This window comes from Pseudophryne corroboree, chromosome 10 (genome assembly GCF_028390025.1).
Source record: "Pseudophryne corroboree isolate aPseCor3 chromosome 10, aPseCor3.hap2, whole genome shotgun sequence".
Lineage (NCBI taxonomy): Eukaryota > Metazoa > Chordata > Amphibia > Anura > Myobatrachidae > Pseudophryne > Pseudophryne corroboree.
This window is the reverse complement of record NC_086453.1, coordinates 87,856,107-88,144,464: the sequence shown is the minus strand read 5'-3', so window position 1 is coordinate 88,144,464 and position 288,358 is coordinate 87,856,107. Positions and strand designations below refer to the sequence as shown.

The following is a 288,358-nucleotide window of genomic DNA, read 5'->3' as shown; positions in this document are numbered from 1 at the left end:
TTTGAAATCTGAGTCTGTCATTCGGATTGGGAGCATTTGCATTTGATAAAGTAATTTAGGAAAAATAATGTGTTTCACTACCGCCACTCTACCTAACAATGGGGGTCATTCCGAGTTGTTCGCTCGCAAGGCGATTTTAGCAGAGTTGCTCATGCTAAGCCGCCGCCTACTGGGAGTGAATCTTAGCATGTTAAAATTGTGAACGATGTATTCGCAATATTGCGATTACACACCTCGTAGCAGTTTCTGAGTAGCTTCAGACTTACTCGGCATCTGCGATCAGTTCAGTGCTTGTCGTTCCTGGTTTGACGTCACAAACACACCCAGCGTTCGCCCAGACACTCCTCCGTTTCTCCAGCCACTCCTGCGTTTTTTCCGGAAACGGTAGCGTTTTTTCCCACACGCCCATAAAACGGCCTGTTTCCGCCCAGTAACACCCATTTCCTGTCAATCACATTACGATCGCCAGAACGATGAAAAAGCCGTGAGTAAAATTCCTAAGTGCATAGCAAATTTACTTGGCGCAGTCGCAATGCGGACATTGCGCATGCGCATTAAGCGAAAAATCGCTGCGATGCGAAGATTTTTACCGAGCGAACAACTCGGAATGAGGGCCAATGAAAGAGGGAGAGAAGTCCAGCCTTCTAAAGTTTTTGAAATATGTGAAAGCAAAGGGGTAAAATTTAAGTCATATAAGTCAGAAATTTTAGCTGGAATTTGTATCCCTAAATATGTAAAATGAGAGGGAACTCTGGTCATAGTATTTAAGGATGGGTCAGTTTGCATAAAATCAAGAGATCCTGATAAGGGTAAAATCTCAGATTTGTCAATGATTATTTTATATCCTGAGAATATGCTGAACTGGGCAATAACGTTTAAGACTACCAGTAGGGAATGTTCAGGATGGGATAAAAACAAAAGCATGTCATCTGCAAATAAAGAAACTCTTAAATCAACAGAACCAATTTGGATGCCTTGATAAAGGGGTGTACTGCGAATCGTTATCGCCAAAGGCTCTAGTGCAATGGCAAAGAGTAGGGGTGATAAGGGTGTCGAAGTCAAAAATATTACATAGAGAGAACATACAGACTCCACACATTATGAGTCGCTATGCTTGCAAATACGCGCAGCGAGCACAGCAAATATGGTAACATACGCATTTACACAGACATGCCACAAAGATAGATTCAACACATATTTCATACAGCACATAAATTGAACATATCAAGCGCCAGACATCATAAAGTATTAAATTATATAATGGAGTAACCAGTATGTGTATCATTGGAACGGAGCAAGATGGACATGTTGTGCTTGGTGTCAAAGTAACCAGATTAATGTGTAGATTCATTTGATGTCTGTTATTAAGTTGTAGCACATTGCCATGAGTAGTTATTATTGAATGTAGGAATATAAAGCCACAATTCTGATGAGAACAATAGACATTCCATTCAAAGCATGTGATGGACAGGAAACTCAGGCCAGCCCTTTTGATGTCTTCAAGGCTTGCATATGAACTGACCAATGACTCATCATGAATGAGAAAGTTCCCTCCCCTAGACTAATAACAAGAGACCTGTTCACGCCCCCAACTCTCAGTGTATTGCTGAACACACACACACAGCTGGCCCTTCTTGCCATAGATGATGGTGGAGATGATGTCTGTCCAGTGGCTGCATGATTTTACTGAGAGAGAGTGATATGGAGTGGAGACTTTATTTGAGCAAAATATGGTAATTGTATTGCTGGCCGTGTCTGTATTTGAATTAGTTAGTAATAACTGCTTACTGTATAAAATGTAACCATGTAAATATATATATTTTGTACATTGTGATATATTGAATACATATCCTTTTAATAACAAATATATACATCAATGAGCTTTGGAACTCAGATAATGTGTGGGTGTATTATTTTCTCTTATGGGATGTAGTGTTTTTTGCGATGTATAGCGCACATTCATAGCACATGGTAATAAGATGCACAGGCATCCACAGCATATAATAGAGCTGGAATTTTAAATATTTGTTAGAAAGCAATTTGACTTTTACAGATGGGGGCTGCGTCCGCGATATCACGTTCTTAATGATGCACTGTACATTACAAGCGCGGCTGTGGTCGACCAGCTAACGATGGATGCATCGCGACATGCTGACGAATCACATCCACGTACTTTGTTGTGTTATTAGTAAGGCGCTGATATGAAATTCAAGGGACAATGGGGGTGATTCCGAGTTGTTCGCTCGCTAGCTGCTTTTAGCAGCATTGCACACGCTAAGCCGCCGCCCCCTGGGAGTGTATCTTAGTTTAGCAGAATAGCGAACGAAAGATTAGCAGAATTGCGAATAGAAATTTCTTAGCAATTTCTGAGTAGCTCGAGACTTACTCACAAGTAGCGATCAGTTCAGTCAGTTTCGTTCCTGGTTTGACGTCACACACACGCCCAGCGTACGGCCAGTCACTCCCCCGTTTCTCCAGACACTCCCGCGTTTTTCCCTGGCACGCCTGCGTTGTTCCGCACACTCCCAGAAAACGGCCAGTTTCCGCCCAGAAACACCCACTTCCTGTCAATCACACTCCGATCACTTCAACGAGGAAAAATCTTCGTTCGGGCGTGAGTAAATCTACTAAGTTTTGTGCTAAAATACTAACCGCATGCGCATTTTTGCCTTAATCGTTTCGTTGCGAAAATCGGCAACGAGTGAACAACTCGGAATGACCCCCAATGTGTTTCTCATAATATTTAAGATGCTACAGCGTATTTTTATTGTTGCAAAACAAAGTTCAAATAAGTCATATTGTGTTTGATTCAGATTGGATTTTTTATCTGTTAAGTAGATTTAAAGTACTGTACATTTAAAAGTTGCATAGCCATAATATAGCTGTGTTAGCATGCTGAGAAAATTTGTATACTTTTTAAACTCAGGCCTAAAGTAACTCTTGGTGCCTGTATAGAGTGTGATTTCTTTGTGACAAAGGAGCAGCATGGTCTGTCCTTCATTTTGGCCTAGCCACATGGCCTGTCCACCATCTTCTGTGAGCCTCATGGATGTGGAAGGGGGAGGAGCAGTGGCCATTTTAGGAAGGTCACTTTATAAATAGCTGATTTTCAGTCTGGTTAGAACAATCAGTTTCCTTTGTCACATAAGTTTTCACATATCTACAAATCCAGCACCATTTATGAGTTACCAATGAATTTATTTAATTCATGCCATAATCAATTACAAATAGTTTCAATTGGGCCTAGTGAGAGTAAATGGTGAGATAAGGGATTTTTTTTTTCTTGTCTGTGAGTAATTACCTTACATCAAGTGAGGGGTTGCAAACAGATAGAAAAATTAAAGAGAGGTTTTGGGTTTTTTTTTCTTTCTTTTCCTCCAAGACTTGTGGAGTCTGTTTACTAGGGTAGGATAGTCATTGAAATGTAAATTAACTTGTGTAACTACTTTCTTTAGTATAGGCAAGGCAAATATCTTTGATATGCAAATTAGAGGCAGTGAAGAGGTGAGGTGTCTCATAGGAGTGGAGTAAATGGTATATATATATATATATATATATATATATATATATAATATTATTATAATTATGTGTATATTTATATCAGTGTATGTTCTGCAAGATAGCTATCCAATCTGAATCATATTATTTAAATGATAGATTATTGCAGTCATTATAAATCTGTGTGAAATTGGATACATTTGTTTGCTATATATATATTTTTGAATTAGTGTGTTAAGGGAGTAATTATAAAAACATGAAACGCAGTTCTCGCCTAGTCGCTTAGGTTTATACGGAAATAACTGTGTGTTGTGTTAGAGAGCGATAGTAGTTTTATTGCTCACATTTATAGAGATTGTGTGGTTTATTGAGTTGCGAACGCACGTTTGTACACGTACGGACAAAGTACAGGAGCTTGCACGTGGCGCAGGGTCGCACACGTGACGTAAAGGCACGCACAGTCGCGTGGTTACGTAAGGTTGCGTAGGATTGCGGGCGCAAAGTAAAACCACACGATAGTTGTTCAATTAAAGGCGGGATAGTATACATTTAATACAATAGCACATAACTATCCAATTTCAAAAGCAGATTAGTGTAAGACTTTGTTTAAACGGTACTGCCTTTGGGTTAAAAGTAAAACCATCAATCAAAGGGAGTGGTATTTTCTGTACAGAAAAGAAAAACAAGGTGTATCTGAGTGAGTGAAAGCAGGAGTGAGTGGAGTTGAACCCTGGAAATTCGGGTCCCGTGGTGACACCAAGTAAGTGGAGGCTTGGTGGCGTGAGGCAGCTGATTTATGTTAATACAAATAGAGAAATACGCAAATCGTGAGATTTGCAGAGGAGCGTGATATAGAATTGTGCATTGAGAAGTATTGAAATTGTGAATTGAAGTTTAAAGGTTTTGTGTTACGCTCCGGCTGAGGAGCGCAGCTTGTATATTCGACTCCATTGATCGTAGGGCGGATAGGTAACAAGTACCTATACGCTGTGCGATTGGACCGCATGTTTGTGGGTGCGATACGTGGCACAACTTGATACCCCTTTGCGAGCTTTTGCGTAAAACCGCGATATCATTAGCGCTGTGTAGAGCATACGCAAGCGTGATTTGTGTATTGCATAAAGGGAAGTTTTCGCTGGTCTCTCTCAGGAAAATCTGCAACGGTAGATATTCACTGGAAAAGGTAAGTTACTCCTAAAAACTTCCAGTGAATAGAAGCCAGTTAGGGCCTCACTGGGTACGCGGTGGTCACTATTGGAGTGAGTCGTGGTACGTCAGCGGAGAAGGAGCGAGTGAAAGCGTTAGGTGTCTTTCACCGTCTATTGTGTTGTGCATTTGGGGATTGCGTTAACAAAGCAAAAAGTCCGCAATGGGATCCAATTGCACAAGCAGTGGGCATTTGGTAGCCAGGGTTCAGGCTGGAGAATTGCGGCCCAAGGGGGTGAGCAAGGTTTATTATGTGTGAGAAATATGGTCCACACATGGAGGCTTTTTGCAAATGAATGGGTACGTATGACTGCTGATGATAGGGCATCATTCCCTGGGGTTGGTGAGTTTGAGCCTAAGGTATTGCAGGTAGTATGTCTAATCAAAGTCATATAAGACAACAACGGAAATATAGGAACTGTTTGAACTTGTAGCAACAATAAACAAGTAGAAAAAAAAAAGAGAAAGCAAGTACACCGCCATATGTAGATGTGGAAGCAGTTACGGCCAGCATACAAACTATAGAAAATAATAAAAATAAATATATGAAAAATATGAATGTAACCTATATATGTACTAATGAATGTCGAAGTTTTATCTAGGAGGAGAAAGCGACCTGACTGGTTTCAGCCATTTCTCATGCACTCAGAGGAGTATCCAACCGGTAAAAGAAGAGCAGTAGCCTGCGGGGGAAGTGGCTGAGACCAGTGGAACTGGTAGGTATGGTGTCATTCGTGTACATATATAGCAAAACACAAAAATTAAATAAAAATCAAGAAAGTAACGTCAGAAATGGAGAAAAACCTGTCCGCACATTAGTATTTGCCAGTAGGAAAGCGGACAGAGACAGGGTAACCCACGGGTATTTCTTTCAGTTACCATATAAGAAGTATTCATTCCTAGTAATGCCCCTAGTCAAGATGAGCTCGGAAATGTTTGTTGGACCATGTACAGACCCTTAATACGGGATGAGAAGGATTGAATGAAATACTTCGCATGGCCTAGAAGCTTGTTAAAAAAAAATTTTTTGTCTTTTGCAGTAATAGAAAATTCTCTGTCTGGATAAGATCACTGGTAAACACTACTTCGGCAAATGGGAGGAACGAAAGAAGTGCAACATTACCCTTTGAAAAACAAACCTGCTGAAGTTACGATTGGGCCCCTACAATGCTAAACCCTTTCCTTTCCTTCTATTTCCTAACAGAAATGGCCCCTGACTAATGTTACAGAGATTTTGTTAAATGTGAAATACATATATTGTACTCCCGCTCAGGAAGTACAAGGTATGTTAGATACCCTCAAAGACTAATGTTGCATTACACTGTTCTAGATTCATGTCCATCACAGGTAGAGGAAATTATCTCACAGATACCGGGTTCCCTATGAACTTAGGATGGACAGGACACTGGATTGATGGCTGAAGTAGTCCCAGTAGTGACACAGCATGCACAAGCTTTAAGGGGGGGTAGACAAAGTAGGTAATCAATTCCCCGTAGTGCCCAATCCAGTTGTCATTTTAATAAAATCCTCTCCAACTCTACAAACTTATCTGTCACCAACCTCTATTCTGTTTCTCCACAGTTTCCTCTTCATCTTTTGCGTTCACTCAGGGTGGTACAATACATGGACCCGATTACAGTTCAAACACCACATGCCTAATTGGTCCTTCAGAGTTCTGCCCGAACCCAGTATATCTCACCAGCACGATAAAACCAGTATTACTGCAGTGTGGCTTGTCATGCACAAAGGGTGGAGGAAGGATGAGAATACTGGTGAAGGGAAATTTTGTATAGACACTGATATGCCCGTTGGTGAACGCAGACCTGATATTTTCTTCTTCTTTCTCTCCTCCAGAGATGGTTTTTTTGTTTTGTTTTTGAGTTATGCTCATGGTATTCTAAATTGCAAACACACAACAGTTAAAATAAGATACAAATTTGTGTTCCCTACAGGAAAAGGAGGTCTGGAAGTCGAAGGGGTATGGTTAGGAGTCCCCAGGACTCTGGAGAGATGAACAAGGTAAGCCAGTGGCCCCCAGGACGTATCTCCCAAGTCTAGCTGAGGCGGCATATGGTCTGACTCACCTAGGGTAAGGAAGGTTTGTGCAAATTGGTAAGAGCTTACTGGTGTGTACCAGGGTTCTCTTCTCAGGCAAGCAGGAAAGCAATGACCTGTCTTACTTGCATGAGGAAGAACATTTGGTAAGGTAGTACCAAATGCAGGAGAGATATGGGATGGCTCTATCCCATATCCTTCCTGCAGACGGACCTTTTCAGGTAATACAAATCGACTTCGTACAGTTAAACCCTTTAGGAATTATTGTTATGTATTGGTGTGCACTGATGTTTTCTCAAACTGGGTAGAGGCAATTCCTGCCGCCACGGATGCTGCTGTGTTTACCGCAAATAAAAATTGAGCAGAAATTTGTGTGTAGATAATGATACACCTAGAAGTAGGAGCAAAGCTTGAAATTGGACTATTGTGATCATAGACACTGCCACTATTATGTTTCATCTGAACCACTCCCAGATCTTCACTTAACAAATCACCCTCTTCGAAATTTGATTTTGTTTTGGTGTTTTTTTTTTCTGGAAGACAACCACATGTCATGATTGATCCGCACAATGATCAGAAATACACCAATGAGGTGACAGTACAGTACCTTATCGAGATGAGCCAGCATTTGAGAACTTGACAAAAGAACTTGAAACTGTTGATTCCTGGTATGCCAAATACTAACTGTCTTGATCAGTGGCGGAACTAGCGAGCGGTGGGCCCAGGTGCGACAAAATGCTTTGGGCCCCCCATCCCATCCAAGTCCACCCCCTCACCCCTGGAGAGGATCTGGTGAGGGGGATCTGCTCAGGGCTAGAGAAATGGATACCTAGCAACAGTGCCGTAGCTAGACATTTTAGCACTGTGTGCAAGAAACGGCATCGGAGCCCCACCCCTGCATGTAAAACAGGGGCAGTGCGCGCCGTAGGCGCGCGCAAAAATACATAGTGGCGTGGCTTCGTGGGGAAGGGGTGTGGCCACAAAATAATACCAATTCATAAAACGGTGCACAGTAGTCTCCATTATTCAAATTACGCCGCACAGTAGCACCACTACACCAGGTAGAGACTCTTTTACACCTTACGGCGGACAGATTCCTCTTTTTACACATTACAGCAGACAGCGTCCCCTTTTTACACATTACGGCAGACAGCGTCCCCCTTTTTACACATAACGGCAGACAGCGTGCCATTTTTACACATAGCGGCAGACAGCGTGCAATTTTTACACATAACGTCAGACAGCGAGACAGCGTGCCATTTTTACACATAATGGCAGACAGCGTACACTTTTTACAAATAACGGCAGACAGCGTGCCCTTGTTAAACATAGCGGCAGACAGCGTACACTTTTTACACATAACGGCAGACAGCGTGCCCTTGTTAAACATAGCGGCAGACAGCGTACCCTTTTTACACATAACGGCAGACAGCGTGCCCTTGTTACACATAGCGGCAGACAGCGTACACTTTTTACACATAACGGCAGACAGCGTGCCCTTTTTACACATAATGGCAGACAGCGTGCCCTTTTTACACATTACGGCAGACAGCGTGCCCTTGTTACACATTACGGCAGACAGCGTGTCCTTGTTACACATTACGGCAGACAGTGTGCCCTTGTTACACATTACGGCAGACAGCATCCCCCTTTTTACACATTGCGGCAGGCAGATTCCCCCTTTTTACACATTGCGGCAAGTAGATTCCCCCTTTTTACACATTGCGGCTGGCAGATTCGCCCTTTTTACACATTATGGCAGGCAGATTCCCCCTTTTTACACATTGCGGCAGGCAGATTCCCCCTTTTTACACATTGCGGCAAGCAGATTCCCCCTTTTTACACATTGTGGCAGACAGTCCCCCTTTTTGTAGAAAGAAAGAAAGAAAAGAAAAGAAAAGAAAAGAAAGAAAGAAAAAAAGAAAGAAAGAAAGAATTATACTTACCCTCTCCGCTGGCTAAGGCTCCTCGGTGCAGCTTCTGGTCACTCGCGATTCCCGGGCAGGAGAGAAGGAGGAGGAGGGAGGTGGAGGTGGAGGAGGGAGCCGCAGCAGCGCTGTGTTATTGGTGGAGGCGCTGCTGCCTCTGTGCTTCACTATAGGCTGTTCTCTGAAGACAACCTATAGTGAAGCAGAGGGCCAGCAGCAGCAGCGCCTCAACCAGTAGTAAAGCACTGCTGCGGCTCCCTCCTCCACCTCCCTCCTCCTCCTTCTCCCCCGTACCGCTGCTCCTCTCCTCTCCGGGCGGCTGTGTGCTGCGGGCAGCGGTTGCCCGCAGCACACAGCGGCATGTAATGAGTCAGTTTGACTCATTACATGCTTTGGGCCCCTGGACAGAGGCGGGCCCCAGTGCAACGCACTGGTTGCACTGGCGGTAGTTCCACCTCTGGTCTTGATTGTGAACCAAGAGACTGTGTGATTGTTCTTATGCTCAGGTTGCCTAATAGACAGGTGGGAAGGACCATACCAAGTTTTGTTGACAGCACTATCCCAGTGATAGTAGCCGAGAGAGAGACTTGGGTCCACGATTCCCACTGCAGGAAAGTCGGTAGTCCGGAAGGAACTCGTAAATGGAGTGAGATCGCAAAAGTATCACCAGAGAGTCTGTTCCGTGAAGACTGAGAGGCGGCACTGTTGAACACTACCTGAGCGTACTAAAGGATTACAGAAAGACCAGTCGTTGTAATTGATTTGCTATGAACAAGAGTTGTTTTGTTCTATTTTTCTTTTCTCTCTTTCCCGCTGACAAACATTTTTTTCAGGACATTCTATTTTTGCGAGGTTTTTCATGAGGAGTCGAGTGTGGGACTGGAATTGGTTCTGGAGGAAGGAGTGATTTCCTTATAGGATCCCAGGATTAGCCTATCAGTTTGTTAAAGCCAGAGAAAATCAAAGGTCTAGTAGTTACGGAGTTCAGAGGTAACGTGATAGGCTATTGTCTGAGGAATACTGTATTTTGTAGCTACTGTGACACCATATTTGAAGATGAGCGCATCCAGAGATGTCAGTCTAGCAATAAGGTGACAGACATCCCTTGAGTGATTACCACTCACTAGTGGGTAAGGTCTTAAACCAAGCGGAATGTTCGATGTGCTCACAGGTACCTCTAAGACGAAAAGATGCAGGATTAGTGCCATATTTTTTTAGAGTTAGCTGAGGTACTTGAATTACACGGAAGGGGGAGGGGACTGGTGGACAAAGAATATAATATAACTAGACCCCCTAGTCTTAAGATCCACCAGTACCATAGATAAATCCTTGGTATGTTTAAATCTCACCAGTTTCAGGAAATTGGGAGGTAATCAGGAACAATCAGGCAATGGCTATTCACACATAGCAGATAAAGAGCTCATTAATATATGTGGAAGAAAGGTTTATGAGTGGCTCTCCCCGAACTCCGAAGGTTTATGTTATCTAGGTAGGACACTATTTATAACCCTTGTTCAATGATGAAACAGACCTAGCATACGATCCAGAAATGGAAACAATGTTCAGAAAATGATAGTAATATGTAAGTCATGAAAATTTTATGTCTCTTTCACGATTTGTTTGTTTTCTCCCTCTACCCAGCAGAACCTCAATCGAATCCGAACATCAGTGTACGAAGACGTAGGTACATGTATGTGTGAAATGTTCATTCAAATCAGACATTATATGCCAAAGCACTGTCCCAGCATACTCTATAGGTTAAATGTTGTCCCACACCCAACCAGTGGTCCCGTGACCGCCGAGTGCATATAGAGGATGTCTAGTCCTCCTCCCTGTCTTCCCCAAATATAGTCAAATGTCTGATTTGCGAAATGAATACATACGTGTGTCTAGGTCACCGATTATTGTCTGAAATATTTTTCTTATGTTAATAATTTATGGCAGTTATTGGTTACTGCCAAAGGGTGGACTGTCTAAGTCAAAAATATTACATAGAGAGAACATACAGACTCCACACATTATGAGTCGCTATGCTTGCCAATACGCGCAGCGAGCACAGCAAATATGGTAACATACGCATTTACACAGACATGCCACAAAGATAGATTCAACACATATTTCATACAGCACATAAATTGAACATATCAAGCGCCAGACATCATAAAGTATTAAATTATATAATGGAGTAACGTCATGTATGTGTATCATTGGAACGGAGCAAGATGGACATGTCGTGCTTGGTGTCAAAGTAACCAGATTAATGTGTAGATTAATTTGATGCCTGTTGTTAAGTTGTAGCACATTGCCATGAGTAGTTATGATTGAATGTAGGAATATAAAGCCACAATTCTGATGAGAACAATGGACATTCCATTCAAAGCATGTGATGGACAGGAAACTCAGGCCAGCCCTTTTGATGTCTTCAAGGCTTGCATATGAACTGACCAATGACTCATCATGAATGAGAAAGACTAATAACAAGAGACCTGTTCAACACACACACACACACACACACACACAGCTGGTCCTTCTTGCCCCAGATGATGGTGGAGATGATTTCTGTCCAGTGGCTGCATGATTTTACTGAGAGAGAGAGAGAGAGAGTGATATGGAGTGGAGATTTTATTTGAGCAAAATATGGTAATTGTATTGCTGGCCGTGTCTGTATTTGAATTAGTAATAACTGCTTACTATATAAACTGATTTAAAACAAAGAATGTGTGGGACTCAAACAATTACAGGCGCTATAATGTTAACAAAATTAATACTTCACAGTACGTTCCTCAGATGAATTCCACTCTACTAGGTAGATAGAGTTCTGGTTTTCTTCAACAAGACGTTCCTTCCTCTCGTATGGATGTTACCATGGAAAGAAAGAATTGTATAAATGTGTAATAAAGTATTAACAGTACATGAGTCTCTCTTGTTGTTATACACTTTCAAGCAGTGAGGATAATAATTGTTTCACCGAAGAGGCGTACCCCAACTCACTTTTCCGCAAAATAGGTTAAACTCATAAAGGTATCTTTTATCCACCACTGTGTTTGACAGACTCACTCTGGTGATGAACCCTTTTAACCAGGAAGGATAAGCGTACCTCACTCACAGTAAAAGGAGGCTGACTCAAGCGTATCAAGGTTTCTTTCGTTGATAGCTCCCTGCTTCCTCAAGCCAGATGTCTTTTCCTCTCGTGAGGGTATCGCCGTGAAAAGAAAAGAAAAAAAAAAAATATATATATATATATATATATATATATCAAGAATTACTCTCCCACTGCGCTATTTCAAATAAAACACTAAAATTAATTAATTATATGGCTGCCTGTATCCTCTAAGTTCCCTGTTAGGAGGAACTAAATGTGTGAAAATATGAAACGAAATAGAGGAGATGGCGCCAAGGGAGTTATATCAACGCCCTACCTAAAAACGGACCCTTACAGTACTCTCCGGATAAATTACGTCAGATAACAAATACTAACATAAAAATTTATTAAAACAACATATAAACCCGACACAAATGTTCATAAGTATACAGAGTTGATACATTTACATTTGTCGCACAATTTGAACAATCAGTTTGTAGTGATGAGGAAAAAGCGTAGATATATCACTACGATTTCCTCCTTCTCCTTATTGTAGATTCGGAGGTAACATCAGATAATAGATAGATAAATAACCCAACGCGTTTCGTCTTGTTCCAAGACTTCATCAGGGGTAAAATCTCTTCATTTCAGAACATATTGTCAGCACATAAAAGGTCATTCAAAGATGTATGAACAACGTTTCAATATTTCAATGGGACTTGATTGATACAGCGAGGACCATACCTCATATCATCAGCTTGAGTCTGACATTCAGATATTCGAATATGGGGAAGATTCATATGTGTATAGAATCTAACTGGTTCGCAAGCATAAGGAACCTCGTCGGTCAGCAGCTTGAACCTGACACTCAGAGACTCAGGAGTGAAGGCAATTCAAATGGGTATAATGTCTAACCAATTTAGAACACGTGGTAGACCCTCCAGTGGTGCAGTGCTGACAGCCAAGACTCTGTATAATTTATTATGTGTGTCGGCAGTGTGTAATAAAGTTGTACTTGTCACGGTGTGTGTCTCCTGTTTTTATTTGGGTATTTTTTCCCCAGTAGTACTACAGGTACCAGCGGGCCCGTTTTTCTCCCGCATGCTGGTACTTGTGGTTCTCCAAGTACCAGCTTGCGGGGGAGGCTTGCTGGGACTTGTAGTACTACTGGAAAAAACAATATTGTTTCAATTTTGACAAGGCTATCAGCCCCCCATCCGCAGCCCTTGGATGGGGGGACAGCCTCGGGCTTCACCCCTGGCCCTTGGGTGGCTGGGGGGGGACCCCTTGATTGAAGGGGTCCCCACTCCCCCAGGGTACCCCGGCCAGGGGTGACTAGTTGGATATTTCATGCCACGGCCGCAGGGCACTGCATAAAAGTGACCCCCGGCTGTGGCATTATCTGTCCAGCTAGTGGAGCCCGATGCTGGTGTATAAAATACGGGGGACCCCTACTCTTTTTGTCCCCCGTATTTTTTGCACCAGCACCAGGCGCAGAGCCCGGTGCTGGTTTTAAAAATACGGGGGATCCCCTGTCAATTTTTCTCCCCGCATTTTTAGAACCAGGACCAACTCGAAGAGCCCGAGGCTGGTTATGCTTTGGAGGGGGGACCCCACGCCATTTTTTTTCTGAATTTTACCATTCCATCTAAAAAAAATATATATATATTATTTTAAAAAATATATAAATAATACTTGTGCCTCCAAAAAAGACAAACCAAGTACCTAATCCCTTCTAATATAAATAGATATGCTATTATCAATAAAAAAAAAACACAAAAAAAAACATGTTTTAAATTTTTTTTATTAGTTTCACCCACCAAAGTGTGGCGGATTGAAAAAGTCGAATTTACTGTCTAAAAGCACTGTTGTCGAATTTGCAAACTTCAATTGAATATACTTTGGTCGAATTGCAGCACTTGTATCATTGCAGAAAAGTCGAAATTGACAAAAGTCGAATTTCAAAAAGTCGGATTTTGAAAGTCCGTTTTTTGGACGGAAAGTACTGAATTGCATTGACGATTTTTTTTTTGGGCGAAAAAGTCCCGAAATTCGACAATTTCGGGAATTCGACCGCAATTGCATATACCCCATAGTGTTAAAAAGGTGGGTCCAGAGCACCATGTCGAAGGCCTTCTTGGCATCTAGTGATAAAATAGTGCTAGCGGAAGGGGAATCTGCCTGGGAAGTGGCAAGGATAGCCGAGAAGACTCTTCGAACATTAGTGACGAAATGTCGTCCAGCAATGAATCCCGACTGGTCTCTATGAATTATAGAAGGGAGTACCAGTTTCGGTCTATCAGCCAAGATTTTTGTTAGGATTTTATAGTCCAGGTTAGGAAGAGATATTGGCCGGTAAGATGCCGGATTGCTAAAATCTCCTCCTGGTTTAGGGATCAGTTTAATTATGGCCGAATTTAAGTATCTGAGGAGGGTTTTAGTGGGGATAACAAGATTACACAATACCATTAAGACAGGGATAATAGAAGGAGCCAAAAGTTTATAATATTCGACCATCAGACCATCAGGGTCGGGAACTTTCCCCGCCTTCAAATTTGTGATAACGTTCTTAACTTCCAATTCAGTTATCGGAGCCGCGAGGAGGCCGGCAGCTGAGAGGCAAAGTGGGGAATAGTCAGATTTTCCCAAAAAGACTCATTGTCAGTGGTCTCATTCAAGGGAGCAGAATATAAAGTGGCATAGAAATTTGTCATAATATCTACAATGTGGGTGCTACGAGATTCTAATGATCCATCGGAAAGTTTTAAGGGGTGTACCACCATAGGGGGGGGATTGGATATGTAGTAGGTTCGTCAATAATTTCCCAACCTTATTTCCAAATTTGAAAAAGAGATGGTCATTACGGAATGAGTAAGTGGCTTCTAATTTAGTAGGTAGAGCATCGAAGTGTGTTTTAGCAAGAGAGTAAGCTTTTCTGTTGGAAGGGGAAGGGTCAGCTAGGAAAAGTTGACAGGCGTTTGTCAAATGAGTTTGTTGGGTTAGGTAGTGAGTCACAATTGTCTTTTTAAAAGAATGTACATAGGCAATAATTGTTCCTCTGAGAACTGGCTTTGATGCTTGCCAGAAAAACAGGGGGTCAGTGTACAAGGAATCCATATTGAGTAATTCGTAGTCCGCCCAAGCGGCTTGGACTTTGCTGTGAAATTTGATGGAGGTGGAGAATGAGGTGGGGTATCTCCACGCAATATATGGACCTAAGTCCACAGTAGTGCGTAGCGTCAGCCATACCATAGCGTAGTCCGACACACAGATGGGGGAGATATCAACTTAATCTATTTTGGAAAACAAGGAGGCCAAAACCAAGACATAATCGACTCTGGACAGCGAACCAGTCGGATGATGAGTTCTCCAACTATCTATAAAATACATAGAATAAAGAAATGAGTACTACCACAACAACTGCGCACAGCTTAAAAAGTCCACTCAGATGTCTTAAACAATCCGGAACGTGTCAGTCTTTAAAAAGATAGGAGGTAATCTTCCAATCTTTTTCCCTGTCTTGGTTTTGGCCTCCTTGTTTTCCAAAATAGATGAAGTTGATATCTCCCCCATCTGTGTGTCGGACTACGCTATGGTATGGCTGACGCTACGCACTACTGTGGACTTAGGTCCATATATTGCGTGGAGATACCCCACCTCATTCTCCACCTCCATCAAATTTCACAGCAAAGTCCAAGCCGCTTGGGCGGACTACGAATTACTCAATATGGATTCCTTGTCCACTGACCCCCTGTTTTTCTGGCAAGCATCATTTAAGCTGTGCGCAGTTGTGGTAGTACTCATTTCTTTATTCTATGTCCATATTGCCGGGTGTTGAGTGACATCTACACAACTGCAGCCGCCCAGAGTGCAGTGGTTTACTATATCCATTTATCAAATACAGTCTGTCCAGAAGCATAGGGATATCATATTTCTGAGCCGGGTGAGGTATAGCATTAGCCATTTGTTTGTCAAGAAAAACACACATGTTAAAGTCACCACATACGAGCATGGGTAGGTGAGTATATTATTGGAGAGCAGTAAAGATAGCAGTAAAGAAACGTTTTAGGAGGGTTGTTAGGAGCGTATAAATTGCAAAAAAAACATATGTTGTCATGGCAATTTTTGCCTCTACTAATATATAACACCCTTCGGGATCTATCACAGAGGATAGCAGTTCAATATTAACATGCCTTCTAACTAGAATGGCCACACCCCTCTTTTTGGAGTTAAAAGAGGCAGATTGGAAAACTCTCCAACTAAGAAGTTGTAGTTTTAATACTTCAGAGGGTACAAAGTGTGTCTCCTGAAGGAAGGCAATATCAATATTTTGTTTAGTTATATCGAGTAAAAAAATTTCTTCGTTTTTGGGGTGAATTTATACCACCCACATTTAGTGAATCAATCTTAATCAATACCATCACATAAAAAGGGAGATGTACATTTTGTAAGCATCACAACACAGCAGAGAGTATAGCAACAAAAAGGATATTGTGGGTCATTCTGAGTTGATCGCTAGCTGCATTCATTCGCTGTGCTGTGATGAGGCAAAAAAAGGCACTTCTGCGCATGCGTATTCGGCGCAATGCGCACACGCGTCGTACTATTACAATGAACAATGTAGTTTTGCACAGGGTCTAGCGATGCTTTTCAGTCGCACAGGCAACCGCAAAGTGATTGACATGAAGTGGGCGTGGTCGTAAAAACGCAGGCATGCCAGGGAAAACGCAGGCGTGGCTGGGTGAACGCATGGCGTTTGTGACGTCAAATCAGGAACTGAATGGTCTGAAGTGATCGCAAGTGCTGAGTAGGATTGAAGCTACTCTGAAACTGCACAAAAATATTTTGTAGCCGCTCTGAGATCCCTTTGTTCGCACTTCTGCTAAGCTAAGATACACTCCCAGTGGGAGGCGGCATAGCGTTTGCACGGCTGCTAAAAACTGCTAGCGAGCGATCAACTCGGAATGACCACCATTGTGCACTCATTGCATAAATCTTATGATAAAGAGAAAAAGGCGGAGACAGGGAGAGGGTTGGTATTCCAATACAGGCATTGCCGTGGTATAAGTTTTAGAAAATGGAGTTGACAGGGATTTAATCAGTCAAATCGTATAAGGATTTTCAAGAACTTGAAGAAGTGGAGTCGTATGAAAAAACATAGGCGAAACAGATTAAAGAATGAGAATACGATCCTTAAAAGTAATGCAGTAACATTGGTAAAAGTAGCATGGAGTAGATTAAGAATCATTCTGTATCATGCGAAGATTGAACATCCAAGTCAGCCTGCAATTCTTCCAAATACTGTTGTGCATCAGCCACTGTGGTAAAATCATCACGTGATGAACCATCATATATGTGAAGCCTCGCTGGATATAACAAAGCTAATTTTTTTGCCACCCATAACAAATTTTTATGTGCATAATTGAGGACCCGGAATATGACAACACGTGGTCGCGCACCCGCATGAGTGTGCAATGGATCCAGGGAGTGTGCCCTCTCAATGATCATATCGTGACACTGATCAGAGGTCTGCAAGAGTTCCGGGAGGGTAGTTTTCAGAAAGTCATAGAGAGCGGGACCTTTAATCTCTTCGGAGCCGCCAACAACCCTCAGATTATTTCTGTGTAATCTGTTTTCTAAATCTTGCAGCCTATTGAAAATAGTGTGTTGGAGTTTTCTTTAGTTAGCATTAGAGGTCTGAAGGTCAGCAACATCTGAGAATATAGCACCCAGTCTCTGCTCAGTTTCCCATACTCTGAGTCAGTTCATCAAGTTGCTGTGTGATGCTGGCAGTTTGTGCAGTGAGAAGGAGACCTATAGCTTTCCTTATTATCGTCACCATTTCACGGTATGTCACAGGGGTGTTGAGGGTCTGCAGCATCAGGGTGATGTGGTGAAGTGTACCCAGACAAGGTCTGGGGAGTGAGCTCACCTCCAGCAGATAATCCTGCATGTCCTCCCTCAGAGATAGGCACTGGGGGCTCCAAGCAGTCAGCTCCGGGTGCCATCTTGGAATGCCCCTCTCTGGCATTCTTATTTTGCGCATCGTTGGGAGTAGAAAGCGGTCCATGCACCGCAATGGAGTCCAGAGGGGTAGCGGGTGTGGTTCCCGGTGGCGTGGAGGCTGTACAAGCAGCTGTGAGAGCAGGAGCCTGGCTGCGTTATCGGAGCTGCACAGATGCGCGGCTCACGTCGGCGGGGCAGGAAGCGGAAGTCCAAGAGTTCAATCTTTGGCTCATCAGACCAGAGAATTTTGTTTCTCATGGTCTGAGAGTCCTTCAGGTGCATTTTGGCCATGTGCTTTTTACGAAGGAGTGACTTCCGTCTGGCCACTCTACCATACAGGCAGTCATGACTAAGGTTTTGTGAACCCGGTGTTAGTGAAGTCTGTGCGGGCGACTGGAGGATTATATGAATACTACCACTGACCTGGTTTGGGACTGTTGTGGACTCTGGGTTTCTTCCGGTGACTGGGAAGAGGAACCGCAGCAGAGATGGCCGAATCTAGGTTCTCCTCATGCAGGATTAGGTCGGCAGACAGGAGGCATGCTGAAGGTCTCCTGAAAGACAGAACTGGAAAGGCACTGATGAATCAGTGAAGAATACCAGGTATAATTGTGCTAAAGGGCACGGGGTGCTTGGAGACACTGAGGTGCTTGCGGACACTGAGGTGCTTGCGGACACTGAGGTGCTTGCGGACACTGAGGTGCTTGCGGACACTGAGGTGCTTGGAGACACTGAGGTGCTTGGAGACACTGAGGTGCTTGGAGACACTGAGATGCTTGGAGACACTGAGATGCTTGGAGACACTGAGGTGCTTGGAGACACTGAGGTACGTGGAGGCACTGAGGTGCGTGGAGGCACTGAGGTACGTGGAGGCACTGAGGTGCGTGGAGGCACTGAGGTGCTTGGAGACACTGAGGTACGTGGAGGCACTGAGGTGCGTGGAGGCACTGAGGTGCGTGGAGGCACTGGGGTGCGTAGAGACACTGGGGTGCGTAGGGGTGCTGAGGCACGGAGGTGCTGGAAGCACGTAGATGCTGAGGCACGGAGGTACTGAGGCACGGAGGTGCTGTGGCACGGAGGTGCTGGAAGCACGGAGGTACTGAGGCACGGAGGTGCTGAGGCACGGAGGTACTGAGGCACGGAGGTACTGAGGCACGGAGGTGCTGAGGCACGGAGGTACTGAGGCACGGAGGTACTGATGCACGGAGGTGCTGGAAGCACGGAGGTGCTGAGGCACTGAGGCACGGAGATGCTGAGGCACTGAGGTGCTGAGGCACGGAGATGCTGAGTCACGGAGATACTGAGGTGCTGGAAGCACGGAGGTGCTGAGGCACAGAGGTACTGAGGCACAGAGATGCTGGAAGCACGGAGATGCTGAGGCACGAGGTACTGAGCCCTGGAGATCCCAACTACAACAGTAGTAAAAAACTGAAACACGACAGCTGTGGTTTTCAGTGGAGAACACGGAATTCAGTACTGTGCCTTTAAGACGAAACATTGCAGCTGTACCTTTACATTGAGACTCAGGGAAATGGTGAAATCAAATGGCAACACACAAATAAACCAAACGGTAACAAGGGAACAGAGTTTCCACAGGAACTTAGGTACAAAGGTTACCTTTAGGGAGCTCAGCTTAAGACCCACACAAAGCTGTATGTGACACAAGGAACTGGCCCAGATTCCAACTCAGCCTCCTGATTTATACTTCCTGGTCCTTGATGATTGGTGGGCAGGATTAGGTGATGTCACTGTCATGTGACTACTCTAGCCAAGGCTGTGATGTAGAATGAGGCCTAGCAGGCCAAGAGAACACTGAAGCCTGGACTTCTGCAAAACACAGGATGCTTGCTTTTAGATTACTGAATTCAGCCTCACACAGGAGATCACCACAGGTGGAGCTGATTACCTATTACCTCTCAGGCAGAGAACTCAGGAAAACTGACAAGCTGTTTAACTCCGTGAGTGAAAAGACACAGGATCCAGGACAGATGGCAGGGGTAAGTCACCAAATATAAAACCTACAGTCAGGATTGTGACAGTATCCCCCTCTTCAAGGGTGGACTCCGGACACCCATCTTGAATCTTAGAGGAACTTGAGAAATTCATACAGAAGAATTTAGGACCTTCGTTGATGCAGATTCCAAAGGTTTAGGACTAAATTCTTTAACTACAGCGTTACTGAAAGTCTGTAAGTCATGGAACACAGGATCATTACTCTCAAAGAGCATGTTGGCCCACTCCAAAGCTCTTCCTCTGAATGCCAGGAACAGATATCGAGTAACGTTGGAAAGAGTTACTGCACCTGAAGGATCAGACTCCATCCGAGAGAGAAATTGTTCAACCAGAGCGGCATATTGCAATAAATCTCCATCAAAGTAAATAGGTGGAAAACCATCAGACGAAAGCTTAGAGGATGAAACTGAAGAAAGCTTTGGCTGGACGAGTAGGACTGGATTGGATCCGAGGATACTTGGATTGGCTGGAGCCAAAGGAGACGGACCAGGCTGGTCCTGGAGTATTGCTGGACCGGCTGGAACCGGGACGGACTGACCAGGCGGAGCCTGGAGTATTGCTGGACCGGCTGGAACCGGGACGGACTGACCAGGCGGAGCCTGGAGTATTGCTGGACCGGCTGGAACCGGGACGGACTGACCAGGCTGGGCCTGGAGTATTGCTGGACCGGCTGGAACCGGGACGGACTGACCAGGCAGAACCTGGAGTATTACTGGACCGGCTGGAACCGGGACGGACTGACCAGGCGGAGCCTGGAGTATTGCTGGACCGGCTGGAACCGGGACGGACTGACCAGGCTGGGCCTGGAGTATTGCTGGACCGGCTGGAACCGGGACGGACTGACCAGGCAGGGCCTGGAATATTGCTGGACCGGCTGGAACCGGGACGGGCTGAGCCCTTTCTTCACAGGGCTGGGCTGAGGCAAGAGCCCCCACTTCACGGGGCAGGGCTGAGGCAAGAGCCCCCTCTTCACGGGGCTGGGCTGAGGCAAGAGCCCCCTCTTCACGGGGCTGGGCTGAGGCAAGAGCCCCCTCTTCACGGGGCTGGGCTGAGGCAAGAGCCCCCTCTTCACGGGGCTGGGCAGCACTCTGTAGAATCTCTGGCTTGGCAGCACTCTGTAGAATCTCTGGCTGGGCAGCACTCTGTAGACTCTCTGGCTGGGCAGCACTCTGTAGACTCTCTGGCTGGGCAGCACTCTGTAGACTCTCTGGCTGGGCAGCACTCTGTAGACTCTCTGGCTGGGCAGCACTCTGTAGACTCTCTGGCTGGGCAGCACTCTGTAGACCAGGGGTGGCCAACCAGTCAGTGACAAAGAGCCAAAAAACCTTGTTAGGTACGTCAAAGAGCCGGCATCGAGCCAATGGCGCGCATGCAAAAATGGAATGTGGCCTTGTGCCTGCTAGACCACACCCCTGGTATAAAATACATTGAAAAAGCCAAACATAAAATACATTTCTTAAAGCCAGATCCATTGAAAAAGCCACTTTCGCAAAATATAATTGAAAAAGCCAGATTCACATAATAAACTTCAGCTCCCCCATCTGTCACTCCAGCCAACAGCCTCCCGTCACTCCAGCCAGCTCCACCATGTGTCACTCCTGCTAGCATCCTCCTATGTCACTCCAGCCAGCTCCCCTGTGTCACTCCAGCCAGCTCTCCAATGTGTCACTACTGCCAAAACCCTGCTGTGTCACTCCAGCCATCTCTCCTATGTGTCACTACTGCCAAGACCCTGCTGTGTCACTCCAGCCAGCTCACCCATGTGTCACTCCTGCTACCACCCTCCTGTCACTCCAGCCAGCTCTCCCATGTGTCACTACTTCCAGCACCCTCCCATGTCACTCCTCTCCAGCCATTTGTGTCACTCTAGCCCACCCCCATGTATCACTACAGACCCCTCATCAACTCATGCCATTGCAGCAGTCCCTAATGTGTCCTCTGTTTGCTTGTGGGTGTCTCACCTATAGTATCTGACTCCTTCAGTTTTCAGTCCCTGCAGTGCTGCTGCGTGTCTGTCTGGAGTGCAGCGGTTTCTGTATAAGTTGTGGTCACATGATTTAGAGTGTTGGGAGCCACATTTGAATAAAGAAAGAGCCACATGCGGCTCAAGAGCCACAGGTTGGCCACCGCTGCTGTAGACTCTCTGGCTGGGCAGCACTCTGTAGACTCTCTGGCTGGGCAGCACTCTGTAGACTCTCTGGCTGGGCAGCACTCTGTAGACTCTCTGGCTGGGCAGCACTCTGTAGAATCTCTGGCTGGGCAGCACTCTGTAGAATCTCTGGCTGGGCAGCACTCTGTAGAATCTCTGGCTGGGCAGCACTCTGTAGAATCTCTGGCTGGGCAGCACTCTGTAGAATCTCTGGCTGGGCAGCACTCTGAAGACTCACTGGCTGGGCAGCACTCTGAAGACTCTCTGGGGCTGGACGCTCTGAAGACGCCCCTCCTGGGGCTGGACGCTCTGAAGACGCCCCTCCTGGGGCTGGACGCTCTGAAGACGCCCCTCCTGGGGCTGGACACTCTGAAGACGCCCCTCCTGGGGCTGTGGACACGGACTCCTCTGTGACTGTAAATGGCTTGAACATTCTTCTCTGGACACCCAACTTGGGATAAGGTCTTTTAACCACCGGACCCCAGTCATAAATTTGAGTCTCTCTCAGAAGAGTAGCCTTCTTGATACCCCCGTCAGCAGCAGAAGGATCGGATACTGTGGATGACTTGTAGACATGAGCACTATGATACTGAGATTTGTCACTATTACCTGGCTTGCGAAGAATGCAGTCTTTAACAAAATGACCAGAATTTCCACAGTAAAGACAGAGATGTAGCTCCTTACGCCGCTGACGTTCAGCTTCAGAGAGCTTGGGCCGTGGATAGCTCTGATGAAAAACTTTCCCTTGCGCAGAGGAAGAGACTCTATTAACTGGATGGGACAAAACAGGATCAACAACGTTGGTAGTATTCCTGAGGAGATCAGGCATCACAGAGAGAATACTAGGCAAAAGTTCTTGTAACTGTAGTAACATCTGGTAGAAAATCTGCAGTTGGTCAGGAGTCTTAGAGCAGAAGGTCATAGAATCTCTGGAGGACGAATTCCGCTGCAGACACTGTGCCAATCGATGCTGAGTCGACTCCAGACCTTCCAAGCATCCTGCAATATTGCTTAGGAGGTCATGCGTCAGACTAACACTTTCGGCCGGGTCCATGTGGCCAGTTCCTACAGTCATGACTAAGGTTTTGTGAACCCGGTGTTAGTGAAGTCTGTGCGGGCGACTGGAGGATTATATGAATACTACCACTGACCTGGTTTGGGACTGTTGTGGACTCTGGGTTTCTTCCGGTGACTGGGAAGAGGAACCGCAGCAGAGATGGCCGAATCTAGGTTCTCCTCATGCAGGATTAGGTCGGCAGACAGGAGGCATGCTGAAGGTCTCCTGAAAGACAGAACTGGAAAGGCACTGATGAATCAGTGAAGAATACCAGGTATAATTGTGCTAAAGGGCACGGGGTGCTTGGAGACACTGAGGTGCTTGCGGACACTGAGGTGCTTGCGGACACTGAGGTGCTTGCGGACACTGAGGTGCTTGGAGACACTGAGGTGCTTGGAGACACTGAGGTGCTTGGAGACACTGAGATGCTTGGAGACACTGAGATGCTTGGAGACACTGAGGTGCTTGGAGACACTGAGGTGCTTGGAGACACTGAGGTACGTGGAGGCACTGAGGTACGTGGAGGCACTGAGGTGCGTGGAGGCACTGAGGTACGTGGAGGCACTGAGGTGCGTGGAGGCACTGAGGTGCTTGGAGACACTGAGGTACGTGGAGGCACTGAGGTGCGTGGAGGCACTGGGGTGCGTAGAGACACTGGGGTGCATAGGGGTGCTGAGGCACGGAGGTGCTGGAAGCACGTAGATGCTGAGGCACGGAGGTACTGAGGCACGGAGGTGCTGTGGCACGGAGGTGCTGGAAGCACGGAGGTACTGAGGCACGGAGGTGCTGAGGCACGGAGGTACTGAGGCACGGAGGTACTGAGGCATGGAGGTGCTGGAAGCACGGAGGTGCTGAGGCACTGAGGCACGGAGATGCTGAGGCACTGAGGTGCTGAGGCACGGAGATGCTGAGTCACGGAGATACTGAGGTGCTGGAAGCACGGAGGTGCTGAGGCACAGAGGTACTGAGGCACAGAGATGCTGGAAGCACGGAGATGCTGAGGCACGAGGTACTGAGCCCTGGAGATCCCAACTACAACAGTAGTAAAACTGAAACACGACAGCTGTGGTTTTCAGTGGAGAACACGGAATTCAGTACTGTGCCTTTAAGACGAAACATTGCAGCTGTACCTTTACATTGAGACTCAGGGAAATGGTGAAATCAAATGGCAACACACAAATAAACCAAACGGTAACAAGGGAACAGAGTTTCCACAGGAACTTAGGTACAAAGGTTACCTTTAGGGAGCTCAGCTTAAGACCCACACAAAGCTGTATGTGACACAAGGAACTGGCCCAGATTCCAACTCAGCCTCCTGATTTATACTTCCTGGTCCTTGATGATTGGTGGGCAGGATTAGGTGATGTCACTGTCATGTGACTACTCTAGCCAAGGCTGTGATGTAGAATGAGGCCTAGCAGGCCAAGAGAACACTGAAGCCTGGACTTCTGCAAAACACAGGATGCTTGCTTTTAGATTACTGAATTCAGCCTCACACAGGAGATCACCACAGGTGGAGCTGATTACCTATTACCTCTCAGGCAGAGAACTCAGGAAAACTGACAAGCTGTTTAACTCCGTGAGTGAAAAGACACAGGATCCAGGACAGATGGCAGGGGTAAGTCACCAAATATAAAACCTACAGTCAGGATTGTGACAGTATCCCCCTCTTCAAGGGTGGACTCCGGACACCCATCTTGAATCTTAGAGGAACTTGAGAAATTCATACAGAAGAATTTAGGACCTTTGTTGATGCAGATTCCAAAGGTTTAGGACTAAATTCTTTAACTACAGCGTTACTGAAAGTCTGTAAGTCATGGAACACAGGATCATTACTCTCAAAGAGCATGTTGGCCCACTCCAAAGCTCTTCCTCTGAATGCCAGGAACAGATATCGAGTAACGTTGGAAAGAGTTACTGCACCTGAAGGATCAGACTCCATCCGAGAGAGAAATTGTTCAACCAGAGCGGCATATTGCAATAAATCTCCATCAAAGTAAATAGGTGGAAAACCATCAGACGAAAGCTTAGAGGATGAAACTGAAGAAAGCTTTGGCTGGACGAGTAGGACTGGATTGGATCCGAGGATACTTGGATTGGCTGGAGCCAAAGGAGACGGACCAGGCTGGTCCTGGAGTATTGCTGGACAGGCTGGAACCGGGACGGACTGACCAGGCGGAGCCTGGAGTATTGCTGGACCGGCTGGAACCGGGACGGACTGACCAGGCGGAGCCTGGAGTATTGCTGGACCGGCTGGAACCGGGACGGACTGACCAGGCGGAGCCTGGAGTATTGCTGGACCGGCTGGAACCGGGACGGACTGACCAGGCTGGGCCTGGAGTATTGCTGGACCGGCTGGAACCGGGACGGACTGACCAGGCAGAACCTGGAGTATTACTGGACCGGCTGGAACCGGGACGGACTGACCAGGCGGAGCCTGGAGTATTGCTGGACCGGCTGGAACCGGGACGGACTGACCAGGCTGGGCCTGGAGTATTGCTGGACCGGCTGGAACCGGGACGGACTGACCAGGCAGGGCCTGGAATATTGCTGGACCGGCTGGAACCGGGACGGGCTGAGCCCTTTCTTCACAGGGCTGGGCTGAGGCAAGAGCCCCCACTTCACGGGGCAGGGCTGAGGCAAGAGCCCCCTCTTCACGGGGCTGGGCTGAGGCAAGAGCCCCCTCTTCACGGGGCTGGGCTGAGGCAAGAGCCCCCTCTTCACGGGGCTGGGCTGAGGCAAGAGCCCCCTCTTCACGGGGCTGGGCAGCACTCTGTAGAATCTCTGGCTTGGCAGCACTCTGTAGAATCTCTGGCTGGGCAGCACTCTGTAGACTCTCTGGCTGGGCAGCACTCTGTAGACTCTCTGGCTGGGCAGCACTCTGTAGACTCTCTGGCTGGGCAGCACTCTGTAGACTCTCTGGCTGGGCAGCACTCTGTAGACTCTCTGGCTGGGCAGCACTCTGTAGACTCTCTGGCTGGGCAGCACTCTGTAGACTCTCTGGCTGGGCAGCACTCTGTAGACTCTCTGGCTGGGCAGCACTCTGTAGACTCTCTGGCTGGGCAGCACTCTGTAGACTCTCTGGCTGGGCAGCACTCTGTAGACTCTCTGGCTGGGCAGCACTCTGTAGACTCTCTGGCTGGGCAGCACTCTGTAGACTCTCTGGCTGGGCAGCACTCTGTAGACTCTCTGGCTGGGCAGCACTCTGTAGAATCTCTGGCTGGGCAGCACTCTGTAGAATCTCTGGCTGGGCAGCACTCTGTAGAATCTCTGGCTGGGCAGCACTCTGTAGAATCTCTGGCTGGGCAGCACTCTGTAGAATCTCTGGCTGGGCAGCACTCTGAAGACTCACTGGCTGGGCAGCACTCTGAAGACTCTCTGGGGCTGGACGCTCTGAAGACGCCCCTCCTGGGGCTGGACGCTCTGAAGACGCCCCTCCTGGGGCTGGACGCTCTGAAAACGCCCCTCCTGGGGCTGGACACTCTGAAGACGCCCCTCCTGGGGCTGTGGACACGGACTCTTCTGTGACTGTAAATGGCTTGAACATTCTTCTCTGGACACCCAACTTGGGATAAGGTCTTTTAACCACCGGACCCCAGTCATAAATTTGAGTCTCTCTCAGAAGAGTAGCCTTCTTGATACCCCCGTCAGCAGCAGAAGGATCGGATACTGTGGATGACTTGTAGACATGAGCACTATGATACTGAGATTTGTCACTATTACCTGGCTTGCGAAGAATGCAGTCTTTAACAAAATGACCAGAATTTCCACAGTAAAGACAGAGATGTAGCTCCTTACGCCGCTGACGTTCAGCTTCAGAGAGCTTGGGCCGTGGATAGCTCTGATGAAAAACTTTCCCTTGCGCAGAGGAAGAGACTCTATTAACTGGATGGGACAAAACAGGATCAACAACGTTGGTAGTATTCCTGAGGAGATCAGGCATCACAGAGAGAATACTAGGCAAAAGTTCTTGTAACTGTAGTAACATCTGGTAGAAAATCTGCAGTTGGTCAGGAGTCTTAGAGCAGGTGGTCATAGAATCTCTGGAGGACGAATTCCGCTGCAGACACTGTGCCAATCGATGCTGAGTCGACTCCAGACCTTCCAAGCGTCCTGCAATATTGCTTAGGAGGTCATGCGTCAGACTAACACTTTCGGCCGGGTCCATGTGGCCAGTTCCTACAGTCATGACTAAGGTTTTGTGAACCCGGTGTTAGTGAAGTCTGTGCGGGCGACTGGAGGATTATATGAATACTACCACTGACCTGGTTTGGGACTGTTGTGGACTCTGGGTTTCTTCCGGTGACTGGGAAGAGGAACCGCAGCAGAGATGGCCGAATCTAGGTTCTCCTCATGCAGGATTAGGTCGGCAGACAGGAGGCATGCTGAAGGTCTCCTGAAAGACAGAACTGGAAAGGCACTGATGAATCAGTGAAGAATACCAGGTATAATTGTGCTAAAGGGCACGGGGTGCTTGGAGACACTGAGGTGCTTGCGGACACTGAGGTGCTTGCGGACACTGAGGTGCTTGCGGACACTGAGGTGCTTGCGGACACTGAGGTGCTTGCGGACACTGAGGTGCTTGGAGACACTGAGGTGCTTGGAGACACTGAGGTGCTTGGAGACACTGAGATGCTTGGAGACACTGAGATGCTTGGAGACACTGAGGTGCTTGGAGACACTGAGGTGCTTGGAGACACTGAGGTACGTGGAGGCACTGAGGTGCGTGGAGGCACTGAGGTACGTGGAGGCACTGAGGTGCGTGGAGGCACTGAGGTGCTTGGAGACACTGAGGTACGTGGAGGCACTGAGGTGCGTGGAGGCACTGAGGTGCGTGGAGGCACTGAGGTGCGTAGAGACACTGGGGTGCGTAGGGGTGCTGAGGCACGGAGGTGCTGGAAGCACGTAGATGCTGAGGCACGGAGGTACTGAGGCACGGAGGTGCTGTGGCACGGAGGTGCTGGAAGCACGGAGGTACTGAGGCACGGAGGTGCTGAGGCACGGAGGTACTGAGGCACGGAGGTACAGAGGTACTGATGCACGGAGGTGCTGGAAGCACGGAGGTGCTGAGGCACTGAGGCACGGAGATGCTGAGGCACTGAGGTGCTGAGGCACGGAGATGCTGAGTCACGGAGATACTGAGGTGCTGGAAGCACGGAGGTGCTGAGGCACAGAGGTACTGAGGCACAGAGATGCTGGAAGCACGGAGATGCTGAGGCACGAGGTACTGAGCCCTGGAGATCCCAACTACAACAGTAGTAAAACTGAAACACGACAGCTGTGGTTTTCAGTGGAGAACACGGAATTCAGTACTGTGCCTTTAAGACGAAACATTGCAGCTGTACCTTTACATTGAGACTCAGGGAAATGGTGAAATCAAATGGCAACACACAAATAAACCAAACGGTAACAAGGGAACAGAGTTTCCACAGGAACTTAGGTACAAAGGTTACCTTTAGGGAGCTCAGCTTAAGACCCACACAAAGCTGTATGTGACACAAGGAACTGGCCCAGATTCCAACTCAGCCTCCTGATTTATACTTCCTGGTCCTTGATGATTGGTGGGCAGGATTAGGTGATGTCACTGTCATGTGACTACTCTAGCCAAGGCTGTGATGTAGAATGAGGCCTAGCAGGCCAAGAGAACACTGAAGCCTGGACTTCTGCAAAACACAGGATGCTTGCTTTTAGATTACTGAATTCAGCCTCACACAGGAGATCACCACAGGTGGAGCTGATTACCTATTACCTCTCAGGCAGAGAACTCAGGAAAACTGACAAGCTGTTTAACTCCGTGAGTGAAAAGACACAGGATCCAGGACAGATGGCAGGGGTAAGTCACCAAATATAAAACCTACAGTCAGGATTGTGACACAGGCCTGATTGGTGGATTGATGCAGAGATGGTTGTCCTTCTGGAAGGTTTTCCTCATCCACAGAGGTTTTGTGTTGTATATTAGCCACTTAAATAGGGTTCTATTATACACAATTTAGTTCTACTTTGTGTCACCACCATGTGGTCTGCTTTCTACACTCTCCACCAGAACAGTGGGGGTTATTCATAGATGGTCGCAGATTTTACTATCGCAGCAAAATCTGTGACCATACTACTCACATGCTGGGGGACACCCAGCAGTCCAATTGCAATCGCACCAAATAGAGGTTGACCCCTGCCTATGCAGCATGGCTGCTTAGGTAGGGGTCCTGCCGCCATGTTTGCTATAGCAAAAAACACAGGCAATGTCATCGGCCGGACCCGAAAAATGTCCATGACATGCCTGCGTTTCCTGCCCTCTTCCGCAGCCATACATCCTGTCAATCACTATACGATCGCATTCTTCCAGAATGTGATCACATAGCGAAGGGTCGCGCATGCGCAGTACAGATGCTGAGTGTGCGCAGACCCCTTGGACATGGCCCTGCGTGTGAATGTAGTGGCTGCATCCAGTAGTGGATCTTGCTACGGGCACGCAGGATTTTTGCCCGGGGCGCCGCCTTCCGAAGGGCACCACGACCATCTGGAGAGCGCCGCTGTCATGGCAAGATCCGCTACTGGTGCCCCCCGGTGCTCGGTAGATGCAGTGCTGGGCGGTGCGCGATGAAGTCATCGCACACCGCACTGCATTGTGGGAGCGGCACATAGACACTAGGGATCATAATTGACCTCTAGTGTCTATGCAGTGCTATGGGAGAGACGTCATGACGTCTCTCCCATAGATCAGAGGAGCGGCGCCGGCAGCTGGAGACGAAGGGCAGCAGCGGTCGGGAAGCAGGAGCGGAGATTGTAAGTTTTCATTTATATTTCTTTGTTTTTTTATTTTTTAAGCGGTGCAACTAGGGGGCACAACTCTACAGGGGGCACAGTACTGGGGGCATGGCGCAACTAGGGGCACAACTCTACAGGGGGCACAGTACTGGGGGCACGGCGCTACTAGGGGGCACAGCTCTACAGGGGCCACAGTACTGGGGGCATGGCGCAACTAGGGGGCACAACTCTACTGGGGGCACAATTCTACAGGGGTCATAACTGACCAAGCCCCTTCTCCGTGAAGCCATGCCCCTATTTTTCACCCGGGGCGCCGCAGTCTAGATCCGGCCCTGGCTGCATCCATATCTGTATAATCCCGTTATCTTGTTGTAAATTGGTCACCGAAACAGATGAGGGCTGTATCTCTTGGCCCACTGTTTAAAATCAAGCTTGACCATAAGGAACCACTGACTTCACTGACATTCACAAAATGGCTGCATGAACCATCAAAGTCATTATTGAATACATATCTCCAAACTTTCATTTTGTAGTGAACCTGGTCGACATTACTTCAACCTGTAAAATCACCACAGAAAAAGAAAAATGCAGGTTCCTAACATCACAAAGGTTCAAGTCCAGAACGCGGAATGTTAGGAACCCACCTGATGAGGTCACCTGGTCGTGGTTGGTGGGCCCTTATTTTCGGCCAAAATTATGATAAGAACTTCAGTTTTACTCCATGAAATGCAGAGTTTCTTATAATTGTTATGACTAGCAGTGGTTTAGTACTTAGAGTAAGCACCTGCGTTTTCTCCTTTTTTTCTGTCTGGCACTACAAGTCTCAGCATGGTAATGTTTGCAGTGCAGCCCCCCCATATATCATTGTATTTTTGATCAGATGATCCATATTTATAGCTAACCGACTTTCCGGTAATCCCCCTGCCTCCCCTTGGAATGTATTGCTTCAAACCACATTGTACACTAAGTCAGATATTGCATTTTAATATATAAAGCATTTATTTTACATGAATTCCGTAGTTTCTGTGTTCTTATTTTTTCATGCCTCAAGGGACCTCTGTTCCATGTGTTCCTGCAGTAAGACCAGCCGGTTTACACAGCTGCAGCAACTTTCATATTCTGGGGCAGACGTATTAAGCCTAGAGAATGGATAAAGAAGTGATAAAGCAGTGATAAATGCAAGGTGATAATGCACCAGCCAATCATTATGAATTTAAAAAATGACAGTTAGGAGATGATGGGCTGGTGCGTTATCACCTTCCACTTATCACTGCTTTATCACTTCTCCAGGCTTAATACATCCAGAGCCGTCTTTTCATATGGGCTTAATGGGCAGTTACCCAAGGGCCGCAGGAGTATAAGGCTGATAGCTGAGGGTTACCATTTTCCAGAGGTACCAGGTTTTTGAAAATCGGCCCTGTGGAACCAGAGATATCTGAGTTCAAACAGTGGTCCCCATTCAAGCGTGTTAATTGCTCTTTCCAACCGGATGTCTTGGGTTCTGTCTGACTTAGAGTTTTCTGAGGACATACTCCAAAACCTGGGACTCTTCCCTTCCGGTGGACACTGGTAGTTTGTCTCTACTGTGCCCAGAACCAGAGATATCAGTCTTCCAGCAGTTGGTCCCTGTTCCAGCTCCACACGCCTAGTATGCAGTTTCATTGTTTCATCAGTGGATTGTTCTGGCTCCTGAATTCTGATCCCCAAGTCCCCAGTACCTCTTGATAGGTGGGACTTTCTCTTTTTTTTTTTTATCCCATTGAAAGATAAGAAATCTGTTTCCAGGAACTGGAGATATCTGCAGTCAAACAAGCTGCACCCCCACCGGAAAAATATGAATATTAATCCAACTTCACTATCCAACCCTCCCCTGCATATTAAACACCCCCTACCACCCTGGAAGTTATATACTGGGGCCCCTTCATTCAGCTCAATGTCCTCTTCTACAGTTTAATGTTCCCCCTCCGGCCCCATCTCCCATCTGTGAAGTAAAGGAGTAATTAGCAGAAATTACTGTTCCAGGTCATACATGCTGAGTGAAAGATAGAACACCCCCTACCACCCACGGGACATCAAAGCTGCCACTGATAGCACCCCCCACCCCTACTGTTGGTGGATGGGTAGGGATCCCGGAGTATTGCTTTGCCGAGGGGCCTACACTGCTATTAAGACGGCCCTGAATACATTTGCCCTATTATCACAATGAAATGCCAGAACAAAGTGGAATCTTTGCTTATCCTACAATAGCACCAAATTGCCCTGATTTACAGTATGAGACACATTTTGGAGGCCTAAAGGGAGATGTCCTACTGAGACACAAAGTGAGTGAGGAGTTTGTTCTATCTGGGTTTGGATAGGAAAGATTGACGACCTCTTATCATTTTTTGCAATTTTTCAACCCGTAATAATGTTGAGTATTACTTCAAGTCTCCAGTAGCTGCAGAGTCTCCAGGGTGTACAGGCTGCACGGTTGGGCTGTGGCAAACTATTCAGTTGAGGTGGAGCACTATGCTAAACCTACCTCAGTGCTTCTATGCTCTATGAATAGAGTTCTCCTGTATCCTCTCTCTTGTCTGAGCTCTCAGTATATGCACCTAGGACCTTATTCAGAGATGGACACAGATCGCTACATACGCAGCCAGATCTGCGTCCATCTCCTCACATGCTGTGAGCGGCACAGCAAAGGGCAAGGTCGTCCACCATGTGTGAGGCCACCTCCCGATGCGTCCGCCATTAAACTGTGGACCAATCGGAAGTTCAGAACTAAGATTGACCTCTGCGCTGTCAAGCGGTTGGCCGACATTTTTTTCATTGGAGCGGCTGCCCTGAAAACGGTCTCGGTTCCACCCCGTTCTGCCTGCCACCCAGCCCCGCGAATTCCCGCCGCTGTCAATCACATTGTGGTTGCATCCATCAGGATGCGACCGCAATGTGTGGGGTCGCACAGCTGCGATGCGACCGCTGCGCATGCACATTTTGTCTCCATTGGCTCCTGTCTTCCTCAATATTGGTGCTCTGTGAGCTGCTGGCCATGCCCCTGTCTCATGGTGAATAGATGCTGTGCACGCGCATACAGCATCTATTCACAGAGCAAGTAAGTGAGTGTAACGGTCTCCATTCTGACCCCCCGAGTCACTGAGGTCCGCGGGTAGGACAGCGGGACAATCCCAGAAAAATGGGATTGACCCGTGAAAATTGGGACAGTTAGGAGGTATGGTAAAGGGTTACCCCCCAACTTTTCATGACCACCTGCATACCTGAGGTGCTCCTGCACAAAGAAGTAGCAGAACCTCATTAGTATGGAGGTGTGCCGCTTCCCCCTGGCTCTCCCTGCACTGTGTATAGATTGCAATGTCACAGGAATTATACGGCAATATCATAGGAATTATACGCCAGTATTCCGAGAATTATACGACAATGTCACAGAAATGATACGGCAATATCATAGGAATTATACGCCAGTTTTCCGAGAATTATACAGCAATGTCACAGGAATTATACACCAGTATTCCGAGAATTATACGGCAATATCATAGGAATTGTATGCCAGTATTCTGAGAATTATACGGCAATGTCACAGGAATTATATGGCAGTATTCTGAGAATTATACGGCAATGTCACAGGAATTATACGCCAGTATTCAGAGAATTATGCGGCAATGTCACAGGAATTATACGCCAGTATAACGGAAATTATATGGCAGTATCACAGGAATTATACGCCAGTATTCTGAGAATTATACGGCCATGTCACAGGAATTATATGCCAGTATTCTGAGAATTATATGGCAATGTCACAGGAATTATACGCCAGTATTCAGATAATTATACGGCAATGTCACAGGAATTATACGGCAATATCATAGGAATTGTATGCCAGTATTCCGAGAATTATACGGCAATGTCACAGGAATTATACGGCAATATCATAGGAATTGTATGCCAGTATTCCGAGAATTATACGGCAATGTCACAGGAATTATATGCCAGTATTCTGGGAATTATACGGCAATGTCACAGGAATTATACGCCAGTATTCAGAGAATTATACGGCAATGTCACAGGAATTATACGCCAGTATTCAGAGAATTATACGGCAATGTCACAGGAATTATACGCCAGTATTCTGAGAATTATACGGCCATGTCACAGGAATTATACAGCAATATCATGGGAATTATACGCCAGTACTCCGAGAAATATATACGGCAATGTCACAGGAATTATACGGCAATATCATAGGAATTATACGGCAATGTCACAGGAATTATACGCCAATATTCTGGGAATTATACGGCAATGTCACAGGAATTATACGCCAGTATTCCGAGAATTATACAGCAATGTCACAGGAATTATACGCCAGTATCACGGAAATTATATGGCAGTATCACAGGAATTATACGCCAGTATTCTGAGAATTATACGGCAATGTCACAGGAATTATACAGCAATATCATAGGAATTATACGCCAGTATTCCGAGAATTATACGGCAATGTCACAGGAATTATACGACAATATCATAGGAATTATACGCCAGTATTCCGAGAATTATACGGCCATGTCACAGGAATTATACAGCAATATCATAGGAATTATACGCCAGTATTCCGAGAATTATACGGCAATGTCACAGGAATTATACGACAATATCATAGGAATTATACGCCAGTATTCCGAGAATTATACGGCAAATGTCACAGGAATGATATGCCAGTATTCCGAGAATTATACGGCAATCTCACAGGAATTATACGACAGTTACACAGGAATTATATGGCAGTATCACAGGAATTATACGCCAGTATTCCGAGAATTATACGGCAATGTCACAGGAATTATACAGCAATATCATGGGAATTATACGACAGTACTCCGAGAAATATATACGGCAATGTCACAGGAATTATACGGCAATATCATAGGAATTATACGCCAGTATTCCGAGAATTATACGGCAATGTCACAGGAATTATACGCCAGTATTCCGAGAATTATACGGCAATGTCACAGGAATTATACGACAATATAATAGGAATTATATGCCAGTATTCCGAGAAATATACGTCAATGTCACAGGAATTATACAGCAATATCATAGGAATTGTACGCCAGTATTCCGAGAATTATACGGCAATGTCACAGGAATTATACGCCAGTATTCCGAGAATTATACGGCAATGTCACAGGAATTATACGGCAGTATTCCGAGAATTATACGGCAATATCACAGGAATTATACGCCAGTATTCCGAGAATTATACGGCAATGTCACAGGAATTATACGGCAATGTCACAGGAATTATACGCCAGTATCATGAGAATTATATGGCAGTATCACAGGAATTATATGCCAGTATTCCGAGAATTATACGGCAATGTCACAGGAAGTATATGCCAGTATTCCGAGAATTATACGGCAATGTCACAGAAATTATACGGCAATATCATAGGAATTATACGCCAGTATTCCGAGAATTATACGGCAATGTCACAGGAATTATACGCCAGTATTCCGAGAATTATACGGCAAATGTCACAGGAATGATATGCCAGTATTCCAAGAATTATACGGCAATGTCATAGGAATTAAACGGCAATATCATAGGAATTATACACCAGTATTCCGAGAATTATACGGCAATGTCACAGGAATTATACGACAGTTACACAGGAATTATATGGCAGTATCACAGGAATTATACGCCAGTATTCCGAGAATTATACGGCAATGTCACAGGAATTATACGGCAATAATAAGATTTTACTTACCGATAAATCTATTTCTCATAGTCCGTAGTGGATGCTGGGGACTCCGTCAGGACCATGGGGAATAGCGGCTCCGCAGGAGACAGGGCACAAAAGCAAGCTTTTAGGATCACATGGTGTGTACTGGCTCCTCCCCCTATGACCCTCCTCCAAGCCTCAGTTAGGTACTGTGCCCGGACGAGCGTACACAATAAGGAAGGATCTTGAATCCCGGGTAAGACTCATACCAGCCACACCAATCACACCGTACAACTTGTGATTTGAACCCAGTTAACAGTATGATAACAATGAAGTAGCCTCTAAAAAAGATGGCTCACAACAATAATAACCCGATTTTTTGTAACAATAACTATGTACAAGTAATGCAGACAATCCGCACTTGGGATGGGCGCCCAGCATCCACTACGGACTATGAGAAATAGATTTATCGGTAAGTAAAATCTTATTTTCACTAACGTCCTAGTGGATGCTGGGGACTCCGTCAGGACCATGGGGATTATACCAAAGCTCCCAAACGGGCGGGAGAGTGCGGATGACTCTGCAGCACCGAATGAGAGAACTCCAGGTCCTCCTCAGCCAGGGTATCAAATTTGTAGAATTTTGCAAACGTGTTTGCCCCTGACCAAGTAGCTGCTCGGCAAAGTTGTAAAGCCGAGACCCCTCGAGCAGCCGCCCAAGATGAGCCCACCTTCCTTGTGGAATGGGCATTTACAGATTTTGGCTGTGGCAGGCCTGCCACAGAATGTGCAAGCTGAATTGTACTACAAATCCAACGAGCAATAGTCTGCTTAGAAGCAGGAGCACCCAGCTTTTTGGGTGCCTACAATATAAACAGCAAGTCAGACTTTCTGACTCCAGCCGTCCTGGAATTATATATATATATATATATATATATTTTCAGGGCCCTGACAACGTCTAGCAACTTGGAGTCCTCCAAGTCCCTAGTAGCCGCAGGCACCACAATGCGGTTTTGGAATATTTAGAATCCACCCGTGCTGTCGTAGAACTACTTGAGATAGTGCTACTCCGACCTCCAACTGTTCTCTGGACCTTGTTCTTATCAGGAGGTCGTCCATTTTCTTTGAAGACGAATCCTCCTTTCGGTCATTACCTTGGTAAGGACCCGGGGTGCCTTGGACAATCCAACGGCATCGTCTTGAAACTGATAGTGACAGTTCTGTACCACGAACCTGAGGTACCCTTGGTGAGAAAAGGCAAATTTTGGGACATGGAGGTAAGCATCCCTGATGTCCCGGGACACCATATAGTCCCCTTGTTCTTTGCTATCACTGCTCTGAGTGACTCCATCTGGATTTGAACCCTTGCAAGTGTTCAAATTTTTCAGATTTAGAATAGGTCTCACCTAGCCTTCAGTACCACCATATAGTGTGGAGTAATACCCCTTTCCTTGTTGTCGGAGGGGTAATTTTATTATCACCTGCTGGGAATACAGCTTGTGAGTTGTTTTCAATACTGCCTCCCTGTCGGAGGGAGACATTGGTACAGCAGACTACAGGAACCTGCGAGGGGGGAAACCTCTCGACATTCCAATCTGTACCCCTTGGATACTACTTGTAGGATCCAGGGGTCCTGTACGGTCCCAGCGTCATGCTGAGAACTTGGTAGAAGCGGTGGAGGGCTTCTGTTCCTGGGAATGGGCTGCCTGCTGCAGTCTTCTTCCCTTTCCTCTATCCCTGGGCAGATATGACTCTTATAGGGACGAAAGGACTGAGGCTGAAAAGACGGTGTCTTTTTCTGCAGAGATGTGACTTAGGGTAAAAAACGGTGGATTTTCCAGCAGTTGCCCTGGCCACCAGGTCCCATGGACCGACCCCAAATAACTCCTCCCCTTTATACGGCAATACATCTTTGTGCCGTTTGGAATCTGCATCACCTGACCACTGTCGTGTCCATAAACATCTTCTTGCAGATATGGACATCGCATTTACTCTTGATGCCAGAGTGCAAATATCCCTCTGCGCATCTCGCATATATAGAAATGCATCCTTTAAATGCTCTATAGTCAATAAAATACTGTCCCTGTCAAAGGTATCAATATTTTTAGTCAGGGAATCCGACCAAGCCACCTCAGCTCTGCACATCCAGGCTGAGGCGATCGCTGGTCGCAGTATAACACCAGCATGTGTGTGTATACTTTTTAGGATATTTTTCAGCCTCCTATCAGCTGGCTCCTTAAGTACGGCCCTATCCGTAGATGGTACCGCCACTTGTTCTGATAAGCGTGTGAGCGCCTTATCCACCCTGAGGGGTGTTTCCCACCGCGCCTTAACTTCTGGCGGGAAAGGGTATACCGCCAATAATTTTCTATCGGGGGAAACCCACGCATCATCACACACTTCATTTAATTTATCTGATTCAGGAAAAACTACAGGTAGTTTTTTCACCTCACACATAATACCCTTTTTTGTGGTACTTGGAGTATCAGAAATATGTAACACCTCCTTCATTGCCCTTAACGTGTGGCCCTAAAAGAAAATACGTTTGTTTCTTCACCGTCGACACTGAAATCAGTGTCCGTGTCTGGGTCTGTGTCGACCGACTGAGGTAAATGGGCATTTTACAGCCCCTGACGGTGTTTGAGACGCCTGGACAGATACTAATTTGTTCGCCGGCCCTCTCATGTCGTCAACCGGCTTGCAGCGTGTTGACATTGTCACGTAATTTCCATAAATAAGCCATCCATTCCGGTGTCGACTCCCTAGAGAGTGACATCACCATTACAGGCAATTTGCTCCGCCTCCTCACCAATATTTTCCTCATACATGTCGACACACACGTACCGACATACAGCACACACATAGGGAATGCTCTGATAGAGGACAGGACCCACTAGCCCTTTGGGGAGACAGAGGGAGAGTTTGCCAGCACACACCAAAACGCTATAATTATCCAGGGACAACCTTTATATAAGTGTTCCTTTTATAGCATTTTAATATATATACATATCGCCAAATCAGTGCCCCCCCTCTCTGTTTTAACCCTGTTTCTGTAGTGCAGTGCAGGGGAGATCATGGGAGCCTTCCCACCAGCCTTTCTGTGAGGGAAAATGGCGCTGTGTGCTGAGGAGAATAGGCCCCGCCCCCTTTTCGGCGGGCTTCTTCTCCGGAGTTTTAGATATCTGGCAGGGGTTAAATACATCCATATAGCCTCAAGGGCTATATGTGATGTATTTTTCGCCATACAGGTATTATACATTGCTGCCCAGGGCGCCCCCCCCCAGCGCCCTGCACCCTCCGTGACCGCTGTGTGAAGTGTGCTGACAACAATGGCGCACAGCTGCAGTGCTGTGCGCTACCTGATGAAGACTGAGAGTCTTCTGCCGCCTGGTTCCGGACCTCTTCATCTTCAGCATCTGCAAGGGGGGTCGGCGGCGCGGCTCCGGGACGAACCCCAGGGCGAGCCCTGTGTTCCGACTCCCTCTGGAGCTATGTCCAGTAGCCTAAGAATCCAATCCATCCTGCACGCAGGTGAGTTGAAAATCTCTCCCCTAAGTCCCTCGATGCAGTGAGCCTGTTGCCAGCAGGACTCACTGAAAATAAAGAACCTAAAAACTTTTTCTAAGCAACTCTTTAAGAGAGCCACCTAGATTGCACCCTTCTCGGCCGGGCACAAAAACCTAACTGAGGCTTGGAGGAGGGTCATAGGGGGAGGAGCCAGTACACACCATGTGATCCTAAAAGCTTGCTTTTGTGCCCTGTCTCCTGCGGAGCCGCTATTCCCCATGGTCCTGACGGAGTCCCCAGCATCCACTAGGACGTTAGAGTACGCCAGTACTCCGAGAAATATATACGGCAATGTCACAGGAATTATACGGCAATATCATAGGAATTATACGCCAGTATTCCGAGAATTATACGGCAATGTCACAGGAATTATACGACAATATAATAGGAATTATATGGCAGTATTCCGAGAAATATACGTCAATGTCACAGGAATTATACGGCAATATCATAGGAATTGTACGCCAGTATTCCGAGAATTATACGGCAATGTCACAAGAATTATAGCCAGTATTCCGAGAATTATACGGCAATGTCACAGGAATTATACGCCAGTGTCAAAGTCGAAATATATTGTAATACATATCCATTGTACTAACCCCTCATGCACATGCACGCTGCTCGTGCACCCGGTCCCCCGTGCGTACACATATCCGCAAGTTGCGTAAGAGACGCTCCGGCGACTCGTGCGCATGATATGTGTATTTACGGCGGAGTTTGTGAGCGTGTAGCGTGCGACTCGAACATAGCATATTTAACCCAAATAGTGCATTTTGTAGATATAGTTCCCTTAGATCATGTCAGCGAGTAATGTTAGTTTAAACAGTTCCTGGACAGAGAGACTCGTCTTTGCATGATAGGAAGGGTCAGACAAAGGTTGGTAGGTGATGTCTAGTATCCAGCTGTAGAGTATTTTAAGGGTAACATTCCGGTGTTAGTTAGGAAAAGATTGCTTGCTCCTGCGTATAGTTATGTACAGAAGTAGGTTATGAACATTAACTGTATTTGCTGTGAATTACACATGCGGCGGGAATCCAGAGGATACCTCCCACCAGAGCAGTTGGGAAAGGACATCGCCTACCTGTTCAAATCCACCTATGACCTTTGCTGTAATGTAGAGACACATCCCTGTGTCCAATGAACAATGAGATTACAGTGACCATTGTATTGTGAATGTATGCTGTGTATAAAAAGACCACTGTTACCTGGCCAGACACAAGACTCTGAAGGCTTTTTCCCTGATAGCTGAGGACTGGTCCAGGATGCGCTTGCGAACGATTCCCCACGTATGTATATTCTCTGTAGCCATTATTCTCTATTATTCTGTTTAGATTTCCTTGTTAGCCTGTAGTGTATAACTTGTATCTGTTTACCCCTTTTCTCTGAATAATCCACTGCGGTGTTAGAGCCCAGTGGTTTACCACAAACCGGTGTTGTGTTTTCACTTTCCTGCAAAGGGCTTTCTTAGCGTCTTAATCGCTATAAGGTGTATAAGCATTGTTAAGGTTTTAAGGTATCACATCGTTGCAGTACTAGGCTGCTAAGGTTTAAAGTATAAGCACATCCTTACACTGTTTCATTACTTAAGGTTTACTGTATATCACTCTGTGTGCATCCGCCCCGCGTGTACGTTGTACCCACGGCACGGCGTCTGATACGCTAAGAGCGTATCAATACGGTACTCAGTACGCCAATAGCGTGCTTAGTACGAAGCGTGAATCCGTGTGCGTACGTGCCGCTCGTGCGTCGCGCCCACGGCACAGCGTCTGATACGCTAAGTGCGTATCCATACGGTACTCAGTATGCAAATAGCGTACTTAGTATGTAGTGTGTGTAATAAGTCTAGCGGCCATAGCGGCTCCACGGTAATAGCGAGTCTAGCGGTATAGCTTTATGTTTTAAGGTAATATTTGACATTATCAGCCAGTATTCCGAGAATTATACGGCAATATCACAGGAATTATACGACAGTATTCCGAGAATTATACGCCAATGTCACAGGAATTATACGCCAGTATTTAGAGAATTATACGGCAATGTCACAGGAATTATACGCCAGTATCATGAGAGAATTATATGGCAGTATCACAGGAATTATACGCCAGTATTCCAAGAATTATACGGCAATGTCACAGGAATTATACGCCAGTATTCCGAGAATTATACGGCAATGTCACAGGAATTATACGGCAATATCATAGGAATTATACACCTGTATTCCGAGAATTATACGGCAATACCACAGGAATTATACGCCAGTATCACGGGAAGTATACAGCAATATCACGGGAATTATACGCCAATATCATGGGAATTATACAGTAACACTGGATATATGGCAGCAGAGGACACCACCACTGTGACTGGTCACTGGACCATACTTGCCTACTTTTGAAAAATAGTTTCAGGGAGATTGTAGCTCACACTTTTCTGTGCGGCGTTGAGGGGGCGTGTCACATCCCACCCAAGGGGTGTGTCTATCTGCACCAATGGGCGTATCTTTTGTCACTCAGGGGTGTGTCCTGTCACTGGCAAGTGAAAGCTAAAGTACAAAGCGCAGTACATGGTACACACCAACATCACACCTATATTACACAGCATAGCTACACACTGACATCACACCTACATTACACAGCATAGCTACACACTGACATCACACCTACATTACACAGCATAGCTACACACTGACATCACACCTACATTACACAGCATAGCTACACACTGACATCACACCTACATTACACAGCAGAGTATAATACTGACATCACACCTACATTACACAGCATAGCTACACACTGACATCACACCTACATTACACAGCATAGCTACACACTGACATCACACCTACATTACACAGCAGCGTATAATACTGACATCACACCTACATTACACAGCATAGCTACACACTGACATCACACATACATAACACAGCATAGCTACACACTGACATCACACCTACATTACACAGCAGGGAGAAATCTTCTTAGCTTAGATATATTTGAAACCTCCTGACTCCATTCCCTGTATACCACCAGGACTGCATCACAGGCCCAAGACCCATATGCTGACAAGAGACAGGGAAGAGACTTTGGGGACATTTACTAAGCAGTGATAAGAGCCCCATCAACCAATCAGCAGCTCTGTATCATGTTATAGTATGCAAATTATAGATGTTACTTCAGTGCTGATTGGTTGGCATGGGCAACTTCTCCACTGGCTCACTTCTCTGCTCTTATCACTGCTTAGTAAATGTCCCCCTTGGTGCTGAGTGTCCCAGGCATTACCTGCCCCCAGAGAAGGCACTCACTGACAACCATGGATGACTGCCAGCGAGTGCCCTCTCAGAATGCAGTTAATGCCTGTTACACTCAGCAACCAGTCCCCATGGACCCTATGATACTGTTCTGTTGTTAACTACTATGTTAATCCTTTACGTTCTCTCCCAAGGGCGTAACTAGAACTTTGGGGTCCCATAGCAAAAATCTTGAAAGGGCCCCCTGCCATTGTACTACAATGCCCATTATGGGAGCCGGAGAGAGAGACTGAGTGAGGGGAGTGAGAGAAAGACACACACAAAGGGGGTGTCAGGGGAGAGAGAGGAGCAAGAAAGAGAGGGAGAGAAAGGGAGGTCAGGGAGAGAGAGTTTCAAGGAAAAAGAGTGAATGGGGAAAAAATAGAAAGGGTGTCAGGGAGAAAGAAAGGGATGGAGGAGATGGCATCAGGGAGAGAGAGGGTATCAGAGAGAAAAAACGGGGGAGGAAGAAGAGAGAGGGAGGGGAGTGAGCGAGAGTGTCAGGGAGGGAGAGAGAAAGAGGGGAGCAAATGAAAGTGAGATAAAGAGAGGTAGAGATAGAGAGTCAGTGAGAGATAGACAGTGTCAGAGAGGAAGAGAGAGTGATAGTGTCAGAGAGAGAGAGAGAGAGAGAGAGAGAGAGAGAGAGAGATAGTAAGTAGAGAGATAAAGTGTGTGAGAGAGAGAGAGAGGCAGTGTCAGGGAGAGAGGGGGCAGTATCAGTGAGAGGGAGAGAGTGTCAGAGAGAGAGAGAGTCAGAGAGAGAATCTCATGGAGAGAAAGGGAGAGAGTGATGTCAGGGAGAGAGAGATACTGACAGTATCAGGGAGAGAGAGAGACAGTCTCAGAGAGAGAGAGAGAAAGAGAGAGAGGGAGAGCGAGGGGCAAGGGAGTGAGTATCAGAGAGAGGAAAGAGAGAGGGAAGAGTCGTGGGGGGGGGGGCGCACAAGCAGGAGATACATTACCTATCCGTCCTGAACACTTGGAGCTGGCCAGGAAGGGCCCCCTCCCCTCTACATCCTCCACGTAGCTGCAGCCTGTGAGGGAGGGGGTGCAATCAGCTAAGGCGGCTGTTCTCACCATGTGTGAGGGTAAAGGGGGGGAGCAGCGGGCCTTGGAGACAGCCAGGGTTGGATCCAGAACAAAATGACGGGAGGCACCATGACAGGAAAATGAGTGGTTGGGGGGTTCCAGGAGCGCACGCAGAGGGTGAGGCCGTGGTTGACTGGGAGAGATCATGGGGTGACATGGAGAGACAGTGGGTGATGCCAGGGAATGGGTGACAGGGGGAGGCAGTGGGTGAGGCCAGGGAATGGGTGATGTGGGGAGAAAGTGGGTGATGGAAAAGATGACAGGGAGAGGCAGTGGGTGACAAGAGAGAGAGGTAACGGAGAGAGATGGAGAGGCAATCAGTGATAGGAAAGGGTGACGGGGAAAGGCAATGGGTGACAGGGAGAAGGTGATAGAGAGAGGCAGTGGGTGACAGGGAGAAGTTGATGCCTTGGAGAGGCAGATGGTGACAGGAGAGACGTGGAGATAGTGACACAGGGGAGAGGCAGAGGGTAACGGAGAGAGAGTGTTTACAATAGGTAACAAATTTGAGGTATGCTTGTGGAGCACAGAGTCAGCGGCGAATCGAGGTAGCCGGGATCTGCAGTGGTAAGTTGGGAGCAGCAGATGGTCTTTAATACACCTTTTAGTTGTTGAAAAGGGATATATTATTGAAGGCCCACAGGCATGGGAATGGGGGGGAGGGGCGCATCTGAACATAGATGGAGATAGGGTCCGCCAATGTCTGGGCAGGAGCAGTGGCCCCCTAAGCAGGGAAGCGGCTGGGCAGAGTGGGCAAGATGGTGGCCCCTTGGCAGCAGGGTAGCATACATGATGGCAGTCACGCCACCACTCCCCTCATCACCACAACACCCCCACATCACCACAGCTCACCTGGAGGGAGAGATACATATGCTAGGCAGGGATGCCACAGCGCACTCCACGCTAACTGCACCGAAGTCTCCCACAGATGTCCTGGAAGTGTATGTGCCGCTCTGCAGGTCACACTTGCGGAAGTCGCCAGCTCTATTGTGTCATACTCCGGTTGCGGGTGGGAAAGCCTGTGTGTTCAGGACGGGTGGGTTTCCGCAGGCAAAGCACATTAGGGCTGCCAGGGTGCACATATCGAGAGGCAGAAGGCAGTGACGGGACCCAGCGGGGAGCTGAGGAAGCTGCTGTGATTAGCAAGCAGCTCCAGGCGGTGGCAAAGAAACGAAGCGAAGGTGACTGAACTGTGCAGTCGGGGACGAGAGCTTTGTGAGCAACCGACCATCTCCGGCCCTCACCGTATAGCGGGATGTGACTCCCGATTCAATAGCTTTTTAGTTTTTATAATAAAAAAAAATTCTCATTAATGACAGGGAGGCCCTAAATCCGCCATTGGAGGTAGCACATGTCTAGTGGGCCCTGGAAGCACCTCGGGGCCCATAGCAGCTGCACCCCCTGCACCCTCGGTAGTTACGCCACTGTCCTCTCCATTTTTTATAAACAAGCCACCTTGAGGGGAGAAGAGGCCACTACTACCACCCCCCTGCTGCTTTGGCCACTGCCGCTGAGAAAGAGCCTCCTCATCCAGCGTGCTAGCGCTATTGTATTGTGCTTGGCCACCGCTACCCACAAATCTGCAGTGGTGGTGGCCAGCCTTTCAGCAACATGATCTCATGCGTTGTGACGTCTCTCCTGCAGTCCCCATCCACGTTAATTCTGGGCTCGCGCATGCGCAGTCTGGATTCTCACAGGAGAAGGGGGTAAATTCCAGGAGCTGTATGGTCATTTGTGGGGCAGCGTGGGATAAAAAATGGGAGCCTCCTGCTGAATGTGGTAGGGTCGAAATCTATGATTTTGGGTTGCAATCTTAACCCCTAGATTGGACCTGGTCGCAATTGCATGATGCAATCTTGCCCTCTAATTTGCAAGATCTATAGAGGAGCGTACATTCAAGTGCCCACAACTTATTACAATCAATATTTTATCATCTATAATAAATATGAACCTGCTAGGATGCCAGCTTGTCCACGGCAATGTCTAGCAGGGGGTTAAGTGTCTGTCTCCACTTATGGAATTTTATGCAAAATACGGTGTCTTGCAGGACAAACCAGAGCTGCAGCTGCACTAAATCTAAATGACACCCTGCCAGGGTGTGTAGTAATTAACAAGAGACCATACACAGGGCAAAAGGCAGTGAAGTGGCGTGAGGGAAGTTAGTTAAACAGACAGGGACAAGGCAATTGACTGTGAGTGAAAGGGAAAGTTGAAGGGTGAGGAGGGAGAAGAGGAGGAGGAGGGGGGTGCCGGCAATAACGGGAGATTTGGGTTGCATACTATGGAATGCAGGTCCTGGGGATTGTGAAAGAGACTCATTATGAGACTCGCTGCTGTCATCTTGCTGCGTGTGGGCTGGAGTCCTGTTTCAGCAGTGCAGGCAGTGTGACTGTGAGGCTGTACCTTAGAATGCAGTCCCTCGCCAGCTCCTGTGCTTCTCCCCCTCTCGTAAGTGTAATGGGTGGAAGGGAGGGCAGTTACCCGCAACTCTGCTGTAGCTCCTGTCATGTCATCTCCATCTACGGTCAGGTGGTCACATGATAGAGGCTGGAGTAGAGGCTTACCGCTGGTGCCAGTGAGAGGGTCCCGGAGCACATGACGTACTCTCGTCATGCCCCTCCCCCTTCACTCACGGTGACACTGCCGCTCTTTGAAAATCACTACTATTCTCTCCCATGCGGCCACCGCTAGCTTAAACCCTGCGGTGGCCAGGGTTGGATCCAGAACAAAATGACGGGAGGCACATGCGGGCCCCGCCCCTTGCCACTCTGGACTCGCGCACACGCAATTCACATATTTGTCAGGCAGCGCAAAAAAAACGGGAGGATGCGGACGTTGAGCGGGGCAGCGGGAGGCTCATTCAAAAAACGGGAGCCTCCCGCTGAATGCGGGAGGGTAGGCAACCCTGCACTGGACTGATGCACAAGAGACTTCCCCTGGTCTAATGCAGGACAACACAGCACCACTGAAAGGGACTTATACAGCTACGCTGGATATATGGCAGCAGAGGACACCACCACTGTGACTGGTCACTGGACTGATGCTGCACAATAGAGACACTACCCCTGGTCTGATGCAAGACAACACAGCAAAACTGCAAGGGACTTATACAGCAGCCAGCAACACTGGGGACATATAACAGCTGAGGACACCAACACTTTGACTGGCTGGACTGATGCAGCACAATACACTGACTACACTGGACTGGACTGAGCAGCACAACACAGCACAAGACTCGCCACCCCACTTTCCCGCCCCCACACAGACACTGACACGTCCTCTCACTACAGTCTCCGAGACTGGAGTGAAAATGGCCGTGATGCGCGGCTCCTTATATGGAATCCAAATCCCGTGAAAATCCGACAGGGGGATGATGATGTTTTGCCTCGTTCGGGTTTCCGAGTCAGGCGGGAAAACCCGCCCGGAACCGGGTTCAGAGCGTGAAGTTCGGTACGGTTCGGTTCTCTGAGACCCGAACCCGCTCATCTCTAGTATTTACTGCATACATGCCGACATCCTGGCCAGAGGCGGAACTAACGGCAGTGCAAGCAGTGCGTTGCACTGGGGCCCGCCTCTGTCCAGGGGCCCAAGCATGTAATGAGTCAAACTGACTCATTACATGCCGCTGTGCGCTGCAGGCAACCGCTGCCCGCAGCGCACAGCCGCCCGTAGAGGAGAGGAGAGGAGCAGCGGCACGGACGGAGGAAGGAGGAGGAGGGAGGTGAAGGAGGGAGCCGCAGCAGGCAGCGCTTTGTTACTGGTGGAGGCGCTGCTGCTGCTGCCCCTCTGCTTCACTATAGGCTGTCTTCCTAGAACAGCCTATAGGGAAGCAGAGGGGCAGCAGCAGCAGCGCCTCCACCAGTAACAAAGCGCTGCTGCGGCTCCCTTCTTCACCTCCGCTACTGTCCGGGAATCGTCTGACGCGGCTGCACCGAGGAGCCTGAGCCGGCGGAGAGGGTAAGTATAATTCTTCTTTCTTTCTTTTTCTCTGTTTCTTTCTCTTTCTTTCTTTCTTGGGCCTGCCTGCCGCTATGTGTAAAAATGGGGGACTGCCTGCCGCTATGTGTAAAAAGGGGAATCAGCCTGCCGCAATGTGTAAAAAGGGGGGACTGCCTGACGTAATGTGTAAAAAGGGGGAATCAGCCTGTCGCAATGTGTAAAAATGGGGGACTGCCTGCCGCTATGTGTAAAAAGGGGTAATCTGCCTGCCGCTATGTGTAAAAAGGGGTAATCTGCCTGCCGCAATGTGTAAAAATGGGGAATCTGCCTGCCGTAATGTGTAAAAATGGGGACGCTGTCTGCCGTAATGTGTAACAAGGGCACGCTGTCTGCCGTAATGTGTAAAAAGGGGACGCTGTCTGCCGTTATGTGTAAAAAGGGGATGCTGTCTGCCGTAATGTGTAACAAGGGCACGCTGTCTGCCGTAATGTGTAACAAGGGCACGCTGTCTGCCGTAATGTGTAACAAGGGCACGCTGTCTGCCGTTATGTGTAAAAAGTCTACGCTGTCTGCCGCTATGTGTAACAAGGGCACGCGGTCTGCCGTTATGTGTAAAAAGGGCACGCTGTCTGCCGTTATGTGTAAAAAGGGCACGCTGTCTGCCGTTATGTGTAAAAAGTGCACGCTGTCTGCCGTTATGTGTAAAAAGTGCACGCTGTCTGCCGTTATGTGTAAAAAGGGCACGCTGTCTGCCGTTATGTGTAAAAAGGGCACGCTGTCTGCTGTAATGTGTAAAAAGAGGAATCTGTCCGCTGTAAGGTGTAAAAGGGTCTCTACCTGGTGCAGTGGTGCTACTGTGCGGCGTAATTTGAATAATGGAGACTACTGTGTACCGTTTTATGAATTGGTATTATTTTGTGGCCACACCCCTTCCCCACGAAGCCACGCCACTATGTATTTTTGCGCGCGCCTACGGCGCGCACTGCCCCTGTTTTGCATGCAGGGGTGGGGCTCCGATGCCGTTTCTTACACACAGTGCTAAAATGTCTAGTTACGGCACTGTTGCTAGGTATCCATTTCTCTGGCCCTGAGCAGGTCCCCCTCACCAGATCCTCTCCAGGGGTGAGGGGGTGGACTTGGATGGGATGTGTGTGGGGGGGGGGCCCAAAGCATTTTGTCGCACCTGGGCCCACCGCTCGCTAGTTCCGCCACTGATCCTGGCTGCTCTCTCCGGGAGAGAGCAGCCAGGTCGGCTCAGCAGGGGGGCGGGGTTATGACACGGATAGGGGGCGGGGCGGAGGCAAAACGGGCGGACGGAGGTGGAACAGGGGAGGGGTTATCGCGGCACTTCATTTAAGCCACGCCCCCTGCTATGTAATGCCACGATTACCGGCATTATACAGCAGGGGGCGTTGCTACGATGACGCGATTCAGCAAGAATCGCGTCATCGACTGCCCGGACCGCCCACTTTACTCACTAAGTGGGCGGCCGGGCAGGGGGGCCCCTAAAAAATCGTGAGACTTGCCTGCTCTTCCGGGGGGCGGGAGGGTCACCCGATTTTCGGGAGCCTCCCGCCCATTCCGGGAGAGTAGGCAAGTATGATTTACTAGTCTGTATGCCATGCAGCGTGAGACGCCCATTATGACTGACGTGCTCCGGGAGGAGTAGCGCACCATACTTCACACTCACAGTGTACCGGAGATGCTGGGCTGCGACTTTAACTGCACATCGATTAGTTCTAAACACGTACAAGATCGCAGATAAAGCACAACAGAACTTGGCACAAGAAATATTAGGAGCCCTTCTTACACAATCAGCTCCAAACTACCATGTTACACAAGCTGTGTTTGTCAAATAACAGTTAAGAGCTGATTGGTTGGTAGTTTATCTCTCTGCACTTTATCACTCTCCAAGGATTAGTACATCTGCTGTATGAGACACACATGGCAGCAGCAGGCTGTGTTTGAGTTTACAAAAGTCATGCATCTGGAGTTTTCTAATATGTTGTAGTACCAGCACAATTATTCCATTTAGGTAAATTAAATAAAAATGGCTGAATTTATCCATCACATTGATGTTATTCAGTATCACATCAGTAACGCACCCTGCTGACGTTCTTCTACTCCCTGCTGGCCTGTGTTTATTGGCCCAACTTCCCTATCCCTGGCCACAGCACAGCAGACATTTGGAAAAAAAAACTTTGACATTTCCTGTATTTAAGAACAACCTCATGTGAAGAATTCTGCTGAAGAGACAAAGAAAATGCAGAACAGGAGAGAAGCCGACAGCTGAAGACACTCTCTGGACTCACAAGCTCCTGAATCTCTCTACACCAGAGGATTTAACACCATTTACTTCCTAAAAAGATGTTCTGGGGAAGCATTTTCCTAATCCTATTGTATTTGAGACAATTCTCCAGTGGCCAGGCTGGGGAAGAGGAAAGTACAGAGAGTCTTGTTGATGATGACAAGTCTGAGATGGAGAACCGCCTTTCAGCTGAGGAACAAAATACTGACCTGGAAAAGGTGAGATTATGTCCTGAGTACTGACGGTGGTGCAGGGTTCAGCCCTAGTACGTTAGTGCTTGGACAAGTAAGTCAGACCCAGGGGGGAATTCAATTAAATGCAAGTCTGTTCTTGCGAGCCATATTCATGGTGAACACGCATTGTGAATTCCATTTGAAATTCAATTTCAAACTCACGTTTCTTTTTCAGAGTAAATGTAGGTGTTTTTGGGTAAACCCCCCTGAGGGTGTGAAAAGGTAGAGGATAGCTTTGTTTTAGGGTGATAATGTCAGGACTTGTTTCAGAACCCCTCGGACACCCCCTTAATGACTAATTAGGTATTTGGAAGTTTTCAGTTAGCTTAATTGGGCCAATAATTACATGTCATTATTGGGGTTAAAAAATAAATGGCTTCAAATTAACCCAAAATCAACTTTTACATTAGATTATGCACCCCAAACGTAACTATTTATTTCAACAAACTATAATTGCTTTTTTTTTTTTAAATAATTTAAAAAAAAAAACATAAAAAATTAAAGTGGCCTCAAATTACCCTCAAATCACCTTTTCATTCTTTTTTTTTTTTTTTTTTTTCATTTTTCATTTAATTAGTTTGTAATTTAATGAAAAAGTTTGCTTATAATTTTTGTACTTTAAAAAAAATGCACAAATCAGCCATTTGACACTTTTTCAGAGCATCCAGTACTTTCCTTATGCCCACTAACAGCATTCTACTGTATATGGTCCTGCTGGTGATTGGGGTGTAGTTTGGGTGAACTGTCCATGCATGCCCCTAGTAATTGTGTACAAATATTTTATTGGGCACTATGGTCTCCATACCTTAGTCATACCTCCCAACTGTCCCGATTTTCGCGGGACAGTCCCATTTTTTGGGGACTGTCCCACCCGCGGGCCACAGTGTCCTGCGGTTGGGTGGCAGTTGGGAGGCTCCTGCACTCGCTGCTCTGCTAAGCAGTGGAGACAAGAGGAGAGGGGGCATGCCAGCAGCTCACGGAGCGCTGGGCATGCCCCCTCACTGATGAAAATGGGGGCTTGGCTCCCGATCGTGGGTCCTCCTGTGAAGCCACGCCCCTTTACATAGGAACAAGTAGATTATAGAAACTACTAGGTGCGCAAAACAGCAGCTGAAGAAAGTGTTTTTCTCCTATGAGGTTCCTTTTACCCTCACCACGAGTGCAAATGAAAATAGAGTATGGAGATTTCCACTTAACTAGCGCTATATGTGAATTCTTCTTTGTTCCAAATCATTCCATCGTGTTATCCAGATCGAGTTGACATATAGAATAAAAAAGTTATGTATAGTGTAATACCGTTTTAATTACAATGACACATATACATACCATACATAAAACATGGATAGAATAAATGAGCTATACAAAAAATGTGGGATCAATTATTCAACCAAATCCCCTTAAACTCATCTTAAACCTTGAAAAAGACTCTAGCTAAGAGTTGAAACGCGTCGGTTTCCCACTCAGGACGCTTGTGAGGAGAGTGTATTTATCCGGGATCCAGCAGTGACAATCTGTGTGGTGGATGGGCTGATCCGGAACACCCATTACGGGACACACGCGCTGATAGGGACTGTCTAAACCACAGTTCCCTAAAATTCTGGTAATTACCTATTGCCTCACTTGCTTCTCCAGGGGATTTGGTTGAATAATTGATCCCACATTTTTTGTATAGCTCATTTATTCTATCCATGTTTTATGTATGTTATGTATATGTGTCATTGTAATTAAAACGGTATTACACTATACATAACTTTTTTATTCTATATGTCAACTCGATCTGGATAACACGATGGAATGATTTGGAACAAAGAAGAATTCACATATAGCGCTAGTTAAGTGGAAATCTCCTTACGCCCCTTTACATAGTCCATGTCCCCTTTTCGGGAGCGCACGCGGCTTCGCCGCACGTGTGTCCCTCTTTCAGTAAGGAGAAAGTTGGGAGGTATGCCTTAGTATGTAATGTAAAAGTAAATTTTCTCTTCTGTCTCCAGATCCTCCTAGGTCATTTAGCGGTCACTGTTCCGCCAGAACAACGCCCCCTGCTCCCTCCTAAAACAGCAGCCAGGTTATCCTTCAATGTCACATTGATTTCAGTTTCTCAAAATGAGAACAAAAAAGTGTTAGATTTGCAAAAGGAGGCGAAAGAAGGGGAAGATCTGCAAGAAGAAGAGGTAGAGGAGAGCGATGAAGATGTATCTAAGGAGATTACAACACTTGCAGCCCCAACGACAACACCACCAGCTACTACCCTACCAGCGGATGACAACTTGTCCTACATTAGTGAGTATATACAGCTTACAGTAGCTGGCAGCATTTGTTTATATTCAGAGACGGTCAGTTAAAACATACAATTTGATGGCAGATAAGAACCACTTAGCCCATCTAGTCTGCCCATGTACATGCACACACTAGGGTTTTTATTGTTTGGAGCCAATGAATCTATTTGTATATATTTTTGGTATGTGGGAAGAAACCGGAGTACCCAGAGGAAACCCACTCAAGCACGGAGAGAGGTTCGGGCCATGGTGGGAATGGAACCCATGACCTCAGTGCTGTGAGGCAGTAATGTTAACCATTACACATCCGTACTGCCCTAATTACATTTAACACATATACTATGGATTGTGGCGGAATGTAAGCATACAATATTTTCAACAGCGGAAATTGTTCCCTTTCAGCATTTTATTTTTAATTGTTTAATTCATTTTTTTGGCTGAAAAATGTAGGGCCCAGTTTCAAAGTGCATATTATTATTTTATGTTATACACTGTAAAATGTGGGTTGTGGGGGGGGGGGGGGGGGGGGGTGTCTGAAATGCTTCAGTTCATTTCTAGAATCTTCATATTCTAGGCCCATATGTAATAGGTTACAATTTGTTGGTCCTGGCTTTATAGCCACCACATTGGCAATTAGTTTTACATCAAAACCGGGTTGCTCTTAAAAATAATTGCTGCTTTAAAGCTAATGGCTACCTCACCTAAATCGGGTCTGGGACTCCAGGTCGACAACAAAAAGGTTGATACCCCGTATGTCGACTCCAGTTGATCGACACACCTTAGGTCGACATAGGCAAAAGGTCGACATGGACAAAAGGTCGACAGGAACAATGCCGACATGGAAAAAGGTCGACATGAGTTTTTTATGGGGGGGTTTGTGTCATTTTCTTCGTAGAGTGACCGGGAACCCCAATTAGTGCACCGTGTCCCCTCGCATGGCTCGCTTCGCTCGCCATGCTTCGGGCATGGTGCCTTTGCTTTGCTCGGCACAGATTACCGTTCCAGTCGTAGTCCACGTGGATCGTTAAGTATGAAAAGGTTCCAAAAAATAAAAAAATTGTGAAAAACTCATGTCAACCTTTTTTTATGTCGACCTTGTTCCTGTCGTCCTTTTGTCCATGTCGACTGAAGGTGTGTTGACCAATTGGCGTCGACCTAAGGTGTGTCAACCTTTTTGTTGTAGACCTGGAGTCCGGATACCCCTAAATCACACTGGGAACAGCAAATCAGAGAATGACAAACACAAAAGCGCATGCAGAGTGCCTGTTGGCGGTCGCCCGTCTGTACGTTTATGCATATGGCGCTACCTACTCCTTCCCTTGTGTACATCCATGTGGCTGAATGTGCCATGGCTGAGACTCCCACATTATGCCACCGTGCATGCTGTAATATCGCTTGGTGCATCCTTATATGCCACAATCGGTTGCACCATCAAAACTTCCACCAGCACCTATGGCAGGTGCAATTTCTCCATGGCCTCCTATGCTTGTGGCTGTGCCCCAGTGAATGCATTCGCTCTCCCTGTTATGCCCGTGACACTCCTATAATACAGCCACTGAGCAGGAATGCCCAACACTTTCCCGCTACATTTCTGAGGTAGCCTGACCCTGTCGCAGTAACTCTGTGTAACGCATGCGTCATAGGGGTTTCAGAATATTTCACGCATGCGCATATGCAAATGAATCACTTAGCTACATTGTGCGACTCAGGTCCGTGGTAAGGTTTTACTGTTTTTTATTATGTACAAACAGGACATTTCCAGGGATTAAAAAAAGTATAGGGACATAACTGTCCAAAAATGGGACTATGGGCCCTGATTCGGACGCAGTTCTACTGAGACTGGCTACCAAATTCTGTTGGACAGTCCAATGGTGGGATAGATGTGCGATCGATGGTACACCAGATTGCAGCTGCAGCCGATGGGCCTCTCAGTAGACAGAGCATCGGCTGCAGCATTCCATAAATGCACAGTAGTGACTGCGACAAAACTCACAGATGCTACCGCATACCGTCCACCACTGAATTAGGTCCTGTTCTGGAACCTAGGAAGATTTCTGAAAACTGGTTTAAAGGGTGTTGCCCATAGCAACGAATCAGTCATATGTTTACCTCATGCCAATTTTTCTAGTTTGAACTAGTTTTTCATAAACTCCCCGAAATTGGCTCCTGGAGGTCAACTAAGTCACACAGTAAAATGCCCCAACACTGTTTCCACAAGACTGGAAACATTCAGCAACTCCCCTCACTTAAATCCAGATTATCGTGGCGTCATGGATATACTGTGCCACAGACCACAAAATGAACAGAGACTTATATACCTCTCGGCCATGAGACGGGATAAAACTGTTCTCAATTTTATTTGCTCCTCTCGTACATTTCATGTTTTTAATCTTAAGAAAGTCAAAGGCAAGGTTTTGGATTTTCAGCATTTTCCGTGGTACTCAGTATTTTTTCTTAGAAGCTCTACATGATCTGCCTGCTGTGAATACAAATAAGCTTCAGAGAGAACAGATTATACGGCTCCTGAGAGATGCCCGTGCCTGTCAGACGCTCACCACGGGTCTATGTTTGGAATTCAGTGCGCCGAAACCGAACCACAGACTCAGAAGAGAAAAAAAGAATCACGCAGCCTGACTATGTTTTGCAAGTTGCTTATAAACAAGGAGCGAAGAAATTATTTTTCTCTTGTAATGGGAGCAGGTTTTATTAAACCTGTGCATTTTAAGTTAATGTTTGTCCACTGAAGAAAGCCCAAGAGGTATCTAATGTTTTGTTATGCCACCCCTGGTTCTTAAGGTGCATACACACTGGGCGTTTTTGCCCAGCGTGTATGCACAGCGATGATCGTGAACATCGCTGGTAGGAAAATAGCTCTGTGCATACACACTGAGATATTTTCCCTGTGCCAGCGATGTTCACGGGGGTGGGGGAGGGGGAATCAGCCACATCTGGAGATCAGCCACATCCCTAAACATAAACCCCTACCATTGCATCCCCCTGTTGGGCCCTACATGCCCCAGTCCGACACTGGGTAAACCCTCTATAAAGCCGCAACCACTATTAGCATAACCACACCCACTATTTAGCGTGATTCTTTGTATTACTTTATTGCGATGATATTTCCACAAAGCTGTACACTCACCGGTATAAAATATTATTTTTAGAAGGATGTTTAAATATAACATCAAAACTGTAGCAGGGCATGCTGGGATGTGTAGTTCTACAGTAGCTGAGCAAAGTAGCTGCCACACTTTGCTCAAGTATTTTCATTTTTTATTAATACTTACCCATTCTCCGGGTGTGGTATAGCTCATAGACAATTAAAAGATAGACAGTCATTAGTTAGACACTATATGGTCGACAGTCAAAAGTCAGACAGGGTCAAAAGTCAGACAGTCAAAAGTCAGACAGGGTCAAAAGTCAGACAGTCAAAAGTCAGACAGGGTCAAAAGTCAGACAGTCAAATGTCAGACAGGGTCAAAAGTCAGACAGTCCAAAGTCAGACAGACAGGGTCATAAGTCAGACACACAAAAAATATTTTTTTTTTGTGTTTTTAACATTTTTAACCCAAAATTGGTGAAATTTGTCCGCTCGCCACGCTTCGGGCTCGGTGTCTCATTCCGCTCCGCTACGCTCACCACAACTTTACTAAAAGGTAATAGTTTGTGTGACATGGATAGTAAATGAGGCAAAAGTTGTAAAAAACAGAAAAATCAAACATTTTTTTTGTGTCTGACTTTTGACTGTCTGACTTTTGACCCTGTCTGACTTTTGACTGTCTGACTTTTGACCCTGTCTGACTTTTGACTCTGTCTGACTTTTGACTGTCTGACTTTTGACCCTGTCTGACTTTTGACCCTGTCTGACTTTTGACCTTGTCTGACTTTTGACCTTGTCTGACTTTTGACTGTCGACCATATAGTGTCTAACTAATGACTGTCTATCTTTTAACTATCTGTCTATAGACAGGAACCCCTATTCTCCCTGAATGTCCAGGAGACTTCTGAATTTCGGAGAGTTATCTCTATCAGGAAACAAACTCACCCTCCCGGTTCCACCTACTTCCCTAGTAAGGGTACAGTGGGGGGCAGGGCTACAATGATGCAAATCATAGCACAATCCCTAAACTTGCGCTTTGACCTGCCATCTGCGATATCTCAGGTGGAGGTCCCAAATGTAGGTACTACTGTGAATACATTGTCTGCCATCAGAAATTGTAGGGCCCAGTACAAGTCACAGGGCCCCCTAGAACTGTGGGCCCCTGGGCAGCTGCCCAGTGAGCCGGTACGTTAAGATGGCCCTGGTCAGGCCTAAGTGACCTCTAGGAAAAGAGTTTTGTTTTATGCCACCCTACAGAAAATAGACAAATATATAAATCCTCCTTATAGATGTTTAACTATTAATGATACACAATGTTGATGGTAGTATCCTTTAATGCTTTCTCATTCAGTGTCCCGGCTTAGCGGTATAGAATCTGCAATCCATCGTCTTAATGTCCAGTTCTATGGTCTGGATATAAAAGTGACGCAGATGTCTCAGAGCCTCTCCAAGATCCGGGACAAACTCAACGATGCAGAAGACACGATCAGTACAGTGTCTGAAATGAATCGAAGGAATCAAAGGCAGATTGGACAGATTGAAGGTAGGATTGCCAAGCAGGAACATGTGTCTGGCTGTTGTTTTTCAAGTTAATTTCTTGTTTTAATTACAATATTCTGTACTTTCCCAAGGGAACATCTATTTCTTGCAGTGAATAGAATTTAATTATTGTCCAGAGCTGAAAGCACAGAACCCGGAGGTGCAGACACTGTGGGATGTATTTCCTGTAGTTTCTTATTTCAATAATTTGGTGCCCCATTTTTTAGCGTATATACTAATATTGTATAGATTGGATTTCAACAGATCTCAAAGGAATAAATTACATATCTGACAATTAGGAGAAGACAGGAGTGTGTGCTCAGATAGTTCTGCAATTACACAATTTATGTTCTTTGAATGTATGTATGGTTAGTATTGAATGTATGTATGGTTAGTATTGTTGAATACTCCATATTACTATAGTTCCTCAAGGAAAGCTTCAATCCATTACCAAGATGGCCACCATCTGTACTTCCACACCATCTTGTCCCCAGTGGCGTAGCAATAGCCCCTGCGGTGGCTTGGATTTACTGGTGCTGACTTGCTGAAGGTCCGTTCCAGCATGGGGTTAAGTCTCTCACATTATCACTCATACACACTGTATGTCCCAGTGCAAGCACCAACACTGGAAGTGGCCGCTGCCCCAACTCTGCCCTGCTCGGCTCTCCCTCTCACCACTGCCGGAATCCAGTAAGAAGAGGAGTCTGGCTTCAGTCCAAATGGCAGTTCCACTGGTGCAACGGCCTACCGGTTATCATCACATATCTGACTAAACATTAATGTATGCCTGTTTGAGTGTGTGTGTTTCCTGTTTTGTTTTACCAAAATGCCATGGAAAAGAAGGGGGGGGGGAAGCTTTTTTGGCAGGGGGGAGCAAAAATTTTTGAGTTTCTTATTATTATTTATTAGCAATTTCTTATATAGTGCAGTATATTCCATTGCGCTGTACAATAATTGCGCGACTGCTTGTCCCTGTGTTAAAGCGCCACAATGGGAGACAGACATCTTCCACTTGAGACCTGCCATATTGCTGCGATTCCACACATCTGGAGAGCCTGGTTCTGCTTGCACCGTGGATGGCTGTAGTATCTTGGCAATGGTGTGTTCGTAGAATTATAATGATGAAGAGCTGATATAATCACGTATACTGGCCTAGTGAGAGTATAATCATGAGTAGGGACCTGTTGGTTGGTTCTCCAAAATGGCTACCAAGCCCCCTAGTGTATGAATCTGTGCTGCCATCAAGAAGCACACCAGTGTGAGGAGAGTGGCTACTCATAGTGATAGAGCAGAAGTCGGATTACATTCTCATGAAATTGATCCTTGCATATATCTTATCATTTACAGGCTGTCTGAAAGGTAAACGCTACTTCAGAAAGTGCTTTCTCATTTTCCAGCACTTTGAAAACTACGCTACGGCTCAACAGCTTTGCCACAGCCGAGGGGGAAATCTGGCAATGCCTATAGATCAGCAGGAATTTGCCACCCTGTCACAGTATATCCATGATGCATTCTTTCCCTTCAACTGGCCGGTCTGGTTAGGGATTAACGACCTACGCTCGGAAGGCCTGTACTTGTTTGAGAATGGGCATCGGGTTTCCTACTACAACTGGTACAAAGATCACTTGGTGACACAGCCAAATGGCGGCTCCCTGGAGAACTGTATTTCCATCTCATCGGATGATGGAAAGTGGTGGGATAATGACTGTTCCAGGAGAATGTACTATGTCTGCGAGTACTGAGTGGGGAGCGAGGAGTACTCAGTACTGCTCGTAGTATCAATGATATTATTATATCATCTCATATCTCAGGTACTTCTCCTTCTGTAAGATATCTTGTTCAACTGATGCCACAATGAGTTAAAAGAACATTGGGGAAGATAATGGTGCAACAAGTGTCTGTTTGTAACATGCAAACTACTCAAGATTATATCTGACCATTTAAATAATTTTAATTAACTGGGGATGAGCGTCTACTATTCAGGAGATCAAATGTCTGGGACAAGCTTTTTTTATGGGAACCTTTAACCTCAGTGCTTCACCCAGTGGATATTTAGAGTATGACAGGGTAATGCTGAGATAGGTTCCCATCTACAGCCCATATGCTCTTATGTCTTTATGGAAGCTCACCACTGCCGATGCAGCTAGCCTCAGAACAAGGGCAAAGGTCACCTACCAGCAATATGCAAATAAGCCATTCCTACGCAGAATAGCAGGCCCACAGGAAATTACTTTTTGTATCACCCCTCGAAAAAAATTTAGTTTGAAGAAAAATATTGTAACACTTTTCTTGACTTATAAATATGTATGTAACTGATCAATGTGATGTTAAAAGATGGCTAATGCTGTACTACAAATGGTGAGAAAAGCGAGCTGCTGGGAGCCTAGCGAGGTCCCACAAGCTAATAAACGTTATAGATTTCTCCTTTCAATTATATATAAAAACAAGCAAAGTAAAATGTGTTAGCATGAATGGCCCTTACTAGAGATCTCCTGATATATATTGGAATTCAGGGACAATAGAGTATTGCAGCGGGAACCAACAGGTGTGTGTACAAAGGAAACAGCGCTGTGCTGCTACTGTGGAGCACTATAAAAGTAGTTCCTGGTGTACAGCTCTATGAAGTTATAAATGGGGATGCCATGCAGCAACGTTTTGGATCCACCCAAATACCAGGCATAATACATAGAATTAGATCATCCAAATGCTGCCAATAAGAGGCTTAAAGGGGGTCATTCCGCACGCGAACGGGTCGGAACTGCGCATGCGCCGCGTGCGCGTGGTCGTTGCCTGGCGACGGACGTCGCCGGGCAACGGCGCGCACAGCAAATAAAGAAGACGCAGCGACGATCGCAAGAAGATTGACAGTGGAGAGGCGTTCCGGGGTGGATACCGTTTTCGAGGAGTGGTCGTCCGAATGCAGGCGTGTCCAGGCAAACGGAGGGTGGATGTCTGACGTCAAAGCCGGGAGGAACGTCGCTGGATCCGTCGCACAGGGTAAGTAGATCCAGCCTTACTCTTCAACAGCACAAAACGTTTTTTAGCTAAGCAGGGCTGCACAACCGAACGCAGCCCTACTAAGCTAAAATACACTCCCCCATAGGCGGGGATTAGTTGATCGCACCAGCAACAAAAAGTTGCTGGCTGCGATCAACTCGGAATGACCACCATAGCCAGAACTTTGTGGACCCCATAGTGACATTTTGCAGGGGCCCCCTTCCCAATGCTTCTAGAGAGACACCTCTCTGTAGGGGGTGCAGTTGAAATACCAGCTCAGGAGACAGACTCCGGAATCCCGACAGACGGTGAAATGCTACCAGATGAAATCCCGACCACCGCAGGTTATTTGTACTCTGTTGGTGGGTCCACCCCACCAACCAAGTGGGAATATAACCTGTGGCGAGCATAGCAAGTCACCAGGCCCGAAGCATGGCGAGCGCAGCAAGCTCTCAAGGGGACTCACAGCCACGCTCCCGGGATTCAGACAAATGGGAAGCCGCAGTCGGTATACTGACAGCTGGCATCCTGTCTGCCGGTAAAACATATGCATTTCCTCTGTAGCAGTGGTTGTTCATTTTATCCCCCATAAGTAGGGCCCTAGTTAATTTTCTGCCACATAGTAGTGTCCTAGGTAATGTTATGCCTCATATAACATCCACACTGTCCCTTTCTGTGACAGTCCTATTCTCGGAGCTCAATCGCTGCCTATCAGGTCACTGCACACAGGCTGTAAAGAAGAAGCCTGCTCTCCAACAGTACTGAGCTACTGATTAGCTAATCTATACCTGTGAGGGTAAAAAGGGACCATGGGAAGTTGGATCATATTAGCGTGGAGCTTTACTGAGATGGAGAGACAGAAACTGCCACCTATATGAGTGTTTAGGCTGGACAATGAGCTGGACCCAACAGCTTCGCTGCAATTCGAGGAATTTATTAGTAGATAACTATATAACTTGTGTCCACAGCAACCACTATAGCTACACCCATGCTGCCAATTAGTATTTAGATTGTATCCAGTACTTCACAGCGTTTTAGGTGCATCCTTATTATTATACTGTAGGTGCTTGGAGATGTGGCCTTTTGTCATTGGTTTTCTCGCATCTCACTCTCATTATGATCTAAGACATTACAGTACATCACCAAACCAACTAATAAAACTTTAAAGGCAAATTTACTGGTGTTCTGTATTTACAGTATCTTGGCATGGAGAATATATTATAAAACGATTTCTTTGGATGTTACTATGGAAGAGTTAGACATAAAATACAAATACTTTTATTACAACAACATTTGGTTGGGACACTGTCTATGGGGATAATTCAGACCTGATCGCCGGGCAGCGATTTTTGCTGTCCTGTGATCAGATAGTCGCCGCCTACAGGGGGAGGATATTTTAGCTGTGCAAGTGTGCGAACGCATGTGTAGCAGAGCTGTACACACTGATTTTGTGCAGTCTCTGCGCAGCCCAGGACTTACTCAGCCTCTGCGATCACATCAGCCTGTCCGGGACCGGATTTGACATCAGACACCCTACCTTCAAACGCTTGGTCCCGCCTACGTTTTTCCAGACACTCCCTTAAAACGGTCAGTTGCCACCCACAAACGCCCTCTTCCTGTCAATCTCCTTGCAAACGCTGTTTTCGCACCATACCGTCGCTATGCACCGATGCCTGGTGCTGTCATCCGACGCGCCTGCTCATTACGGTGCATATGCATGTGCAGTTCGGACCTGATCGCAGGCTGTGAGAAAAAGCAGCCTAGTAATCAGGTCTGAATTACCCCCTATTCCTGGACTGTTTTTAGCAGTATATAGCTCTCCATTTGTTGGTAGAATAAAGCTTTCTCTGAAAATATTGTAACGGCCGGGCAAGTGCTTTTCTACAGCAGCAAGGCTCTGCTATTTCACAAACATACTGCCTGTATATAAAGCTGTGTATACAGTATGCATAACCTGTATGCTGTAGCATAGAATCAAACAGGCATGGGTAAGGGTACACAGGCACTGGATGCATTCAGTGCATGAGACAGAACAGTGTAGTCTCTAAGGGATTTCAGTAAATCTGCAGGCAATTGCAGTAGTGTACGGTATTGTCCCCATGGATTATTTTTTATTTATTACCAGTTATTTATACAGCGCACACATATTCCGCAGCGCTTTACAGAGAATATTTGGCCATTCACATCAGTCCCTGTCCCAATGGATCTTACAATCCATATTCAGTACCACATGGAAACACACACACGTTTATGCTAGGGTTTTGTTGGGAGCCAATCAACCTACCAGTATATTTTTGGATTGTGGGAGGAAACCGGAGTACCCGGAGGAAACCCACGCAAGCATGAGGAGAGAATATACAATCTCCACACAGTTAGGGCCATGGTGTGAAATGAACCCATGACCTCAGTGCTGTGAGGCAGTAATATTAACCATTACACCAGAGGTTCCCAATCTGTGTGCCGTGGCTCCCTGGGTTGCCTCGGGACACTTGCAGGGGTGCCCTGGGTTGGTGGTCAAGAACCAATTCAAATTATTTATGGTCAATATAATAGGCAAAACCAGTGCTGGTGTCTGCCAGTCATAAATATGTGGCCAAACAGAAGCAAATCTTGTCCCTCACCACACAACTGACCCTAAGGATGACATATAAACACGATCTACTTAATGTAATATTTCTTTCTAAATTTCTCAATAATAAAGTTTTGGCCTAGGGGTGCCGTGAAAAAAATTCTGATATTCTAGGGCGCCGTGATTCAAAAGAGGTTGGAAACCACTGCATTACACCATCCGTACTGCCCCATAAAACTACAGGCAGTTGCAGGAGTGTACAGTATGGTCTCAATTGGATTATATCTGTGGGCAGTCAAAGGCATGTACAGAAGCTCCACCTTGCCCCCTTCCATCCTCCCTGTTGGTGTCCCCCAGGGTTCTGTCCTTGGCCCCATTCTCGTCTTCCTGTAGCTCTCTTAACTGTGTGAACTTATAAACTCCTTAGGCCTTCAAAACCACCTCTATGCCATTGATATGCAACTTTACCTCTCTTGACTTCTCCTCGCTCGTGGTATCCAGCTGCCTCTCTGCCATATCCTCCCGGATGTCTCAGCACTCCCTGAAGCTTAACATGGACAAAACCGAACTCATCATCTTTCCCCCGTCCAGGGTTCTCCACCACACACCCGCCCCCCTCCCCTCAATATCTCTATCACTGTTGATAACACCATCATCTCCCCCGTTCCCCAAGTCTGCTGCCTGGGCGTCACTCTAGTCTCTTCCCTCTCCTTCACCCCCCACAGTCAATCTCTGGCTCAATCCTGTTGGTTCCAGCTGCGCAACATCGCTCGCATCAATGCCATTTTTCTCCAAGAGTGCGACTAAACTTATTATCCACTCACTGGTCATTTCACGGCTCGACTATTACAACATCCTCCTTACTGGCCTCCTACCCTCTTATCTCAATCCACTCCGATCTATTCTCAACTCTGCAGACTTTTCTTCCTCTTCTGCCGCTCTACAACTGCCACTCGCCTTTGACAAAACCTGCACTGGCTCCCATTCCCCTACAGAATCCTCTTCAAACGCCTCACCCTCACATACATGGCCCTCTCTAACTCAACTGCTCCCTACATCTCTAATCTCATCTCACTACATACCCCCCCCAACCCCCTGCCCTATCCAGACAGCCAATGACTGTTGCCTCTCCTCTACACTGGTTACTACATCCCATGCGCAAATCCAAGATCTTTCCCATGCTACCCCCTTCACTGGAACAAGCTCTCTCGCTCTGTTAGACTCTCCCCAACCTTGCAAAGCTTCAAACGGGCACTGAAAACTCCCAACCCCCTGCTTCATGCCATGACCAGCTGTACCTTGCTTACTTCCTGCCATCAGGCCAACTTCTGCTTGCTCACACCTCTCTTCTCTCACACTTCAATTACAGCTCTCTCCTATGTAGCGAATGTCTATACTCGCATCTCCCCTCACTTGTTACTGTTTATCGCTGGGATGCAGTTAATTTGTCGGCATTGACAATACCGGCAGCCGGAATCTCAGCTCAAAGGGCCCATTCCCACACGCGAGTGTCCGCAACACCCATAGAGTGGAAACAGAATCTGTGGTGAACGCAGGGAACCGGCAAGTGCGCAAGGGGACTCTTTTCGCATACCCCGCTAAGGCATACTGATGGCCGGGGATGCCATTGTCTGTATACTGACGGCCGGCATCCCGACCATCGGTAAATCATACTGAACCTTATCTCTTCCAAAGGATGCTTTCCACTAGTAGTACAATGACTCCTCCTTTGCTTCCTTACATCTCAGCTGTATTGTGTACTGGGAATTGTGGTGCTATTTGTTACCTGTGCTCTGTTTTAGTTTTTCAGTTACTGTAATGTTAAGTTCTGTGAGATAAACGATCTTTACAATGGTGGTCATTCCGAGTTGTTTGCTCGCTAGCAGTTTTTAGCAGCCGTGCAAACGCTATGCCGCCTCCTACTGGGAGTGTATTTTAGCTTAGCAGAAGTGCGAACGAAAGGATCGCAGAGCGGCTACAAAGTTTTTTTGTGTAGTTTCAGAGTAGCTCTAAACCTACTCAGCGCTTGCGATCACTTCAGACTGTTCAGTTCCTGTTTTGACGTCACAAACACGCCCTGCGTTTTTCCTGGCACGCCTGCGTTTTTCCGAACACTCCCTGAAAACGGTCAGTTGACACCCAGAAACGCCCACTTCATATCAATCACTCTGCGGCCAGCACTGCGACTGAAATGCTTCGCTAGACCATGTGTGAAACTACATAGTTCGTTGTAATAGTACGTCGCGCGTGCGCATTGGGCTGCATACGCATGCGCAGAAGTGCCTTTTTTTGCCTCATCGCTGCACATTGACCGAAAGCAGCTAGCTATCAACTCGGAATGACCACCAATATGCAGTGTCCTGCAATCCCTATCACCTACACTTTCCCCGCTAACTACAAGCAGGCAGTGTAAGTGCCGCTGGAGGCGGAGGGCTCAGACTGTATTCCTCTTCATACTCCCGTATTCCTTGTTCAACTCTGTGTTTCTTTTTTCCCTTGTACTGTCTATTTAATCTTATATCTTATAATAACTACCACATTTATCCAAGTTATCACTATGTCCGACGGGATCCGAATGATAGATCCACAGTAAATAGGTGGACCCCATATGGTACATGCAAAGCGGTACACTAATTACCTATTGACCCTGTCGACCTGTTCCATGTCGACCATACTGATTGCCATCCTTTGTCTGGTCAACCCAGTGATCCATACCCATGCCCCATACCGTGTTACGCGTAATTATGTATATAATGGCAGACATATGGGGCCAGATGTAATAGGATTTTTCCAGAAAAATTGCAAATGCAATGGAATGCGGAAACAAGCAAAATCGCATGTTTCTTGCAATCTAAAAAATTGCAATGGTAAAAATCGAATCGAGATGATTTGCCATTGCAAATATACAGTACAACTCGGGCAATGTAATAGGATTCAAGTTTTCAACTCACACCTAAAACATTACTAAACAAATTGCACATAAATAGACCAGTTTCTGGCTGGTAAGATTGACAGAAGCATGCACAGATCAGTGGGATCTGTGTATGCTACTGTCTGGAACAGTAATGAAAGTATTAAAAAGAAAAAAAAAAGAAAAAACACGCGCAGGTCCCCCCCAAAGGCATAACCAGCCCCGAGCTCTTTGAGCCGATCCTGGTTGCAAAAATATGTGAAAAACATTGTGTAGGGGTCCTCGTATTTAATCAACCAGCACCAGTCCTGGACCGGTCCTGGTTCCCAAAAAATGGGGGACAAAAGAAGTAGGGGTCCCCCCACCGGGCTCCACTAGCCAGGGAGTTGATGCCACAGCCGGGGGACACTTTTATATAGGTCCCTACAGCAGCAGCATCACCCCCCCCCCCCCCCCAACTAGTCACCCCTGGCCAGGTTTCCCTGGGGGATTGGGGACCCCTTAAATAAATAAAGGGGTCCCACTTCCAGGCACCCAAGGGCCAGGGATGAAGCTGGTACCTGAAGTTCCACAACAAAAGAAATACCCAAAAAAAAAACACAAGACACACACACCGTGAAAGTAAAAGTTTATTTACACATACAGTACATGCACACTTACACACTCACACATACTTACCTAGTGTCCCACGGATCCCCTCGGTCGGTCCCCTTGTCTAGTAGAATCCATTAGGGTACCTGTGAAATAGATTTTTATACTCACCAATTCCTGTTTAGATCGGTCCTCTTCGTTCCATGTAGGCATCCCAAGAGTAAAAAAATAAATAATCCGCCACTAACCCGTACCAGCGGACAGGTAGAAGTGTATATTTACACATACACTTCTACTATGCGAATGGGGTCCCTCCACGATACTAATATCATTAGAGGGACCCCCAGTCAATCAGGAGTCGCTGCCTTAGCAGCAGCTTCCTGATTGGCTCTGTGTTCCCAGGGCAACGCCAATCGCAGCTTGCCCATTATAATGAATGGAGATGCTGTGCTCTATTCATTACTATGCTGAGAGACGCTAAATTGATGAAACTGCAAGGGTCAGTACCAATTGACCTTATGGTTTCCTCTTTAACCACAAGGTCAATTGGTGCTGACCCTTGCGGTTTCATTAAACATAATTAAACATACAGACTGTGCAGAAACTGCCATATTGTCTATTCAGATTTGGGGGGTTATTCAGATTTGTAAACAAACCAAAAAAGTAAGCAATTGGGCAAAACCATGATGCACTGCAGGTGTGGCAGATGTAACATGTGCATAGAGGTTGGGTTATATTGTATCTGTGCAGGGTAAATACCGGATGCTTAATTTCTACACTGCAATTTAGATTTCAGTTTGAACACACCCCACCCAAATCTAACTCTCTCTGTACATGTTACATCTGCCCCACCTGCAGTGCAACATGGTTTTTCACAATTGCTAACAAACCTGAATTATGTCCTTGGTCCTTCCTATATGAGGCCACTTTCACAGTTCTCGCTAAGGCCACTTTAAGTTCCCAATCTGCCCCTGCACTCATCAGTATACTTATATACCCCAGTCAGGCAGCTCTACTAATCTGTACAATGGGGGTCAATCCGAGTTGTTCGCTCGGTAAAAATCTTCGCATCGCAGCGATTTTCCGCTTAATGCGCATGCGCAATGTCCGCACTGCGACAAGTAAATTTGCTATGCACTTAGGAATTTTACTCACGGCATTTTCATCGTTCTGGCGATCGTAATGTGATTGACAGGAAGTGGGTGTTACTGGGCGGAAACAGGCCGTTTTATGGGCGTGTGGGAAAAAACGCTACCGTTTCCGGAAAAAATGCAGGAGTGGCTGGAGAAATGGGGGAGTGTCTGGGCGAACGCTGGGTGTGTTTGTGACGTCAAACCAGGAACGACAAGCAGTGAAATGATCGCAGATGCCGAGTAAGTCTGAAGCTACTCAGAAACTGCTACGAGGTGTGTAATCGCAATATTGCGAATACATCGTTCGCAATTTTAAGATGCTAAGATTCACTCCCAGTAGGCGGCGGCTTAGCATGAGCAAATCTGCTAAAATTCACTTGCGAGCGAACAACTCGGAATGACCCCCAATATAGCCAGTGGTAACTGTTCCACAGTGATTGGTGATAGTTGGTGATTCTGTGTAACATAGAGGAGATATCACTGGGGTGAAGTAACATGTGTGCTGTCCATTTCCCACTGCAGAATGTCTCTTAATGAAATCCACTTTTCAACCTACTGTATGGCTCAGATTGTATTTATTAATGAAATTATATTATTGTAAGTAAATCATAACGGCTTCCAGCAGTTACTAATACTGTGATCTTACAGCACCATTTCATAACCAAATAATGATTATAATAATAATGACTACTAATTAATAACACATTTGGACAACCAGGATTTTTACTGTACATTGTAATCTGCAGGGTAAGAGCCCTTGACGTGGGCAACATATAAATAAAGGGTGACACTGCTAGTAAATAAATATCCCAAACAGGAATGATAAAGTAACATCACACTGACACAATGGGGTACATTTACTAAGAGTTTTTTTTAGGATTGGTGATGTTGCTCATAGCAACCAATCAGACTCTATCTATTATCTTCTAGAAGCAGCTAGATAAATATTAAGTAGAATCTGATTGGTTGCTATGAGCAACATCACCAGTTCTAAAAACTTCCACTTTAGTAAATTTACCCCAATATTTGTATTGCTTCACATAGTCTCCATAATAGTCCCTGCCAGGTCCTAGCTGTCATTGTTACAGACAGAATGCATCATAATAGAGCTTTGGCTGATGTCATGTCATTGGCTCCAACTGCCACTGTACGCATCATAATAGAGCTTTGGCTGTTGTGATGTCATAGGCTCCAACTGTCACTGTACGCATCATAATAGAGCTTTGGCTAATGTCATGCCATAGGCTCCTACTGTCTCTTTTGATAGGAAGTTTTGAAGGAGTAGGACGGATAATTTCTTTGTGCTGAAGATTTATCTTGTTATCTTTACATTATTTTCAATGTCATCTTCTGACATGGGAGTGCTATTACATCCCGACAAAGGTAAGTGGCCACTTCAGTTATTTCAGTTATTTTGACTCAGCAACAAAAAAAAAATATATATTTGGCCAAACAGCGACTTAGGCACATTTACACCTCAGCAGATGTCAGGACACAGTTATATAATACACAGCTCACAATACTAAGCAACACAAATTACACAGCACTACAACAAGCATATGCTGGGTGGTAATTATAACTCTGAGTATAGGGGTGTTTAGCTATAAGTTGCCGACTCACCTGTGGCTACGGGTTATATGGTGATAATAACATTTCTACTTCATTTGTTATTCTGTAAGGCCGAGCTGACAGTTACATACGGTGATCACATACAGGTACAGATATAGGGGATGTCAGCTGAAGAGACTCCCCTCTCTGTAATAGATCCCTCACTTATTCCTTTAGTACTAGGCCTTTATATCAGCCAGGCAGTTTTGTGTATTTTTTATTACAGTGAATATGATGCTGATCTCTGTGTATTGGATACAAATGTAACCACATGAGATTTCTGTATCCAACAGCAAGGCTGATAACACTGCCTGGCTGAAAAATAGGAGTGTGATCTCACAAGGAAGGTGCGTGGCTACACAACAGTACCCCTGTTTCAAATTACACCACACTCTTATTTACATTACACAACACGTAGTAGTGCCACTTATACACATAATGTCCCCAGTAGCAGTGCCGCTTATACACATAATGCTGCAAGCAGTAGTGCCGCTTATACACATAATGCCCACAGAAGTAGTACCACTTATACACATAATGCCCCCAGTAGTACTGCCGCTTATACATATAATGTCCTCAGTTGTAGCGCCACTTATACACAATGCCCACAGTAAAAGCGCTGCTTATACACATAATGTCCCTAGTAGTAGTGTCACTTTTACACATAACGCCCCTAGTAGTAGAGCAGCTTACACACATAATGCACCCAATAGTAGCACCACTTATACACATAATGCCCACAGTAGTAGTGCCGCTTACATACATAATGCCCCCAGTATTAGTGGTACTTATATACATAATGTCCCTAGTAGTAGTTGCGCTTATACATAATGCCCCCAGTAGTAGTGCCACTTATACACATAACACCCACTGTAGTAGTGCTGCTTATACACAAAATGCCCCCAGTTTATAGCGCCACTTACACACATAATGCCCACAGTAAAAGCACTGCTTATACACATAATGTCCACAGTAGTAGTGCCACTTACACACATAATGCCCCCAGTATTAGTGCCACTTATATATAGTGTACCTAGTAGAAGTGCCACTTATACATAATGCCCCCAGTAGTAGTGCCACTTACACACATAATGCCCCTAGTAGTAGAGCAGCTTACACACATTATGCACCCAATAGTAGCGCCACTTACACACATAATGCCCCAGTAGAAGCACCACTTACACACATAATGCCCACAGTAGTAGTGCTGCTTATACACATAATGCCCCCTGTTGTAGCACCGCTTACACACATAATGCCCACAGTAAAAGTGCTGCTTATACACATAATGCCCCCAGTAGTAGTGCTGCTTATACACATAATGCCCACAGTAGTAGTGCCGTTTATAGACATAATGTCCCCAGTAGTAGCGCCCCTTATATACATAATACCCCCAGTAGTAGTGCCACTTTTACACATAATGTCCACAGCAGTAGCGCTGCTTATACACATAATGCCTCCACTAGTAGTGCCCCTTATACACCTAATGCCCAGTAGTGTCGATTATACACATAATGCCCCCAGTAGTAGCACCCCTTATATACACAATGTCCCCAGTAATACTGCCACTTATACACATAATGCTTCTAGTAGTAGCGCCCCTTATACACATAATGTCCCCAGTAGTTGTGCCACTTATACACATAATGCCCCAGTAGTTGTGCCACTTATACACATAATACCCCCAGTAGTAGCACCAGGATTAGTGTCAGAAAGTGTTGAGCGCTTCTATTTTCTCCCATTAAAACACATAATGCCCACAGTAGTAGCACCGCTTATACACATAATGCCCCCAGTAGTAGTGCCCCCTTCTACACATAATGCTGACAGTAGTAGCGCTGCTTATACACATAATGCCCACAGTAGTAGAGCTGTTTATACACATAATACCCACAATAACAGTGCTGCTAATACACATAATGCCCATAGTAGTAGTGCCACTTATACATAATGCCCCCATTACTAGTGCTGCTAGCAAATACATATACACACACTTTCTCACTCTCTTTCCCTTCACTTACCTAACAAAGGCTGGCTGGATCTGTAACAGCTCATCCTCCTCTGTAACAACCATGTCCCATGTATCTCCACCCTTTCATTCCTGTGGTTAGGTTTAGGGGGTGGGGGGGGGGGGGGTAGGAGGGTGCACGCTGCCAGTGCAGCAGCGGACATCAGCAGGGAAGTAGAGCAGGGAGAGTGCCTCTGCAACCTGTGTAGGTAGGGTCAAGGCCGGTACTAGGGTGTTCAGTGCCCCCCTGCAGACTGTAAATTTGTATCCTCCCATACTTTACAAAGGGTTAGCGCATGTAGAACAATAGGGGTGTGATCTCACAAGGAAAGGGTGTGGACACACAAAAGTATCCCCATTTCAAATTACACCATACAGTAGCATACTCTTATTCACATTACACCACACGTAGTAGTGCCGCTTATACACATAATGTCCACAGTAGTAGTGCCGTTTATACACAAAATGCTGCAAGTAATAGTGCCACTAATACACATAATGCCCACAGTAGTATAGCCGCTTATACACATAATGCCCGTGTTAGCACACTTATACACATAATGCCCACAGTAAAAGCGCCACTTACACACGTGCTGCTTATCCACATAATGCCCCCAGTTGTAGCGCTGCTTACACACATGTCCACAGTAAAAGTGCACTTACACACAAAATGCCCACAGTAGTAGTGCTGCTTATATACATAATGCCCCCAGTAGTAGCGCCGCTTACACACATAATGCTCACAGCAGTAGTGCTGCTTATACACATATTGCCCCCAGTTGTAGCGCTGCTTACACACAATGTCCACAGTAAAAGCACTGCTTATACACATAATGTCCACAGTAGTAGTGCCAATTATACACATAATAACCCCAGTAGTAGTGCAGCTTATACACATAATGTCCCCAGCAGTAGCACCCCTTATAGACATAATGTCCCCAGTAGTAGTGAAATTTTTACACATAATGCCCACAGCAGTAGCGCCACTTATATACATAATGCCTCTAGTAGTAGTTCCCCTTATACATATAAAGCCCCCAGTAGTAGTGCTGCTTATACACATAATGCCCCAATTAGTGGCATCCCTTAAACACATAATACCCACAGTAGTAGTGCCACTTATACACATGTCCACACTAGTAGCACCCCTTATATACATGTCTCTATTAGTAGTGCCACTTTTACACATAATGCCCACAGCAGTAGCACTGCTTATACTCATGCCTCTAGTAGTAGTGGCCATTATACAAATAATGCCCCAGTTGTAGTCCTACTTATACACATAATGCTCTCAGTAGTAGCTTCCCCTTATACACATAATGCTGCCAGTTGTAGCGTTGCTTATACACAAAATGCCCACAGTAGTGCTGCTTATACACATAATGCCCACAGTTTAGTGCTGCTTATAAACATAATGCCCCAGATAGTAGTGCCACTTATATTTAATGCCTATAGTAGTGCCCCTTATGCATAATGCCCCCAGTTCTAGTGCTGCTTACACATACATATACAAACACACACACACACACACACACTTTCTCTTTCCCTCCACTTACCTAACAAAGTCTGGTTGGCTGGATCTGTAACAGTTCAACCTCCTCTGTAGCAACCTGGTCCCGTGTAGCTCCACCCTTATTTTCCTGTGTAGCTCTGGCCTCTTTTCTTGTCATGTTTAGGGGGTGGGAGGGTGCTTCAAGCTCACAGCGCAGCAGAGGACATCAGCAGGGAAAGTGCCTCTGCAGGCCGGAGCCTCCCTGCTTTGCATCCCTTTGCTGAGCGGGTAGCGATGGCCTAGGTAGGGTGGCAGAGGCACAGAGGATGACATGGGCAGAAGCAGATAGTAGGGGAAATCAGAGGCATACCATAAGTAGGGTGGCAAAGGCACAGAAGGTGACAAGGGCAGGAGCACAGATTGGAGGGGGGGGGGGGATCAGAGGCACATATAGGTAGGGTTGCAGAGTCACCGATGGCAGAGGGGCAAAAAGGCAGAGGTTGATGTGGTTAGGAGCATAGATGGGAGGGGGGGATCAGAGGCACACATCGGTAGGGTGGCAGAGGCACAGCCTGGGACCTTCTCAGTGCCTCTTTTGCTGTCTAAATGGAATGACCAATGGGATTAGGAGAGCTGGGGGTGAGGAAACATACCCAGGGCAATCATCACACTTGCCTGATCTAAGTCTTGCTGTGCCAGCACAGATGATCAACCTGACTGGGGGACCCACACCTGATCCCATGCAAACTGCTTCTTATTCACAGGTATTCATGAAGATACTGAAGGAAGCAGCTCTGCATTCGGCTGTCAGCCGATGGGAGAACAGGCTCGGCCACCACACCGGCTGACAGGAAGAGTTGGTCCACGCACCAAACGTCATTGGCATGGACCTCAGGGGAAGGGACATTGCAGCCGCAGTGGGTACGTGTTCAGCACGAGAGGTGAGTAGTATAAGTCTACTCTGACCTCTACCTGCACTGTGCTTCTGGGCCACCACTGTGATGTGATGCTGGCCTGTCTCCAGGGAGGGAAGAACAGCCAGGACTTGAGAAATGGGGCCATTGAGTCAGTCCTGATTGCTGCAATCAGACAGATCTCCATGTACCACTGACACTGCAGATTGCAGGACATTTTTGTAAAGACTGACATGCTGCCTGCAGAGCTACAGTACCAGTGGTACATAGAGATCTGTCTGGGTAAATCAATGGAGATCTGATTGAGGGGGGAGAGGGACAAGTGAATAATAGGGACAGACAACAAGAGGCATATCTAGGGTGAGGAGGGTGCTTGCCATGAGCGCCATGACAGGTCTGACAGAGGGGGGAGCAGCTGACCAGGTCAGTGTACCCTGTGCAGTGTCTGCGCTGAACATGTCAAGGGTGTTTCCTGAATGAAGAGCTCTACCAGCCTGCTCAACTGCTCCACCTCCGATCTGTGCCATCCAGGGGCGGAGAGGGAGTGTGGGACTGGGTAACCACACCCAATGGGGGTAATTCCAAGTTGATCGCAGCAGGAATTTAGTTAGCAATTGGGCAAAACCATGTGCACTGCAGGGGAAGCAGATATAACATGTGCAGAGAGAGTTAGATTTGGGTGGGTTATTTTATTTCTGTGCAGGGTAAATACTGGCTGCTTTACTTTTACACTGCAAATTAGATTGCAGATTGAACACACCCCACCCAAATCTAACTCTTTCTGCACATGTTAAATCTGCCTCCCCTGCAGTGCACATGGTTTTGCCCAATTGCTAACTAAATTCCTGCTGCGATCAACTTGGAATTACCCCCAATGTCTTTGCCGGGCCAATAGGAGTATGTAAGGGCGGGGATGGGGAAATAGCCCATGGAGCATCATGGATGGGTGGGATGTGCGGATCCTGGAGGCTCTGCACCATGTGTGTGTATTTATTTTTATTTACATTTCTGCCATATCAGTAGTTTGCTCCGCCGCGGGTCCCGGCAAGAAGGGGGGAAGGTAGCGGTCCTGCGGGTGTGACATCTCCACATGTGTGGGTGAGTGACCATGGTCGGGGATGTTTGCTGATTTGGCATGCAGCAGCAGCCACCGGGTCACACCACACTGCCCTTTTCTCTCATTGTTGGCTTCACCTCCTCACACTGCTGTGGATGTAATCTGCCACGGGTTCAGACTCCCACTCCTCCTCCACGGCATCCCCCATGCATGGCTGCACTGACTGGGAGACTTCAGCAGAGCAGAACCTTAATTCCTTACTGAAATTTGGTAATGTTACATTGTGCCTTCTGTCTCTCTCTCCCTGACCCTGCTCTTCCTCTGTCCCTGCTGTCTCTGACTCTGCTCTCTCTGACCCTGCTCTGTGTCCCTACTGTCTCTGACCCTGCTCTCTCTCTGACCCTGCTCTCTCTGTCTATCCCGGTCTCCCCCTCTCTCTGTACCAGCTGTATCTCTCCGGCCCTGCTCTCTGTGTCCCTGCTGTCTCTCTCCATCCCTGCTGTCTCTCTCCCTTTCCCTGCTATCCCTGTCGTCTCTCTCTCCCTGACCCTGCTGTCTCTCTCTCTATGCCTGATGTCTCTATCTGTCCCTGCTGTCTCTCTGTCCCTGCTCTCTCTATGCCTGATGTCTCTCTCTGTCCCTGTCTGCCACTCTATAACCCTCTTATCTCTCTCTGTCTGTCCCTGTCAGCCACTCTATATCCCTGCTGTCTCCCTCTGTCCCTGCTGTTTCTCTGTATCCACTCCCTCTCTCTGTCTGTCCCTGCTGTCTCTCTCTCTGCCCCCACCAAAGACGTAACTAGGATGGGGCGAGCAAGGCATGTGTCCTGGTTGCCATGTCAGGTCCGGCAGAAGGGTGCCACTGGCCAGGGACTGTGCACTGTATCACCCATCACCTATCGGCTATGTTCACCCAGTCAAGATTCACCCGCACTGATTGTGCCCCACGGACCGGCAAGACCTATAAACTCCCAGCAGCTCTTCCTCCCCATGTCTTCTAATAAATTAAATCCGCCACTTGTGATGACATCACCCGCATGCCAAGCGGTGTCAGGAGAAGAACTTTGGTGGAGCTGCGTACCCACATCGGAAAACGGAGGTCACCATACAGTTTGGTGACTGCCATACAGTTTGGCGACTGCTGATAGCTGCCTGTCCCTGGCGAAGGAGAGCAATCCAGTCACAGAAGCCTTAAATTTCAGGTGAGTACCTGCAGGGGTGTAGGGAGGGCGGTTCCAGTGGAGCTCGAGCTCTAGGCGCCCAAGACAGCACAGGGCGCCACATCCCAACTCCGCCGGAACCTCCGCCTGGCCCCATGCAGCCGTCAGTCACTGATAGCCTGAGCTGTGTCAGCTCTCTACCTCCCTCCTCCCCTCCGCGCTCCGTGACTTGCATGTGACCTCACACACACGGGCGTCAGATGTGCGGAGACGCGGCCAGACTCAGAGGGACTGCGGAGACAGAGCAGCAGCTGTCGGGAAGCAGGAGCATGGCAGGTGCATATTGTTTGTTTTATCTTGTGTTTTTAAGCGCCGCTACCAGGGGGCACCATTACTCTGGGCACAACTACTAGGGGTCCAACTACTGGGGTCACAACTACTCCGGGCACAGCTACTGGTGGCAAATCTACAGGTGACACAACTACTGGGTCCATAACTACAGGGGCATAACTGTGGCCACGCCCCTTCCCTATGAAGCCACGCTATTTTTTGACGCGCGCCTGCGGCGCACCCTATATTTCAGCTATTGGTGTGTGTGGGGGAGGGGGTGCCAAAGGATACTTTCGCCTTGGATGCCACAAGGTCTACAACCAGCCCTGGTGGCCACGCCCCCAATTCAGTACAGGGGAGAGCACCAAAACATACCTTGCTCCAGGCACATGACACTTTGCTACACCTCTGAGTACCTGTATATTATTTAATCCGGCTTTGTTAGTGTTTTTTTTCTCTGCTCTTCCTCTCCCACCCATGTCCTCTGTCCTGATCCTGATCACCCCAGAGCCTGTCACGACACTCCCACTGACCCCACTCACAGCCTGACACCCCAAACCTGCTACTTTCCCTTCTCACTCACAGCCGGTCACCCCACTCCCATTGACCCCAATCAGAGCCTGTCACCCCATTCCCGCTACCCCCACTCACAGCCTGTCACCCCACACCTGCTACTCCCCTTTCTCAATCACAGCCTGTCACCCCACACCAGCTAACCCCCTTCTCAATTACTGCCTGTCACCCCACACCCGCTACTCACCTTATCACTCACAGCCTCTCCCCCAACACCCATTGTCACGACTAATAGCTGCCTCTCTGTCTCTAATGTATCCTCCTGCTGCCTCTGTCCCTACTGCATGTTCCTGCTGCCTGTGTCCCTACATCCCTGCTGCTTACCATACTTCTGTGCCACCTCTCTGTCCCTACATCCCTGCTGCCTCTCTGTCCCTGCTTCCTCTCTCTGTCCCTACATCCCTGCTGCCTCTCTCTGTCCCTACGTCCATGCTGCCTCTCTCTCTGTCCCTACGTCCCTGCTGCCTCTCTCTCTGTCCCTACGTCCCTGCTGCCTCTGTCCCTACTGCCTCTCTCTCTCTCCCTACATCTCTGCTGCCTCTTTCTGTCCCTACATCCCTGCTGCCTCTTTCTCTCTCTGTCCATGCTGCCTCTCTATCTCTATGTCCCTGCTTCCTCTCTCTCTGTCCCTACATCCCTGCTGTCTCTGCTGCCTCTCTCTCCCTATGTCCCTGCTGTTTCTCTGTTCCTACATCCCTGTTACCTCTGTCCCTACGTACGTAGTGCCTGTCACTGCTGTCTCTGTCCCTACTCTGTCCTTACGTCTCTATCACTCTCTCTCTCTATGTCCTGCTGCCTCCCTACTGTATGTTCCTGCTGCCTCTCTACATCCCTTCTGCTTCTGTCCCTACATTCATGCTGCCTTTCTTTTTCTGTCCCTACATCCCTGCTGCCTCTGTTCCTACTGTATGTTCGTGCTGCCTCTCTCTGTCCCTGATGCTACTCTGTATCCCGGCTGCTATGTCACTGCTGTCACTATCTTTGTCTCTGTGTCCCTGCTGTCACTCTCTCTGTCTCTGATCCATTACTGCAGGTCCATTGACTAAAGACCCATACACATTAGACGATGTCGCTCTGTGAGCGACATTGTCTAACGTTTCCCCCTCCCGGGCCGGCCGGTCGGCGGCCGCCTGTACGCACTGAGCGATATGACCGCATATCACTCAGTGACATCACGCCCCCGCCAGCCCTGCATGAAGGTCATGGACGACAGTCCACATCCTTCATGCATGCCCTACCGTCAGCGAAGATCGTTGCCGACCCGTGGGGCCGCGAATCGGTCGTCGCTGGCGGCATACACACTTGACGATAAAATGAGCGACGTCGCTCAAGGAGGGGGAAAATGAGCGACGTCGCTCATTTTATCGTTACGTGTGTATGGACCTTTAGTCTTCTTGTCTGGGTACATGGATGGAGGATTAATGTAGATCTGTTTTGAGGGGACGGGGGGAGTATAAGGGTATGTATATGGTCTATATAGTTGGTTATAACACTAGTTATGTATATTCTATGCAGGTTGCTATGTACTGTTAATTATGGCCCTCATTCCGAGTCGTTCGCTCGGTAATTTTCTTCGCATCGCAGCGTTTTTCTGCTTAGTACGCATGCGCAATGTTCGCACTGCGACTGCGCCAAGTAATTTTGCTATGAAGATAGTTTTTTTACTCACGGCTCTTTCTTCGCTCCGGCGATCGTAGTGTGATTGACAGGAAATGGGTATTACAGGGCGGAAACACAGCGTTTTATGGGCGTGTGGATAAAAACGCTACCGTTTCCGGAAAAAACGCGGGAGTGGCTGGAGAAACGGAGGAGTGTCTGGGCGAACGCTGGGTGTGTTTATGACGTCAAACCAGGAACGACAAGCACTGAACTGATCGCAGATGCCGAGTAAGTCTGAAGCTACTCTGAAACTGCTAAGTAGTTTGTAATCGCAATATTGCGAATACATCGTTCGCAATTTTAAGAAGCTAAGATTCACTCCCAGTAGGCGGCGGCTTAGCGTGTGTAACTCTGCTAAAATCGCCTTGCGATGAACAACTCGGAATGAGGGCCTATGTTTCTGCTGTGTACATTCTATGTATACATGGTTATTTATATGTTATGTCCATTCTGTGTTTAGTTTTGCATATAGTATGTGTATGCTATGTTTAGTTGTTAATGTAACTGCTATGCACATGCGGTGGGTGGGATGTACTAAAATGAAAATGCAGAAAAAACCTTGTTTTCGGGGTTTTTACCACATTTTCATATGTACTTACCTCCATGCGCTGGGTCTCCGCCACGCAGGGTGGAGTTATCCTGTAGAAGCCTATGGGGTGTCTTCCGCAATGCGATGTGGGTTCTCTCACTGAACTCTCCCAGCCCCCCCCCCTGTGTGCGCATGTGCAGGCAGACTCCCGGGTCATAGATTCAAAAATTCAGGAGCCACAGTGAATCGTAAAGGATAGCTCTTATTGGGAAAGCTGTCCTTTGTGATACTAATCACGTTAGTACATATGCGATTAGTATCAATGCGGTAAGTGGTGGGATGTACCGTGATCCTTTGGTAAATCCTGCCCTGTGACAGGTTTTTTAGGGATATGCCATATATATGCTATGTATTGTTGGTTATTTATATGCTATATGTAGTTGATTATGAGTATGCTATGTATAGAGATCTGCCTGGGGGGTATTCTGTAGTGAGGGGGGGGGGGGGGGGGGGGGGGGGCTATTCTGTAATAGGGGGAGGAAGGTTATTTAATGCAAAACTGATTAAACAATGTGGACTGATTGATGCAAAAAGCAGTGGTCCACAAAGTTTATTGAATCACAGTGCATTAGAGTATCAGGCTTTTTTTCATGGCACCCCTTGTCCAAAATTTTCTTATGGATACATTTTGATAAGTACTGTATTAAGTTAGGTAAATTGGGCTTACGTGTTATCCTTAGTTCAGTTATGTGGTGGTGTACAGAGCTGTGCTTCTGATTGCATGTTTTATAATTGGCAGCCACTATCACTGGTTTTGCCCATCACTGATTTGGTCCTGGACCACATCCCGTTGCACCCCTGCTTGTGCCCCGTGAGGACCCAGCTTGAGAACCACTGTAACAGAATATAGCATGAAGTAGCTATAATCACTTTACAATTTATTTAGTGAGTGTGCAGAGGATTAAATGTCACCCGTTTTAAATTCTTAACTACTTCTGCTACAACACAATACTTTCTAAACTTTTTAATGTGTTACATCCAGCTAATATAACATGCTCTGCCTTTTGTCGGTGAAACTCTATTTACATTACATTTTGAAGTATTAATCCCGCCTACTTTGGTATTGGCTCCACCTACAGTTGATTTGGTGCCGCCCACAGGAGGCCACTTTTAGAAATTTTTCCAGTGCTACCTTTGTTTGCCAATCCGCCCCTGATCACCAACATTCGCCCCTTACCATCATTGTGCTCACAATCACCACCTTGTTCCCACCCCCCCCACATCTATCAATACTTGCCTAACTTTCCAACCTATGGACTCACCTCCTCTACTTCCTCCATCATTCCCAGAATGACCATCCAATATCCTATCACCAACATGTCCACCACTCCCACCACCTCAACCTCCACAACTTCCTTCCCCAACATACCCTTCTAAAAAGGGGGAGTCTCAGCATGGGGATCTGGCGGTGATTGTTCCAGTCAGCTCAGGGAGCAGAGCACCGCCATATTAGGTCCAGTCACATGACTGGACTGCCATCAATCGTGGACACTGTGAGTGTGAGAAGCTTGAATTGGATTCTAAAGAGGACGGGGAGCCAGTGAAAGGCTTGTAAGAGAGGAGTTGGATGTAGAACAACTGGTGAGGAACTTTCTTGCAGGGTCCCTGTAGAAAACTGCCAGCATGTTAGACTCCGTGCTACAGTGGGTTGAAAAATAGTGAGCAGTGATCGGCTGAACACATTATAACATGACGAGGGGCGTCAGGTGGAACTCGAGCTGCAGCCACCTCCACGTGGGGAGTCCTGGGTTGTTGCATGTATTTGTTCACAACAAGCTGAGAGCTGCAGGCAGAGGGCAACAGATACTCTACTACTGTATTTTGGATGATACGGCTATGTTGAGCGCACTTACTACATGACACTATACGGTGAATGGGGCGTGTATTACGAGTCAAAACTATTGTATTCAGCTACTTACCAACAAGCAGTATGAAGAAAATCGCTACCAGAGTGCTTTGCTGTGGTGTTCTGCGGGCATGCCTATAGAGCATAAATACAAAATCTTTAGGCGCTGGTTGGCCGGCTAACATATTATCCGATTTTGAAAAACTAAAGATCAATCATCTTCTTTAGTGGTCCCACAAATATTTTTTCGACTCTCGACATCGATTCAGAAAAAATTTCCTTTTTGACTTACTTTAAAACCCACCCTATTCCACGCCCGTTCTTTGTTTCAGCCAACCACTCAGTATTGGTTCTAGTTTCTGCAGCCTATGAGTAAGAGCTATATCAAGCCGGCTATCTTCACTTTACCTGCTTCAGGATTCACACCAGTCAAAGGCCCAATCTAGGATTCATAAACAACCATGATTGTGACAGATCCAACTTGCCTGTCCAACTAAAACGGGGCCCCACACACAACCAATATCAGGATCCTTTCAAAGAGATTTTATGGGATTATAGCTGCAGTTGCAGGAGTGTACATTACAGTATGCGCCCTATGGGATTATAGCTGCAGTTGCAGGAGTGTACAGTACAGTATGCACCCTATGGGATTATAGCTGCAGTTGCATGAGTGTACAGTACAGTATGCGCCCTATGAGAGTACAGTACAGTATACGCCCTACTGCAGTTGCAATTGTACAGTGCTAAATGTTTCTGTCAATGCAGTCATGCACTATTCATAGGCATTTAACTGCTCAGTCCATTTCTCACACATTACTTACAATGCTTAAAGGCCTGACACCTAACCCATACAAAAAATATTTAACAGACGCTGGGATTTGTATAAAGACATCCCACAGAGCCTTTGCAGCTGCCTGTAACTGTGTACACATTCGTAGTATTGACGCAGATATGGGAAACATCAACTCCGAGTCTATGATCACTCAGAATTGCCACCGCAACTGATATACCAGAGGCGTGATTCCTGCGTCCATGATCGCAGTCGGCGGCTGACACGTCCCGAAATCGGTATTGACATGCCGGTGATTCCTCCCACAAAACAGCTCCCTCTCAACCACTTGCGAATTAATCCTCACTGCGACCATAATTGCAAATCAATCATCGCATGTGAACATTGCGGCAGTGACGCATGCTCAACCACTGATAGTCGCTCAATTGCGAAAACACTGGCGCAGAGTACAGCTGTGAATCAGGCCCAATTTGTCTTTGCTTAGGGCCTATTTCAGAAATGGAGGCAGAACACATTGTTACTGCATCACTGGATGCAGCAGGAGGCTGCATTAGAACAGGTCCTGCGCATTGGGCAGTCCACCCATCATTGCAGATGTACACAAGGCATCAGGTTTGCATACATTTCTGAATCAGGCCTCCAAATCTGTTAACTGTTTCTGTGCCTGATCCTCTGTATCATTTCTTTCCATTATAACCCATTTATCTTATGCCCCTTGATCAGACTGTCCGCTGTGATTTAACCCCTGCCTCATCTGTCACTTTGGACCGTAAAACTTGAGCTGCGTCTCCCTCCCCCTGGATGGTGACTGGTGGCGTGGCTTCGCGGTCAGTGCAGAAAACACTAATTATCGAAGCACGCAATGGAAATACATTGAAAAAAATGCTCAGAATTTTGTTACATTATTGAATTTGCTTAGGAACATTAATTTAAAACAAATCCAACACCTTTTTTTTTATATAAATTAAACATTTTTATAAACATCAGTTTAAACATAAATGACAGACATATCAGTCCACTAATGATCGAAACATCGATGCTTTCCATTTTCTTGACAGCTGCTCAACCCTGCAGCCATCAAGGGTACACAGGGAAGGTGACAGCAGATTTTTTACATTTCCCTGGTGGCTGCTAATCTCTGCAGGCGCTGATCAGCAGTGACCGGCAGACGCTGGAGGAGGGAACCGGGAAGCAACGGGGCTGGGAGCTCCCTCTGAGAGTGGTAGCTGCCTGAAGCAGTGGCTATTTCTGATTGGCCACATCAGATGTGACCACGTCAGGAAAAGCCCAGCCTGGTGTGGTCGCATCTGATGAAACCATGCCACGCAAGTGGTTAAGTACTGCTGCTGCTGTTTTCATGTATTTAATAAATGGGTGTGTTTGTCACATTTGCGACCAATTGGACACACTCGTCATCAGCAGCATCAGTCATCACTATCAGCTGTACACTTGCAACAGGATCAGACCTGACACAAGCCAGACCCATTCAGGAGGCTGCGTTTGGGACTCTTTGGTGGACATGTTTGCCTCAGCACACGTAGAACATGCCCTTACTATAAGTTCAGTGTGACTGCGATCACGTCCATTTCCTGCTATTATACACCTATTCCAGGCCGTCTCAGCACTCTACGTGCACAGCACTGCCAATCAGACTGCAGACAAGAAAAAGCTCACAAGTGGAAAAAGGAAGAGGTCTCAGCTTTCACTTATGGCGGACTCTGAATAAGACCCCATGGGGGGAATTCAAATGTTTGAAAAGTCGGTTGGGCGTCTGATTTTTCCTGTCTAGACAGGAAAAATTAGACACCCAACTGACTATTCAAACAATTGAATATCCCCCCTTGTGTCTCCATTTGAACCTACCGTATATGTTTCACTGTCCTTCAGTTTATTAATATTACTATCCTATATTTATATATTCATTATCCATAATGTAGTATTAAGGGAATCAGTATGATATCCCTGCTGTCGGGATGCTGGCAGCCAGCAGACCGACGCCGTTATCCTGACAGCCGGGATACCGTGGCGAGCACAACGTGTCCTGACACGGGCTGACCGTGCATCTGGCCCGGTGGCGACCTTAGGTAGCCACACTAATCTAATCCCCCTCGGGTGGTGGTGTCAGTATCCTGACACCCGAGTGTCGGGATGTCTGGCATCGGTATTCTGACACCCGGCAAATTAAATGTCTCCCGTATTAAGACTCCCTGGCCAGTTCGTGGGAGCAGCGGGAAACAAGTTAGGGCCATATTGAAGCCAATTAGGAAAACATTTTTTAAATAGGTATAAAAAAAGCTTCCATTATGTTCACTTTATTTTCCCTTGAAAGGCACATACCCCATAAATACACCCCAGACACGTTGGAAACCAGGTCACTCTTCAGCATCCCACCTGCTTCTAATGAAATGGGTGGATTGTGGGTGTGATGATGCACTTCTCAGCGATACACATCATATTGACCCAACTCCCCCTGCATGCTGCCGCAATTTACACCATGTCACAGAGGGGGCGGGGCAAAGTGTTCCAGAATGATACCATTTGTCCCACCCCTCACTGATCACCTGTATGTCCCCTCCGGGTACTGTCCTGGAATAGAGAGAATAAAAAGGGAGTATGAAATAGAGTATAGATAGAACAGTAATAAGAGCAAGAGGGTGAATGGAGGTAAACTATCCTATCCAGATACCAAGATAAAGAGAGCAGTTTATGCACTTAAGGCTTTTTGCATTAGTATAGTATAGTACAAACCTCACTATACTCTGCGACCTCAGTATGATGTCATTGCTACTTACTGGGTGTTATGCAGGTACTACTTATACTACAGATCTATTCATTTTCCATAGCGGTGAAGACGTAAAAAGCCAACAAACCTGCAATAACGCCCAGCAGGGACACAGATTAAAGCAGCGTGATTTTTATGCTTAAGACAAAATGTAGTTTAAACCCCCACTGTTCCAAAATTGAAGCAGCTTCGTGCAGGGACAAAGGAATATTAAACTCCACGACAAGGACAAGCTTGAACAAAATTTTGTTAAGCACTCATTTGCTTGGTCCTCCTGCATGGCTTAGAGGCTCCTCTACTCAACGCCGCTGGGCTAAAAAAGCCTGTAATTGATTCAACTGTGCGCAATATAAACACATTTACTATTTTACTTTTACCATCAAGAAACACACAGAAAAGCAGTTTTCAGAAAATAGATTTTTTATTTGTTTCCAGTTTTCATTATATAAGGAGACAGTCTAAGATGCATGCCCTGTGCTCGCTTCTAAAGTAATGTGGAGTAACAGGTCCGCCATTTAAATCTAGACATATATGTTGCATGCAGGTCTTCGAAATGGGATGCATGGATCTGGAGCTCAACATTATCAATCCATTTCCACTACTGGTTGAGTATCCTTTATCCAAAATGCTTGGGACCAGAGGTATTTTGGATATGGGATTTTTCCGTATTTTGGAATAATTGCATACCATAATGAGATATCATGGTGATGGGACCTAAATCTAAGCACAGAATGCATTTATGTCACATATACACCTTATACACACAGCCTGAAGGTGATTTTGACCAATATTTTTTATAACTTTGTGCATTAAACAATGTGTGTGTATATTCGCACAATTCACTTATGTTTCATATACACCTTACGCACACAGCCTGAAGGTCATTTAATACAATATTTTTAATAACTTTGAGTATTAAACAAAGTTTGTGTACATTGAGCCATCAAAAAAACAAAGGTTTCACTATCTCACTCTCACTCAAAAAAGTCTGTATTTCGGAATATTCCGTATTTTGGAATATTTGGATATGGGATACTCAACATGTATTGGGTTTCTTTGAATCCTTCTACCCCATTAACCACAGGCAGTTTTTGAAAACTTACTGGAATGCAGTAGGGATACTGATAACTGCCCCCCCCCCCCGCTGCTTACCCTCCGCTCCCCTACATCCTTTTGTGACAGAGTCAGTGGCTATAGCCCATAATTTATTAAGTTTAGCAGAATAAAAAAACAAAGAACATCATTTTTGGTGGAGTTAGGCAAGATAATACACGCCTATTTTGTGGACCTGCTGTCTAGGAGATTCTGAAGGGTATTACCAAAGGTCAATTAAAGAGGGGGGGGGGGGGGGGTGATGGTACATCAAGACCCTGGCCACTTGCCTAGTAATCTGGAAAGTTTGCTACTGTCTCTGGAGTCCAGAATACACACCCCACATCTCCCTTGAAATTCGGGATCTCCCTGGACATTCTGAGAGAGCAGGGAAGTATGGGTAAGATTGAAAAATAAAAAATAAAATTACAATTTGAAATCTTCCATTAAGGCAGGTCCTCTTGATGGCACTCATACCAATGAGACATTCATCCAGAATGGGAATCAGCAGAGACAACCTCTCAGGGCAGAGGGCTCTTTCTGAAATTCCTAGCAATGTTGTCCAGTCCCCTCCCCTTTCACATTGGTATTAATTCCATCAGGGGACCCATTGGGGTGGAAGGTCAAGGGAATGGAGGCACATACATTAGTCTTTATCTTACCTAACGCCACCCAAAATGATGCTTGGTTCTGGTTGGAGTTACCCTTTAAGACCAGCGATTCCTGAGCTAACATAGGAAGCAGTTCTGAAAAACAGGGAAGAGTCAGGGGTGAGCAGAGAGAGTATGGAGCCAAAGAGTCACCATTCCCTTACTGCATCCGCCACAAACTGTGTTGGTGAGAGCCAGAAATGGCAGACAGGCATCCCAACACATGGTGCTATCCATGGGCTGTATGAGGTTCTTCTGTAAAAAAAAAAAAAAAAGTTAAAAACTAAAACGTGTGTTTTAGGATTTTTTCTTTTCTTTTTTAAACCCAGGACATGAAGGGCAATTTTTTTCAAGAGGCCTGGCACCACCTTGTTAATCTGACGCGTGTTGCACACCCCAAATATACCATACTATGCTATCATGCATCGGAATGAATAGCAATGCAGTTACTGTACTGTCTGGTTTTAAGTGGCTTGCTGGCAACCTTACGATAACCATGGGCACAAACACCCACATTCATAGTTTCTCTTCACCTCCACCTAAATTTCTCTATGTACGTAATATTCCATCTAACATGCAAAAAACAATCATTTGGAACAGGAAGCAAAAGATTTTATTTATTACAGTTTGTTCACATTTTTCTTTGGTTTGTAAGTAATTGTTTATTTGACGTGTTCATTAAACACTTTACACCTCTAATGCGCACAACTGACATAAATAAACTATGTAAGGGAACAATTCAATGACTATAGCTTATCAACAGGGAGACCAGCTCTCAAGAATCTTATAGTGTACACACCATGGTGGAAGCCATTTTGTTGTTTTCACCAACATTCAAAATACCTCTCTAGGAACTAGTGTCATCACAAGGACACAAGGCACGGCACATCGCCTTAGTGATGCACAGGCCATAGGACTACAAGATGGCTGCCTTGATTACATGCAGGTGACAGGTACTGTTCAATAGTGATATCACAATTACACGATACTATTAAAGAAGTATCTGATTGCAGGTGGAGGGAGTAACAACACAAATATATGTCAAACAAAACTACCTTGCCTATTTTGTAAATAAATTTTACATATAGTATTTTTATACATAATTTGAAAAGGAAGCGTAAATTTATTTCAAAACGTTTACCTGCATCCTAACCAGGCTTGGATGATAATTGAGATGTTTACTGAAATTGATTTGTTTTCATCTTTACAAATCAGCTATCCATCTACGGCACAGGTTCTCAAGCTTGGTCCTCAGTACCCCAAACAGTTCATGTTTTCCAGGTCTCCTCACAGAATCACAATGGAATAATTAGTTCCACCTGTGGATCTTTTACAGTGTGTCAGTGAGTAATGAGTACACATGTGCACCTGCTAGGTGACCTGGAAAACATGACCTATTTGGGGTCCTGAGGACAGACTTTGAGAACCCCTGATCTACAGTCTACTCTGTTCATCTTTCAATAAACTGGGTTTAGTGGTCTCAGACACGTGTTTCAATAAAACACATTATATTAGTGGCTTGTTTCTCAAGTACAATATTTTGTATTGAAATTAGAATGTATTATTTGCAGTGACAGGGACTAATCATTTATAGTTGCTCTTCTTTCTGTTTAATAGTCCATAGCCACAATACATGTAGCCTATAATTTTCTGTACTTCCTAACCCCACTTACTGAATTAGCAGTTTTCAGAATTCAGTCACAAGATGGTAAGCAGGTATGGTTTGTATATAGAATCAATGTAAGTTATGCCAACACTCAGTATCAAAAACAAAGACTTTCTAAATTGATAATTCTCCATTAACAGCTTGTATTATCACTGGACTGGTAGCAAAACTGGAAAAAAAAATTACTATGCACATCAACCATATCTCATTTAAGGACAGACATGATTTTAATTTTTGTGATTCCAAAAGGGAGTAGCCAACTAAAATGTATGTTTTTTTAAACATACTTTCGTTTCTAAAGGGCCCCATACACTACAACGATATGTCTTAGGCTGAAGTCGGGTGCAATTTCCCTTGAACTCCCTCCGGGACCTTACCGGGAGTGATTCCATATGATTTGGTGCTTTTGTGCTATTTTTGCATAAGATATATCGCATGCGATTGATGAAGCCGCTATAAATCGCATGTGATATACTGTATGGCATACAACTGTACCATAAGATATATCTGATGGGCTGAATTAGAGTGCTAGGGGGGCTGGGAGTGAACTGAGAATGCCAGTCAAACTTCCCTGTGATACATTGCATGCAACTTTTTCCATACGGTTCCATCCAATTCCGATATATCATTAGTGCAACACCAACGACCTAGGGGCTCTGATCCAATGCTCAAGGGACCGCGCATCAGATCGGATGTAAAACACATATCATTTGACACTTTTCATAAGATATCGGCCCGAAAGGTCGAAATTGCATGAAATCGTGCAAAATCGTTGTAGTGTATGGGGCCCTTAACTTTACTAGACTGACATAATTTCCATTCTCATATGTTACAATTAAGTAGAGAGAAAGTAAGACTCTTTTGAGGGTGCACTCAAAGCTAATTAGCAATAATGGTGGTGTGATAAGTATGTAAAACATAACTTTTAATAGAGAAATTTAAATTATGGTATCCACAAAAAACAAACAAAACACATAACATATAAAATGCTTGGGTCTTACGATTAGCACAATTATAATAACCAAGAGAAACTCCTGAATGCAGGTGTAAGAACCCAAGATGCCAATCTAGCAAACTGGTTGCAAATTTTTTTTTTTATATTGTTTGAAATCCATGTATAAATCTTGTGCCAATAGGTCAAGGTATAACCCTAAATGTGCCAACCAAAGTTTCTGGAGGTGGGTGGATAAAGGACTGAAAAAGAAAAGAGCAGTGATTCTGCTGTCAATGTTATGCAGGGAATCAGGGACTAATGAATGGTTCTACTCTACCCGGTATTCCCTGGTGGTCCCCCACCAAGTACTGACCAAGCCCAACACTGTTTAGTTTCCAAGATCAGACGGTATTGGGCGTCTTCAGTGTGGTATGAGAGTAGATAGTACGAATGCATCAACTCCCTGGATCACTGATGAGAGATCACCATAGGGAAAATTGACTGTAGAACAAGGTAGGAAATGATAGACAGGTGGATCTGCTGCCAACGTTAGGCGGAGAGGGAGTAAATACACGAATACTGGCCCATATTCCCTCTCAGGATCATTGGCGAGAGTCCACAAATCAGGAGAGGTAATTGATTGAAATGGATAGTAGTCGTTTAGAGCCACAATTATATCAATACACAATGGGTAGAAGAGACCCACAATCCCATACCAATTTTTGACACAGATAATAATTGGTATATGTATACCGTATGGACACTAGCACACATATACAATACCTCTAAAGTTGAGGTTCACTCACAATGAAATTGTATATACTTGTCAATATGGACATATGGGAATTTCTCAAATAATAATTACTCAGTTTGGTCCATTGATCTGAGAACGTATATATATCAGAGACAGTACGTAGTTAACCTGCACAGTAGCTGAAGACTCAGCTTGTATTTAGGCAGTGAGTTTGCTCCTATTTAGTGTTGACAATAAAATAACAGATCTGATAGAAACAATGAAGGACTATTCTGAATTGAAATACAAAATGATCAAATAAAGATAACAAGTAATATGTGTGACAAATATTCTGTAGTAAACCTTATGTGGTTCTATCCAGAATTAGAATATAACATTGATTGGCCGCACGGCAAGGCTCACAGATTAATCCCGTTATGTGGTTAGACAAAGTTGCACAAATGCAGAAAGGAGACCTTAATGGTAACACGACCAAAGTGTCAAATAGCACTATTGGTAAACCTGTCCCAAGAAAGTCCAGGCCGTCAGTCTAATATTCAGCTATCTGGGGAAAGTCCGAGCCATGAATCAGACAACCAGCTGCAAGGAAAGGCAGGAAAACTGAAGACTGGTTTCACCCGCTCACGGGCTTGATCACTTCTGAGGGCCCGATTCAGATTTCTACCCAAACCTGCTGGTTTTATGCACAAAGCCGATGGTTAGTAATCTGTGTAATCGTGACCTATGGTCATGACTGTGGTGCTCAGACGCAGCACTCTGATCTCACAGATGCATACAGGAGGAGTCTATCTCCTGCAGACGCCTCCTGCTGTATTTGTATTTTATCTGTATTGAATTGCACAGCTGCTTCCTTGCTCTTCCCTGTGGCTGTGCAATTCCATACAGATCGGAATCAGGGCCCACAGTGCGGAAGAGGAACAATCATTAGTAAACCAATGGGGCTCAGACTTGAAATGCCATGGCTTGCGTTTTGCCAGGCTCACTTCTGTGTGTGCCAATCATGACATATATTGACGTGGTTTCCTTCAACATGAAAATAGCAAGCAAAACATAATGCTTCTAATATACTGCAAACAAAAAGAATATGTTAGATAATTTATAATGTTTTGCTTGAATCTCAGTAATTGTGTTAAACTAACCAGAAAAGCTTTCAGCTGCAATAAGTGGGTCACTGGGAGCTACAATCTGAAAACCATGAATACTGATTTAGCAGCATGAGCATGTAAAATATTTATTCCACGCACTTTAAACACTATCAACTCAATACAGATCAACCCGATAACAGTCGACAGCCAAGAACAATCATGTAGCTCTGGGTCATGAATGACTGAAGCAATTAAAAATCATATTCTACTTAAACCGCAACATCCTTATCTCCAACATCCTGCTGCTATATCCCAAATGCCCCGTCTTTTATCGTCCTGTGGACTAGGTCATAAGTTCCCATGTGTACAGAGTCATTTATAATAGTTATTGCTTAATAGGCACCAAATTGCTTGCATAGGTTTAATATATGGGCGAGTTTCATTTTCTGACATACACACTAAGGTAAATTTACTAAGATGTGAGTTCTATTTAAGATGTGATGTTGCGCATAGCAACCAATCAGTTTCTAATTCTCATTTATCTAGCACCTTCTAGAAGATAATACCTGGAATCTGATTGGTTGCTATAGGCAACATCCCATCTTAAAGAGAAATCCCATCTCAGTAAATTTACCCCACTGACTCAGTGAGTGGATAGCGCAGGTTTTGTGGCTATGTATGTACGACAGGCGTATACGGGCAGTGAACAGGCATTCTGTGACACTTGCAAAACATGTCGCCTAAAGGAGTTTGAAGTTTGGTGTACAATAAATGGTGAATTTTGAGATGCATTGTGCATGAATTGCTATTAAAGGACCCTGATACACCTAGCTCTGTCCCCAAGAATATAATTACACAAGCAGACAGGTCAGTGCTCTGCATTTCACACATCAGCAAATGAAACAGTTAATTGGCCAAAGCTTGTTCTAGTCACAGCAACATCAAAATAGTTTTCCAAATGCCTACATCTATGGTCCGTGGTAGAATGCTAATGGTAGCAACTGGTGGGGCTGAGTTAAGAATAAAACCACCCTATAAATCTTTCTGTTATTCTTTTGCCTGAACCTTGTGCTGCAGACATAACTAATATCATTACCAAACATATATTATTCCTTAGTGGTCCTTCTACAAATAATCTAATTTTCAAAATCTCCTGCTAGGTTACAAAATATGGCCACCAATTACATAGATGCAAGCACACAGCTCTTGGTAGGTCATGTGATGTCAGAGAACAGGATGATGGGGAAAGTTTTTCAGTCCACATGGCAGACAGAGCTCCTCTTCAAAGGCTCTCTGCTCACTACATCATGTGCCATGTGACTGTGGTTGCCATGGTGTTGCATGACATAACGATAACATTATTTTTATCAAATTTGAGCCTGATAGAAATTAGGTCATCACACACACCTAAAGGTGCAATACACACGGTGCGATTTGAACTACCAATATAGACTATATAGTGTCTAATTCAGACCTGATTGCAGCAGCAGGGGTCAGTATCACACGAAAAAGTAGACTGAGCAGGCAGGTCAATTTTGACTAGAAAGTGTACAATCTAGTTTCTAGTATAGTCAAAATTGTACACAGCCAAAATTGCATTGTGTGTAAAGTCAATATCGGTGGTTCTGGGCTCCGGGTAGTTCAAGGGAAATTGCAAAGTCAAAATCGGCCCTTAGACAGAATCGCACTGTGTTTATGCACCTTTACTGTAGTGTGTCACATGGGCATCCTAGGTCTGAGTGCATGCGACGCAGTGACAGGAAAGAAGAAGAAAAGACTGGCAATGGGGTAAGTTTAATGGGGCAGTAGTGAGAGGGACTGAGGTGACCTGGAAGTTCCCAGGTCCATTTATTTACTAGTCATTTAGAACAGCCATAGAAACAAAGGACAAATTGTTGAGCATTACAGGTGAATAGAGGAGTTTCTCTCTGGGCAAGCAATGCAGGACGACTTGCATTCAACTCTGAATTGGTCCCACAATGCATAGAATCACCATATAGCAAGGACATCATGCAGTACTGTGCGGCCTGTTATTTGGTCGCGGCTACAGTCAATATGATAAAGGGCAGAAGCCACTGTCGGAGGCTGGTGCAGTGTAGCAGGACAGCGTCAGGTGAGCTGGCTGATCAGTAAGTCAGTGGTAGAGGAGAGATCTATTCGTAGAATGTTACTTCTGCAGGCTTCGCTTTAAAACACTAATATGAAAATAAAAACGTGAGCCTATAATATAGTACCTGCTGGGGAGTAACACTAGAGGTAAACAATAAGTGGCACAAACACAAAAGGCCCTCTTGTTCCCAGCCAGCAAATGTATCAAAGATTTTGTATGAAGTGCACGTTCTAATTCAATTGCACGAAGAGGAAAGATCATTTCAGTAACATGCCCAGTTTCACCCTCACATTCTGGCATGTAGTGTGATTGCAGCATGTAACCAGCTCCCTCCAAGTGAACAAGGTATGCGGTGCACATGGGCCCCTGGGTCTGGGGGAGAGGGGTTTCACACATCGCACACCCTACACCCACAAAATGATCCTTACTTTTCCGGAGTCCCGCATCGGCACTGCAGCAGCAGAAATCACTGTGAAAATAGTGCTGTGCCCAATTTCCCCTGACATTTGCGCATGCACAGTAGAGAAGTCACTGGGAACATGGTGCAAGCGCCATTTCAGAAGACACTGACACAACCTGCGCCCGTGCAGAAGACACTGACACAAAACCAGAGTTTACTGCATTCCTAGGGAAGAAGGTGCCTGCACGGGGTCTGCATATGGACCCCCTTCTCTCTTAAACAGCCGTCTCCCTCTAAATAGTAATGATAGGATTAGACAAATTCCTAAAACAATAAAATATCCTTAGAATCAATGACATTATAAAAGGCAAAAATATACTTGTATGTTCATACTGACCGGGCACCATCACATTAAACATCCGGTCATGAAGGGGTGAAAGACACAGCACACATGAAGGAGTTAACATTGCATAAAAGTATGGGCCCATGTGACTCATGTGTATACGAACATGTATATACATTTACATGTCAGGATCATTCTGCCTAGCTTCTAGCTGCAAAAATCACGTTTTTATAGAACAATGCCATAAGTCACCTTCCCAACCTACCGGTCACATATCCCATTGATGAGGCACAGGCCAATCTATGAAGCCCACCTAAAATCTACCTCAGAGAACAAATATCGCAGATTAATCAGCCACTTGACACAAGCAGCTTTTATGCAGTCATCTTCCCCGCTGCATGGAGGTTATCTAAGGCTTTGTCCTTCTATGCTCTACATGAGTCTCAGATACGCCAACGTGGGACACTCCTGATCTATTGTAGATGTACTTATGAAAAATGAATCACATAGTCATATGTTCCTAACATTCCAAATAACAAGTATGCAAAAGAAAAACACTTTGGTCCTTTGCCACATTTTACAACTGTTTAGTTACTGTATGTATAAATGATGGGTTTGAAACGACGGCCTATAAAATACACTCCTAAACACAGACGGCCATTAAAATGTGCAGTGGTTAGACAATCTCACACAAGTAATAAAATCCAGTAGTACCACATTCTAAAAGGGCAGTATTCTATTGTTCTCCCCCCCCCCCCCCCCTCCACACCTGTGCACACCCGCCGGCAGCTATTGGAAATGGGACTTTTTGAGTTGCGCTCATTAGTTTTGTTGGGTTTAGACGCGTACGCGGCCAGTGCAGTAAAAAAAAGAACAATTGAATATCGTCCTGCGATCTCCCGTCACTTTACATGGCAGACCGGGCACAATATTACAATTGAATACTGCCCAATATATTATTCAGACCTGACCAACAGCTCAATTAAATGAAGAGTATATTTATTGAATTACTTCTGTGCGGGGAGGATAATTCAGTGTTGTAACTTTTTAACATGAAGCTATAGTCCTTTTCTCCATTAGTCTGCCCTATAACTCATGATTCTCCCGATCCGTGGGGGGAGCATTTTATTTGGCTATCATAATAAAATAAGAATTTACTTACCGATAATTCTATTTCTCATAGTCCGTAGTGGATGCTGGGGACTCCGAAAGGACCATGGGGAATAGCGGCTCCGCAGGAGACAGGGCACAAGAATAAAAGCTTTAGGATCAGGTGGTGTGCACTGGCTCCTCCCCCTATGACCCTCCTCCAAGCCTCAGTTAGAATACTGTGCCCGGACGAGCGTACATAATAAGGAAGGATATTGAATCCCGGGTAAGACTCATACCAGCCACACCAATCACACCGTACAACTCGTGATCTGAACCCAGTGAACAGTATGATAGAACGAAAAAGAGCCTCTGAAAAGATGGCTCCCAACAATAATAACCCGAATTTTTGTAACAATAACTATATACAAGTATTGCAGACAATCCGCACTTGGGATGGGCACCCAGCATCCACTACGGACTATGAGAAATAGAATTATCGGTAAGTAAATTCTTATTTTCTCTAACGTCCTAGTGGATGCTGGGGACTCCGAAAGGACCATGGGGATTATACCAAAGCTCCCAAACGGGCGGGAGAGTGCGGATGACTCTGCAGCACCGAATGAGAGAACTCCAGGTCCTCCTCAGCCAGGGTATCAAATTTGTAGAATTTAGCAAACGTGTTTGCCCCTGACCAAGTAGCTGCTCGGCAAAGTTGTAAAGCCGAGACCCCTCGGGCAGCCGCCCAAGATGAACCCACTTTCCTTGTGGAATGGGCTTTTACCGATTTTGGCTGTGGCAGGCCTGCCACCGAATGTGCAAGCTGAATTGTACTACAAATCCAACGAGCAATCGTCTGCTTAGAAGCAGGAGCACCCAATTTGTTGGGTGCATACAGGATAAACAGCGAGTCAGATTTTCTGACTCCAGCCGTCCTGGAAACATATATTTTCAGGGCCCTGACCACGTCAAGCAACTTGGAGTCCTCCAAGTCCTTAGTAGCCGCAGGTACCACAATAGGTTGGTTCATGTGAAATGCAGAAACCACCTTAGGTAGAAATTGAGGACAAGTCCTCAATTCTGCCCTGTCAGAATGAAATATTAAGTAAGGGCTTTTATATGATAAAGCCGCCAATTCTGACACACGCCTGGCTGAAGCCAGGGCTAACAGCATCGTCACCTTCCATGTGAGATATTTTAAGTCCACAGTGGTGAGTGGTTCAAACCAATGTGACTTTAGGAAACTCAACACAACATTGAGATCCCAAGGTGCCACTGGGGGCACAAAAGGAGGCTGTATATGCAGTACCCCTTTTACAAATGTCTGAACTTCAGGTACTGAAGCCAGTTCTTTTTGGAAGAAAATCGACAGGGCCGAAATTTGAACCTTAATGGACCCTAATTTTAGGCCCATAGACAGTCCTGTTTGCAGGAAATGGAGGAAACGACCCAGTTGAAATTCCTCTGTAGGGGCCTTCCTGGCCTCACACCACGCAACATATTTTCGCCAAATGCGGTGATAATGTTTTGCGGTTACATCCTTCCTGGCCTTGACCAGGGTAGGGATGACTTCATCTGGAATGCCTTTTTCCTTCAGGATCCGGCGTTCAACCGCCATGCCGTCAAACGCAGCCGCGGTAAGTCTTGGAACAGACAAGGCCCCTGCTGGAGCAGGTCCTTTCTTAGAGGTAGAGGCCATGGTTCGTCCGTGAGCATCTCCTGAAGTTCCGGATACCAAGTCCTTCTCGGCCATTCCGGAACCACGAGTATAGTTCTTACTCCTCTCCTTCTTATGATTCTCAGTACTTTTGGTATGAGAGGCAGAGGAGGGAACACATACACTGACTGGTACACCCACGGTGTTACCAGAGCGTCCACAGCTATTGCCTGAGGGTCCCTTGACCTGGCGCAATATCTGTCTAGTTTTTTGTTTAGACGGGACGCCATCATGTCCACCTTTGGTTTTTCCCAACGGTTCACGATCATGTGGAAGACTTCTGGATGAAGTCCCCACTCCCCCGGGTGAAGGTCGTGTCTGCTGAGGAAGTCTGCTTCCCAGTTGTCCACTCCCGGAATGAACACTGCTGACAGTGCTATCACATGATTTTCCGCCCAGCGAAGAATCCTTGCAGCTTCTGCCATTGCCCTCCTGCTTCTCGTGCCGCCCTGTCTGTTTACGTGGGCGACTGACGTGATGTCGTCCGATTGGATCAATACCGCCTGACCCTCACCAGGATCCAATCCTGAATGCCGAATCTGCGGCCCTCTAGAAGATGAGCACTCTGCAACCACCACAGGAGGGACACCCTTGTCCTTGGTGACAGGGTTATCCGCTGATGCATCTGAAGATGCGATCCGGACCATTTGTCCAGTAGATCCCACTGAAACGTTCTTGCATGGAATCTTCCGAATGGAATTGCTTCGTAAGAAGCCACCATTTTTCCCAGGACCCTCGTGCACTGATGCAGACACCTGGCCTGGTTTTAGGAGGTTCCTGACTAGCTCGGATAACTCCTTGGCCTTCTCCTCCGGGAGAAACACCTTCTTCTGGACTGTGTCCAGAATCATTCCTAGGAACAGAAGACGTGTCGTTGGAATCAGCTGCGATTTTGGAATATTTAGGATCCACCCGTGCTGACGTAAGACTACCTGAGATAGTGCTACTCCGACTTCTAACTGTTCCCTGGACCTTGCCCTTATCAGGAGATCGTCCAAGTAAGGGATAATTAAGATGCCTTTTCTTCGAAGAAGAATCATCATTTCGGCCATTACCTTGGTAAAGACCCGAGGTGCCGTGGTGCTCCCCAGCCTCTCAGGCTTGCATCCGTGGTGAGAAGGGTAGATTGGGACGTGGAGATAAGCATCTTTGATGTCCAGAGACACCATATAGTCCCCTTCTTCCAGGTTCGCTATCACCGCTCTGAGTGACTCCATCTTGAATTTGAACCTTTTTATGTAAGTGTTCAAGGATTTCAGATTTAAAATTGGTCTCACCGAGCCGTCCGGCTTCGGTACCACAAACAGCGTGGAATAATACCCCTTTCCCTGTTGTAGGAGGGGTACCTTGATTATCACCTGCTGGGAATACAGCTTGTGAATGGCTTCCAGAACTGCCTCCCTGTCGGAGGGAGACTTTGGCAGAGCAGACTTCAGGAACCGGCGAGGGGGAAATGCCTCGAATTCCAGTTTGTACCCCTGCGATACTACCTGTAGAATCCAGGGATCCACTTGCGAGTGAGCCCACTGCGCGTTGAAATTCTTGAGACGGGCCCCCACCAAGTCTGAGTCTGCTTGTAAAGCCCCAGCGTCATGCTGAAGACTTGGCAGAAGCAGGGGAAGGCTTCTGCTCCTGGGAAGCGGCTGCATGGTGCAGTCTTTTTCCCCTTCCTCTGCCCCGGGGCAGAAAAGAGTGGCCTTTTGCTCGCTTGTATTTATGGGAACGAAAGGACTGAGTTTGAAAAGACGGTGTCTTTTTCTGCTGATGTGAAGTGACCTGGGGTAAGAAGGTGGACTTTCCAGCCGTTGCCGTGGCCACCAGGTCCGAAAGACCAGCCCCAAATAACTCCTCCCCTTTATACGGCAATACTTCCATATGTCGTTTGGAATCCGCATCCCCTGACCACTGACGCGTCCATAACGTTCTTCTGGCAGAGATGGACATAGCACTTACTCTTGATGCCAGGGTGCAAATATCCCTCTGTGCATCACGCATATATAGTAATGCATCCTTCAAATGCTCTATAGTTAACAATATATTGTCCCTATCCAGGGTATCAATATTTTCAGTCAGGGAATCCGACCACGCGACTCCAGCACTGCACATCCAGGCTGAAGCGATTGCTGGTCGCAGTATAACACCAGTATGTGTGTATATACTTTTTAGGATATTTTCCAGCCTTCTATCAGCTGGTTCTTTGAGGGTGGCCGTATCAGGAGACGGTAACGCTACTTGTTTAGATAAACGTGTGAGCGCCTTATCTACCCTAGGGGGTGTTTCCCAACGTGTCCTAACCTCTGATGGGAAAGGATATAGTGCCAATAATTTATTAGAAATTAGTAGTTTTTTGTCGGGAGAAACCCACGCTTTATCACACACCTCATTCAATTCATCTGACTCAGGAAAAACTATTGGTAGTTTTTTCACCCCCCACATAATACCCTTCTTAGTGGTATTTGTAGTGTCAGAAATGTGCAATGCCTCCTTCATTGCCGTGATCATGTAACGTGTGGCCTTACTGGACATTACGTTCGACTCATCACCGTCGACACTAGACTCAGTATCTGTGTCTGGGTCTGTGTCGACCCACTGAGGTAACGGGCGTTTTAGGGCCCCTGACGGTGTCTGAGACGCCTGGACAGGCACTAATTGATTTGCCGGCTGTCTCATGTCGTCAACAGTTTTTTGCAAAGTGCTGACATTATCACTTAATTGTTTAAATACGATCATCCAGTCAGGTGTCGACTCCCTAGGGGGTGACATCACTAACGCAGGCAATTGCTCCGCCTCCACATCATTTTTTTCCTCATACATGTCGACACACACGTACCGACACACAGCACACACACCGGGAATGCTCTGATAGAGGACAGGACCCCACGAGCCCTTTGGAGAGACAGAGGGAGAGTCTGCCAGCACACACCCAGCGCTATATATATATATATACAGGGATAACCTTATATAAGTGTTATTCCCTTATAGCTGCTGTTTATATTGTCATTTGCTGCCAACAGTGCCCCCCCTTCTCTTTTTTACCCTGATTCTGAAGCAGGACTGCAGGGGAGAGTCAGGGAGCCGTCCTTCCAGCGGAACTGTGAGGGAAAATGGCGCTTGTGTGCTGAGGAGATAGGCTCCGCCCCTTCACGACGTCCTTATCTCCCGCTCTTTTATGTAAAAATGGCAGGGGTTAAAATACATCCATATAGCCCAGGAGCTATATGTGATGTATTCTTTTGCCACCTAAGGTATTATCATTTATATTGCGTCTCAGGGCGCTCCCCCCCCCAGCGCCCTGCACCCTCAGTGACCGGAGTGTGAAGCGTGCTGAGAGCAATGGCGCACAGCTGCGGTGCTGTGCGCTACCTTAGTCTGAAGACAGGATTGTCTTCTGCCGCCGATTTCACCGGACCTCTTCGTCTCTTCTGGCTCTGTAAGGGGGACGGCGGCGCGGCTCCGGTGACCCATCCAGGCTGTACCTGTGATCGTCCCTCTGGAGCTAATGTCCAGTAGCCTAAGAAGCCCAATCCACTCTGCACGCAGGTGAGTTCGCTTCTTCTCCCCTTAGTCCCACGATGCAGTGAGCCTGTTGCCAGCAGGACTCACTGAAAATAAAAAACCTAAATTAAACTTTTATTCTAAGCAGCTCAGGAGAGCCACCTAGCCTGCACCCTTCTCGTTCGGGCACAAAAATCTAACAGAGGCTTGGAGGAGGGTCATAGGGGGAGGAGCCAGTGCACACCACCTGATCCTAAAGCTTTTATTCTTGTGCCCTGTCTCCTGCGGAGCCGCTATTCCCCATGGTCCTTTCGGAGTCCCCAGCATCCACTAGGACGTTAGAGAAAAAGGTGTTTATATTTCATGAGAACAGTTGGTTTCTGCCAGTCAGTCAGCACCTCAGAGCTCACTGCTGCCAGAGGAAGCAGGGGGAAAGGTTTTAAGCTTTGACTGTACTCTGCTTCATACATCGTTTGTTATATAACTGATAACAGTATAACACTCAATCAACTGTATATACTTTCTAGCAGCTTTAATCTAAACTGTGAGGAGAAAGTAACAAATCCATGTGTGTAACGGGTAGCCAGACTGATATATACGTTAAAGACATGTCATGTTTGCACATTTATAGTATACCATCTCAACTTAAAAAGATGAAGGCAGCCATTTTGTGGGCTGAGCTTTTACTTATAAACTTATCAATTCACCCAGAATCAGTAACATCACAAAACGGCAGAGGCGGCCATTTTCTGTCCTGAAACAATATTCATAAGAATGCAGGCTTCAGAGATCAGGAATTAACAGATCTACTGATCCAAAGCTCAAAATGGCTGCCTTCAAACATACAGGAAACAGATGAACTGTACGTAACCTGCTATGAATAATCATCAGTAGCAAACTAAGAAATTATAAAAATACATGTAATATTTTAAACTGCTCAGCCTCACTGTCATACCTGCTGTCATTAAACTACCTAGGCAGTAGCAATATGCAAAGCTGTATTTTTGAGTATCAGTCTCTTAGATCAGGGGCGTCTCATTAGGCTAAACGCGGCCCACCCCCTGCTACTAACTGGCCCTCTGACCGAAAGGAAGTTTGGAGTCTTGGATCCGCCACTACATCCCTGCTCCTCCACCTGGGCGAGTGATGAAAGCTGCACCTGGCCTGGAGGAGCAGAGGCGACACCCCGAGTAGAAGCAGGAGCCTGCCCAGATATCTTACCTCTAGGCCAACCCCCAACCCTCCCCCACGACCTCCCACACAGCTGTAGAGTCAGTGAGAGGGTGGAAAAGGGCAGGAGGCTGCTTCTAAGTAGAATAAGGACTAGGCCATGAGGAGAATGGAAACCTGGGTAGTAACTGGGGATATTATCTGAGAGAACACAGGCACTGGGGACTGTATATCAGGAGGAATCCTGGAGGATGGGGGCAGGGAGTATAATTTAAGGAGGTGTGATGCCAGGGCCAATATCTAAGGGGAATAGGAAGCAGGTACAGTATCTTAGAGGAGGAGAGATACCACAGCCTGAGGATAATACAGACCACAGTCATTATCTGATGGACACTATCTGAGGATATAGACCAGGGACTCTCGTGTGCAGTAATTACCGGATTGCCGGGAGGATAACTGTGAAAGAAAAATTTGTGACACTCCGTTCAAAGTCATTGTCTTAATATGGCACACCAAGAAATAAAACGTTTGGGCGCCCCTAGATGGTCATTTGAAAAAATAAGATTTTACTTACCGGTAAATCTATTTCTCGTAGTCCGTAGTGGATGCTGGGGACTCCGTAAGGACCATGGGGAATAGACGTGCTCCGCAGGAGACATGGGCACTTTAAGAAAGAATTTAGATTCTGGTGTGCTCTGGCTCCTCCCTCTATGTCCCTCCTCCAGACCTCAGTTAAAGAAACTGTGCCCGGAAGAGCTGACTTACAAGGAAATGATTTTGGTAATCCAGGGCAAGATTCATACCAGCCACACCAATCACACCGTATAACTTGTGATATACTATCCAGTTAACAGTATGAAAACGACATAGCATCAGTCCAAGACCGATGAGACTAACATAACCCTTATTTAAGCAATAACTATATACAAGTCTTGCAGAAGTAGTCCGCACTTGGGACGGGCGCCCAGCATCCACTACGGACTATGAGAAATAGATTTACCAGTAAGTAAAATCTTATTTTCTCTAACGTCCTAGTGGATGCTGGGGACTCCGTAAGGACCATGGGGATTATAGCAAAGCTCCCAAACGGGCGGGAGAGTGCAGATGACTCTGCAGCACCGATTGAGCAAACAGGAGGTCCTCCTCAGCCAGGGTATCAAACTTATAGAACTTTGCAAAGGTGTTTGACACCGACCAAGTAGCAGCTCTGCAAAGTTGTAATGCCGAGACCCCACGGGCAGCTGCCCAAGAAGAGCCCACCTTCCTAGTGGAATGGGCCTTAACTGATCTCGGCAGCGGCAATCCAGCCGCCGAATGAGCCTGCTGAATCGTGTTACAGATCCAGCGAGCAATAGTCTGCTTTGAAGAAGGAGCACCAAGCTTGTTGGAAGCATACAGGATAAACAAAGATTCTGTTTTCCTGACCCTAGCCGTTCTGGCTACATAAACCTTCAAAGCCCTGGCTACATCAAGCAACTCGGAATCCTCCAAGTCCGTAGTAGCCACAGGCACCACAATAGGTTGGTTTATATGAAAGGATGAAACCACTTTCGGCAGAAATTGTGGACGGGTCCGCAATTCTGCACTATCCGCATGGAAAACCAGATAGGGCTTTTATGTGACAAAGCCGCCAACTCTGACACACGCCTAGCCGAAGCCAAGGCTAATAGCATGACCACCTTCCACGTGAGATATTTCAACTCCACCGTCTTGAGTGGTTCAAACCAGTGGGATTTCAGGAAACTCAACACCACGTTAAGATCCCAAGGTGCCACTGGAGGCACTCCCTTTACAAACGTCTGAACTTCAGGTAGAGAAGTCAACTCCTTTTGAAAGAAAATGGATAGGGACGAAATCTGGACCTTAATGGACCCCAATTTTAGGCCCAAATTCACTCCAGACTGTAGGAAGTGAAGGAAACGGCCCAGCTGGAATTCCTCCGTAGGGGCATTCCTGGCCTCACACCAAGCAACATATTTTCGCCATATACGGTGATAATGTTGAGCTGTCACGTCCTTCCTAGCCTTTATCAGCGTAGGAATGACCTCCTCCAGAATGCCTTTCTCCGCTAGGATCCGGCGTCCAACCGCCATGCCGTCAAACGCAGCCGCGGTAAGTCTTGGAACAGACCCTGTTGCAACAAGTCCTGTCTTAGAGGAAGAGGCCACGGGTCATCTGTGAGCATTTCTTGCAGATCTGTATACCAAGTCCTTCGTGGCCAATCTGGAACAATGAGTATCGTTCTCACTCCTCTTTTTCTTATTATTCTCAGCACCTTGGGTATGAGAGAAAGAGGAGGAAATACATAGACTGACTGGAACACCCACGGTGTCACCAGGGCGTCTACAGTTATCGCCTGAGGGTATCTTGACCTGGCGCAATACCTCTGTAGTTTTTTGTTGAGGCGGGATGCCATCATGTCCACCTGTGGCAGTTCCCACCGACTTGCAGTCTGTGCGAAGACTTCCTGAAGAAGTCCCCACTCTCCCGGGTGGAGGTCGTGTCTGCTGAGGAAGTCTGCTTCCCAGTTGTCCACTCCCGGGATGAACACTGCTGACAGTGCGCTTACGTGATTTTCCGCCCAGCAAAGAATTCTGGTGGCTTCCGCCATCGCTACCCTGCTCCTTGTGCCGCCTTGTCGGTTTACATGAGCCACTGCGGTGATGGTGTCTGACTGAATCAGAACCGGTTGGTCGCGAAGCAGGGTCTCCGCTTGACGTAGGGCGTTGTATACGGCCCTTAGTTCCAGGATGTTGATGTGAAGGCAAGTCTCCTGACTTGACCACAGACCTTGGAAATTTCTTCCGTGTGACTGCTCCCCACCCTCGGAGGCTTGCATCCGTGGTCACCAGGACCCAGTCCTGAATGCCGAATCTGCGGCCCTCGAGAAGGTGAGCACTCTGCAGCCACCACAGGAAAGACACCCTGGCCCTGGGGGATAGGGTGATTAACCGATGCATCTGAAGATGTGATCCGGACCACTTGTCCAGTAAGTCCCATTGAAAGGTCCTCGCATGGAACCTGCCGAAGGGAATGGCCTCGTATGATGCCACCATCCTTCCCAGGACTCGAGTGCAGTGATGCACTGACACCTGTTTTGGTTTTAATAGGTTCCTGACCAGTGTCATGAGCTCCTGAGCTCTCTCTATCGGGAGATAAACCCTTTTCTGGTCTGTGTCTAGAATCATGCCTAGGAAAGGCAGATTCCAGACTTTGGAATGTTTAGAATCCAGCTGTGTTGCCGTTACACTTCCAGAGAAAGTGCTACGCTGATCAGCAACTGCTCTCTTGATCCCGCTTTTATGAGGAGATCGTCCAAGTATGGGACAATTGCGACTCCTTGCTTCCGCAGGAGTATCATCATTTCCGCCATTACCTTGGTAAATATTCTCGGTGCCGTGGAGAGACCAAACGGCAACGTCTGAAATTGGTAATGACAATCCTGTACCACAAATCTGAGGTACGCCTGATGAGGTGGATAAATGGGGACATGAAGGTATGCATCCTTTATGTCCAGAGACACCATAAAATCCCCCCCTTCCAGGCTTGCAACGACCGCTCTGAGCGATTCCATCTTGAACTTGAACCTTTTCAGGTATATGTTCAGGGATTTTAAATTCAATATGGGTCTGACCGAACCATCCGGTTTCGGGAATACAACATGGTCGAATAATAACCCCCTCCTTGTTGAAGGAGGGGAACCTTGACCACCACCTGTTGAAGATACAATTTGTGAATTGCAGTTAACACTATTTCCCTCTCGTGGGGGGAAGCCGGCAGGGCCGTCGGTGAGGGGGCATCTCCTCGAAGTCCAACTTGTATCCCTGAGACACAATATCTATTGCCCAGGGATCCAACAGGGAGTGAACCCACTTGTGGCTGAAATTTCGAAGACGTACCCCCACCGGGCCTAGCTCCGCCTGTGGAGCCCCAGCGACATGCGGTGGATTTTGTAGAGGCCGGGGAGGACTTCTGTTCCTGGGAACTAGCTGTGTTGTGCAGCTTCTTTCCTCTGCCCCTGCCTCTGGCAAGAAAGGACGCACCTCGGACTTTCTTGCTTCTTTGTGATCGAACGGACTGCATTTGATAATGTCGTGCTTTCCTAGGCTGTGCGGGAATATAAGGCAAAAGATCAGAATTACCAGCTATAGCTGTGGAGACCAGGTCCGAGATCCCTTCTCCACACAATCCTCAGCCTTGTAAGGTAAACCTTCCATATGCCTCTTAAGTCGGCATCACCTGTCCATTGCATGTTCCACAGGACACGTCAAGCAGAAATCGACATAGCGTTGACTCTAGAACCCAGTAGACTAATGTCTCTTTGGGCATGTTTTATATATATATCTAAGACAGCATCTTATATATATATATATATATATATATATATATATATATATATATATATATATATATATATATATATATATACACATACTAGGGCCTCAATCTCTGCTGATAAGGTATCTGTCCACGCTGCTACAGCGCTATAAACCCATGCCGACACAATCGCCGGTCTGAGTAGTGTACCAGAATGTGTGTAAATGGACTTCAAAGTACTTTTGCTGCATGCTATCTGCAGGATCCCTGAGGATAGCTGTTAAGTCAGCGCTACCTTTTGGGCAAACGTGACACCCTAGGGGAAGATTCCCATCGTATCCTGGCCCTAGTAGGGAAAGGATACTTCCTGAGAATTCTTTGTGGGAAACTGCAGTCTCTTGTCTGGAGATTCCCGCTCTTTTTCTTCATGAGAGGAGGGAAATTTACCTCAGCTTTCTTCCCCTTAAACATGTGTACCCTTGTGTCAGGGACAGATGAGTCCACAGTGATATGCAAAACATTTTTTATTACAATAATCATATATTGAATACTTTCCTGCCATTTTGGCTGTAACTTTGCATTATCGTAGTCGACACTGGAGTCAGACTCCGTGTCGATATCAGTGTCTATTATTTTGGATAGTGAGCATTGAGAGACTCTGAAGGTCTCTGCGACATAGGGACAGACATGGGTAGATTCCCTGTCTGTTCTCTAATCTTTTGTGCAATAAATTTACCTTAGCACTTAATTTCACATATCCAAACAGGTGTCGGCGTTGTCGACGGAGACACCACTCACACACACATTTGCTCCATCTCCTCCTTAGGGGAGCCTTTTACCTCAGACATGTCAAAACACACGTACCGACACACCACACACTCAGGGAATGCTCATCTGAAGGCAATTCCCCCACAAGGCCCTTTGAAGAGAGAGAGAGAGTATGCCAGCACACACCCCAGCGCTATAAACCCAGGAATAACACAGTAACTTAATGTTAACCCAGTAGCTGCTGTTTATATTGATTTTTGCGCCTAATTATGTGCCCCCCCCTGTCTTTTTACCCTCTTCTACCGTGTATCTGCAGGGGAGAGCCTGGGGAGCTTCCTCTCAGCAGAGCTGTGGAGAAAAAATGGCGCAGGTGAGTGCTGAGGAAGAAGCCCCGCCCCCTCGACGGCGGGCTTCTGTCCCGCTTAAATATACATTTTCTTGGCGGGGGCTCATACATATATACAGTGCCCAACTGTATATGTGTGTACTTTTGCCAAAAGAGGTCCATATGCTACCCAGGGCGCCCCCCCCTGCGCCCTGCACCCTTACAGTGACCGGAGTATGTGAGGTGTGTGGGAGCAATGGCGCACAGCTGCAGTGCTGTGCGTTACCTCAGTGAAGAACGGAGTCTTCTGCCGCCGATTTCGAAGTCTCCCTTGCTTCTCATACTCACCCGGCTTCTGTCTTCCGGCTCTGCGAGGGGGACGGCGGCGCGGCCCTGGGATCGGACGACGAGGGTGAGATCCTGTGTACGATCCCTCTGGAGCTAATGGTGTCCAGTAGCCTAAGAAGCAGGACCTAGCTTCAGAGAGTAGGGCTGCTTCTCTCCCCTCAGTCCTACGATGCAGGGAGTCTGTTGCCAGCAGAGCTCCCTGAAAATAAAAAACCTAACAAAAATAAGATTTTACTTACCGATAAATCTATTTCTCGGAGTCCGTAGTGGATGCTGGGGTTCCTGAAAGGACCATGGGGAATAGCGGCTCCGCAGGAGACAGGGCACAAAAAGTAAAGCTTTTCCAGATCAGGTGGTGTGCACTGGCTCCTCCCCCTATGACCCTCCTCCAGACTCCAGTTAGGTACTGTGCCCGGACGAGCGTACACAATAAGGGAGGATTTTGAATCCCGGGTAAGACTCATACCAGCCACACCAATCACACCGTACAACTTGTGATCTAAACCCAGTTAACAGTATGATAACAGCGGAGCCTCTGAAAGATGGCTTCCTTCAACAATAACCCGAATTAGTTAACAATAACTATGTACAATTATTGCAGATAATCCGCACTTGGGATGGGCGCCCAGCATCCACTACGGACTCCGAGAAATAGATTTATCGGTAAGTAAAATCTTATTTTCTCTATCGTCCTAGTGGATGCTGGGGTTCCTGAAAGGACCATGGGGATTATACCAAAGCTCCCAAACGGGCGGGAGAGTGCGGATGACTCTGCAGCACCGAATGAGAGAACTCCAGGTCCTCCTTAGCCAGAGTATCAAATTTGTAAAATTTTACAAACGTGTTCTCCCCTGACCACGTAGCTGCTCGGCAAAGTTGTAATGCCGAGACCCCTCGGGCAGCCGCCCAAGATGAGCCCACCTTCCTTGTGGAGTGGGCCTTTACAGATTTAGGCTGTGGCAGGCCTGCCACAGAATGTGCAAGTTGGATTGTGCTACAGATCCAACGAGCAATCGTCTGCTTAGACGCAGGAGCACCCATCTTGTTGGGTGCATACAATATAAACAACGAGTCAGATTTTCTGACTCCAGCTGTCCTTGCAATATATATTTTTAATGCTCTGACAACGTCCAGTAACTTGGAGTCCTCCAAGTCACTTGTAGCCGCAGGCACTACAATAGGCTGGTTCAGATGAAATGCTGACACCACCTTAGGGAGAAAATGCGGACGAGTCCGCAGTTCTGCCCTGTCCGAATGGAAAATCAGATATGGGCTTTTGTAAGATAAAGCTGCCAGTTCTGACACTCTCCTGGCCGAAGCCAGGGCTAGAAGCATGGTCACTTTCCATGTGAGATATTTCAAATCCACATTCTTTAGTGGTTCAAACCAATGAGATTTTAGAAAGTCCAAAACCACATTGAGATCCCACGGTGCCACTGGAGGCACCACAGGAGGCTGTATATGTAGCACTCCCTTAACAAAGGTCTGGACTTCAGGGACTGAAGCCAATTCTTTTTGAAAGAAAATCGACAGGGCCGAAATTTGAACCTTAATAGATCCCAATTTGAGACCCATAGACAATCCTGATTGCAGGAAATGTAGGAATCGACCCAGTTGAAATTCCTCCGTCGGAGCACTCCGATCTTCGCACCACGCAACATATTTTCGCCAAATTCGGTGATAATGTTGCACGGTTACTTCCTTCCTTGCTTTAATCAAAGTAGGAATGACTTCTTTCGGCATGCCTTTTTCCTTTTGGATCCGTCGTTCAACCGCCATGCCGTCAAACGCAGCCGCGGTAAGTCTTGAAACAGACAGGGACCCTGCTGAAGCAAGTCCCTCCTTAGAAGTAGAGGCCACGGATCTTCCGTGATCATCTCTTGAAGTTCCGGGTACCAAGTCCTTCTTGGCCAATCCGGAACCACTAGTATCGTCCTTACGCCTCTTTGCCGTATAATTCTCAATACTTTTGGTATGAGAGGCAGAGGAGGAAACACATACACCGACTGGTACACCCAAGGCGTTACCAGCGCGTCCACAGCTATTGCCTGCGGATCTCTTGACCTGGCGCAATACCTGTCCAGTTTTTTGTTGAGGCGAGACGCCATCATGTCCACCATTGGTCTTTCCCAACGGGTTACCAGCAAGTGGAAGACTTCTGGATGAAGTCCCCACTCTCCCGGGTGAAGATCGTGTCTGCTGAGGAAGTCTGCTTCCCAGTTGTCCACTCCCGGGATGAACACTGCTGACAGTGCTATCACATGATTCTCTGCCCAGCGAAGAATCCTTGCAGCTTCTGCCATTGCACTCCTGCTTCTTGTGCCGCCCTGTCTGTTCACATGGGCGACTGCCGTGATGTTGTCCGACTGGATCAACACCGGTTTTCCCTGAAGCAGAGGTTCTGCCTGGCTTAGAGCATTGTATATTGCTCTTAGTTCCAGAATGTTTATGTGAAGAGACGTTTCCAGGCTCGTCCATACTCCCTGGAAGTTTCTTCCTTGTGTGACTGCTCCCCAGCCTCTCAGGCTGGCGTCCGTGGTCACCAGGATCCAATCCTGTATGCCGAATCTGCGGCCCTCCAATAGATGAGCACTCTGCAACCACCACAGAAGAGACACCCTTGTCCTTGGAGACAGGGTTATCCGCAGGTGCATCTGAAGATGCGACCCTTGCGTGGAATCTGCCGAATGGAATTGCTTCGTAAGAAGCCACCATTTTTCCCAGGACTCTTGTGCATTGATGTACAGACACCTTTCCTGGTTTTAGGAGGTTCCTGACAAGCTCGGATAACTCCTTGGCTTTTTCCTCCGGGAGAAAAACCTTTTTCTGAACCGTGTCCAGAATCATCCCTAGGAACAGCAGACGAGTTGTCGGCATTAACTGGGATTTTGGAATATTCAGAATCCACCCGTTAGCTGTTCTCTGGACCTTGCCCTTATTAGGAGATCGTCCAAGTATGGGATAATTAATATGCCTTTTCTTCGAAGAAGAATCATCATCTCGGCCATTACCTTTGTAAAGACCCGAGGTGCCGTGGACAATCCGAACGGCAGCGTCTGAAACTGATAGTGACAGTTTTGTACAACGAACCTGAGGTACCCCTGGTGTGAGGGGTAAATTGGAACGTGGAGATACGCATCCTTGATGTCCAAGGATACCATAAAGTCCCCCTCTTCCAGGTTCGCTATCACTGCTCTGAGTGACTCCATCTTGAACTTGAACTTCTTTATGTACAGGTTCAAGGACTTCAGATTTAGAATAGGCCTTACCGAGCCATCCGGCTTCGGTACCACAAAAAGAGTGGAATAATACCCCTTCCCTTGTTGTAGAAGAGGTACCTTGACTATCACCTGCTGAGAGTACAGCTTGTGAATGGCTTCCAAAACCGTCTCCCTTTCGGAGGGGGACGTTGGTAAAGCAGACTTCAGGAAACGGCGAGGTGGATCTGTCTCTAATTCCAACCTGTACCCCTGAGATATTATCTGCAGGATCCAGGGATCTACCTGCGAGTGAGCCCACTGCGCGCTGTAATTTTTGAGACGACCACCCACCGTCCCCGAGTCCGCTTGAGAAGCCCCAGCGTCATGCTGAGGCTTTTGTAGAAGCCGGGGAAGGCTTCTGTTCCTGGGAAGGAGCTGCCTGTTGCGGTCTCTTCCCTCGACCTCTGCCTCGTGGCAGATATGAATAGCCCTTTGCTCTCTTATTTTTAAAGGAACGAAAGGGCTGCGGTTGAAAAGTCGGTGCCTTTTTCTGTTGGGGAGTGACTTGAGGTAGAAAGGTGGATTTCCCGGCTGTAGCCGTGGCCACCAAATCTGATAGACCGACTCCAAATAACTCCTCCCCTTTATACGGCAAAACTTCCATATGTCGTTTTGAATCCGCATCGCCTGTCCACTGTCGCGTCCATAAAGCTCTTCTGGCCGAAATGGACATAGCACTTACCCGTGATGCCAGTGTGCAGATATCCCTCTGTGCATCACGCATATAAAGAAATGCATCCTTTATTTGTTCTAACGACAGTAAAATATTGTCCCTGTCCAGGGTATCAATATTTTCAATCAGGGACTCTGACCAAACTACCCCAGCACTGCACATCCAGGCAGTCGCTATAGCTGGTCGTAGTATAACACCTGCATGTGTGTATATACTTTTTTGGATATTTTCCATCCTCCTATCTGATGGATCTTTAAGTGCGGCCGTCTCAGGAGAGGGTAACGCCACTTGTTTAGATAAGCGTGTTAGCGCCTTGTCCACCCTAGGAGGTGTTTCCCAGCGCTCCCTAACCTCTGGCGGGAAAGGGTATAATGCCAATAATTTCTTTGAAATTATCAGCTTTTTATCAGGTGCAACCCACGCTTCATTACACACGTCATTTAATTCTTCTGATTCAGGAAAAACTATAGGTAGTTTTTTCACACCCCACATAATACCCTGTTTAGTGGTACCTGTAGTATCAGCTAAATGTAACGCCTCCTTCATTGCCAAAATCATATAACGTGTGGCCCTACTGGAAAATACGGTTGATTCGTCACCGTCACCACTGGAGTCAGTGCCTGTGTCTGGGTCTGTGTCGACCGACTGAGGCAAAGGGCGTTTCACAGCCCCTGACGGTGTTTGAGTCGCCTGGACAGGCACTAATTGATTGTCCGGCCGTCTCATGTCGTCAAACGACTGCTTTAGCGTGTTGACACTATCCCGTAGTTCCATAAATAAAGGCATCCATTCTGGTGTCGACTCCCTAGGGGGTGACATCCTCATATTTGGCAATTGCTCCGCCTCCACACCAATATCGTCCTCATACATGTCGACACACACGTACCGACACACAGCAGACACACAGGGAATGCTCCTAACGAAGACAGGACCCACTAGCCCTTTGGGGAGACAGAGGGAGAGTTTGCCAGCACACACCAAAAGCGCTATATATAACAGGGATAGCCTTATAATAAGTGCTCCCTTATAGCTGCTTTATATATATCAAAATATCGCCATAAATTTGCCCCCCCTCTCTGTTTTACCCTGTTTCTGTAGTGCAGTGCAGGGGAGAGACCTGGGAGCCGTCCTGACCAGCGGAGCTGTGAGAGGAAATGGCGCCGTGTGCTGAGGAGATAGGCCCCGCCCCTTTTCCGGCGGGCTCGTCTCCCGCTATTTAGTGAATCCAGGCAGGGGTTAAATATCTCCATATAGCCTCTGGGGGCTATATGTGAGGTATTTTTAGCCTTTATATAGGTTACATTTGCCTCCCAGGGCGCCCCCCCCCCAGCGCCCTGCACCCTCAGTGACTGCGTGTGAAGTGTGCTGAGAGGAAAATGGCGCACAGCTGCAGTGCTGTGCGCTACCTTTAGAAGACTGCAGGAGTCTTCAGCCGCCGATTCTGGACCTCTTCTGACTTCAGCATCTGCAAGGGGGCCGGCGGCGCGGCTCCGGTGACCATCCAGGCTGTACCTGTGATCGTCCCTCTGGAGCTGATGTCCAGTAGCCAAGAAGCCAATCCATCCTGCACGCAGGTGAGTTCACTTCTTCTCCCCTCAGTCCCTCGTTGCAGTGATCCTGTTGCCAGCAGGACTCACTGTAAAATAAAAAACCTAAGCTAAACTTTTTCTAAGCAGCTCTTTAGGAGAGCCACCTAGATTGCACCCTTCTCGGCCGGGCACAAAAATCTAACTGGAGTCTGGAGGAGGGTCATAGGGGGAGGAGCCAGTGCACACCACCTGATCTGGAAAAGCTTTACTTTTTGTGCCCTGTCTCCTGCGGAGCCGCTATTCCCCATGGTCCTTTCAGGAACCCCAGCATCCACTAGGACGATAGAGAAATACTTTCTCACAGCAAGCTCAGGAGAGCTCACTGAACAGCACCCAGCTCGTCCGAGTACAGTCTCAAACTGAGGTCTGGAGGAGGGACATAGAGGGAGGAGCCAGAGCACACCAGAATCTAAATTCTTTCTTAAAGTGCCCATGTCTCCTGCGGAGCCAGTCTATTCCCCACAGTCCTTACGGAGTCCCCAGCATCCACTAGGACGTTAGAGAAATACTAATGTGCTCATCTATTAATTTTACAGCAATAAGGCTGAATATATGAGCTGCGAAACTTACCTCCTTCACTCTTGGGATATGCAAATGTTTGTTCATGCATGTGAAGTGGAACTGAAAACCTAGCCATGGCCTTTCAGTCACACTATTAGAAAAAAAATAAAAAAACAGAATTAAAAATAAATAAATATTTTTTAAAAAAAGCAATGAAAATTTAAAAAATACTATATTTTTTTGTCCTGTTAATCTGAGATGGGGGTTGAAGGATTGCTGTGGTGAATACCGCCGCAAACCTGGCTGAATAGGCTACCCCATGATTTTCAGGAAAAGTTGTCACTAGTGAGACCCAGCAAATCTTTTCTACAGTGGGGGTTACCATAGGCAAGAGCACTGCACTGTGACCCTCTGACAGAGAAGAAAGTCTTATCTTTCTTTATTCAGTCTGATAACTAGGCCTGCAAGTGTGGCAGTTTCACAGTGCGTTACTTGAGCAGCACTATCGGAAAAAGGTTCCGCAAATCTGTTTGATATTAACCTCTAAGTCTTGTTTTGAAAAGCGTCCATGAATGTAAAGCGCATTCGGCAGTGTCCAAAGTTCCCCAGACCTTCCAACCTAAACATAATTTTACAGTGTGATCGACAATAATAACTTAGCACAACATACAAAGGTACACTGCTTGATTGATCATTTAGATTAAAACCAAATACATAAATGAGTACGCCATTACAGCGGAGACATAAATATGTTGTGCATGGCAATACATAATAAATAAACTTGCAAATGTAGTGTGGCATGCAAAGCACTTTGGGTTAATTTTAGTTTGTCATTCAATGGAATTCCAGCAGAATATATGTATTGTGTTGTGGCAAATGTAGCTTCTCCTACCATCATGTAGCCAAGATTTCTCCATACACAGATGTGTCCTCATACATCTTTGCTGTAGTCACGTCAAACAGCCCCTCTTGGCACGCCACGTCCCTTGAGAGACTGCTAGCATCAGGTATCCTTTTTTGCCAAACTTGGGTCTAACGGAGTCCACTGTAGTTCAGTCCCGCCAGGCAATTCCCGATGTGTGGTGTACTGAAGCTAGATGTACGTGGACACATCTGTAGTCACACATGCCAATATATAGTACCAATGCCCCATATACTGTAATAAGGGGAAAATGAGAGGGTTCAGTGGTAGTCCCAAAGTAGTGTATCTGATGCAATTTGTGTGCAAAAAGACAATACTTCATCAGATGAACCTCAGAACACTTCTTTGGGACTACCACTGGACTGATCCTCACAACATCCTCAGCTACTTATAAGCCACCATGCTATCTCATACCACTCGTGCCCAGATGGACAGGGCTGACCAGGTCAAACTGGAAAGTTATGGCAGCTGTGTTTGCTATGCTAATGTGATCTAATGGTCAATAACATAATTGGCTGAAAGGAAACAATATAATCTCTAGAGAATATTACATATATGTTGGCCCCACCAGTTTCCTAAACTTCAGTGAAAAGTTATGAAGGATTTTTCTCAGGTTACTCTGGATCAAGTACACATTCTGAGCCAATCCCAACATACGACAGAATGCAGACGATGCAATACCAAAAGGGGCCAGGACACCGATGCCGGAATCTCGACCGTCAAGACAGCAGGGTGGGTAAGTACAACGTTGAGCACAGGGGGTTAGGTTTAGGCGACCCCTGTTGGACTTAGGGTTAGGTACCACCAGGGTGGCGGTTAGGGTTAGGCTGCGGGGTGGGAGACGGTTTGGTTTAGGCTGCGGGGGGAAGGGTTAGGTTTAGGCAGCTAAAAAGGAGGGATAGGGTAGAGTAGGGAGAGGGTTAGATTACTTACCAACCATTGTCTGTATTTCGACTGCTGTATTTCGACTGTCGGGATGTCGCTGTCTGTCTCCTGACCGCTGGCATCCCGACAGCCGGCATTTCATACCCAACAAGTCACCAGGTGTCAAGAAAGCAGCACAGACAATATAACATGCCTGTTATCTTCAATAAGAGAGCGATGTGTATGCTTACAACTTTCCATGCATGCCAAAAGAGAACTATGGGGTAATTCCAAGTTGATCGCAGCAGAAATTTTGTTAGCAGTTGGGCAAAACCATGTGCACTGCAGGGGAGGCAGATATAACATGTGCAGAGAGAGTTAGATTTGGGTGGGTTATATTGTTTCTGTGCAGGGTAAACACTGGCTGCTTTATTTTTACACTGCAAATTAGATTGCAGATTGAACACACCCCACTCAAATCTAACTCTCTCTGCACATGTTATATCTGCCCCCCCCCCCTCCCCCCCTGCAGTGCACATGGTTTTGCCCAACTGCTATCAAAATTCCTGCTGCGATCAACTTGGAATTACCCCCAAAGTACCGTTTAAACCCACATGTATGTTAACAGTTTTCAAGAATTCATGGACACACTGCTCATGCATTTACATTTAATTAAAATCAGGCAGTACTTAACGAGGAGCAATATTACCTAGTTTGGATGCACTTTACCTTGTGGATGAGTGCAAGAAGGCTCAAAATAAGCCATAACTGCAGAAAATGTGCAATGTGTACATAACCCTAACCAATCTGTTTAAAAATCCCAATTCCCCGATCCGAATCGTACATTTTTACCATGTTTCATTTCCCCAATGGATTGCAGATCATCAATGATGGATCCGATCGGTGAATAGGGGCCTCTGATGTACGGGAGCCTTAACAGCTTGTGGCCACATACCTGCCCGGGAGAGTAACAAACTGGGTGCATTTCTATGTTCTGCCAATTCAGATTTTGATTTTCCTAGGTTATGTAGAACTGAACCTAAGCAATAATCCATCTTTTTGAAGATGTATTTTTTTGAACAGAGTATAAGGTACCTACCTTATACTCTGTACAAAAAATACTTCTTCAAATAGATGGATTATTGCATGTGTGCATGGTTGATGGTGGTAGTAGTAAACCAACTATACACATAGGGGTTATGGCGTAATAGGTCAACACCAAATGGTTAACATGCACAAGGATGACAAAGTCAACACAAGTAAAAGGTTGACATGGAAATTGTCGTCACACTTTTTAAAATGTTTTTTGGGTGCCAATTTGTAGGTTTCAGCACATGAAACCCAATTAGTGTACCACTTCACTCGCCATGCTTCGGGCAAGGTGCCTGGCTGTGCTCTGCACAGGTTACCGTTCCCAATTGTAGTCCACGTGGATGACAAAGTATGAAAAAGTTTAAAAAATGCAACAAAAAGTCCAAAAAACGTGTGTTGACCACTGTCATGTCAACCATTTGAATCTGTCGACCTTTTGACCATGTTGACCACATGGTGTCGACCTATTGACTGCATACCACACATAGGGGGAAGGCACACAAAGATCTGTACAGCAATATATATGGGAGAATAAACACATTGTTTCCATACACCCAGGGTGGTAATGATTTCGGACTACATGCGATCAAGACCCCACGCCTCAGTAACGTATACAAGGGGCACGATACGCAGATTATTGATGGATCGGGACGATAACCGCATAATGTATGGCCATGACCAATCAGTGTTGATCGGATGGTTGGCCATGAAAAATTTCCCACCATGCCCGACAGATCAGATTGTTGGTTGTCCACATCAGACAGTGTATGCACTACTGTGGCCGCCTGCCCGTCCAACATTTCCCCTGTTCATTTACAAGGTAGGAATAGTTTCCTCCCAAGTGAAGGAACCCAGATATCATGTTGCCATACACAGTGAGCTATTTCACAGTGTATGGGTGAGATATCTGATGGGTGTGAAGCGGTAAGATAAAATGTATGACAGTATGGCATTTTAAGTGGGGGGGAACTGATTCAATTAAATGTGAAATTTAAAAAAACACTGGGAAGGAGTGCCCAGAGATATTCAATTAGCAGCATCGAGCCCAGCACTAAAGTCGGGATATGCAGGATACTGCATCTAAAGAATGCAGTTTAGTCGTGGTAAACAGCATTCTCTGACTTAAGTGCTGGATGTGATGAAGTTAACAAAGGCGGTAAGCCCGCAACTCACATTGCAGCACTAGTTTTGTTGGATTTCTGCTCGTACCTCAGGAGGGAATGTGCACAAATCCTCTAGTCGCGAGTTTACAGCTATTTAATTGAATTACCCCCAATGCATGCACAGCATAAGTTATACCATCAAACACTTGTCACGTGACACAAATGAGCGAGGACTTGGAGATAAGTACAAACCGGACAAACATAAAAATGTCAATTAGAAAAACAAACCTAATACATTCAGGGTGAAAAGATAGAGGTAATATTAAATAATTGAAAATTATTGTGTGTGAGGCATACAGTTTTTTTTTTTTTGGGGGGGGTTAGAACTCAGGGGGCATGTACTAAGCAGTGATAAAAGTGGAGAAGTGAGCCAGAGGAGAAGTTGCCCATGGCAACCAATCAGCATGGAAGTGACATTTATAATTTGCATACTTTTAAATTATACAGAGCAGCTGATTGGTTGCCATGGGCAACTTCTCTGCTGGCTCATTTCTCCAGTCTTTTCACTGCTTAGTACATCTCCCCCTCAGTCAGTTACGTCAGTCTTGAGGTACAAGCAAGAGCCTTGTAATAAGTTATAGAGAAAACCTACAGCTTTGTATGCTCTACTTTCATACGGTAAAACAATATGTGCAATAAATACAAAGTCCTGGATCTCAATTCACTAGTATAAAAAATAAGAATTTACTTACCGATAATTCTATTTCTCGTAGTCCGTAGTGGATGCTGGGAACTCCGTAAGGACCATGGGGAATAGCGGCTCCGCAGGAGACTGGGCACATCTAAAGAAAGCTTTAGGATCACCTGGTGTGCACTGGCTCCTCCCCCTATGACCCTCCTCCAAGCCTCAGTTAGGATACTGTGCCCGGACGAGCGTACACAATAAGGAAGGATTTTGAATCCCGGGTAAGACTCATACCAGCCACACCAATCACACTGTACAACTTGTGATCTGAACCCAGTTAACAGCATGATAACAGAGGAGCCTCTAGAAAAGATGGCTCACTACAACAATAACCCGAATTTTTTTGGAATAATTATGTACCAGTATTGCAGACAATCCGCACTTGGGATGGGCGCCCAGCATCCACTACGGACTACGAGAAATAGAATTATCGGTAAGTAAATTCTTATTTTCTCTGACGTCCTAGTGGATGCTGGGAACTCCGTAAGGACCATGGGGATTATACCAAAGCTCCCAAACGGGCGGGAGAGTGCGGATGACTCTGCAGCACCGAATGAGAGAACTCCAGGTCCTCCTCAGCCAAGATATCAAATTTGTAGAATTTTACAAACGTATTTGCTCCTGACCAAGTAACTGCTCGGCAAAGTTGTAAAGCCGAGACCCCTCGGGGAGCTGCCCAAGATGAGCCCACCTTCCTTGTGGAGTGGGCATTTTAAGATTTTTGGCTGTGGCAGGCCTGCCACAGAATGTGCAAGCTGAATTGTACTACAAATCCAACGAGCAATCGTCTGCTTAGAAGCAGGAGCACCCAGTTTGTTGGGTGCATACAGGATAAACAGCGAGTCAGATTTTCTGACTCCAGCCGTCCTGGAAACATGTATTTTCAGGGTCCTGACCACGTCAAGCAACTTGGAATCCTCCAAGTCCTTAGTAGCCGCAGGTACCACAATAGGTTGGTTCATGTGAAATGCAGAAACCACCTTAGGTAGAAAATTTGAGGACGAGTCCTCAATTCTGCCCTTTCAGAATGAAATATTAAGTAAGGGCTTTTATATGATAAAGCCGCCAATTCTGACACCCGCCTGGCTGAAACCAGGGCTAACTCGTCACTTCCATGTGAGATATTTTAAGTCCACAGTGGTGAGTGGTTCAAACCAATGTGACTTTAGGAAACTCAACACAACATTGAGATCCCCAAGGTGCCACTGGAGGCACAAAAGGAGACTGTATATGCAGTACCCCTTTTACAAATGTCTGAACTTCAGGCACTGAAGCCAGTTCTTTTTGGAAGAAAATCGACAGGGCCGAAATTTGAACCTTAATGGACCCTAATTTTAGGCCCATAGACAGTCCTGTTTGCAGGAAATGGAGGAAACGACCCAGTTGAAATTCCTCTGTAGGGGCCTTCTTGGCCTCACCCCACGCAACATATTTTCGCCAAATGCGGTGATAATGTTTTGCGGTTACGTCTTTCCTGGCCTTGACCAGGGTAGGGATCTTCAGGATCCGGCGTTCAACCGCCATGCCGTCAAACGCAGCCGCGGTAAGTCTTGGAACAGACAAGGCCCTTGCTGGAGCAGGTCCTTTCTTAGAGGTAGAGGCCACGGTTCGTCCGTGAGCATCTCTTGAAGTTCCGGATAAAAGTCCTTCTTGGCCAATCCGGAACCACGAGTATAGTTCTTACTCCTCTCCTTCTTATGATTCTCAGTACTTTTGGTATGAGGGGCAGAGGAGGGAACACATACACTGACTGGTACACCCACGGTGTTACCAGAGCGTCCACTGCTATTGCCTGAGGGTCCCTTGACCTGGCGCAATATCTGTCTAGTTTTTTGTTTAGACGGGACGCCATTATGTCCACCTTTTGTTTTTCCCAACGGTTTACAATCAGGTGGAAGACTTCTGGGTGAAGTCCCCACTCTCCCGGGTGAAGGTCGTGTCTGCTGAGGAAGTCTGCTTCCCAGTTGTCCACTCCCGGAATGAACACTGCTGACAGTGCTATCACATGATTTTCCGCCCAGCGAAAATCCTTGCAGCTTCTGCCATTGCCCTCCTGCTTCTCGTGCCGCCCTGTCTGTTTACGTGGGCGACTGACGTGATGTTGTCCGATTGGATCAATACCGCCTGACCCTGAAGCAGGGGTTTCGCTTGACTTAGGGCATTGTAAATGGCCCTTAGTTCCAGAATGTTTATATGAAGAGATGTCTCCAGGCTTGACCATAAGCCCTGGAAATTCCTTCCCTGTGTGACTGCTCCCCAGCCTCGCAGGCTGGCATCCGTGGCCACCAGGACCCAGTCCCGAATGCCGAATCTGCGGCCCTCTAGAAGATGAGCACTCTGCAACCACCACAGGAGGGATACCCTTGTCCCTGGTGACAGGGTTATCCGCTGAAGCATCTGAAGATGCGACCCGGACCATTTGTCCAGAAGGTTCCACTGTGCGTGGAATCTGCCGAATGGGATTGCTTCGTAGGAAGCCACCATTTTTTTTTTTCTTTTTTTTTTTTTTCCAGAACCCTTGTGCATTGATGCACTGAGACTTGGTTCGGTTTTAGGAGGTTCCTGACTAGCTCGGATAACTCCCTGGCTTTCTCCTCCGGGAGAAGCACCTTCTTTCTGGACTATGTCCAGAATCATCCCTAGGAACAGAAGACAAGTCGTCGGAACCAGCTGCGATTTTGGAATATTGAAAATCCAATCGTGCTGCCGCAACACTACCTGATATAGTGCTACACCGATCTCCAACTGTTCCCTGGATCTTACCCTTATCAGGGAATCGTCCAAGTAAAGGATAACTAAAATTCCCTTCCTTCGAAGGAATATCATCATTTCGGTCATTACTTCAGTAAAGACCCGGGGTGTCGTGGACCATCCCTACGGCAGCGTCCGAACTGATACAGTTCTGTACCATAACCTGAAATACCCTTGGTGAGAAGGGTAAATTTTGACATGAAGGTAAGCCTCCTTGATGTCCCGAGACATCATGTAGTCCCCTTCTTCCAGGTTTGCAATCACTGCTCTGAGTGACTCAATTTTGAATTTGAACCTCTGTATGCAAGTGTTCAAAGATTTTAGATTTTAAAATCGGTCTCACCGAGCCGTCTGGCTTCGGTACCACAATAGTGTGGAATAATACCCCGTTCCCTGTTGCAGGAGGGGTACCTTGATTATCACCTGCTGGGAATACAGCTTGTGAATGGCTTCCAAAACTGCCTCCCTGTCAGCGGGAGACGTCGGTAAAACAGACTTTTGGAAACGGCGAGGGGAATACGTCTCGAATTCCAATTTGTACCCCTGAAATATTATCTGAAGGATCCAGGGGTCTACTTGCGAGTGAGCCCACTGCGCATTGAAATTCATTGAGAACGGGACCCCACCGTGCCTGAACTTGTAAAGCCCTAGCGTCATACTGAGGGCTTGGCAGCGGCGGAAAAGGGTTTCTGTTCCTTGGAACTGGCTGATCTCTGCAGCCATTTTCCTCTCCCTCTGTCACGAGCAGAAAAGAGGAACCCTTTTGTCCGCTTGCCAACCAGGACTGCGCCTGATAATACGGCGTCTTATTTTGAGAGGCGACCTGGGGTACATCCCCTCTTTTAAGGCAATACTTCCAAATGCCGTTTGGAATCAGCATCACCTGACCACTTTACTGGAATAATTGGACAACGCACTTATACTTGATGCCAGTCGGCAAATATTCCGCTGTGCATCCTGCATATATAGAAATGCATCTTTTAATTGCTCTATAGGCAATAATATACTGTCCTTATCTATATCATATTTCCAGTCAGGGAATCCGACCACGCCAACCCAGCACTGCACATCCAGGCTGAGGCGATTGCTGGTCGCAGTATAACACCAGTATGTGTGTAAATACATTTTAGGATACGCTCCTGCTTTCTATCAGCAGGATCCTTAAGGGCGGCCATCTCAGGAGAGGGTAGAGCCCTTGTTTTTACAAGCGTGTGAGCGCTTTATCCACCCTAGGGGGTGTTTCCCAACGCACCCTAACCTCTGGCGGGAAAAGGTATACTGCCAATAACTTTTTAGAAAATATCAATTGTTATCGGGGGGAAACCCACGCATCATCACACACCTCATTTTATTTCTCAGATTCAGGAAAACTACAGGAAGTTTTTCCTCACCAAACATAATACCCCTTTTTTTTGGTGGTATTCATATTATCAGAAAAGTGTAAACTTTTTCCATTGCCTCAATCATGCAATGTGTGGCCCTATTGGAAATCACGGTTGTCTCTTCACCGTCGACACAGGAGTCAGTACCCCTGTCGGCGTCTGTATCTGAGGTAACGGGCGCTTTAGGGCCCCTGTATGAGACGTCTGGACATGCACAAGCTGAGTAGCCGGCTGTCTCATGTCAACCACTGTCTTTTATACAAAGCTGACACTGTCACGCAATTTCAACAGTACATCCACTCAGGTGTCGACCCCCTAGGGGGTGACAACACTATTTCAGACACTCTACTCCGTCTCCTCATCATTTTTCTCCTCATACATGTCGACACCAACGTACCGACACACAGCACACACACAGGGAATGCTCTGATAGAGGACAGGACCCCACTAGCCCTTTGGGGAGACAGAGGGAGAGTTTGCCAGCACACACCAGAGCGCTATATATATACAGGGATAACCTTATATAAGTGTTTTTCCCTTTATAGCTGCTGTATTGTTATATACTGTGCCTAATTTGTGCCCCCCTCTCTTTTTTAACCCCTTTCTGTAGTGTAGTGACTGCAGGGGAGAGCCAGGGAGCTTCCCTCCAACTGAGCTGTGAGGGAAAATGGCGCCAGTGTGCTGAGGAGATAGGCTCCGCCCCTTTCTCGGCGTCCTTATCATCCTTTTCTGTATGTTTTGGCAGGGGTTAAATGCATCCATATAGCCCAGGAGTTATATGTGATGCATTTATTTTAGCCATATAAGGTTTTTTTATCGATTTATTGCGTCTCAGGGCGCTGCCCCCCCCCAGCGCCCTGCACCCTCAGTGACCGGAGTGTGAAGTGTGCTGAGAGCAATGGCGCACAGCTGCGGTGCTGTGCGCTACCTTATCTGAAGACAGGATCGTCTTCTGCCGCCGATTTTTCCGGACCTCTTCGCTCTTCTGGCTCTGTAAGGGGGACGGCGGCGCGGCTCCGGTGACCCATCCAGGCTGAACCTGTGATAGTCCCTCTGGAGCTAATGTCCAGTAGCCTAAGAAGCCCAATCCACTCTGCACGCAGGTGAGTTCGCTTCTTCTCCCCTTAGTCCCTCGATGCAGTGAGCCTGTTGCCAGCAGGTCTCACTGAAAATAATAAACCTAAACTAAAACTTTCACAAAGAGCTCAGGAGAGCCCCTAGTGTGCACCCTTCTCGTCGGGCACAGAAAATCTAACTGAGGCTTGGAGGAGGGTCATAGGGGGAGGAGCCAGTGCACACCAGGTGATCCTAAAGCTTTCTTTAGATGTGCCCAGTCTCCTGCGGAGCCGCTATTCCCCATGGTCCTTACGGAGTTCCCAGCATCCACTAGGACGTCAGAGAAATATGCACTTGCACTGAAAAAATAAGATTTTACTCACCGGTAATTCTATTTCTCGTAGTCCGTAGTGGATGCTGGGACTCCGTAAGGACCATGGGGATTAGCGGCTCCGCAGGAGACTAGGCACAACTAAAGAAAGCTTTAGGACTACCTGGTGTGCACTGGCTCCTCCCACTAAGACCCTCCTCCAGACCTCAGTTAGGATACTGTGATCGGAAGAGCTGACACAATAAGGAAGGATTTTGAATCCCGGGTAAGACTCATACCAGCCACACCAATCACACCGTATAACTCGTGATACTATACCCAGTTAACAGTATGAAATATAACTGAGCCTCTCAACAGATGGCTCAACAATAACCCTTTAGTTAGGCAATAACTATAAACAAGTATTGCAGACAATCCGCACTTGGGATGGGCGCCCAGCATCCACTACGGACTACGAGAAATAGATTTACCGGTGAGTAAAATCTTATTTTCTCTGACGTCCTAAGTGGATGCTGGGACTCCGTAAGGACCATGGGGATTATACCAAAGCTCCCAAACGGGCGGGAGAGTGCGGATGACTCTGCAGCACCGAATGAGCAAACTCTAGGTCCTCCTCAGCCAGAGTATCAAACTTGTAGACTCTTACAAAAATGTTTTAACCCGACCAAGTATTAGCTCGGCAAAGTTGAAAAGCCGAGACCCCTCGGGCAGCCGCCCAAGAAGAGCCCACTTTTCTCGTGGAATGGGCTTTTACAGAATTAGGGTGCGGCAGTCCAGCCGCAGCATGTGCAAGTTGAATCGTGCTACAGATCCAGCGAGCAATCGTCTGCTTAGAAGCAGGAGCACCCAGCTTGTTGGGTGCATACAGGAGAAATAGCGAGTCAGTTTTCCTGACTCCAGCTGTCCTGGAAACATATACTTTTCAGGGCCCTGACTACATCCAGTAACTTGGAATCCTCCAAGTCCCAAGTAGCCGCAGGCACCACAATAGGTTGGTTCACATTAAAAAATTATACCACCTTAGGAAGGAATTGGGAACGAGTCCTCAATTCCGCCTTATCCATATAAAATACAGATAAGGGCTTTTGTATGACAAAGCCGCCAATTCTGATACACGCCTGGCCGACGCCAAGGCCCACAGAATGACCACTTTCCACGTGAGGTATTATAGCTCCACGGATTTAAGTGGCTCAACCCAATGCGACTTCAGGAAATCCAACACCACGTTGAGATCCCACGGTGCCACTGGAGGCATAAACGGGGGCTGACTATGCAGCACTCCCTTAACAAAAGTCTGAACTTCAGGCAGTGAAGCCAGTTCAATTTTGGAAGAAAAACGATAGAGCCGAAATCTGGACCTTAATGGAACCCAATTTTAGGCCCATAGTCACCTCTGACTGTAGGAAATGCAGAAATCGACCTAGCTGAAATTTCTCCTTTGGGGCCTTCCTGGCCTCACAGTACGCAACATATTTCCGCCATATGCGGTGATAATGGTTTGCGTTCACTTCTTTCCTAGCTTCAAATAGCGTAGGGATAACTTCCTCCGGAATTCCCTTTTCCTTCAGGATCCGGCGTTCAACCGCCATGCCGTCAACGCAGCCGCGGTACGTCTTGGAACAGACAGGCCCCCTGCTGCAGCAGGTCCTGTCTGAGCGGCAGAAGCCATGGGTCCTCTGAGATCATTTCTTGGAGTTCTGGTTACCAAGCTCTTCTTGGCCAACCCGGAACAATGAGTATAGTTCTTACTTCTCTCCTTCTTATTATTCTCATTACCCTGGGTAAGAGAGGCAGAGAAGGGAACACATACACCGACTGGTACACCCACGGTGTTACCAGAGCGTCCACAGCTATCGCCTGAGGGTCCTTGACCTGGCGCAATATCTTTGTAACTTTTAGTTGAGGCGGGACGCCATCATGTCCACCTGTGGCCTTTCCCAACGGTGTACAATCATTTGGAAGACTTCTGGATGAAGTCCCCACTCTCCCGGGTGGAGGTTTCTTAGTTGTCCACTCCGGGAATGAACACTGCTGACAGTGCTAACACATGATTTTCCGCCCATCGGAGAATCCTTGTGGCTTCTGCCATCGCCATCCTGCTTCTTGTGCCGCCCTGTCGGTTTACATGAGCGACCGCCGTGATGTTGTCTGACTGGATCAGCACCGGCCGGTGTTGAAGCAGGGGTCTAGCCTGACTTGGGGCATTGTAAATGGCCCTCAGTTCCAGAATATTTATGTGTAGGGAAGTCTCCTGACTTTTCCATAGCCTTGGAAGTTCCTTCCCTGTGTGACTGCCCCCCAGCCTCGAAGGCTGGCATCCGTGGTCACCAGGACCCAGTCCTGTATGCCGAATCTGCGGCCCCCTAGAAGATGAGCACTCTGCAGCCACCACAACAGCGACACCCTGACCCTTGGAGACAGGGTTATCCGCCGATGCATCTGAAGATGCGACCCGGACCACTTGTCCAACAGATCCCACTGGAAAATCCTTGCATGGGACCTGGCGAATGGAATTTCTTCGTAAGAAGCTACCATCTTTCCTAGGGCTCGCGTGCATTGATGCACCGACACCTGTATACGTATTAGGAGGTCTCTGTCTAGAGACAACAACTCCTTGGACTTCTCCTCCGGGAGAAACCCTTTTTATCCTGTTCTGTGTCCAGAACCATACCCAGGAACAGTAGACGCGTCGTAGGAACCAGCTGCGACTTTGGAATATTCAGAATCCAGCCGTGCTGTTGTAGCACTTCCCGAGATAGTGCTACTCCGCCGAACAACTGCTCCCTGGACCTCGCCTTTATAAGGAGATCGTCCAAGTACGGGATAATTATTTCGGCCATTACCTTGGTAAATACCTCGGTGCCGGGGACAGACCAACGGCAACGTCTGGAATTGGTAATGACAATCCTGTACCACAATATTGAGGTACTCCTGGTGAAGAGGGTAAATAGGGACATGCAGGTAATCATCCTTGATGTCCAGTGATACCATGAAATTCTCCAGGCTTGCAATAATCGCCCTGAGCGATTCCATTTTGAACTTGAACCTTCGTATATAAGTGTTCAAGGCTTTCAATTTTAGAATGGGTCTCACCGAACCGTCTGGTTTCGGTACCACAACATTTTGGAATAGTAACCCCGGCCTTGTTGAAGGAGGGGTACCTTGCTTTCACCTGCTGGAAGTACAGCTTGTGAATTGCCGCCAGTACTACCTTTCTCCGAGGGCAGCCGGCAAGGTTGATGTGAGGTAACGGCGAGGGGGAGTCGCCTCGAACTCCAGCCTGTATCCCTGTGATACTATTTGCAGAACCTAGAGATCCACCTGTGGGCAAGCCCACTGGTCCCTGAAGTTCCCAAGACGCGCCCCTACCGCACCTGTCTCCACCTGTGGAGCCCCAGCGTCATGCGGTGGACTCAGAGGAAGATTTTTGATCCTGGGAACTGGCTGCTGGTGCAGCTTTTTTCCTTCTTCCCTTGTCTCTGTGCAGAAAGGAAGCGCCTTTGACCCGCTTGCTTTTCTGAAGCCGAAAGGACTGTACCTGAAAATACGGTGCTTTCTTAGGCTGTGAGGAAACCTGAGGTAAAAAATTTTCTTCCCAGCTGTTGCTGTGGATACGAGGTCCCAGAGACCATCCCCAAACAATTCCTCACCCTTATAAGGCAGAATCTCCATGTGCCTTTTACAGGCAGCATCACCTGTCCACTGCCGGGTTTCTAATACCTTCCTGGCAGAATGGGCATTGCATTAATTCTGGATGCCAGCCGGCAAATCCTTTATATCTAAGACAACGTCTTAAATATGCTCAATGTTAGCAAAATATTATCCCTGTCTTAGCGTATTAATATTATCTGACAGGGTATCAGACCACGCTGCAGCAGCCCTATTTATGCTGAGGCAATTGCAGGTCTCAGTGTATAACCTGAGTGTGTAAATACAGACTTCAGGATCGCCTCCTGCTTTTTATCAGCAGGTTCCTTCAAGGTGGCCGTATCCTAAGACGGCAGTGCCACCTTTTGACAAACGTGTGAGCGCTTTATCCACCCTAAGGGATATCTCCCAACATGACCTATCCTCTGGCGGGAAAGGGTACGCCATCAGTAACTTTTTAGAAATTACCAGTTTCTTATCGGGGGAAACCACGCTTCTTTACACACTTCATTCATTCATCTGATGGGGGAACAAAACACTGGCTGCTTTTTCTCCCCAAAAATAAAACCCCTTTTATGTGGTACTTGGGTTCATGTCAGAAAATGCGTAACACATTTTTCATTGCCGAGATCATGTAACGGATGTTCCTAGTGGATTGTGTATATGTCTCAACCTCGTCGCCACTGGAGTCAGACTCCGTGTCGACATCTGTGTCTGCCATCTGAGGTAACGGGCGTTTTTTGAGCCCCTGATGGCCTTTGAGACGCCTGGGCAGGCGCAGGCTGAGAAGCCGGCTGTCCCACAGCTGTTACGTCATCCAGCCTTTTATGTAAGGAGTTGACACTGTCGGTTAATACCTTCCACCTATCCATCCACTCTGGTGTCGGCCCCACAGGGGGCGACATCCCATTTATCGGCCTCTGCTCCGCTTCCACGTAACCTTCCTCATCCAACATGTCGACACAGCCGTACCGACACACCGCACACACACAGGTAATGCTCTGACTGAGGACAGGACCCCACAAAGTCCTTTGGGGAGACAGAGAGAGAGTATGCCAGCACACACCAGAGCGCTATATAATGCAGGGATTAACACTATAACTGAGTGATTTTTCCCCAAATAGCTGCTTGTATACATATATTGCGCCTAAATTTAGTGCCCCCCCTCTCTTTTTAACCCTTTGAGCCTGAAAACTACAGGGGAGAGCCTGGGGAGCTGTCTTCCAGCTGCACTGTGAAGAGAAAATGGCGCCAGTGTGCTGAGGGAGAAGCCCCGCCCCTTTTTCAACTGACTTTCTCCCGCTTTTTCTGGAATACTGGCAGGGTTAATTTTACATCTATATAGCCTCTAGGACTATATATGATGTAGATTTGCCAGCCAAGGTGTCATATATTGCCCTCAGGGCGCCCCCCCCCAGCGCCCTGCACCCATCAGTGACCGGAGTGTGAGGTGTGCAGGAGGAGCAATGGCGCACAGCTGCAGTGCTGTGCGCTACCTTGGTGAAGACCGAAGTCTTCTGCCGCCGATTTTCCGGACTCTTCATGCTTCTGGCTCTGTAAGGGGGACGGCGGCGCGGCTCCAGGAACGAACACCAAGGTCGGGTCCTGCGGTCGATCCCTCTGGAGCTAATGGTGTCCAGTAGCCTAAGAAGCCCAAACTACCACCTGTTAGGTAGGTTCGCTTCTTCTCCCCTTAGTCCCTCGCTGCAGTGAGTCTGTTGCCAGCAGATCTCACTGTAAAATAAAAAAAACTAAATATACTTTCTTTCTAGGAGCTCAGGAGAGCCCCTAGTGTGCATCCAGCTCAGCCGGGCACAAGAATCTAACTGAGGTCTGGAGGAGGGTCTTAGTGGGAGGAGCCAGTGCACACCAGGTAGTCCTAAAGCTTTCTTTAGTTGTGCCCAGTCTCCTGCGGAGCCGCTAATCCCCATGGTCCTTACGGAGTCCCAGCATCCACTTAGGACGTCAGAGAAATGTAAAGATTGATGTCATCCTAATAATATTATTACATGATGCAGCCACAATCTCCAAAGTAGTAGAAACAAAAGGAAAAAATAATAATTTAAATCATATTTTCAGCTTGATATAAAATCAGTTGTGCTTGAAATGATGGGCAAATTGGGTGTGGCTAAAACAATTACCTGATGCTTTGAATGTGAAAGTCAAGTTAATATGCAAATTAACATGAACATTAAAGAGATGTAAGACTGCACATTCCGGGGAAATGTACAGGTGATAGGCAGTGCACACAAAGTCTGTACATACGGTAGGCTAACATTGTGCATTTTCCTGTCCACCATATGAAGCAGCGAGCACAATATAGCATAGTTATTCAGTTGGTTTGGAGAAAACGCCTTTGTGGTGCAACAATGTAATGGGAGAGGATTGACGGTGAGAGAAATGGATGCAACAAGGGAATATTCCAAGTACAAGGTAAAATCCGCGCTACTCACAGAGGCAATTTAGTCCATTTTGCTGCCAGTTGTAAGGGAAAATACTTTGAAGACGGACAGTGACATAAGCCTATGACATGTTTCCTACTCACAATGTCCCCATTTTGGAAGATATATATACACCTTTATCGGAACCATTCACACTCATCACTATTTCTCCTAACACAAAGCCTGAATCTGGGCTGGGAGTAAAGCAAAACAAGGAAGTAACTGTGCACCTGGGCAAAACCATGCTGCACTGCAGGTGGGGCAGATATAACATGTGCATACCTCCCGCCGATTTCAGCGAGACAGTCCCGCTATTCGGACACTGTCCCGCTGTCCCACCTGCGGGCAGCAGTGTCCTGCAAGCGGGGGCAGTTGGGGGAGGTTGTGATCATCCGCTGCTCTGCAAAGCAGCGAGTGATCTCTGAATAGATGCGCATGGCATCTATTCAGTGCTGGGAGGAGAACAGGGGGCTGCCCCCAAAATGCAAAAAACGGGCCCATGACATGCAACCAAGCCCACTCGACCAAGCCACACCCGTCCCACCAGAAGCCACACTCCCTTTTCATGTTGCGCGCCACGACTGTGTGATGTGTAAAGTTGGGAGGTATGCATGTGCAGAGAGATTTAACATTTGGAAGGAGGGTGTCCAAACTCAAATCTAAATTGTGTAACAATGAAAAAGCAGCCAGTATTTACCCTGCATGCACACAAAAAAAAAAATTTTATATATATATATATATATATATATATATATATATATATATATATATATATATATATATATATATATATATATATATATTTATATTATTTTTTTTTTTTTTCCCCTTCCCTTACATTGCAGAACAGTTTCCCCAGGTGTAACATTACTTGCTCTTTTTTGTTTTACTCCCACCTCAGAATAAGGCCCATAGAGAGACAGATATTAGGTATTCAATATAGATTAATCTAGCCAACCTGCGCCCAAGAGTTATTTCCTTTCTTACAAGGGGATATTCCAGGTAGTTAAGAGAGGGATTGGTATTGGTAATGAGGTAATACATGTATGGGATCTCCAGATAATGGATTTTTATGTCAAATTCTGGAAAAAAGACAAAAGAACATTTTACATGTGAGGCCTGCCTTTACCACAAATGCCCCCATACCCCAGTACATTGTTTAGCACTGCTCCTCACAGTGACAGTATAAAGAGGCAGTCTATCAACATGGCATAATCTTTACGAAGCTGTACTTTTTTACTTTATCCTTTCTGGGAACTTTTTGAGAACAGGTTGCCAGACAGAAACTTCCATACCTGTATGCTTGGGTAAGCACTATTACATGGCCATTACTGTAGACTTTACCCATATATATGCCATACATATGGACTGCTGGACTGAACAAACACTGCTAACAAACATTTCCAGAAACCCAATAAATAGGGAAACCGATTTCTGCGCGCAGCAATAAAAATACTGTCAGTTAGGGAACACGAATATATGCAAACTCCTAATACCTAAATAGATTCCATCACAATTTCCAACAAAATTATACCTGCAGTAGAGTCTAGGTTTCCACCATGCTGGTAGAAAAACGTAAATTCAAATTGCAATGAAATTCTGATTTCTTTTCTTTTCTTTTTTTTTTTCTTTATGGACAGTAATGTACTGGCTATTTAGGCTACAGACACTGGTTTGGATAAAGGATCATTTAGCTTGCCCTCTTCAAGGAAAGCAGTGGAAGCACTAGATCAGACCTGGAGGATATTTGATGGGCCACTTGCAAAGGGTGGCTAAGTTGGAGCTAGGAGAGGCACAAACGTGAAGGACCACCAGCACTAGTTCAAATAATTAACCTATTTCCATTGAGAAAGACTAGCATATCTACATGCTCTGCAGTTAGAGCTGAGCGTTTTCTGTACACGGCCATACCAGCGTCTGTAAACAACCAGTTTGTGGGCACAGAGGTGGCAGGGATGGCCAACAGTTTACGTGCTGCCCGGGCCAAAAGTGGGTACTGAGTATAGTGCATTTTCCACCACTGCAATGGGTCCTGGCATAAAGAAGAAGCCTCGCTAGTCTGGAAGCTGCTAATCTCTTGTTCTGCCTGTTGGTTAATTGTGCTAGCTGATGAATTTCTCACATTACACAAGTCTCCCAATAGGAACTCAATTCCAGAGTCCTGTCTGTTTTTTTTGGCCGGTGGCCTTACATTATGAGGTTCAGGTGTAACACAAATAGATTCAGTTGGCTGTGTTTTTGCCAGATTTGAAGCTTCCAGTTTCAGTAAATGAAGGGTCTCCACGCGGTCCGGTTGGCTGAGGAAGTCAAGGCCACGGAAACGAGGGTCCAAGGCACATGCCAAGTTGAGAACCTGATTGACATCACAGTCGGAATACTTAAAATTCAACTCTTCATGTATGGCCCTTTTAATGTTCTTGGAGAAATCAGAATCCCACTCGTTAGGTGCCAAGTGTTTATACAACAGACTGGTTATCACAGGTTTCACCAGTGATAACCCAGCAAATTGATCTTTGGTAAATGTTGAGGTAGCGATAGATAAAGGTTTAAGAATGTCTACAACGTCTTGGAGAATGGACCAGTCCTCCGGCTGCAGAACGATACAGTCTCCATGTAACGTCTCAATGAGGCCTTTAAAAAACTTGGAATGGTCAACAATGCTCTGCAATAAAGTATAGATGCTGTACCACTTTGTGCCGTCCCGTAAGAACATTTTCAGATGAACCTTCAGCACAGGTCCATGCGTGGTTAACTCCTCGTTTTGAGCAGCCGAGGAGAAAATAGTGGCAATCAGTCTTCGGAATCTATCAAGGGTGGCTTGAATAGTATTATGTTGAAGTATAGCTTCAATGCAGCTTCTCAGCACCTGTCCCACACATGGGAGAGATTTCCAACCCACTTTTGAAGTGGCTATTTTTACGGATGGGCTATTGAGTCCCACTGCATAGAATGTGTTTTCACGTATCCCCCATTCATCTGCAACATCAAGAAGAACTAATTTCAGGCTTTCTTCAGAAAGATCTTCTGAAACCACCCTACTGGATAGCACCACATTCCTGGTTTCAAATCCTTCGTCTACGTAATGGATAGTGAGCGTGAGGTAGGACAAAGAGCCGCTGTGTTTCCATAGGTCAAGGCTAACAGAGCATTCTTGTAGATTTTTCACCAGTTCCACCACTTTTAACTTGGACTGAATGTGCATCTCCTGCAGGATTGTATGAGCTAAGAAAGAGGAGGCTGGTAATTTGTAGTTGGGATCCAAAATAGACAGCATTTGGTTAAAGCCTTCTCCTTCAATTATTTCAACTGGCATCAGATCACGGACAATAAAATCAGCCACAGCCTTGGTTGTTCTGCCCACTGTCGGAGCCACTATAGCCCTAGAGGCCAGTTCACGGGGAGAGGCGGAGTCAACATTTTTCTGTGGGTCCACTACCGCCCCCTGTGTTCCCACTAATTCATTGTACTCCCGTCTATGTTTATATATAAGATGCTGCCTCAAGTTAGTAGTGTTACCACTGTATGAAAGCCGAACGCCACACAGTTTGCAAATAATCTTAGTTTTATCAATGATTCGTCCATACGCATCTCCTTGGAAACCAAAAAAAGTCCAATAACGGCTCTGGGCTCGACCGAGGCTCACTAAATTCTGGGTTCCCTCAAGCAGCTGGAAGCCAGATGAAGAGTGACCTATATTGTTCAATGGGTAAGTTTGTTTATGTGACTGCATTATAGGAGTGACCATATCATTGCAGAGGTACTGACTTCGAGTTGACATGTGATTCGACATGGAATCGTGCGTCTTTAGGTGCAAGTCTTGGAAGAGTTTCATTAGAAGTTCCTTCTCACCAAACTCATACTTAAAATGTTCACCTAAGAAACACAATACGATAAATAAATCAGTATAACCAAACAATAATACAATTGTTAGTTAGTAGCACATTACAAATAGCAAAGGTCAGATTGACAACATCAAAGTCTTAAAAAAAAAAAAAAAAAAGTACAGAATTAGCCCAGACACCTTTATTAAAAGGAACAGTTATACTGTGATGGTACAATGTCTGCTGAGGTATATTTGGTGACTATTGACCTTATTCAGTAAGGATTATAATAGGATTTTAATTACCTACTGGTAAATCCTTTCATCGTAGTCCGTAGAGGATGCTGGGGTCCATTTAGTACCATGGGGTATAGACGGCTCCTTTGGGAGCCAGTGGCACTTTAAGAGTTTAATAGTGTGGGCTGGCTCCCTCTATGCCCCTCCTACCAGCCTCAGTCTAGAAACTGTGCCCGAGGAGACGGACATACTTCGAGAGAAGGAAATACACAGATAGTGGTGAGATTCACACCAGCTCACACATAACAAAAAGGAAAGCCAAGCTAACCAACTTGGAACAATTCAGCAACGGCTGAAACAACAATACTAAACCAAGTAACAATGCAGGAATACGAAGCACTGGGTGGGCGCACAGCATCCTCTACGGACTACGAGAAAAGAATTTACCAGTAGGTAATTAAAATCCTATTTTCTCTTACATCATCGAGGATGCTGGGGTCCATTTAGTACCATGGGGATGTACCAAAGCTCCCAGTACGGGAGGGAGAGTGCTGAGGTTCCTTCAGAACAGATTGACCAAACTTTAGGTCCTCAGAGGCCAAAGTATCGAACTTGTAGAACTTAGCAAACGTGTTTGACCCAGACCAAGTAGCTGCTCGGCAAAGCTGTAAAGCCAAGACACCCCGGGCAGCCGCCCAGGAAGAACCCACTTTACGAGTAGAGTGGGCCTTAACAGATTTTGGACACGGCAAGCCTAACGTCGAATAAGCATGCTGGATAGTAAACCTGATCCAGTGAGAAATTGTCTGCTTAGAAGCAGGACACCTAACCTTGTTGGGATCATAAAGGACAAATAAAGCATCCGACTTATACATTTTCAAAGCCCTCACCACATCCAAGGACTTTGAGGTAATTGAGGAGTCAGTAGCCACTGGCACCACAATAGGTTGGTTGACACGAAAAGCTGACACAACCTTCGGAAGAAATTTCTGACGCGTTCTGAGCTCAGCCCTATCTTCATGGCAAATCAAGTAGGGGCTCTTGCATGACAATGCCCCCAATTCTGACACACGTCTAGCAGATGCCAATGCCAACAGTGTGACAGCCTTCCACGTAAGAAACTTGACGTCAACCTCCTGCAAAGGTTCGAACATATCCGATTGCAGGAACTGCAGCACCACATTAAGGGGGTCATTCCGAGTTGATCGCACGCTAGCTGTTTTTAACAGCTGTGCAAACGCATAGTCGACACCCACGGGGGAGTGTATTTTCGCTTTGCAAGTGTGCGAACGCCTGTGCAGCCGAGCTCTGCAAAAACATTTTGTGCAGTTTCAGAGTAGGTCTGAACTTACTCAGCCCTTGCGATCAATTCAGTCTTTTTGGTGCCGGAAATTGACGTCTCACACCCGCCCTCCAAACGCCCGGACACGCCTGCGTTTTCCTTACCACTCCCAGAACACGGTCAGTTGCCACCCATAAACGTCCTCTTTCTGTCAATCTTCTTGCGATCGGCTGTGCGTATGGATTCTTCGTTAAATCCATAGCTCGGCAACGATCCGCATTGTACCCGTACGATGTGCGTGCGCATTGTGGTGCATACGGATGCGCAGTAGAGACCTGATCACAGCGCAGCGAAAATCGGCAGGGTGCGATCAACTCGGATTGACCCCCTAATATCCCAAGGTGCCGTAGGAGGCACAAAAAGGTGGATGGAAGTGCAGAACCCCTTTCAAGAATGTCTGAACCTCAGGGAGGGCAGCCAGTTGTTTCTGGAAGAAAATGGACAAGGCCAAAATCTGAACCCTTATGGAGCCCAAGCGGAGGCCCACGTCCACACCTGCTTGCAGAAAGAGGAGAAACCGTTCCAGTTGGAACTCCACCGTTGGAAACTTCTTGGATTCACACCAAGACACATACTTTTTCCAAAACCGATGGTAATGTTTAGACGTAATTCCCTTTGTAGCTTGAATCAGGATAGGAATGACCTTTTTCGGAATGCCCTTCCGAGCTAAGATCTGGCGTTCAACCTCCATGCCGTCAAACGTAGCCGCGGTAAGTCTTGATAAGCGAACGGCCCCTGTTGCAGAAGGTCCTCGCGAAGAGGAAGAGGCCTCGGATTCTCCAGCAGTAATTCCAGAAGATCCGCGTACCAAGCCCTCCTTGGCCAGTCCGAAGCAATGAGGATTGCTTTAACTCTTGTTCTTTTTATTAGTTTGAGAATCATTGAGATGAGTGGAAGTGGAGGGAACACATACACTGACTGGAACACCCACGGAGTTACCAGTGCGTCCACCGCCACTGCCTGTGGGTCTCTCGACCTGGAACAGTACCTCCAAAGCTTCTTGTTGAGGCGAGAGGCCATCATATCTACCTGAGGTACACCCCATCGGCTTGTCACCTCTGCGAACACTTCCGGGTGGAGGCCCCATTCTCCTGGATGGAGATAGTGTCTGCTGAGGAAGTCCGCTTCCCAGTTGTCCACTCCCGGAATGAAGATTGCTGATAGTGCCACCGCATGCTTTTCTGCCCAGAGGAGGATTCTTGTTACCTTTGACATTGCCGCTCTGCTCTTCGTTCCGCCCAGTCGGTTTATGTAGGACACTGCGATTACATTGTCCGACTGAACCTGAATGGCCCGACCGGTGCATGTGAAGGTGTGATCCTGACCACTTGTCCAGGAGATCCAGCTGGAAGAACCTTGCATGGAATCTTCCATATTGTAGATCCTCGTAGGAGGCCACCATCTTCCCCAGAAGGCGAATGCACTGACGAACCGACACCCGGGCTGGCTTCAAGACATCCAGAACCATTGATTGGATTACCAACGCTGCACTTCAGTGTCGAGTATCATCCCCAGGAAGGGCAGTCTCATTGTCGGCTCCAAATGTGACTTTGGAAGGTTCAGGATCCACCCGTGATCCTGGAGTAGTCGAGTTGAGAGAGCAATACTCTGCAACAACCTCTCCCTGGAAGATGCTTTTATCAGCAGATCGTCCAAATAGGAGTGCCTGCGAAGGAGTAGCATCATCTCTGCCATGACCTTGGTGAACACCCTCGGTGCTGTTGAGAGGCCAAAAGGCAGTGCCTGGAACTGATAGGGACAATACAGCAGTGCAAATCGGAGATAAGCCTGGTGAGGTGGCCAGATCGGAATGTGAAGGTACGCATCCTTGATATCCAGGGATACTAGGAATTCCCCTTCTTCCAGACCTGAGATCACCGCTCTCAGAGACTCCATCTTGAATTTGAACTCCCTCAAGTAGGGGTTCAATTATTTTAGGTTTAATATCGGCCTCACCGAGTCGTCCGGTTTCGGTACCACAAACAGGTTTTAGTAATAACCCTTGTGTTTTAGGCGAGATGGAACTGGAACAATAACATTTGTTCGGACCAATTTTTGAATGGCTTCCTGCAGGATATTACTTTCTGTCAGCGAAACTGGTAAGCTTGTTTGAAGAATCTGTGAGGTGGGAGTTCCTGAAACTCCAGTCTGTAGCCGTGGGTAACAATGTCTGTCACCCAGGGGTCTAGGCATGATGACGCCCAGATGTGACTGAAATTTTTTAGTCTCGCTCCCACCTGCCCGATCTCCAGGCTGGGAGGTCCACCGTCATGCTGAAGATTTTGAGGAAGCAGGACCTGGTTTCTGTTCCTGAGAACCTGTTGGTGCAGGTTTTCTGGATTTTCCCCGACCACCCCTAAAGAAAGTGGAAGGGGATTTGGATTATCTTAAATTTTGCGGTCCGAAAGGACTGCAGTGTAGACGTAGGATAAGATTTCCTAGTCGGTGGTGCTGCTGAGGGAAGAAAGGTCGACTTACCCGCAGTTGCCGTGGAGATCCATGCATCCAATGCGTCCCCAAACAGAGCCTGACCTGTGAAGGGTAGGTTCTCCACACTTTTCTTGGATTCTGCATCCGCAGTCCATTGGCGTAGCCAGAGTCCTCTGCACGCTGAAACCGCCATGGAAGTAGCCCTCGCATTCAGCATGCCAAGGTCTATCATGGCATCCACCATGAACCCAGCAGAATCCTATATGTGACGCAAAAACAATTCAATGTCACACCTATCCATAGTATCTAAGTCCTCTAGTAATGTGCTTGACCACTTTACTATGGCTTTAGAAATCCACGCACAAGCAATAGTGGGCCTTAAATCCATGCCTGTAGCAGTGTGTAGTGATTTGTGCGTGGTCTCAATCTTGCGGTCAGCTGGCTCTTTTAGGACGGTTGAACCAGGGACAGGTAAAACCACCTTTTTAGACAACCTAGAAACAGAAGCGTCTACTATAGGTGGGTTTTCCCACTTCTTTCTATCCTCCTCAGGGAATGAGAAAGCAATGAGAATTCTTTTAGGGATCTGGGTTTTCCCAGGGTTTTTCAAATAAAGAATTTAACTCCTTAGAAGCCGGGAAGGTGAGCGAGAATTTCCTATTTTCCGTAAAATAAGATTTCTCTACTTGTTCAGGAACCTTGTCGGAAATATGTAAAACATCCCTAATAGCTTCAATCATTAGCTGCAGCCCCTTAGCAAGAGATGCATCACCTCCCTACATATCCCCATCACTGTCCCCTGTATCAGAGTCAGTATCAGTATCAGCTTGCATTATCTGGGCAAGTGTACGCTTCTTTGGGTATGTAGGTGGGTTAGTAGAGGAAGTAGTGGGAGCTGAATACTGCAACCCCTCTACAGATTTTCTCAAAAACTGCGTCTCTTTCTCATTACGGGACATCCTTGATGAAATCTGGGATATGATTCCTCTTAAAGAATCCACCCATGGGGTTTCAGATTCAGAAGGCTGGGAAAGCACATTGCAGTCCTGAGTACATGGAATAGACTCCTCTGGAGAAGATACACACTCTGCAGCACATGATACAGAGCCCTTAGACATGGTAATGTGAATATATACACTCACACACATATACAGGAAAATGTCAGACACAGTTTCCCCCAGAGTACCTTCAGAGAGTCACAGAGTATAAGGAGCCAGCCACACAGCGCCCCTGTGGACAGTTATTATGACAAAATCCCGGCGCTGACTAATCAACCTTAATAGGTTGAATAGTACTAACTACACTCTCCCCCCCTGTCTATAACACCCTGGTACCACAGTAAATAAGATTTTACTTACCGGTAAATCTATTTCTCGTAGTCCGTAGAGGATGCTGGGGACTCCGTAAGGACCATGGGGAATAGACGGGCTCCGCAGGAGATAGGGCACTTTAAGAAAGCTTTGGATTCTGGGTGTGCACTGGCTCCTCCCTCTATGTCCCTCCTCCAGACCTCAGTTAGAGAAACTGTGCCAAGAGAAGATGAACAGTACGAGGAAAGGATATTTGTAAATCTAAGGGCAAGATTCATACCAGCCACACCAATTCAAACCCGATCAACTATAACATAACCCTTATGTAAGCAATAACTATATACAAGTCTTGCAGAAGAACGGGCGCCCAGCATCCTCTACGGACTACGAGAAATAGATTTACCGGTAAGTAAAATCTTATTTTCTCTAACGTCCTAGAGGATGCTGGGGACTCCGTAAGGACCATGGGGATTATAGCAAAGCTCCCAAACGGTCGGGAGAGTGCGGATGACTCTGCAGCCCCGATTGAGCAAACAGGAGGTCCTCCTCAGCCAGGGTATCAAACTTATAGAATTTGCAAAGGTGTTTGACCCCGACCAAGTAGCAGCTCGGCACAGTTGTAGTGCCGAGACCCCTCGGGCAGCCGCCCAAGAAGAGCCCACCTTCCTAGTGGAATGGCCCTTAACCGATTTAGGCAATGGCAATCCTGCCGAAGAATGCGCCTGCTGAATCGTGTTACAGATCCAGCGAGCAATAGTCTGCTTTGAAGCAGGAGCGCCAACCTTGTTGGCCGCATACAGAACAAACAGAGCTTCGGTCTTCCTGATCCTAGCCGTTCTGGTCACATAAATCTTCAAAGCCCTGACCACATCCAGGGACTCGGAATCCTCCAAGTCCCGTGTAGCCACAGGCACGACAATAGGTTGGTTCATATGAAAAGATGAGACCACCTTGGGCAGAAATTGAGGACGAGTCCTCAACTCTGCCCTATCCACGTGAAAAATCAGGTATGTGCTTTTATATGATAAAGCCGCCAATTCCGAAACCCACCTTGCAGAAGCTAAGGCCAACAACATGACCACTTTCCAAGTGTGGTACTTCAACTCTACTGTTTTGAGTGGTTCAAACCAAGGTGACTTGAGGAAACTTAATACCACGTTAAGGTCCCAAGGCGCCACCGGAGGTACAATATGCAGTATGTACAATATGCAATATGAATATGCAGCACGCCCTTCACAAAAGTCTGTACTTCAGGAAGAGAAGCCAATTCTCTTTGAAAGAAAATGGATAAGGCCGAAATTTGAACCTTTATGGACCCTAATTTTAGGCCCAAATTCACTCCCGTTTGAAGGAAGTGAAGCAGACGGCCCAACTGGAACTCCTCCGTAGGAGCAGTTCTGGCCTCACACCAAGAAACATATTTTCGCCATATACGGTGATAATGTTTCGACGTCACGTCCTTCCTAGCCTTGATCAGGGTAGGAATGACCTCCTCCAGAATCCCTTTTTCCGCTAGGATCCGGCGTTCAACCGCCATGCCGTCAAACGCAGCCGCGGTAAGTCTTGGAACAGACAGGGCCCCTGCTGCAGCAGGTCCTGCCTTAGAGGAAGAGGCCACGGATCTTCTGTGAGCAACTCTTGCAGATCCGGATACCAAGTCCTCCTTGGCCAATCTGGAACAATGAGGATTGTTCTGACCCTTCTTATTCTTATTATCCTCAACACCTTGGGTATGAGAGGTAGAGGAGGAAACACATAGACCGATCTGAACACCCAAGGTGTCACCAGAGCGTCTACCGCAACCGCCTGAGGGTCTCTTGACTTGGCGCAATACCTCTTTAGCTTTTTGTTGAGGCGGGACGCCATCATGTCTATCTGAGGCAGTCCTCACCGATCCGTGATCTGTGTGAAGACTTCTTGATGAAGTCCCCACTCTCCCGGATGCAGGTCGTGCCTGCTGAGAAAGTCCACCTTCCAGTTGTCCACCCCCGGGATGAACACTGCTGATAGTGCGCTTACATGGCCTTCCGCCCAGCGTAGAATCCTGGTCGCCTCTGCCATGGCCACTCTGCTCCTTGTGCCGCCTTGGCGGTTTACATGAGCCACTGCCGTGACATTGTCTGACTGAATCAGAACCGGTTTGTTCCGAAGCCATTCCTCCGCTTGGCGTAGGGCGTTGTATATGGCCCTCAACTCCAGGACAATGATGTGGAGACCAGTCTCTAGGCTTGACCAGAGACCCTGGAAATTTCTTCCTAGTGCAACAGCTCCCCAACCTCGGAGGCTCGCGTCCGTGGTCACAAGGACCCAGTCCTGAATGCCGAACCTGCGACCCTCCAGGAGGTGAGCACTGCGCAGCCACCACAGGAGAGACACCCTGGCCCTGGGAGACAGGGTGATCCGTTTTTGCATGTGTAGATGGGACCCGGACCATTTGTCCAATAGGTCCCATTGAAAGGTCCTTGCATGGAACCTGCCGAAGGGGATGGCCTCGTATGAAGCCACCGTCTTCCCCAGAACCCTCGTGCAATGATGCACTGAAACCTTTTTTGGCTTCAATAGGCTCCTGACCAGAGCTACGAGCTCCTGAGCCTTCTCCACTGGAAGAAAAACTCTTTTTTGGTCTGTATCTAGAATCAGGCCCAAAAAGGTCAGACGCGTTGCAGGGACTAGCTGGGATTTCGGTAAATTGAGAATCCAGCCGTGCCTCTGCAACGTCTTCACGGACAGAGACACGCTGTCCAGCAACTTCTCCCGAGATCTCGCCTTTATGAGGAGATCATCCAAGTACGGGATAATTGTGACGCCCTGCCTGCGCAGGAGCACCATCATTTCCGCCATTACCTTGGTGAAAATTCTCGGGGCCGTGGAAAGACCAAACGGCAACGTCTGAAATTGGTAGTGACAGTCCTGTACTGCAAATCTCAGGAACACCTGGTGAGGAGGGAAAATCGGAACATGAAGGTACGCATCCTTTATGTCCAGGGACACCATCCAATCCCCTCCCTCCAGGCTGGCGATGACCGCTCTGAGCGATTCCATTTTGAACTTGAACCTCTTCAAGTACAGGTTCAGGGATTTCAGATTTAAAATGGGTCTGACCGAACCGTCCGGTTTCGGTACCACAAACAGGGACGAATAATAACCCTCTCCTTGCTGGAGATGAGGAACTTTGATCATCACCTGTTGAATGTACAATTTGTGAATTGCAGCTAACACCAGCTCCCTCTCCGACAGGGAAGCCGGCAGAGCCGATTTGAAAAACCGGCGAGGAGGCATGTCTTCGAATTCCAGCCTGTATCCCTGGGAAACAATCTCTATTGCCCAGGGATCCACCTGTGAGAGAACCCAGTCGTGGCTGAACAGACGAAAACGTGCCCCCACTTGATCTGACCCCCCGGAAAGCCCCAGCGTCATGCGGTGGACTTTGCGGAAGTAGGGGAGGACTTCTGCTCTTGGGAACTAGCCGAGTGCAGCTTTTTTTCCTTGCCTTTACCTCTGGCAACAAAGGACGATCCTCGTACCTTCTTGCTTTTATTGGAACGAAAGGACTGCATTTGATAATGCGGTACCTTCTTAGCATGCTGCGGGGGAACATAAGGAAAAAAATTCGATTTACCGGCAGTAGCAGTAGAGACAAGGTCCGAGCGGCCTTCTCCAAACAACTCCTCCCCCTTGTAAGGCAATGACTCCATATGCCGCTTTGAGTCGGCGACTCCCGTCCACTGTCGGGTCCACAGGAGTCGCCTAGCAGAAATAGACATAGCGTTTATTCTGGAGCTTAGTAAACAAATGTCTCTCTGAGCATCCCTCATATACAACGCAGCATCTCTGATATGCTCAATGGTCATTGGAATGGTATCAATCTCCGTAGATAAGGAGTCTGCCCATGCCACGACAGCACTACAAACCCAGGCCGACGCCATGGCCGGTCTAACGATAGTTCCTGAATGTGTGTAAATGTGCTTCATGGTAATTTCCTGCTTGCGATCAGCAGGATCCTTGAGGGAAGCAGTATCCGGAGAAGGCAGTGCCACCTTCTTGGATAAGCGTGTCAGTGCCTTGTCTACTTTCGGCGAAGATTCCCATCGTATCCTATCCTTCTGTGGATAAGGATACGCCATAAGAATCCTTTTGGGAACATGTAGTCTCCTATCCGGAGACTCCCAAGCCTTTTCGCACAATTCGCTTAGCTCAAATGAGGACAGAAACGTGACCTCAGGCTTTTTCCCTTTATACATGTGAACCCTCGTGTCAGGGACAGGGGGTTCCTCAGTGATATGCAAAACCTCTTTTATGGCAATAATCATGTATCGAATACCCTTTGCCACCTTCGGCTGTAATTTTGCATCCTCAGTCGACACTAGAGTCAGTATCTGTGTCGGTATCTGTGTCAGTATCTGTGTCAGCGACCTGGAAATGGGGCGCTTTTGAGACACTGAAGGTCCTGGTGCCACAGGGACAGGCACGGTCTGGCTACCTGACTGATCCCTTGCCTCAGCCTTGTCTAACCTTTTATGCAGGAGATTCACATTTGCATTTAAGACATTCAGCATATCCACCCAGTCCGGTGTCGGCGTTGCTGACGGCGACCTGACATTCAAACACTCCCCCTCCACATTAAGCGAGCCTTCCTCGTCAAACATGTTGACACACACGTACCGACACACTTCTTACACACAGGGAACTCTTTTCTGAAGACAGTATCCCCTTTAAGGCCCTTTGGAGAGACAGAGAGAGAGTATGCCAGCACACAGCCCAGCGCAATGACCCTGGAGACCAACACAAAATGTTTTTCCCCAGCAGCGCTGTATAATATCTTAACACCCCTTCACCGTGTGTAAGCAGGGGAGAGTCCGGGGAGCTTCCTCTCAGCGTTCTGTGGAGAGAAAAATGGCGCTGGTGAGTGCTGAGGGAGAAGCCCCGCCCCCTCGGCGGCGGGCTTCGGTCCCGCTCAAATTTGTGTAAAAATGGCGGGGGCTCTTTTATATACATGTACAGTGCCCAGCTGTACATGTATATATCTTTTTGCCATGTTTTGAGGTGTTATTATTGCTGCCCAGGGCGCCCCCCCTGTGCCCTGCACCCATACAGTGACCGGAGTGTGTGAGGTGTGTGGAGCAATGACGCACAGCTGCGGTGCTGTGCGTTACCCTCAGTGAAGCCGCTGAAGGCTTCTGCCGCCTGAGACGTCTTCTTGCTTCTGTTCTTCTGGCTCTGTGAGGAGAACGGCGGCGTGGCTCCGGCGGTGGACGCCCAGGACGAACCTGTGTTCACCCCCTCTGGAGCCAATGGTGTCCAGTAGCCGAGGAAGCAGATCCTATCATTTAAGTAGGTCTGCTCCTCTCTCCCCAGTCCCTCGATGCAGGGAGCCTGTTGCCAGCAGTGCTCCCTGTAAAAATAGAAAAATCCAAACAAAAATGCTTTCGAATGCAAAGAACTCAGGAGAGCTCTCTGCAGTGCGCCCATCTTCCTCTGGGCACAGTGTAAAACTGAGGTCTGGAGGAGGGACATAGAGGGAGGAGCCAGTGCACACACAGAATCCAAAGCTTTCTTAAAGTGCCCTATCTCCTGCGGAGCCCGTCTATTCCCCATGGTCCTTACGGAGTCCCCAGCATCCTCTAGGACGTTAGAGAAACTGGAGTTATGTGGGGTTCAGCGCTCACCGTCAGCGTCCTGTTCAGCGTTCTTCAGGGAAAAAATGGAAATGGCGCTGGTGGGTGCTGGATCTGCTCTGAGAGGAAGCCCCGCCCCCTGTAATGGCGCGCGGCTTCGCGCACAATGATTATACTGGTCTGAGGTCTAATGGTGCTAACAGCGTGATTAGCCCGTTAGCTATATACACCAGTGTTAGGGTGATCTTGCTGGCCCAGGACGCCCCTCAGCAGCCTCTACATACTGTACACATGTTGCAGAGTCTGTATGGAGCGCAGCCTGCCAGAGCTGCGCTCCCACCCTTGTGCCATTATTCCCGCCGGCGACACACTAACCGGGCCACCGGCGCTGTACTCACCGCTCTTCTTTCTTCTGGCTCTGTTAGGGGGTGGCGACCGTGCTGCGGGAGTGAGCGGTCACCTCGTGGGCTTGCGATCAGCACCCTCAGGAGCTCAGTGTCCTGTCAGCGGAGATAGAGAACCACTAACTTCTAGAGTTGGTTCCTACTCCCCCCCTAAGTCCCACGAAGCAGGGAGGCTGTTGCCAGCAGCCTCCCTGTACCTAACACTCTTAGAAAAAAAATAAAACTAGAAAAACTCCTAAGAGCTCCCCTAGCTGTGACCAGCTCCTCCGGGCACATTTTCTAAGCTGAGTCTGGTAGGAGGGGCATAGTGGGAGGAGCCAGCCCACACTATTAAACTCTTAAAGTGGCAGTGGCTCCCATGGGACCCGTCTATACCCCATGGTACTAAATGGACCCCAGCATCCTCTAGGACGTAAGAGAAATACTGCCTCTCAGAATGGAGGCACACAGGGCAAGTGTGTGGTGAGTGATGACGGGAAATATGTCCTCAAGCAATTACAGGCAAGGTCAGAGCCCCGCCCACTTCACAAGAAAGCTATGCTGGATCAGGGGCAGAGTGTTAGGAGACGTCCCTGTGGCTCTGGGCGCTGGCAGGTCTAGGCTATTACTAGGTGATTGGGACGCCACATCACGCCGGCCACGGGGTATCCAGGTACTGGGCAAAAAGAGAAAAAAAAAAAGCGCCTGCACTGCATAATGATCAACGGCTGTTACCATGCAACTGGGAAGCTCTGCTATTATTTCACTATTGGCTCATGGTCCTGGTAAAAGGCAGGGAGGGCTTAGCCTCCCTGCCGGTTATAGCTTCTGCTAGTCAGAGGTTACTTTTAAGAACAAATGGTGACTAATGTATAGGACAATGGGGGTTATTCAGACCTGAACGCTACTGTGCGGTTTCGCACAGTGGGCCATCAGGTCCAAACTGCGCATGCACTGCAATGCGCAGGCGCTAGCAAGCAATTTTTGCACTGCTGTGATCAGATAGTTGCCGCCTACAGGGGGGAGTGCATTTTAGCTGTGCAAGTGTGCGGACGCATGTGTAGCAGAGCTGTACAAACAGATTTTGTGCAGTCTCTGTGCAGCCCAGGACTTACTCAGCCACTGCGATCACATCACCATGTCTGGGACCGGAATTGAGGTCAGGAACCCTCCCTGCAAACGCATGGACACGCCTGCGCTTTTCCAGACACACCCTGAAAATGGTCAGTTGACACCCACAAACACCTTCTTCCTGTCAATCTCCTTGCGATCGCCCGTGCGAACGGATCTGTCGCACAAACCCATCGCTGAGCAGCGATCGGCTTTGTACCCGTGCGACGCACCTACGCATTGCGGTTATAACGCATGCACAGTTTGGACCAGATTGCCCGCTGTGCGAAACTGCACAGCAGCGATCAGGTCTGAATACCCCCGTAGTCAGGATCCCGGCGATCACCATCCCAACGGTCACAATACTGGCTGCGGAATCCCGATGGTCAAAATAACGACAAATTCAGAAGGTATTAAGGTTAGGCTGTGGGAGGGGATGTTCAGGGTTAGGCTGCCAAAGGCGATGGTTAGGGTTAAGCTGCAGCAGGGGTGGGTTAAGGTTAGGCTGCCAAAGGGGATGGTTAAGGTTAGGCTGCCAAAGGGGATGGTTAGAGTTAGGCTGCGGGAACGGTGGGTTAAGGTTAGACTGCAGGAGGCGTGGGTTAGGGTTAGACAACCGGAGGGGTGGATTAGGGTTACAATACTCACCAAAATTCTTTGGGATTTTGACCATCTGGATAGTCGTACCCAAACCGTCTATAATGGGTGCCAGGTGTGGAGGTGCATGCAGGCCCTGAATCAGGGGGCCCATGCTGCCCTCCATGCAATGTCTTACCGGGCACATAGTATGGTGCCACAATTCCAAAAAAATTGCCAAAGTCTTTGTCACCTTCATATGCGCCATATTTTCAGGGGGCCTCCTTATGTCTTAAAATGCCCCTGGGATCATAGAAATAAACAGTATTTTGATTCACTATGCGCACAAATGCCAATTACATTGTCAAATATTCTGATTGTGAATTTCAGCTTCAGGACTCATCTGTGGGGCCAGTTGCTGTTGTGCTTCACTTTATCATCTCAGTCAGTTAAAAACAGAATTAAATAAGTGCAGAGTAACCCGCCTAATGATTCCAGCCTACAAGTACATCAGCTCAAGATCACAGTGATAATGGAACTCGTTTAGGTTACCTAATTTGAGACCTAGAGTCCTGGCGTATTCCTCCCCGATCCACACCAGCAGCTCTGTACCTGAGGGAATAGGCTGGCAGGCACGATAGTAGATTTTTCCCCGGTACTGAAACACTGTGAGATTGTGCTCTTCGTCTGTTGATGCACAGGCCACGTACCTTGTGGAGGAAAGAAAATCACTTAGCAGCCTATAAATGGAAAATATCCTAAGGCATGCAATAAAAAGAGAAGAACATAGTGGGGGCTAGCTGGTGAGACAGAAGGAGGGGATGGCTGGTGAGACAGGAAGGGGGGGCTGCCTGGTGAGACAGAAAGGGGGGGCTGCCTGGTGAGACAGAAAGGGGGGGCTGCCTGGTGAGACAGAAAGGGGGGGCTGCCTGGTGAGACAGAAAGGGGGGGGGGGGGGCTGCCTGGTGAGACAGAAAGGGGGGGGGGGGCTGCCTGGTGAGACAGAAAGGGGGGGGGGGCTGCCTGGTGAGACAGAAAGGGGGGGGGGCTGCCTGGTGAGACAGAAAGGGGGGGCTGGCTGGTGAGACAGAAAGGGGGGGCTGGCTGGTGAGACAGAAAGGGGGGGGCTGGCTGGTGAGACAGAAAGGAGAGATGGCTGGTGAGACAGAAAGAGGCCTGGCTGGTGAGACAGAAAGGGGGGCCTGCCTGGTGAGACAGAAAGGGGGGCTGCCTGGTGAGACAGAAGGAGAGATGGCTGGTGAGACAGAAAGGGGGGGCTTGCCTGGTGAGACAGAAAGGGGGGACTGGCTGGTGAGACAGAAAGGGGGGGCTGGCTGGTGAGACAGAAAGGGGGCCTGCCTGGTGAGACAGAAGGAGAGATGGCTGGTGAGACAGAAAGGGGGGGCTGGCTGGTGAGACAGAAAGGGGGGGCTGGCTGGTGAGACAGAAAGGGGGGGCTGGCTGGTGAGACAGAAGGAGAGAAGGCTGGTGAGACAGAAAGGGGGCCTGCCTGGTGAGACAGAAAGGTGGGGCTAGCTGGTGAGACAGAAAAGGGGGGCTGGCTGATGAGACAGAAAGGGGGGGGCCTGCCTGGTGAGACAGAAAGGGGGGGCCTGCCTGGCGAGACAGAAAGGGGGGGCTGGCGAGACAGAAAGGGGGGGCTGGCTGGTGAGACAGAAGGGGGGGGGGGCTGGCTGGTGAGACAGAAGGGGGGGGGGGGGGGGGCTGGCTGGTGAGACAGAAAGGGGGGGGGGGGGCTGGCTGGTGAGACAGAAAGGGGGGCTGGCTGGTGAGTCAGAAAGGGGGCCTGCCTGGTGAGACAGAAGGAGAGATGGCTGGTGAGACAGAAAGAGGGCCTGCCTGGTGAGACAGAAAGGGGGGCTGGCTGGTGAGACAGAAGGAGAGATGGCTGGTGAGACAGAAGGAGAGATGGCTGGTGAGACAGAAAGGGGGGGCTGGCTGGCGAGACAGAAAGGGGGGGGGGCTGGCTGGTGAGAGAGAAAGGGGGGGGCCTGGCTGGTGAGACAGAAAGGGGGGGGGGGATGGCTGGTGAGACAGAAAGGGGGGCTGGCTGGTGAGACAGAAAGGGGGGCTGGCTGGTGAGACAGAAGGAGAGATGGCTGGTGAGACAGAAAGGGGGCCTGCCTGGTGAGACAGAAAGGGGGCCTGCCCGGTGAGACAGAAAGGGGGCCTGCCTGGTGAGACAGAAGGAGAGATGGCTGATGAGACAGAAAGGGGGCCTGCCTGGTGAGACAGAAAGGGGGCCTGGCTGGTGAGACAGAAAGGGGAGATGGCTGGTGAGACAGAAAGGGGAGATGGCTGGTGAGACAGAAGGAGAGATGGCTGGTGAGATAGAAAGGGGGGCTGGCTGGTGAGACAGAAAGGGGGGCTGGCTGGTGAGACAGAAAGGGGGGCTGGATGGTGAGACAGAAAGGGGGGCTGGATGGTGAGACAGAAGGAGAGATGGCTGGTGAGACAGAAAGGGGGGGGGGGGGCTGGCTGGTGAGACAGAAAGGGGGCTGGGGCTGGCTGGAGAGACAGAAAGGGGGGGGGGGGGCTGGCTGGTGAGATAGAAAGGGGGGGGGGGGCTGGCTGGTGAGATAGAAAGGGGGCTGGCTGGTGAGACAGAAGGAGAGATGGCTGGTGAGACAGAAGGAGAGATGGCTGGTGAGACAGAAAGGGGGGGCTGGCGAGACAGAAAGGGGGGGGCTGGCTGGTGAGACAGAAAGGGGGGGGGGCTGGCTGGTGAGACAGAAAGGGGGGCGGGGCTGGCTGGTGAGACAGAAAGGGGGGGGGGCTAGCTGGTGAGACAGAAAGGGGGGGGGGCTAGCTGGTGAGACAGAAAGGGGGGGGCTGGTGAGACAGAAAGGGGAGATGGCTGGTGAGACAGAAGGAGAGATGGCTGGTGAGACAGAAAGGGGGGCTGGCTGGTGAGATAGAAAGGGGGGCTGGCTGGTGAGACAGAAAGGGGGGGCTGGCTGGTGAGACAGAAAGGGGGGTTTGCTGGTGAGACAGAAAGGGGGGCTTGCTGGTGAAACAGAAGGAGGAGATGGCTGGTGAGACAGAAGGAGAGATGGCTGGTGAGACAGAAGGAGAGATGGCTGGTGAGACAGAAGGAGAGATGGCTGGTGAGACAGAAGGAGAGATGGCTGGTGAGACAGAAAAGGGGAGCTGGCTAGTGAGACAGAAAAGGGAGCTGGCTGGACGGACACTGGGGAGCTGGAACTGCAATTGAATAACCTGTGTCGAATTAGTGCTGTTTTTTCGACCAGTTGAAAAAAGGCACTTAATTTAATACCCCCCCTTCTATACTTGCAATAAGTTCAGTGATATGAGCCATCTACTGAGTGAGTGCAGCATACCTCTGAGTATTAGTGAGTGGTATGGATATCTCCATAAACTGTGTATTGTGCTCCTGAGCACCAACTTAGAGGAGCATTTACCAGGTTAGAGGGTATGCAGTCATGGTGCCAATCATAATGTCAGTCTTAATGTTAACAGCAGAAGATCGACACTGATGATGTTGGCATGGTTAAAATGTCCAATGTCAACACCTGCAAAATACTGACATCAGAAATGTCAACATGTCATAATGCGGATGTTTCCAGCACACATAGGATCAGAAGAAAGAAAACAACCCGTCAACATTACATCAGTGCCAACATGTTCAATTTCGACATGATTGTCAGACATATACTCCGAACCTGTATACAGCACCAGCTCCTGAGTGGCTGCAAATGATCTTATTAAATGACACTTACACATCACTTCAGCATACATGTTGATAACTTGTACAGTACAATTATTTTTGATTTGTGAAGCGTCACAATGCTCCACAACTCAGCAAAGGGGGGACAACGGGGTACGATAGACAAAAGAAATGCATACATGAAAATGGATTGTAGGGAGGGCTGTGCTCATAAAGGACCTTACATTCTGACTGGAGGAGGGCAGAGCGGAGACAGGAGGAGAGTGTGGTTCAGAGTTACAGTGGAGACAGGGACAGCTGTGAGGGTGCCCTGGTGTGGCTAATACAGGGAGCAGAGGAATCTCTAACAAAGAGATGTGTTTTCAGAGAAAGTTTCAAGATACAAAGGCTGTGGGAGAGTCAGATGTGGTGGAGTAGGGAATTCCTTAAAATGGGTAGCACCACGGGAGGAGTTCTGTAGGTGGGAGAGAGAGGTGGTCACCAGAGGAGGTGAGGTGCAGGTCAGATCTAAGAGGATGAGAGGGAGAGTATTATGAGGTGAGATTTGTGATGTATGGAGGGGTGTTGTAGAGAGCTTTGCGGGTGAGATTATACTAGAATCTGGGAGGACATAGAATCTGTAGGATTCCCTGTAATAGCTGATTGGAATTGGAACGGCTCCATAAAGCAATGCCTGCTTTGGGCAAAACACTACAGAACTTACAGTAGTCAAACTCTATGGGAGAAAACATTAAAAGTACTCTATCACTCCCATTCTGGCACAGGCTCAGGGGTATCTCCGCATTATGTGTCATCACCAGAGTACTCCACTCTTTCAAATGAGGTTACCCCTTTCACATGCGCACGCAGGGGGGTTTCAGAGTACCTAGAAACCCCCTATGGCCGCCGATCTATCAGCGCTGCCGAGCGATTGTTTTTTTTGACCAAGTAGCTCAGACAGTGATGCCACTGCAGGGAGTCCATGTCAGGGAGCGGCTGGCCGCTGGCTGCCTTTAGAGACACAATCTGAGACAATACTATATGGACCTCAAAAGGTCACAAAATTAGTTCATACCTGGAAGCCTCATAATAAGAAAACTGGTGCAGCTACATAATGGATTACATATCTATATGTGTATGTTTGAATTTTAGTGATATGCAATATGGGAGTCTGCAGTTATTAACTCTACGTACCCTTATGATATCTATACAGTGTTATTGCAGGTAACCTCTATTTAATTGATTGGGTGTATGCTTTGGTTCCCATTGGCACTGTAGAAGTGCCTCATGTTTGCAACAGGGGCCTGGGAGGCAGTGGTGGTGATGGTTTATGTTATCCTGTGTTTGACATTTGTTATTTTAATTATTTATATGAGCTAAAGCTTGTGTTATTTTTGTAGATGTTATGTACAGCCTGTCTTGATAAAGGTTCGTGAACGGACCGAAACGTCGACTGGGATGGCATTATGTGAACAATAAAAACCAGTGTATTTGAAACTCCAGTGATCTATTCTTCGCGAGAGTGCACCCTCCACGATGTGGTAGATGCGGTGTGTAACATAGTAACATCGTATTTGAGGTTGAATAGAGGCAAATTGCCCATCGTGTTCAACCTGTTTTAAGTTGTGATGATTCTACATACTTGCTGAATAATGTTTTATGACTAGTTAGCTACTATAACTCATGTTACCCCCGGATTAACCACGTTGATATTTTAAGTATTATAACCTTGGATAGCTTTTTCATTCAGAAATTTATCCATTCCTTTTTTAAATCCAATTACAGAGTCCGCAATTACCATCTTCCCTGGCAGGTAAGTCCACATCCTAATTGCCCTAACACTGAAGAACCCTTTCCTCCATTGCGTTCGGAACTTTCTCTCCTCCAGTCGCAGCGAGTGCCCACGTGTCCTAAACGGTGTTCTTTTAATAAATAATTCCTCTGATAACGCTTTGTGATGTCCCTTTACATATTTGAAGATATTAATAATATCTCCTCTTAGGCGCCTCTTTTCTAGTGTATACATATTCAGCCTAGTAAATCTTTCCTTATAGTCCAGTCCTTCTAGGCCTTTAATCAATTTAGTAGCTCGCCTTTGAACACTTTCGAGTTCACTGATGTCTTTTTAATACAATGGTGCCCAAAACTGAACACAATATTCCAGGTGTGGACGTACCAATGCCTTATACAGCGGCATGATTACATCCGAGTCCCTTGTCTCAATTCCCCTTTTTATGCACGCTAGCACCTTACTTGCCTTCTTTACTGCGTTTTGACATTGTGTACGGTTATTAAGCCTATTTATCAATGAATACGCCCAAATCTTTTTCCAACTCTGTTTTCCCTAGGCGTTCCCCATTTAATATGTAGGATGCAAGTTTGTTTTTAGTCCCAAAATGCATAAATTTGCATTTGTCTGTATTGAACCTCATTTTCCATTTAGACACCCGGAGTTCAAGTTTAGACAGATCATTCTGCAAGGACTCCACATCCAATTCTGAATTAAATTACCTTACACAGTTTAGTATCATCTGCAAAGATTGACACTGTGCTTTCCAGGCCTATTTCTAGGTCATTGATAAATATGTTGAACAGTAGTGGTCCGAGTACGGACCCTTGTGGTATTCCGCTGACTACTGGGGACCAGGTTGAGGACTTCCCGTTGACCACTACTCCCTGTACCCTGCTATCCAACCAGCTGCTTATCCATGTGCAAATAGTTTTTCCTAGGCCAATCTCCTTTAATTTGATAATCAGTCTATTGTGAGGAACTGTATCGAAGGCTTTTGCAAAATTTAGGAAGACCACATCCACTGCTTTTCCTTGATCAAGATTATTGCTCACTTCCTCGTAGAAGCTAATTAAGTTAGTCTGACATGACCTGTCCCTCTCAAACCCATGCGGTTTCTTGCTAATAATCCTAGCGGACTTTAGATACTCCTGTATGAAGTCCTTTAGAATTCCTTCCAATATTTTCCCCACTATAGATGTTAAACTAACTGGTCTGTAGTTTCCAGGAAGATTTTTGGATCCCTTTTTAAATAATGGCACTACCTCAGCTATACGCCAATCCTTCGGTACCATGCCTGATCTAATTGAACTATTGAAAATCAAGTATAGGGGTCGTGCTAGTTGTGAACTAAGCTCCATGAGAACCCTCGGGTGAAGTCCATCAGGACCAGGTGATTTATTAATCTTAATTTTGCTTAGTCTCTCCCGGACTACTTCTTTGCTTAAACAAGTATCTAACCATGAATCATTACTGTCACAATTGTTATGCTCTACTCCCACCATCAGTTCTTCACTGGTGAATACTGATGAAAAGAATTTGTTCAGTATTTCCGCTTTTATTTCGTCATCATTTATCAATTCCTCCAATTCATCTTTTAATGGACTATATTCTCCTTTAACCTTTTACCGTTTATGTAATTAAAAAACTTTTTAGGATTGGTTTTACTCTCTAGCGATTTGCTTTTCATTTTCCATTTTAGCTGCTCTTATTGCTTTTTTGCATTTTTTATTACACTCCTTGTAATACTTGAAAGACTCCTCCTTTCCATTAGATTTAAATGCTTTGAAAGCCCGCTTTTTTTTATCCATTTCTGCCTTAACCTTCTTGTTAAGCCACAGCGGTTTGAGTTTAGTACTCCTGCGTTCACTGCCCATGGGAATAAAGTTATGAATATTGCTATCCAGCAACCCTTTTAAAACATCCCACATAACCGAAGTGTTCTTGTTATTAAACAGAACCTCCTACTCTATGTCGTTAAGTGCACATCTAAGCATACTGAAATTAGCCTTCCTAAAGTTAAAAGTTTTGGTGGAACCCCTGTAGCTATGTTTCCTGAAACTAATGTCGAATGTGATCATATAGTGATCACTGTTACCCAAAGTCTCCCCAACCTTAGTGTTTGATATAATGTCCACATTATTAGTAATTACTAGATCCAGGGTAGTTTTACCCCTAGTTGGGTCCTCGACTAATTGAGACAAGTAGTGATCCCTAAACATATTTAAGAACCTGCTGCCCCTCGCTTTAGCACATGATTCGTTACTCCAGGTTATATCCGGGTAATTCAAATCCCCAATGACAAGGATGTCCCCCAATCCCGCAGCCGTTTTGATTTGCTGCAATAGTTGTTCTACCTCATGTATGCTAATATCCGGCTGTTTGTAGCACGTGCCTATGACTAGTTTTTTGCATCAATTCCCCCACTTGAGATTTCTACCCATAGTGACTCCACATTATCGCCAGTCTCCTCATAGATAACCTCCTTTAGGTATGGTTTAAGTGATGGTTTAACATAAAGACATACACCTCCTCCTCTTTTGTTAGCCAAGTCCCTCCTAAAAAGAGAATACCCCTCCAAGTTAGCAACCCAGTCGTGAGAGTCGTCCCACCATGTTTCCGTAATACCTATAATGTCATACTCAGCCTTTGATGCTAACAATTCCAATTCCCCCATTTTACCTGCTAGACTTCTTGCGTTTGCAAGCATACATTTTAGTTTATCGGTTCCTTTATTTGTTTGTTTTCCTAAAGATTTCCCATCCTGGTTAACTAGTGCATCCGTAAAGTTACTGATACAGACTGTCCTTGCTCCCTCTCCAACCCCACCGTACTTAGTATTGCCCACCTTACTTTTCTCTTTGGTCAACCCAATATTCCCGTCTAAATTCATCACCCTGACATAAGTATTATCCCTTAAGTCCTGTACAACATTTTCTATAGTTTGTAATGATGACACATAATTGTTATTATTTAATGCTTTAGCAATACCTTTTTTAACACCCTTAATAGAACCCATGTAAAACGAGTTTTATGGTAAGAACTTACCCTTGTTAAAACTCTTTCTGCGAGGTACACTGGGCTCCACAAGTCTGGACAATGGGGTGTAGAGTAGGATCTTGATCCGAGGCACCAACAGGCTCAAAGCTTTGACTGTTCCCAGAATGCACAGCGCCGCCTCCTATATCACCCCGCCTCCCAGCACAGGAGCTCAGTTTAGTTAACCAGCCCAATGCAGTAGCAGGAAAAGAGACGACAACGGTTAGTAGCCACATACACCACACTCTCACGACAAGAGAAGTGTCAGCGGCTAATGCCATATCAACCCAAAGAAGCTAAGTGCGTCAGGGTGGACGCCTTGTGGAGCCAAGTGTACCTCGCAGAAAAAGTTTTAACAAGGGTAAGTTCTTAACATAAAACTCGTTTTCTGCTGCGGGGTACACTGGGCTCCACAAGTCTGGACAATGGGGATGTCCTAAAGCAGTTCCTTATGGGAGGGGACGCACTGTAGCGGGCACAAGAACCCGGCATCCAAATGAAGCATCCTGGGAAGCGGCAGTATCGAAGGCATAGAACCTTATGAACGTGTTCCCGGAGGACCACGTAGCCGCCTTGCACAATTGACCAAGGGTCGCACCACGTTGGGCCGCCCAAGAAGGTCCAACAGACCGAGTAGAATGGGCCGTAATGTGAACAGGAGCTGACAGACCAGTCTTCACATAAGCATGCACAATCACCATTCTAATCCACCTGGCCAGGGTCTGCTTGTGAGCAAGCCAGCCACGTTTGTGAAATCCAAACAAAACAAAGAGAGAATCAGACTTTCGAATAGAAGCAGTTCTCTTCACATAGATACGGAGAGCCAGTACCACATCCAAAGACCGCTCTTTGGGAGACAAATTAGGAGAGACAAAAGCTGGAACCACAATCTCCTGATTAAGGTGGAACAAAGAAACCACCTTAGGTAAATATCCGGGACGAGTCCTAAGAACCGCCCGGTCACGGTATAAAATCAGATATGAGGAACTACAAGACAAGGCACACAAATCCGACACTCTTCTAGCAGAGGCAATAGCCAGCAAGAACACCACCTTAAGGGAAAGCCACTTAAGGTCAGCTGAACCAAGAGGTTCAAATGGAGGCTCCTGCAACGCCTCCAAAACCACCGACAAGTCCCAAGGAGCCACAGGCGGGACATAGGGAGGTTGGATACGCAACACACCCTGAGTGAAAGTATGAACATCAGGAAAAGTCGCAATTTTTCTCTGAAACCACACCGACAAGGCAGAAATATGAACCTTGAGGGAGGCCAGACGCAGGCCTAAATCTAGGCCCTGCTGTAGAAAAGCCAAAAGTTTGGCTGTACTAAACTTGGAAGCGTCATAATGGTTAGATGCGCACCAAACAAAGTAGGAATGCCAGACCCGATGGTAAATCCGAGCAGAGGCCGGTTTCCGGGCCCGCAACATAGTTTTAATGATCTCTTCAGAAAAACCCTTAGTTCTTAAGACGGAAGCTTCAAGAGCCACGCCGTCAAAGACAGCCGGGCTAGTTCCTGGTAGACACAGGGGCCCTGAATGAAGAGGTCTGGGCGTTGTAGAAGCAGAAGTGGACGCTCTGACGATAGGCCTTGCAGGTCTGAGAACCAGTGCCGTCTGGGCCACGCCGGAGCTATGAGAAGCAGATTTCATTTTTCTTGCTTGAACTTCCGAATTACCCTGGGCAGGAGTGACACCGGAGGGAACACGTCCGGCAGCCGAAACCTCCACGGCACTGCCAGCGCATCCATGAATGCTGCTTGAGGATCCCTTGAACTTGCTCCGAAGACCGGAACCTTGTGATTGTGTCGAGACGCCATCAGATCCACATCTGGAAGACCCCACCTTTCCACGAGGAGTTGAAACACTTCTGGATGGAGGCCCCACTCACCGGCATGCACGTCCTGACGACTGAGAAAGTCCGCTTCTCAATTCAGGACTCCCGGAATGAATATTGCCGATATTGCCGGTAGATGGCGTTCTGCCCAATGTAGAATCCGTGAGGCTTCCTTCATTGCCAAACGGCTTCGAGTGCCGCCTTGATGATTTATGTAAGCCACTGTGGTGGCGTTGCCCGACTGTACTTGAACAGGATGGTTCTGAATCAAATGCTGGGCTAGGTTCAACGCATTGAAGATCGCCCGCAATTCCAGAATGTTGATCGAGAAGAGAGATTCCTCCTTGGTCCACCGACCCTGCAAGGAGTGCTGCTCCAGCACCGCGCCCCAACCTCTAAGACTGGCATCTGTCGTCAACAGGACCCAGTTGGATATCCAAAAGGGACGGCCTCTGCACAATTGTCGGTCCTGGAGCCACCAGAGTAGCGACAGACGGACCTCCGGAGTCAAGGAGATCATTTGAGACCTGATCCGGTGAGGCAGGCCGTCCCACTTGGCTAGAATCAGCTTCTGGAAGGGGCGAGAATGGAATTGAGCATACTCCACCATGTCGAATGCTGACACCATGAGGCCCAGCACCTGCATTGCCGAATGTATCGACACTTGCGGACGAGAAAGGAAGCAACGAATCCTGTCCTGAAGTTTCAGGACTTTCTCCTGAGACAAGAAAAACCTCTGGTTGTGAGTGTCCAACAGCGCACCCAGATGCACCATGCTTTGAGCAGGGACCAGGGAGGATTTCTTCCAGTTGATGAGCCACCCGTGGGCTTGTAGAAACCGGACAGTCATATCCAGATGACGCAGGAGAAGATCTGGGGAATTTGCCAGGATTAATAAATCGTCCAGATACGGCAGTATCCTGACCCCTTGACGGCGGAGTACCACCGTCATCACCGCCAAAACTTTGGTGAAGACTCGCGGAGCCGTTGTTAAACCGAAAGGTAATGCCCGAAACTGGTAATGGAGGTTGCCAATAGCGAACCTCAGGTATTGTTGATGTGACACTGCTATAGGAATATGCAGGTAAGCATCCTGTATGTCCAGGGAGACCATGTAGTCCCCAGGTTCCAAGGCCAGAACTATAGAGCGAAGGGTTTCCATACGGAACTTGGAAACCTTCAAACTTGTTCAGTGCCTTGAGGTTGAGAATGGGCCGGGAGGACCCATTCGGTTTCGGGACTAGAAACAGCGGAGAATAGTACCCCCGGCCCCTCTGAGCAAGAGGCACCTGTACTACGACTCCTGTATCCAGGAGGGTCTGTAACACCGAATGCAGAGTGTTTGCCTTTGTCTGGTCAGACGGGACGTCTGTCTGGCAAAATCGATGAGTGGGTCGGTTTTTGAAGGCTATGGCGTAACCTCGAGTGACGACTTCCCGTACCCAGGCATCTGAAGTGGTCTTCAACCTTTCCTGGGTATACCCTAGAAGCCGGCCCCCCCACCCTGGGATCCCCCAGGGAGAGGCCCGCCCCATCATGTGGCAGGCTTATCGGTCTTGGCTGCTGGGCAGCCCAGGCTCTTTTGGGCTTCGGCTTACCAGGTTTGGAAGTGCGGGCCTGCTTATGGTACGCCTGACCTTTTGCTTTACCTGAAGGATGAAAGGGGCGAAAGGACGTGCCTTTGGCCTTCGACACAGAAGGAGCTGTATTAGGCAGACAGGCAGTTTTGGCAGTAGCCAAGTCAGCCACTATCTTATTTAAGTCCTCCCCAAACAGAATATCCCCCTTGAAAGGGAGTACCTCCAGGGTTTTTCTAGAGTCCAGATCCACAGACCAGGATCTCAGCCACAATATCCTGTGAGCCAGGACTGACGTAATAGAGGCCTTGGCTGCTAGGATACCGGCATCAGAAGCCGCCTCTTTAATATAGCGAGAAGCTGTGACAATATATGACAAGCTTTGTCTAGCATGGTCAGAGGAGATTTCAGCTTCTAACTCCAAGGCTCATGCTTCAATAGCCTCTGCCGCCCATGTAGCTGCAATAGTGGGCCTTTGTGCAGCACCCGTGAGGGTGTAAGTCGCTTTTAGACAACCCTCAACACGTTTATCCGTAGGCTCTTTTAGAGACGTGACGGTAGTGACAGGTAGAGCTGAGGAAACCACCATCCTAGCCACATGCGAGTCTACTGGAGGAGGCGTTTCCCAATTCTTAAACGGCTCTGGCGCGAGGGGATAGCGAGCCAGCATCTTCTTTTGAGGCACAAACTTCATACCCGGGCTTTGCCAGGGTTCCCGACGTATATCCACTAGGTGGTCAGAGTGAGGTAAAACTTGTTTAATCACCCTCTGACGCTTGAACCTATCTGGTTTCTTAGGAGGAACGGATGGCTCGGGATCATCCGTAATCTGCAGAATTAACTTAATAGCCTCCAAAAGATCAGGAACATCCACATGTGAACTACCCTCCCCATCAGCCGTATCTGAGTCAGAACCTGTGGGGTCAGTGTATGTGCTGTCTTCCTCAAACGAGGTGCCAGTGACAGCAGTGGATTGTGAGGAGACGAGCGCTCGCTTAGTGGACCTCCTGGACTTAGGCGAGCGTTGGTCAGACTTTTTAGTAGTCAGGGACTGGTTCAACTTCTTTAATTGAGCAGATAAATCATCCGCCCACGGCGGGTTAGCTGCAGGGACCACATACGGTTGTACCGGCATTGGGGGTCCCATAGGGGGTGTTAGTTTATGAACTAGCGTATGCAGAAGCGTGGAAAAAGCGGCCCACGGAGGGTCAGTATGTGCCTCCGTTGCCACAGTCCCACTGGGGGGCAAGGAGCCCCCAGAACCAGAGCCCACAGCTGCTATATTCTCCCCATATGTGCCTGTGGCTTCAGCAACACCAGCAGTGTGTTCCGCCCTAGAACCGTTACCCTCAGAAGCAGACATGATATAACTTGCAGTATGAGGTAACAGTACAATTATGAGCAGCACTATATCCCTAAACCCAAACCCCTGCGCAGTGTAGTCAGCACCAGCAGAGATAAAGGAGAGATATGGTGACTAAATCACAGAGAAAAATACGTAATACAGTATATCTTTGTGAAAATCCTATATTAAATAACACCTGACGCACCAAGCCCCCTCAGGTTATAGAATATAGGGATAGCAAGTTGAGTGAAAGACACGAAATGGACACCACTCAGCTATCAATGCACACACAAATAGTCACAGTCTGTACAATGCAGAGGTTATTACAGACAATAATACTGCACTGGACTAGCTTACACAGCTATATAACAATAGATATAACACTACACAGTAAGAAAATGGATGTATATCACAGGGTAATTGTACTATAAAACCCTGACTAAGTGCACTCTTTCTTACTAACACTGACTAAAAAGGCAGGTAGAATACTTAAGTGTCATGTAAAGGTACAGCGCTGACAACCAGGCGGCTTTACATAGGAGGATTTGCCCAAGCAGTCCCAGGAACAGTGAGCTGAGGAGTAATGGCGCCGCAGACACTGACAGGGAGTGAGGAAAGACAGAGATGCAGCTCCAGGATGGGAACACTTGCTGGAAATGGCGCCCTGGGGCTGGGGGAGGGGCTTCAGATCTAAGCCTTATCCCCCTTGCTGGCAAAACCACTGGGTACTGTGGGCGATATTAAAATCGGTTTTAAGAGAAAACCTGACCTGCGCCCATGCCCTGGTGATCTAGTGGGATCGCCTGTACTGCCACAGTGTCCACCGCCAGCGTGCGTGGCCCGCCTCCCACTGACCGCGCCGGATTGCGATAAAGTTCGGGTCCCGCGAGCGGAACCAACTTACCACCTCCCAAAGCGCGGCCACGCGATCCTGGAGAGCCCCAGCCGTGTGTGCCTAACGTGAAGTAAACTGGAGCCTCCGCTGTAGGTACCCGGCAACCAGGGCTCGGGAGTGTACAGCGCCGCTGGGGAGAGCTGGAGCCGCAGCAGTGAATGTCACAAAACATTTACCCCTGCTGCTGCCCTTGAAGTCTTCACTTTTTACCTCATAAAAAGCTTTTCTCAGGGCTGCCTGGAGCAGCCCCTCTGTTAAGTGCCTGCTTACTGTAGCACCAACTGACAAACTGAGCTCCTGTGCTGGGAGGCGGGGTGATATAGGAGGCGGCGCTGTGCATTCTGGGAACAGTCAAAGCTTTGAGTCTGTTGGTGCCTCGGATCAAGATCCTACTCTACACCCCACTGTCCAGACTTGTGGAGCCCAGTGTACCCCGCAGCAGAAATACCCTTACCGGCTGCACTTTCCCTCCCCCCTTCTCCACCCCCATTTCTCTCACTACCACCATCCCTACTATACTTGCTGCATGACCCATAGTTTCTAGCTAAACCCTTCCCCCAGGCTCCTAGTTTAAAAGCTCCTCCAACCTACTTGCTACTATGTATGTTACTATGTATGACAGTGGCACTCCAGGATTTAGTAAAGTAAATCTTGTATTTGTGAACAAGACAATCACATACAGCCAATGTTTCGGGGCCCGTAGCCCCTTTGTCAAAGGGGCTACGGGCCTCGAAACGTTGGCCGTATGTGATTGTCTTGTTCTCAAATACAAGTTTTACTTTGTTACTAAATCCTGGAGTGCCGCTGTCCCTCTATTCTTTTTTTTAATATATATATATATATATATATATATATATATATTTTCACAGGAACAGTCCACACTCTGGCCTTATCCACAGATGCTGGGGTGGCTTCCAAACAAAAATGAATCCTCAAGATCCATTAGTACAAATATATCCAATAAAGTAGGAGCACTCGCCAGTCTTCATAATATTCTGATTTTTATTAGCAGCAAGACATCAATAGAGGGGTGTAATTACACCCCTCTATTGATGTCTTGCTGCTAATAAAAATCAGAATATTATGAAGACTGGTGAGTGCTCCTACTTTATTGGATATATATATATATATATATATATATATATATATATATATATATATATATATATATATACACACACACACACACACACATATACATACATACATACATACATTTATATAAACACACACACACACACACATATATATATATATATATATATATATATATATATATATATATATATATATATATATATATATATATATATATATATATATAAGAATTTACTTACCGATAATTCTATTTCTCGGAGTCCGTAGTGGATGCTGGGGTTCCTGAAAGGACCATGGGGAATAGCGGCTCCGCAGGAGACAGGGCACAAAAGTAAAGCTTTTACAGGTCAGGTGGTGTGTACTGGCTCCTCCCCCTATGACCCTCCTCCAGACTCCAGTTAGGTACTGTGCCCGGACGAGCGTACACAATAAGGGAGGATTTTGAATCCCGGGTAAGACTCATACCAGCCACACCAATCACACCGTACAACTTGTGATCTAAACCCAGTTAACAGTATGATAACAGAGGAGCCTCTGAAAGATGGCTTCCTAAACAATAACCCGAATTAGTTAACAATAACTATGTACAAGTATTGCAGATAATCCGCACTTGGGATGGGCGCCCAGCATCCACTACGGACTCCGAGAAATAGAATTATCGGTAAGTAAATTCTTATTTTCTCTATCGTCCTAAGTGGATGCTGGGGTTCCTGAAAGGACCATGGGGATTATACCAAAGCTCCCAAACGGGCGGGAGAGTGCGGATGACTCTGCAGCACCGAATGAGAGAACTCCAGGTCCTCCTTTGCCAGGGTATCAAATTTGTAAAAATTTACAAACGTGTTCTCCCCTGACCACGTAGCTGCTCGGCAGAGTTGTAATGCCGAGACCCCTCGGGCAGCCGCCCAAGATGAGCCCACCTTCCTTGCGGAATGGGCCTTAACAGATTTAGGCTGTGGCAGGCCTGCCACAGAATGTACAAGTTGAATTTTGTTACAAATCCAACGAGCAATCGACTGCTTAGAAGCAGGTGCACCCAACTTGTTGGGTGCATACAGTATAAACAGCGAGTCAGATTTTCTGACTCCAGCCGTCCTTTAAATGTATATTTTTAAGGCTCTGACAACGTCCAACAACTTGGAGTCCTTCAAGTCGTCTGTAGCCGCAGGCACTACAATAGGCTGGTTCAGGTGAAACGCTGATACCACCTTAGGGAGAAAATGCGGACGCGTCCGCAGCTCTGCCCTATGTCGAATGGAAAATTAAATAAGGGCTTTTATAAAACAAAGCCGCCAGTTCAGATACTCTCCCGGCCGAAGCCAGGGCCAGTAACATAGTCACTTTCCATGTGAGATATTTCAAATCCACATTCTTTAGTGGTTCAAACCAATTGGATTTGAGGAAATCTAAAACTACATTTAGATCCCACGGTGCCACCTTAGGCACCACAGGAGGCTGTATATGCAGTACTCCTTTGATAAAAATCTGGACCTCAGGGACTGAGGCCAATTCTTTTTGGAAGAATATTGATAGGGCCGAAATTTGAACCTTAATAGATCCCAATTTGAGACCCATAGACAATCCTGATTGCAGGAAATGTAGGAAAACGACCCAGTTGAAATTCCTCCATCGGAGCACTCCGCTGCTCGCACCACGCAACATATTTTTGCCAAATACGGCGATAATGCTTCGCGGTGACTTCCTTCCTTGCCTTTATCAAGGTAGGAATGACTTCTTCTGGAATGCCTTTTCCTTTTAGGATCTGGCATTCAAACGCCATGCCGTCAAACGCAGCCACGGTAAGTCTTGAAAAAGACAAGTACCCTGCTGAAGCAGGTCCCTTCTCAGAAGTAGAGGCCACGGATCGTCCGTGACCATCTCTTGAAGTTCCGGGTACCAAGTTCTTCTTGGCCAATCCGGAGCCACTAGTCTTACTCCTCTTTGCCGTATAATCCTCAATACCTTTGGTATGAGAGGCAGAGGAGGAAACACATATACCGACTGGTACACCCAAGGTGTTACCAGCGCGTCCACAGCTATTGCCTGCGGATCTCTTGACCTGGCGCAATACCTGTCCAGTGTTTTGTTGAGGCGAGACGCCATCATGTCCACCATTGGTTTTACCCAACGGTTTAATAGCATGTGGAAAACTTCTGGATGAAGTCCCCACTCTCCCGGGTGAAGGTCGTGTCTGCTGAGGAAGTCTGCTTCCCAGTTGTCCACGCCCGGGATGAATACTGCTGACAGTGCTATCACGTGATTCTCCGCCCAGCGAAGGATCCTGGCAGCTTCTGCCATTGCCCTCCTGCTTCTTGTGCCGCCCTGTCTGTTTACATGGGCGACTGCCGTGATGTTGTCCGACTGGATCAACACCGGTCTTCCTTGAAGCAGAGGTTCCGCCTGGCTTAGAGCATTGTAGATTGCTCTTAGTTCCAGAATGCTTATGTGAAGAGACTTTTTCAGGCTCGACCACACTCCCTGGAAATTTCTTCCCTGTGTGACTGCTCCCCAGCCTCTCAGGCTGGCCTCCGTGGTCACCAGGATCCAATCCTGCATGCCGAATCTGCGGCCCTCCAATAGATGAGCCTCCTGCAACCACCACAGAAGGGATACCCTTGTCCTCGGCGACAGGGTTATCCGCAGGTGCATCTGAAGATGCGACCCTGACCATTTGTCCAACAGATCCCTTTGCATGGAATCTGCCGAAAGGGATTGCTTCGTAAGAAGCTACCATTTTTTCCCAGGACTCTTGTGCATTGATGTACAGACACCTTTCCTGGTTTTAGGAGGTTCCTGACCAGGTCAGATAACTCCTTGGCTTTTTCTTCGGGAAGAAAAACCTTTTTCTGAACTGTGTCCAGAATCATCCCCAGGAACAGCAGACGAGTTGTCGGCATTAATTGGGATTTTGGAATATTCAGAATCCATCCGTGCTGCTTTAGCACCTCTTGAGATAGTGCTAAACCCATCTCTAGCTGTTCTCTGGACCTTGCCCTTATTAGGAGATCGTCCAAGTATGGGATAATTAATACGCCTTTTCTTCGAAGAAGAAATATTATCTCGGCCATTACCTTTGTAAAGACCCGAGGTGCCGTGGACAAACCAAACGGCAGCGTCTGAAACTGATAGTGACAGTTTTGTACAACGAACCTGAGGTACCCCTGGTGTGAGGGGTAATTGGAACGTGGAGATACGCATCCTTGATGTCCAAGGATACCATAAAGTCCCCTTCTTCCAGGTTCGCTATCACTGCTCTGAGTGACTCCATCTTGAACTTGAACTTCTTTATGTACAGGTTCAAGGACTTCAGATTTAGAATAGGCCTTACCGAGCCATCCGGCTTCGGTACCACAAAAAGAGTGGAATAATACCCCTTCCCTTGTTGTAGAAGAGGTACCTTGACTATCACCTGCTGAGAATACAGCTTGTGAATGGCTTCCAAAACCGTCTCCCTTTCTGAGGGGGACGTTGGTAAAGCAGACTTCAGGAAACGGCGAGGTGGCTCTGTCTCTAATTTCAACCTGTACCCCTGAGATATTATCTGCAGGATCCAGGGATTTACCTGCGAGTGAGCCCACTGCGCGCTGTAATTCTTGAGACGACCGCCTACCGCCCCCGAGTCCGCTTGCGAAGCCCCAGCGTCATGCTGAGGCTTTTGTAGAAGCCGGGGAGGGCTTCTGTTCCTGGGAAGGAGCTGCCTGTTGCTGTCTCTTCCCTCGTCCTCTGCCTCGTGGCAGATATGAATAGCCCTTTGCTCTCTTATTTTTAAAGGAACGAAAGGGCTGCGTTGAAAGGTCGGTGCCTTTTTCAGTTGGGGAGTGACTTGAGGTAGAAAAGTGGATTTCCCGGCCGTAGCCGTGGCCACCAAATCCGATAGACCGACCCCAAATAACTCCTCTACGCATCGCCTGTCCACTGTCGTGTCCATAAAGCTCTTCTGGCCGAAATGGACATAGCACTTACCCGTGATGCCAGTGTGCAGATATCTCTCTGTGCATCACGCATATAAAGAAATGCATCCTTTATTTGTTCTAACGACAGTAAAATATTGTCCCTGTCCAGGGTATCAATATTTTCGATCAGGGACTCTGACCAAACTACCCCAGCACTGCACATCCAGGCAGTCGCAATAGCTGGTCGTAGTATAACACCTGCATGTGTGTATATACCTTTTTGGATATTTTCCATCCTCCTATCTGATGGATCTTTAAGTGCGGCCGTCTCAGGAGAGGGTAACGCCACTTGTTTTGATGAGCGTGTTAGCGCTTTGTCCACCCTAGGAGGTGTTTCCCAGCGCTCCCTAACCTCTGGCGGGAAAGGGTATAAAGCCAATAACTTCTTTGAAATTAGCAGTTTTTTATCGGGGCACCCCACGCTTCATCACACACGTCATTTAATTCTTCTGATTCGGTAAAAACTACTGGTAGTTTTTTCACACCCCACATAATACCCTGTTTAGTGGTACCTGTAGTATCAGCTAAATGTAACATCTCCTTTATTGCCAAAATCATATAACGTGTGGCCCTACTGGAAAATACGGTTGATTCGTCACCTTCACCACCGGAATCAGTGCCTGTGTCTGGGTCTGTGTCGACCGACTGAGGCAAGGGGCGTTTTACAGCCCCTGACGGTGTTTGAGGCGCCTGGACAGGCACTAATTGAGTGTCCGGCCGCCTCATGTCGGCAAACGACTGCTTAAGCGAGTTGACGCTATCCCGTAATTCCACAAATAAAGGCATCCATTCTGGTGTCGACCCCCTAGAAGGTGACATCCTCATATTTGGCAATTGCTCCGCCTCCACACCAATAACGTCCTCATACATGTCGACACACACGTACCGACACACAGGGAATGCTCTATACGAAGACAGGACCCACTAGCCCTTTGGGGAGACAGAGGGAGAGTCTGCCAGCACACACCAAAAAGCGCTATATATGACAGGGATAGCCTTATGATTAAGTGCTCCCTTATAGCTGCTTTTATATTAATATATTGCCATTTATTTTGCCCCCCCTCTCTGGTATACCCTGTTTCTGTAGTGCAGTGCAGGGGAGAGACCTGGGAGCCTTCCTGACCAGCGGAGCTGTGACAGAAAATGGCGCCGTGTGCTGAGGAGATAGGCCCCGCCCCTTTTCCGGCGGGCTCGTCTCCCGCTATTTAGTACATTTAGGCAGGGGTAAATATCTCCATATAGCCTCTGGGGCTATATGTGAGGTATTTTTAGCCTTTTTAAAGGTTTTCATTTGCCTCCCAGGGCGCCCCCCCCCCAGCGCCCTGCACCCTCAGTGACTGCCGTGTGAAGTGTGCTGAGAGGAAAATGGCGCACAGCTGCAGTGCTGTGCGCTACCTTAAGAAGACTGCAGGAGTCTTCAGCCGCCGATTCTGGACCTCTTCTTGCTTCAGCATCTGTGAGGGGGCCGGCGGCGTGGCTCCGGTGACCATCCAGGCTGTACCTGTGATCGTCCCTCTGGAGCTTCATGTCCAGTAGCCAAGAAGCCAATCCATCCTGCACGCAGGTGAGTTCACTTCTTCTCCCCTCTGTCCCTCGTTGCAGTGATCCTGTTGCCAGCAGGAATCACTGTAAAATAAAAAACCTAAGCTAAACTCTCTAAGCAGCTCTTTATGAGAGCCACCTAGAATTGCACCCTTCTCGGCCGGGCACAAAAATCTAACTGGAGTCTGGAGGAGGGTCATAGGGGGAGGAGCCAGTACACACCACCTGACCTGTAAAAGCTTTACTTTTGTGCCCTGTCTCCTGCGGAGCCGCTATTCCCCATGGTCCTTTCAGGAACCCCAGCATCCACTTAGGACGATAGAGAAATTATATATATATATATATATATATATATATATATATATATATATATATATATATATATATATATATATATTTGCCTTGTGATTCTGTGCCTGGCCCTCTAACGCTGGGTGGAGTCACAGGGCTGGGAGGGGGGCAGGGGGGTTAGCAGCTCCTAACAGTCCCGGCACACCACTAGCAGAACGGGAGCAGCAGCCACTGAATCCACCCACCATCCCCACACAGAGGCCACCAGGGGACGGATCCACCACACTGCCCGGTAAGTATGGAGCCCTCCCTTGGTTCCCCCACACAACCACCACAAACCCCCAAACCCACCCTCCACAAATCCCCTGCACCAGCTCCAAATTGCAGCCACTGACGCCCCTGCTGCCCCCGGACCCCACGTCCGTATAGCGGACCAGCACACACTAGGAAACCTAAGGCCACAGCACCGAACCCACCCGCACAACCCCAGCAACCCCCGCCGTCCACACCGCGGGCGGCCAGACAGCCACAGGCAACACCACCCCCTCCCGTCAGCCACACAAACCCACAACTACCGTCCACACCACGCACGGCCACACAGTAGCAGCCCACACCGCCGCTACCCCACCCTCCGCACAACCCATCTCTCGCCTTGCAGCCGCGGACACACTGTAACGGGAACACGCTGTGCGCACCACGGACGCACAGACTGCTCCCGACCTCCACACAACCACCGCACCACCTCTCTCATCCACCCGCCCCCGGGGCACACTGTAACAGGAGACGGCATCAGCACAACGGAGTCACCACACCTAACAGTGTGGATATTGTCTGCCTCCAAGTTCCTGTACCTGTGTAGAAGTGAGTTACGCCGCACCCTCACCCGCACCTCTCTGTACCGCAGACATGTCTCTCGCCACTCCTGCCCCCAGCTCCACATACACCAAGTCGTTCCCCTCCCAGCACCACACCCCCGCACAGCCAACAGCTAGGCACACACAATAGATGCCCGGCCACCCCATCACCCATCCCCCGCTGTGCATACATGTGCATGCCTCCCTTTTGCCCCAAACTCCACTCACAGGGCACTCATCTCAAGGAGGGGGGGGGGGGGGGGGGGGAGTGCTGCCTCATAGAGCCACATATACCATGGCCTCCTACCTTACACACACACACACACACACACACTCTGCCTGCACACTCCTAACAACACGCACGCACCCTACACCCCCCTCCAACCACAGACAAAACACCTTCCCCATCTTTACAACACCACCACCCACCAACTTTCACACCTGCCCCATCACCCTCACACCACAATAACATACACAAAGCACACACACATCTTACACCAACACTCACACCCACCCAAACACCTCTCCTACCCTACACACCCCACACACCCTAAGCCCATCCCACACCCACCATAACCACATACCTACCCACCACAAATACACCACACATGCAGCCCCCCCCCCAAAAAAAAACCACTCTAAATTCAACAACTGCCCCCCCCCCTTCCATGCACACACATGAACCCCCACAAAACCCACCACCATCCACCCATCCATCACATGTCGACATACTCCACCCATGCACACCTCCAACTCCATCCCCCTTAACACCCACAACCACAACTCCATCACACACTGCACGTCCTGTCACCACCCCCATCCCTCACCCTAGCCACCCACCCCCACGCAATTACACAACCACCATACATCAGTACCCACTTTTTATTAACCCACACACACAACCACGTACCCCTCCAAAATAACACTCCACCACCCACATTCCCTTCCACACCCGCCACAATCCAGCCCAACACCACCCTACCCCTATCACACACCCACCTCCCTCTCTATACAGCCCATGGATTCTGTCAAACCATCACAACAACAATTGGCCCACAAGAGTACCTGTCTCACCTACAAGCACCAACATGCCAATTGCAGCTCCCCCCCCAACCTCCCATCCACACACCACAATATCCTACACAAAGCACCCTATGCAGAAAACCCACAGCCATGCCATGTTCCAACAAACTCACACTACAGCCCACACGTACAACTCCACCAACTACTACACCTCCTAACACCTCACCCACCCCTCACTCCTAGCCCAACTTATACACTGGCCAGACCACATCCACCGTCCAGCCACACTCTGGTCAGCCATCAACCACACCATTTTCTCTACACCCTGCACAATCTATGTACCGCTTCCAAAAAAAAACATCCACCAAAACCAGTTCCTTCACCACCCTCCACAATGCAGCATGCAATAAATACACCACCCACACACTGAGCCTAAACACGAATTAGGTTAAACCATGACAACAGTTACCCCACAACACTACCCGTCTACCCTACAAGCAACCACATGCACTCCCCACATAATTACAGGCCCACTTCAAAAAATCCACTTAACCCTTCCTACCACAACTCCAAAAACCATACAACTTTCCTCACCCTGCACAATCCCGATCACAAGACACCATAAAACACAACTCATACCTACTATGCCCCTACCCCTAATCCACCTACATTTACACAAGTACAGCACCTATACACCCCCTCTACCATACCCAACAACCCCATTTAAACCCCACCATACACCAAACCACACACACACACACACACACACACACACACACACACACACACACACACACTCCCTTCAGTCTCACACATTCACACCATCCACACAGGACAAACGCCACCACCGACTACACCTACATAGGCCATTTTACAGTACACCTCTACAATAGCAAACCCATCCACAGGTCCCACTCTATAACCACAAACACACCCCACGCACAACCTTCACCACCATCCCTACCCACAAGCTGTCACAACCTACATCACACTCCCACAGGCACGTTAACACAATTCCACCTCACTAAACCACACCCGCAACAATGCCTCTGCCTCTCCAACACCCACAGCACCTCGCAAGCACACCACCCAAACACACTACCCCCATACCTAACACACACCTTTCACAAGTACACCACCCCTCCACCAACCCATTTTACACCACAGAACTTTACCAATCGCCACACCCCACTCACACAAAAACACCACCACTGCCCACACCAAATCTCACAATACCCTACCCCAAAAATAACACACAACACATATAAACCTCACCCACCCATGATCACTCACCCCTAGGGCACAACATATACAGACACCAGACACCATCCACACCCCTGGACATCCACAACCCACACCATCTTGCCCTCACCCTACCCCTGCCAAACACCACTCCACCATCCACACCACCTTCACCACCCGACCCAATACATCACATCAACAACCAAACAATAATACATACAACCAAAACCCCCATCATCCTCCCACATAACCCATGTTAAACCACACCCCAATGCCACCTTCACACACAGTCACCCATCCCCCTGTCCCACACAGCCACAACTCCTACAACTTTAACACCTCCTGCCTGCTCACCCATCCCTCCCCCCAAGCCCACACCAACTATACATTACCCATCCACCTTCCTGACCGCTTCCCAATAACCACTACCCACACAATTACAGCCCCACTCCAAACAATCCAATTAACACTCCCTACCACCACTCCCAAAACCACACCACTTTCGGCAACCTCAACAATCCCTATCACAACACATCACTAAACACCTCACATAACTACGTCCGTAGCCCTAATCCACCTAACTTTACCCAACTACAGCACCTATGCACCCCCTCCACTATACCCAACACCCCCATCTAAACCCCACCATACACCCAAACCTCACACACACACACACACACACACACACACACACACACCATTCAGTCTCAAACATTCTCAACCTCCCCACAGGACACCATCTCTCCCCACAAGCTGTCACCACCTACATTGCAGTCCCACAGCCACACGTTAACACAACTCCACCTCACTAAACCACACTGGCAATGCACCTGCCTCTCCAACACCACCTCACAAGCCCACCCCTCAAACACAGTTGCCCCATACCTAGCAAACACCTTTCACAAATACATCACCCCTCCACCAATCCATTTTCAACAAAACTTTCACCACCTCCACACACCAATCACCCAAAACCACCACAGCACACCTCACTATACCCTCCCCAAAAATAACACACAACACAGGTAAACCTCAACCAGCCATGACCACTCACCCCTAGGCCACAACATATACACACACTGGACAACATCCACACCCCTGTCCACAGCCGCACATCCACCACCCACACCATCTTTCCCTCACCTAGCACAATCCCCCTACCCCTTCCCAAACTGCACTCCACCATCCACAACACCTTCACCATCCTACCCAATCCATCACGACACCAAGCAAACAATAATACATACAACCCACGGCCCTGCCCATCCCCCACCTACCAGCACCTACCACCTCTGCCATACGCTGCACCCTCTGTCAACCTACCTTCCACCACCCATTTCGCAGTCAACACACACCACTACCATTCCCCTACCCTATTTCCAAAGGCCCCTCAGTCAACCCTCCACCAGTAGGAACCATGTTCAGACCACATTTTACACACCTGCAAACAAAGAACCCAGCCACAGGCCACTTTTACAACCAAACATCCTCCACACGCAACCAAACATCCTCCACACGCATCATCTTCAACACCATCCACCCCCGAAAGCTGCCAATCCCTACATCATAACACAACTACTGCATCGCTACACACCTGCACCACACTCTTCCCCACACACAACAACACAGCCACCTGGCCAACCCTCATCGCACCGCACAAGAAACCCCCCCACAAATCTACACCATACCTACCACCCATCTAACACTAATACACCACCCCGCCAACACCCCACACACCTCTACACAGCTTTCCACATCCACTTACCCCCTCCCCTACACACACCTCACCCCCAATATCCACCCACAGTGGCCATGTGTCACTCAACCACCCATGACACCTTACAATACCCTCCACCATCCACACCCCACACCCAAATCCTAAGTCTCCTGTTCCCTACATCATCCATCACTGCTAGCCCCAAGCATACACACCCAACGGCACCCATCCACAATCCAGCCTCATCATCCACAGCCCACACCAATTACTCCTCACAACCACCACTCCACCCACCACTCTCCCTTCAACAGGCTCCAGACTCCACATAAAAACCCTACACAAACTATCACATACATCCTCGGCCCCTCACCATAAGCCTCAATAACCTCTGTTCACCCACTCACAAGACCCTGCACCCCATTCATCATCACATTCCCTTTTGGCATACTACATTTACCCACGAACAAAACTCCCATTCCACCAATACAAAATATACAACTACTATTCTACACCGTCAATTTTCAGCAGAGATTACGGGAGCGTAGCCCCTTACGACGGTGTGAAGAGCGCCCACAGGGCGCGATGAATCACCTAGTGTGTATATATATATATATATATATATATATATATATATATATATATATATATATATATATATATAATGTATTGTATATATTCATGCATTACATACATGTATGGAAAATTCTGCGTTTGCCACTACCTTTTTGGTTACTGGCTGGAAAATTCAAAGTCTTCTGCAAGGAGAAACCCCAAGGTATAATTTGTGTAGATATGGGATAAAATAAGATTTTACTCACCGGTAAATCTATTTCTCGTAGTCCGTAGTGTATGCTGGGACTCCGTAAGGACCATGGGGATTAGCGGCTCCGCAGGAGACTGGGCACAACTAAAGAAAGCTTTAGGACTACCTGGTGTGCACTGGCTCCTCCCACTAAGACCCTCCTCCAGACCTCAGTTAGGATACTGTGCCCGGAAGAGCTGACACAAAAAATAAGAATTTACTTACCGATAATTCTATTTCTCGTAGTCCGTAGTGGATGCTGGGGACTCCGTCAGGACCATGGGGAATAGCGGCTCCGCAGGAGACAGGGCACAAAAATAAAGCTTTAGGATTAGGTGGTGTGTACTGGCTCCTCCCCCTATGACCCTCCTCCAAGCCTCAGTTAGGATACTGTGCCCGGACGAGCGTACACAATAAGGAAGGATATTGAATCCCGGGTAAGACTCATACCAGCCACACCAATCACACCGTATAACTTGTGATCTGAACCCAGTTAACAGTATGACAAACGTAGGAGCCTCTGAACAGACGGCTCACAACAATAACAAACCCGAATTTGTTTGTAACAATAACTATGTACAAGTATTGCAGACAATCCGCACTTGGGATGGGCGCCCAGCATCCACTACGGACTACGAGAAATAGAATTATCGGTAAGTAAATTCTTATTTTCTCTAACGTCCTAAGTGGATGCTGGGGACTCCGTCAGGACCATGGGGATTATACCAAAGCTCCCAAACGGGCGGGAGAGTGCGGATGACTCTGCAGCACCGAATGAGAGAACTCAAGGTCCTCCTCAGCCAGGGTATCAAATTTGTAGAATTTTGCAAACGTGTTTGCCCCTGACCAAGTAGCAGCTCGGCAGAGTTGTAATGCCGAGACCCCCCGGGCAGCCGCCCAGGATGAGCCCACTTTCCTTGTGGAATGGGCCTTGACAGATTTAGGTTGTGGCAAGCCTGCCACAGAATGTGCAAGTTGAATTGTGCTACAAATCCAACGAGCAATCGTCTGCTTAGAAGCAGGAGCACCCATCTTGTTGGGTGCATACAATATAAACAGTGAGTCAGACTTTCTGACTCCCGCCGTTCTTGAAATATATATTTTCAATGCCCGGACCACGTCCAACAACTTGGAATCCTCCAACTCGTTAGTAGCCGCAGGCACCACAATAGGCTGGTTCAGGTGAAACGCTGACACCACCTTAGGCAGAAAATGAGGACGCGTCCGCAGTTCTGCCCTGTCCGTATGGAAAATCAGATATGGGCTCTTATATGATAAAGCCGCCAATTCTGATACTCTCCTGGCTGAAGCCAGGGCCAGTAGCATGGTTACTTTCCATGTAAGATACTTCAACTCCACCGATTTGAGCGGCTCAAACCAATGGGATTTGAGAAAATCCAAGACTACATTAAGATCCCACGGTGCCACTGGGGGCACAACCGGGGGCTGTATATGTAGTACTCCTTTTACAAAAGTCTGGACTTCAGGAACTGAAGCCAATTCTTTCTGGAAGAAAATCGACAGGGCCGAAATTTGAACCTTAATGGACCCCAATTTGAGGCCCATAGACAATCCTGTTTGCAGGAAATGTAGGAATCGACCCAGTTGAAATTCCTCCGTGGGGGCCTTCCTGGCCTCACACCACGCAACATATTTTCTCCAAATGCGGTGATAATGTTGTGCAGTCACCTCCTTCCTGGCTTTTACCAGTGTAGGAATGACCTCTTCCGGAATGCCTTTTTCCCTTAGAATTCGGCGTTCAACCGCCATGCCGTCAAACGCAGCCGCGGTAAGTCTTGGAATAGACACGGTCCCTGCTGAAGCAGGTCCCGTCTTAGAGGTAGAGGCCACGGATCCTCCGTGAGCATCTCTTGAAGTTCCGGGTACCAAGTTCTTCTTGGCCAATCCGGAGCCACTAGTATCGTTCTTACTCCCTTTTGCCGTATAATTCTCAGTACTTTTGGTATGAGAGGCAGAGGAGGGAACACATACACTGACTGGAACACCCACGGTGTTACCAGAGCGTCCACAGCTATTGCCTGAGGGTCTCTTGACCTGGCGCAATACCTGTCCAGTTTTTTGTTGAGGCGGGACGCCATCATATCCACCATTGGTTTTTCCCAACGGTTCACAATCATGTGGAAGACTTCTGGATGAAGTCCCCACTCTCCCGGGTGTAGATCGTGTCTGCTGAGGAAGTCTGCTTCCCAGTTGTCCACTCCCGGAATGAATACTGCTGACAGTGCTATCACATGATCTTCCGCCCAGCGAAGAATCCTTGCAGCTTCTGCCATTGCTGTCCTGCTTCTTGTGCCGCCCTGTCTGTTTACGTGGGCGACTGCCGTGATGTTGTCCGACTGGATCAACACCGGCTGACCCTGAAGCAGGGGTTTTGCCAGACTTAGAGCATTGTAAATCGCTCTTAGCTCCAGTATATTTATGTGAAGAGACATCTCCAGGCTTGACCATACTCCCTGGAAGTTTCTTCCCTGTGTGACCGCTCCCCAGCCTCTCAGACTGGCATCCGTGGTCACCAGGACCCAGTCCTGTATGCCGAATCTGCGGCCCTCTAACAGATGAGCACTCTGCAACCACCACAGAAGAGACACCCTTGTCCGTGGCGATAAGGTTATCCGCTGATGCATCTGCAGATGCGATCCGGACCATTTGTCCAGCAGATCCCACTGAAAAGTTCGTGCGTGGAATCTGCCGAATGGAATCGCTTCGTAAGAAGCCACCATCTTTCCCAGGACTCTTGTGCATTGATGCACAGACACTGTCCCTGGTTTTAGGAGGTTCCTGACAAGTTCGGATAACTCCCTGGCTTTCTCCTCCGGAAGAAACACCTTTTTCTGAACCGTGTCCAGAATCATTCCCAGGAACAGCAGACGTGTCGTCGGGGTCAACTGAGATTTTGGAAAATTCAGAATCCACCCGTGTTGTTGCAGCACTAGTTGGGTTAGTGCTACTCCGTCTTCCAGCTGTTCTCTGGACCTTGCCCTTATCAGGAGATCGTCCAAGTAAGGGATAATTAATACGCCTCTTCTTCGTAGAAGGATCATCATTTCGGCCATTACCTTGGTAAAGACCCGAGGTGCCGTGGACAATCCAAACGGCAGCGTCTGAAACTGATAATGACAGTTTTGCACCACGAACCTGAGGTACCCTTGATGTGAAGGGCAAATTGGGACATGCAGGTAAGCATCCTTTATGTCCAGGGACACCATAAAGTCCCCTTCTTCCAGATTCGCTATCACTGCTCTGAGTGACTCCATCTTGAACTTGAATTTTTGTATGTACAGGTTCAAAGATTTCAGATTTAGAATAGGTCTTACCGAGCCGTCCGGCTTCGGTACCACAAATAGCGTGGAGTAATACCCCTTTCCCTGTTGTAGGAGGGGTACCTTGACTATCACCTGCTGAGAAAAAAGCTTGTGAATGGCTTCCAATACCGTCGCCCTGTCTGAGGGAGACGTTGGCAAAGCAGACTTTAGGAACCGGCGAGGGGGAGACTTCTCGAATTCCAACCTGTAACCCTGAGATACTACCTGCAGAATCCAGGGGTCCACCTGTGAGCAAGCCCACTGTGCGCTGAAATTCTTGAGTCGACCCCCCACCGCTCCTGAGTCCGCTTGTAAGGCCCCAGCGTCATGCTGAGGGCTTTGCAGAACCCTGGGAGGGCTTCTGTTCCTGGGCAGGGGCTGCTTGCTGCCCTCTCTTACCCCTTCCTCTGCCCCGAGGCAGATATGACTGTCCTTTTGTCCGCTTGTTCTTATAGGACCGAAAGGACTGCGGCTGAAAAGACGGTGTCTTTTTCTGTTGGGAGGGGGTCTGAGGTAAAAAAGTGGATTTCCCGGCAGTTGCCGTGGCCACCAGATCCGATAGACCGACGCCAAATAATTCCTCCCCTTTATACGGCAATACTTCCATATGTCGTTTGGAATCCGCATCACCTGACCACTGTCGCGTCCATAAACTCCTTCTGGCAGATATGGACATCGCATTTACTCTCGATGCCAGAGTGCAAATATCTCTCTGCGCATCTCGCATATAAAGGAAAGCATCCTTTAATTGCTCTATAGTCAATAAAATACTGTCCCTATCCAGGGTATCAATATTTTCAGTCAGGGAATCCAACCAGACGACCCCAGCACTGCACATCCAGGCTGAGGCGATGGCTGGTCGCAGTATAACACCAGTATGTGTGTATATACTTTTTAGGGTAGTTTCCAGTCTCCTATCCGCTGGATCCCTGAGGGCGGCCGTATCAGGAGACGGTAACGCCACTTGTTTTGATAAGCGTGTGAGCGCCTTATCCACCCTAGGGGGTGTTTCCCAGCGCGCCCTAACCTCTGGCGGGAAAGGGTATAATGCTAATAACTTTTTTGAAATTAGCATTTTTCTATCTGGGTTAACCCACGCTTCATCACATACATCATTTAATTCCTCTGATTCAGGAAAAACTACAGGTAGTTTTTTCACCCCCCACATAATACCCCTTTTTGTGGTACTTGCAGTATCAGAGATATGCAAAGCCTCCTTCATTGCCGTGATCATATAACGTGTGGCCCTACTTGAAAATACGTTTGTTTCATCACCGTCGACACTAGATTCAGTGTCTGTCTGGGTCTGTGTCGACCGACTGAGGTAAAGGGCGCTTTACAGCCCCTGACGGTGTCTGAGACGCCTGGGCAGGTACTAACTGGTTTGCCGGCCGTCTCATGTCGTCAACTGATTTTTGTAATGTGCTGACATTATCACGTAATTCCATAAACAAAGCCATCCATTCCGGTGTCGACTCCCTGGGGGGTGACATCACCATTATCGGCAATTGCTCTGCCTCCACGCCAACATCATCCTCATACATGTCGACACACACGTACCGACACACAGCAGACACACAGGGAATGCTCTTATCGAAGACAGGACCCCACTAGCCCTTTGGGGAGACAGAGGGAGAGTTTGCCAGCACACACCCAAGCGCTATAATATATATGGGAACAACCTTATATAAGTGTTGTTCCTTATAGCAGCTTAATATATCCAATATATCGCCAAAAAATGCCCCCCCTCTCTGTTTTACCCTGTTTCTGTAGTGCAGTGCAGGGGAGAGTCCTGGGAGCCTTCCTCACAGCGGAGCTGAGCAGGAAAATGGCGCTGTGTGCTGAGGAGAATAAGCCCCGCCCCCTATTTCGGCGGGCTTTCCTCCCGTAGTTTTAGATAACTGGCATGGGTTAAATACATACATATAGCCTTAATGGCTATATGTGATGTATTCTTTTGCCATAAGGTATTAAAATATTGCTGCCCAGGGCGCCCCCAGCAGCGCCCTGCACCCTCCGTGACCGCTTGGTGTGAAGTGTGCGACAACAATGGCGCACAGCTGCAGTGCTGTGCGCTACCTTCATGAAGACTGAAGAGCCTTCTGCCGCCTGTTTCCGGACCTTCAATCTTCAGCATCTGTAAGGGGGGTCGGCGGCGCGGCTCCGGGACGAACCCCAGGGTGAGACCTGTGTTCCGACTCCCTCTGGAGCTAATGGTGTCCAGTAGCCTAAGAATCCAATCCATCCTGCACGCAGGTGAGTTGAAATTCTCTCCCCTAAGTCCCTCGATGCAGTGAGCCTGTTGCCAGCAGGACTCACTGAAAATAAAAAACCTAAAAAAACTTTTTCTAAGCAGCTCTTTAGGAGAGCCACCTAGATTGCACCCTGCTCGGACGGGCACAAAAACCTAACTGAGGCTTGGAGGAGGGTCATAGGGGGAGGAGCCAGTACACACCACCTAATCCTAAAGCTTTATTTTTGTGCCATGTCTCCTGCGGAGCCGCTATTCCCCATGGTCCTGACGGAGTCCCCAGCATCCACTTAGGACGTTAGAGAAATAGGAAGGATTTTGAATCCCGGGTAAGACTCATACCAGCCACACCAATCACACCGTATAACTCGTGATACTATACCCAGTTAACAGTATGAAATATAACTGAGCCTCTCAACAGATGGCTCAACAATAACCCTTTAGTTAGGCAATAACTATAAACAAGTATTGCAGACAATCCGCACTTGGGATGGGCGCCCAGCATCCACTACGGACTACGAGAAATAGATTTACCGGTGAGTAAAATCTTATTTTCTCTGACGTCCTAAGTGGATGCTGGGACTCCGTAAGGACCATGGGGATTATACCAAAGCTCCCAAACGGGCGGGAGAGTGCGGATGACTCTGCAGCACCGAATGAGCAAACTCTAGGTCCTCCTCAGCCAGGGTATCAAACTTGTAGACTCTTGCAAAAATGTTTGAACCCGACCAAGTAACAGCTCGGCAAAGTTGTAGAGCCGAGACCCCTCGGGCAGCCGCCCAAGAAGAGCCCACTTTCCTCGTGGAATGGGCTTTTACAGATTTATGGGGGCGGCAGTCCAGCCGCAGCATGTGCAAGTTGAATCGTGCTACAGATCCAGCGAGCAATAGTCTGCTTAGAAGCAGGAGCACCCAGCTTGTTGGGTGCATACAGGATAAATAGCGAGTCAGTTTTCCTGACTCCAGCCGTCCTGGAAACATACTTTTCAGGGCCCTGACTACGTCCAGTAACTTGGAATCCTCCAAGTCCCAAGTAGCCGCAGGCACCACAATAGGTTGGTTCACATGAAAAACTGATACCACCTTAGGAAGGAATTGGGAACGAGTCCTCAATTCCGCCTTATCCATATAAAATACAGATAAGGGCTTTTGTATGACAAAGCCGCCAATTCTGATACACGCCTGGCCGACGCCACGGCCCACAGCATGACCACTTTCCACGTGAGGTATTGTAGCTCCACGGATTTAAGTGGCTCAACCCAATGCGACTTCAGGAAATCCACACCACGTTGAGATCCCACGGTGCCACTTGAGGCACAAACGGGGGCTGACTATGCAGCACTCCCTTAACAAAAGTCCGAACTTCAGGCAGTGAAGCCAGTTCTATTTTGGAAGAAAATCGATAGAGCCGAAATCTGGACCTTCATGGAACCCAATTTTAGGCCCATAGTCACCTCTGACTGTAGGAAGTGCAGAAATCGACCTAGCTGAAATTTCTCCTTTGGGGCCTTCCTGGCCTCACAGCACGCAACATATTTCCACCATATGCGGTGATAATGGTTTGCGTTCACTTCTTTCCTAGCTTTAAATAGCGTAGGGATAACTTCCTCCGGAATGCCCTTTTCCTTCAGGATCCGGCGTTCAACCGCCATGCCGTCAAACGCAGCCGCGGTAGGTCTTGGAACAGACAGGCCCCCTGCTGCAGCAGGTCCTGTCTGAGCGGCAGAGGCCATGGGTCCTCTGAGATCATTTCTTGGAGTTCTGGTTACCAAGCTCTTCTTGGCCAACCCGGAACAATGAGTATAGTTCTTACTCCTCTCCTTCTTATTATTCTCATTACCCTGGGTAAGAGAGGCAGAGAAGGGAACACATACACCGACTGGTACACCCACGGTGTTACCAGAGCGTCCACAGCTATCGCCTGAGGGTCCCTTGACCTGGCGCAATATCTTTGTAGCTTTTTGTTGAGGCGGGACGCCATCATATCCACCTGTGGCCTTTCCCAACGGTGTACAATCATTTGGAAGACTTCTGGATGAAGTCCCCACTCTCCCGGGTGGAGGTCGTGTCTTCTGAGAAAGTCTGCTTCTCAGTTGTCCACTCCGGGAATGAACACTGCTGACAGTGCTAACACATGATTTTCCGCCCATCGGAGAATCCTTGTGGCTTCTGCCATCGCCATCCTGCTTCTTGTGCCGCCCTGTCGGTTTACATGAGCGACCGCCGTGATGTTGTCTGACTGGATCAGCACCGGCCGGTGTTGAAGCAGGGTCTAGCCTGACTTAGGGCATTGTAAATGGCCCTTAGTTCCAGAATATTTATGTGTAGGGAAGTCTCCTGACTTTTCCATAGCCTTGGAAGTTTCTTCCCTGTGTGACTGCCCCCCAGCCTCGAAGGCTGGCATCCGTGGTCACCAGGACCCAGTCCTGTATGCCGAATCTGCGGCCCCCTAGAAGATGAGCACTCTGCAGCCACCACAACAGCGACACCCTGGCCCTTGGAGACAGGGTTATCCGCCGATGCATCTGAAGATGCGACCCGGACCACTTGTCCAACAGATCCCACTGGAAAATCCTTGCATGGGACCTGGCGAATGGAATTTCTTCGTAAGAATCTACCATCCTTCCCAGGGCTCGCGTGCATTGATGCACCGACACCTGTATACGTATTAGGAGGTCTCTGTCTAGAGACGACAACTCCTTGGACTTCTCCTCCGGGAGGAACCCTTTTTATCCTGTTCTGTGTCCAGAACCATACCCAGGAACAGTAGACGCGTCGTAGGAACCAGCTGCGACTTTGGAATATTCAGAATCCAGCCGTGCTGTTGTAGCACTTCCCGAGATAGTGCTACTCCGCCGAACAACTGCTCCCTGGACCTCGCCTTTATAAGGAGATCGTCCAAGTACGGGATAATTATTTCGGCCATTACCTTGGTAAATACCTCGGTGCCGGGGACAGACCAACGGCAACGTCTGGAATTGGTAATGACAATCCTGTACCACAATTTTGAGGTACTCCTGGTGAAGAGGGTAAATAGGGACATGCAGGTAAGCATCCTTGATGTCCAGTGATACCATGAAATTCTCCAGGCTTGCAATAATCGCCCTGAGCGATTCCATTTTGAACTTGAACCTTCGTATATAAGTGTTCAAGGCTTTCAATTTTAGAATGGGTCTCACCGAACCGTCTGGTTTCGGTACCACAACATTTTGGAATAGTAACCCCAGCCTTGTTGAAGGAGGGGTACCTTGATTTCACCTGCTGGAAGTATAGCTTGTGAATTGCCGCCAGTACTACCTTTCTCCGAGGGCAGCAGGCAAGGCTGATGTGAGGTAACGGCGAGGGGGAGTCAAATCGAACTCCAGCCTGTATCCCTGTGATACTATTTGCAGAACCTAGGGATCCACCTGTTGGCAAGCCCACTGGTCCCTGAAGTTCCCGAGACGCGCCCCTACCGTACCTGTCTCCACCTGTGGAGCCCCAACGTCATGCGGTAGACTCAGAGGAAGCGGGGGAAGATTTTTGATCCTGGGAACTGGCTGCTGGTGCAGCTTTTTCCTTCTTCCCTTGTCTCTGTGCAGAAAGGAAGCGCCTTTGACCCGCTTGCTTTTCTGAAGCCGAAAGGACTGTACCTGAAAATACAGTGCTTTCTTAGGCTGTGAGGAAACCTGAGGTAAAAATTTTTCTTCCCAGCTGTTGCTGTGGATACGAGGTCCCAGAGACCATCCCCAAACAATTCCTCACCCTTATAAGGCAGAATCTCCATGTGCCTTTTATAGGCAGCATCACCTGTCCACTGCCGGGTTTCTAATACCCTCCTGGCAGAATGGACATTGCATTAATTCTGGATGCCAGCCGGCAAATATCCCTCTGTGCATCCTTTATATCTAAGACGACGTCTTTAATATGCTCTATGTTAGCAAACTATTATCCCTGTCTTAGAGTATTAATATTATCTGACTGGGTATCAGACCACGCTGCAGCAGCACTATTTATGCTGAGGCAATTGCAGGTCTCAGTATAGAACCTGAGTGTGTTTATAAACAGACTTCAGGATAGCCTCCTGCTTTTTATCAGCAGGCTCCTTCAAGGTGGCCGTATCCTAAGACGGCAGTGCCACCTTTTTTGACAAACGTGTGAGCGCCTTATCCACCCTAAGGGATATCTCCCAACGTGACCTATCCTCTGGCGGGAAAGGGTACGCCATCAGTAACTTTTTAGAAATTACCAGTTTCTTATCGGGGGAACCCACGCTACTTTACACACTTCATTCATTCATCTGATGGGGGAACAAAACACTGGCTGCTTTTTCTCCCCAAAAATAAAACCCCTTTTATGTGGTACTTGGGTTCATGTCAGAAATGCGTAACACATTTTTCATTGCCGAGATCATGTAACGGATGTTCCTAGTGGATTGTGTATATGTCTCAACCTCGTCGACACTGGAGTCAGACTCCGTGTCGACATCTGTGTCTGCCATCTGAGGTAACGGGCGCTTTTTTGAGCCCCTGATGGCCTTTGAGACGCCTGGGCAGGCGCGGGCTGAGAAGCCGGCTGTCCGACAGCTGTTTTACGTCATCCAGCCTTCTATGTAAGGAGTTGACATTGTCGGTTAATACCTTCCACCTATCCATCCACTCTGGTGTCGGCCCCACAGGGGGCGACATCCCATTTATCGGCCTCTGCTCCACCTCCACGTAACCTTCCTCATCCCACATGTCGACACAGCCGTACCGACACACAGCACACACACAGGGAATGCTCTGACTGAGGACAGGACCCCACAAAGTCCTTTGGGGAGACAGAGAGAGAGTATGCCAGCACACACCAGAGCGCTATATAATGCAGGGATTAACACTATAACTGAGTGATTTTTCCCCCAATAGCTGCTTGTATAAACAATATTGCGCCTAAATTTAGTGCCCCCCCCCTCTTTTTAACCCTTTGAGTCTGAAAACTACAGGGGAGAGCCTGGGGAGCTGTCTTCCAGCTGCACTGTGAAGAGAAAATGGCGCCAGTGTGCTGAGGGAGATAGCTCCGCCCCTTTTTCGCGGACTTTTCTCCCGCTTTTTTATGGATTCTGGCAGGGGTATTTATCACATATATAGCCTCTGGGGCTATATATTGTGATGATTTTGCCAGGCAAGGTGTTTATATTTGCTGCTCAGGGCCCCCCCCCAGCGCCCTGCACCCATCAGTGACCGGAGTGTGAGGTGTGCAGGAGGAGCAATGGCGCACAGCTGCAGTGCTGTGCGCTACCTTGGTGAAGACTGAAGTCTTCTGCCGCCGATTTTCCGGAACACTTCTTGCTTCTGGCTCTGTAAGGGGGCCGGCGGCGCGGCTCCGGGACCGAACATCAATGGCCGGTTCCATGCGGTCGATCCCTCTGGAGCTAATGGTGTCCAGTAGCCTAAGAAGCCCAAGCTACAACCAGTTAGGTAGGTTCGCTTCTTCTCCCCTTAGTCCCTCGCTGCAGTGAGTCTGTTGCCAGCAGATCTCACTGTAAAATAAAAAACCTAAAATATACTTTCTTTCTAGGAGCTCAGGAGAGCCCCTAGTGTGCATCCAGCTCAGCCGGGCACAAGAATCTAACTGAGGTCTGGAGGAGGGTCTTAGTGGGAGGAGCCAGTGCACACCAGGTAGTCCTAAAGCTTTCTTTAGTTGTGCCCAGTCTCCTGCGGAGCCGCTAATCCCCATGGTCCTTACGGAGTCCCAGCATCCACTTAGGACGTCAGAGAAATTATACTTATATTGGCGTTGCAGCGTGACTAGCCAAAATCAGCTCAGCAGCAAAAGGGTTAAAAAGCATAGGATAAGCTCAATCAGTTGTGTGGACAGGAAATGGCTGTGTGGAAACGCACCCACTCGTTTAAATCTAAATCTCCTGTTTGTACTGTCCCTCCATATGTACAGCAATCATCCGCACTACAGAGACCTCTACTGTTGTCTTGTCGAACTAGCAAATGTCAATTATTGGTGCCAGTTATCATTAAGCTCCGTATTTCCCATCATGCACTTTTGTGACACAATGTCAAAAGGATTTTCTGCATATATCCTCACAGAAATGTAATTTGTATTCTACATCATGACACAATCACTTTCCGCTAGTAAAAATCACCTCCAGCCAAACTGAAATAGCTGCTCCATATGAAGCCGGATTCTAGTGAGGAGCGGGTTCTGTTTCTCGGAATCCAAACCCTCCTGAACTTCACCCATTTTACACGGTTCCGAGGCAGACTCGGATCCTCCCGCCTTGCTCGGTTAACCAGAGCGCGCCCGAACGTCATCATCCCACTGTCGGATTCTCGCGAGATTCGTATTCTATATAAGGAGCCGTGCGTCGCCGCCATTTTCACTCGTGCATTGGAGATGATAGGGAGAGGACGTGCAGCGTTCTCTCAGTTTCTGTGTTCAGTGTGCTGCAAATATCTGTGCTCAGTGTAATTGCAAATATCTGTGCTCAGTGTGCTGAAAATATCTACGTTCTCTGCCTGAAAAACGCTCCATATCTGTGCTGCATTGTAGTATAGGACAGTGCAGAATTTTGCTGACCAGTGACCACCAGTATATAATATATAGCAGTACGGTACAGTAATCCACTGCTCTACCTACCTCTGTGTCGTCAAGTATACTATCCATCCATACCTGTGGTGCATTTTAGTATTATATAGTAGGAGGACAGTGCAGAATTTTTCTGACCACCAGTATATATATAGCAGTACGGTACAGTAGTCCATTGCTCTACCTCTGTGTCGTCAAGTATACTACAAAAGCTCAGTAAAATCAAAATTAAAAGCATCTGCTGAGAAGCGTAAACTTGCCAATATGCCATTTACGACACGGAGTGGCAAGGAACGGCTGAGGCCCTGGCCTATGTTCATGGCTAGTGGTTCAGATTCACATGAGGATGGAAGCACTCATCCTCTCGCTAGAAAACTGCAGTGCCACTCCTAGGTGGGCCAGGTGTTTGTGTCGGCCACTTGGGTCGCTTAGCTTAGTCATCCAGCGACCTCGGTGCAAATTTTAGGACTAAAAATAATATTGTGAGGTGTTCAGAATAGACTGGAAATGAGTGGAAATTATGGTTATTGAGGTTAATAATACTATGGGATCAAAATGACCCCTAAATTCTATGATTTAAGCTGTTTTTGAGGGTTTCTTGTAAAAAAAAAAACCGAATGCAAAACACACCCGAATCCGACAAAAAATTTTCAGGGAGGTTTTGCCAAAACGCGTCCGAATCCAAAACACAGCCGCGGAACCGAATCCAAAACCAAAACCCGAAAAATTTCCGGTGCACATCACTACCGGATTCAGGACATGTAACTTGTGATCTTCATCGATTCTACTCCTCACGTTCTTACCATGTATGAAAACTCAAGATCTTGATCATACCAGGAAGTACAGGCTGATTTCTCGAGGGCCAGATCGGTGTAAAATTTGAAGACACCAACAGTGGGTAACACTGCGCAGCTTCCGTTGTTTGAATCTGCGCAGTGTTACCCACTAAGTCCAAACTACAAACCCTGTACACCTGCCCAGATTACAGTTCTCACACAATCACATTTTAAGCACTGGCTTATCAGATACTAAGTGGACACAATGATCATTCTGGGTTGATATTATGGGCCAGTTAAATAAAAAAATAAGAATTTACTCACCGGTAATTCTATTTCTCGTAGTCCGTAGTGGATGCTGGGAACTCCGTAAGGACCATGGGGAATAGACGGGCTCCGCAGGAGACTGGGCACTCTAAAAGAAAGATTAGGTGCTATCTGGTGTGCACTGGCTCCTCCCTCTATGCCCCTCCTCCAGACCTCAGTTAAGGAAACTGTGCCCGGAAGAGCTGACAGAACATGGAAAGGATTTGGAATCCAGGGTAAGACTCATACCAGCCACACCAATCACACTGTACAACTTGTGATAACCATACCCAGTTAACAGTATGAACAACAACTGAGCCTCAGTAACAGATGGCTCATAACAATAACCCTTTAGTTAAGCAATAACTATATACATGTATTGCAGAGAGTCCGCACTTGGGACGGGCGCCCAGCATCCACTACGGACTACGAGAAATAGAATTACCGGTGAGTATATTCTTATTTTCTCTGACGTCCTAGTGGATGCTGGGAACTCCGTAAGGACCATGGGGATTATACCAAAGCTCCCAAACGGGCGGGAGAGTGCGGATGACTCTGCAGCACCGAATGAGCAAAGGCAAGGTCCTCCTCAGCCAGGGTATTAAACTTGTAGAACTTAGCAAATGTGTTTGAACCTGACCAAGTAGCAGCTCGGCAAAGCTGTAATGCCGAGACCCCTCGGGCAGCTGCCCAAGAAGAGCCCACCTTCCTTGTGGAATGGTCTTTTACTGATTTAGGATGCGGTAACCCTGCCGCAGAATGAGCTTGCTGAATCGTGTTACAGATCCAGCGCGCAATAGTTTGCTTTGAAGCAGGAGCACCCAGCTTGTTGGGTGCATGCAGGATAAACATCGAGTCAGTTTTCCTGACTCCAGCCGTCCTGGCTACATAGATTTTCAAAGCCCTGACTACATCCAGTAACTTGGAGTCCTCCAAGTCCCGAGTAGCCGCAGGCACCACAATAGGTTGGTTCAAATGAAACGCTGATACCAAATTAGGGAGAAATTGGGGACGAGTCCTCAATTCTGCCCTGTCCATATGGAAGATCAGATAAGGGCTTTTACATGACAAAGCCGCCAATTCTGACACACGCCTAGCCGAAGCTAAGGCCAATAGCATGACCATTTTCCACGTGAGATATTTTAGCTCCACGGTCTTAAGTGGCTCAAACCAGTGGGATTTCAGGAAATCCAACACAAGGTTAAGATCCCAAGGTGCCACTGGAGGCACAAAAGGGGGCTGAATATGCAGCACTCCCTTAACAAACGTCTGAACTTCAGGCAGTGAAGCCAGTTCTTTTTGAAAGAAAATAGATAGGGCCGAAATCTGGACCTTTATGGACCCCAATTTTAGGCCCATAGTCACTCCTAACTGTAGGAAGTGCAGAAATCGCCCCAGCTGGAATTCCTCTGTTGGGGCCTTCCTGGCCTCACACCAGGCAACATATTTCCGCCATATGCGGTGATAATGATTTGCTGTCACATCCTTCCTAGCTTTTATCAGCGTAGGAATCACTTCATCTGGAATGCCCTTTCCCGTTAGGATCCGGCGTTCAACCCCCATGCCGTCAAACGCAGCCGCGTAAGTCTTGGAACAGACAGGGCCCCTGAGAGGCAGAGGCCATGGGTCCTCTGAGATCATTTCTTGTAGTTTTGGGTACCAAGTTCTTCTTGGCCAATCCGGAACGATGAGTATAGTTCTTACTCCTCTCTTTCTTACTATCCTCAGTACCTTGGGTATGAGAGGAAGACGAGGGAACACATAAACCGACTGGTACACCCACGGTGTCACTAGTGCGTCCACAGCTATCGCCTGAGGGTCCCTTGACCTGGCGCAATATTCTTTTAGCTTTTTGTTGAGGCGGGACGCCATCATGTCCACCTGTGGCCGTTCCCAACGGTTTACAATCTGCGTGAAGACTTCTGGATGAAGTCCCCACTCTCCCGGGTGGAGGTCGTGCCTGCTGAGGAAGTCTGCTTCCCAGTTGTCCACTCCCGGAATGAACACTGCTGACAGTGCTAGCACGTGATTCTCCGCCCATCGAAGAATCCTTGTGGCTTCTGCCATCGCCATCCTGCTTCTTGTGCCGCCCTGGCGGTTTACATGGGCGACCGCCGTGATGTTGTCTGATTGAATCAGCACTGGTTGGTTTTGAAGCAGGGGCTCTGCTTGACTCAGGGCGTTGTAAATGGCCCTTAGTTCCAGTATATTTATGTGTAGTGAAGTCTCCTGACTTGACCACTGTCCTTGGAAGTTCCTTCCTTGAGTGACTGCCCCCCATCCTCGGAGGCTTGCATCCGTGGTCACCAGGACCCAGTCCTGTATGCCGAATCTGCGGCCCTCGAGAAGATGAGCACTCTGCAGCCACCACAGCAGAGACACCCTGGCCCTTGGGGACAGGGTGATCAACCGATGCATCTGAAGATGCGATCCGGACCATTTGTCTAACAGATCCCACTGAAAGATCCTTGCATGGAACCTGCCGAAGGGAATTGCTTCGTAAGAAGCCACCATCTTTTCCAGGACTCGCGTGCAGTGATGCACAGACACCTGTTTTGGTTTCAGGAGGTCCCTGACCAGAGATGACAAATTCCTGGGCCTTCTCCACCGGGAGAAACACCTTCTTCTGTTCTGTGTCCAGAATCATGCCCAGGAAAAGCAGACGCGTCGCAGGAATCAGCTGCGACTTTGGGATATTCAGAATCCAGCCGTGCTGTTGCAACACTTCCCGAGAGAGTGCTACGCTGACTAACAACTGCTCTCTGGACCTCGCCTTTAAAAGGAGATCGTCCAAGTACGGGATAATTATAACTCCCTTCTTCCGAAGGAGTATCATCATTTCGGCCATTACCTTGGTAAATACTCTCGGTGCCGTGGACAGACCAAACGGCAACGTCTGGAATTGGTAATGACAATCCTGTACCACAAACCTGAGGTACTCCTGGGGAGGTGGGTAAATGGGGACATGCAAGTAAGCATCCTTGATGTCCAGCGACACCATAAAATCCCCCTCTTCCAGGCTTGCAATAACCGCCCTGAGCGATTCCATTTTGAACTTGAACTTCCTTATATAAGTGTTCAAGGATTTTAAATTTAGAATGGGTCTCACTGAACCGTCTGGTTTCGGTACCACAAACATTGTGGAATAGTAACCCCGTCCCTGTTGAAAGAGGGGAACCTTGAGTATCACCTGCTGGAGGTACAGCTTGTGAATTGCCGCCAGTACTACCTCCCTTTCCCTGGGAGCAGCTGGCAAGGCTGATTTGAGGTAACGGCGAGGGGGAGTCGCCTCGAACTCCAGCTTGTATCCCTGAGATACAATTTGTACAGCCCAGAGATCCACCTGTGAGCGAACCCACTGGTTGCTGAAGTTTCGGAGACGCGCCCCCACCGCACCTGGCTCCGCCTGTGGAGGCCCAGCGTCATGCGGTGGACTTAGAGGAAGCGGGGGAGGATTTTTGTTCCTGGGAACTGGCTGCCTGGTGCAGCTTCTTTCCTCTACCCCTGCCTCTGGGCAGAAAGGATGCGCCTCTGACCCGCTTGCCTTTCTGAGGCCGAAAGGACTGTACATGATAATACGGTGCTTTCTTAGGCTGTGAGGGAACCTGAGGTAAAAAAGTTGACTTCCCAGCTGTTGCTGTGGATACGAGGTCCGAGAGACCGTCCCCAAACAATTCCTCACCCTTATAAGGCAAAACCTCCATGTGTCTTTTAGAATCAGCATCACCTGTCCACTGCAGAGTCCATAATACTCTCCTGGCAGAAATGGACATTGCATTAATTCTAGATGCCAGCAGGCAAATGTCCCTCTGTGCATCCCGCATATAGAAGACGACGTCTTTTATATGTTCTATGGTTAGCAAAATAGTATCCCTGTCGGGGGAATCAATGTTGTCTGACAGGGTATCAGACCATGCTGCTGCAGCACTACATATCCATGCTGAAGCAATAGCAGGTCTCAGTATAGTACCCGAGTGTGTATACACAGACTTCAGGATAGCTTCCTGCTTTCTATCCGCAGGCTCCTTTAGGGCGGCCGTATCCTGAGACGGTAGTGCCACCTTTTTTGATAAGCGTGTGAGCGCCTTGTCCACCCTAGGGGATGTTTCCCAACGTAACCTGTCCGTTGGCGGGAAAGGGTACGCCATCAGTAACCTCTTAGAAATCACTAGTTTCTTATCGGGGGAACTCCACGCTTCCTCACACAATTCATTTAATTCATCAGATGGGGGAAAGTCACTGGCTGCTTTTTCTCCCCAAACATAATACCCTTCTTGGTAGTAACCGGGTTAACATCAGAAATGTGCAATACATTTTTCATTGCAGTAATCATGCATCGGATGGCTTTTGTAGACTGTGCATTTGTCTAATCCTCATCTACACTGGAGTCAGACTCCGTGTCGACATCTGTGTCTACCATCTGAGCTAGCGGGCGTTTATGAGCCCCTGATGGCCTCTGAGACGCCTGGGCAGGCGCGGGATGAGATCCTGGCTGTCCCAAGGCTGCTGCGTCATCGAACCTTTTATGTAAGGAGTTGACACTGTCTGTTAAGACCTTCCACATATCCATCCAATCCGGTGTCGGCCCCGTCGGGGGCGACACCACACTTATCTGCCCTTGCTCCGCCTCCACGTAACCCTCAAACATGTCGACACAGCCGTACCGACACACCGCACACACACAGGGAATGCTCTGACTGAGGACAGGACCCCACAAAGTCCTTTGGGGAGACAGAGAGAGAGTATGCCAGCACACACCACAGCGCTATATAACACAGGGATTTACACTATAATGAGTGATTTTTCCCAATAGCTGCTTATTATCCTATTTGCGCCTAAATTTATGTGCCCCCCCTCTCTTTTTTACCCTTCTTGTACAGGATACTGCAGGGGAGAGCCTGGGGAGCGTCCTTCCAGCGGAGCTGTTTAGAGAAAATGGCGCTGGTGTGCTGAGGAAGAAGGCCCCGCCCCCTCAGCGGCGGGCTTCTCCCGCGTTTTGTATAGCTTAATGGCACTATATACACTGTATTATGTGTATAGAGTGCCAAAAGGTATTCTTATTGCTGCACAGGGCGCCCCCCCCCAGCGCCCTGCACCCTACAGTGACCGGAGTGTGTGATGTGCAGTGGGAGCAATGGCGCACAGCTGCAGTGCTGTGCGCTACCTTAATGAAGACCGGAGTCTTCTGCCGCCGATTTCATCTCCTTCTTCTGTCTTCTGGCTCTGCAAGGGGGGCGGCGGCGCGGCTCCGGACGATCGAGGTCAGGCCCTGTGTTCGAACCCTCTGGAGCTAATGGTGTCCAGTAGCCTAAGAAGCACAGGCTAGCTGCACGAAGGTAGGTTTGCTTCTCTCCCCTCAGTCCCACGTAGCAGTGAGTCTGTTGCCAGCAGATCTCACTGAAAATAAAAAACCTAACAAATACTTTCTTTCTAGCAAGCTCAGGAGAGCCCACTAGGAGCACCCAGCTCTGGCCGGGCACAGATTCTAACTGAGGTCTGGAGGAGGGGCATAGAGGGAGGAGCCAGTGCACACCAGATAGTACCTAATCTTTCTTTTAGAGTGCCCAGTCTCCTGCGGAGCCAGTCTATTCCCCATGGTCCTTACGGAGTTCCCAGCATCCACTAGGACGTCAGAGAAAAATAGGCAAGGCGCTTTTACTATAATAATATTTATTTTGCGCTATTCTCCAGAATGACATAAAAGGAGACTAAGAAGTCTATTCATGAAGCAGTGAAGAGTGTGTAGAAGTCAGCCAGTGGAGAAGTTGCCCATGGCAACTAATCAGCTGCTACATTCAATTTTACAGAATACACTTGATAAATGTTACTTCAACACTGTTTGGTTGCCACGAGCATCTTCTCCACTGGCTCACTTCCGCTCTGTTTTCACTGCTTCATGAATACACCCCTAAAAGTGCTTTATATTATAGACAGGTCATAATGCTATTTGTTATGTGATTGTTAGGGATGGCGCATACATCACTTAGCTCACCTCATCCAACTGCTTTTGGAGTCATCGCTGGCATCAATATAAAAATAAGATTTGTTGTCTCGGACCTGAATAAAAAAAAAAAAAAAATATAAGAAAATGCACACTAAACAAATACACTTATAATAAGATTTTACTTACAGGTAAATATATTAATCATAGTCCATAGTGGATGCTGGGGACTCCGTAAGGACCATGGGGAATAGACGGGCTCCGCAGGAGACAGGGCACTTTAAGAAAGAATTTGGATACTGGTGTGCTCTGGCTCCTCCCTCTATGTCCCTCCTCCAGACCTCAGTTAAGGAAACTGTGCCCGGAAGAGCTGACAGTACAAGGAAAGGATTTTGGAATCCAGGGCAAGACTCATACCAGTCACACCAATCACACCGTATAACTTGTGATAAACTTACCCAGTTAACAGTATGAACAACAACGGAGCATCAGATCAACCCTGATGCAACCACAACATAACCCTTATTTAAGTAATAACTATATACAAGTATTGCAGAAGAAGTCCGCACTTGGGACGGGCGCCCAGCATCCACTACGGACTACGAGAAATATATTTACCGGTAAGTAAAATCTTATTTTCTCTAACGTCCTAGTGGATGCTGGGGACTCCGTAAGGACCATGGGGATTATACCAAAGCTCCCAAACGGGCGGGAGAGTGCGGATGACTCTGCAGCACCGAATGAGCAAACACAAGGTCCTCCTCAGCCAGGGTATCAAACTTGTAAAACTTTGCAAAAGTGTTCGAACCTGACCAAGTAGCTGCTTGGCAAAGCTGTAATGCCGAGACCCCTCGGACAGACGCCCAAGAAGAGCCCACCTTCCTTGTGGAGTGGGCTTTTACTGATTTTGGAAGCGGCAATCCAGCCGCAGAATGAGCCTGCTGAATCGTGTTACAGATCCAGCGAGCAATAGTTTGCTTTGAAGCAGGAGCACCCAGCTTGTTGGATGCATACAGGATAAACAGCGACTCAGTTTTCCTGACTCCAGCCGTTCTGGCTACATAAACCTTCAAAGCCCTGACCACATCTAGTGACTCGGAATCCTCCAAGTCACGAGTAGCCACAAGCACCACAATAGGTTGGTTCATATGAAAAGATGACACCACTTTTGGCAGAAATTGTGGACGGGTCTGCAATTCTTCCCTGCCCATATGGAAAACCAGATAGGGGCTTTTATGTGACAAAGCCGCTAATTCTGACACACGCCTAGCTGAAGCCAAGGCTAATAGCATGACCACCTTCCACGTGAGAAATTTTAACTCCACGGTTTTGAGTGGCTCAAACCAGTGTGACTTCAGGAAACTCAACACCACGTTAAGATCCCAAGGTGCCACTGGAGGCACAAAAGGGGGCTGAGTATGCAGCACTCCCTTTACAAACGTCTGAACTTCAGGAAGAGAAGCCAGTTCTTTTTGAAAGAAAATGGATAGGGCCGAAATCTGGACCTTAATGGAACCCAACTTCAGGCCCAAAGTCACTCCCGACTGTAGGAAGTGAAGGAAACGGCCCAGCTGGAATTCCTCCGTAGGGGCATTCCTGGCCTCACACCAAGCAACATATTTTCGCCATATACGGTGATAATGTTTAGCCGTCACGTCCTTCCTAGCCTTTATCAGCGTAGGAATAACCTCATCCGGAATGCCTTTTTCTGCTAGGATCCGGCGTTCAACCGCCATGCCGTCAAACGCAGCCGCGGTAAGTCTTGGAACAGACAGGGCCCCTGTTGCAACAAGTCCTGTCTTAGAGGCAGAGGCCATGGGTCCTCTGTGAGCATTTCTTGCAGATCTGGATACCAAGTCCTTCTTGGCCAATCCGGAACAATGAGTATTGTTCTCACTCCTCTTTTTCTTATGATTCTCAGCACCTTGGGTATGAGAGGAAGAGGAGGAAATACATAAACCGACTGGAACACCCACGGTGTCAATAGTGCGTCTACAGCTATCGCCTGAGGATCTCTTGACCTGGCGCAATACCTCTGTAGCTTTTTGTTGAGGCGGGATGCCATCATGTCCACCTGTGGCAGTTCCCACCGACTTGCAATCTGCGTGAAGACTTCTTGATGAAGTCTCCACTCTCCCGGGTGGAGGTCGTGCCTGCTGAGGAAGTCTGCTTCCCAGTTGTCCACTCCCGGAATGAACAGTGCTGACAGTGCTCTTACGTGATTCTCCGCCCAGCGAAGAATTTTGGTGGCTTCCGCCATCGCCACCCTGCTCCTTGTGCCGCCTTGGCGGTTTACATGAGCCACTGCGGTGATGTTGTCTGACTGAATCAGCACCAATTGGTCGCGAAGCAGGGTCCCTGCTTGACTTAGGGCGTTGTATATGGCCCTTAGTTCCAGGATATTGATGTGAAGGCAAGTCTCCTGACTTGACCACAGACCTTGGAAATTTCTTCCCTGTGTGACTGCCCCCCACCCTCGGAGGCTTGCATCCGTGGTCACCAGGACCCAGTCCTGAATGCCGAACCTGCGGCCCTCGAGAAGGTGAGCACTCTGCAGCCACCACAGGAGAGACACCCTGGCCCTGGGGGATAGGGTGATCAGCCGATGCATCTGAAGATGTGATCCGGACCACTTGTCCAACAGATCCCATTGAAAGGTCCTCGCATGGAACCTGCCAAAGGGAATGGCCTCGTATGATGCCACCATCTTTCCCAGGACTCGCGTGCAGTGATGCACCGATACCTGTTTTGGTTTTAATAGGTCTCTGCCAGTGTCATGAGCTCCTGAGCCTTCGCCATTGGGAGATAAACCCTCTTCTGGTCTGTGTCCAGAATCATGCCCAGGAAGGGCAGACGAGTCGTAGGAATCAACTACGACTTTGGAATATTTAGAATCCAGCCGTGCTGTTGTAACACTTCCCGAGAGCGTGCTACGCTGATCAGCAACTGCTCTCTGGACCTCGCCTTTATGAGGAGATCGTCCAAGTATGGGATAATTGTGACCCCTTGCTTTCGTAGGAGCACCATCATTTCCGCCATTACCTTGGTAAAAATTCTCGGTGCCGTGGAGAGACCAAACGGCAACGTCTGGAATTGGTAATGACAATCCTGTACCACAAATCTGAGGTACGCCTGATGAGGTGGATAAATGGGGACATGAACGTATGCATCCTTTATGTCCAGAGACACCATAAAATCCCTCCCTTCCAGGCTTGCGATGACCGCTCTGAGCGATTCCATTTGAACTTGAACCTTTTCAGGTATATGTTCAGGGATTTTAAATTCAATATGGGTCTGACCGAACCGTCCGGTTTCGGAACCACAAACATGGTCGAATAATAACCCTTTCCTTGTTGAAGGAGGGGAACCTTGACCACCACCTGCTGAAGATACAATTTGTGAATTGCAGCTAACACAATTTCCCTCTCTAAGGGGGAAGCTGGCAGGGCCGATTTGAGGTATCGGTGAGGGGGCATCTCCTCGAATTCCAGCTTGTATCCCTGAGACACAATCTCTATTACCCAGGGATCCACCTGGGAGTGAACCCACTCGTGGCTGAAATTTCGGAGACGCGCCCCCACCGGGCCTAGCTCCGCCTGTGGAGCCCCAGCGTCATGCGGTGGATTTAGTAGAAGCCGGGGAGGACTTCTGTTCCTGGGAACTAGCTGTGTTGTGCAGCTTCTTTCCTCTACCCTTGCCTCTAGCAAGAAAGGACGCACCTCGGACTTTCTTGCCTTTTTGTGGACGAAAGGACTGCATTTGGTAATACGGTGCTTTCTTAGGTTGTGAGGGAACATATGGCAAAAAATTTGACTTTCCAGCAGTAGCTGTGGAGACCAGGTCCGAGAGACCCTCCCCAAACAGTTCCTCACCCTTGCAAGGTAAAACCTCCATGTGCCTTTTTGAGTCGGCATCGCCTGTCCATTGCCGAGTCCACAGGACCCTTCTGGCAGAAATAGACATTGCATTTATTCTAGAGCCCAGTAGGCTAAGGTCTCTTTGAGCATCTCTCATATATAGGACAGCGTCTTTTATATGCCCCAAGGTCATTAATATAGTATCCTTGTCTAAGGTATCCAGTTCCTCAGATAAGGTATCCGTCCATGCTGCTACAGCACTACACACCCAGGCCGACGCAATTGCCGGCCTTAGCAAGGTACGTGAATGTGTATAAATGGACTTCCGGGTACCCTCTTGCTTTCTATCCGCAGCATCTTTTAGGGTGGCCGTATCCTGTGACGGCAGGGCTACCCTCTTGGATAAGCGTGTTAGAGCTTTATCCACCCTAGGGGAGGATTCCCAGCGTAACCTGTCCGTTGGCGGGAAAGGATACGCCATAAGCATCCGTTTGGAAATCTGCAGTTTCTTATCTGGAGATTCCCAAGCCTTTTCACATAACTCATTTAGCTCATGTGAATGGGGAAAGGTCACCTCCTGCCTTTTTTCCCCATACATATGAACCCTCTTGTCAGGGACTGGGGTTTCCTCTGTGATGTGCAACACCTCCTTCATTGCTATAATCATATAACGTATAGCTTTAGCCAATTTAGGCTGTAACTTTGCATCATCATAGCCGACACTGGAGTCAGACTCCGTGTCGGTGTCTGTGTCAACAATTTGGGATAGTGGGCGCTTCTGAGACCCTGACGGCCTTGGCGACATAGGATCAGGCATGGGCTGAGACCCTGACTGTCCTAAGGTTTCAACTTTATCCAACCTTTTATTCAAGGAATTAACATTATCATTTAAAACCTTCCACATATCCATCCAATCAGGTGTCGGCGCCGTCGGCGGCGACCCCACATTAATTTGCTCCCGCTCTGCTTCCACATAGCCTTCCTCGTCAAACATGTCGACACAAGCGTACCGACACACCACACACATACAGGGGATGCTCTTTTTGAAGACAGTTCCCCCACAAGGCCCTTTGGACAGACAGAGAGAGAGTATGCCAGCACACACCCCAGCACTATATGACCCAGGAATCACACAGTAACTTAGTGTTAACCCAGTAGCTGCTGTATATAAAGCTTTTTGCGCCTAAATTATGTGCCCCCCCTCTCTTTTTACCCTCTTTCTACCGTGTTTCTGCAGTGACCGGAGTGTGTGGGTTTAATGTGGGAGCTATGGCGCACAGCTGCAGTGCTGTGCGCTACCTCAGTTTGAAGACTGGAGTCTTCTGCCGCCGCTTTTGAAGTCTTCTTGCTTCTGTCACCGGCTTCTGTCTTCCGGCTCTGCGAGGGGGATGGCGGCGCGGCTCCGGGATCGGACGACAAAGGGTGAAGTCCTGTGTTTGATCCCTCTGGAGCTAATGGTGTCCAGTAGCCTAAGAAGCAGGACCTATCTTCAGTGAGTAGGGCTGCTTCTCTCCCCTCAGTCCCACGATGCAGGGAGTCTGTTGCCAGCAGATCTCTCTGAAAATAAAAAAACCTAACAAAATACTTTCTTATAGCAAGCTCAGGAGAGCTCACTAAGTAGCACCCAGCTCGTCCGGGCACAGATTCAAACTGAGGTCTGGAGGAGGGACATAGAGGGAGGAGCCAGAGCACACCAGTATCCAAATTCTTTCTTAAAGTGCCCTGTCTCCTGCGGAGCCCGTCTATTCCCCATGGTCCTTACGGAGTCCCCAGCATCCACTAGGACGTTAGAGAAAGTAACATATATCATGGTGTAACGTTTTACTGATAATACCTTATTGGGCCTGGGATCTGAATCGGTTCCATTATGCGTTATGTAGAAAGACAGATACATCACTTACTGTGGGCCCGATTCTGATTTGCTGCGTACACATACGGAGCATTGGCGCAGAAACGAGGAACACTGGCTCCCTGAGTGAGTCTATGGTCACACGGACTGAGCAGTGTCACTGTAGGCAGAAACACATCCCAAAAGCGGCTGTGAAATGTCTACAACGCCCCATTACCTCACCAAATAGTCCCTTCCTGTCAATCACTTTGTGTTTAAACCCTCACTGCAAGCTACTGTACGGATGTGGATCCAATTTAGGAAAGCAACGGGGTAATAATTATAAAATCAAACATGAGTGCCAAAGCCCCTATGGTATATATTATATATACTGAAATAATAAGGCCTTTTCTCATCAGTTTTCTTCTACTTCCCCGAGATGGCGATAACAGAAGGATGGGCGTGGTATGTTAGATAGACTAGACTTAGGTTGACAGTGTCTCTAGGTCGAGCACTATTGGTTGACAGTAAGTAGGTCGACATGGGTTCTAGGTCGACATGAGGTTTTTTTTAGAAAATGTTGTTCTTTTCTTCGTAGAGTGACCCGGAACCCCAATTAGTGCACTGTGTCCCCTCGCATGGCTCGCGGGGCAAGGCGCCTCGCACCGCTGCCGCTGCACTCGGCACAGGTTACCGTTCCCAATTGTAGTCCACGAGGATCGTTAAGTATGAAAAAGTAAAAAAGTGAAAACTCATGTCGACCTTTTGTCATGTCGAGCTAGAGTCCCTGTTGACATAGAAACTATGTCGACCTACTTTGTGTCGACCAACAGTGGTCGACATAGACACTGTCGACCTAAGTCTCGACCTAGAGACTGGATCCCAGGAGGATTGTGGAGGTAATAGCGTTTGTTGCTGGGACCCAGAAATCTGGTGGGGTAAACACTGATGCAGGTAACCCCTTGAGAGACAAGGCTGTTTGCCTATTAATAAATAGCGCTCATAGTAACAGGTGAGTGGGGGGGGTTCCCCAGGCTATGAGGGTGGGTAACGCACAATGTGAAACACGCAACAATGCAATCACTAGCCTGGCTCCCATCTAGCTCTAGTCCTCCTGAATGGTACATCCGGGGCACCGTGGCAGATACAAATTCCCACGCCCTGTTTCCTGAGAATCAGCCTTCAGGCTAAAGTACAAAACTAGTGTTGGAAAAATAAATAGGACATTGTGGTGATAACCTCATGAAGGAGACATGGACATCTGTATCAAATATCTTCTTCACACAGATTGCTAATGCATTTCATTGATCATTTATATACATTTACTGTATCTCCATGTCAGAAAGGACTGGCTCTTCAGATTCATATAAGGAACTTGTAAATTCAAGCATTAACTCAACAGAATCCTATATAATTAAAGGCTAACGCTGCTCTTCACCTTTATGGGGGGAATTTAAGGGATTTGCGTGCCAGCGGCCGCTAGATGGCACCCGACCGAGCAATTCAAGTGGTGCTCCATAAGGGCTCGCAGAGCCCCCAGCGCGGACATTACTATTATGTTGTTCCGTCGGGCTGGTAACTAGTAAACAAATATTCAACAATTCAAATTCTGATGTTTATCCAGTGAAGAAACGTATGAGGACACGGCTTGTGCTATAATGATACGGCATAGACCTGTTTAGTGCTAGTGGGAAACCGCGCACACACAGAGCTTTTGAGTCACTATATAAAGAATACAGAGTACAGTAATCTCGCTTAGAAGTATGGGAGGCTCAGAAGTAACAGAAATATAAGAGGGATCCATACCGCCCATGAGTAAATGGTGCACTCGTTCCGCTCCACCAAGATATCCCCTTCGTATGGACCAAATATGCAGCCCCGTGGAATGATCGGAATTGTACACCAAACACCGAACCCTCCCTGGGATCTTTCCTTGACCACCAGTCCTTCCGGCAGAGAAAGCAGAGCACGGGATGGTACATTTTCTGGAACAGGAGTGTCCAGGATAAACGTTGGCGCTCCATGTTGTGGGCAGGAGTCTCTAAAGTACAAGCGGCAATCCTCACAGACTGCAACACAATGCAGGGGAATATAAAGGCATGAGACAAGTCACAAGAAATAGGCAATCAAGGCGCTATCACGTCAGCTATAGACACTGTATGTTATCCCCTAATATATATATTGATGAAGTCCAGATAGGACGAAACACGTTGGGTTTTATCAGGCATAACCCATCCTCTGAAGTTAAGCTATTGAATCCTTTTATACATTGATTTTATAGTATTATGTATTTTTGTCCTCTTGTTTTACAATAACTTATGGATGTAATTTTTTATATTTATACCCAGCTCCAGAGACAATTTTATAACCTTTTTTACTTGTGGTTTTGATATCTATTTTTACTGGTGTGATTTATATGTGAATTAAATTGTACATTATTTTTTAATATAATTTGGTCTCCCTAAACTTATGTGACACCATTGGTCGCTTAGAAACACCTTGGGGGTCATTCCGAGTTGTTCGCTCGCAAGCTGCTTTTCGCAGCTTTACACACGCTAAGCCGCCGTCTACTGGGAGTGAATCTTAGCTTCTTAAAATTGCGAACGAAATATTCTCAAAATTGCGACCACACACCTCTTAGCAGTTTCTGAGTAGCTCCAGACTTACTCGGCATCTGCGATCAGTTCAGTGCTTGTCGTTCCTGGTTTGACGTCACAAACACACCCAGCGTTCGCCCAGACACTCCTCCGTTTCTTCAGCCACTCCCGCGTTTTTCCCAGAAACGGTAGCGTTTTTTCGCACACACCCATAAAACGGCCTGTTTCCGCCCAGAAACACCCACTTCCTGTCAATCACATTACGATCACCAGACCGAAGAAAAAACCATGAGTAAAATACCTAACTGCATAGCAAATTTACTTGGCGCAGTCGCAGTGCGGACATTGCGCATGCGCACTAAGCGGAAAATCGCTGCGATGCGAAAAAAATTTACCGAGCGAACAACTCGGAATGACCCCCCTTATCCACTGTTTTCCCACATTTTTTTATAAGCACCCTTACCAATGCTTATTTCTTAAGGTGTAGCAGACGCCCTATTGTATAAGAGGGAGTGTCCTCATAGGAATAGTACTTATTTATTTCTTGATAGTCTTCTTGGTCTAACTACTAGTGTTGAGTGGCTACCGCATTTTGGCGCAGATAGCCTTCTTTCTACACACATATTATATATATTTGTCCAGATCTGTGACTCTATGACTCATTTGCTAATGCTGGGCGTGGCTAGGAGCTCTAAGTCATAGAGTCACAGATCTGGATAGGAGAGACCAGGCCTGCAAGTGTAGCGGTAAGCTCGGGTACGGCGTACCGTTAAGAATCTATCTGACCGTACGCCATACCCGCGGGCCGCCACTCACACACACCATAGCCGCCGTTAGCGGCTATTACAGTAAAAGCCACCAATGTGCTCCTCCTCCCCTTCCCAGCCCGCTGCTGTGTCAGGAAATGAGAGGAGAGTGCAGCGCGGTCCCGTCCCTCAGTGCTGCTCAGCACGACTTTGTTCTCCGGCCAGGGCGTGTATCTTCACAACTGAGCACTGGTTCATTAGCCAATCAGAGCTTGCAGGCCGGCAGCCAATCAGGAGCCGCGGCTGCCGGTATGCGAGCTCTGATCCGTTAACAAACCAGTGCTCAGTTAAAAAGATACACGCCGAGGCCAGAGACCACCAGAGTCTGACTGAGCAGCACTGAGGGATGGGCCCCTGCGCTCCGCTCTCTTCTCCGTCCCCCGACCCAGCAGCAGTGGGTGAGCAGCGGGAGGGAGGTGGGAGGTGCGAGATGCATATGTATAACTGGCATTGTGGGGCATATGTATACATGGCACTGTTGGGCATATGTATATCTGGCATTGTGGGTCATATGTATAACTGGCACTGTGGGGCATATCTGGCACTGTGGGGCATATGTGTAACTGGCACAATAGACTGTGGAGGGTGCGCGTCACCGTGACATCACGGCAGTGCTGCGGGGAGACTACAAGTCCCGGCACGCCTTGCGCGGCCAGTAAGGTACACGGTGGTTGCCGTTTCTGGTGCAGAGTGAGAGTCTGTAGTGTGCAGGGACAATGAAGCTGGTGAGAGGCTAATACCATATATTGTTATGAGGTATAAGTCCTGAGCACGCACACTGTGTATGTGATGTTATATAGGGGAAGGGGCTGTATAGTGATATATATATGAGAAATAATCTCCCAACACACACACTGTATGTGGTATTTACAAAACATTGTCTTGATACCTACATTATGTACACATAACATATTATTAACACACTAGGTCATTCATCATGACCTGCGTCCGCTCTTCACGCCATCGCAAGGGCCTACGCCCCCTTGACCATCGCACGCCCTTTGGCCGTAAAATATTTAACCACTAACAACATTATGCTTGTAGGTAATACTGCATATAATACAAATATTGGCCGCCCAAAGCATGTGCAGGGGTTAAGGGGGCGTAGCCCCTTGTGACGGTGTGAAGAGCGCCCGCAGGGCGCAATGAATCACCTAGTATATATTATATATCACACTGAGGGGCAGATGTATTAACTTTGAGAAGGCATAAGGAAATGATAAACCAGTGATATGTGCAAGGTGATAAAGTCACCAACCAATCAGCTCCAATATGTAAATTAACAGTTAGGATCTGATTGGCTGGTGCGCGTATCACCTTGCACATATCACTGGTTTATCACTTCCTTATGCCTTCTCCAAGTTAATACATCTGCTCCTGAGAGACAAACTTAACATGGACAGAAAAGAATTGTAGAGAGCTATTAGTTAATGGCAGCAATGTTTCACACCATTCTAATACCCCTTTCACACATTCAATGCCGGATCCCACCCGGGAATTGGAAACGGGTCCTTCCTGGGTGGGGGCCGGCATTGGACCCTAACAGTAGGCTTCGGCAGTCTTACCACCCGGTAATATGCCGGGTCGGGTTGCCATAGCAGCGGGGGACGAAGCCGGCAGCGGGGGCAGCGCTGGGAGATGAGCTTTTCTCCGCGCCTCTCCCTATATAGTGAACGGGTCCCAGGTTGTATCGACTCAGCAACCCGTTCACACTGCCACTGACACGGTATTCAACCCGGGAATAACCCTTCTTGTAACCCAGGTTGAATTACCGGGTCAGGCAACCCGGGAGTTCTCCATGGCCCCTTACACATCGCACAGTGACCCGTGTCGACCCGGCAATATAGCGGATGGATACAGGATTATTTGTGCAATGTGAAAGGGGTATACCAGTAACCCGAATAAAATTATACTGTTGCCACTAACGTGACCGTACTAATTGCCGGGGAAATAGGGGCCATCTAAAATGAATTCTGAGAGTTTGGAACCCCTAATAATGGGAAGCACCCGTAATGTAAGGGGTTGCTGCAAACCAAGCATTTCAGATCAGAGCTAGGGGACCAGGAGGGTACAGTGGCACTGTCAGACCCGTACCTAAATTTGGCTATGGGACTGGTAACGCACTGCTCCACCCCTTAGCCCGGGCGGCTGAGAGTGACCATGATCCACTGGGTTTTCTTTGCAGAAACTGGGCCTGATTCAGATGTGTTTGCAGTTGCTATGGCTGCTGCTTACATAGAAGCAGCAGTGATAGCGCTAATAGGAGGCTGCATTACTGATCCGAGCTGTATCCAAACATGCAGTATCTGATCTTCCCTGGCACCATCGGGCAGCTTATGCACCCATGGAGACCATGCAAGCCACCCGTCGCAGAGGCCAGGAAATCTCCATGCCACGCACTGATCCCTGGCCTCCTCCCTCCCCCTAAACACCGGTGACACGGCTTCGTTTTCACAAACAGAGACCGCCACTACCCCTCAAACGGCATCAAACCGTCAATCACTGACAGTCTGATGCCGTCCCTACTTCCCGTGTCCCAGGACCCATTCACGCACACACAGAACGGGCCCAGCACATGCTGAGAGTACCAAACATCGGTACTCTGCATCAGGACGCACCTCCAACCACATCTGAAGCAGGCCCACTATGCGTAGCGTGGCATATTAGGTGCATGGTTAGGTCTCTCTGGCAAGCCCTTGACCACAGCATACCCCCCACCCCCTGCACTAACCTATAACACCACAAGTACCCAGAGATATCACCGAGACCCACAGGCCAAAATACACGTACAGATCACTTAAAAAGGGGAATGTTGAATTCAACGGTCATCACTGTGGCAATTTTATCTGTATAATCACCAGCAACCATTGGGTGATCTGTACAGATGATACCGCTTCCTAATCCAATACAGTGCCTACAGCACAGAGCTAATGGTGTTGTACCTAGAACAATGCCTGTTGTCTGCTTTAACGTGTCCCCAGGTCACCCTTTGCTACGCCAGCGCTTGCTCCCTATCTTTAATAGCAATCCACACTAGAAAATGACAGAAATGTTCAACTCACAGAGCAACTCGTCTTCCAGCTGAGCACAGGCCTCTTCTGCGGCCTGCATGGTGTGACTAACGTCCAGGCACCTGCGGAGGAAACACAGCTCATCTATAGTCTGCAAATCATTCATTGTGTGAAACAAAAGCTAATCAGACCGAGGACATAATCAAGAGCTGAGTAATTATACCGAAATTGTTCTCATTTCCAACAATACATGACAGCCACACTGCAATCTCTTTATTGTGGAATGTGAGTGAGCAGAAAATCTACTATGTTGTGCTAATGGAGCGATTAATGACACGTGCAGTGGTGGCAACAGGACAGCAATGTTTGTCAGATATTCATTATGATACAATGGTCACCATTAACGATGATCTTCTCAGTATACGAGACTTGTTCATGGCTTTATAATCAGCGGGAAGCAATGCTCAAACCACAAGGGTGACCTGTAAAGGCCCCCTATCAAACAAAAAGAAGTGTCTGATGCGTCAGTCTGTAGAAACACAGGGGAGATCAGTGGCGGCCACCTAAAGGCTGCAGGGGAGGAAACGTTCATGAGAACGTAGTCAACGAACTCACTAGGAACTAATGACAGCGCTGATGTAGTCTGTGACCAATGAGGCATGAGCAATATGCATGAGGCACTGTGTTTCCAAAGCCCAATCTCTACACTGTATAGACAGACAATTAGATCGACCCCATATGGTCGACATGCATTACATCAACAGGGTCAAAAGGTCCACAGGTAAAAAGGTAGACAGTGGGTAAGGTTAACAGGTACAAGAGGTTGACGTGACAATGACCAACATAAAAAAAAAAAAAAAAAGGTCAAAACAAGATTTGTTTTTTTTGGGTGTGTTTTGTATGTTTAACCATATCCAAGCACAGTTAGCATAAACGTGTACACTTTTATATTGAGAAATTTAGAAAGAAATATTAAAATTGTGTTTCTCTGTCATCCTTAGGTTCAATTGTGTGGTGAGGGACAAAATATGCTTCTGTTTGCTCACATATTTTATGACTGACAGCTTCCAGCACTGGTTTTGCCTATTACATTGACCATAATTAATTTTAATTGGTACCGGACCACCAACCCAAGGCACCAGGGTCAGAGAACTCCCTGGTGGGACCCACTGCCTGAGCGCCCACTCACTCCTCTAGGGATTAGGTACCAACCTGTGCACTTCAATTACACGTTACATTATCCTCACAGACCAGCATGAGGATATTATGGTAACTTTATACGTTGACTGTGTGTTTTTATAGTGCATTGCTGCTCTGGTACTTTGCTATGCATGCACTAGCAGTAAGCCTCTATGGAGGTTGGTAACACCCCATCTGGAGACTGGCCACACCCCTGAATATGTGACCCTATCACTGCAATACCCCAGTGGGGCCTTCGTGCTCCAGTCAGACCCCTGCAAGTGCCCTGAGATACCCCAGGTGCCTGGGCAACAGTTTGAGAACCACTGCCCTTGGCATATTTTTTACTAAAATATTTAAATACATTATGTCCCTACTCCACTAGCTGTTACAGATTTTAGGGAGATTGCTCTATTCCGGACAAAAATATGCCCCAGAGGGCAGGCAACCAAACACTGGGGCAGCAGCTACCAATGTTGTAGCCTTCAGGGCTCCAATGTAGCAGTTAGCTTGCAGGAATGCTCAGTTCTCCCTGTACCTCCAGAGTTCACTCAAACTCAGGAGGCAGCAGGGGAAGACCTTCCAGAAGCAAACTGAATGCAGCTCGTTCAGTGGATAACCAGCGATGTAGGAACGCTTAGGAATAGGGATTAGGGAATACAGAATGTCGGAGTATCTGAGATCTGATCCAGAAGTGACGGTCACATGACCCCTGGAACCCGAAAGAAACCACTGGAGCCTCCAGGAGAAGGTAAGTCACCGCTGGGTCACCAGGATGAAGTGTTGACATTCCAACAGGTCATCATTTCAACACGGTCTACATGATGAATGTCTACGTTTCATACCCAACCCCTGCTATCCTCCTACACTGTTTAGTACTGAAAATAATTCCGTAGTGTCATACATATGAAAGTAATTTTATTAATTAATTTATTCATTGATGCATGTATGGTGTGTGCCTGACCTATATATTTCAAAAGAGGTTATTAATTCATATACAAGACATTAGTTTCAGTCTAATTCCTACATTAACTTGATAGATTTGTTACATGATTAATATATATATTTGCACTTCAATGTTTTTAACATTATCTATATAATTGTGTTTTGTTTTACAGATACATACATCTGTGGGGAAACAAGTAGCAAGACTTAGGGCCTTAGGGCCTAATTCAGACCTGATTGTAGCCCTGCAAAATTTTGCAGGGCTACGATCAGGCACACAGACATGCGGGGGGACGGCCAGAACAGGGCTAGTCCGCCCCGCATGTCAGGCCCGACCTCCCCCGCAGAAGTACAAAAGCATCACACAGCAGCGATGCTGTTGTACTTCAGGAGTAGCTCTTGCGCTGGCCGAGAGCTACTTGACACTGCCCTGGTCGCAGCAGCTGCGTGCGACGTCACGCAGCTGCTGCGGGCCGGCAAGGTCTGGCCATGCCTGCGTTGGCTGGACCGCGCCCACAAGACGGTGGCCGTGCCGCCCCCTCCCGCTCAGCGACCACCTCTGCCTGTCAATCAGGCACAGGCGATCGCTAGGCTACAACAGCCGTCGGCTGGCAGCCATGCGCACTTCACACCCGATCGCTGCTGTGCGAAAACGCACAGCAGTGATCGGGTCTGAATGACCCCCCCTTAATCAGGTTGCATCGCAAATACGATGCAACCACAATTTTTGAGATGGGGCTACAGCGCGTACGTGCAGGTCCCGTCCTGCGCATGCAGTTAATGTGGTCGGGTCACATTAACTGCAAACGCCTCTGCTGGACTGACAGACAGAGGCGTTCGTGGGGTGGTTGGTGGCATTTGCGGACCGCTGCGCGCGGGTGGGGTGGGGGCGTGGCTGCTGCATTTTTTGGGGCTCTGATCGATAAAATGGCGGCGGGACTCCTGCCTTCGCAGCAAGAATGCACTGGCAGGAGGCTTTCCTAGTTTCTGCGACAGCGCACTAACTGCAGCGTACAGCGTAGAGCAGTTGGCGGGTAGCATGCTGGGCGGCCTTTTCCTGCGATGGGTGTCCCCCAGCATGCAAAGGAATGGATTGCAAATTCTGCTTTTTAGCAGAGTTTGCAATCCATACTGAATGGGGTCCATAATGCAGTGTTCTCCCCAGGACCAATTTAATGGGTGCTCCACCTGGCTGTTTTTACATTACACCTAGCACGCAACTCTGGATTGGACACATCTCGCAATTTTTAGCAAACCGTCCTTGCGTAACAAGGCCTGCATATGTAACTTAAGGGGATATTTATCAAGGCTTGGAGAGAAATAAAGTGGAGAGCGATAAAGTACCAACCCATTAACCTCTGCCATGTTACAGGCTGTGTTTGATGAGCTGATTGATTGGTCATTCACATCCCTGCCAAGCGCCTTACGGGTATATAGACAGAGCTGTGAGCTAGTCAGAGTTGAACATATGTAGAGAGCCCTCTGATTATAGTCAGATCTCCTGCACCAAGGATGGGGCTGGTGTAACGCCTGGATCCGCAATCCAAAACCTCAGGCGCTATCACTAATTGATTTACATATCATATTCCGATCCTTCTTCACTTTACTACTCCATATTATGCAAGGCATTGCCTGTTCTTACATTTGTTACAACAGAATAATTTTGTCAGCAGAATGAATTGCTTCTGATTAAAATCTGGCAGCAGTAATTAAATCAAACTTAAATGGAGAAGTATAAAAATTCATTTTTTAGCAGTGAACGGGTATTTTTGTGCGCAGACGGTTTCAGTATACACTGGTAAGGAATGGTGCCTTGTAGCACTGTTGGTGGGCCACTAGGCACATCAGAGTTTTTGGCCTGCCTGGCCACGTAATTACCTACGTCGGGCACAAGTTAGATGTTACAGGATGGAATGGTATTATATAGACACTATATCACGCAAGCAAGAATAAAGAATGGCGCTCACCATATTGAAGTTGAAACACAATGGGGTCTATGTACCAAGTAATGGAGAGAGAAACTACAAACCAATCAGCTCCTAACTGTCATTTTTCAAATACAGCCTGTAACATGGCAGTTAGGAGCTGATTGGCTGGTACTTTATCTCCATCCACTTTCTCTCTCTCTCCAAGGCTCAGTAAATAGACCCATAAGGGGTCTATTCATGAAGCAGTGAAAAGTGTGGAGAAGTGAGACGGTGGAGAAGTTGCCCATGGCGACCAATCAGCTTTGAGGTAAATTTTTATAATTTGCATATTATAAAATAATACAGAGCAGCTGATTGGTTCCCATGGGCAACTTCTCCACTGGCTCACTTCTCCACACTTTTCACTGCTTCATGAATAGAACCCTATGTCTGTTAACAGCCACTGCGGCAGTTGCAGAGTTAAATGAACGTCCATTATGGAGCGTACACTTACAAATAAAGCTAGGATGTACGTGGCTGTTGAGGGCATTTTCACATCGACACAGTTCAGCAAGGACATTTACATGCAAACGAAGATTATAAGGACCCTGACGTAAGGGAAAATACAGCTGTTCGGTGCATCTGCACCTAATACTGGGCAGGACCAAGTACACAAGGATGATGGCAACCAAATGCAAATGTACACTCAGAGATCCATACAACACTGCATATGGGGGAACAGACATGTTTTCCATGTGCGTTTCTTTTAGGCAATGTTTCCTGGAGAATATGGAGATTGCCATTCTTTCTCCGTTTGTACTGTTGTTCCCATCTGTAGATCAGCGAGCAACCAATACCTTATCCTTGGAAGCAGAGAGCAACAATCTGTTTTTTCTTGTTCTTTTACTAGGCCTCCCTCCTATAGGACAGTGAGTGGCGATACGGCAGCCATGCCACCCACTCCACAATGGCAAGCAGGGATGGGAACATAACGATCTTTATCACTGTGCCATGGATGAGGCATGCCCATAATGGCCACCATTGTGATGGAGATTATCTGTGACTGGTGACTAACGTGAAAGAGATTAAAATACCTCTAACAGCTGTTTTTTAAAAGGATTCACACCACTGGTGAGTTTCATGTGCAGCAAATCCACGGTCTCTTCTGCAAACAAACTCTTCTGATGTCTACAACAAGCCCCAGATGCTGCAATGAAAGGGGGATTGTGCACACCGCAACATGTGATTCCTTTATCCCGGAGCAATCTGTTTACAGAGGCCTAATCCCTGCCGTAGCCAAACACCATATTAACGCTCATGCTTGAAGGTCAAAGTTTAGCAAATAAATGGTTTTGCTACAGGAAACAAATAATTGCCTGTACTTTTCCTAGAACTAGTACTGAGGGCTAGCTGCTGAGTACAGCATCATTCTGCACATGGCCAGAATGTTCTACAGGTGGGATCTGGACTATTAATATTCCCAGTACTACCCCAACCAGACCACAAAACCGTATTAATGAACCTTTGTTGTTGCAGCTCTAAATCCAAATCTACAAAGATATAGAATGCCAACAAATGCGCACCTCTGTGAAACTGTCTGTTCCACCATAAAGCTGTATTTTGCGTGACTATGGGGCAAATGTATGAACCTGGAGAAGGGATACAACAGTGATAAGCGCAAGGTGATAATGCGTAATCACTGCTTTATCACTTCTTCAGGCTTAATACATCTGCCCCTATAATAGCTGGGGACTCAAGAAAACAAAGTTAGTTATCGGGTCCCACAGGACGCACTCGGTCCATTGGCAGCTGAGGACACGCTCAGCCAATCCAAAGCTGCTGACATCGATCATTTAATCAGAGGAAGATTGGAATGTATGCTCTCCCGCCATCCCTTCTGCTGGATCACTGGGAGCGCAGGGAGGGCTCATTTGGTACTGCTGAATACGGTCAGTGGGGGAAGCTATTAACCATCCCCAATAATGAGCCTGCGTTCCTCCCCCAGTTGCTGTGAACTACAGCTTCAAGCATGACACTGGCTGGCAGTGCTGAAAACTCATCAACGGGTACTGACAGCAGAATACGCGAGAGTCCACCTGCTGCAAATAGATAGGGAGAGTTGTGGTTTGTCTGGGACTAAGAGGAAGCTGCAGGGACTTGGGATTGGTGAGGAAAAGTAGCGGCTAGGCCTGTGTGATTGGTACAGAGGGGTTCACCGAGCCTATGGGGTCAATAGGGAATTGGAGTTGTTGGAAGGGGTCAATGGAGGAAAAGATGAAGAGGGGCTTAACTATCCATGGCAGAGGGCAGGCTACTTGCTTTGAGAAGTGGACTGAGATGGAGGGGGAGCGGTTATTCTTATCAGAGAGAGGACAGATTGTTTTTGAGAATAAGGGGATGCTAGGGCTGTGATGGAGAGGGGCCTGCATATGTGTACACTCAAAGCAAATCTCTGCAATCTCTACTTCTATCATTCAGTGATCACAATTACTCAGCAGACATGTAGCCAATAGAATCTGGCCGTGAACACTGCGGAAAATAGCTACATTGTATGTCTCCCCCTCCAATAGCTCGCTGGAGGAAAAGGAGTAACCAGGCTTTGGTGCCCTATTTGTTCAAAAGTTTGTAGTGCATTTAACTAGGGACTTCTGGCCAATCATGTGGGGAGGTCTGATTGTACAGTATTTCATGGTTTGTGGGCATGTGTATATATGAGATTTGTGAGGAGGTATGATGTCATGCGTATTTAACGGTCCAGAGTATCATGTGGGGGAACAAAATTTTACATTCCAATGGGACCCAGGAACAGCGAGTTAGGACCCCAATTACTGCAGTTTAAGTCATGGGTCACCTATCACAAAGTTTATTTATACAATGGTGCCCCACTTTATTACACAGGTGGTATACACGAGGGGGGGGGGTAGGCAGAATATCAATAAGTAAAAATACGTACTGTCGAGCAGAGCGGGGGGGTACAGATATATAGAAACCCCCTCCCCATGGGTCCTGTCTCCTGGCACTCTCTCACCTGTCACCGAAGACGCTCTCCCCCTGACTACTTACACCCTACACACTGCCGTTTAAAGTAAATGCCATCAAAAGGGTTTCAGTATTATTCAAAAATATTAACCTTTTCATTTAATAATTATTATTTAATGCGTAATCACTTTTTTGCCAGGTAAAAATAAGCACAATAAATACTGAATTGTTTATACTGGGAATAGGAAATCCTAGTTCTAATTACCTCTACCAGCATTTCATGCGCTGGGCATGTTTTATTCAGATGCTTACGTTCAGATAGATATTCAGCAGCCCATACATGTTTATGGCTATATATGAATGGTGTTCTATTGTACCTGCTTGGATTACATGCACCCTCAGTTATCTGTGCATCTATGTTTAACACATAGGGGGGTATTCAATTGTTTGAAAAGTCAATTGGGTGTCTGTTTTTTCCTATCTAATAGACAGGAGAAAACAGACACCCAACCGACTTTTCAAACAATTGAATATTCCCCATCGTGTGGCAGAAGACCCAGCCCACCTGGTCAAGGTGGCCGCCACAGAACTGAGGGGGTTAATCCCTTGTGCTGCAGCACCATTTTCATATGACCTGGCGGTACTGCACGCCCTGTACTGTAGATGTATATTTAATGACGTATCTTAACATGTTTGATTTAATGTGCTGTGCGCAGTCATGGAATTGGGGAAATGCATGTTTGAATGTGTAGACTGAGCATTTCTGTTACTTATTTTGTATTTTATTTTATAAACAGTTACCATCTCCTGTGACATAGGAAGTGATGGTAATTGTCCTGGCTCTAGCAGGGCTTTGGTGTTGATTGACCAAGCCTTTCTTTTCAGTACATTCTTTGAAATGCACCTTAGTGGGTCTCCTGTGTGTGGGTCTTTCACCGCTTTCACATTGCAAGCACGGGTCACACCTGTAAATTGTACACAGAACCTTCCCGAGTAAAACCCTCACGAGACCCTTTTCAGACTGGCAACGCGACACGGCAATATGCTGGGTCAGGTTGCCATCGAAGGCGAGAGCGGCGCTGGCGTCATCAAAGGTGGGTGCGGAGGCAGCGCTTGGAGAGGAGATCATCTCCACGCCACCTCCTGCATACTGTGAATGGGTCCCTGATCGCATCGACACAGGTTATCCGTTCACACCGCACCTGACTCGGTAATAACCCTGCTTTAATCCCGGGTTGAATTACCAGGTCAGGCGACCCGGGAATTCGGGACTTACCCCTTTTACACCACATATCGACCCACGTCGACCCAGCAATATACCGGGTTATTTGCGCGGTGTGAAAGGGGTATTTGTGATTAAGCCAAGCTAGTTTAGGTCATAGATATATGAAAGGAAGAATGCAAATGAAAGGTCAGCAGGGAGGGCTGTAGCCTGCTGTGCTGTGCCCTCTTGCTATAAAACAGGGTCTGCAACTTCTGAATGAATGTACATTTAGGTGTGATTTGTCCTAATTATCTTTAGATATGGAAGTTAGACTTTAAAAAGACTTATGAGCAATAAACATCTTGCCTTTTACAACTTCAACTGCTGTGTCCCGTGACCACCAGAATTGTGCAAAACGCTATTCCGTTCTCTGGCAGTTCTGGATTGAGCAAAGCGTCTCTAAGCTAAAGCTCTCTGCAAGCTACCCAGTGCAGACTGATCCTTAGTGTGGGACCAGTGGGAATTATTCAACACATACCCAGAAATAGGTGGTTCCAGGTGCCGGAGGAAGGAGCCATTGTGAACAAGCAGTTCCAGGTGACGGTGTAGTGCTTGGTGGAGTCAGTAACAGGTGGTTACCGACAATGAGAAGGAAATCCCTGGGAGTGGTAAAGGAAGCCCACGCAGGTTACTCAGGGATGAGTAACCACCCCCTATTGTATCTACCTGCAATCGCCTGGCTGAGCGAGGTCATCCAGTCACACATACATACCAAATTTTAACTTGGGCCACCCAGAAGATACATGAGACGGTGCCCTGGGTGAGAGATGCAGGGACATGGAGCCATGAATCACATCATTGTGGCCTGGCCCACACTATACAATGTTGCAGTTTGCATGCAGTGGGGGGTGGGGTCATGATGATGCAAATCTCTGCACATTGAATCACTGAGAACTTAGAATGCCTACTTCTCTGGGGAAGTGGATGGAACATGCAGGCTGTTCTATTCTCTATGGAATCCGCCAGAGCTCATCAGAATTCAGGAATGTAGACATTCCGGGAGTATTTGTTTCAGGTTTAGAATCTGCACAGTAGCGTAATAATTCCGGGAAAGCAGGCCAGTATGTTTTAATAGGGAGTAGGAGTAGCCATGAATAAAAAATAAAAAAAATAAATAAACAAACAGCTCCCCTAGTGATCAAATATTCCATCACTAAACGCTCATGGCCTGATGCCGCGACAAAGCCCTTCCCATGTGCACACGCACCATGGAAACTTGCACCAGCCCTACGGCTGGTGCAGTTTCTCCATCCGCGTATGTCCTCCTACGTGAGTGGTCATTTTGCCCATTGGACGGACCATCTCCATGCATGCACTAAGACACCTCCCTGTTGCCGTCCTGAAATTGCCAATACATTTTTAATACAATTTGCTCTGCGTGTGGCTGAATTTACAGCAGCGATTCTACAAATTGGAACACATGCGCGATGTGACTTAGGCACATGAACAGGTCTGACATCAGCATTGCATACACCTCTGAATGAGGCCGTTGGTGTCCCGCTGTACCACTACCATCTTACCGTGTCAACACCATATATAGATGTGTGTATTTAGTAATATTTGGGTGGGGAGGATGCTAGCTGTGTTATAAGCTATAACAAATTTGACCATTTTATGTAACTTGTGAGTGTCCGGATTTTACAACGGGTTGGGTATGAGTGACCGGCGGTTGAGGTACCACTGGTCACCATACCAGCGCTGGGATCCCAGTGTTTAGATAGCCAGCAGGGGGGGAGGGGGGGGGGAAGCAACGAGGCAGGGTGATGGATAGTAGTCGGGAAGTCCGAGAGGCATAGGAAAGGGAGGCAAAAGGCTGAAGCACAGAAGGGTCTTTAGGATGGGGGAGTTGGTGGCGGCTTCCAAGAATTCAATCAACATCGGTTTGCTGTGAAATAAATTCTCGATCAGGGAATACGGGGTACTTTGCAAAAATAAGAATTTACTCACCGGTAATTCTATTTCTCGTAGTCCGTAGTGGATGCTGGGTACTCCGTAAGGACCATTGGGAATAGACGGGCTACGCAGGAGACTGGGCACTCTAAAAGAAAGATTAGGTACTATCTGGTGTGCACTGGCTCCTCCCTCTATGCCCCTCCTCCAGACCTCAGTTAGGGAAACTGTGCCCGGAAGAGCTGACATTACTAGGAAAGGATTTGGAATCCAGGGTAAGACTCATACCAGCCACACCAATCACACCGTACAACTTGTGATAACTATACCCAGTTAACAGTATGAATAACAGCTGAGCCTCATTGAACAGATGGCTCAGAACAATAACCCTATAGTTAAGCAATAACTATATACAAGTATTGCAGAAGTCCACACTTGGGACGGGCTCCCAGCATCCACTACGGACTACGAGAAATAGAATTACCGGTGAGTAAATTCTTATTTTCTCTGACGTCCTAGTGGATGCTGGGTACTCCGTAAGGACCATGGGGATTATACCAAAGCTCCCAAACGGGCGGGAGAGTGCGGATGACTCTGCAGCACCGAATGAGCAAACTCAAGGTCCTCCTCAGCCAGGGTATCAAACTTGTAGAATTTTGCAAACGTGTTTGACCCCGACCAGGTAGCAGCTCGGCCAAGTTGTAAAGCCGAGACCCCTCGGGCAGCCGCCCAAGAAGAGCCCACCTTCCTCGTGGAATGGGCTTTGACTGATTTAGGATGCGGCAGTCCAGCCGCAGAATGTGCAAGTTGAATCGTGCTACAGATCCAGCGAGCAATAGTCTGCTTTTAGAAGCAGGAGCACCCAGCTTGTTGGGTGCATGCATGATAAACAGCGAGTCAGTTTTTCTGACTCTAGCCGTCCTGGAAACATAGATTTTCAGGGCCCGGACTACGTCCAGCAACTTGGAATCCTCCAAGTCCCGAGTAGCCGCAGGCACCACAATAGGTTGGTTCAAATGAAACGCTGATACCACCTTAGGGAGAAATTGGGTACGAGTCCTCAATTCTGCCCTGTCCATATGGAAGTTCAGATAAGGGCTTTTACATGACAAAGCCGCCAATTCTGACACACGCCTAGCCGAAGCCAAGGCCAAAAGCATGACCACTTTCCACGTGAGATACTTCAACTCCACGGTCTGAAGTGGCTCAAAACAATGTGATTTTAGGAAATCCAACACTACGTTGAGATCCCAAGGTGCCACTGGAGGCACAAAAAAGGGGCTGAATATGCAGCACTCCCTTAACAACGTCTGAACTTCAGGCAGCGTCTTTCCTAGCCTTTAACAGCGTAGGAATCACTTCATCTGGAACGCCCTTTTCCGTTAGGATCCGGCGTTCAACCGCCAAGCCTTCAAACGCAGCCGCGGTAAGTCTTGGAACAGACAGGGCCCCTGCAGTAACAGGTCCTGTCTGAGAGACAGAGGCCATGGGTCTTCAGAGATCATTTCTTGTAGTTCTGGGTACCAAGTTCTTCTTGGCCAAACCGGAACTACGAGTATAGTTCTTACTCCTTTCTTACTTACTATCCTCCGTACCTTGGGTATGAGAGGAAGAGGAGGGAACACATAAACCGACTGGTACACCCACGGTGTCACTAGTGCGTCCACAGCTATCGCCTGAGGGTCTCTTGACCTGGCGCAATACTTTTATAGCTTTTTGTTGAGGCGGGACGCCATCATGTCCACCTGTGGCCGTTCCCAACGGTCTACAATCTGCGTGAAGACTTCTGGATGAAGTCCCCACTCTCCCGGGTGGAGGTCGTGCCTGCTGAGGAAGTCTGCTTCCTAGTTTTCCACACCCGGAATGAACACTGCTGACAGTGTTAGCACGTGATTCTCCGCCCATCGGAGCTTCCTTGTGGCTTCTGCCAACGCCATCCTGCTTCTTGTGCCGCCTTGTCGGTTTACATGGGCGACAGCCGTGATGTTGTCTGACTGAATCAGCACCGGCTGGTTTTGAAGCAGGGGTTCTGCTTGACTTAGGGCATTGTAAATGGCCCTTAGGTCCAGAATATTTATGTGTAGGGAAGTCTCCTGACTCGACCATTGTCCTTGGAAGTTTCTTCCCTGAGTGACTGCTCCCCAACCTCGGAGGCTTGCATCCGTGGTCACCAGGACCCAGTCCTGAATGCCGAATCTGCGGCCCTCGAGAAGATGAGCACTCTGCAACCACCACAAACAGCGACACCCTGGCCCTCGGAGACAGGGTGATCAGGCGATGCATCTGAAGATGCGATCCTCACTTGACTAACAGGTCCCACTGAAAGTTCCTTGCATGGAACCTGCCGAAGGGAATTGCTTCGTAAGAAGCTACCATCTTTCCCAGGACTCGCGTGCAATGATGCACAGACACCTGTTTTGGTTTCAGGAGGTCTCTGACCAGAGATGACAACTCCTTGGCCTTCTCCTCCGGGAGAAACACCTTCTTCTGTTCTGTATCCAGAACATGCCCAATATCAGCAGACGCGTCGTAGGAACCAGCTGCGACTTTGGGATATTCAGAATCCAGCCGTGCTGTTGTAGCACTTCCTGAGATAGTGCTACACCGATCAACAACTGCTTCTTGGACCTCGCCTTTATAAGGAGATCGTCCAAGTACGGGATAATTATAACTCCCTTCTTTCGAAGTAGTATCATCATTTCGGCCATTACCTTGGTACACACCCTCGGTGCCGTGGACAGACCCAACGGCAACGTCTGGAATTGGTAATGGCAGTTCTGTACCACAACCTTGAGGTACTCCTGGTGAGGTGGGTAAATGGGGACATGTAGGAAAGCATCCATGATGTCCAGTGACACCATAAAATCCACCTCTTCCAGGCTTGCAATAACCGCCCTGAGCGATTCTATTTTGAACTTAAACTTCCTTATATAAGTGTTCAAGGATTTTAAGTTTAGAATGGGTCTCACCGAACAGTCTGGTTTCGGTATCACAAACATTGTGGAATAGTAACCTCGTCCCTGTTGAAGGAGAGGAACTTTGATTATCACCTGCTGGAGGTACAGCTTGTGAATTGCCGCCAGTACTACCTCCTTTCCTTAGGAGTAGCAGGCAAGGCTGATTTGAGGTAACGGCGAGGGGGAGACGTCTCGAACTCCAGCTTGTATCCCTGAGATACCTGTAGAACCCAGAGATCCACCTGTGAGCAAACCCACTGGTCGCTGAAGTTCCGGAGACGGGCCCCCACCGCACCTGGCTTCACCTGTGGAGCCCCAGCGTCATGCGGTGGACTTAGTGGAAGCAGGGGAGGATATTTGTTCCTGGGAACTGGCTGTCTGATGCAGCTTTTTCCCTCTACCCCTGCCTCTGGCCAGAAAGGACGCGCCTCTGACCCGCTTGCCTTTCTGAGGCCGAAAGGACTGTACTTGATAATACGGTGCTTTCTTAGGCTGTGAGGGAACCTGAGGTAAAAAAGTCGATTTCCCAGCTGTTGCTGTGGACACGAGGTCCGAGAGACCGTCCCCAAACAATTCCTCACCCTTATAAGGCAAAACATCCATGTGCCTTTTAGAATCAGCATCACCTGTCCACTGCCGAGTCCATAATACTCTCCTGGCAGAAATGGACATTGCATTAATTCTAGATGCCAGCCGGCAAATGTCCCTCTGTGCATCTCTCATATATAAGACTACGTCTTTAATATGCTCTATAGTTAGCAAAATAGTATCCCTGTCAAGGGAATCAATGTTATCTGACAGTGAATCAGACCATGATGCTGCAGCACTACACATCTGAAGCAATAGCAGGTCTCAGTATAGTACCTGAGTGTGTATACACAGACTTCAGGATAGCCTCCTGCTTTCTATCTGCAGGCTCCTTTAAGGCGGCCGTATCCTGAGACGGCAGTGCCACCTTTTTTGATAAGCGTGTGAGCGCCTTGTCCACCCTAGGGGATGTCTCCCAGCGTAACCTATCCGTTGGCGGGAAAGGGTACGCCATTAGTAACCGCTTAGAAATCACTAGTTTCTTATCTGGGGAACACCACGCTTCTTCACACAATTCATTTAACTCATCAGATGGGGGAAAAGTCACTGGCTGCTTTTTCTCCCCAAACATAATACCCTTTTTTGTGGTAACCGGGTTAATGTCAGAAATGTGCAACACATTTTTCATTGCCGTAATCATACATCGGATGGCCCTTGTGGATTGTACATTTGTCTCATCCTCGTCGACACTGGAGTCAGACTCCGTGTCGACATCTGTCTGCCATCTGAGGTAGCGGGCGTTTGAGCCCCTGATGGCCTCTGAGACGTTCGGGCAGGCGCGGGCTGAGATGCCGGCTGTCCCAAAGCTGTTACGTCATCGAACCTTTTATGCAAGGAGTTGACACTGTCAGTTAATACCTTCCACATATCCATCCACTCTGGTGTCGGCCCCGCAGGCGGCGACATCACACTTATCGGCTCCTGCTCCGCCTCCACGTAAGCGTCCTCATCAAACATGTCGACACAGCCGTACCGACACACCGCACACACACACACACACACACACACACAGGGAATGCTCTGACTGAGGACAGGACCCCACAAAGTCCTTTGGGGAGACAGAGAGAGAGTATGCCAGCACACACCACAGCGCTATATAACCAGGGATTTACACTAAAGTGAGTGATTTTCCCTATAGCAGCTTATTATACACAGTTTGCGCCTAAATTTAGTGCCCCCCCTCTCTTTTTTACCCTTGAAGCCTGGAAACTGCAGGGGAGAGCCTGGGGAGCTGCCTTCCAGCGGAGCTGTGAAGAGAAAATGGCGCCCGTGTGCTGAGGAAGATAGCCCCGCCCCTTTCTCGGCGGACTTCTCCCGCTTTTTTATATGCTTTATGGCGGGGGATTATGCACATATACAGTATATTAGCTGTATTATGTGCTATTTAGCCATGTAAGGTACTCTAATTGCTGCCCAGGGCGCCCCCCCCCCCAGCGCCCTGCACCCATCAGTGACCGGAGTGTGTGGTGTGCAGAGGGAGCAATGGCGCACAGCTGCAGTGCTGTGCGCTACCTTAATGAAGACCGGAGTCTTCAGCCGCCGATTTTCAACTTCTCTTCGGTTCTTCTGGCTCTGCAAGGGGGACGGCGGCACGGCTCCGGGACCGGACGACCGAGGACTGGGCCTGTGTTCGATCCCTCTGGAGCTAATGGTGTCCAGTAGCCTAAGAAGCCCAAGCTAGCTGCAAGCAGGTAGGTTCGCTTCTCTCCCCTCAGTCCCACGTAGCAGTGAGTCTGTTGCCAGCAGATCTCACTGAAAATAAAAAACCTAACAAATACTTTCTTTCTAGGAAGCTCAGGAGAGCCCCTAGAGTGCATCCAGCTCTGGCCGGGCACAGATTCTAACTGAGGTCTGGAGGAGGGGCATAGAGGGAGGAGCCAGTGCACACCAGATAGTACCTAATCTTTCTTTTAGAGTGCCCAGTCTCCTGCGGAGCCCGTCTATTCCCCATGGTCCTTACGGAGTACCCAGCATCCACTAGGACGTCAGAGAAATTCACAGGTCTAAAACGGATCAGATGGACAAAGGCCAGTGTATATCATTACCACTACATGAGAATAAGATGATCTGTCCACTCCAACTAGCATCTCATTACGTATCGTTAAAACAGGCTATCAAGAATGGTGTTCCCCTGACAAAATTCCAATTTCTATCAGTGTTCAAGAGATGTATCTCGGATTTGGGGCTGGGTGGAAGATGCTTTGGTTCACATTCTTTTGGGATTGGGGCGGCAACTGCTGTTGCTACCACAGGGGTCAGTATTAATGGTATAAAGGTTGTGGGGAAGTGGAAGGGTAAGATACATGGTTCCATTAGACCGGGGAGACAGACAGATGTAGGCTCATACTCATCCTGATTTTGGATGGATAGAGGGATCTACCTTTGGAGGGAGTTTTCCTTATAGTAGCTATAAATTTCTAACCTCTCCAGTCTAGACACAAGGTTTTTTCACCCCCTCCATGGTTCTTGAACCTCACTTGAGGACGCATTAGTGATAGTTACATCAAGGAAGGGTTAGATTTCTTTTATATCATGTTCATTATCTTGTTATGGACATCTTTCTCCAAATGCAGACTCACGATGCGGTACATGGATCGTGGGACATCAATTTATATTCTGGGCAGAGAAATGTCAGACAGTGGCTTGAGTGATGCTAGGCATAGACAGTTCTATAAGATAAGTTGGTTGGGAAAGAGGAATGACGTGGGCAGAGTTAGATAGGGCAGATAGGCACTACGGACATCCAAATACGCTAGTTTTTCACCTGGGGGAAATGATCTAGGAACTGCGGGCTTCTGGAGTCTTGTCAGGCAGTTTTAAGCAGATTTGTGCAAGTTATGCACACCCTGGCTAGGCATACATCTGATTTGGTCTAACATAGGGGATCATTCTGACCTGATCACACACTGACGTTTTTCGCAGCGCAGCGATCAGGTCAATACTGTGCATGCACCGCAATGCGCAGGTGCGTCGTACGGGTACAAAGCGGATCGTTGCTGAGCGATGGATTTAACGAAGAATCCATTCGCACAGCCGATCGCAAGGAGATTGACAGGAAGAAGGCGTTTGTGGGTGGCAACTGACCGTTTTCTGGGAGTGTTTGGAAAAACGCAGGCGTGTCCAAGCGTTTGCAGGGCGGATGTCTGACGTCAATTCCGGACAAGAACAGGCTGAAGTGATCGCAAGGGCTGAGTAAGTTCAGACCTACTCAGAAACTGCACAAAATGTTTTTTTGCAGAGCACGGCTGCACAGGCGTTCGCACACTTGCAAAGCGAAAATGCACTTCCCTGTGGGCGGCGGCTATGTGTTTGCACGGCTGCTAAAAACAGCTAGTGAGCGATCAACTCGGAATGACCCCCATAGTTCCTAGGAGGTACTGGCGTGGGGCGTTAGGACCTGCATTCATAAAACAAGGCGGAAGATAAATAGTATGATGGGCAAATTCATGAACAGCATAGGGGGCAGGGTAATCCGTCATCCCCCAGTTTAGTCGCTGCAGAGTCCCTGTAGACAGAGGATGGAGAGCATTTGTCCAACTACGGTATAGCCTGTTTTGCAGATGATCTTTTAGCTGGTGTCAGGGAGTAGGTGGGTGGTTGGTGGTGAGCTAGGTCTGGAAGATGCCCTAGCTGTGTCAGGGAATGCAACTGCACACTAAAATACAATTTTAGCTATATGGTAGGCGATGATATGGCCTCCCTCCTCTACTAACACATCAAAACTTCCTTCTTCTCTTTTTTTCTCTTTTGGCATTTGATGGTGCGGAGAATGCCACTGCAAACTGAAACATAATCAAAATACAACCTTAGCCATATTGGGGGGGGGGGGGGGGGGGGGAGATTAGATGTCCTTGAGGCCCTGTACGGATTATACAAATTTACTGAACTTGTTGCCTAATGACAGGCAGGGGACACCTTTGCTGGTGAGTGACACCATTGTTGGTGTATGCAGGCAATGTCACGGCCCCATGGATACTGATGAATCATGAAGCCCATGTAGCCATGTTTGCCCAGACTAATCAACGTCAGGGCATAAATCCAGATACGGGTTTTGCCCCGCTAGCGTGAATGGAGCTTGCTGATTCGGCGATAAGAGGGATTTGGGGAACCCAATCCGATTGAATCAGGTGGGTGCGGCGGTACCCACTGGATAGGGAGTGGGTAGGATTCCTCACTCCAATGACGTGTTAGTATGATTTGCAATTGCTTTCCCAAGCCACCAACTTTATGGAAGGGATAAATAAATTGGACTTTCTTCCTGACAGCTACGGTGTGCAGAGTGTTCATTTACTTGGTTACTCTCGTAGTTGATATCTGAAGGATCTATACAGGTCTAACAAAGTACATAGACACGAGGTAAGACATCATACTTAAGTGACTCATAGATGCATTATGGTTCACAGAGCATCTCATGCTGCCCCAGGATTTGTGGAAATAAAGCAGAATAAGGGCTGGGACCAATGGGCATCAAAGCAGGAGTGTGAGGGATTAACCAGTTTGGGGGGGACACTTGGGGCTTTGCACAGGTAAGGGCTAGGTAGCTGTGATCGCTTGCTGATCTTAAAGGGCAGCCTTGTGCCGTCCTCCATTTAAAACCAGCTCTAGAAAGTGGGAAAGGAACTAGAAAGAAACAAAATGTATTCAGTAATATTAGCAGAAGGACAATGCAGAAAACCTCATGGTTCGATTGCGCAGATCCTGTTATTAGCCAGGCAATATATGAAAATATTAATCCAAGACTATTACCTGGCTAAACTCTGCCCCCATCTACCTTGAAACACCTACTTTTTGTGAAACCCCTCCCATTTTTTAATGTAAACTTTGCCTCTTTTGCAGACCGAAGCGTTCGGACTGTTCTGATTGGCACAGTTGAGAGGATAGAGACATTTCTCATGTTTAACTAGTACCAATGAAGTATTGGTCTATTCTTCTTTATAGCGGAAACAAGACTATGATACGAACCTGAAAAGTACAAAGAATTTCAGGTGATTGGAAAAGCATCTTAGACCTTTTTACACTGCATTAAAAATCTTGAATGAATACTACCCTGGAGTGAGTGTAACTTGCTAGTTTCAAATAATACTGTGGCAGAGCCTGATTACTGCTATACCTCCCAACTGTCGAAATGTCTGCGGGACAGTCCCATTTTTTTGGGACTGTCCCACAGTGGTGGTGGTGGTGGGGGACAGATGTGAGGCTCCAGTCACTCTCTGCTCTACTTAGCAGAGCAGAAGTGAACAGACGCTGCGCGCAAGCACATAGCGCCAATTCACTGGAGACAGAGGGACTGGGGGAATGCCAGCAGGTCACAGAGTGCTGTACATGCCCCCACAGTGACGAAAATGGGAGCCATGGCTTGCAATTGCAGCATTGCTGCAAAGTCACACCCCTTTCCCTCAGGCCATGCCCCCTTTTTTCAAGCGCATGCGACTCACCACGAGAGGGAGTCCCGCATTAGAAGGTCCGGGTGTTCGGCGGTATGTAACACCCCATCACAAAAAAAAAAAACTATAATAACAGGGTAAAGTAACCCGAGTCCTGCAGTGGTCACGGGGCCCTAAGCTTTAGCCTAGGTTGCACAGTGGATGATCCGACATTGGGGGTAATTCAGACTGGATCACACTCTGAAACCCTTTCTGGAGTGCGCACCGGGAGCCCCAGTGAGATGTTCTCAGGGCTGCGATCACTGCTACCTGACTGACAGATGCGGTCACGGGGCGGGAGCGGGCGTGCCAATGGCGATAGAACACCATTGGTGGAGCGCGGTTCGGACAACGCAGACGTCACACGCAGCCGCTGCGACCCAGGCATGGAGCTACTCCGCAGGTGCGAAAGCATCGCTGCTCTATGATGCATTTGCACCCTTGTGGGGCTGACATGAGGGGCAGACTTGCCCGGTGCTGGCCGTCCCCCCGCATGTCAGAGATGTGCTAAATGTACATCTACGATCATATCTGAATTACCCCCATTTGTACTGTAGTATGCTATTGTAACTGTATGGATTCACACATTCTCACGTATGAAAAAGGTACTGTGGGCAACATCATCTAGAACATGGGTCCCCTCCCCTGCATACTACCAAGCAACAACTTGTTAGTTTTTGCTTGTACTGTACATTAACTGGGCAATAGGTCCACAATCTGCCTTTCAGAATTAAAGCCACAGGATGAAGCCAGTAGCAGCTGTATTGGACAGTTTGCACAACTGGGTAACCACTTAACCGATGATTTTTCCCTTCAAAACGGTTTATATAATTGTTGTTGTTTTTTTAAATATAATATTATGCACATCTGCAGAACAGATCTCCTCGTCAAAAACTGGAGGACACAGTGGGGCGGCGCAGTCGCATGTGATCTGACCATGCAATACGACAAATTTCCACACTGGTGAGCAGCACGTCCGCTACTACAGGCAAACCGCAAGCCCTGCACACAAAGCAGTCTTTATACTCAAGCTGGTGATGCTATAGTTACAATGGCAAACTCCTAAAACGTAAACATATAAAACTTTTTTTTTAAAAGACTATAATTTCCCTTCAGCATTCCAAATTTCTTCTCGGCCACAGAAAAACACTGACTACATTCATTATTCTTATTGTCATCATTCCAGATGGAGTTTAAAAGGTAAAGAAAAAAAAACCTATGTCTGAGTTAATTTTAATTTCACGGGTCTATGAATATTTACAAAAAAAATCTGCATCTGTCACCATTAACAGTTTCTCATTCATTTACCTAGAAACAAAACACCTATATGGGGTTTTCTATACACACCTGGACTGCACTTTCTAATTTTCAAGCTGCCTCATTTTTGTTTGCGATTTCAGACTAATGCCAATTTCACGGAAAACACTGACAAAGTAATTCGTATGCAGATACAACCGCACCGCACCGCACACCTGCTATACACATGCTGTACATGAAATAATCAGCAAAGTCTGCTTGTGTGTCTTATTCTTATGGGCAGTATGGATGGTGTAATGGTTAGCATTACTGCTTCACAGCACTGAGGTCATGAGTTCGATTCCCACCATGGGGGTCATTTCAAATTGATCGCTTGGTGCTGTTTTTCACAGCACAGCGATCAGGTCTCTACTGCACATGCGTATGCACTGTAATGCGCATGCGCGTTGTACGGGTACACAGCGAATTGTTGCTGAGCTATGGATTTAACAAATATTCCATTCGCACGGGCGATCGCAAGGAGATTGAGAGGAAGAGGGCGTTTGTGGGTGGCAACTGACAGTTTTCTGGGGGTGTTTGGAAAAACGCAGGCGTGTCCATGCGTTCGCAGGGCGGGTGTCTGATGTCAATTCCGGCATCAAAAAGACTGCAGTGATCACAAGGGCTGAGTAAGTCCAGAGCTACTCAGAAACTGCACAAAATGTTTTTGCACAGCTCGGCTGCACAGGCGTTCGCACTCCTGCAAAGTGAAAATACACTCCCCTGTGGGCGGCGACTACGCGTTTGCACGGCTGCTAAAAGTAGCTAGCGGGCAATCAACTCGGAATGAGGGCCCATGGCTCTGTGTGGAGTTTGTATACTCTCCCCATACTTGCGTGGGTTTCCTCCGGGTGCTCCGGTTTCCTCCCACAATCCCAAAAATATACTGTTAGGGTTAATTTTGTTGGGATCCAATTAACCTAGCGTGTGTGTGTGTGTGTGTGTGTGTGTGTGTGTGTGTGTGTGTGTGTGTGTGTGTGTGTGTGTGTGTGTGTGTGTGTGTGTGTGTGTGTGTGTGTGTGTGTGTGTGTACATACATGTATAGATTGTAAGCTCCACTGGGGCATGGACTGAGATGAATGGCCAAATATTCTCTGTAAAGCGCTGCGGAATATGCGTGCACTATATAAAGAACTGGTAATAATAAGATTTTACTTACCGATAAATCTATTTCTCGTAGTCCGTAGTGGATGCTGGGGACTCCGTAAGGACCATGGGGATATAGCGGCTCCGCAGGAGACAGGGCACAATAATAAAAGCTTTAGGATCAGGTGGTGTGCACTGGCTCCTCCCCCTATGACCCTCCTCCAAGCCTCAGTTAGGATACTGTGCCCGGACGAGCGTGCATAATAAGGAAGGATATTGAATCCCGGGTAAGACTCATACCAGCCACACCAATTACACCGTACAACCTGTGATCTGAACCCAGTTAACAGTATGATAACAACGAAGGAGCCTCTGACAAGATGGCTCACAACAAGAATAACCCGATTTTTGTAACAATAACTATGTACAAGTATTGCAGACAATCCGCACTTGGGATGGGCGCCCAGCATCCACTACGGACTACGAGAAATAGATTTATCGGTAAGTAAAATCTTATTTTCTCTGACGTCCTAGTGGATGCTGGGGACTCCGTAAGGACCATGGGGATTATACCAAAGCTCCCAAACGGGCGGGAGAGTGCGGATGACCCTGCAGCACCGAATGAGAGACTCCATGTCCTCCTCAGCCAGGGTATCAAATTTGTAGAATTTAGCAAACGTGTTTGCCCCTGACCAAGTAACTGCTCGGCAAAGTTGTAAAGCCGAGACCCCTCGGGCAGTCGCCCAAGATGAGCCCCCTTCCTTTTGGAATGGGCTTTTACAGATTTTGACTGTGGCAGGCCTGCCACAGAATGTGTAAACTGAATTGTATTACAAATCCAGCGAGCAATCGTCTGCTTAGAAGCAGGAGCACCCATCTTGTTGGGTGCATACAGGCTAAACAGCGAGTCAGATTTTCTGACTCCAGCCGTCCTGGAAACATATTTTTCAGGGCCCTGACAACGTCAAGTAACTTGGAGTCCTCCAAGTCCCTAGTACCCGCAGGTACCACAATAGGTTGGTTCATGTGAAAAACAGAAAACACCTTAAGGAGAAATTGAGGAAGAGTCCTCAATTCTGCCCTGTCAGAATGAAAAATTAAGTAAGGGCTTTATATATGATAAAGCCGCCAATTCTGACACACGCCTGGCTGAAGCAAGGGCTAATAGCATCTTCACCTTCCATGTGAGATATTTTAAGTCCACAGTGGTGAGTGGTTCAAACCAATGTGACTTTAGGAAACTCAAAACAACATTGAGATCCCAAGGTGCCACTGGGGCACAAAATGAGGCTGTATATGCAGTACCCCTTTTACAAACATCTGAACGTCAGGCACTAAAGCCAGTTCTTTCTGGAAGAAATTCGACAGGGCCGAAATTTGAACCTTAATGGACCCTAATTTTAGGCCCATAGACAGTCCTGTTTTCAGGAAATGTAGGAAACGACCCAGTTGGAATTCCTCTGTAGGGGCCTTCTTGGCCTCACACCACGCAACATATCTTCACCAAATGCGGTGAAAATGTTTTGCGGTTACATCCTTCCTGTCTTCGACCAGGGTAGGGATGACTTCATCTGGAATGCCCTTTCAGGATCCGGCGTTCAACCGCCATGCCGTCAAACGCGGCCGCGGTAAGTCTTGGAACAGACAAGGCCCCTGCTGGAGCAGGTCCTTTCTTAAAGGTAGAGGCCACGGGTCTTCCGTGAACATCTCTTGAAGTTTCGGGTACCAAGTCCTTCTTGGCCAATCCGGAACCACGAGTATCGTTCTTACTCATCTCCCTCTTATGATTCTCAGTACTTTTGGTATGAGAGGCATAGGAGGGAACACATACTCTGACTGGTACACCCACAGTGTTACCAGAGCGTCCACCGCTATTGCCTGAGGGTCCCTTGACCTGGCGCAATATCTGTCTAGTTTTTTGTTCAGGCGGGACGCCATCATGTCCACCTTTGGTTTTTCCCAACGGTTTACAATCATGTGGAAGACTTCCCGATGAAGGCCCCACTCTCCCGGGTAGAGGTCATGTAGTTTCTGCCATTTCCCTCCTGCTTCTTGTGCCGCCCTGTTTACGTGGGCGACTGCCGTGATGTTGTCCCACTGGATCAATACCGGCTGACCTTGAAGCAGAGGTCTTGCTAAGCTTAGAGCATTGTAAATTGCCCTTAGCTCCAGTATATTTATGTGGAGAGAAGTCTCCAGACTTGATCACACTCTCTGGAAATTTTTTCCTTGTGTGACTGCTCCCCAGCCACTCAGGCTGGCATCCGTGGTCACCAGGACCCAGTCCTGAATGCCGAATCTGCGGCCCTTTCATAGATGAGCACTCTGCAGCCACCGCAGAAGAAACACCCTTGTCCTTGGATACAGGGTTATCCGCTGATGCATCTGAAGATGCGATCCGGACCATTTTTCCAGCAGATCCCACGGAAAGGTTCTTGCGTGAAATCTACCGAATGGGATCGCTTTGTAAGAAACCACCATTTTTCACAGGATCCTTGTGCAATGATGCACTGATACTTTTCCTGGTTTTAGGAGGTTCCTGACTAGCTCGGATAACTCCCTGGCTTTCTTCTCCGGGAGAAAACATCCTTTTCTGGACTGTGTCCAGAATCATCCCTAGGAACAGTAGACGTGTCGTCGGAAAAAACTGCGATTTTGGAATATTTAGAATCCACTCGTGCTGTCGTAGAACTACTTAAGATAGTGCTACTCCGACCTCCAACTGTTCTCTGGACCTTGCCTTTATCAGGAAAGCGTCCATATTTCTTTTAAGAAGAATCATCATTTCGGCCATTACCTTGGTAAAGACCCGGGGTGCCGTGGACAATCCAAACGGCAGCGTCTGAACTGATAGTGACAGTTCTGTACCACGAACCTGAGGTACCCTTGGTGAGCAGGCAAATTTGGACATGTAGGTAAGCGTCCCTGATATCCAGTGACACCATATCGTCCCCTTCTTCCTGGTTCGCTATCACTACTCTGAGTGACTCCATCTTGATTTGAACGCTTGTATGTAAGTGTTCAAATATTTCAGATCTCACCGAGCCGTCTGGCTTCAGTACCACAATATAGTGTGGAATAATACCCCTTCCCTTGTTGTAGAAGGGGTACTTTGATTATCACCTGCTGGGAATACAGCCTGTGAATTGTTCCCAATACTGCCTCCCTGTCGGAGGGAGACGTTGGTAAAGCAGACTTCAGGAACTTGTGAGGGGGAGACGTCTCGAATTTCCAATGTACACCTGGGATACTACGTGTAGGATCCAGGAGTCCACTTGTGAGTGAGCCCCCTGCGTGCTGAAACTCTTGAGATGACCCCCTACCGCACCTGAGTCCGCTTGTACTGCCCCAGCGTCATGCTGCGGACTTGGCAGAAGCTGTGGAGGGCTTCTGTTCCTGGGAATGGGCTGCCTGCTGCAGTCTTCTTCCCTTTCCTCTACCCCTGGGCAGATATGACTGGCCCTTTTGCCCGCCTGCCCTTATGGGGATGAAAGGACTGAGACTGAAAAGACTGTGTCCTTTTCTGCGGAGATGTGACTTGGGGTAACAAAAGGTGGATTTTTCAGCTGTTGCCATGGCCACCAGGTCCGATGGACCGCCCCTTTATACGGCAATACTTCCATGTGCCGTCTGGAATCTGCATCACCTGACCACTGTCGTGTCTTCGTCTGGCAGATATGGACATCACATTTACTCTTGATGCCAGAATGCAAATATCCCTCTGCGCATCTCGCATATATAGAAATGCATCTATAGTCAATAAAATCTTGTCCCTGTCAAGGGTATCAATATTTTCAGTAAGGAAATCCGACCAAGCCCCCTCAGCGCTGCACATCCAGGCGATTGCTGGTCGTAGTATAACACCAGTATGTGTGTATATACTTTTAGGATATTTTTCAGCTTCCTATCAGCTGGCTCCTTGAGGGCTGCCGTATCTGGAGACGGTAACGCCCCTTGTTTTTATAAGCGTGTGAGCGCCTTATCCACCCTAAGGTGCGTTTCCCAACTCGCCCTAACTTCTGGCGGGAAAGGGTATACCGCCAATAATTTTCTATCGGAGGAAACCCACGTATCATCACACACACCATTTAATTTATCTGATTCAGGAAAAACTACAAGTAGTTTATTCACACCCTACATAATACCCTTATTTGTGGTACTTGTAGTATCAGAAATATGTAACACCTCCTTCATTGCCCTTAACATGAAACGTGTGGCCCTAAAGGAAAATACGTTTGTTTATTCACCGTCGACACTGGAGTCAGTGTCCGTGTCTGTGTCAACCGACTGAGGTAAATGGGCGTTTTTACAAGCCCCTGACGGTGTCTGAGACGCCTGGACAGGTACTAATTTGTTTGCCGGCCGTCTCATGTCGTCAACCGACCTTGCAGCGTGTTGACATTATCACGTAATTCCTAAATAAGCCATCCATTCCAGTGTCGACTCCCTAGAGAGTGACATCACCAATACAGGCAATTTGCTCCGCCTCCTCACCAACATCGTCCTCCTACATGTCGACACACACGTACCGACACACAGCACACACACAGGGAATGCTCTGATAGAGGACAGGACCCCACTAGCCCTTTGGGGAGACAGAGGGAGAGTTTGCCAGCACACACCAAAAACGCTATAATTATACAGGGACAACCCCTTATACAAGTGTTTTCCCTTATAGCATTTTTATATATGTAATCATATCGCCAAATAAGTGCCCCCCCTCTCTGTTTTAACCCTGTTTCTGTAGTGCAGTGCAGGGGAGAGCCTGGGAGCCTTCCTCACAGCAGAGCTGAGCAGGAAAATGGCGCCGTGTGCTGAGGAGAATAGGCCCCGCCCCTTTTCGGCGGGCTCTTCTCCCGGAGTTTGTGAGATCTGGCAGGGGTTAAATACATCCATATAGCCTCAAGGGCTATATGTGATGTATTTTAGCCATAAAAAGGTATTATACATTGCTGCCCAGGGCGCCCCCCCCAGCGCCCTGCACCCTCAGTGACAGTTGGTGACTGTTGGTGAAGTGTGCTGACAACAATGGCGCACAGCTGCAGTGCTGTGCGCTACCTTATGAAGACTGAAAGTCTTCTGCCGCCTGTTTCTGGACCTCTGGACTTCTTCAACTTCGGCATCTGCAAGGGGGGTCGGCGGCACGGCTCCGGGACGAACCCCAGGGTGAGACCTGTGTTCCGACTCCCTCTGGAGCTAATGGTGTCCAGTAGCCTAAGAAGCAAATCCATCCTGCACGCAGGTGAGTTTACTTCTCTCCCCTAAGTCCCTCGTAGCAGTGAGCCTGTTGCCAGCAGGTCTCACTGAAAGAAAAAAAACCTAACTTAAACTTTTATTCTAAGCAGCTCAGGAGAGCCACCTAGATTGCACCCTTCTCGGCCGGGCACAAAAATCTAACTGAGGCTTGGAGGAGGGTCATAGGGGGAGGAGCCAGTGCACACCACCTGATCCTAAAGCTTTTATTATTGTGCCCTGTCTCCTGCGGAGCCGCTATATCCCCATGGTCCTTACGGAGTCCCCAGCATCCACTAGGACGTCAGAGAAAAATAAATTATTCACATAGCAATGAAAATGACACGCATTTCAGGGGAGAAAAAAGACAATCAGCGCTGGCCGAGTCGCACAGGAGCTGGCGGCTCTCATGCACCTTGTGTGCTGCAACACATTACGTACAGAGGCTAGAAGAGGAAAACCGCATCCGCATATACTAAATGGGATTTGAGCTCATGTAGTTTTAGATTTAGAATTGCCATTTTGAGCATTCAACATAACTCAGGCCAGGATTAAGATATTTTCTCTGTTTCTGTGGCCAGAGACCCATCCCACATGATAAACTCGCGGCGTGGTCGCAATTTTTTTTTTTTTTAAATGGTCGAATTGACGCTAGGCGCCATATACTGTAAATGTATAGGAAATACTGTGTTTTAACATGTTATATTTAGTGCTCTATGCATGGTGGTAGAATTGCACATATAAAATGCATGAGCAAAGCACTTATGAGAAATATATAAGTTATTTTGGTTTTAAAATGCATTGACATTTGGGAACAAATTGCCCTTGGAACATTCTTACATAGGAATGGATATGTTAATGACCCTGGCACCTGCAGGGGGGGGCCCTGGAGAAGGAATTTCTTTGAGATGCAGTCCAGGGGAGTATTTTTGTGCCTCAGATATAAACAGCAGAAGAGACGGTGTTGTTTTTCAGAATTTCCTGTGTGTGGCCTTTCTATGAATACAATTAAAAAATAAGATTTTAAACCTACCGGTAAATCTTTTTCTCCTAGTCCGTAGAGGATGCTGGGGACTCCGTAAGGACCATGGGGTATAGACGGGCTCCGCAGGAGACATGGGCACTATAAAGAACTTTTAGTATGGGTGTGCACTGGCTCCTCCCTCTATGCCCCTCCTCCAGACCTCAGTTAGAGAAACTGTGCCCAGAGGAGATGGACAATATGAGGAAAGGATTTTGTTAACCTAAGGGCAAGATTCACACCAGCCCACACCAATCATACCATATAACCTGGAAAATACGCAACCCGTTAACAGTATGAACAAAAAGAGTATCAGTCAAAGACCGATTCCAACTGTAACATAACCCTTATGTAAGCAACAACTATATACAAGTCTTGCAGATTTTGTCCGCACTGGGACGGGCGCCCAGCATCCTCTACGGACTAGGAGAAAAAGATTTACCGGTAGGTTTAAAATCTTATTTTCTCTTACGTCCTAGAGGATGCTGGGGACTCCATAAGGACCATGGGGTTTATACCAAAGCTCCAAACCGGGCGGGAGAGTGCGGATGACTCTGCAGCACCGATTGAGCAAACCAAGGTCCTCATCAGCCAGGGTATCAAACTTCTATAATTTTGCAAAAAAGTGTTTGACCCCGACCAAGTAGCTGCTCGGCAAAGCTGTAATGCCGAGACGCCTCGGGCAGCCGCCCAAGAAGAGCCCACCTTCCTAGTGGAATGGGCCTTTACTGAATGCGGTAACGGCAATCCAGCCGTAACATAAGCCTGCTGAATCGTGTTACAGATCCAGCGAGCAATAGTCTGCTTCGAAGCAGGCGCGCCAATCTTGTTGGCTGCATACAGGACAAACAGAGCCTCTGTTTTCCTAACCCTAGCCGTCCTGGCTACATAAATCTTTAAGGCCCTGACTACATCCAGGGACTTGGAGTCCTCCCAGTCCCCCGTAGCCACAGGCACCACAATAGGTTGGTTCATATGAAATGAAGAAACCACCTTAGGCAAAAATTGAGGACGCGTCCTCAACTCTGCTCTATCTACATGGAAAATCAAATATGGGCTCTTGTGGGACAAGGCCGCCAATTCGGACACCCGCCTTGCAGATGCCAAGGCCAATAACATGACCACCTTCCACGTGAGAAATTTTAATTCAACTGTTTGAAGAGGTTCAAACCAGTGAGATTTCAGGAAACTTAACACCACGTTAAGGTCCCACGGTGCCACTGGGGGCACAAAGGGGGGCTGGATGTGCAGCACTCCCTTCACAAACGTCTGGACTTCTGGGAGAGAAGCCAATTCCCTCTGAAAGAATATAGATAGGGCCGAAATCTGTACCTTAATGAAGCCTAACTTTAGGCCCATATCCACTCCTGTCTGTAGAAAGTGGAGAAACCGGCCCAGATGGAAATCTTCCGTAGGAGCATTCTTGGCTTCACACCAAAATACATACTTCCTCCAGATACGGTGATAATGCTTTGCGGTCACCTCCTTCCTAGCCTTTATCAGAGTAGGGATGACTTCCTCCGGAATACCTTTCCCAGCTAGGATTCGGTGTTCAACCGCCATGCCGTCAAACGTAACCGCGGTAAGTCTTGGAACACACATGGCCCCTGCTGTAACAGGTCCTCCCTGAGAGAAAGAGGCCATGGATCTTCTGTGAGCATTTCCTGAAGATCTGAGTACCAGGCCCTTCGAGGCCAATCTGGAACAATGAGTATTGTGTGCACTCTTCTTTGTCTTACGATTCTCAATATTTTTGAGATGAGAGGAAGAGGAGGGAACACATAGCCCGACTGAAACACCCACGGTGTCACTAGGGCGTCTACTGCAATCGCCTGAGGGTCCCTTGACCTGGCACAATATCTCGGAAGTTTCTTGTTGAGGCGTGAAGCCATCATGTCTATTTGAGGCAGACCCCACTGACTTGCAATCTCTGCGAAGACTTCCTGATGAAGTCCCCACTCTCCTGGATGGAGATCGTGTCTGCTGAGGAAGTCTGCTTCCCAGCTGTCCACTCCCGGAATAAAGACAGCTGACAGAGCGCTTACGTGATTTTCCGCCCAGCGAAGAATCCTGATGGCTTCCGCCATCGCCACTCTGCTCCTTGTCCCGCCTTGGCGGTTTACATGAGCCACGGCTGTGACGTTGTCTGATTGAATCAGAACCGGTAGGTCGCGAAGAAGATTCTCCGCTTGTCGTAGGCCGTTGTATATGTCCCTCAATTCCAGTATGTTGATATGTAGACAAGCCTCCTGGCTTGACCATAGTCCCTGAAAATTTCTTCCTTGTGTGACTGCACCCCATCCTCGGAGGCTCGCGTCCGTGGTCACCAGAACCCAGTCTTGAATGCCGAACCTGCGACCCTCTAGAAGGTGAGCACTCTGCAGCCACCACAGGAGAGACACCCTGGCCCTGGGGGACAGGGTTATTTTCTGATGTATTTGTATATGGGACCCGGACCACTTGTCCAGAAGGTCCCACTGAAAAGTCCTCCCATGAAACCTGCCGAAGGGGATGGCCTCGTAGGCTGCCACCATTTTTCCCAGAACTCGAGTGCATTGATGAACAGACACTCTTTTTGGTTTTAGCAGGTCTCTGACCATGTCCTGGAGACCCTGGGCTTTTTCCAATGGAAGAAAAACCCTCTTTTGTTCCGTGTCCAGAATCATGCCCAGGAATGATAGCCGAGTCGTTGGAACCAATTGTGACTTTGGCAGATTGAGAATCCAACCGTGCTGTTGCAGCACTTTCAGGGAGAGCGACACGCTCTTCAGCAATTGGTCTCTCGATCTCGCCTTTATCAGGAGATCGTCCAAGTATGGGATAATTGTGACTCCCTGCTTGCGCAGGAGCACCATCATCTCCGCCAATACCTTGGTGAAAATCCTCGGGGCCGTGGAAATCCCAAACGGCAACGTCTGAAACTGGTAATGACAGTCCTGTACAGCGAATCTCAGGTACTCCTGATGAGGTTGGTAAATGGGGACATGAAGGTATGCATCCTTTATGTCTAGTGACACCATCAAATCCCCCCCTTCCAGGCTGGATATTACAGCTCGGAGCGATTCCATCTTGAATTTTAACTTTTTCAAGTACAGGTTTAGGGATTTTAGATTTAAAATGGGTCTGACCGAACCATCCGGCTTCGGGACCACAAACAGGGTTGAATAATACCCTTTTCCCTGTTGGACCAGGGGAACCTTGACCACCACTTGCTGTTGACACAACTTTTGAATTGCAGCTAACACTACTAACCTCTCCGGGGGTGAAGCTGGCAAGGCCGACTTGAAAAATCGGCGAGAGGGCACCTCTTCGAATTCCAGCTTGTAGCCTTGGGAGACAATTTCCATCGCCCAAGGATCCACGTCTGAAAGAATCCAGACCTGACTGAAAAGTCGAAGGCGTGCCCCCACCGGTGCGGACTCCCTCAGGGGAGCCCCAGCGTCATGCAGTGGATTTTGCAGAAGCCGGGGAGGACTTCTGCTCCTGGGAACTAGCCGAAGCAGGTGTTCTCTTTCCTCTATCCTTACCTCTGGCAGGGAAGGAGGAGCCCCGACCTCTTCTGGACTTATGCGACCGAAAGGACAGCATCTGATACTGTGGAGTTTTCTTTTGCTGTTGGGGAACAAAAGGTAAAAAGGTAGATTTACCCGCGGTAGCTGTGGCAACCAGGTCAGCGAGCCCCTCCCCAAACAACACTTTACCCTTGTAAGGTAAAACCTCCATATGCTTCTTTGAGTCTGCATCACCCGTCCATTGGCGGGTCCACAGAGCTCGTCTCGCAGAAATAGCCATGGCATTGGCTCTGGAACCCAGCAGCCCAACGTCCCTTTGAGCGTCCCTCATATATAAGACTGCATCTTTAATGTGGGCTAAGGTTAATAAAATGGTATCCCTGTCTAGGGTATCAAGGTCAGCTGACAAGGTATCTGTCCATGCTGCAACTGCGCTACATACCCAGGCCGATGCTATGCCGCTCTGAGTAAAGCACCTGTATGCACATAGACTTTAAAGTAGTCTCCTGTCTGCGATCAGCAGGATCCTTGAGGGCTGCCGTGTCCGGAGACGGTAGCGCCACCTTCTTGGATAGGCGTGTTAAAGCCTTGTCCACTCTGGGAGAGGATTCCCAACGTACCCTGTCCTGTGCAGGGAAAGGATACGCCATAAGAACCCTTTTGGGAATCTGCAGTTTCTTATCTGGAGTTTCCCAAGCTTTTTCAAATAACTCGTTAAGCTCATGAGATGGGGGAAAGGTTACCTCAGGTTTCTTTTCCTTATACATGCGCACCCTCGTGTCAGGGACAGAGGGGTCATCTGTGATATGCAAAACATCTTTTATTGCACTAATCATACACTGAATACTTTTTGCCACCCTTGGGTGCAATCTTGCATCATCGTAGTCGACACTGGAATCAGAATCCGTGTCGGTATCAGTGTCCACTATTTGGGATAGGGGACGTTTGAGACCCAGAAGGGCCCTGTGACCCAGTCCAATCCGTGGATTGACTCCCTGCTTTCTCCTTGGATTCTGCTTTGTCCAGTCTCTTATGTAATGATGCCACACTTGCATTCAACATATGTCACATGTCCATCCAATCATGAGTCGGCGATGCTGACGGAGACACACCACTCATCTGCTCCACCTCCTCCTTGGACAAGCCTTCCGCTTCAGACATGCCGACACGCACGTACCGACACCCCCACACACACAGGGATATATCTATAAGGGGACAATTCCCCAACAAGGCCCTTTGGAGAGACAGAGAGAGAGTATGCCAGCACACACCCAGCGCCAACTGACACTGGAACACACCCAGATAGCGCTTTTTATATATAATCAATGTGTATACACTCACTGTGCTTAAAAAATGCCCCCCCCCCCCCCCCCCCCCCCCCGCTCTTTTCAGCCCACTGTCACCGAGTTCAGCAGGGGAGAGTCCGGGGAGCCAGCTTCTCTGCAGCGTTCTGTGGAGAAAATGGCGGTTAGTGCTGAGGGATCAAGCTCCGCCCCCTCCAGCGGCGGGCTTCGGTCCCGCTTAAAAATTAAAAAAATGTCGGGGGCTCTCTCCGTTAACTGCCTCCGCAGCCTAATGTGTCCTTATATGCCAGTCTAGAGGCTTACCTCAGTGAAGATCTGGTCTTCTGCCGCCTTGAAGTCTTCTTTTCTTCTTATACTCACCCGGCTTCAATCTTCCGGCCCTGCGAGGAGGACGGCGGCGCGGCCCTGGGACGAACGGCGGGGTGACACCTGCGTTCCGACTCCCTCTGGAGCTAATGGTGTCCAGTAGCCTAAGAAGCAGGACCTAGCTTCAGAGAGTAGGGCTGCTTCTCTCCCCTCAGTCCCACGATGCAGGGAGTCTGTTGCCAGCAGAGCTCCCTGAAAATAAAAAACCTAACAAAATTCTTTTTCAGAGAAACTCAGGAGAGCTCCCCTGTAATGCACCCTATCTCCTCTGGGCACAAGATCTAACTGAGGTCTGGAGGAGGGGCATAGAGGGAGGAGCCAGTGCACACCCATACTAAAAGTTCTTTATAGTGCCCATGTCTCCTGCGGAGCCCGTGTATACCCCATGGTCCTTACGGAGTACCCAGCATCCTCTAGGACGTAAGAGAAATAGAGTTTTACATTTACATTCTTTGAGACAGTATACGCCATGGCCGTAACTAGGGCAGGGTTGGAGGTGCTCTGCCCACAGCGTATATGCACTACTGTATGCCCGCCCACCATTGCCACTACCTGCAGCGCTGCCAGCGGTGGGGAGCACCCGGCTCCTTCTTTCACTACTAATAGATAGCTGGGCAGTGCTGCTCCTGCACACCCACATGCTCCATCCCATCCTGGATTCCCCTCTGTCCGCATCTCCTGGGACTCGGAAGAGACGTCAGCCTGCCCCCGGAACACACCCACAGTGCCCTGCGCCGCAATGAGCCGTGGCGTTTGGACAGAAGCAGAGAGCTGGACAGCTCCAGCAGGCAGCAGCCAGGCAGGTCAGACAGCCCAATCCCCAGCAGCAGAATGTGCAGCACTGCAGTATAGTGCATGTGACAGTGACTCTACCCCCACCCTGCCCAGGCCAGTGTCCTTAGTCTCAGAGATTGAGGGGTGGGGGAGGGGGGACTTTACCTGGCAAAATGTACATAATGGGCTCTGCCTGGCGTAATGTGTATAAGGGGCTCTACTTAGCTTAATCTGTATAAAGACAAGGCCCTGCACAGTAGCTGGCTGAGGGCGGAGCTTGGAGATGCTAGACTCAGCCCAGCACTGCCGGAAAACGGAATAGCATTTTGTGTAATTCTGTTAGCCATAGGATATGAAAGTACTACACTCTCTCAAGAGGTGGGGATCAATGGATCAACAATGCTATAGTCGACATGCATTAGGTCGACAGCTACAAAAGGTTGACAGATTAAAGGTCGACAGTCATTAATGTCGACAGCTTTAAAAGTTTGACATGACAAAGGTTGACACACAAATGGTCAACATGTTTTTTGGGCTAAAACTTGCATATTTCAGGTTATGTCACCATCATCAGAACATGTACCCTTGCAGGCACTCTTCACTTGCCACGCTTCGGGCAGGCCACTTTTCCCAAGAGATGTCCACCTGGATAGTAAATCAAGAAAATGTTGAGAAAACATGTGGAAAATCCTAAAAAAACAGGTCGACCTACTGAACCTGTCGACCCAAAGATCTATCATCTGGTCCCCTGTCCAGCACCCCACATTCAGTACATCTCACAGCCTTGCTGCTCACATGTAGGATCTATAGAATCAGCCCTTTCACCTCCTTGCACAACCAAAACTCTCATTCATTCACTTGTCATTGCCCACCTAGACTACTGCAAACTCCTTCTCTCTGGTCCTACTCTCTCCCCACTGCAATATATCCTAAGTAGGGGTCGATTCAAATAGGTACAAATTACTGGTGGTCACTAACAAGATAAAATATCACATTGGTTACTTATAATTAGGATAACCATTCAAAAGAAATTTGTACTGCGACAACAGGACAACTGTATCAGGACCAGACTAATAATAACAATGCACTGTATCAGAACCAGACTAATAATAAGGGGGGTAATTCCAGGGACGTGCAGTCAGGGGAGGCAGTGCCTCCCCTGTCATTAATAATTCAAATAATACTTCTAAGAAGATACTTATGACACAAATTCTGTGCCATAAGTATCTGACTTTCCCTTGAAATTACTTTAAAAAAATTTCCCCTGTAAAACGGTTTTAAATGTGTTATGGAGGCACCGCTCTCGGTGCCTCCCACTGTCAGTGTTAAGGGAATGGAAGTGGGGGGGCGGGGCCAAGGGTTGGGCAAGGAAAGCCTGTTAAAAAAAGCAGCAAAAGCGGCACCTAACAGAGGTGCCTCTTTGGAAGGGGCGTGATTTCAGCTCATATGAAAGCACGCCCCTCGCTCACATGCAGATGCGATTGGCCAGTGGTGGATCATATCCCACCCTTCCCCCTTATCTTACTGAGCAGGCGAGGCTTCGATGGACGCTGTAAGCTGCGGCCGCTGCCCCCCCCCCCCCTCCTCCCCTTTCAGCTGCTGTGTGGCTGAGAATGCAGACATGTCACACAGTCTGACATGTCTGCTGCAGTACAGCCATCAGCAGCAGCAGCAGTGCCCGATGCCTGCTCCCCCCTACCCTATTTGCATGGCTGCTCCCTCCCCCTGGGACCTGCCACCAATCTACTGCAGCAATATGTCCCTGCTTCATCCCCTCCTGAGGCCCCACCCCCTCACGCCAAAGACTATGCCCCCTTCCTGCTCTAGTGTGGCTGTCTGGAAGATGTGATTCCTCCCCAGCCAGCTCTGTGAAGCAGGGAATATACATAGTCTGCAACCTCCCACAATGAGAGGTAAGTATCTGTGGGGGGATGTTTTTTTTTGTTTTTTTTTATACTGTATATGGAGTTGGGGTATATATTAATATTGTCTAGGGGTTTGGTATTAGTGTTATCTTAAGGGGAGTTGGCTGGTAAATAATATTGGGTGGCGTAATGTGATGTTCGCCTCATACCGCGTGGCGTAATGTGATGTTCGCCTCATACCGCGTGGCGTAATGTGATGTTCGCCTCATACTGCGTGGCGTAATGTGATGTTCGCCTCATACTGCATGGCGTAATGTGATGTTCGGCTCAGACCGCGTGGCGTAATGTGATGTTCGCCTCATACTGCATGGCGTAATGTGATGTTCGGCTCATACTGTGTGGCGTAATGTGATGTTCGGTTCATACTGTGTGGGGTAGTGTGAATTTGGGTCATACTGTGTGGGGTAATGTGAGTTTTTTTTGTTTTGTTTTTTTGTTTTTTTTACACACACACACACACACACACACACACACACACACACACACGTGTGTATTTAGCAAGGAGGGAATCCGTGTGCCATCTCCATCTGGCCCCTCTTGGCCCATGCAGGGACAGTGGCGGTTTAAGGCATGGTAGATGCTAGAACCAAGTTAACTAAAGGACCTCTGACGTCAGGGGGAGGAGCTAGGCTGGTGGGATAGTTCTTTCACTATCCACGCCACCAACTTTAGTAACCTCCGCTTGCCACCGTGCCCGAAACGTGGTGAGCATACATTTCGGGTACCATGTTCTGGCCTTGCTCTTCCCCATGGTGACGTCAGAGGTCTTTTCTTCAACTTGGTTTTAGCCATAACCTAGTGGGCATTGGCTCGACAGCGGTAGGGGTCATCGGTAGACTCGGTATACATTACAGCTGCAATGCCTCACCAGCCACTGACCTCACCGCACGCCACTGGGTAATTCTGAGTTGATCGCAGCAGGAACTTTGTTAGCAGTTGGGCAAAACCATGTGCACTGCAGGGGAGGCAGATATAACACGTGCAGAGAGAGTAGATTTGGGTGGGTTATTTTGTTTCTGTGCAGGGTAAATACCCTATCCGTTTGATAGATAGACAGTGTCTAGTTAGACAGTCAATAGATAGACACCATATGTTAGACATTAGGTCGACAGGGTCAAACGGTCGACATAAAAAAGATAGACAAATGTTTTTTTTCTATGTAACATGTTTTTGGACTATTTCATACTTTCTCTATCCATGTCGGCATAGAGTTGGTTATAAACCTTGTGGCGAGCACAGCGAGCCACCGTGCCCGAAGCGTGGTGAGCGAAGCGAGCCCCGCGAGGGTATGCCTTTCTACAATTGGGGGTCCCGGATGACAAAACTATCCACACAAACCACAAAAATGCAAAAAACATGGTGTCTACCTTTTTCATGTCGACCTTTTGACCTGTCGACCTTTTGACCCTGTCGACCTAATGTCTGTCTAACATATGGTGTCTATCTATTGACTGTCTAACTAGACACTATCTATCTATCTTTCATACCGGAACCGGTAAATACTGGCTGCTTTATTTTGACATTGCAATTTAGATTGCAGATTGAACACACCCCACCCAAATCTAACTCTCTCTGCACATGTTATATCTGCCTCCCCTGCAGTGCACATGGTTTTGCCCAACTGCTAACAAGGGGGGTGATGTATGAAAAACGTCCTAACGGACGTTATGTGTCTGGGGGCGTATCACCACATTATCGTGGTGATACGCCCGCACCCACCGCCACAATGTATTATTCAGGCCCCTGCCGATGTGGGAGTGCGTTATCTTACCTGTTCAGCGATAGCGCACCTTCCACATCGGCTGGGCTGGTATCGCTGCTGCTGGCTCTCTGCGCATGCGCCCTTTTGCCCTTCGCCCGGCTCGTGCCGCTGGCGGCCGGAGGCGCATGCGCTCGCCGGCGCCGGATGTGTTAGGAAGGTCATAGAGGAGGAGGCGTGGGCGGGACTATTGTCCACGAACAATAAAGTTTTTATTTTTAAATTACCTAAAAAAAAAAAAAACACCCACTTTTTAGTACCTGCAGTGCTGTAGCGCCAGCCCTGACCTGGCGAAGCGATGGAGGGGACTTAACGAGCGGTGAGTGACAGTCCCGCCGTTAATACATCAGGGAGGCAGCAAAAAGGTATAGGCACAGCGCTCAGGACGAAGCGGGACCATGCACAATGTAAATTCGTTAAAGTGCCGCATCATACATCGTGATGATGCGGTACCAGCAGCAGTTAGCGTGCGCTATTTGCTGAATGCACATAGCGCCCCATCATACATCTGCTCCAAAGTTCCTGCTGCGATCAACTCAGAATTACCCCCAAGGTACTGTATCAGGAGCAGACTAATAATAACAACAACAACAACAACAACAACAACAACAACGGTGCACAGTATCAGGAGCAGACTAATAATAACAATGGTGCACTGTATCAGGAGCAGACTAATAATAACAATGGTGCACTGTATCAGGAGCAGACTAATGGTGCACTGTATCAGGAGCAGACTAATGGTGCACTGTATCAGGAGCAGACTAATGGTGCACTGTATCAGGAGCCGACTGATGGTACACTATCAGGAGCAGACTAATAACGGTGCACTCTATCAGGAGCAGACTAATAATACCGATGCACTGTATCAGGAGCAGACTAATAACGGTGCACTGTATCAGGAGCAGACTAATAACGGTGCACTCTATCAGGAGCAGACTAATAATACCGGTGCACTGTATCAGGAGCAGACTAATAATACCGGTGCACTGTATCAGGAGCAGACTAATAATACCGGTGCACTGTATCAGGAGCAGACTAATAATACCGGTGCACTGTATCAGGAGCAGACTAATAATACCGGTGCACTCTATCAGGAGCAGACTAATAATACCGGTGCACTGTATCAGGAGCAGACTAATAATACCGGTGCACTGTATCAGGAGCAGACTAATAATACCGGTGCACTGTATCAGGAGCAGACTAATAATACCGGTGCACTCTATCAGGAGCAGACTAATAATACCGGTGCACTGTATCAGGAGCAGACTAATAATACCGGTGCACTCTATCAGGAGCAGACTAATAATACCGGTGCACTGTATCAGGAGCAGACTAATAACGGTGCACTCTATCAGGAGCAGACTAATAATACCGGTGCACTGTATCAGGAGCAGACTAATAATACCGGTGCACTGTATCAGGAGCAGACTAATAATACCGGTGCACTCTATCAGGAGCAGACTAATAATACCGGTGCACTGTATCAGGAGCAGACTAATAATAACGGTGCACTGTATCAGGAGCAGACTAATAATACCGGTGCACTGTATCAGGAGCAGACTAATAATACCGGTGCACTGTATCAGGAGCAGACTAATAATACCGGTGCACTGTATCAGGAGCAGACTAATAATACCGGTGCACTGTATCAGGAGCAGACTAATAATACCGGTGCACTGTATCAGGAGCAGACTAATAATAACGGTGCACTGTATCAGGAGCAGACTAATAATACCGGTGCACTGTATCAGGAGCAGACTAATAATACCGGTGCACTCTATCAGGAGCAGACTAATAATACCGGTGCACTGTATCAGGAGCAGACTAATAATAACGGTGCACTGTATCAGGAGCAGACTAATAATACCGGTGCACTGTATCAGGAGCAGACTAATAATACCGGTGCACTGTATCAGGAGCAGACTAATAATACCGGTGCACTGTATCAGGAGCAGACTAATAATACCGGTGCACTGTATCAGGAGCAGACTAATAATACCGGTGCACTGTATCAGGAGCAGACTAATAATAACGGTGCACTGTATCAGGAGCAGACTAATAATACCGGTGCACTGTATCAGGAGCAGACTAATAATACCGGTGCACTCTATCAGGAGCAGACTAATAATACCGGTGCACTGTATCAGGAGCAGACTAATAATACCGGTGCACTCTATCAGGAGCAGACTAATAATAACGGTGCACTCTATCAGGAGCAGACTAATAATACCGGTGCACTGTATCAGGAGCAGACTAATAATACCGGTGCACTGTATCAGGAGCAGACTAATAATACCGGTGCACTCCATCAGGAGCAGACTAATAATACCGGTGCACTGTATCAGGAGCAGACTAATAATACCGGTGCACTGTATCAGGAGCAGACTAATAACGGTGCACTCTATCAGGAGCAGACTAATAATACCGGTGCACTGTATCAGGAGCAGACTAATAATACCGGTGCACTGTATCAGGAGCAGACTAATAATACCGGTGCACTGTATCAGGAGCAGACTAATAATACCGGTGCACTGTATCAGGAGCAGACTAATATCGGTGCACTGTACAAGTAGCAGACTAATAATACCGGTGCACTGTATCAGGAGCAGACTAATAATACCGGTGCACTGTATCAGGAGCAGACTAATATCGGTGCACTGTACAAGTAGCAGACTAATGGTGCACTGTACCAGGAACAGACTAATAATACCATTGCACTCTGGGGGTCATTCAGAGTTGTTTACTAGTTGCCAATTTTCGCTATGCTGCGATTAGTTGCAAATTGCACATGCGCAAGGCACGCAGGGCACATGCGCTTAGTTATTTCACACAAAACTTAAATGTTTTGCTGTGGCGCATTTCAGTCGCACTGGTGTTCGGTAAATGATTGACAGGAAAGGGGCGTTTCTGGGTGGTAACTGAGCGTTTTCCCGGCGTTTGCAAAAAAACGCAGGCGTGTCAGGGAAAAACGCGGGAGTGTCTGGAAAAACGGGGGAGTGGCTGGCCGAACGCAGGGCGTGTTTGTGACGTCAAACTAGGAACTAAACGGACTGAGCTGATCGCAATTCGTGAGTAGGTCTGAAGCTACTCAGAAACTGCAAAGAATTTTTTAGTAGCAATTCTGCTAATCTTTCGTTCGCAATTCTGCTAAACTAAGATACACTCCCAGAGGGCGGCGGCCTAGCGTGTGCAATGCTGCTAAAAGCAGCTAGCGAGCGAACAACTCGGAATGAGGGCCTCTATCAGGAATAATAATAACGGTGCAGTGTATCAGGAGCAGACTAATAACGGTGCAGTGTATCAGGAGCAGACTAATAACGGTGCACTGTATCAGAAACACACTAATGGTGCACTGTATCAGAAACACACTAATGGTGCACTGTATCAGAAACACACTAATGGTGCACTGTATCAGGAGCAGACTAATAATAGCTGTGCACTGTATCAGGAGCAGACTAATAACGGTGCACTGCATCAGAAACAGACTAATGGTGCGCTGTATCAGAAACACTAATGGTGCACTGTATCAGGAGCAGACTAATAATAGCTGTGCACTGTATCAGGAGCAGACTAATAACGGTGCACTGTATCAGAAACAGACTAATGGTGCACAGTACCAGGAGCAAATAATAATGGTGCAGTGTATCAGGAAGACTAATAACGGTGCACTGTATCAGGAGCAGACTAATAATAACAACGGTGCACTGTATCAGCAGCAGACTAATAACTGTGCACTATATCAAGAGCAGACTAATAACTGTGCACTATATCAAGAGCAGACTAATAACTGTGCACTATATCAAGAGCAGACTAATAACTGTCCACTATATCAGGAGCAGACTAATAACTGTGCACTATATCAGGAGCAGACTAATAACTGTGCACTATATCAGGAGCAGACTAATAACTGTGCACTATATCAGGAGCAGACTAATAACTGTGCACTATATCAGGAGCAGACTAATAACTGTGCACTATATCAGGAGCAGACTAATAACTGTGCACTATATCAGGAGCAGACTAATAACTGTGCACTATATCAGGAGCAGACTAATAACTGTGCACTATATCAGGAGCAGACTAATAACTGTGCACTATATCAGGAGCAGACTAATAACTGTGCACTATATCAGGAGCAGACTAATAACTGTGCACTATATCAGGAGCAGACTAATAACTGTGCACTATATCAAGAGCAGACTATTAACTGTGCACTATATCAAGAGCAGACTAATAACTGTGCACTATATCAGGAGCAGACTATTAACTGTGCACTATATCAGGAGCAGACTTAACTGTGCACTATATCAGGAGCAGACTATTAACTGTGCACTATATCAGGAGCAGACTAATAACTGTGCACTATATCAAGAGCAGACTAATAACTGTGCACTATATCAAGAGCAGACTAATAACTGTGCACTATATCAAGAGCAGACTAATAACTGTGCACTATATCAAGAGCAGACTAATAACTGTGCACTATATCAAGAGCAGACTAATAACTGTGCACTATATCAAGAGCAGACTAATAACTGTGCACTATATCAAGAGCAGACTAATAACTGTGCACTATATCAGGAGCAGACTAATAACTGTGCACTATATCAGGAGCAGACTGATAGTGTTCACTCTAGGATTTTTTTAGGGCAGGGTGCTGATCACGGGGAGGGTACATTTTTCATTCGGAAGGGCACATTTTTAAGTTAGAAGGGCAAAATTAGGTACATACTATAATGCTTGGTGCTCTCATTCCAATAGGCTAAAGCATGGACAGTGCTCGCCGAAGGCACGCAGCAAAAATTTAGCGGCGTTGTTTCGTGGGGAAGGGGCGTGGCCACATAATAGTGGCAATTCACATTACACCACACAGTAGTGCACCTAATACACATTGCACCAGGTAGAACCTCCTATACACATTGCGACAGGTAGAGCACGTTATACACATTGCACCAGGGAGAGAGCACCGAGGCACACTGCACCAGGGAGAGAGCACCGAGGCACACTGCACCAGGGAGAGAGCACCGAGGCACACTGCACCAGGGAGAGAGCACCGAGGCACACTGCACCAGGGAGAGAGCACCGAGGCACACTGCACCAGGGAGAGAGCACCGAGGCACACTGCACCAGGGAGAGAGCACTGGGAGGGAAGGGAGGACGGGCAGATGCAGAGCAGCACTCACCGTTGCGGAGGAGGACGCTGTGCCGGGTCAGCGAGTCCACTCACTTGATGCTGACGGCGGAGCCCAGGTCGCCGTGGTGAGGGGGAATGACCGTGGCCGCGCAGCGCCGTGGTGAGGGGGAATTTCAAACCATGCCGGAGGACTGGCGGGCGGGAGACACCGCAGGCTCTGATTGGCTGCTCCTCCCCGCTGCACGCTGACCCTGTCTCCACCTTCAACTGAGAGCTATCAGCGCGGCGGGGGGAGGAGTAACAGTGCGGCGGGGGGAGAAGTGACAGCGCTGGCACGGGGAGAAGGCAGTCCTTTGGTGATTAGCAGAGCGGGCACAAATGGGCAGGGCGCATTCTGTCACTCAGAAAAAGGGCAGGGCGCAGCGCCCTGCAAAAGAAGCTTAGCGTGAACACTAGACGGATACTTGCAGTGCACTGTAATCAAGGGGCAGAGTTAGGTACATAAGTGGGCTCTCTTGCACTGATTTTTGACAGTATTTAGTAAAGAATCATGTACAATTATGTGTATGTAGTACATTTTGATGGACATTATTCAACACAAATACAAAAAGAAATTAAAATGAAATGAATGAATCACTGCTCCATCTATAGATACCTCATATTTAAAGATAAAGGATAATACTTATTATAGTAATCTCAAAAAAATAAACATTAACTTTATCATAGCAATCTACCTGAACTAGTCTTTGGGGGGGGGGGTGTATCCAATTAGCCGCGATATCGCGGTTTTGCAATAAATTTTCACGAATACGATAATTCAGTATCCTATTAGCAGCGATAAGTCTCCATAGGGTTCATCGCAAGCTTACTGATAAGTAGTGAGGAATCCCTATTTTAAGCTAAAAATGTAGGGATTTGGATCTGAACCCCTGGGACACCCCCCTTTATGAGTGGGACATGTGTTTTTAAATTTGCAGGTGGTAGTAACTGGTCTGTTTTTTTTTTTTTTTTTTTGGGGGGTGGGGGGGTTTAAATGTTCCCTAAAATGACCCAAATATATACTTATACCCATTTTTATGTACCCCAAATTCAATTAGATCACTTATTTTGCTAAAAAAAAGAAAAAAAATTGCTTTCTATAATTTTTCTACATTTAAAAAAAAAAAAAACATTTAACAGTCATTTGACCCAATTTAATGACACCAAATAGTTTTATTATGGCCACTAACAGACTTCTATAATGTTTTCCTATGTTAGTTTGGCTTTTTTAGGGGTACAGCCAGATTTCCCCACTTTCTCCTATACTTATCTCAGCTTTTGCAGGCTAGAATTATTGTGCAATTCCCGTGATCGCAGTTTGGAATACACGGGAGCGCGCAGGCTGCGGTAATCCAATTTTTTGGGCAATCGTTGCATAAAATTAGCCGCGATCGCTAATTGGATACCCCCCATAGGCGGGAAAGTTAAACAATAAATATAATTTTCTGTGCAACACTCATGTAGCCCGTATGTGGTTTTAAGGAGAATGCTGCATACCCACATTAAATATCAATGACCCATATTTGTTAAATAAGTAGGCAAGATGGTATATATGGGAAACATCTATGTAATTATTAAAAAAATATAGACATAAACATCTTTGAAACTAGAAAATACAATAAGCAGAACAGAGGAACAATTCAAAGCAGTGATTAAAAACAATCCGTCGTGCTAAAAGTCAATTTAATAAACCAACAGACTCTGGTTACTAATCACCGTCTCCCCAATTCCCATCCAGTGGATGGGTGTGGTATGTAAGGTCTATGGTAAGTAGGTTGACAATGTTTAGGTCGACCACTATTGGTCGACAGGGAAGCTAGGTCGACAGATTAAAAGGTCGACACAGGTATTTTATGGTTTTTTGGTGCTGCTTTCTCCGTACAGGGACCGGGAACCCCAATTAGTGCACCGTGTCCCCTCGCTTCGCTCGCCATGGTTCGGTCAAGGTGCCCGACAGTTACTATTCCCAATTATAGCCCGCATGGATCGTTAAGTATGAAAAAGTTCAAAAAAAGCAAAAAAAAAATTGAAAAACTCATGTCGACCTTATGACCTGTCGACCTAGAACATGTCGACCTAAAGACCGTGTCGACCTAAACATTGTCAACCTACTTACTGTCGACCTAGAGACCGGATCCCACACTGCACAAGTTCTCAAACTCGGTCCTCAGGACCCCACACAGTGCATGTTTTGCAGGTCTCCTCACAGAATCACAAGTGAAATAATTAGATCCACCTGTGGACCTTTTAAAATGTGTCAGTGAGTAATTAATACACCTGTGCACCTGCAGGGTTACCTGCAAAACATGCACTGTGTGGGGTCCTGAGGACCGAGTTTGAGAACCCCTGCCCCACTGGATAAAGGGCATCATTCTATTGTGGGAAACTGCACACCAGCAGGATTGGAATTATTACTTTATTTCAAATGTTTTATTATTAGATGTTTTTCTTCGCCTCCCTTAAGGTGTAATAAATCTTCCTTAATTTGATCTCATAAATGAAGGGTAGTTTGTCCCACATATTGTTTTTTCAGACTGGCAAGATAAACATCACATTGGTATGTTTATAATTAAAGTAACCATTTAACAGTACTGTGTGTACTGTGACTAATGTAAAAGTAATTACACTTGTTTAACATGATACAGAAAATACAATATTTGACCACACATAGCCCAGAATTCTCTACTCAAGCCACCAAGAAGACACTAGGGGCTGGCGTTTGTGCATTGGGAAGGGGGGCAGATGAATGTGTCTGTGTGTACATGTGATAGGGAATATAGACCCTCATTCCGAGTTGATCGCTAGCTGCTTTCGGTCGCAGCGCGGCGATTAGGTGAAAATGCGTCATTTCTGTGCATGCGTACGGGCCGCAGTACGCACGCGCGAAGTACTTTTACATAAAACTATGCAGTTTTACACAAGGACGAGCGACGCTTTTCTGTCGCTGTGCTGATCGGTGAGTGATTGACAGGAAGTGGGTGTTTCTGGGCGGAAACTGACCGTTTTCAGGGAGTGTACTGAAAAACGCAGGCGTGCCAGATAAAAACGCAGGAGTGGCTGGGGAAACGGGGGAGTGGCTGGCCGAATGCAGGGCGTGTTTGTGACGTCAAACCAGGAACTAAAAACATTCTGCAGTGATCGCAAGATAGGAGTAAGTATCGAGCAGCTCAGAAACGGCATGAAAAATTTTTGTAGCAGAGCTGCGATCCTTTCGTTCGCACTTCTGCTAAGTTAAGATACACTCCCAGAGGGTGGCGGCTTAGCGTTTGCACTGCTGCTAAAAACAGCTAGCGAGCGATCAACTCGGAATGAGGGCCATAGATTGTAAGCTCCACAGGGGCAGGGACTGATGCGAATGGGCAAATATTCTCTGTAAAGCGCTGCGGAATATGTGTGCGCTATATAAATAACTGGTAATAAATAATAACAATAATAATAATAATAAATACGATGACACAATTCATTTCCTTGAACCGTCCACCTCTTTCATTACATAGGCTGGAAGTCTTGGCGCGATCCACAAATTTGTGAGTCTCCAGTGCGCAAGAAACACATTACCTAAATAACCATTTCTCCGTACCTCGTTAAGAGTTTATAAAAACAATATATGTTCAACAACATTTGAGGAGCAACACTCTTGTTCCTATAAAGAGCATGAGTTACTATGCCGTAACATAGGCTTGCCTGTCATTGGTCAACTGCACACCATGGAACAATGTGACGCAGCTACACATTTAATTATATAACAATGGTGGCTTATGGACAAATCAGATGGGTTTTGCGCATGTGCAGAACGGCCCCCCTTAGTCGCAGCATGTCTGTTTGGGACCACAACCGTTCTAAAAAACAGGAGCCCCCATTTTGTAGGTGTGCTGAGCCTAGGAATTGACCAGTTCAGAGGGACAATTTGAGTAAGCTTCGGCTTCCACAGACTGGTTGAGGTCTGATACCGATGGTCTGGTCACGATGGTGATCCGATGCAGTGTCTTTGGACACAGCACTTGGATCGCAGATGTTGGCAGGAGGCATCTATTTCCAGCAGCATTTGCATTTCAGGTGTACAGTATTGCACAGTGGCTTCCCTGCGGCAGTGCTATACCGTACACATGGGTTTCAGGCCTAATAAGCCTTTGTGGATCAGGGTAGTGCAGTTCCAAGCTCTGCTTTAGTGATCTGAGAATTCTCTCTATCTAACCCACCCTATCTCCCACCCAAATGCTGCATTTTGCACCCACGCAGTTGACACCAGTTGGCTCACTAAACCAGACTCTCATAGCTTTTGATAAATGATGTCGACAAGGACCATGTTGATATTCATGTCGACACGAGAATGAAAACATGTTGATAATGCCGACAGGTACATCATTCTGACACTAATGAAACGTTGACATGGAGGCCACGTACGGCAGCTGTAACATAACTTAAGTATCGTATACACTGCCATGTAATGTAAGCTGCTGTGCCTGAATCTCCGGCTTTCAGAGAATGGGCTCATTCGGAGGGACATTAACCCCTTGCTGGCCGTGTACATCCGTACCCAGAAAAGGCAGAGATCATCCAAGTACGCTCTTACGGCCAAATCGCCTGTGCAAAATAATTATAACTGAACGGTAGCAAATGGAATTAATTAGGGAAACTTGCTTTGCGTTTATTACTTCCAGTGCTTTGATCTAATGCTGCTCATGAGAACTCGGAGCATCCATAAACGTAAAAAGAGGAGGAGGCTGTAACAGTGACCATCTTTATTTTACTCACCATTACGTAACAGAAACCTCATCGGAGGTGATGTGAGGTTTACACGTACCTCTTTACAAGTTATTACACTATTGGTGACTCCGTAATCAGGGACTGCACTATTTAATGTAAACGTTGGACGCACGCTACACCGATCTAATGATGTAATAACCATACGTTACATGGGAACGTAGCGCTGTACCACTGACATCAATGTTACCTCGTCTCCCTGCCTGTTCTCCTGTATATACTGCATGACCTTAGAGTGCAGCCAGAGTATTGTGTTACAGCAGCACATTAATCGCAGCGTTATATCCTCCCCGCTTCTTCATAAGCAAATACAGGACTATTCCTCACTAGTACTGAGGGGGGAAATATTACATTTATTTATAGGAGGGAGAGACTGCTGCACAATCTCCTCCCATGGCATTCTGATAGGAGCCTGTACACATGCCGGGGAGGCAGCTGCTGATTATATACAGATACTACACCCTGTGCACCATCATTATATACCTAGCGAGCGGGAGATATAGCTACATGTGCATCATAATTATATATATATATATTACACACACATATACACACAAAGAATAATACATACATACATACAGATACACACATCAGCACAGGGCTTCCCCGAGACACATCAGTAGCGATATATCGATTAGTGGAGGCCCGATGGCGACTCCCAGCCGCCCGCCGGGTGGTGGCAGACACCCCCAGGGCCCCGCCGCGCCCGCCTCACCTGCAGTATCGGGATAATCGGCAATGTCCGTTCCGATTGTTCCCTCGATCCGGGGCGAGTGATGAAGCCCCAGGGCGGGGATGGTCCGATCAGCAGTTTCCCCGCCCTTCCCCCTCCTCCGTTCTCTTCAGGTATCGGTATCGAATCGGTAGGTATCGGTAAGCGCCCCTCGGTCAGGTGCGATTATATCGCCAGCCTGTGCGCGGCTCCGTCCGCAGCGTCATTTATCGGCCATCCCGAGGTAAATCATTCTTCTGATATTTCGATTTTCTTCGCCCAACAACGGGGAATCTAATACCGCGGGTCCAGGCTCCGCCCCCGCGGCCTGTACCGATTGGACATATCGATTGGTAATCACCCCATGACGGACAGTAGTGGCGGCCAATGGTGTCGCCGGTTTGAGCTCTGCCCTTTGATGGGCAGTAGTCTGGCCAATCATGGCAAAGTTCACCCGGGTGTTGCGCCCGCCCAGCTGTCGGCTATAGTGATGGACAGCTCCGCTAGCTAATGATCGGCGAGGAAGGTAGAAGGAGACGTGGTTTAGGACACGGACTTACGGTAGCCAATCAGAGCATGCTATAAGTCCCTCCTCTTTGTGCTGTGGATTGATGTCCAAGGTGACCAATGGATGCTGCTGATGTTTGTAACCAGAGAGTAAGTCAGGTGTCCAGGGCAGTAGCAGCTGCAGCTAAGCAGCCTTCCCAGTCACTCACATCACCCAGACGGGTGGTCTTCTACACAGACACACACTGCTGATGGCTCAGTGAAGTCATTGAGCTGTTCAGCAGACACCCAGTGCTGGCTCAGTGTGCAAGGCAGTCAGACCCCTGCCACTGGCTCAGTGTGCACAGTAGCAGACTGTGGTCCAGCACACTAGAAGCCATCATATAGCTATGGAGGACAATTACCTCACAATAAATAAAATAAAAAATATATATATATATATATATACACATACAGACATGAACGAGCGGCACTCACAGTACTTACATGAATAAATGGGACCTCAACCCATCAATTGCAACGTTTCGGTATTTATTACAACCGTCGTCAGGTATAGCCTCCACCAACATCTCTGGGGCCCCTGCAACCCCCTTTGACGCCCCCCCCTACCCCACCCCTTTTTAAAGCAGACAGTGGCTTTAAGTATGTGTGTGTGTGTGTGTGTGTGTATATATATATATATATATATATATATATATATATATATATACATATAAAAGAAGGCAGCTTATCAGGTCACTAGATATAATTGACATCATGGAGGTATGACATGAGATATCTCTATCTATCTATCTATCTATCTATCTATCTATCTATCTATCTATCTAGATATATTACCAAACAGCGTGCACTCTCTTTCCTGTGTGTCAACTTGCCGCGGTTGACACACTCACTATATAGAATACATATAGGCGGTGTGCGGCACTCTGCGGTCTATTCAATTCTTCATCACTGAGCCAGCATAGCAATGTTTCAGGCTTTAATAGCCCGGTTTGAGGTATGTACTGCCTGAAGACGGGCTAATAAAGCCTGAAACGTTGCTATGCTGGGGTCGGGATGAATTATTGAATAGACTGCAGAGTGCCGCACATTGCATATACGACCGGTGTGGCCAAATGCCACATGGGGCGTGGCCAATTAAAATGGGGGCATGGTACACACATGGGGGGAGGGGCAGATACACATATGACCCCAACAGTGCCAGATACACATTGCCCCCAGGGCCGGTTCCGGGGCTTCTGGCGCCCAGGGCGGCATTAGGGGGCGTGGCTTCATACAGGGGGCGTGGTCATTTACGCCCCCGGTACAGACTGAAATGATGTGCGGTGCGCGATGACGTCATCGCGCACCGCACAGCAAAGGTCCTCTCCACGAAGGGAAACTAGACGCGTAGCAGCAGTGGGGGGGCAGCGGCCAGTGGCAGCGGGGGGCACACAGCAGCAGCGGATCTTGCCCTGGTGCGGCGCCCTCCGGATGGCGCCCTGCGCCCTCCGGAAGGCGGCGCCCCGGGCAAAAGTCCTGGTTGCCCGTGGCAAGATCCGCTACTGATTGCCCCACAGTGCCAGATACACTTTGCCTCACTGTGCCAGATACACAACTGCCCCCAGAGTGCCAGATACACATTGTCTCACAGTGCCAGATACACAAATGCCCCCACTGTGTCAGATATACATTGCCCCCCAGTGCCAGATACAGAAATGCCCCCACAGTGCCAGATATGTCCCCCAGTGCCAGATACAGAAATGCCCCCAGTTCCAGATACACATGTCCCCCCAGTGCCAGATATGCCCCCAGTGCCAGATACAGAATTGCCCTCACAGTGCCAGATATGCTCCCAGTGCCAGATATGCCCCCAGTGCCAGATACACATGTCCCCGCAGTGCCAGATATGCCCCCAGTGCCAGATACACATGTCCCCCCAGTGCCAGATACACATGTCCCCCCAGTGACAGATACACATGTCCCTGCAGTGCCGAATATGACCCCAGTGCCAGATACACATGCCCCCCCCCAGTGCCAGATATGCCCCCAGTGTCAGATACACATGTCCCCCAGTGCTAGATACACATGTGCCCCCAGTGCAAGATATGCCCCCAGTGCCAGATACACATGTCCCCCAGTGCCAGATACACATGTCCCCCAGTGCCAGATCACCCCCAGTGCCAGATACACATGCCCCCCCAGTGCCAGATATGTCCCCAGTGTCAGATACACATGTCCCCCAATGACAGATACACATGTCCCCCCAGTGCCAGATGTGCCCCCAGGTCCAGGTACACATGTCCCCCTGAATTTGAATTGCAGTGTAGAAGTAAAGCTGTCTAATATTTGTGGGCTACATGTAAAAGCAGCCAGTATTCATCCTGCACAGAAAAAGTCTAAACCACCCAAATCTGTCCCACCTGCAGTGCAACATAGTTTTGCCCAGCTGTGTGCTTTTTTGCTTTGCATACAAACCTAAATCAGGTCCATTGTTATGTTGGGCATACACGGGCAGATAAAATGCCTGTCAGATGACAGGTATTTTATCTGCCACGGTAGATATCCAGGACATACACTGAGATCTCTCACAGTGTATGTCACCTGATATCAGCGCTCTTCTCCCGGGGAGGAAACATTTCCCCGTTCATTCCCATTTGAAGAAATGGGGAATGTCCGTCTGTCGGCTGCGGCAGGGCATACACTACGGCTGACCGGACACTTAGAAAATATTGCGCCGGACAGACATGTTGGACCAATCCGGCATGCCCAACCGATTGATATTTCCGGAACGGTCGGCTGAGTACATACTACAATTATCCAGAGGCCATCCGCCAATATTGGGGCGGAACGGTGAGAAAATAGTAGCGTGTATGCCCAGCATAACTCAAACAGGCTGAGTACTTTAGTGTAATGTGACAAAGCAGGGAGAACGTGGGTATTACTTTATTGTGAAGACAAAGTTGTTTTTGAGAGAAAATGTTCAGATTAAGATATTTTGTCGGCACACTAAAAGCAAACGACAGACCTCCCGCGCTGTTCTGTTTGCACAATACATATGATTCATTTTGAAAAGCAAAAAGCATCTCCTGCATTCCCCACCGCTTATTAGTATTACAATTTTCCTGTGCTAACCTAGGATAAAATTGCATGCAGGTTTACTACAAAGCAGAGCCATTAAATTGTATGATTTCTATAAAGCAAGAGTTATGAAATGGAAACCCTTTCCGACAGGGCTTCTGAAAAACATTACTTTCTTATTTTTCAATCCCGCTGAACGAAATGCCAGAATTCCTGTTTGTATCGTAATTGCGGAAATGGATACTACAGTGAAATGCTTTTTTTTTTTCACTTAAGCAGAAAATCCCACTATTTGGTTCCATTGGATTATAGTGATATTCTTTTTTACCTCAACAGAGAATTCAATATGGCTGCTCCTATTCCTGAAAATCTACACACCAGTGACGTGTGGTGCTGGTCAGTGCCTCCTGAGCTATTTAGCTCACCGCACGTTTCTGCTACACACACGTTTGTTTTTACTGAACATTGGTCCCTGTGGCAGCAGTGAATTGCCTCTATGCGAATATAAATGCTGGAAACTGGCGCCTGCATGATAAAGCCCTGAAAGTGCTCTGCAGAGTGTGCCTTACAGAAAAGATACATCTAGGCTAATGTCACTCAGTTCCAGTTAGAAAAGTGCAGCATTCTAATGACTGAGTAGTGCAGCATTCTAATGACTGAGTAGGGCAGCATTCTAATGACTGAGTAGGTCAGCATTCTAATAACTGAGTAGGGCAGCATTCTAATGATTGAGTATGACAGCATTCTAATGACTGAGTAGTGCAGCATTGTAATGATTGAGTAGGGCAACATTCTAATGATTGAGTAGGAGAGCATGCCTGAGTAGGGCAACATTCTAATGACTGAGTAGTGCAGCATTCTAATGACTGAGTAGGGCAGCATTCTAATGGCTGAGTAGTGCATCATTCTAATGACTGAGTAGGGCAGCATTCTAATGACTGAGTAGTGTAGCATTCTATTGACTGAGTAGTGCAGCATTCTAATGACTGAGTAGGGCAGAATTCTAATGGCTGAGTAGTGCATCATTCTAATGACTGAGTAGGGCAGCATTCTAATGATTGAATAGAAGAGCATTCTAATGATTGAGTAGGGCAGCATTCTAATGATTGAGTAGGGCAGCATTCTAATAACTGAGTAGTGAAGCATTCTAATGATTGAGTAGGGCAGCATTGTAATGATTGAGTACGAGAGCATTCTAATGATTGAGTAGGGCAGCATTCTAATAACTGAGTAGGGCAACATTCTAATGCCTGAGTAGCAGTGAGCCATTTAGCTCACCGCACGTCCCTGCTGAGTAGGGTAGCATTCTAGTGATTGAAAAGGGCAGCATTCTAATGATTGAATACCCAGCAGTTTAGGTAATGCTGGTTTACTTTTCATCTCCCTCTCTGCAAACACAGGGTTTGCATTCCTGTGGTTGTTTTGTTTGTTTGTTTTTTGGGGGGAAGGGGTATAAAATATGCATTTCTATTCATTGCATGATCACAAAAGTACTTATGCTTGTATCCTTATTCAAAATAAGATTTTAAACCTACCGGTAAATCTTTTTCTCCTAGTCCGTAGAGGATGCTGGGGACTCCATAAGGACCATGGGGTATAGATGGGCTCCGCAGGAGACATGGGCACTCTAAAGACTTTAGATGGGTGTGCACTGGCTCCTCCCTCTATGCCCCTCCTCCAGACCTCAGTTAGAGAACTGTGCCCAGAGGAGACGGACAGTACGAGGAAAGGATTTTTGTTAATCTAAGGGCAAGATACATACCAGCCCACACCATCCACACCGTACAACTTGGAACATATGAACCAGTTAACAGTATGAAACAAAACAGCATCAGCCAGAGACTGATCAAAACTGTAACATAACCCTTATGTAAGCAATAACTATATACAAGTCTTGCAGAATGTAGTCCGCACTGGGACAGGCGCCCAGCATCCTCTACAGCAGGCATTCCCAACCACGGTCCTCAAGGCACACCAACAGTGCAGGTTTTAGTGATATCCAGTCTTCAGCACAGGTGACTTAATTAGTAGCTGAGCTATTTTGATTTAACCATCTGTGCTGCAGCCTGGATATCACTAAAACCTGCACTGTTGGTGTGCCTTGAGGACCGTGGTTGGGAATGCCTGCTCTACAGACTAGGAGAAAAAGATTTACCGGTAGGTTTAAAATCTTATTTTCTCTTACGTCCTAGAGGATGCTGGGGACTCCGTAAGGACCATGGGGATTATACCAAAGCTCCAGACCGGGCGGGAGAGTGCGGATGACTCTGCAGCACCGATTGAGCAAACATGAGGTCCTCCTCAGCCAAGGTATCAAACTTGTAGAATTTAGCAAAAGTGTTTGAACCCGACCAAGTCGCCGCTCGGCAAAGCTGTAATGCTGAGACGCCTCGGGCAGCCGCCCAAGAAGAGCCCACCTTCCTAGTGGAGTGGGCCTTTACCGAATTTGGTAACGGCAATCCAGCCGTAGAATGAGCCTGCTGAATCGTGTTACAGATCCAGCGAGCAATAGTCTGTTTAGAAGCAGGAGCGCCAACCTTGTTGGCTGCATCCAGGACAAACAGTGCCTCTGTTTTCCTAACCCGAGCCGTCCTGGCTACATAAATATTTAAGGCCCTGACTACATCAAGGGACTTGGAATCCTCCAAATCACCCGTAGCCACAGGCACCACAATAGGTTGGTTCATATGAAAAGATGAAACCACCTTAGGCAAAAATTGAGGGCGAGTCCTCAATTCGGCTCTATCCACATGGAAAATCAGATAGGGGCTCTTGTGAGACAAAGCCGCCAATTCGGACACCCGCCTTGCAGATGCCAAGGCCAACAACATGACCACCTTCCAAGTGAGAAATTTTAAGTCAACAGTTTGAAGAGGCTCAAACCAGTGAGATTTTAGGAACTGTAACACCACGTTAAGGTCCCATGGTGCCACTGGGGGCACAAAAGGAGGCTGGATATGCAGCACTCCCTTTACAAAAGTCTGGACTTCTGGGAGAGAAGCCAATTCCTTCTGAAAGAAAATTGATAGGGCCGAAATCTGTACCTTAATGGAGCCTAACTTTAGGCCCATATCCACTCCTGTCTGTAGAAAGTGGAGAAAACGGCCCAGATGGAAATCTTCCGTAGGAGCATTCTTGGCTTCACACCAAGATACATACTTCCTCCAGATACGGTGATAATGTTTCGCCGTCACCTCCTTCCTAGCCTTTATCAGAGTAGGGATGACTTCCTCCAGAATACCTTTCCCCGCTAGGATTTTGTGTTCAACCGCCATGCCGTCAAACGTAACCGCGGTAAGTCTTGGAACGGGTGGTATTCATGTGACCGCCGGTCAGCTGACCGACAGTCACATGACCTCCTCCGTGAGCCCGACGGCTCACTATCCCGATGGTCGGCATGCCGACCAACAGGGACTATTTCCACTCGTGGGTGTCCACGACACCCATAGAGTGGGAATAGAACCCGTGGCGACCGCCACCGAGCCCGCAGCGTGACGAGCGCAGCGAGCCCGCAAGGGGCTTGCTGCACTCGCCCCTCCCCGCCGGGATCCTGGCGTCGGTATGCTGCCGGGATCCCGGCGTCGGTAAGGTGACCGGTCACCAGTACTACACCCCTTGGAACACGCAGGGCCCCTGCTGCAACAGGTCTTCCCTGAGAGGAAGAGGCCACGGATCTTCTGTGAGCATTTCCTGAAGATCTGAATACCAGGCCCTTCGAGGCCAATCTGGAACAATGAGTATTGTGTGCACTCTTTTTCGTCTTACGATGCTCAGTATTTTTGAGATGAGCAGAAGAGGAGGAAACACATAGACCGACTGAAACACCCATGGTGTCACCAGGGCGTCCAGCGCTACTGCCTGAGGGTCCCTTGATCTGGCACAATACCTCCGAAGCTTCTTGTTGAGGCGTGACGCCATCATGTCTATTTGCGGAAGTCCCCAATGACTTGTTATCTCTGCAAAAACTTCCTGATGAAGTCCCCACTCTCCTGGATGGAGATCGTGTCTGCTGAGGAAGTCTGCTTCCCAGTTGTCCACTCCCGGAATGAAGACTGCTGACAGAGCGCTTATGTGATTTTCCGCCCAGCGAAGAATCCTGGTGGCTTCCGCCATTGCCAATCTGCTCCTTGTCCCGCCTTGGCGGTTTACATGAGCCACGGCTGTGACGTTGTCTGATTGAATCAGAACGGGTAGGTCGCGAAGAAGATTCTCCGCTTGTCATATATTGTATATGGCCCTCAATTCCAGTACGTTGATATGTAGACAAGCCTCCTGGCTTGACCATAGTCCCTGAAAATTTTTTCCTTGTGTGACCATCCTCGGAGGCTCGCGTCCGTGGTCACCAGAACCCAGTCTTGAATGCCGAACCTGTGACCCTCGAGAAGGTGAGCACTCTGCAGCCACCACTGGAGAGACACCCTGGCCCTGGGGGACAGGCTTATTTTCTGATGTATTTGTAGATGGGACCTCGACCACTTGTCCAGAAGGTCCCACTGAAACGTCCTCGCATGGAACCTGCCAAAGGGGATGGCCTCGTAGGTCGCCACCCTTTTTCCCAGTACTCGAGTGCATTAATGGACTGACACTCTTTTTGGTTTTAGCAGGTCTCTGATCATGTTCTGGAGTTCCTGGGCTTTTTCCATTGGGAGAAAAACCCTCTTCTGTTCCGTGTCCAGAATCATGCCTAAGAAAGGTAGCCGAGTCGTTGGAATCAACTGTGACTTTGGTAGATTTAGAATCCAGCCATGCTGCTGCAGCACTCTCAGGGAGAGCGACACGCTTTTCTGCAATTGATCTCTCGATCTCGCTTTTATCAGGAGATCGTCCAAGTATGGGATAATTGTGACTCCCTGCCTGCGCAGGAGCACCATCATTTCCGCCATTACCTTAGTGAAAATCCTCGGGGCTGTGGAAAGCCCAAACAGCAACATCTGAAACTGGTAATGACAATCCTGTACAGCGAATCTCAGGTACGCCTGATGAGCGGGATATATGGGGACATGAAGGTATGCATCCTTTATAATAATAATAATAATAATTTTATTTATATAGCGCTCTTTCTCCAATAGGACTCAAGGCGCTTAACAGATACATAGCATAATAAAGTACAGAAAATAATGAAGTACATTTTCATAAAATACAGAAGCATGAAGATACTAAAAGGGACATTATGGAAATGCTTGAGTAAACAGAAAAGTCTTGAGTCTACTTTTGAAGGATTCTATAGTTGGGGCCTCTCGCACTGTGCGGGGAAGTGAGTTCCATAGAGTCGGAGCCGCATGACTAAAAGCTCGACCCCCACATGAATTACGGTAGATTCTAGGTACTGCTAAAAGTCCTTCATCTACAGATCGCAGTAATCGCGTGGGGCAGTATGGGGTCAGAAGTTGTTTCAGGTACTTTGGGCCTTGGTCATGTAATGCTTTGAAACTCAGTAAGCCAATCTTGAAGATGATTCGCCATCGTACAGGCAGCCAGTGAAGGGAGTAGAGGATGGGTGTTATGTGGCTAGAACGGGGCTGGTTGGTTAATAGCCTGGCAGCTGTGTTTTGCACCAGCTGTAAGCGCTGCAATTCTTTTGCTGGTAGAACAAGGTAGAGGGCATTACAGTAGTCTAAACGAGATGATACAAATGCATGTATGACTTTTGGCATATCATCTGAGGGAATTAAGTGCTTGATTCTGGCTATGTTCCTCAGGTGAAAGAATGAGGATTTGATTGTGGCTGATATCTGATGTTTAAGTGTCAAGCCACCATCCAGGACAACGCCAAGATTCCGCACACGATCACTGGTCTGTAATTCTGAATCCCCGAGTGTAAGTCCAGTTGGTTGGCTATGCTGCAGTCTTGTCCTTTGATGTTGCGGTCGTATCATAAGGACCTCTGTTTTATCCGGGTTCAGTCGCAGCCAACTGGCGCTCATCCACTCCTGTAGTTCAGCTAGACAGCCATTTAGGGTTGCTATTGGGTTATCAGTGCCCGGAGAAAAGGACAAGTACAGTTGTGTATCATCTGCATAGCAGTGGTAGACCAGGCCATGGCGCCTGATTATTTCGCCCAATGGGAGCATGTATACTGCAAAAAGCATGGGGGATAGTATAGAACCTTGTGGGACACCACATGGCAATGGCACTGGTGGTGATGAGTATAATCCAGATGATACTCTCTGTGACCTGCCTGTGAGAAATGATTTGAACCAGCTTAGGACTGTTTTAGGAATGTCTAGTGACACCATAAAATCCCCCCCTTCCATGCTGGAGATAACTGCCGGGAGCGATTCCATCATGAATTTGAACTTTTTTAAGTACAGGTTTAGGGATTTTAGATTCAGAATGGGTCTGACCAAGCCATCCGGTTTCGAGACCACAAACAGGGTTGAATAGTACCCCTTCCCCTGTTGGACTAGGGGAACCTTGATAATCACTTGCTGTTGACACAGTTTTTGAATTGCAGCTAAAACTATTTCCCTCTCTGGGGGAGAAGCTGGTAAAGCCGACTTGAAAAATCGGCGAGGAGGCACCTCTTCGAATTCCAGTTTGTAGCCTTGGGATACAATTTCCATCACCCAAGGATCCACGTCTGACAGAACCCAGACCTGGCTGAAGAGTCGAAGACGTGCCCCCACCGGCGCGAACTCCCTCAGGGGAGCCCCAGCGTCATGCGGTGGATTTAGTAGAAGCCGGGGAGGACTTCTGCTCCTGGGAACTAGCTGTAGCAGGCATTCTTTTCCCTCTACCCTTACCTCTGGCGAGGAAGGAAGAGCCCCGACCTCTTATGGACTTATGTGACCGAAAGGACTGCATCTGATATTGTGGTGTTTTCTTTTGCTGTGGGGGAACATAAGGTAAAAAAGAAGATTTACCCGCGGTAGCTGTGGAAACCAGGTCCACGAGACCCTCCCCAAATAAAACCTCACTTTTGTAAGGCAAAATTTCCATATGTCTCTTTGAGTCGGCATCACCCGTCTATTGGCGGGTCCACAGGGCTCGCCTAGCAGAAATTGCCATGGCGTTGGCTCTTGAACCTAACAGACCAACGTCTCTCGCAGCGTCTCTCATATATAAGGCTGCGTCTTTAATGTTACCCAAGGTCAATAAAATGCTATCCCTATCTAGGGTATCAATGTCAGATGACAAGTTATCTGCCCATGCTGCTACTACGCTACATACTCAAGCCGACGCTACTGCCGGTCTGAGCAAGGCACCCGTATGTGCATAAATTGATTTTAAGGTAGTTTCCTGTCTGCGATCAGCAGGATCCTTGAGGGCTGCCGTGTCAGGAGAAGGTAGCGCCACCTTTTTGGACAAGCGCGTCAAAGCCTTGTCCACCCTGGGCGAGGATTCTCACCGTAACCTGTCCTGTGCGGGGAAAGGATACGCCATAAGAATTCTCTTGGGAATCTGCAGTTTCTTGTCCGGAGTTTCCCAAGCCTTTTCAAATAAAGCGTTCAGCTCATGAGATGGGGGAAAGGTTACCTCAGGTTTCTTTTCCTTAAACATGCAGACCCTCGTGTCAGGGACAGAGGGGTCATCTGTGATATGCAAAACATCTTTTATTGCAATAATCATATAATTAATACTTTTGGCCACCCTTGGGTGTAACCTCGCATCATCGTAGTCGACACTGGAGTCAGAATCCGTGTCGGTATCAGTGTCTGCTACTTGGGACAGGGGACGTTTCTGAGACCCTGAAGGGCCCTGTGATACAGCCAAAGCCATGGATTGACTCCCTGTTTTTTCCCTGGACTCTGCTTTGTCCATTCTCTTATGTAATAAAGACACATTTGCATTTAAAATATTCCACATATCCAACCAATCAGGTGTCGGAGTCGCCGACGGAGACACCACAATCATATGCTCTACCTCCTCCTTAGATGAGCCTTCCATTTCAGACATGCCGACACACACGTACCGACACCCCCACACACTCAGGGATATATATCTATATGGAGATAGTCCCCCAATAAGGCCCTTTGGAGAGACAAAGAGAGAGTATGCCAGCACACACCCAGCGCCACCGGACACTGGAATAAAATCCCAGTCAGTACAGCGCTTTTATATATATATACTCACTGCGCCAAATAAATGTGCCCCCCCCCCCTCTTTTTTTGCCCTCTGTACTTGTGTTCAGCAGGGGAGAGTCCGGGGAGCCAGCTTCTCTGCAGCGTGCTGTGGAGAAAATGGCGCTGGTTAGTGCTGTGGGATCAAGCTCCGCACCCTCAACGGCGGGCTTCGGTCCCGCTCAAATCTTTATACTGGCGGGGGGTTTCTGTAATATACTGCCTCCGCAGTATATATATATCTATGCTAGTGTTCCTAGAGGTTTATAATTGCTGCCCAGGGCGCCCCCCCCCCCCCTGCGCCCTGCACCCTGCACCCATACAGTGCCGCCAGTGTGTGTGTGAATGTGGGAGCAATGGCGCGCAGTGGTAACTAACACACTAACACAAAAAGGTAGATCTGAACACTGTCACTTCTTTTGTGGGCGCACTCCTTTGATACAGAATACCCACAGATGGTGGTCGGCACTTCTGACTGGCTGATTACGTCTGGACCCCGCCCACATTGTTCTGCTGTGTACCGCGGATAAGATATGATGGCCCATTGGCTGCTATATCGTCCAGGTACACATCACTCCAATATGTACCCAGTTTAAGCTCTTGTTACTTATGGCGTAAAACAAGCGAAAATGCTGCTGTTTTCTCATGGTATAAACCTGATGCATGTAAACCTAATTCAGAGATATATGTCATTTCGATATTTACTGACATCTCTGCTGTTTGCCTGTGAATGCGCAGGAACCCCCACTGCTCATGTGCAGGTCTGGGGATGCAATATTGTTTGCAGTGCTCCAATCGCCGCAGCATGATTGACATGCCGCTGGCATTTGGAGGTGTCGACATGTAGCACATTTTCTGGTTGTGCTGAAGCCAGTGGCTGCATCCTCGGAAACCACCTCACTGGTTCCAGCAGCGTAATTTCACTGGACATCCTGAGTAAAATGAGATGCCCGACGGTAAAGCACATGGTCTGATGATGCATCCTCAGATGCAGCAGCGGATCACAGAAGCCAGCAGTAGGGCTCTTTTTACTCAATTTGCCTCCTGCGGTATTTGCATGCTTTAGCACAGCCGCTGTGTACAAAGACGCAGCAACTGTGTTAACTGCTTCCATCTTTGAAATGCATCCTGCTTAGCATAGTGTACACAGGGAACTGAAATGCTCTGCACACTGCCGAACAAATATACTTCCAGTCTCCCATCTCTGCCCAAGGTTCTAACCCCAAATGCCTTTATTAGGTTTCAATACTTTGAAACCTCTTACAACATTACAGCAAGGGCTTAATTCAGAGGTGGATGCAAATGGGAGATTCGCTGCGTTTTCATACGCAGTGGTTCTGAGAAATTACACAAATACAGGTGCCGTCTTTTGTATTGAGATGCCCACCGCCGGCTCCTCAGATGCGCAGCTTGCATACAAAGACTCAGCATGGTTGCACCATCGGATCACAGGAGACGGACCGCGCTGCTGGCGTGGACACTGTGTCAGTACAGAGACTCCACTATATCCACCAGGGCAGGGAGCACAGGTTGGATTGTGTAAAATCCATTTTAAATAGGCTCCACAGTAGCCGGTGGTGAGGACCAGCACAGGGGATAAGGCGCTTACCTGTAGCCCCTCCCCCAGCTCCGGGCGCCATCTACTGCTAGTGTTCCCGCCCTGGAGCTGCTTCTCTCTCTCCCTCACTCCCTGACTGAGATTTGGGCGCCATCTTCTCAAGTAGCTGCGTCTGATCTCCGGGACTGCAGGGCAAAGTCTCCTCTGTAAATCCGCCTGACTCATCAGCGCTGTGATTTTACAGTCACTTAAGTATTCTACATGTCATTTTCTCTAACGTCCTAGTGGATGCTGGGGACTCCGTCAGGACCATGGGGATTAGCGGCTCCGCAGGAGACAGGGCACAAAAAGTAAGCTTTTAGGATCACATGGTGTGTACTGGCTCCTCCCCCTATGACCCTCCTCCAAGCCTCAGTTAGGTTTTTGTGCCCGTCCGAGCAGGGTGCAATCTAGGTGGCTCTCTTAAAGAGTTGCTTAGAAAAAGTTTTTAGGTTCTTTATTTTCAGTGAGTCCTGCTGGCAACAGGCTCACTGCTACGAGGGACTTAGGGGAGAGAAGTGAACTCACCTGCGTGCAGGATGGATTGGCTTCTTAGGCTACTGGACACCATTAGCTCCAGAGGGAGTCGGAACACAGGTCTCGCCCTGGGGTTCGTCCCGGAGCCGCGCCGCCGACCCCCCTTGCAGATGCTGAAGATTGAAGAGGTCCGGAACCAGGCGGCAGAAGACTTTCAGTCTTCATCAGGTAGCGCACAGCACTGCAGCTGTGCGCCATTGTTGTCAGCACACTTCACACAGCGGTCACGGAGGGTGCAGGGCGCGGGGGGGGGGCGCCCTGGGCAGCAATGTATAATACCTGTATGGCGAAAAATACATCACATATAGCCCTTGAGGCTATATGGATGTATTTAACCCCTGCCAGATATCACAAACTCCGGAGAAGAAGCCCGCCGAAAAGGGGGCGGGGCCTATTCTCCTCAGCACACAGCGCCATTTTCCCTCACAGAAATGCTGGTGGGAAGGCTCCCATGCTCTCCCCTGCACTGCACTACAGAAACAGGGTTTAAACAGAGAGGGGGGGCACTGATTTGGCGATATGAATATATATTAAATGCTATAAGGGAGGAACACTTATATAAAGGTTGTCCCTGTATAATTATAGCGTTTTGGTGTGTGCTGGCAAACTCTCCCTCTGTCTCCCCAAAGGGCTAGTGGGTCCTGTCCTCTATCAGAGCATTCCCTATGTGTGTGCTGTATGTCGGTACGTGTGTGTCGACATGTATGAGGAAAATGTTGGTGAGGAGGCGGAGCAAATTGCCTGTAATGGTGATGTCACTCTCTAGGGAGTCGACACCGGAATGGATGGCTTATTTATGGAATTACGTGATAATGTCAACACGCTGCAAGCCGGTTGACGACATGAGACGGCCGGCGATCAAATTAGTACCTGTCCAGGCGTCTAAAACACCGTCAGGGGCTGTAAAACGCCCATTTACCTCAGTCGGTCGACACAGACCCAGACACGGACACTGATTTCAGTGTCGACGGTGAAGAAACAAACGTATTTTCCTTTAGGGCCACACGTTAAGGGCAATGAAGGAGGTGTTACATATTTCTCTATCGTCCTAAGTGGATGCTGGGGTTCCTGAAAGGACCATGGGGAATAGCGGCTCCGCAGGAGACAGGGCACAAAAAAGTAAAGCTTTACTAGGTCAGGTGGTGTGCACTGGCTCCTCCCCCTATGACCCTCCTCCAGACTCCAGTTAGATTTTGTGCCCGAACGAGAAGGGTGCAATCTAGGTGGCTCTCCTAAAGAGCTGCTTAGAGAAAGTTTAGTTTAGGTTTTTTTCTTTACAGTGAGTCCTGCTGGCAACAGGATCACTGCAACGTGGGACTTAGGGGGAAAGTAGTAAACTCACCTGCATGCAGAGTGGATTTGCTGCTTGGCTACTGGACACCATTAGCTCCAGAGGGATCGAACACAGGCCCAGCCGTGGAGTCCGGTCCCGGAGCCGCGCCGCCGACCCCCTTGCAGATGCTGAAGCGTGAAGAGGTCCGGAAACCGGCGGCTGAAGACTCCTCAGTCTTCATAAGGTAGCGCACAGCACTGCAGCTGTGCGCCATTTTCCTCTCAGCACACTTCACTGGGCAGTCACTGAGGGTGCAGAGCGCTGGGGGGGGGCGCTCTGAGAGGCAAATATAAACCTTATACAAGGCTAAAAATACCTCACATATAGCCCATAGGGGCTATATGGAGATATTTAACCCCTGCCTGACTGGAAAAATAGCGGGAGAAGAACCCGCCGAAAAAGGGGCGGGGCCTATCTCCTCAGCACACGGCGCCATTTTCTGTCACAGCTCCGCTGGTCAGAACGGCTCCCAGGTCTCTCCCCTGCACTGCACTACAGAAACAGGGTAAAACAGAGAGGGGGGGCACATTAATGGCTATATATATATATATTAAAGCAGCTATAAGGGAGCACTTAATATAAGGATATCCCTTGTATATATAGCGCTTTGTGGTGTGTGCTGGCAGACTCTCCCTCTGTCTCCCCAAAAGGGCTAGTGGGTCCTGTCTTCATTAGAGCATTCCCTGTGAGTTTGCGGTGTGTGTCGGTACGTGGTGTCGACATGTATGAGGACGATATTGGTGTGGAGGCGGAGCAATTGCCAAATATGCAGATGTCACCCCCCAGGGGGTCGACACCAGAATGGATGCCTTTATTTGTGGAATTACGTGATGGTTTATCTTCCCTTAAACAGTCAGTTGAGGACATGAGGCGGCCGGACAATCAATTAATGCCTGTCCAGGCGCCTCAAACACCGTCAGGGGCTGTAAAACGCCCTTTGCCTCACGGTCGACACAGACCCAGACACGGGCACTGATTCCAGTGACGACGGTAGAAATTCAAACGTATTTTCCAGTAGGGCCACACGTTATATGATTTTGGCAATGAAGGAGACGTTACATTTAGCTGATACTACAGATACCGTAAAACAGGGTATTATGTATGGTGTGAAAAAACTACAAACAGTTTTTCCTGAATCAGAAGAATTAAATGACGTGTGTGATGAAGCGTGGGTTGCTCCTGATAAAAAGTTGATAATTTCAAAAAAGTTATTGGCATTATACCCTTTCCCGCCAGAGGTTAGGGCGCGCTGGGAAACACCCCCTAAGGTGGACAAGGCGCTCACACGCTTATCCAAACAAGTGGCGTTACCCTCTCCTGAGACGGCCGCACTTAAGGATCCATCAGATAGAAAGATGGAAGTTATTCAAAAGAATATATACACACATGCAGGTGTTATACTACGACCAGCTATAGCAACTGCCTGGATGTGCAGTGCTGGAGTAGTTTGGTCAGAATCCCTGATTGAAAATATTGATACCCTAGATAGGGACAATGTTTTACTGTCGTTAGAAAAAAAAAAAATAAGGATGCATTTATCTATATGCGTGATGCACAGAGGGATATTTGCACACTGGCATCTCGGGTGAGTGCTATGTCCATTTCAGCCAGAAGAGCCTTATGGACACGACAGTGGACAGGCGATGCGGATTCAAAACGTCACATGGAGGTTTTGCCGTATAAAGGGGAGGAGTTATTTGGAGTTGGTCTATCAGACTTGGTGGCCACGGCTACTGCCGGGAAATCCACTTTTTTACCTCAAGTCACTCCCCAACAGAGAAAGGCACCGACCTTTCAACCGCAGCCTTTTCGCTCCTACAAAAATAAGAGAGCAAAGGGCTTGTCGTACCTGCCACGAGGCAGAGGAAGAGGGAAGAGACACCAACAGGCAGCTCCTTCCCAGGAACAGAAGCCCTCCCCGGCTCCTGCAAAAACCTCAGCATGACGCTGGGGCCTCTCAAGCGGACTCGGGGACAGTGGGGGGCCGTCTCAAAAATTACAGCGCGCAGTGGGCTCACTCGTAGGTAGACCCCTGGATCCTGCAGATAATATCTCAGGGGTACAGGTTGGAATTAGAGACGGATCCTCCTCATCGTTTCCTGAAGTCTGCCTTACCAACCGTCTCTTCCGAAAGGGAGAGGGTGTTGGAAGCCATTCACAAGCTGTACGCTCAGCAGGTGATAGTCAAAGTACCCCTATTACAACAAGGAAAGGGGTATTATTCCACTCTATTTGTGGTACCGAAGCCGGATGGCTCGGTAAGGCCTATTCTAAATCTGAAGTCCTTGAACCTCTACATAAAAAAGTTCAAGTTCAAGATGGAGTCACTCAGAGCAGTGATAGCGAACCTGGAAGAAGGGGACTTTATGGTATCCTTGGACATCAAGGATGCGTATCTACACGTTCCGATTTACCCCGCACACCAGGGGTACCTCAGGTTCATTGTTCAAAACTGTCACTATCAGTTTCAGACGCTGCCGTTCGGATTGTCCACGGCGCCTCGGGTCTTTACCAAGGTAATGGCCGAGATGATGATTCTTCTTCGAAGAAAAGGCGTATTAGTTATCCCATACTTGGACGATCTCCTAATAAGGGCAAGGTCCAGAGAACAGCTGGAGACAGCTTTAGCACTATCTCAAGAGGTGCTAAGACAACACGGGTGGATTCTGAATATTCCAAAATCCCATTTAATCCCGACAACTCGTCTGCTGTTCCTAGGAATGATTCTGGACACGGTTCAGAAAAAGGTTTTCTTTCCAGAGGAAAAAGCCAAGGAGTTATCCGATCTGGTCAGGAACCTCCTAAAACCAGGAAAAGTGTCAGTACATCAATGCACAAGAGTCCTGGGAAAAATGGTGGCTTCTTACGAAGCAATTCCATTCGGCAGATTCCATGCAAGAATATTCCAAAGGGATCTGTTGGACAAATGGTCAGGGTCGCATCTGCAGATGCACCTGCGAATAACCCTGTCACCAAAGACAAGGGTGTCACTTCTGTGGTGGTTGCAGAAGGCTCACCTATTAGAAGGCCGCAGATTCGGCATTCAGGATTGGATCCTGGTGACCACGGACGCCAGCCTGAGAGGCTGGGGAGCAGTCACACAAGGAAGAAACTTCCAGGGAGTATGGACGAGTCTGGAAAAGTCTCTTCACATAAACATTCTGGAACTAAGAGCAATCTACAATGCTCTAAGCCAGGCGGAACTTCTCCTGCAAGGAAAGCCGTTGTTGATTCAGTCGGACAACATCACGGCGGTCGCCCGTGTAAACAGGCAGGGCGGCACAAGAAGCAGGAGTGCAATGGCAGAAGCTGCCAAGATTCTTCGCTGGGCGGAGAATCACGTGATAGCACTGTCAGCAGTGTTCATCCCGGGCGTGGACAACTGGGAAGCAGACTTCCTCAGCAGACACGATCTTCATCCGGGAGAGTGGGGTCTACATCCAGAAGTCTTCAACATGTTAATAGACCGTTGGGAAAGACCAATTGTAGACATGATGGCGTCTCGCCTCAACAAGAAACTGGACAAATATTGCGCCAGGTCAAGAGATCCACAGGCAATAGCTGTGGACGCACTGGTAACTCCTTGGGTGTACCAGTCAGTGTATGTGTTTCCTCCTCTGCCGCTCATACCAAAGGTATTGAAGATCATACGGCAAAGAAGAGTAAGAACAATACTAGTGGTTCCGGATTGGCCGAGAAGGACTTGGTATCCGGAACTTCAAGAGATGCTCACGGACGAACCGTGGCCTCTACCTCTGAGAAGGGACCTGCTTCAGCAGGGTCCCTGTCTGTTTCAAGACTTACCGCGGCTGCGTTTGACGGCATGGCGGTTGAACGCCAGATCCTAAAAGGGAAAGGCATTCCAGAAGAAGTCATTCCTACCTTGATTAAGGTACGGAAGGAAGTCACCGTGAAACATTATCACCGCATTTGGCGAAAATATGTAGCGTGGTGCGAGGATCGGAGGGTTCCGACGGAGGAATTCCAACTGGGTCGTTTCCTACATTTCCTGCAATCAGGATTATCTATGGGTCTCAAATTGGGATCCATTAAGGTTCAAATTTCGGCCCTGTCAATATTCTTCCAAAAAGAATTGGCCTCTGTCCCTGAGGTCCAGACTTTTGTCAAGGGAGTACTGCATATACAGCCTCCTGTGGTGCCTCCGGTGGCACCGTGGGATCTAAATGTAGTTTTAGATTTCCTCAAATCCCATTGGTTTGAACCATTGAAAAAGGTGGATTTGAAATATCTCACATTGAAAGTGACTATGTTATTAGCCCTGGCCTCTGCCAGGAGAGTATCTGAATTGGCGGCTTTATCTTATAAAAGTCCTTATCTAATCTTCCATTCGGATAGGGCAGAACTGCGGACTCGTCCGCATTTTCTCCCTAAAGTGGTATCAGCATTTCATCTGAACCAACCTATTGTGGTGCCTGCGGCCACTAGCGACTTGGAGGACTCCAAGTTGTTGGACGTTGTCAGAGCCTTAAAAATATACATTGCAAGGACGGCTGGAGTCAGAAAATCTGACTCGCTGTTTATATTGTATGCACCCAACAAGTTGGGCGCACCTGCTTCTAAGCAGTCGATTGCTCGTTGGATTTGTAACACAATTCAACTTGCACATTCTGTGGCAGGCCTGCCACAGCCTAAAACTGTAAAAGCCCACTCCACAAGGAAGGTGGGCTCATCTTGGGCGGCTGCCCGAGGGGTCTCGGCATTACAACTCTGCCGAGCAGCTACGTGGTCGGGGGAGAACACGTTTGTAAAATTTTACAAATTTGATACCCTGGCAAAGGAGGACCTGGAGTTCTCTCATTCGGTGCTGCAGAGTCATCCGCACTCTCCCGCCCGTTTGGGAGCTTTGGTATAATCCCCATGGTCCTTTCAGGAACCCCAGCATCCACTTAGGACGATAGAGAAAATAAGAATTTACTTACCGATAATTCTATTTCTCGGAGTCCGTAGTGGATGCTGGGCGCCCATCCCAAGTGCGGATTATCTGCAATACTTGTACATAGTTATTGTTAACTAATTCGGGTTATTGTTAAGGAGCCATCTTTAAGAGGCCCTTTCTGTTGTCATACTGTTAACTGGGTTTAGATCACAAGTTGTACGGTGTGATTGGTGTGGCTGGTATGAGTCTTACCCGGGATTCAAAATGCCTCCCTTATTGTGTATGCTCGTCCGGGCACGGTACCTAACTGGAGTCTGGAGGAGGGTCATAGGGGGAGGAGCCAGTGCACACCACCTGACCTAGTAAAGCTTTACTTTTTTGTGCCCTGTCTCCTGCGGAGCCGCTATTCCCCATGGTCCTTTCAGGAACCCCAGCATCCACTACGGACTCCGAGAAATAGAATTATCGGTAAGTAAATTCTTATTTTCTGATACTACAAGTACCACAAAAAAGGGTATTATGTGGGATGTGAAAAAACTACCTGTAGTTTTTCCTGAATCAGATAAATTAAATGAAGTGTGTGATGATGCGTGGGTTTCCCCCGATAGAAAATTATTGGCGGTATACCCTTTCCCGCCAGAAGTTAGGGCGCGTTGGGAAACACCCCTTAGGGTGGATAAGGCGCTCACATGCTTATCAGAACAAGTGGCGGTACCATCTACAGATAGGGCCGTACTTAAGGAGCCAGCTGATAGGAGGCTGGAAAATATCCTAAAAAGTATACACACACATGCTGGTGTTATACTGCGACCAGCGATCGCCTCAGCCTGGATGTGCAGAGCTGAGGTGGCTTGGTCGGATTCCCTGACTAAAAATATTGATACCCTTGACAGGGACAGTATTTTATTGACTATAGAGCATTTAAAGGATGCATTTCTATATATGCGAGATGCGCAGAGAGATATTTGCACTCTGGCATCAAGAGTAAATGCGATGTCCATATCTGCAAGAAGATGTTTATGGACACGACAGTGGTCAGGTGATGCAGATTCCAAACGGCACAAAGATGTATTGCCGTATAAAGGGGAGGAGTTATTTGGGGTCGGTCCATGGGACCTGGTGGCCACGGCAACTGCTGGAAAATCCACCGTTTTTTACCCTAAGTCACATCTCTGCAGAAAAAGACACCGTCTTTTCAGCCTCAGTCCTTTCGTCCCTATAAGAGTCATATCTGCCCAGGGATAGAGGAAAGGGAAGAAGACTGCAGCAGGCAGCCCATTCCCAGGAACAGAAGCCCTCCACCGCTTCTACCAAGTTCTCAGCATGACGCTAGGACCGTACAGGACCCCTGGATCCTACAAGTAGTATCCAAGGGGTACAGATTGGAACGTCGAGACGTTTCCCCCTCGCAGGTTCCTGTAGTCTGCTGTACCAATGTCTCCCTCCGACAGGGAGGCAGTATTGAAAACAATTCACAAGCTGTATTCCCAGCAGGTGATAATAAAATTACCCCTCCTACAACAGGGAAAGGGGTATTATTCCACACTATATTGTGGTACTGAAGCCAGAAGGCTAGGTGAGACCTATTCTAAATCTGAAATATTTGAACACTTACAAAGGTTCAAATCCAGATGGAGTCACTCAGAGCAGTGATAGCGAACCGGGAAGAAGGGGACTATATGGTGTCCCGGGACATCAGGGATGCTTACCTCCATGTCCCAAAATTTGCCTTTCTCACCAAGGGTATCTCAGGTTCGTGGTACAGAACTGTCACTATCAGTTTCAGACGATGCCGTTGGATTGTCCAAGGCACCCCGGGTCCTTACCAAGGTAATGACCGAAATGAGGATTCGTCTTCAAAGAAAATGGACGACCTCCTGATAAGAACAAGGTCCAGAGAACAGTTGGAGGTCGGAGTAGCACTATCTCAAGTAGTTCTACGACAACACGGGTGGATTCTAAATATTCCAAAACCGCAGTTGTTCCGACGACACGTCTGCTGGTCCTAGGGATGATTCTGGACACAGTCCAGAAAAAGGTGTTTCTCCCAGAGGAGAAAGCCAGGGAGTTATCCGAGCTAATCGGGATCCTCCTAAAACCAGGAAAAGTGTCAGTGCATCATTGCACAAGAGTCCTGGTAAAAATGGTGGCTTATTACGAAGCGATTCCATTCGGCAGATTTCACGCAAGAACTCTTCAGTGGGATCTGCTGGACAAATGGTCCGGATCGCATCTTCAGATGCATCAGCGGATAACCCTATATCCAAGGACAAGGGTGTCTCTCCTGTGGTGATTACAGAGTGCTCATCTTCTAGAGGGCCGTAGATTCGGCATTCAGGATTGGATGCTGGTGACCACGGAGGCCAGCCTGAGAGGCTGGGGAGCAGTCACACAGGGAAAAAATTTCCAGGGAGTGTGATCAAGTCTGGAGAATTCTCTCCACATAAATATACTGGAGCTAAGAGCAAATTTATAATGCTCTAAACTTAGCAAGACCTCTGCTTCAAGGTCAGCCGGTATTGATCCAGTGGGATAACATCACGGCAGTCGCCCACGTAAACAGAAAGGGCGGCACAAGAAGCAGGAGGGCAGTGGCAAAACTGCAAGGATTTTTTGCTAGGCGGAAAATCATGTGATAGCACTGTCAGCAGTGTTCATTCCGGGAGTGGACGACTGGGAAGCAGACTTCCTCAGCAGGCACGACCTCCACCCGGGAGAGTGGGAACTTCATAGGGAACTTTTCCGCATGATTGTGAACCGTTGGGAAAGACCAAAGGTGAACATGATGGCGTCCCGCCCGAACAAAAAACGGGACAGGTATTGCGCCAGGTCACGAGACCTTCAGGCGATAGCTGTGGATGTCCTGGTAACACCGTGGGTGTAACAGTCGGTGTATGTGTTCCCTCCTCTGCTTCTCATAACCAAGGTATTGAGAATTATAAGACGTAGAGGAGTAAGAACTATACTCGTGGCTCCGGATTGGCCAAGAGGGACTTGGTACCCGGAACTTCAAGAGATGCTCATAGAGGACTAATGGCCTCAGGAGCTAAGAAGGGACTTGCTTCAGCAAGTACCATGTCTGTTCCAAGACTTACCACGGCTGCGTTTGACGGCATGGCGGTTGAACGCCGGATTCTAAGGGAAAAGGCATTCCGGAAGAGGTCATACCTACCCTGGTCAAAGCCAGGAAGGAGGTGACCGCACAACGTTATCACCACATGTGGTGAAAATATGTTGCGTGGGTGAGGCCAGGAAGGCCCCACGAAGAAATTTCAACTAGGTCGATTTCTGCACTTCCTGAAAACAGGAGTGTCTATGAGCCTCAAATTGGGGTCCATTAAGGTTCAAGTTTCGGCCCTGTAGATTTTCTTCCAGAAAGAATTGGCTTCAGTTCCTGAAGTCCAGACATTTGTCAAGGGAGTATTGCATATACAGCCCCTTTTGTGCCTCCAGTGGCACCGTGGGATCTCAAAGTAGTGTTGGGATTCCTCAAATCATATTGGTTTGAACCGCTCAAATCTGTGGATTTGAAATATCTCACATGGAAAGTGACCATGCTGTTGGCCCTGGCCTCGGCCAGGCGATTGTCAGAATTGGCGGCTTTGTCTTACAAAAGCCCATATTTGATTTTCCATTCGGACGGGGTAGAACTGGGACTCGTCCCCAGTTTCTTCCTAAGGTGGTGTCAGCGTTTCACCTGAAACAACCTATTGTGGTGCCTGCGGCTACTAGGCACTTGGAGGACTCCAAGTTGCTAGACGTTGTCAGGGCCCTGAAAATATATATATATATATATATATATATATATAATTCCAGGACGGCTGGAGTCAGAAAGTCTGACTTGCTGTTTATATTGTATGCACCCAAAAAGCTGGGTGCTCCTGCTTCTAAGCAGACTATTGCTCGTTGGATTTGTAGTACAATTCAACTTGCACATTCTGTGGCAGGCCTGCCACAGCCAAAATCTGTAAATGCCCATTCCACAAGGAAGGTGGGCTCATCTTGGGCGGCTGCCCGAGGGGTCTCGGCTTTACAACTTTGCCGAGCAGCTACGTGGTCAGGCGGGAACACGTTTGTAAAATTCTACAAATTTGATACCCTGGCTGAGGAGGACCTGGAGTTCTCTCATTCGGTGCTGCAGAGTCATCCGCACTGTCCCGCCCGTTTGGGAGCTTTGGTATTATCCCCATGGTCCTGACGGAGTCCCCAGCATCCACTAGGACGTTAGAGAAAATAAGATTTTACTTACCGATAAATCTATTTCTCATAGTCCGTAGTGGATGCTGGGCGCCCATCCCAAGTGCGGATTGTCTGCATTACTTGTACATAATTATTGTTACAAAAATCGGGTTATTATTGTTGTGGGCCATCTTTTCAGAGGCTCCTTCGTTGTTATCATACTGTTAACTGGGTTCAAATCACAGGTTGTACGGTGTGATTGGTGTGGCTGGTATGAGTCTTACCCGGGATTCAAGATCCTTCCTTATTGTGTACGCTCGTCCGGGCACAGTACCTAACTGAGGCTTGGAGGAGGGTCATAGGGGGAGGAGCCAGTACACACCATGTGATCCTAAAAGCTTACTTTTTGTGCCCTGTCTCCTGCGGAGCCGCTAATCCCCATGGTCCTGACGGAGTCCCCAGCATCCACTACGGACTATGAGAAATAGATTTATCGGTAAGTAAAATCTTATTTTAAGACAGTGTTGGTTAAGAACAAGTGCCTCTCTACCAGAAAATTTAGTACATTTTATATATATATATATATATATATATGTATACTAGTCCAGTGCAGTTTTATTGTTTGTCTAAAATAATTTCTGCATTGTCACTGTGGCTGTGTGTGCCTGCATCTGCTGTATGATTTTCACTGTCAGTGTATCACAGCTATAGCTATCACTGTATTTTGTACCCTAGGAGGCCAGGTGCGTCAGGGTCTCATATATAGTGCTGCGCAGTATATACTGTTAAGTGTATTTAACTGTGCTCTTCAGTCACCTCATACCGCATTTATTCTCTGTTTGTGTTCTGCATTTACTGTCACATAAATAAGGGAGTTTTTTGCAGGTATTGTATTTGTCTGGCTATATTGTACTGTTTTGCTATACGGCTACATTCACTATAATGTCTGCCACAAAGGGCAGGAAATCCTCAGACGCTCCTGCATCATGCAGTGCTTGCACCAAGGATTTACCGGAGGGGGAAGTTTTAGCTGATGGTTTGTGTACTGGGTGCCATACATCTCCCAGTCAGCCGCTGCTCCTGTTGCCAATCAGCAGCCACCTTGGGGGGCGTTCTCAGATATGCTTAATACACTTGTGACACACTTCACGCCTACTATGGGACCTCCTGTGCCACTGCAGCCACATATTGTCCCTGTTGTAAATCCGCCCTGGGCGGATACGCTATCTACCCAGATTCAACTATTGAATCAATCTTTGGTTAGTCAAAAACCTACCCCACGTCCCTCTGGGACCAAGGGGTTGTCTAAGCTGGCCGCTTCCTCCTCTCAATCCACTAATATCTCGGATGTTACTTCTGATGAGGATGGATAATATACTGACCCATCAGACACTGATGCAGTTGCTTCTGACGAGGAACCTACAGTTCAGGTTAATGTCCCTGACCTAGTGGAGGCTACTAAGCTGATTCTACAAATCGATGATGATGTAGATCCCACTACTGTGTCTAAGAAACCTGATAAGTTTAAACGTCAGAAGGTGACTAAAGTAGTATTACCGCATTCTGACCACTTAGTAGATATTCATCAGGAACCCTGGTCTTCCCCAAGGAAAGAAATTCTCCCTGTCTAAAAAGATGCCAGTGTATTCCCATGTCACCTGGCTTGTGGTGTCTTCTACTCTGCCTGTCACCACCGTCAGTTCATTGAAGGGACCGACGGATAAGCGTGTGGAGTGATGCCTGAAGTCTATTTACTCCCTTAAAGGTGCTGTACATAGACCCACCATAGCAGCCTTCTGGGCCGCAAAAGGTATCAAAGCATGGGTTCACGCTATAGAGGAAGACCTACCTCAGGATATCTCTTATACTGCCAGATAATATCTGTCTCATATTACCACTGCTTCTCATTATATTTAGGAGGCGTCCTCCGAGGCAGGTGTCATGGCGGCTAAGGTGTCGACTACGTCCATCCTGGTTCGCCGTATTCTGTGGTTGAGGTCATGGAAGGTGGATCTGGACTCCAAAAAGACCTTGAAGGTACTCCCTTTCAAGGGTGACATCCTGTTTGGGGAGGATCTTAATAAGATTGTGACCGACTTAGCGGCTGCTAAGACTGCATTTCTCCCGAACACTACTCCTTCTGCACCGAAGGTAAAAATTACCACCTTTCGTTCCTTTCAGCCTCCAGGAAAGGCAAAGGGTCAGGCCTACCCGAGACAGGCTTGTGCTTCCAAAACCACTAAGCCCAGAACTAAACAGTCCTGGGCTGCCCGTCAGCCTGCTTCCAAACAAGACGAGACAGTCGCATGATGGGGCGGGCCTCCCCCTGGGGGATCCCAGGGTGGGAGGCCGACTTCTGCAGTTCACCCAGGTCTGGTTAAGGACCACTTCAGATGCATGGGTGTGAGTAGTTGTCTCTCACGGGTACACAGTCTCTTTCAAGAGACGTCCCCCTCGCCAGTTCTGCACAACGATTATTCCTTCGGATCCACTTAAGGCGCAAACTCTACACCTGGTTGTGCGATCCCTCCTATATACAGGAGTGGTAGTGCCGGTCCCTCTGGCCCAGAGAGGCAGAGGATATTACTCGACTATGTTTCTAGTTCCGAAACCCAATGGGTCTATCCAGCCTGTACTCAACCTCAAGTCACTGAACAAATTTGTGAGTGTCCAAGTTTCGTATGGAAACACTGCGCTCAATTGTACTAGCCATGGAACCCAGGGACTATATGGTATCCCTGGATATACAGGATGCTTACTTGCATATTCCTATTGCCACATCGCATCAGCAATACCTGCGGTTTGCAATTGGCAACCTACATTATCAATTCCAGGCTCTGCCATTTGGACTGACCACGGCTCCTCGGATCTTTACCAAGGTCATGGCCGTGATGACGGCCCATCTCCGTCGTCAGGGAATCAAGATCCTGCCGTATCTGGACGACTTGCTGATCCTGGCGAACTCCCAAGATCTCCTCCTCTGGAAGAAGTCCTCGCTGGTCCCTGCTCGGAGCATGATGCACCTGGGGGTGCTGCTGGACACACACAGCCAAAGACTGTTTCTGTCTCCAGAGAAAGTCCTGAAACTTCAGGACAGGATCAGATACTTCCTCTCTCGCCCAAGTGTGTCGATACACTCGGCGATGCAAGTACTAGGCCTAATGGTGTTGGCTTTTCGACGTGGTGGAGTACGCTCAATTTCATTCTCGTCCTCTGCAACGGTTAATCCTTTCCAAGTGGGACGGCCTACTTCATCGGATCAGGTCTCAGATGATTTTGTTGACTCCGGAGGTTCCTCTGTCTCTGTCCTGGTGGCTACGGGACCAACAGTTGAGCAGGGGCCGTCCATTCTGGATCCCCAACTGGGTCCTCCTGACTACGGATGCCAGTCTGAGGGGTTGAGGCGCGGTGCTGGAGCAACACTCTCTCCAGGGTCAGTGGACCAAGGAGGAATCTCTCCTCCCAATAAACATTCTAGAATTGCGGGCAGTGTTCAATGCTTTGACTCTTGCCCTGCCTCTGATACAGAACAGGCCTGTTCAGTACAATCAGACAATGCCACCATGGTGGCTTACATAAATCACCAAGGCGGCACTCGAAGCTGCATGGCAGTGATGGAAGTGTAAAAAATTCTTCATTGGGCGGGACGCCATCTGCCAGCAATATCGGCAGTGTTCATTCCGGGAGTCCTCAACTGGGAAGCGGATTTCCTCAATCATCAGGATGTGCACGCCAGGGAGTGGAGTCTTCATCAGGAAGTCTTCCAACGCCTAGTGGACAAGTGGGGCCTACCGGATGTAGACCTGATGGCATCTCGACACAATCACAAAGTTCAGATCTTCGGATCAAGGACAAGGGATCCTCAAGCAGCGTTCGTGGATGCACTAACAATTCCATGGAACTTTCGGCTGCCCTACGTGTTCCCTCCAGTGTCATTCCTGCCCAGGGTACTACGGAAGTTCAAACAAGAAGGAGGAATACTGCTTCTAGTCGCTCCAACGTGGCCCAGACGACACTGGTTCTCAGACCTGCAGGGTCTATCGATAGAGCGTCCTCTTCTACTTCCTCAACGACCAGACCTCCTCGTTCAGGGCCCTTGTGTCTACCCGGACCTGGCAAGACTGGCTTTGACAGCGTGGCTCTTGAAGCTTCACTCCTGAGGGCCAAAGGATTCTCCAAGGCGGTTATTCAAACTATGCTAAAGGCCCGCAAACCGGCTTCTGCACGGATTTATTATAGGGTCTGGAATTCTTACTTCACCTGGTGTGCTGATAAGAATTATGATGCTTACAAGTTTAGTGCTTCCAGACTTTTGGCTTCTCTGCAACAAGGCCTGGACTTAGGTCTTCGTCTGGCCTCCCTCAAGGTTCATATATCTGCCTTGTCGGTGTGATTTCAGAGAAAAATTGCATCTATTCCTGACGTTCATACTTTCACTCAGGGTGTCTTACGGATTCAGCCTCCCTATGTCCCTCCTGTGGCTCCATGGGATCTGTTTGTTGTCCTGAATGCCCTGCAAGAGTCTCCATTTGAACCTCTTGAGACTGTGGACCTTAAATGGCTTACGCTTAAGGTCCTGTTTCTGTTGGCTATTGCCTCTGCTAGGAGGGTGTTAGACTTAGGCGCTTTGTCCTGTCGTCCGCCTTCTCTGATATTTCACCGTGACCGGGCAGTTCTTCGAACTCGCCCTGGTTATTTGCCTAAGGTGGTGTCATCTTTCCACCTTAACCAAGAGATTGTTGTTCTGGCCTTCGTCTCTTCTGGTTTATCCTCCAAAGAGCGGTCTTTGGATGTGGTACGGGCTCTCCGTATATACGTGGAGAGATCTGCCTCTATCAGGAGGTCAGATTCTTTTTTTGTACTGCTTGGTTTTCACAAACGTGGCGGGTCTGCGAATAAGCAAACTTTGACCAGATAGATTAGAATGGTGATTGCAGAAGCTTATGTGCAGGCTGGACTCCCAGCTCCTGCTGTTATCAAGGCTCATTCTACTTGGTCTGTTGGACCTTTTTGGGCGGCCCGCCGTGGCGTGTCCACTGAACAATTGTGCAAGGCGGCTACGTGGTCCTCAGTGAACACGTTCATTAGGTTCTATGCCTTTGATACTTCCCCCTCCCAGTATGCTTCCTTTAGACGCCGGGTTCTTGTACCCGCTACTGTGCACCCTTCCCATGAGGAACTGCTTTAGGACATCCCCGATGCCGTGTGCAACACAGTGTACCCCGCTGCAGAAAAGTAGATTTATGGTAGACTTACCATAGTTAAATCTCTTTCTGCGAGGTACACTGGGTTCCACAGGCCACCCACCTGACGCAGTTCGCTTCTTTGGGTTTGTATGGCATTAGCCGCTGGTCCCTTCTCCTTTCGTGAGAATGTGGTGCTATGTGACTTACATCTGCCTTCTCTTTTACCTGCTACTGCATTGGACTGGTTAACGAAACTGAGCTCCAGTGCCCGGAGGTGGGGTTATAGAGGAGGCCCCGCAATGCATCTTGGGAACAGTCAAAGCTTTAGCCTGTTGGTGCCTCTGGCTCAAGATCCAACTCTACACCTGATGTATTCCCTGTGGAACCCAGTGTACCTCGCAGAAAGAGATTTAACTATGGTAAGTCTACCTTAAATCTCCTTTTTTCCTACTCTACTAACTTTCCTCTTCATCCTCTCACAAATCAGTCAATCTTTCTTTTCTGTGCTCATCTCAACTTTATAATATGTAAAATAACTAATTTTACTGGAATCTTTCCAGCATTGGGGGTCATTCCGAGTTGTTCGCTCGCTAGCAGATTTTAGCAGCATTGCACACGCTACGCCACCGCCCTCTGGGAGTGTATCTTAGCAGAATAGCGAACGAAAGATTAGCGGAATTGCGAATAGAAAATTCTTAGCATTTTTTGAGTAGCTCGAGACTTACTCCTACACTGCGATCAGCTCAGCCCGTTTCGTTCCTGGTCTGACGTCACAAACACGCCCTGCGTTCGGCCAGCCACTCCCCCGTTACTCCAAACACTCCCGCGTTTTATCCTGGCACACCTGCGTTTTTCCGCACACTCCCAGAAAACAGTCAGTTTCCGCCCAGAATCACCCACTTCCTGTCAATCACACTCCGATCACTTCAACGATGAAAATTCTTCGTTCGGACGTGAGTAAATCTACTAAGTTTTGTGCTAAAATACTTAGCGCATGCGCACTGCGTACTATGCGCATGCGCATTTTTGCCTTAATCGCTACGTTGCGAAAATCGGCAACGAGCGAACAACTCGGAATTACCCCCATTGTTCAAACATGCAGTGAATAAGAACAAAATTCTGACCCAATCTGGGTACTTAGTCTGAGACCCAGCTAAACTTGGCATTAGCAATAAGGGCGCTGTGTGCTGGCTCCATAGTACCTCTGTCTCCCTGGAAGGGCTCTTTGTGGGTTAATTGTGCTTTAACCTTTTCATGTGTGTGTATGTGCTGTCACATTTACAATATGTCAAGCAAAGAGTGTGTTTAATGTACAGCAGAGTGTTCCTCTTCCCCAGGGAACTCACTAGTGTGTACCTTCCCAGGCTAGCGGGGCTGAACCAGCATGGCTTGATTCCATTAAAGGAATGCTTTCCAATATTTCTACTAAATTTTCCAGCAATGAGAAAGAGACACACTACTTAAGACAGTCTGTGGATGAGTTTATGAATGGAGACTCACTCCCCAAACTAGCATCTCAGACCCCTATCATTTGTCTGCAAAAACGTACTCTAGCCCATATCCTGCAGTCTGACTCTGATGATGAAGGGTCAGACATGGAGGAGGGTGAGGTGGACTCAGAGGGGGTAGATGCTCACAGGGAATAGAGGCTCTTATAGAAGCTATCAGAGACGTTCTGCAAATTCCTGAGAAGGTGACAGAGGAGTGTGAGGAATCTTATTTTAATGTAAAAAAAGAAATCCTCAGTCACTTTTCCTGTGTCAAAGGAACTGAATATCCTGTTTGAAGAACCGTGGGTTAATCCTGATAGGAAATTTCAAATCCCTAAGAGGTTACGCTCATCCTTTCCTTTTCCTCCTGAGGATAGGAAAAAATGGGAATGTCCACCGATAGTGGATGCATCAGTATCCAGGCTGTCACGGAAAATAGTATTGCCTGTCCCTGGTGCAGCCACCCTGAAAGACACGGCTAATCGTAGAATTGAGACCACACTCAAATCTTTGTACACAGCTGCTGGGGTGGCCCAGAGACCCACTATAGCATGTGTGTGGACCACTAAGGCCATTGATAAATGGTTAGGTAACTTAATTGAGGGGTTAGATTCCTTATCTAGGGGGGAGATTGTTCTACTCCTGCAACATATACATGACAGGATGTTCTGCACATCCAAACTCGCTTTGTGCCTCCCACGGCACCTTGGGATCTCAATTTGGTGCTGCAGTTCTTCCAATTGGACTGGTTTGAACCGTTGCAGGAGGTAGATATAAAATATCTTACGTGGAAGACCGTCACACTGTTGTCCTTGGCCTCAGCAAGACGTGTCGGAGCTGGGGGCGTTGTCTCACAAGAGCCCCTATTTAATTTTCCATGAAGACAGAGCTGAACTCAGAACTCGTCAGCAATTTCTTCCTAAAGTGGTGTCTGCGTTTCACATCAACCAACCTATTGTGGTTCCGGTTGTTACCGACACCTCTGCTACTTAAAAGTCTTAGGATGTTGTGAGGGCTTTGAAGGGCTTTGAAGGTCTATGTAAAGCGAACAGCTTGTCACAGGAAATCGGACTCGCTGTTTGTTCTTTATTATCCCAATAAAATTGGGTGTCCTGCTTCAAAGCAGACCATTGCACGCTGGATCAGGCTGACAATCCAGCATGCTTATTCCACGGCAGGATTGCCGGTTCCAAAATCTGTACAGGCCCACTCTACTAGGTTGGTGGGTTCTTCTTGGGCGGCTGCTCGCGGTGTCTCGGCTTTACAGCTCTGCCGAGCAGCTACTTGGTCAGGTTCGAAAACGTTTGCTAAGTTCTACAAGTTCGATATTTTGGCCACTGAGGACCTTCAGTTTGATCAATCAGTTCTGCAGGAACCTCAGCACTGTCCCACCCGGTTTGGGAGCTTTGGTACTACCCCATGGTACTAAATGGATTCCCAGTATCCTCTAGGATGGAAGAGAAAATAGGATTTTAATTACCTACCAGTAAATCCTTTTCTCGTAGTCCGTAGAGGATACTGGGCGCCCGCACGGTGCTTTGTACTTCCTGCACTGTTACTTGGTTAAGTATTGTTGTTTGGTACAGCTGTTGCTGTTCCTGTTTTCAAGTTTGGTTAGCATGGCTTTCCTCTTGTTTGTGTGTGCTGGTTCGGAATCTCACCACTATTCTTTTATATCCTTCTCTCAAAGTATGTCCGTCTCCTTGGACTGAGTCTGGTAGGCGGAGCATAGAGGGAGGAGCCAGCCCACACTATTAAATTATTGAAGTGCTCCTAGTGGACCCGTCTAGATCCCATGGTACTAAATGGATTCCCAGTATCCTCTACGGACTGCAAGAAAAGGATTTACCGATAGGTAATTAAAATCCTATTTTACCATCCATGTGGACTACGATCGGGAATAGTAACCTGTGCTGAGCGCAGTGGTAGCGGAGCGAGGCACCTTGCCTGAAGTATGGCAAGAAAGCGAGCCATGTAAGGGGACATGGTACACTAATGGGGCTTGTTTGTGGCAGAAAAGTAACAAAACACTCCCTAAAAAATTTGTGTATACATTTTTTCTGCCCATTTCCATGTCGACCTTTTGATCCTGTTGACCTTTTGACCCTGTCGCTCTTTTATATTGCCTACCTTTTCTATGTCAACCTTTTTACCCTGTCGACCTAATGCATGTCTACCATTAGTGATAGACCTATTGACTGTAGACGTTTTTAGTGTAGATCTAACAATCCACACCCCTTCCTCCTCCCCTTTGCCTCTAAACTACGTGGGCAATTTGTGTACTACCACTTCCTTTGCTTATTCTAATATACGTCTCCATACTCATGATTCTGGACATTTCTGCAGCTTTTGAAGCCTTCGATTACTTTCTTCTCCTGCACATCCTTCTCTTCATTGGCTTTCATAACAGAGGTTTTTCCTGCTTCATTTCCTACCTATTAAACTACGATTTTAATATATTTACCTCTAGCACATCCTTGGGGTCCCATAAGATTCTGTTCTTGGCCTTCTGTTTTTGTGACTGAACAAATTTTCTATTTGGGGACTAAGTGTGATGTTAGTGTATTAGAATTCTTAATATTTGTAGACACTCCCTTACTAATATGTGTAAGCCTGAATCTTCAGTGATGGTCCCTGGGACCAGGGGGATGCTGGGAAGTGGGTGGTCCAGTGTGCAGTGTGTCTGGAGTTGGTGATGGAATAAAACAGCACAGCAGTGAACTCACATGTCTATGTATCCTTATGACTGGATTTACAAACATATGAACAAAACATGGTGTCAGAAGAAGTTTAACTTGGACTGCTAGTGCTCTCAGAGTGTGAAAGAATCCTGCAGCAGTCTGTAAGGCTGTGATACTCAGTGTCTGCAAAGCCTGCAGTGTGCTCCTCTCTTCAAACAGTGAGTAACCATGGATAAACTGGCTCCTCCAACCGGCATGCTGATGTCTGGTAACTTGTCTGAAAACTGGAAAAGATTTAAGCAAAGGTTTAATATATATCTTGCTGCATGTGGAGCTGATACAAAGGCTGACAAAACTAAGGCATCCATTTTCCTCCATGTGATAGGAGAGGATGTGCCTAACATTTATAATAGTTTTCAGTTTGATGAGGGGCAGAATATGGTGCTATCTTCTATAATGCAAAAGTTTGAAGATTACTTTGTGCCAAGGAAAAATGTGACATATGAAAGATATAAGTTTTTCACATGTGATCAGAAGTCTGGAGATGGATTTGATCAGTATGTTACAGAGCTGCAATCACTCAGTAAAACCTGTGAGTTTGGTGATTTAAAGGATTCACTGATTAGAGATCGTATTGTCTGTGGAATACCTGATAATGGACTCAGAGAGAGACTGCTGAGAGAGCAAGACCTAACACTAGAAAAGGCAATGACTATGTGCAGATCTGCAGAAATAACTAGATTTCAAGCCAAAACGTTACACAAAGAAGTTGATGGTGCTGTATATGTAGTGCAGAAGACAGAGCCAAGCAAACCTCCATTCTCAAGAATGAAGCAGTCTAAGCCACAGTCTAATAAGGAAATTTGTAGTAGATGTGGAAATGCTCACAATCCTAAAATGTGCCCTGATTATGGTAAAACTTGCATGAAATGTGATAGACTAAATCACTTTGCCAAATGCTGTAAAATGAAAAGTGAAACAACCACAGTGCATGCTGTTAAACAAACAGAGGAATTCTTTTTGGATTGCATTGAACTTTGCAGTGCAGATAAGAAAGAATGGATTGCCCCTTTAACTGTGAACGAGATTATCATTCCCTTTAAGCTTGATACTGGCGCGCAGGTGAATTTAATATCATTTCAAGACTATAAGGCTTTAAAAGTAAAACCTAAAATTCATCCAGCCAAAGTGAAAGTTACAGGGTACACTGGGGAGGAAATTCCTGTGAAAGGTACATTGCTTAGTGACACTGAAATATAAGGGACAACAGTTTAAAACATCTCTACTGATTGTGGATAAAAATGTGCAACCGATTCTAGGATTAAGTTCCTTTGAGAAACTAAGCTTGCTAAAGAAAGTTTTTATGGTGACATCACAAGTAGAAGATGACTGCAAATCGATGTTTACAGAATACAGAGACTTGTTTGAAGGTCTAGGTTGTTTGCCTGAAGAGCATAAAATAAATATAGACACGCAAGTTTCTTCAGTGATACACCCCTGTAGAAAAGTGCCGTTTGCGCTGAGACAAAAACTGAAACAAGAGTTAAATTGCATGGAAGCCTTGGGTGTGATACAGAAAGTTGATGAGCCTACTGAATGGGTAAGCTCCTTAGTAATTGTTTAAAAGAAATATGGACAACTCATAATATGTCTAGACCCCAGAGATTTAAACAAAGCTATTAAACGAGAACATTTCAAACTACCAACCAGAGATGAAATCATGTCGCAATTTGCGGGAGCAAAATGGTTCAGTAAATTGGACGCATCTTCAGGATTCTGGCAAATGAAGCTAGATGAGGCCAGCTCAAAGCTTTGTACATTTAATACACCAGAAGGTCGATACAGATTTCTTCGACTACCATATGGAATATTGTCTGCTCCAGAAGTATATCACAAAAAGATACACATGATTTTTGAACATATTCCAGGTGTTGAAACAATGATGGATGACATTATTGTCTGGGGATCTACAAAGGAAGAACATGATTCTAGATTGAGACAAGTAATGGAACTTGTCAATAAAGTGAATCTAAAGCTAAACAAGGACAAATGTGAATTTGGCGTGAATACACTTACCTTTATGGGCGACATGGTCTCGGATCAAGGTGTAAAACCAGACCCAAGGAAAATATCAGCCATAGTAAACATGGAACGTCCTAACAACAAAGACGACATCAGAAGATTCCTAGGAATGATTACTTACTTAGGAAAGTTTATTTCTCAACTCTCTGAACGAACAGCCTCTCTTAGATGGTTGTTGGACAAAGATAACGAGTGGATGTGGTCACATGAACAAGAAGAAAGTTGGCAAAACTTGAAACAGATCATTACAGAGCAACCAGTGCTAAAATTATTTGATCCTGCGAAAAGAATAAGAATTTCAGCAGATGCTTCGCAATTTGGCCTAGGCTCAGTGCTGTTACAAGAACATGCGGATACATGGCAACCAGTAATCTATGCATCAAGAGCACTGACAAGTGCTGAAACAAGGTATGCTCAGATAGAAAAAGAACTTCTAGCGATCACATATGCATGTGAGCGATTTCATCAATTTGTGTATGGTCAAACATTTACAGTGGAACTGTAATACCACAAGCCATTGGTAGCTATCATGACTAAATAATTACATGACTGTCCCATGAGAATTCAACGAATGCTTATCAGACTACAGAAATATGATGTACACTTGCTGTACTATCCCGGCAAATACATGTACATTGCTGATACACTTTCTCGTGCTGAGGACAAAAGTGAAGGTTCCAAAAGTCTGATGGATGAAGAGATATGTTAATTTGATCGTAGCTTCTCTACCAGTGTCTCTTGCAAGACAAGAACAGATTAGGAAAGAAACTGAGACAGATGACACAATGAAAGTGTTGAAAGATATCATTCTGAAAGGTTGGCCAGCAGAAAAACATGCGTGCCCGCTGTCTATCCATGATTATTGGATGTACTGCAGTGACCTTACAGTTGTCTATGGTATTATTTACAAAGGCAATAGGTTTGTCATACCTGCACGACTAAAAAAACTATGCTGTGCAAGATACATGAAGGCCACTTAGGAGAAGAAAAATGTAAGCGGAGAGTGCTTGAAGTTATGTATTGGCCAAGAATGAACCAAGACATAGCACAGACTACAGCTACATGTGAATTATGTCTTACGTATAGATCGAAACAACAAGTCGAGCCACTGAGTCCTCACGCAGTGCCAGAGAGACCGTACCAGAAAGTTGGCGCAGATTTGGTTGATTGTAATGGGAAAACGTACATTGTTGTGACTAATTATTACTCTAACTACCCTGAGGTGAAGACACTACATACAACTACTAGTAAAGCCGTAATCAATTGCATGAAGTCAATCTTTGCAAGGCATGGTGTTCCTATGGAAGTGTTCACTGACAATGGTCCTCAGTTTTCCAGTGCTGAATTTAGACAATTTGCTGATGAGTGGGAATTTGTCCATACTACATCAAGTCCCCACTATCCACGCTCAAATTGGTTGGTGGAAAGTTCAGTAAAAACTGTAAAGAGTCTCATGAAAAA

At 47.5% G+C, this 288,358-nt stretch overlaps 2 protein-coding genes and 1 pseudogene across 4 annotated transcripts; 1 reads left to right on the top strand and 2 right to left on the bottom strand.

Annotated features, from left to right (window-relative positions):
- Nucleotides 1–49,563: 49,563 nt before the first annotated feature.
- CLEC11A (C-type lectin domain containing 11A) lies at nt 49,564–61,017 on the top strand. Its single transcript, XM_063942585.1, has 4 exons — nt 49,564–49,903; nt 51,910–52,198; nt 56,646–56,837; nt 58,181–61,017. The coding sequence occupies exons 1-4, from the start codon at nt 49,745–49,747 to the stop codon at nt 58,573–58,575; spliced, it is 1,035 nt and encodes a 344-aa protein (XP_063798655.1). The 5' UTR covers nt 49,564–49,744; the 3' UTR covers nt 58,576–61,017.
- Nucleotides 61,018–88,508: 27,491 nt separating this feature from the next.
- LOC134968110 (5S ribosomal RNA) lies at nt 88,509–88,626 on the bottom strand (annotated as a pseudogene).
- Nucleotides 88,627–112,099: 23,473 nt separating this feature from the next.
- Nucleotides 112,100–251,701, bottom strand: LOC134966103 (E3 SUMO-protein ligase ZBED1-like). Of its 3 annotated transcripts, XR_010188588.1 has the most exons (7): nt 251,292–251,701; nt 203,284–203,354; nt 198,625–198,887; nt 191,185–191,249; nt 145,838–145,995; nt 129,997–132,335; nt 112,100–112,278 (listed from the first exon to the last, which is right to left on the bottom strand). XR_010188588.1 is itself a non-coding variant. In XM_063942583.1 (6 exons), the coding sequence occupies exons 2-6, from the start codon at nt 203,330–203,332 to the stop codon at nt 130,285–130,287; spliced, it is 2,586 nt and encodes an 861-aa protein (XP_063798653.1). In that variant the 5' UTR covers nt 203,333–203,354; nt 251,292–251,701; the 3' UTR covers nt 129,294–130,284. The 3 variants fall into 3 exon arrangements, 2 of the variants coding, with proteins under 2 accessions (XP_063798653.1, XP_063798654.1); XM_063942583.1 differs by lacking the exon at nt 112,100–112,278 and having other exon boundaries at nt 129,294–132,335; XM_063942584.1 differs by lacking the exons at nt 112,100–112,278; nt 198,625–198,887; nt 203,284–203,354 and having other exon boundaries at nt 129,294–132,335.
- Between the last annotated feature and the right edge of the window lie 36,657 nt (nt 251,702–288,358).

Excerpts from the sequence above, each read along its gene's own strand:
- LOC134966103 (XM_063942583.1), bottom strand. The coding sequence starts at position 203,332 with ATGCAGGCCGCAGAAGAGGCCTGTGCTCAGCTGGAAGACGAGTTGCTC. Across the intron at positions 198,888-203,283 it reads GCTGGAAGACGAGTTGCTCT|TCTGTGAGGATTGCCGCTTG; the intron begins GTGAGTTGAACA and ends ATTGTGTTGCAG. Across the intron at positions 145,996-191,184 it reads TCCAAAAGCAGTTGGATGAG|GTACGTGGCCTGTGCATCAA; the intron begins GTGAGCTAAGTG and ends TTCCTCCACAAG.
- CLEC11A (XM_063942585.1), top strand. The coding sequence starts at position 49,745 with ATGTTCTGGGGAAGCATTTTCCTAATCCTATTGTATTTGAGACAATTC. Across the intron at positions 49,904-51,909 it reads AAAATACTGACCTGGAAAAG|ATCCTCCTAGGTCATTTAGC; the intron begins GTGAGATTATGT and ends TTCTGTCTCCAG. Across the intron at positions 56,838-58,180 it reads GCAGATTGGACAGATTGAAG|GCTGTCTGAAAGGTAAACGC; the intron begins GTAGGATTGCCA and ends TATCATTTACAG.